This window comes from Lepisosteus platostomus, chromosome 9, assembly GCF_059453375.1.
Source record: "Lepisosteus platostomus isolate fLepPlt1 chromosome 9, fLepPlt1.hap1, whole genome shotgun sequence".
Classification (NCBI taxonomy): domain Eukaryota; kingdom Metazoa; phylum Chordata; class Actinopteri; order Semionotiformes; family Lepisosteidae; genus Lepisosteus; species Lepisosteus platostomus.
The window spans coordinates 48,881,967-49,170,324 of record NC_142619.1 but is presented as its reverse complement, the minus strand read 5'-3'; the positions used below and the strand labels follow the sequence as shown (position 1 = coordinate 49,170,324).

At 36.3% G+C, this 288,358-nt stretch overlaps 4 protein-coding genes and 3 long non-coding RNA genes across 11 annotated transcripts; 5 read left to right on the top strand and 2 right to left on the bottom strand.

The window, feature by feature from the left end:
- The first annotated feature begins 55,697 nt into the window (after positions 1-55,697).
- On the top strand, positions 55,698-79,865 carry podxl (podocalyxin-like). The gene is made up of 8 exons (XM_088645400.1): positions 55,698-55,782; positions 69,781-70,116; positions 70,617-70,921; positions 71,631-71,660; positions 73,932-74,061; positions 74,876-74,907; positions 75,235-75,378; positions 77,396-79,865. The coding sequence occupies exons 1-8, from the start codon at positions 55,743-55,745 to the stop codon at positions 77,588-77,590; spliced, it is 1,212 nt and encodes a 403-aa protein (XP_088501526.1). The 5' UTR covers positions 55,698-55,742; the 3' UTR covers positions 77,591-79,865.
- A 1,357-nt stretch (positions 79,866-81,222) lies between these two features.
- On the bottom strand, positions 81,223-114,828 carry mkln1 (muskelin 1, intracellular mediator containing kelch motifs). The gene is made up of 18 exons (XM_088645399.1): positions 114,701-114,828; positions 112,039-112,108; positions 109,160-109,302; positions 108,869-108,957; positions 108,164-108,273; positions 106,734-106,926; positions 106,570-106,647; positions 104,890-104,955; positions 103,483-103,595; positions 99,173-99,385; positions 98,542-98,763; positions 98,258-98,387; positions 96,673-96,820; positions 96,140-96,254; positions 95,391-95,530; positions 92,744-92,846; positions 91,070-91,124; positions 81,223-90,795 (listed from the first exon to the last, which is right to left on the bottom strand). Exons 1-18 carry the CDS (start codon positions 114,778-114,780, stop codon positions 90,674-90,676), a joined length of 2,190 nt encoding a protein of 729 aa, XP_088501525.1. The 5' UTR covers positions 114,781-114,828; the 3' UTR covers positions 81,223-90,673.
- A 16,150-nt stretch (positions 114,829-130,978) lies between these two features.
- LOC148655154 (uncharacterized) lies at positions 130,979-234,238 on the top strand. Of its 3 annotated transcripts, XR_015941198.1 has the most exons (5): positions 130,979-131,306; positions 196,088-196,147; positions 231,977-232,031; positions 232,688-232,761; positions 233,795-234,238. It is a non-coding gene; the product is annotated as an uncharacterized LOC148655154 (long non-coding RNA). The 3 variants fall into 3 exon arrangements; XR_015941199.1 differs by lacking the exon at positions 196,088-196,147; XR_015941197.1 differs by lacking the exons at positions 130,979-131,306; positions 196,088-196,147 and adding an exon at positions 206,304-209,737.
- Positions 142,366-149,548, top strand: LOC148655155 (uncharacterized). The gene is made up of 2 exons (XR_015941202.1): positions 142,366-144,384; positions 144,982-149,548. It is a non-coding gene; the product is annotated as an uncharacterized LOC148655155 (long non-coding RNA).
- A 6,271-nt stretch (positions 234,239-240,509) lies between the features above and the next one.
- Positions 240,510-248,448, top strand: LOC148655153 (uncharacterized). The gene is made up of 7 exons (XM_088646617.1): positions 240,510-241,096; positions 241,445-241,667; positions 244,667-244,760; positions 244,909-245,121; positions 245,384-245,517; positions 246,446-246,582; positions 248,190-248,448. The coding sequence occupies exons 1-7, from the start codon at positions 241,072-241,074 to the stop codon at positions 248,429-248,431; spliced, it is 1,068 nt and encodes a 355-aa protein (XP_088502743.1). The 5' UTR covers positions 240,510-241,071; the 3' UTR covers positions 248,432-248,448.
- Positions 248,449-250,618: 2,170 nt separating this feature from the next.
- On the bottom strand, positions 250,619-252,518 carry LOC148655152 (uncharacterized). 2 transcript variants are annotated; one of them, XR_015941201.1, is made up of 3 exons: positions 252,021-252,518; positions 251,090-251,763; positions 250,619-250,724 (listed from the first exon to the last, which is right to left on the bottom strand). It is a non-coding gene; the product is annotated as an uncharacterized LOC148655152 (long non-coding RNA). The 2 variants fall into 2 exon arrangements; XR_015941200.1 differs by having other exon boundaries at positions 252,068-252,518.
- Positions 250,654-279,954, top strand: net1 (neuroepithelial cell transforming 1). 2 transcript variants are annotated; one of them, XM_088645396.1, is made up of 12 exons: positions 250,654-250,790; positions 255,365-255,431; positions 262,535-262,594; positions 274,496-274,603; positions 274,822-274,989; positions 275,819-275,881; positions 276,108-276,204; positions 276,396-276,472; positions 276,568-276,825; positions 277,077-277,247; positions 277,468-277,654; positions 278,332-279,954. In XM_088645396.1, the coding sequence occupies exons 1-12, from the start codon at positions 250,654-250,656 to the stop codon at positions 278,742-278,744; spliced, it is 1,806 nt and encodes a 601-aa protein (XP_088501522.1). In that variant the 3' UTR covers positions 278,745-279,954. The 2 variants fall into 2 exon arrangements, with proteins under 2 accessions (XP_088501522.1, XP_088501523.1); XM_088645397.1 differs by lacking the exons at positions 250,654-250,790; positions 255,365-255,431; positions 262,535-262,594 and adding an exon at positions 270,949-271,197.
- Positions 279,955-288,358: the final 8,404 nt, after the last annotated feature.

The following is a 288,358-nucleotide window of genomic DNA, read 5'->3' as shown; positions in this document are numbered from 1 at the left end:
AGAAGTGAAATGTATATCATACCACCCAGCAATTTGGAAGGGGTTGAATATTTGTTGAAGACACTGAATTCATACAAACACACATACAAAGTCAAACATTCTAGCTAATTAATAATCGAATGAAACAGGGGAACTACTGGGAGTAGATGGTCTATATGCATATCAACAAGTCATTGAGGCTTGAGTCTATGACTCTGTTATTGTAATGTATATACTCCAGCCTGGAGATCTACCACAATAAGACCCTATTATGGGATCATCTACTGTATAGTTACTGAGATATGTAAGCTGTGACTAGGAATACTAGTCATGCATTTTCTGTACTGTAATACAGATACATGAAGAGGAAATTTTAAGTATCAAGTGGGAGGCACTGTTCTCACACAGAAGACTGACCAGTGACAGAGATTACTGTTACAAGTGAAGATCCACTAAGCAAATATTACCTAGTAGTCCTAGTGGTTCTTGGCCAAACATGACCCATCAGTAAGGGAGCAGTGTAAAAATATTTATACTTTTTTTTGCCAAAGTTTCTACTAAATGAGTCACATAAACAGCTTACAAACATGAGAACTGAAAATAATGCTAAATCTGCTTTAGTAACCATGTATAGTCACATACTGTATTTTACCTCATCCAGGCAACTCTCAAGTTTCGGTGTGCATAAATACACATGACGGACACTAGACGTCCCAACTAGAAAGCTTTATTGGTTGGATTTGGGTTAAACAAAGCATGGAAAAACACAGCTCTTACAGTGGACATACCAAGAAAAATCATTATTACACCTACACATGAGAACATGTAGGAGCTCCCTTCACCACTTATCTAAACAAAGCAGCCATTTTCCAATGGCTGCCTAAAGGTTGTTGCTGTGCTCTTCAGTTTAAACCACTTTTGTGGCTTCTTTCAATCTTTTTTCTTCATTATGTACTGTATGTACAGTGGTTATGAATTAATGGTCTTCAGTCATGATAATGGTCAATAATTAGAAACAAAAGGGTTTCAGAGAAAAAAAGGTGGTTAGTCAAACACATTTGTCATAATATTTCATCTTTTATGAGTTTCAGTTTCCTTTCATGCATTTTATATGATAAAGAATTCTATGATTCATTTCTAATTTTCAAAAGCATGAGCCTCATTGAAACAAGCAAACTGAAAATGGATGGATAATAGAAACTATAGGAATTACTTTCAGTGTAGATTTCCCAGCCTTTTAACTGTCCAAATACATGTGTCTGCAGCTGTACAGTATATACAGTGTGAATTGAAATTAAAGAATTGATCATTACTGTACTAATGATTATTTCTGTTATGTCATTAATCTAAGTGAATACACTGAGCAGAAATTGAGTTTAGGACCTACAAATCATGATAGTTTAGATCCAGGCAAGACGAGTAAATCCATTTACAATCTGGAGGTCATTTAACCTGGACTTGAGTACATTAAGGATTAAATGAAGCAGGACTAATATGGGATTAGTCAATATAAAGTATTTAGATGATAACTCAAGATTTAAAAAAAGCTATAAAGGCTGATATTTTGAAGCTCAATGAGGATTTGTGGAATTACCACAGTATGAGGCTAGAAGGATCAGACAAGTAGAAAATTAATTTTATCTTGAGTACATTTTTTCTTTGCAAGGCAGAGTACTGTGATGGGCAGAACTAACAGTATGGTGCCATTGAGAAACAAAATGAATGACACAAATATCATTTAGGTTGAGCAGATGTTAGAGAATCTGAAGAGTAGGCTACTACTGTACATTAATTGGGAAAGTAATACACCCTTGCAAAGCCAATCACAACATAGCAGTAATTGACACAAGAAGAAATGTACTGTACTTGTGACTTTACATGCAGAAAAGCGATGTCTTGAAAAGCACAAATTTTTAAACACTCACGTGGGATGCCACATTTGATTGAAAGAGGGGAACACAATTAGGGACAGAAAAAATTACAAACTGAAGTTGTTATGATATTAAGTGTCCACATTCAAAATCCAGCTGCAATACCAGCTGACAGAAGCAGCAAGTGACTGACCCAGTCAGCCATTTCCAAGCACCCAGAAAGGAGCACCTGAGGTAATTGCTTACACAATTGGGCATCATGCTCGATTACAATCATCAAATGACTCAGAGAAGCTGGGATTCAAGGCAGGTGTTACTACAATGGAAATATGATGATTTAACAAATGGAGCTGCACAGCTGAAGATTGCAGGTTAACCTGGACAACAACCTGCTGGATCTTGGCAAAAGATGGTATTTTCTGATGAGTAAAGATCTCCGTATCTCAGTTCTGTGTTTCAATCTGGGATGTGAAAGATTATGTACGTAGGACAAAAAAGCAAGTTTTCTGATGAGGACTGGTTAAGCTAACTATATTGCTTTATAGTTGCCTTAACTCTAAAACCCTTTTTTCATGGTGACATGAGAAAGTGTGTGAGGGTCCTGTAATTCCAGGTTGCTCTCAATAGTAATCCCACAGCATGAAAAATGAATGAAAAATGAAAAAAAAATGTATTGACAGATCTATAATACAGAACAATTGGTGGATAGTTTTATCTGCACATATGTTGACATTTATCAAGGTCGTCTACACAAAATCTGTCACGCCCTCTGTAGCCAGAGGGCGCTCCTGGTCTGTCCTGTGCCTGGTTTCCTGCCTGTTGTCCTTCCGGTTCCTCTCTTTCCCTTGGGCTATATATTTCCAGGTCTTGCACTCTGTCCTCGCTCAGCATTGACGTTCGGATGTCCTGAGACCCGCCTAGCACCAGGGCGCCCCACGTCCGCTCCCTGAGGGCATAGGTTTCTATACGGCATTCCAGTACTCTTTGCACTAATGAGCCCGGGTCTTTTTCCCGTCTCGCCGCTACACATATGGGTCTTTTCCCACTCTCCTGCTCCCCACGGTTAGTCCCTTTGGACGGCCGTGACAAAATCTTTATATTCTTTATATATTCTCTTAATGAGTTGGATGTGTTGGTTCCTTTCTGTGTTTTTCATTCACAATTTTCATCAGGCTTGGCATATAACAGGATAAATCACCTCATCAGCTGTGTCCAAACAAACCTTAGTCTAATGAGGTGATTAAGGGCTTGTGCAACAATCAAGGTCACTTGACTTTTTTCATTTTAAATAAGCAAAAGACAGAGTAAGACATGATGGACACAGTTTAGTGTAAAACTAACAGTGGATTCCTTTTCAGAAGTTTTTTACTAGTCATTGTTTAGGTCTTTAATTCTTTGATTTTCTTGATTCCGGATTAGAATAAATTTCCTATGTTTCTGGAACTTGTTTATGGTCACCTACAGGGGGTTGAGGAGAAAGTTCTTCCTGTTTTGTTTTCCTGCCATTTTTTTGTGTTACCTCCTCAGTAGCAACAGTTTTTACAAACAGGTAGGTAATACATCAGTAATCACATTTTTAATTACTGTAGCAGATGTATATATAATTTTTCTCTTTCATTTTGGATGTAAAACCTGATCAAATAGCACTGGTTGTTTTTATAATCTTTCACATTATCGCTGCTCTCTATCTTGTGCATCATCTTTCACTATAATCTGGCAAATATAATAAAAATAAAATATTATATACTTAGGCTAATGAATCAGTGTAAAATTATGAATAAAAAATAATTAAATTTTCTTGCTCTCAAGTTTTCCACAGTCTCTGTTTTAAATACAAAATAGTTTAAACAATCAAATAATTCAAATTAAACTCTCAATCTCCTATTTTAGATTGGGTTGGATTAAAGGGATATACAGCATTGCAGAATGTTTGCACATTGATCAGCTTTCTGGACTGAGATGGTTGAGCACCTTAAATCCATGATCTGTGGTGTGGATTTGAAATTTAGTTTTTTACATCCACTGTAACACCAATTTAGCCGAGTTGTTGGAACTGGTTGAGAGATTGAATGCCTAACTCAAATAAGAATGTTCCTAAGGAGATATGTAGAATGTTTCAGACTAGGGATTTTATGAGATAGCAGATTCATATTAATAATATAATACGATAATCAATAATAATAAGACAATAAAGTAAAATATAGTAAATATTATAATATTTCACACAAGCTTATAAAATATATCATTAAAAGATGTCATTAACATGTCCCATCAGTTCCATTAGTAGTGGAGAATTTTAGCATATCTAACACTGATGTTATACAGGGGTTAGGTTGGGTAAAAACAAATAAACCTCAAGGATTTGATGGTACTTTCCTAGTCTTCCTACAGAAATGAGGAATGTTATTGACAGAGTCCTATCTAGGATATCTCAATGCTCACGGAGAATGGGAGCAGTACCCATAGATTGGCGAACTGAAGATACTCCATTTTTAAAAAGAGGGTCAGAACTGAACTTGGATTCTATAGATGAATTCTTCTGTTTTAGAACTGATAGAGCTAGATAGAGACAGAAGAAAACTTTTTAAAAGATTTGGATTTAATAAGGGAAGGTTAAAATTTCTATGCTTAAATTCTTTAAATAAGCAACAAGGATACTAGACAACACTAAAGCATATGCCATTATAAAATTACAGTTAACCTCTAGAAAGCTTTTGGTGAAGTCCCTACCATTACAAACTGGCATTGTGATCTGATACCTACAGTATAATATGTTATTACCTGTAAAATGTTTACATACTGTATATAGTCAAATATATCCAGTTCTGGAGCATTATTTATGTCCAGCTGAAAAAAAGTGGATTCTTTGACTGAGGGATTAAATATACACCATATATCTTCTACAGCCAGATCACACATACAATTTCTCAGTGCTGTAGATGTAAGGAATGGGCTTAATATCTGTGTTGACTTTGATTTATCAGTTATGTGATACTTGACAGCATTTCGTATCTGCACCCAGAATGATATCAAAGTCAGAAAGAAAGGCAGGGATTTGGACGGCAAGTTAAAAAAGCATGTTTTGAACACTGCAGGGGCGTAAACTGGAACAAGAATATGCTGCCTCAAATATTAGTTTTCAAATTTGAGACTCTCCCCAGTTCATCACCTCAACATAAAAACTCAAAATGTATTTCACAATACCATTAAAGCCGTTGTTTTCTGCAGAAGAGGGGGCCGCCAAACTGTAAATTCAACTGGCAAACCTACAAACATCGTGTTTCAAATAAGACTCTTATATGGTGGTAATAACTATTTTTCTCCTTTGTCGTGAATCGAAACATCTATCATTTTTATTGGTGGGATTTTGCTCACATATAGTCTTGGAGAAAATCGAAACATTAGTCAAGGATACCATACGGGCTATGGTCTCCATTTTGTGATGTTACAACTTAATATTTTATTCAAAATCTGAATGCTTAGAATGAAGACTTCTAAGGGCAAGATGCGTTACAGAAAATGATAGCAAGAACTAAAAAGAAAAAAAATTGCTTGAGTATTCAGACCTGTGAACTTAATATTTGATAGAGGCATCTTTGGCAGCAATTACAGCCACACGTCTTTTTGGGTCAGTCTCAACTAGCTTTGCACAATAGCTTGGTAGAATTTAACATTGATTACATTTAAATGATTAGAAAATGTAAAAAGCGTTACGATTTTTATATGCACACATTCATGCATTCAAGTCTCAATCCTAAAATTAAGACATATTAAGAAATATTAAGATGCATCCATGAGAAAGTGTGCTACTTTTTTTCTTGAAATAATTATTATTACCTATGTTTGCACAATTATACCTAGTTCAATGATGACTGAAATCATTTTTCCACATGTGTTGAAAATGTGTAGGGTTTAAATATGTAGTGGCTGTTCATTGTTGAAAAAATGATGCCGTAATACATTTATTTATTTAGAGAGCGTACACCATGAACAGTTGATGAAGAGAGCCCTGTCATACTTTTTTTTCTAGTAGTTTCAGGTGGGTATCTGCTTCAGCGTGCGTAATAGGAACAAGTAATAGGTTTATTCCATGTTGAAAAGAGAGGAAGGAAAATACAAAGTTTCGGCTGTGGGGCCTTCTTCGGGTTACACTGTATAAGTTTTTACTATTTTTCGCTCCCTGTAAAATCCAACAAGCATATTAAATAGTTGATAAAAGACATTATAAAATAATACAGATCAAGATCAAATGAAAGAAGAGGGAGAAAAGCAATGTTAATTCACTGACTATTTTTCTATGAATCAGTATTCGGGTAACTATTGTTTCTGAACGCAAGGTACCAATTTTTATTAAAACACTCATTTACACGTAACTTTAGCCACTACATATTAGCCATTGTACAGTATCTTATTTTTTATTTAAATTTTTAATATTTGTATACAGTACAAAACAGCCTAATGTATTACTCTGAAATGTCAATTAAATAGACAGTAACTGATATATTTTTATTTAATTTGATCTGAAACACCAATAAAGTGCAGACACACAACCTCATTATTTAAGTGTTAAAGTATTAAACGTTTTTCTTTCCATGAAAAGTAAATATAGTGAAATGCAATCTAAATTAATTTACAAATAGTGGTTCCAGGAGTTATAAATTGAATACAGACTTTTATTCGACAAAGTGTTTTTTTTTTAATTGTACTTGGTTTCTCCAAATCCTGTCTAGGCAAAATAACAGTGGAATATAGAAGAAAATTATGTTTATATCCTCTTGTAAAATCATTAGCTTGAAAAAAATACACCAAAAAGCTGGAGTCACCAAAACAGATTTTCAGAGGCCTTAATTCAACTCAATGGCTTTAGAGAAACAATATATCATGTGGAAACAGCATCAGTTCTAATTAGGTGGATCAAACACTGCACTGCATAGAAACCAACTTCAGGCAAACCCCTGATCACCCTTAATTAATATCCCTGTCACAGTATCTTACACACATCATCATTGTATTTTCATGCTCATTTCCAGTTTGCAATTATCAGTATTCATTGAAGACTTTGGTGGAATAAGATAATTCTTCTGTATTCTTGAACTATACAACTCTACTGTAACATCTTGAACATCACCATAGAAACACATGCAAAAAAGCAAAGTCTCTCCCTATCACTTTTCTATATCAAATGGGTAGAACCAAACTTCATTATTACTCTTTAAGTACCTTTTTCATCATATTTGAGGTTACCTGAACATAACGTGTATATAATCATTATTACATTTTATATTCCATTTTTTCCAATACCATTTTCCCTATTGTTTAAAAAATGATATCTTTCTGTTATACATTTGTTTTAAAAATCAGACCTGTTACAATTGATTCATTTGAATTAATTTGAATTTTCTTGTCTTTCTCATGATTGGATTTCACACCAAAATTTGAGAAAGAAGCCAACTCAGATCCGCTGCAATCATTGACTCTAGATCATAAAATGGTCACTCTAGACTATTTCCTGGCATTCAATAGGCCAACACCAATGTACCTGTCAGATTGACACTCTGCTCCTATTCTTTCACTTTCACTTTCAAGAATGATTGCTCAATTTGCCCTCTTGTTCCTTGACCATTTACTGCTCTGAAAGCTCTGTTTGTGGGTTGGCATTTACCACATTCCTATTTTGATGTCATCTGCAAACTACGCCAATTTACTACACCAGCATTTAGATAATAGAAAATAGGAAGAACAGTGGTCCTAATACAAAACATTCTGGAACTCTGCATTCACCCCTCATGTTTACTTTTCTTTAAACGGTTTAATTAAACACTTGTTTTCATTAAACAGTTCTTAATCCAAATATATGGGTTGATTTAAATTTATAGTGACATTTCAGAATTCATTTTGTATAAAAAACATAATTGAAGGACTTCTGAAAGCTTTACTATAAAACATTATAAGCTCTGTTTATATCCATTAATGGAGTTGACAATGAAAGCTCGGGGGGGAGGTCAGCAACCACGTTCACTTTCACCTTTGCTGACAGAACTAATAATCCTTCCTGACATTATTTCCTGAAAGCTGTAAATACCATAAGTAAGACTGTTCTTCATATTTGTCTTGTGAACAATCCGCTATCCTACACACCACCTTTGTAGGTGCCACTCACTCTGCATGGAGTCCAAGCCTCCTTGTTCTACGGCCAGGGAGTGCTCATCAGTCAAGTGGGTTAAACCAGATCTTCTCAGGTTAAGTTATCAAACATTCCAGGACTGCATTAACTTCTCCCTAATATAACTGCTTAAAATTATGGTTTTCCTTTTACAGGTTTCCTATTGTTTTAGCTTTTTCTCTGAACTCTCTGTCTCTTTTCTTTATAAAATTCCTGTCCTCCACGCACCACAAAGGCATGTAACCTAAAAGCGTCACCATCCACAAACATGTGATGACATCTCAACCTCCCGTTCACAGCCTGCACGCACCACTGTCTGTATGTCTGTTATCACTTCAGGTTTCTCTCAGATTCCCAAAGTGAAACACGTGTTTTTCTACAGTATCTTGCCTTCTCTGTTTTTACATTTCACTGTATTCCACTACAGGTTCGCTCTTCCCACCCACTACTCTTTAAACCCCGACAACGAATCCTATCTTCCTACTAACATTTTTTTTCATATAATCTGCAGTTGAGTATACTTGTATTTCACCAGTGATTTTCACATGAAAGTGGAGATTGTTCATATTTTCTAAGTACTTTTAATTCCTTACACTTATATAGCACTTTTCTGGACACTCCACTCGAAGCACTTTACAAGTCATGGGGACTCCCCTCCACCACCACCAATGTGCAGCATCCACCTGGAAGATGCAACAGCAGCCAAAGTGCAACAGTACACTCACCACACATCAGCTATCAGTGGGGAGAAGACAAGAGTAATGAAGCAAATTTATATATGGTGATTATTAGAAGGCCATGATTGGTAAAGGCCAATGGGAAATGTTTCCAGGACACTGGGGTAAACCCCTACTCTTTTCAAGAAAGACTGGGGGATTTTTAAAGACCACAAGAGAGTCAGGATCTCAGTTTTATGTCTCATTTGAAGGATGGTACCAGGGACATTAGGGCCCACAGACCCCAGGGTGAGCAACCCCTGCTGGCCCCACCAACACCTCTTCCAGCAGAACCTTAGTTTTTCCCAGGAGGTCACCCATCCAAGTACTGGCCAGACTCACCCCTGCTGAGCTTCAGTGGGTTGCCAGTTGTGAGTTGCAGGGTGAAATGGCTGCTGCCTTAATCACTACTTAACTGATTAAAGATACTAAAGCAGCGATTGATTTTATTCCTTGTCAGTCAGTGATTTTTTTCTATGTTTTCCATGAAACTTCCTAGATGAATCTTTAATCGGGATCGTATTCAATTTTATCAAAACGTATCCCCCAGTTGTCCTGCTGAACATTTCTTGTGATCGAGCAGTTATTAAATTTTACTTGGTTACTTATTATTGATTTTCCTTATTCTTTTACTTCCCATAGGGTTGCAGTATCCTGTGCCAGACAAGCATCTATCGACTTTTCTGTCTTGGGGTCAGAATCCTCTCCTTCAAATACAAGCACATCCATAGCTGGAACAACCAAGTGTTTTGAAGGTAACCCTGTCCATATTTAAATAATTCAACTGGAAATGAGTAGACATTAAAAATTTAATGATTCACAGAATTTCAACTCTGTAAAGCTAATTGAATTGAGAATGGGATCGATGTGATTGTGCATCTTAATATTTCATTATTATTTTCAGCCACATTTCTAATAAAAAAAAGTTACAAACATGGGTCGTTACACTGAGATTTATTGAACACATCAATAAAGAAAGTATTACTAGGAGTATATCTCAGCTGTCTTTTAAACATTTGTTTTCCAATGTGAAGGTCAAGTCTGTATAAATGCAAATGGCTTTCCAAAGCTGAATATAAATAACTTGTAACCATATCATTAATCATGGTATTGAAAAAAATATAAATATGAAATAAACAAGATATTTGATGTTACCTACTCACTCAGATACCAGCATGAATCATGCTTGCTATCATGTTGTTCTGAGATACACAATTCTGCACAATGGTGTGTGTGTCTGAAGTATTTTGTTATTGCCTTGGGTTTTCTGACAGAATTATAACACTCTTTTTAACATAATGTAAGCCACAGTGTACAGAATTACTTCCATTGATAATTCTGTGAGCTGTACAGTTCATTAAAAAGGAATTATGTCCACCTCTAAGCCTTGTGATGGATGAGGAAACGTTTCTGGTAGAAAATCTGTAGACATTTGTTGATGATACCACCGTGTCCTGTGACTGAATCTCTAACATATGTCTTTTGAGTGTTAGATTTTTGCACTTTTTTCAAAGTCCAAAATATGATTAGCTAGATTAGATAAAAAGCTCTGGTCAAAGGAGTTTAAATGTGAAATTAAAAATGCTACATGATTCTAAACAATTCTCTATCTCAAATGGCTGTTATCTGAAATATAAATCCCTTGTCTGTGAAGCAAAAACAACACAATACAATGCAATACAGTGGGCTGAATTGAAAGATGTCTCAAATGCCAATTCCTGGGGTGCTATCTGTGTGGAGTTTGTATATTCTCCCCATCTTTGCATGGATATAATCCGGGTGCTTCGGTTTCCTTCCACAGTCAGTCCAAAAACATACTGGTTGGTTAATTGGCTTCTGTAAAAAAATAAATTGCCCTGAGTTTGTGCATATTTGTGTCTGTGTATACCGTGCAATGAACTGGTGTCCTGTCCAGTGTGTATCCCACCTTGCGCCCAGTGCTCAGGTATGCGGTTATTGAAAGTGATGTGATGTGATATATACTAGTATGTGTGAAAGCATATACATTGAAATAAGAATATTAAATTCAATACATGCTGCACAATGCTGGTGAAAGCCATTTAAAGCTCTTTTTATTGAGGGATTTTGCATGGATTGCAAGTGTAAAATGCTTGATAACACTGAGGAAGCAGGCCACCAGCAGCTTGCAGTCAATATTAGACGGGTACCCATTCCAGCTACCCAAAGTTGTTAGTTTTCACAAAGGCCTTGTATTTTTATTTAAAAAGAACTCCTTTTATGATTATTATTAACGACAGAACATAATAATACATAAACTAGCAGAGGGTGTAATTCAGATTTTTTTTCCTTTACAATGTGGTATTATAAATGACTTCACAGCAACTTTCTTGATATAGAGAAAATTGATTTTAATAATTTCTCTTTTTGCACATATAATTGTTTTTGCAGATAACCTGCAAAATGAAGTCAGTCAGCAGGATATACTCAAATGTATGATCAATATGAAGGAACAGATATTGCAAAGTTTAGAAATAGTGAACATAGAAATGCTAATACATAGAAATACAACATAAATATTGAGCCATTAACATGCAAAAAATACAGTTAGTTTCATATTTATTTTGTAGTTCTAAACTATCCATGTATACTTTAAAAAAGTATTACTACATATTGAACTAAACTGCATTTTACATTAATGGGAAAAAAGACATACAGTACACATAGGAATTAATTACTTCTCCTGTTATATACATACAGTAACAACATTTTAGAAATGGTTCAGTCAGCTGCCTTAGAACTAATAGTAGGGGAAAATCTAGAGTACCCAGTCATACCTTATGTCCACACAGGCTGAAAGACAAGATGCAAATGCCATACAGAAGGTTTCCTGGTTATGAATTGAATTCTGGCCCATAGCTCTCTAAGGCAGCAGCACTGAAAACCATGACACTATGCCATCTACAGTAAGTGGCTGCAATGTGGTTAAATGCACAAAACCGCATCACACTGATGATCCTATTTTGAAATAAGTCTGTCATGATTGTATCATGATGAGAGCATCTATACACACTTTAGACTGACATTTTAATCCCCTTTCTATTGAAAAGGGATTAACATTTCCCTTGATCGGTTGGCATTGGAGACATGCTTGATAAATGTATTCTCAGTTCATATTGTGATAATACTGTTCTTGACGTAATTCATGGAGGTCCTGGTTGTCTCCATTTATTGCAGTCAATTCTTCATCATGAGGACTCACAATGAAACCGCAGATTTGATTTTTACCTGAAAGTAAGATACAGTATAGAGAACGTCGAATAGAGAAGTATAATAGCAAAGGGTGTCATTACTACTAAAAACTTTCAATCCCCTTTCCTAGACTCAGACTCCTGTCCTGTATTCCCATGTTTTCAGTATGCGTGATGTGGCATATGAATAATGTACTTATTTTCTCCACAAACAAAATACACATTTTTAAATAATATCACAGTGTAGATTTTTGACAAGTAGACATTTACTTGAGGAATTATTTTCTAGCCCACAGTATATCCTATAAATAAGGAGTTTTGTTGACAGAGAAAGATGTATTGTAATAATTACACAGCAGCAAAACATAAGCACCTGCAGGAAACTAAACACCACTTGTGAACTGTTTTATTATGAAAGATATCATTATGTATTGATAGTTCATGTTTCCACTGGTGTGGTGTTGAATGATTGCTTTGGTATGTTACTGACTTATGTACAGAACACAATAATACAGTTTCCTGACCACAGTAACAATTACATAAGGCTTCCTGCTCGTCACACATCTGCTTTTTAACAAATGTTTACCATTTTATAGCAATGATCTAAATGAGAGCTTCTGTTAATTTGTTTATATACATTCAAGTGTATGTTTATAATATCTATTCTAATATCATAATATCATTATAATATCTAATCTAGAATTCCAATATGTAAATAGAAAAAGATTTAGTGCATTATATTTAACTTCAAATCCATGCAAATTGACAGAACATGATGCCAAACTCAATCATATTTGCAGTGTACAGTACATACACTCAAATTAAACAGTCCTTTCATTTTGTTCAATTTGTAATATATTCAGAAGTTCATGCCAAAAACTTTCTGTACTGTGATGTAATTTGTTACTGGGGATCAATTGCTTTTTTAAAAGAAAATTAACACATATGCATACACCTTGTGGGAGAATATGAAAAGAGTCAAGGCTGGCCTTTAGAACTTGCTGTTATTTCTTATCAGCTCCTATAGTTAGTTATATATATTGATACCATGACTAATTTAAAACAGTTTGTCGGTATCACTATAAGTGTGTGTGCTGTAAATACATCTGTCCAAAAAAACCATGAGGATGAGCAGTGAGGCCATGTGGCCCATCTGCAGTGCCACCATGCTGTCCCTGTTATAAATGCAATGGGTATTTGACATTTTAGCAAAAAATATTTCTTGAAATCAAAAAAACTTCATTAACTAGGAGGTAACGTATATACAGTAACAATGCAGAAAGCTACTGCAGTCCCCCTCCAATGTCCCGTAAGTGGGTTTTTATTACATTAAGACCAAGAAATCTAAAATAATTTGTTGTGGGAAACAGAATAGAGTCTAATAAATGCACCTGGAAGGTCACTGCTTTATTATAAGTGCCAGCAGTTATAAAAATGAATCCCAAAAGAATTCTGACTCCTTCAGACATAATAAACTGTTGGACTTTCTCCTGCAAAGCAAAGTGAACATACAGTACAGTACAGTGAGTAGCAAAGGGTAGAGTAATCTTTCATTAATGTCCTGTGGGGAGCCTGTTAGGTGGTATGTGCCAGAAGAATGACAGTAATAAGCTATTAAAGTCTGCGATGCACCTCCACTGAGGTGCTTCTGTTTAGTGTCCAACCTACAGAAGTACAGCACTGAACTCTGCATTCTGTCGGTTGGGAGAGGAAGGCTGGATCAGCCTGAAGTTCACTGTGCCAGAGTTAGGCCAGATGGAGCAGGAGACAGACCCTGCGGATATAAGCTGTTGAATTTCTTTGTCCTAAAAAAGAGCCCTAACGGCATTGTTATCACCTTTGTGTAGACTGAAGCAGTAACACGACATTTGACTAAGTAGTCTTAGTGAAAGAAAGTATCATACTTTAATAGTTTGCTTGACAAAAATCCATTCTTTTACAAACACTATGTAAGGCTTATCAGTTGTCGATGTCACATACATGCTGTAAATCCATTTGCTAAAATTCAGGATGTGTCAGCCTTGAAATGATGTAGCATAATTTTCACTTCATAGTACCAATGTCAAAAAATAGAGATAGTGGAGTTGCTTCAGTATATCTTCTTTAAGACTTACTGATAACAACAATCCTATTAATAACTGAAAGAATGCAAAGTTTAGATCTTAATTTATTGTATTAATCTATGTATTCATTACAGGCCTATATTAATTTAACTGTTACATGCACATTGGAAAACTAATTAGTTTTGATGCTCATTTGTTGTGTTTTTAATGTCTTTGAGTACATATAACATAAAATATACAAACTGTGACTGTAATTAGTACAATAAGGAGAGAGGGTGGTACGTAATATTTTATTAAGTTTAATTATTTTGTCGTTAATTTCATGTTACAGGAAAGCATATATAATATATACATGTAGTCACAGTATATGTGCATGTTTAAAAAATCGCTTTAAAATGATGTTAAAATAATTCAATATATTTAACTCCAAGGGGGGTCTCTAGAATTTTGCATAAAAAACAATTTACCTGATCTTTTCTTTTATTTTGTTATTGACGTTTTGAAGTGTGACATTGCCAATAACTAGTTAATAGAAATTTTCAGCAGAGCATTGCTTGGCAAGCAGTGGTAATTGAAATTCAAGATTTAGTTCCAGTTTACTTTGAAAATCTGGCACTTTGTCATTGCAACAGCCTGAGCTTGGCAGAATAGCCTGCACGGTCAGGCGTTATCATAATTGAGAGAAAAAGCTGGCAAGTTAGGATACAAGAGCACTTTGTTATGTTACATTTCTCTAGAGCTGTGTCCTTTGTTGGATAACAAATGTCAAACCAAACCATCTAGACATATTCATTTTAGAACTTATGGAAGAATGTTTTTTTAAGAATAATCTACATGGCTATATTTTTCTGTTTTTTAAAGAGCCCTTGAAACACTCATAAATGTCCATCATTCTTTTTCCCATTTTCCATACCTGGACTGCTTCTGGGCACGAGGACACAGGAACATAGCAGACAAAACAGTGCCAAGTGGATAAAATACAAACTAAAAGACGTGCAATATAAATACAAATTAAAGGGACTTCCCAAGTGTCTCTCCCAGTATGAGCCTCTGAGTCTGGCCATTCCACAGGCGGAGTCCTACAGCTTGGAGTCACTGGTTAGAATCCGGTGTTTGCCATCCTCCACAGGACGTTTCTGAAGCACTTTTTTGAAGGGAGTTCCTCAGCTTCCCAAAGAGTAGCACACCCAGTCTATTCTGTGATTCCTGCCGTCACAATCACGTCACAACCACGTCACAATTGTCTCCAGTAACAAGAAAACTACAAATTTAAAAAAAACTGTAAAGCTGTGAATGTATATCTTGGGGGATACAAGCTAATTTCTTAAAAAACTCTGAATTTACTAACGTAAGAATACAAAGACAAGCTGAAAGACGTTTCTACACCAATGTGCTTTTATACAGTAAAAATGAGTGTACGAGGGGCACAGTAATTACTGATTGTATTTACTAGATTTTAGTAAATCTTTCTCCTTCATTATAACTTAATATGGAAAACTAAAATGTTACACACATAAACACAGAAAACCAGCACCTATTGGTCAAGCCATCCTCTTTATAAGGGCATTATTAAGAAAGAGACCAAGACAACCACAGAGAGATTCCTTTCCCATTAATATCAAAGTAACATTTCTGTTGACGTTTTTGATAAACAGGTTTTTATGCAAACACATTTCATTGGGAATTAAATTTTCAAACACAGAGGCTCTAAAGGTCAGGGATAACAGGATAACAGCATTTAATATTCATCCCAGGGTGCCAGAAATAATAGAATGGTAAGTGCAAGCTTAACAAAAAAGAATGTTTTCCACCACTGCAGATAAAAGCATTTCCTTTCAATAGGTGCAGGTCATACATTACCTCATTGCATGAAACAACAGTAACTTACTGAGAGTCTTTAAAAATGCATAGCCAAGAGCCTTTACTGAAACCCCTTAGAGACATGATGGTAGCTTGGTCACTATTAAAATCTCCCAAGAAAAAATAAACACTGTATCGATGAACTACAAGGTAAAACTTGGTCATGTTTGCACCTTGTTCCTCTCTCTCAGTACTGCATAGCTATAGCCTTCAAATATACATGATGCAACACACAAACACTGGTGATAACGTATACCAATTCCAATTTAAGGACATATGGCAATTAAGCTTTTCAACTAAAATATATTTTTAAATGCAACTCCTTCATCTCACAGAAGGTCAATGGAGAGTTACTGAAGATCTACAAATCCAAGATCTTCTCACAAACAAAAAAGTGGAGTTTTTTGGCAAAACTCAAAAGTGTATTAATGGAAAACTGTGAAAATGAGCACCTAATTCACTTAATGATTTGCAGCGAGATTGTTGCCAATCACTGATATCAGATTTCTCAAAATGTGCGTGATGTGTCAAACTGTTCATATTACTTAACTTAGATCAAAATGCAGAACTAGTAGCTTCCTGCCTGCAGTAAACGTCATGTGTGTCATCTGGGGATGAAAAACGAAAAACAGTTCTTTGTTTAGGATGTTTTCAGATACAGGTAGTTCTTTAGTATTGTTGCCCCAACAGAACTGTCAGACGCATGTCCTGTGGACCAGGACCTGCTTCATGGGTCTTCCCTGCATATACAGTGTTGTCTTAAAAAGGCTTTCAGCTAAGTGTACAGGTTTGAAATTTCCTGTGTCCTTGATCTGTGATTGTTAGTACACCATTGAAAAGTTCCCTTTAAAGGTTGCTGGACTAGAATCTAGAGTATACCAGTCTGGAAAATTCCCAGCACATTCCTGGCCAGGCTGTAGTGGGCATGCAGATAGATACAGGAATAACAGTCTCGTCAACACATTCCTATCTGATTCAGAGAATGTCTCTTCCTTGTCACTGATTTCCCTTTCCATTCTTTTCCATATGTCGTGCTGTTGTGTGGTATTCTGGCAAAGCGTGGCTGTCACGTTCACTAGGCTCAGCTGCAGTGTGACTTGGCATTGTGCACCATTTTAGGAATCCTCAATGAATAAAGATGCAAAATATAATTTGTTCTTGTTTTTTTTTTTTTGCTTTTCTGAGAGTACAATTTCTGGCATTACATAAATTCTTCTTTTTTTTTTCTTTTGCGCTTGATGCAACCCAAAAACTCTTACAGTTTCAGCACAATCTGCTGATATTTTTTAAATAACTGCGACAGACCTGTCTAGGTTTTGGCTCTTTTCTTTATTTTTAATAACTTTTGTCTATACTGAGCAATGTAAATCTAAATCGTAACTTTGGTTTAGTTCTAGTTGTATCCTAATTGAGATGCCTTTCTTAGTTGTTTCATTAACTAAACTTCTTCAGAAAACTTCAGGATCATACTTTTGTCCCATTAAGTACATTGGAGTGATAGATTTGGGTGATGCCATTTACTGTAGCTATGCTTAGCACCAAACACATTTGTGTGGTGTCCTTGCAGAAATGTCTCGAAATTTTGGTTGTCTGAGCAAATATGATCAGAAAAAACATTGAATTATTGTATAAAGCTCAATGATGCTCAGCGTTGTTCTTTTCTGATTGCCTGTTAGTTTTAGTAAATAAAGTGATGTTGCTTAATTTATTTTAGGTAGTGCTTGTGCATGAAGTGTAGTTTTAACATATACAGTAGTATATAGTTATTAACATATATTGTTTACAATTGCAAAGTCATTGATGCTGGATAATGTTTTGCCTAGTTTATTTCATGAATTCACTATGAATTTCATATCATAGGGGATTTTCAGTTTCCAAATATGACACATGCTTTTTATAACTAAACCTGAATGTGGTTACTTTTTTGTCCTCTGCATCTTGAATTATGCAAAATAATTTGAAGGGTAAAGGATGGAAACCTAAAAACTATTAACAACTATTTCCACTCATTCAGTATTCTTCCCAGAACTGCTCTGCAAACTCCTAGTATGCTAACAATAGCAAATGCATGGCTTATGGCCAGCAACAATGGTACATGATGTAACCATCAGCTCTAAAAAAAGGCTATTTCAGAAGCTATGGGGCTAAGGCTATTCAAATGACCTTTTAGAAGAAATGAGCAAGAGGTGATGGCACACAGTACCCATTCCCCAGAGCAAGCTTAGTATCATGAAACAGAAATTGTAACTGTGTTCCACAATGACCAGGAAAATAACTGCTGAGAAAAGGGAGATTCAGCTGAAATGTTTCCTTGATGCCTTGCAGTTACAATAATAGTGAGGAAGAAGATAATCCCTTAATATTAGCCTTGTCTAATTACCCTGTTCAATCCTAAAAGTGCCAATTACCAGATATTCCTAGATATAAATGCCTTTACAAATTTAATATTTATGGCATTTTGCTGAAATAACCTTTCTTTTCAATCACCAATGTCTTTGCAAAGCTGTGTCTTATAAGGACATCTGCTGGCAACAATAAGGACATGCTGCACATTGTTTGAACATGGCTCCACATTTCTGGGTAGCATGACTCCCTAGGCAGCATAGCAAGAATGTGACTAATTTTTTACCTTCATTGAAATAAAGCTAATTTAATTGGACAGACAAGAACTGCCCATCAAGCAATGTTTAGTCCATTTTTATTTACTGGATGTCCAATTAGCCCTTCTGTAAGTTGTCAGAAATGCAGCAAAGCTTTTTTTTTTTAAGATGGCTCTGTGACCCGCCTGCTGTCCGTGGACATCAAACACCCTGCTCAAATGTTGTGCTGAAAAGATGGCTGGCAGTGTGGGTCAATACCTGTGAAATTGCTCAGGGAGGACATGACAAGCAAAGGTGTCACAGGACACTAAAGCTGTGAGAGAACACCAAATTCTGGAGTGATCGGGTTTGTGTGATGTAACCATTAATCATAACTGCCCAGAAAAAAACTCATCAATACATATGAAAACTACACGCAATGCACAAAGTCTATATTCAGACATGGATTATTTCAAAACTAAATATACCCATTTTTTAGTGTTTATCAAATACCCAAGTTATGGTTCACTAAAAGAATCAAATTGCTTTATAACCTGTGCACTTCAAAGCACATAAAATGAATTGTAAAGAATTAATACAAACTCTTCAGAAAATTATAATATTTTGCTTATACTTATTATTTTACCTGCCAGTACAACTAGACCTATACTGAAAATGTTATTCATTCCCATGACTGATTTTATTTTCTGAACAAATTTCATTTTCTCCATTTATATAGCAGGGCGTTTTCCCAGAGTATTGTAAGGGAAGATTCTCTGTTGTTGTAAAACAGTGTCCTAGCTGGGATATGAATCCACAGCCATCCAGCGGTTAGAAATCCTGACCACTGCTCCACACTGCTGCCTGAAAATATATGTTATCTTTGAGCTGTGCATACAGGTGAGACAACAGTGCATTAATACATTTTTTACTTAAATATTGCTCCTGAAAGCAATGTAATATGTGATGCATACCTCATTGTTAATATATTAGTACTAAGAAGCAATTTTCTCCTTGGGGAGGTTTATTATCCAGGCTAGTTATAACAGACTTTATCATGATATTCCCTCGAGTCCTAACTATTGTAAAACTCTGAAGAGATGCACTTGTTATTAATTTATAATCTACCATAACTTCAGCTTCAGTAATTTGTTACTGCTGATTTAATTTTTCTTTAGTCATCTTCTCTGTCTTCTGAAAATGTAAACCAATGAGTTTGGTCTGAATCGGAATAGAATTGTCATCAATAATGGCCTAGGTATCTTATCTGTGATAAGATCGCTGCTGACTATATATTATATTAACTTTTAAAGGTCTATTTATTTTTTCCTGTCTGCTCATCATCTGCTCATTTATTCCTAGCAATTTCAATACCGTTCTTATTACAATTCCAAAGGCACTGCTCTGGTGACAGCCTTGCAACTTTTGCCCCCCCCCTGCATTCTCAGTTCTCCTTGTTCTTGCTTTCAGGCAGTGAAAGATCCAAAGCAAAAGGTCTGAAGATCAGATCGAATTATGAAATGTTAAATCCCTCAACTGTTTCAGCACCGTTTGAATCCGAACCTCTCTCCCAAACACATGAATAGACTATTGTCATCCTGTGCTAATAATAAAAACTAAAAAGTATCATCACCTTGAAAATTTGCCAAGCACAGCACCAAGCCTAAAGGACTTCTATCACCATCATGTGGTAAGGAAAGTTTAATTCCCTTGCATTTCAGAAGCTCATTCCTAAGGAAATGCTACCCTCTGCTGGTGACTTTCAAAAGAAATGACAAAGATGAAATTATTTACTGTTCCTGTATTTAAATCTTGTGTATTACCACATTGACATTTGTTACAATAGACCTTTAGATTTATATAACCTTCAGAAACGTAATTATCTCAACATATTATTTCACATTATATCTTCTAAATGCGTGAAAAAATTCCATCGGCAGTATGAATAAGCTTTTGCTCAGTTTTGAATCTGTTACCTAAAGTATATTTAGGATACGGATATGCATCACTAATTTTTAAGATGAAACAAGAACAAAATGTAAGAAACTTATAAAGGATGAAAATCAGTTACTGACATTTTATATTTTAACTGTACGATGAGTTTAATGATTTTTAAAAAGCACTCACTCCTTTTTAAGGGACAAGAGCCACTCCAAAACCACTAATTAATCTCTTATTCCATTCTCTTGAGGCATTAATTGCTCAATTAAAGCAGATTCTTCTTCTGCTTTTGTATGTAATAACAGCTTTGTTTCATGTTGTACTTTGGAAATTCAGTCTTTAAGCCTGATCTTGACAAACTCTAGAACCTGGGCCTGGTCAGTACTGCAGTGGAAGGCCTCTAAGACAAACCAGGTTGCTGCCATTTTTGTTAGACAAGAACCTGGTAAGTGGTGTTTTTAGACAGGTAGGCTGCTCTCTATCCTATGCATCTGTGGCAGGTCCCTCTTACCTGTTGGTCTGATGTTGGAGGATCTACTATAACCCCCCCGCCCCGACTTTAATACAGGGAAATACAGAACCTCTCTTCAGTCTAGACCATCCCTGATGTCCTAACCTTCCCAAACCCTAAATTACCCCACTATCTACTGGCCTTCTTGTGTCCCCTTCAGTCTGTAATCCACACTACTGGCTGATCCTGTTTGTCCAGAGAGGTTTCTTAAACTTTCAAAACAGGAATCAAATTGCAGTCCTCCTTGCAACATTTTGAAAATGGGGAAACATCTTTAGCGTTTTCTGTCTCTGGAGTCTCCCTCTAAGACAAGCCATATCCAGAGCTCCATCACAGATCATAATTTCCAGTGGAGGTGCTACTCTTCAAATGCATCTTTAACCTGAGGTCCTGAGTATCTATCCATTAAATATTCCATTGCACTGTTTCTTAAACTAGCTGGGTAGTGAGACTGCTAGCATATAATGGCTTCTGCGCTACACGTCAATAATGAATTAATTGGGTCCCCTCCTACATGTAATAATGCACTATGGGATCCTTATGCTTTGGAATGAAAAGTGTTATGTACTGTAAATGCAAGACTTATTAGTGCTGCTGATGATAGGGATTTCTTTTTAGATTTCACCATATGTTGTCCCCAGATTTCAGAAAAAAGAGATACAAAGAATGGGAGCTCTCACAAGGGGCATAAAAATGTCAGGAAAAGGAGGTTTAGTTAAACAAGTCCTGAAGATGACAAAAAAGCATCTAACTTTCAAGGTTTTTAGTAATACACAGACATAGGTAAAACATAACTGGTATTCAGTTCTTTCTTGCCATAGTAGCAATTATTGTTAGTGAGTGCAACCTAGAATCTGATGTAAAAGCATGGCAAATCAAAATGCAAATATGAAACATATGAAAGTAAAAATTAAATGTATGAGCATGCCTATCATATGAGAAATAATACAAGAGTAGAAAAAACATTTTGATAGAGAAATTAGAGCAGATTTTTGCATGAGAAAAATACTTATAAAGATGATCTGTGTGTCTTTTTATATCTGATTTTCATATTTTGTTCTCCTATCCATGTCAACTGTTCTGAAACATTTCATTTCATTTAATCTTTTTGGGGGCATTTTGTTGTCATTGCCCAGGAACAACATTCATTTTGAATAGTTCTTGAATATTAATTTAAAAAACAAATTGACATCATTACAGTATATGATAAATCTCCTTTAAATACTAGTACTCTTTCTTTGCCCATGTCTGAAAAAAAATGACTAAAATGTATTCATTAATTAAATAACTTCTCAAAATCTGAAGAGAAAATTCTAATTCTTTATGCAAATGTTGCACATCACAGTGCTAGACAAAGGTCATCCTAACTTGCAGTGTATAGTTCCTTTAACAAATGTTCATATTTTAATATTACTGCATATGTCTTTTTTAAAGAGTTTTTTAAGTAATCTTCAGCAACAAATTTTCCTACACATTTGAGAAAAATAAAAATAAATGATTCTTCTTCATTTAAATGATAAAGAAACTCCTCATAAACTACTTACCATAATGTTCACGTTATGCTTCATCAATCTTTTATATGATTCATTCATTTATATTTGGAAAGTGTCACCTTATCACATCTCCATAATGATTCAATCCTGCTAGTGCAAACAGCCTTGTTTCACTGATTTACTGGTAAGTAACCAGAAATATAGATCAAATAACCATGAAATGTTTCAGTATGAAGTGTGACAAGAATAGCATGGTGTACGACCTCCCTGTGCATTAACACAATTCTGGCAGCACAGGCCTGATAAGGGACTGGACAGACTGCTGTAGGACATTCTGAAACTCCTCCTGTGCAAAGGGTACACGTTCAGGTAGTTGCCTTCTTTTGATGAAACTGCTGAGTTTGTCTCACAGATTTTCAGTTGAACTGAGGTCAGGAGTAGACACTGAGCATGAAAAGACCTCGTCATGCTTTTCTTGACGTTGTGCCACTGTAATCCTACCACTGCATGGTCTTGCATGGCCATGCTGGAGAACCGACACTTTGAGATTGTATTGCAGGAAAGGCAATCATAGTTTGAGTGAATATATCACTGTACAGCTTGCCCTCAATCTACACCTGTTACGATCGCTAACCCCTTAAGGGCGCTCCAGCCCTTCCTTGTTCCCTCCCATTGTCTGCACCTGTTCCCTATTCCCGCTCCCCCTTAAAAGCCAGACTCGGACCTCACTCCTGGTTCTTCATTGATTTCCGCATCGTGAGAGTCCGGGGTCCTGCTGCATCTGGCTCCGTTATGGTTTTAACTTTCTGTTCCTGATCCCCTGCCCCACCGGTCCCGACCCGGCTCATGGTTTTAACCCCTGGATGGATCTCCTGGCTTTGGACTCTTCTCTCCCATTTGGATTCCCCGTTTGGACTTCGGCTTTGTTTGTTCGCCCGGACTCACTTTCCCAGTACACCAGTTCACCTTGGACACGCCCCCCTCTATCCTGACCCTTTCCTGCATGACTTTTTCCCTCGTGTATCTTCACTATTCTGGATCGCGTCGTCCGCATAGGGCCCGGAAGGAACTGCTACGTGACAACACCTAAGCCGTTCTTGTGTTAAATGAGATTCCTCCCCTCATTGTCTCACTTCCACCACTCTAGTGGTTGACACTGAAAATACAACAATCTCAACATAATATCTATAGATACACTGTTTTCCACTAAGTTTGTCAAGAGCAAAGCAGCATTCATCAGCGAATAAAACACTCTTCTACTGTCAACAATTCAGATCTTCTCAGTCTCACCCAGGATGGTGATTTTGTCTATCAGCTGTTATCATTACATAGCTACTAAGAATGCAAATTATTTTATGCAGATAATGAGCTGCAGTCATTCTGCTGATGCGTGGGTTATTTCCTCCTGACATTTCTTGTGCTGTAGACAATGTAGACAATTCTGAGAACAATTACATATACAGAACCTAAAAAAAGCTTGTGAACCCCTAATATAATTATGGTATTATAGTAATTGGCTGAAGAAGAAGAAAGTCTGCTTTTTGGATTAGCCTAGTCAAAATCTGAACCTAAATCCCATTCAAATGTTTTTGCAGAACCTGAAGTTAGCAAGGCACCACTCAAATGTCACCAGCTTGAATCAGTTCTATCAAGAAGAAAGGGAGAAAAAATTCTGAAAGCTGATGCGAGAGCTATGTGAATAGTTATAGGATAAAGCTTTGATAAAGTCATTGCTGCTCAAAAAGTTGCAATCATTTTCTGAATCACAGGTTCACATACGTATTCTCATAGAGAACATTTACTATTACATTATTTTTTTTAATGAAATCATACAAATATGTATTTTGTGTTGTATTATATACTGTATGTAGTCAGGTTTAATCTTCATCTTGTACAAAGGCTGAAAAGAAGATATAATTATGCTTTCGGTCTAAAATGTACATAAATACAGACCAACTTATTCACATACTTTTCTCAGAACTGTATAGATCAGATGAGTGTGATGGCCCAGGGACAGTATCTCTGCTTTCCAAAATGCCCCTCGAAAAGCCAATTACTTGGTTTATAGACTATTTCAAAAAACAGAATATCACATTCACTAGGCCAATTCCTCTGGCAGACAGGTTACCTTCAATCATGCCAATACCAACCAGACAATCTTCATTACAGATGCAGGGTTGTACCGTTCTACTGTGTTCGCATTGATTAAAAGTATGTCTTTTTGAATGGCTAATTATATTCACTGCATCTTAATCAACTCATATTGACAATTGTAACACAACTCAAATACTAAACATTGAGCATCAGTTTTTTTATGAAATCCCATGACTTGAGCTCACTCTTGGGTTATCCCAATGAACATCATTGCTATTTACTATTTAAAGTGTAAGTAACATGATGTATGTGGACAATAAGGAATTGATGTAAAACTTTGTTAGCCTTGTTTTATTTTCTATTTGAAACAGTATACAAGAAACACACCTTGGCAAAGTCTTGCAAATAACCCTTAAATTAAATTGCAAGGCTGGAAAAATGTAATTCTGTGTATAGTATATGTAACGCTGCTCTGTTGAGGTGAAAAGGATCCGATGCAGATACAGTAGTCGTAGGGAGGTAAGTAAGCGTACAGAGCAAAACCAGGAGCTGAGTCGTAGTCCGAAGGCGAAGGTAGGTCGAGATCCGGTAAAGGCACTGGTGGCGAACAATCTAAAATGTGAAACAGAATCGTGGTCGAAAAGAGAGCTGCAGGGTCAAATCCGAAATAGGCACAGATAGCAAACAATCCAAGGGGCGAGATGAGATCCGAAGTCCGAAAGCAAAAGGGTAGACAGAATTCCAGGAAGGCAAAAGAGTAAAAAACGCTAGGCAGAGCAACAAGAAATTAACTCAATACCGAGCAACGGAAAGTAGATTAGAATGGTATACTGTAAATAACCCGGCGTACCGCACGGTAGAGCAATTGCAGGTGTGTTAACTCGTGCGGCGGCGCTTGTCAATAGTAATCCGCTGCTGGTACTGATTAGCTTGCTTACGCGTTGATCTCTGTTGGCTGGTGGTCGTGACAGTATAGGGCAGACAAACCAGCTAGGCTGCACCCACTATTGGCAGCTATTTATTTTAATTATCTATAACAATTTGAAGAAGAATAGTAGAACATTTATTATAAAGAAGCCGTTATTCTTTTTTCAGTGGTTTAAGTTTTGGGATCCATGTCAATCGTTTACACTGAACGTGTCCAGTTCAATAGCTTGTATTCTCAGTAATTTGAAAGAGTTTTCTGTGGAACATGATTACAAGAAATATTCCTGATGCACAACAGGCAGTAAAACTGACAGAAACACTGTTTTGATTTATGATTGAATCTGACACTTCTTTGAATACTATGATCTTTCATAGTCTTAGCACACCTTCAGGTTGTATTCTGTGATGATGTCTTGGCAATATGAAGGTAAATAAATAAAATGATGAATAAAATGCATTATTTCAGATGCTTTTGAGAAGATATCGGATTTGACCTAGCTCCTGGAGAATGCTTTTAACATTAATCTCAAGAGTGGGGAGCTGCATTAGTTTGCCAGCTGCAAAGGGACAAGCAGAGGTAAACTCCAACCTGAAGAATAAAAAGAGAACAAAAATGTTTCAGCTGTGTATCTTTCTTCAGATGTACAGTATGGGGGAATGAAGGAGAGAGTATGTGGCATCACACACTACCATTTTTCTTTCCAGAGGAAAATGAAAAGAATCATTGTTTTGCTACAATAACATTTCCAGTGATTGTTCCTTCAGCATTGATATTTTGGCATTGAGTGTTTTCAATTTTCTTTGCACTGTTCATCAGCTCTAGTATTCAAAACATGTACTGTTGTGGAACATGTAAGACATGAAATATTGTGATATTTGAATCTAGAATTTAAATATATACGGTTATAAAATGTTTTTCAAATACCTCAGGTAATAGTATAACTGTAACTTTTCATGCACTTGAAATTTACAGAGTACACAGAGAATGGGATCATGGGTATCTGAATGGCACTGGGGATTGATTAACACTAGGTGGCACTACATTATTAGAGCTGTTTAGTATTAGTCCTGTCCTACCCAAGAATAGCAGAAAAGTGCATTAGGACATTGATACGTCAGAATATTTTTATCAGCAATTCTTCACATGATTGGAAAAGTACACCATCCTGAATGAGGCTGATTTCAACTGTCCAAAGTTGAAATCTTTAAGCAGGAATGCTCTAAAAAAGCATATATTCCATTCTGCCATCCACTTCACTACTTAAAATACAAGCCACAATTATAAGCTTCGTTATATAGTTGCATACTGTAGTGGATGTGCCTTCTGAGCTACGAATAATTTTATCTGAGTTCAAACTATTTTTTACTCATCATGTTCAAATAATACCACTGGGTTCTGCATTGATTTTTTTTGGGGGTCCATTCTACAGATAATTGTAATTATTTTGTTGTGTAGGAAAAATATCACTGTTGAAATTGCAATATTGTACTATAGTATTAATGCTCACATTGAATGAAAATAAGTAGGATTGTTTATTTTGTGAGTACACGTAATGTCACAGTGGTTATCACACAGTGGCTCTGAGGCCCTGGATTCGATACTCAGCAGCCATGGCAACCCAACTCACAACTGGCAGCCCACTGAAGCTCAGGAGGTGTGAGCCTGGTCAGTACCTGGATGGGAGACCTCCTGGGAAAAACTAAGGTTGCTGCTGGAAGTGGTGTTAGTGGAGCCAGCAGGGGGTGCTCACCCTGCAGTCCAGATGGGTCCTAATGCCCCAGTATAGTGACGGGGACACTAGACTGTAAACAGGAGCCGTCCTTTGGATGAGAAGTAAAACCGAGATCCTGACTCTCTGTGGTCATTAAAAATCCCAGGCCATTTCTCAAAAAGAGTAGGGGTGTAACCCTGGGGTCCTGGCCAAATTTCCCATTGGCCCTTACCAATCATGGCCTCCTATTAATCCCAATCTATGAATTGGCTTCATCACTCTGCTCTCCTCCCCACTACTAGCTGATGTGTGGCGAGTGTTCTGGCGCACTTTGGCTGCTGTCGCATCATGCAGGTGGATGCTGCACATTGGTGGTGGTGGAGAGGAGTCCCCATTACCTGTAAAGCACTTTGAGTGGAGTGTCCAAAAAAGCTCCATATAAGTAAGCAATTATTATTATTATTATTATTATTATTATTACTTGGGGTTCTACCTGCAAGGAGTTTGTGTTCCCCCCAAATTTGTGTGGGGTTCCTCTGGGTTCTCCAGATTCATCCCACAGTCCAAAGATATGCTGATAGGTTAACTGGCTACTAGGAAAGTTGGCCCTGGTGTGACTGTGTGTTTGTGTCTGCCCTGCGATACACTCGTATGTCATCCAGGGTGCATACTGCCTTGCATCTGTTGCTTGCTGGGATAGGCCCCTAGCTCCCTCATGTCCCTGATTTGGAAGAAGAAGATCAAAAATGGAAGGATGGACAGATACATGGATTTATTAGGCTTAATAACAAAAATAATTGCTTGTTTCTTCAAATTCGGTAGCAAAATAAAATAAAAAATATGCAATGCAAAATAGATCTAGTTTACTTATCTTAGCTCTGCTTCATATATGACAAAGTCATTTATCAAATATCTTTTGAAGATACTGAATGTCTTTTGAAGCTAACAGGGATTGTAATTAAAGTTTGGAAACCCCAGCTCCTGCCGATCACCTGCTCTTTGGAGAATTAAAGTACAGGACATCAGACATTCCTTCCCTGCTGAAGAGACCCCTATGAATCCTACGGCTACTAAACAACAATTATGAGTCATAAACTGCCTCAGTCATCAGGCCTTCAGTCCTCAATAGGACAAAACCTCAGAAATCTTTGAACATTTCATCACTCATTAGAGTTTGTATACTGGAAATAATCACATTCCCCTTGTGCGTAAAGGAGGTTAATAGACAATACATTAACAGGCTGTAAATCATAAAAACCAGAGGGTGGTCACTGGGCCAACTGTGCTTGGGGCTATTACTTTCTAACACCTTAGGCAGCACTGTACACACTTGGAACAATTTCCTTCAGTAGAGAATTCCTTTGAACCCCCCATCCTAGAAAGGAATAATTTAAAACAGCCAATCAGATCTAGGCTGCATATATTTGGGAGATGGGAGGAAACTGGCACATCCAGCACAAGCCCACACAAACACAGGGAGAACATACAGACCCCTCAGAGACAGTCTTCCCAGGCTGGAGCCAAGCCCAGGAACTGACAGATAGCAGCACTAAATCGTTCACTCGGTCACCTGGTATTTCTGACAGATTGACAGTTTCTTCCATTTTTACAACTTTGCTGGACAGCTTTCTCTTCTCATTAGTTTCTAATGTTTTTTTTTATATATATAATGTATTAAAGCTGTAGGTTTTTTTGTTTTTGAGTAATTCTTTAATATAAAGTGTATTCACATACATATTTATGAAAGGCACTAGATAAAATTAAGAGGTCTTGTTATTTTAATACTTTTCCATATGTCCTATTTTACTGCAATGCTTTATTTAAATAAAAATAATGAAAAAAAACATTGGCCTACTGCAGCCCTTTACACCTACTGAATGAAACACAATACTGTAAAACATATTTTCATAATGTTTTGTTTTCAAGCTCAGCATTTGTGCTAATTCGCAAAATGTAGTCTTATGACTGATTTTAACGTTTTAATCGATTGTACTGAATGTGGCAGCTTTGAAGTCAAATGTTTGTGAAAAGTTATCAAACAAAGCTATGATTCAGAGAGAAAACACATTTTCCCTCAGAGATACATCATACTTTATTAAAGCAAATACTGTAGGAAATAATTTATTCACCTTCCACCATCCTATTGCATTACATTTTGCCCTCAAGGTTTAGAGTTGAAATCTACCTTGCTTCCTGAATGCATTACTGTTCCTCCAAGCCACACAAAGATTGTAAAACTTGCTATTACTTAAAAGAATTGTTGAAAAACACATTAGAAATGCATACTTTCCTGATGTGGTGCTTTGTGTATTCTTTAGACACCTGCAGATGTAGTAGCTAGCCACTACCTCCTGCAAAGGAAATCCCTTCTGAATTTGAAGCAGATGGGTCAAACTGGGACTTGTCATCCATTCAAAATGTACAGTAACTGTTGCCAGACTGCACATGTCACCTACTATTGAAATACCCCACAGAGGAATTAGAATAATGGCAAACAATGTTTATAAAGTGTGTTTTTATTTTAAACATGCATGTTTATTAATTTGGCAACTGTTATTTTTCAGTTAGTAATTGTATAAAGAGACTGTTTAGCTTTTGTCATGAATTATGCAAGAAACTTAATTTGCTTCATTTTTACAAATTTACTGAGGTTGGTTCCAAAGCTCTAATACTCATCGTAATAAAGGTTTAGTTACTGGAAGTGGCTGCTGAGGTGTCATAAGAATTTAGAGACAATGGTCAACACCTGGCTATTGTCAGCATTGCTGTTCTCAATGCAAGAAGTAAGAACTAAGGAGTTTTCTGAGCTGTAAGGCATCTGAGACACATTGATCAAAAGGAATATTTGGTTAATTCAATTCTTAGTTAATTATTAAGAGTCATCAACACTCCAGCAAAACAAGGTAAAAAGACAGGTAGAGAAGAGAAGGCACACAGAACACAGAAAAGAGAGACAAATGGAGATCAGAGCAGCATTAAGGACCAGATTCTAGTTAAAGTATTTGAACCTTGTTAAGAGAGCGTGTCTGGCTGTTGTTAGTAGGAAAGTCTGAATTCCTATATAAGGAATCCTTAGGTTAATAATGGTCTCTCCTGGAAGGTTATTGGAAACATTTTTAGAACAGGGAGATAGGAACAGATCCTCCGAATGGGAGGCTGGGTTTTCTTCCAGTTGGTCAGGACCTACAGTAGGTCTCTGAGATGCCTTTTTTTGTAAATAGAGTGACTTGTATGTTTTATGTCGTGTTGTGTGTTGTTTAGTATTCTTCATATTTATGTTTAAGCATGTTTCAGTACTTTTAGTATTATACATATTTGTTTAAATCCAGTGTGTCTGAATTATTACTCTTTTCAACAAGGCTGTGCTAGAGAACAAAGATCTCGGGTGCTTCTAATTATACTGCCTCCTCAGGTATAATCTTGGCATCAACTTTTCAGTTTTGGGGGTTATGATTATTTATTTTATTTACCGATTGTCCTGCTCAGGTATTTCTGTAATTATCTATTTTAGTAACTATATTTGTAACAGTATAATGCTTAATTTAAACACTTTATCATGTTTACTTAATCCTGCCCGGCCTCAACATCTCCTGTAGCATATGTAGCCCTCTATTCCTAAGGCAAGTATAGGATATGTTGTTCAATACATTACCTGAATTAGAGCTTACTAAGGGAGAAATAGACATGAAGAATAAAGGTGTGTTCTTCCATTTGGATAGATCTTTTATGGTTATTGAAATCCTTTGAAGGAACTGCCATTGCACTCATGTTCCTCTTTGTTGACCTGTTCTAATCAGAAATAATTTAACTATAAAGATGAGAAAATAAGAAACGTTTCTGTAAATTATTTACAAGGAATATGTCCATCCTGCTTTTATTAAAGGATCACAAAGAGTCACAACAGCACAGGTAAGGAGTTCCATTCTCTTACCATAATTTTTTAATACAGTAGTCAATTTTTTTCTGTCCTGATTGACCATAAGCACAATTTCCACTTTTGCCACTGGATCTTCTGTTTGTTGATCCTGTAAAAGTTCCCTAAATTGACTTCGTTGTTTGTGTTTGTTGCTTTGAATATGTGGATTAGGTTGTGTATAGAACACAAAGTGCATGACTCTATTTTTACAACAAAATATAAAAACTGTGCAGGGGTAAGAATTTATTTGCAATGTACTAGACATACAGTATAAGTACATATACGTACAGTATGTCCTCTGTCAATACTGTCAAGCTAAGGTTACTACATGAATAAAAATGACCACCATGAGCATATTAAATCACAGCTTTTTCAAATGTGCATATATTTATCTTTTCATACCATTTTCTTTGACAGGGTATTAAAAAAAAATTTAAATGCTTTTAGTATATTATGTCAGTGCATGTAATAGTGACAGCTCTCATGATTTGGTGGTTCTGACCAAAGTCATATTTTATATCTACAGTATGTCTAATGTCTGTATTTTCATATATAAACTATTAAACATTGTCCTATAGAAACTTGCTGTAAAGTGATGCTTTCCAATTAATGTTAATCCTCTGTTGTTTTTTTGTGTCAGACCGCAAACTCATTGACTGTAAACTATACATCTTAAGCTTGTCTGAAATTATAGACCTTGATTTCAGAATATACCTGGAGACATTTAAAAATTAATCAAAGCATACTGTTACTGTTGTAGTCACAATTCCCAAGCGATCCTCTCATCTTTCTTTTCTCTTCCTTCCCCATTTATGTTCATGGTTTGAGAAGACTAGATCAATACAAATTCCATTGGGGGTGATGTGACAAACTAGGTTTAAAGAGTCATTAGCCACTTCTGTCTTGGCGAATTCTGCTTTAGGTCTTCTAGCTATAATATCTATTCTGAAGCTATAATATCTATTCTATCCTTTAGGTTTTCTAGCTATCATAGCTATCTGTTGGGGAAATTCATGTCCGCACTAATACAGTTTCTCTTTCTCCACAAACGTCTCCCATGTAATTTAATCCTCATTTAATCCTGCATTAAATTCCTCATATTATTAAACTAGACTTAATTTAAATTACTTTTTTTTTTTAACTGGTGTTGCCTAAACAAAATGTAATTTGCTTTTTGTGTGCAATACTGTAAACAACTTATCTTTCATCACTTTCAGGAACATTACACCCCATTAGTCTTGTAGTCTTATTCCACACCAGCTTCTTAGCTACGCATGGTAAACTTACAAGTTGTCATGACATCACAAGTGACATACTGTACATATCACCATAAATGCATTTATTTAAATTAATGTAATTTAAATCCATGAAAATGACTGCTTAAATTCTTGACGAACATTCATTATTTTTACTTTTGAGTTTTTCTTTTACATTTTCAAATATACACTAGCATTCTCCTCTCCCGAAACATTTCCATTGCTTGCACAGACAGACAATCCATACGTAGTTCAACTAGTTGGTCAATGTATATAAATCTAAAAAAGGAATAGGTTTACAAAGTCATCACTTACAAAGTACATGTAACAAATCTCGACACAAAAAGTAAAAAGTAAAAGTAGGCTTTCTAATATCATGTAATAAATGATTCTACAATGTATACAAACTTTAAAAGAGATAAGTAAGATAAGTTGATTAATTAAATTCATACACCTTCTTTTCAATCTTTTCAATCATAAAGATGCTGGTCACAATTGGCCTCCATATGTTTTTCAAATTTGGTAGTTTGTCCCTTTACATTATACATAATGTTTTGTGGTGTACAATATAACAGAAAGTAAATTATCTGTTTTCTAACATTTAAGTATATTTTAGCGTATTCAAGTTCCTTCAGTTCAAAGAACCGGTGGAGACCCAATAAATAAACGCGAAGCGACTGCTTTATTCTTTTATCGAAACCATACAAAGCTAAGCACCAGCTCTACACACACGAGGGAACTGAAGGAACACGTACATATGGTTAGGGTGGTAATTACTTAACAACAGGCTGTACACATAAGGCTACACAGTTTACTAAAACTACTATGACACTATTTACATATGCATGGTCAGCTGCTGGTCATCGTGCTGACCCTCAGACTCTCCCCGGCTACAACTCCCAGCCTGCTCCGCGGTACTATGAGCGCCTAGGTGCGCTTCCTCCTCAACACCGGGCGAGGGCGTTACAATATGGTATGTACATATCTTAGCTGCAGTCATTCCTGTAAGTATAATCTTTTTACCTTCATTTTCAAAATTATTGATAATAATTCAAATATGCATTTCCCAAAAGCTTTTTTTTAATTTTTAAAATTCCAAAACATATTCATTATATGGGTATTTTCTGATTCGCAACATTAGCTTAAATTGCAAAATTAGCTTTAAATTGACCCTTTCGAAATAGCATTACATATACAATAAAGTACTTTAAATTGCATCACTCTTTATCAATCTATGTGTAGTACTAGTTATTTTTTTTTAATTCCATAATAGTCTCTGCAATTCTTCCACTGAATACTCACATTGCAAATCTTTTTTTCCCATTTTACCTCTTTTTAAAAAAAAACACATCGCTTTTCTGAATTAAACATATTATACAATTTAGAGACAAAACCTTTAAGGGAGTAAATACTTTGGACTGCTTTCTTAATTATTTTTTGTGTAACAATGGAAAATCCCTTTTTTAATTTTAATGTAATCAAGTTTTGTATCTTCAAATATTTTAAAAAATGATTATCAGGTATATTAAATTTCCTTTTTTATAAACATAATAAAGTATCCTCACAACATAAATCACCTAATTCAGTGGTACCATTCTCCAGTCATTTAAGCGTTATACCATCTAAAAGAAATCAATGAATTATCTCATAAAGCAGTTAGTCAGCAGTTTACCTTTTACCAAGAACTTATTACATTCTTCACAAAATTAAAACAGATCTATCTGGGTTACTTATATATAACAAGAAGTCACCTGCATAAGGGACAACTTACATTCCATCATACCACTTTCAGATTGATTATATATAACTGGCTTCAACCTTAAAGCAAACAATTGTTAAAGGATTTTAACATTTAGAGGAGGCAAGGGTCTGTAAGATCAAACATAAACTTGTTATGTTTTCCTGGTTTTTAAAAGACATTGATTATAGCTGTATGTATGAGGTAATTGTGCCTTCTGCACGGAATCAATATACATATCAGTCAAAGCCTCAATTAATTTATTCCATAAGGTCTTAAAAATACTTCACAGGAAAACCATCTGGACCAGGTGAATTTCCTGTCTACAGTTTCTCATTGCCATCAGTTGCCTTTCTGTTTTTGTTACCATTTTATCAAGTTTCATTTAAAATCACTAGTTAATCTAGGTGATTGTAATTCTTTTAAATATATTTTGAAACCTTGTCATATTTTTGGTGTATACAGTTTTTGTATACATGAAAGCATGCTGTTGTTTTGATCTAGTTGGATGTTTACTTTTCAAAATATGCATTGATTTCAACTGGATCATATACAATTCCCTCTAGTATTCCAGTTTTTCCCCATATTCATAATAATGATATTTTGTTACATATCTGCACAATGCATAATTAAATTTCAGTATTCAATTCTTTCCTGCATTAAAATATTAAACAAAGCCCTGTTATTCGCACCAGCATGCTATTGCTCCAATTCATTCATTTCTTCTCCCAAATTATTAAATCCAAATGCAAATTCTTTATTCTTTTTGTCTATTAGCCCCAAATCCCTCTTAAGTAGGATTTTAAAGCTTCCCAAACTGCTTCAGGTGAAGCAGAGTCCTTATTCCTTTCTAAAACAAGATCAATATATTCTTCAATAAATCCAGGATTTTTTAAAAAGATACTGTCTAGAACACCATTTAATATTTTTGTTAGTGATTTTTGTTTCCAAAATAATTTAAGAGGGTAATGATCAGACAACGTAGAAGCAAGATACTGTTACATTCAGAGAAAGTGATTTTGATATAAGGAAATCAATTCGAGAATACATTCTATGAAAAAGAAAATAAAAAGAATTTTCCTTTTCTGTTAGAGTGCTTGCATTATTTCTGCAAAACCCAATTCCTGTGTGCCTACGTTTGACACAGTACTTGCCCTTTTTTTTACAAGTTTCCACTGATTTGTCCATAATCAGATGAAGCACCAAATTAAAATCTTTCCTTTTAATACATTGTCTATTTTGAGATGCATTTAGAAACAAATCTTTAAAACAATGAATCATCATTATTCAGAACAATTTTGTTTTTAGGAATTTAAGAAAGGTTGCAAATGGGAAAAGACCATTGGCCCATCTAACCTATTTGGAAGTAAGTAGCTAAGTAATCTGAAGACCTCATCGAGACATTTCTGGAAAGAAGCCAGGATTTTGGCATCCACAAAATGACTAGGGAGTCTGTTCTAAACTCCCCCAACTCTTAGAAATGCCTCCACATAGTTTCTATTTGTGACTTCTGGTCTGAGTTTCACTGTTCTCTACTGAAAATAATCCCTTAGTTAATTTTGGCAAAGCCTTTGAGGATTTTGATCAGGTCTCTTCATAATCTTTTCTGATGGAGACAAACAAAGTTTAGCTCTTTTAGTCTGTCAGTGTAGGGCATTTGCTCAAGCCTAGAAATGTAATTGGTTGCTCCTCACCGAACTGAATGCAGAGCAGGCATATATTTTTAACCTGGCCTCCAAAACTGTACATAGTGTTTTAAATGATGTCTGACTAGTGCATTGTACAATTTTAGCATAAAATCCCTTGATTTAATTTTTTTGCTTTTAACTACTGTGTATATTTCAACATTGTTTGCTTTTACTGTTGGTTCCACACATTTTGTAGAAGACGTACTGTATATGATGTGTCAACATAAACACTTAAATCATCATATCGCATTTAATATTTATAGATTGGGTTTTTACTTTCTTAATAATTCTTCCTAGAGTTAACTATGTTCCTACAAATTATGGTTTTCTCTTTTTAGCAGGTGACGTTGTCTTAATATGACACAATATGAAAATCTGATCCCTCTTTTAGTGTTTGCACTCACTCTGCCAATAACTCCCCTGTGCCTAACATGGAGAGAAAAAGCTTTTTTCTGAGTTTCTGAGTGATGGGTAACCTCTTTTTCCTAGCATGGGCTTGATTTGGCAGACTATTAGAGCAAAGAGTGTTATTCTTTTCATTTTCTTGATAGTGTGAAAATGTCAGATCATACTTTACGTGTTTTTTGTTGTTGGAAATTGAAGATTTTGGCTCCAGTTGTTTAGTCTTTAGTAATACAGCTCAGATAAAAGTCTCTCTTTTTAGGTAGAGTAATAAAATACATTTTGCTGTCAGAACTAGAGGAAGACCTTAGACCTCTAGATTACCACCGCATAACTAGAATATAAACGAGGTGCGGTGGAGTTATCATGATAGATGATGATGAAAACACATTCCACACATCCCATGGAAAATCCCAGTGGCTATCCTGAGTGAAGAAACATACCATACTAATTATGCCTGCTTAGCCTTATTAGAGTAAGGTGATCAGTTTATCTAACCAAAAGAAAGTATACTGCACCTGTACAGTTTTTGGTTCTTTACCTTCTGAGTGCATGTCAGTCTAATTATCCAATAATGTTAAATGTACTATAGAATTTGAACTGAATAGGATTTGGTAACATCAATTTTTAAGATGCTTTATCAAACAGAGTTACATTTATCACTTGTTTTCATTAGATGAGACTGAAAAAAGGCCCACATTTAAGGAGACAGATTTACATTTTGCATGCAGTGTAATAATCTCCTTCATATGGTAAAAAGGCATTCGACATAGAAAAATAATTTTAAAAATCTTTCAATTAGTGATTGCAAATACAGTAGCTGACTTACTACAGTGACAACCTCATGGTCTAGATGCTATCATAAGTCCTTCGTTTTTAGAATCTGTTTGCGCACCACATCAGTTGCTGATGTAATGCTTGTTCAGAAGCTGGCATTACATTCTGTTTCTCATATACCTCCTGGAACAGACTTGATGAATAGAATTTGCATGTGGTAATGAGGTAAATTGCATAATCAGCTATGCAGGGGCTCATGAAGTATGCATGTTAGGCATCTTATTATCAAATTTCATCTGAGGAGAGGATTTGTCAACCTTTGCTGCCAAAACTACAACAGAGGCAGATGTCCTTATCAGAGAGGTTAATGAATTGATTATCTACTTATGTTGTACAGGCCATATGAAATAAATATAACTGCACCAAGAGTTTATTGCTAAAGAGGAAGCATATTCTCTCGAGGCACCTAGGAAAACATCATCAGCAAAGGCAAAATATTGATAATTTCATTACAACTGTCTTTTCAGATATCTTTGTGTGTGAAAGAGAGGAGCTTTTGTGAATCCCTCCTGCAGGTCCTTACAATGAAGACATTGAAAAAAAGAAATTATAGCAATTATTCTAATTATTCAATTATTTTTTATTTTATTTTATTTTAGCTAAAATGATCATAATTTTGCTTCCACTTCACTATCAGACCTGTGTGTTTATAACATGACAAATTAATGAAATGACTCAAGGGTGATTATCAAAGAAATATTGTGTCTGGTGTGAGGTTACACATTCTTTCAAAAAGTGCATTTTACTGAGGAAACGTTAAGGAAAAGACAATAAATACTGTTCGGAAATCACACAAAAAAGTCTGTTCATTAAATGAACAACAGTACATTTCAAAGGATCTATAGTATTTTAATTATTGGTCATAAGCAGGACGTACTCTGTACTGATGCCATGTTGTCATGCAGATCCTATTCTCTAAAGGCTGTATAAAGGTACTGTAATCAGAGATGCCAAAGGTACTGTAGTTTTTCTTCAGGATTGGGGGTAGGATTGTACTAAAATAAAGGAGTGCATCAGGGAGTTTCTATCCATGCAAGTTTGGCCTCAGCTGCATTCTGAAGAATGTGGCAAAAGAATAACAATGTGAAGGAGTGTCCTGCCCAGACTCAAGAGGAATCAGTACTGTGAATGTCATGCATCATTTCAAAGACAAGAGAGGGTGGTGAATAGAGTCATGAGAGGCAGTTGCCTAACACAACTACATACAGTACCTACCATATATGACAGCATTACATCAGAAAGAATAATAAGCCGCATGTACTTTGCTCTCTAACACTTAGAAAAACAGGATTGCACCATTTTTTGCCCAGGTAAAAAGCCGCATTGCCCAGGGACAGGCTAAAGTTACCAGGACAGATGCTCAGGGCTAAAAGACATCCACTTACGGGATATTGATTTCACAGCCTCAGACTCCACTGTCAGCAACTTCCATGGTACATTAGTGTGCTGACAGACTGCTGGAGTGTCTAAAAGGGGGCTTCTCCTGCCTACATAAATATAAACATGAAACATACTGTACAGTAAAGCGGCCGTACAGAGTCTATGTAGTAGTTCAGCTAACAGTTGTCTTTTCTGCTTAAAGAGGGATACAGTTTTTCCTGTTTCTTCTACTGCACAAGAGTAAAGTCACTCCCTTATTGAAGGCTCTGATCAAATCAACTGATATGCAGTTCAAAGAACATGATTTTTTATGTATTATAAAGCAAATCATCACACCATTCTACTGATTCACTTCATCTTTTTACAAGGAAAACTAGCCAGCTTAATTCTTCTAAGGAAGAATGAAAAAAATGTTTTTTCATTAATTTATTTAGATTCTGGTTTTATTGATATGGCCAGCAGCCATATCACCCTGCAACTCTTGGCTGGCTACCCACTGAAGCTCAGCAGGTGTGAGCCTGGTCAGTACCTGGATGGGAGACCTCCTGGGAAAACCTAAGGTTGCTGCTGGAAGAGGTGTTAGTGGGGCCAACAAGGGGTGCTCACCCTGTGGTCTGTGCGGGTTCTAATGCCCCAGTATAGTGGTGGGGACACTATACTGCAAAAAACATTCCATTCTTGAGATGAGATTTAAAATCGAGGTCCTGACTCTGACTAATTAGCAATCCCAGGGTGTTTCTCGAAAAGAGTAGGGGTGTTACCCCAGTGTCCTGGCCATATTTCCCATTTGCCTTTACCAATTATAATCCTCATAATCCTCCTAATAATCCCCATCTATGAATTGGCTTCATTACTATGGCTGCCATCACATCATCAAGGAGGATGCTGCACATTGGTGGTGGTGGAGGGGAGTCCTCATTACCTGTAAAGCGCTTTGAGGAGTGTCCAGAAAAGAACTATATAAGTGGAAGTAATTGTTGTTGTTGTTTTTATTATTATTATTATTATTATTATTATTATGTTAAAGTGGTCTATTGTCTGTCCATGATTGTAGTTTTTAGGGCCACTACATTTGTATTTATTTTCTTCCTAATGCCCATGTTTGTCATTTTCAGGCCCTCCATAATAGTTGTGTGTGAGTGTGTGTGAGTTGTGTCTGAGTGCCAGAGATGTCGGGCATCAGGACTATTGAACTTAAGCCCATGTCAGTTCATATCCTATCTCTGGATAGAAATTTCCACCTGATTTTGGCAGAGATTTATAAAAAAAAAACAACAATTTAAAAAGATAAGGGCTAAGGAATCAGGGAGTAACAGGGGTGCAGAGAGTCTTGTTGGAACATAGCGTGTAAAGGGAGGATGAGGAAAGCCTTTGGTACTGGCACACACTCAGGCTGACACACACAGTTAAAAGGATAAAGTCGTAAATCAAAACAATTGATAGCTTTATTTACAATTTTTATGTCAAAAACCTACATATAACACAAATTAAAAGTCACATGGAAAATGTATGTGGAACACAACATAGTTATAAATTACTTTGCAATAGTTTTATGCAACTTTTGCAACACTGTGAGTAATCTTGGGATTTCCTACAGGCACGACAAAGCCTGCCTCATTTTCTGCATCTTCAGCCTGAGAGAAGCCTCTGTCAAATAAATGTTCAATTTCTTTTACTGTGTCAGCTTTACATTGTATGTAAAGATTAAATTGGCAAAAAAAGCTTTTAAACTGAACGGTTAAAATGTGTGGGTGCTGACAACACCACAGTGCCTCAGACCACTCGCCAGCCCTCTGCCTCACAACCCTGACAGCTCCCTCCACCAGTTGCCCCTATAAATACCTTTATTCCTTCAGAGTATATTTTAAAATGTTTTTTTGCACCAAAAATGATATTGAGTTAAGAAAGTAGAAAATATGTTCTATGACAGATGGAATTTGAGCCCACAAAGCCACACTATATCCTTACATCAGGCCCAAAGCCCTAAAACAGGACTCACGCCTGCAAACTCCTAAAAACCAAGGGTAACCATGAACACTAATATCATTTTTGGATAGGTTGGGCCATATAACACTACACAAATGGCAGTCAGGTAAGGATACAAATCTACAATCATGGCTGCTTGCAAGGAAATAAAAAATACAAAGGTGGAGTTTGTGAAAACTAAAACAAAATAGACCCAGAGGAAGGAACTTGCCTTCCTTAGTCTTAAAAGGGTTGGGCTGCATGTCTACTGAGATCTAAGAGAAGTGTATCCTCTTACAACTTAATCTTTTTAATACTGAGTACTAAATACATGATTTTGATTAAAAACACATGTACAACACATACAACACCCACAATCATTCATGTAAAATCACATGAATGATTGTGGGTATTGTATGAGTTGTTTTGTGTATTCATACGTATTTCTTTAACAAACTAATTTATTCAGATTATAATTGTTGTCAAGATATATTTTTTAAAAAATGTTATTAGCAGTTTCTTATGTTGTATTTTGCTTTCAATGTTATGATTTATACAGGAAATTTGAAAGAAATTTGAAAGAAATCTAGACAACAGATATATTTTACTTAAGTTCAGAAAAGGTGGATTGATTTGAGGTATATGGTTTATTTTTAAATAAAACGTGAAAGAAGACCAAGCACAGTACAACAAAAACATTTTTTTCCTTTTTTTCTTTCATTCTTTTTTTTACTTAATCTCCTAATTTTATTAGAAGGGAAATATTTATCTACACCTGAAAAGGAGGGGGAATTAAATAAGCTTTAATAATAAATACTGGATACTACTTAGCATGCGAACCAATAGAACTTCTTATGGAGGTACTTTCTGCTGTTATTGATAAGCCTTTTTCTTATTTGTATGTTTACAGATTCATTTGACAATACACTGTATATACTGTAAGAAGATGGACTGGATTTCTTATCATTCCCTGCTATTTGTATAAACACTTGTATGTTTATCTGACTCCCAAGCAAGAGAGCTCTTGAACCCATTCTCATACACTGGAATTATATTAGCATGTCATGGATTTAAGCAACAACAAAAAGATGTTTAACTTGGGGAAATTATTTTTTTTTCTTGAGTTCTCTGGAGAGGACGCAGTGAAATATAGGTAGATTCATAAGTTTCTATCAGAATAGAATGGGATGTACATGCACTGGTTGTCGGGTTTTCAGAAAAAGTATCATCTGCAGCTAATTGACTTGTGTGCATGAGAAAGGTGTTTACTTGTGGTAATATGTAATACATGATGTTGTTCTGATTCAGGTGTTGAAAGGAAATGTAATTAGCTGGTTAAGCAATATCACTGTAAATTAAATCTTCCTTACTGTTAGCATTTTTTATATGTAGAGTAAGAAGTTAGCAGTGGAAAGGGTAATAAAAATTGAAAACATAGTTTTGTTTAGTTTAATAAGATTAGCATTGAGTTAATCATATAAATTCTTGACAGATACTTGAATAACAATGCTTTTATTGTTATTTAAAAAAGCAAGGAACATGCTGTAATCACATCAATTAGTTTGTTGTTAAATTTCCAGCAAAACCACCACTGTTAGTTGAATAAATAGGTTCCGTTTAATAAATAACTGAAAAAAGTTGTGCACAAAATCCATTGTTTGATTTTAAGGAGAGGACATGGCAGCCAATATGCAGCACAGGTGTGTTCAACATAAACAATTACTTTAAAATATTTTATTTTGAAAATAAAAGCAAATAAATTACATCTTTTAAATTAAATTTTTCTATTAATTTCTTCATTTCAAACACGTTTTAGTAAATACGGAAAGCTGTATTATTAAGACCAAAATTAATGTAACAGGTTAACTTATTTATTGGAAGAATTTAATTTTATCTATCGTTGTTTCAAACCATTTGTCTCCATGTCTTCCGTAAGACCCCTGTTCTTTTCTCACAGATGCAAGAACAACAGCACATCAGTTTTCCTGTTTATATGGGTTGGCTGCCAGGCTCTTCCCTGTGTTCAGCATCTTGGAATGTTTGCTCACGGAAGGGAGTTTACTGTTTGTAATGTTCTTGCACATCAATAATTTTTGAAAATTTAACTTTTTAAAAATGCAATTTGCTTTGTCCTGTGAATGCAGAAAAATGCCAATAATTGCTGCTGCTGTTCCCCAAAAAAAATCACCTAGTAGCAAAAACAACTCATCTTGCACACAGAGATGACATATTGAATGAAATGCTTTTGGTTTGTATTGTGCCTTTGGTATTTTGTAGGGTGCATATTATTACCAAGTGGAAATTCACTTGGTATGTACACACCCAGAGTTTCCTCCTATAGAAACACAGTTGTGGAGCAGTGTACCGGGAAGCTCCCATAATGCCTTCCTGTACTGCTCCCAGATTGTGAATAAACAGGGGGTTTCTGTCTCCAACTGTTAATAGCATATCTCTCACCAGATAGGCTGAGGTCATTCTGAAACTTTTGCTTTTCCAAAAAATAGTGAATCATTATAAAATTACAGTTTTCTAATAAATTATATTCAGCAGTGTCCTTCAACAGTGGACTCCAACTCACTTATCTATATTCCACCAAATTAATTACTTCTTAGAATCAATCCAGATCAATCAGACTGTGACTTCAGCATCATTTTGAGTTGGGGAGTGTTTGTCTCCATCAGATGAAAGGAGCATGTGGTTTCGATTCACAAATTCGTTTAATGTTACACAATTGGCATTGCATTTGCTTATCATTCGATAATTTTCTTTCTTATTCTTTTTTTGCCAAAGTGTTTGTAGTAAATTCTCTACTTATCTTCCATCTCTGCGGAGCTTTTCAGTCCCAGAGTGTTGCAATAACTTCCTCTCGCCTCCTCCAGGAGACTCTCACTTTCTTTTTTCCTCGGCCATTCCTGAAATGTCATTTTAAATAATGAAAACCTTTAATTTCATACCCAGTGATTGTTAATTTGTACTGAAAATATCAATGCCAATGTCTATTGATATCTACAATGTACTCAGTCCCAGCAAAATTTTTGTCTTGTTTATTTCGATATCTTAGTTCCCTAAGCCAAGAAAAATTAAAAAAAAGAATCCATAGTAAGTCATTGTACAGATTTTCTTACGATTGCAGATAGCAATTTCATTATATAATTAATAGAAAATAGAACAGTGTTTTTACTTCCAGTTTTTGCCATAGTTTATGTTATCTCCTAACCAGAACATATCCAGGAGCGTAAGGTAAAAAAAAAACTATGTTTATTGAATAAAGAAATCTTTAGTAGAAATGGGTAAGACGGTTCGAGTCAAAAGTTAAGGCTTGAAAGCATTCCTGAATTTTGTAACAGCATAATTGTCATTATTTACATCTTTTTGCTCACGGGGCTCTCTTTGGTCTAACATTCCTCATAGTACCAGTCTGCTGATAACAAGGTGCAGAGTGTTCTGTGTTATGTCAAATGGCATGACGCTCCCCTCCTACACAGACAAGCCTTGCGATCGCTTTCCAATTTACTGTATGCTGCCCCACACACACACTTGCGCAGCTTGGGCACTTGTAACAGCGTAAAAAAAAAACTAATCTTTTTTTAATGTAGGTGGTTATAAAAAGGAAATGAAAAATCTGTCAAAAGTTTCTACAAGAAAAACCCTTTTGTGGTGATTCTATAAACAAATTGTTTCCTGAAAAGCCTAGTGGATTTGGAGAATGGATATTGATCTGTTGCAGGATCAATGTTAAGCATATTCCATTGCAATTATTCAGCACGAAGTGTATGACTTTTCATATACTGTATGTATATTTGGAATTCTTGTACATGCTTACACAATCCTGTATACAGTAGGTACACAAAAACAATCAATCCAAAAAACAGGTGTAAACTGTAACCTGAGCTACAAAATAAAAATGAGTAAAATTAGGATTCACGGTCCTAAAAATAAAGTGACAGTAATTGTCCAGGAACTGGACTTAGTAATAAATGTAGGAAACATTAGTAAATCTAGTTGAAACATTAAAAAATGACAAATGTGGCTAGAAAAAAAATAAGACAGTTTTGCTGTTTTTTAGCTTATTTAATATCTGGATGCTGAACACTTTGTATTCTGTAATTTTGTAGGAAAACATTTTATGGCAGATGCACTCAAGGAGTTATCCAGGCAGAAATGAAGAATTTTCTTCAGTTAATTGCACAGGTGTCAGCACATATGGAATAAGACATATGTTGATATTAAATAAATCAACAAATATGAAGTAAATGTGTTGATCGGTTCAATTCAACTATACTTCTGGTGCTTCTGCTTCCTTCTTGGGGATCTTCTCTGACACCGTGAATAATCCCACAATAAAGTTATGTTTTTTTAAGATCCCACAAGTGCAGTGGGGTCAACTCATTAGTTACTGAGTCAATCAAAGTCATTGTAAAATCTCACATTGCAATTTGGGTTTATTGCCAGAATTATATTACATCCATCCCATTGAGCAATCCACATTAATTGCTATCAAAATTATATGCAAATATATTTAATGCATTTATAGAAAATATTAAATGCATTAAAAACATATGCATAAAGAACAATAAAATGTAGTTAAAGTGAATCTCATAGAAATACAGATTATTCTAAAAGATAAACTTGAATTTGCCATATCATAATGCCAGCTTTCATTACTCATAGGCTTTCTCTTCTGACCTTTACTGCTGGGTATTGCCTCGCTACATTTCCTAGGGGAGAGAAAGTAAGAGAATGTGAGCTAAAATTCCTGGAATTTTCCTGTATTGTCAGAATCTAATGAAGCAAAGCAAGAGCAGCCGCTGCTTCGTTATCTAGGAACAAAACTCTCAAACGCAGAGAGACTGAGCTAACAGCACAGGAATTTCAGACCAGGGAATTACAGCACAGATTAAACCAAACACCCAAACTCAAGTCTAGGATTCTTGTTAAAAATAAAACATAACTCCATTTTCTCTGCCAGTTCACCTTACCCATTGATTTCAGTAAATCTGAGGAATGACATACTGTTTCCAAATGAAGCCATAGAGCACAAAACCTCAAAAGCTTTGATTTCTGAGGAGAAGGCTAGGTCAGATTTCTGATTTGGCTGAGGACTGTCAGTCACGCAAAGTTTAAAACAGTAGTAATTGTAACTTGCTGCTTATCTTTATATAAAGAGGACAAATGGATTCCTCTAAATTCACAAGTGTTGCCTACAGAATGGCTACTAAAGCTGTTTTTGGGAAACCTGATGTCAGACCCTTCTAATAAAAGATTTTTCACTGGCACCCCTTATCACAGTAATCATTGTGGTTATTCTTTAATTTGTTGTTCTTCTCTCCTTCCCTGACAAATGCGTCATGGGTTTAAGCTAGATTTTAATTATTAAAATGTAAAACCACATTCCTGTCTTCAAACCTTATGGCCATACTGCATGCCATGTAGTACATCTGTCAAATTGCTGCTTTCTAGAGTAACAAAAGTTATTATATTTTGTCTTGCCAATGACTGGAATATTCTGCAAAGCAAATTGAGACTAACCACCTCTGTAATTGAGGATACTGTCAATTGATGAATGATTACACCTTTTTTCTGCCTGTTATGTTATGTCTTACATTGTTTACATGTTATACATTAATATACATTAATGGGACTTGGATTATCTGGTTAGATGAAAAACCTCCCTACTGTATATACAGTATGTTCTGCTTAGAAACAGTTATTGTATATGTAAGCAATACAAGGCTTAATTAAAAAACTAAATTTAAATTAAATTAAGAAATTAAATTTAACTTAATCTTAAATTAAATGAAAAAAATATAATAAATTAATAGAATCTAAAAACCATTAAAACTGTTACTGTTAAAGTTCAGCATAACAATTGTGTCTTTATGGTAATCTGAATGCAAGTTCAATAAACTACTGTTATAGAATTTGTTTCCCCCACTCATACAATTTAAATAAATGTCATAGAAAGTAAATATATATATATATATTTTACATTTAATATTTTGAATGTAACATTTAGTTAAAACAACAAAAAAAAACATATTTGAGAAGTAAAATAACATTAAAGGTCTGGGTTACCCCCTTTTCTCTTTTCGTTCGTTTCCGGAAACAGTTAACAGTAGAAAATACCACATACAGTAATAACACTTTACAGTGTAACTTTTTCCTTCTAATAATTTTGAACAAATGCTATAGCCTTAGATTAAGCCAATGAGAAGTGATTAGAATTAAAACTGATAAACACAGGCAAATGAAGCAGATGTACAGTAAAAGATCCCAATTTTATGTCCTGTTCATTTTTGAGTGGTTAGAATCAGCTCTCCAACTGAGAGGAGAGCACACCTACAGTATATATGAACTGGAGTGTCTCCCTTTGTTCAAATTCTGTGAAGGCACATTTCACTGTATAAAAATTGGGGACAACAATATGTTCAAGACCCTGCAGTCCCTGGACCTGCAATGACTTGAGATCCTCCCCCACACCATACCAAAACCAACCAACATCACAGCACACCAGCTCCACTGATCTGATAATCATCCTTTGCAGACTGTTTAATAACTAATATTTCTTTACTTTGCTCAAAAGTGTTACCCACCAAACACCATTTAATTGAATTCTGCTATAGGATTGAGGTAAATGCAAAAATCCCAGATTTCTAAAACAGTTTCTAAACCATTGAACTGTGTGGGGAAAAAATCAGTACATAAGTACGGAGCAACAGATGATATCTTGTTATTATAGTTTTACTTTTCAGTCACGTGTATGAATGCTGGGGTCATTCTACTGTAAGGACAGTGTTATTTAAGAAAAAAACACAATCTAAAATTACTAAATATACATTATTTATGCTTACTTTTTTTGGAAAGAAAAAACTAAACAGCACTGTGGCATAATACGATAAACAGGACTCTTAAAGAGTTAAAGTAATATATATTTTTAAAACAAATTGTTTTTTCTTCATCTTAATCTTAAAAATTGCAAACTTAAAATAGGAAACAAAAGAAAAAAAAGTTTCTGCTGTGATTGTGCAGCAGAAGATGAACAGTCCTCCTTCAGTCTACTGCTGTGTTATGACAGAGTGATGGGGTTAATGGAGAGCGAAATTGATGAAGAATGTGAAAGTCTTCAGTCTTTATCTCTTAAATAAATACAGCATTCCTTCGGCCAGCTGCTGGAATTAGAGAATGATTGCTTCTTGCTATTGTGACAGGTCTTCACACATGCAGAGGTCAGTGTCCTACATTTGTTTTCTATTTCTGTGTGTAACCTCCACCCTTTACAGTGATAGCTGTTTAACATCATCACAGCTCCACGCTTCACAAACAATGTAGTGTACCTGTAAGATATAAAAGGCATTGTGCTCCTCTAATTGTAAATAGTTGCATCTCAGTAGCACAGAAGGTTGCATTATTTTGTGGTGGTGTCGAATGACTTTTCAAAAATAAGAACAGTACTGTATGTGACACTTGATCTCATACAGTACATACTGTACCTACTGTAATATAAGTTTCAACTTTATTTCTAACTCTTCATTGTTGTGCATGGGGCAGTACATAAACATATCATTTATGAATTGTAACATTATTGCTAACATATATTTCTTCATGCTAAATATTAAAGTTAAAACATTTTCCTCTGTATAATGCTGTTTCTGCTGCTTTGATGGATGACCGACACAACAGTAAAACGATATGATTTCTTCAAGCACATTCTGGAGTAGTGCAAGGAAACATCTACAGTATATGTTTAGTGCAGGCTGGAATGGGATTTTTCAAGCACATATTTCCATTTAACATTATAATCAAAGCAAATGTTTTTCTTTATTATTAATAATGAGGAAAAATATCTGATAAAAATATCTAATAACAATGCTAAAAATAAAATCATATTAGTGCATAAGAAATATCATCTGTAGTTTCAGTTTTGTAGCTACAGTATATATCAAGATTAAAACAGAATGCAGACTGGATAGGAATAGTAAATAAAAATAGTTTTTTATTTAGAAAGTCCCTTTCTAAACCCAAGGACAGTATACATAGTGATAAAGAAAGAAAAATACAAAAAATACGATAAAAAGTAAAAGGAATAAAATTAAACATGAACATACAGGATAAACTGTAAGGCAATGCTTTATCAGTAACAGACACAATTTATAAACATTGAAAAAACTAAACTAGAGCCCTGTCAAAGTGATAGTAAAAATATATGTAACAGTTTGCTAAATAACATCATATTGGCTTCAGAACCTGTATATGACTCATGAACATGATGTTGTTTATAGGGCTATAAATAATATTAAGCATCAAACAAATGTGATTAAAAGAAATTCACAAAGTTGTTATCAGGAAAATGCAAAATATTTTTGAGTGTTACAGGCAAGTGAGTGATTACAGTTACATGCAGCAGATTAAATGATCTCATCTCCAATGCCTAATCAACTTTTACTAATAAGGTTATTCAGTTCTTATGCAACAAAGTTGATCAGTTGATCAAAGTTGATCAGATGTATCACAATTAGTCACAAATTACTTATCAAAACAGTAATTGATTAAACCTACATACTTATTCTCTGTAAAAACATACACACATAGTGTGGTAAATATAGTGGTAAATTTATTTTCTGCAACAAGTACATCATAGTTTTCTTCTGACAATAGAGATCATTAGAGATATGTTAATTTCCGGCCATACTGCAAAATGTCTGAGACTTTCTCATCCATTGTGAAATAGAGAAACATGTTTAGTTGACGATTTAGTTGATAAAATCTGATTATTTTATGTTTTTGGCAGCTTTTGATGTGTATTGCAGAAAATGAATGAATACTGGCCAGTCTAGACAGTTATGCTTTGTGTTTCAGTGTGAATAGTTGCTGTCTGGTGAGAGTGTGATGGTGAGAGTGAATTGGGGAGTGATGCAGGTACTGTAGCTTTTTTTGTTGGGGGGTTGAGGTGGTACTTTGTTTTTAAAGTGATTTACTGAATTTTATAGCATGAAAAAATGAGTTGTTGAATTGTATAAGTAATAGCTGCCATTATTTTAAATATACCCTATTTTCATTTATGTTAATTTAAATGCTTCAGGTTGCATCACTATTCTATAGAACCATCATGCATTTAGCTGTTTTACAGTTTCACAAACACACATTTCGGGAAGGAATTATAAGTGTCAATTACCACTCAATCAAAATGTCTACAATGTGGAAGGGGGAAATTCTGTTATGAATTATAAGTATCTAGACAGGTAGCTAAGAAAAATACATCCATTACTCTCTAATGCAGCGTAAGTGAGGAACACATTCCTCCTTTTGCGGGGCCTGGGCAAAGCTTGATCCAATGAAAGTGGTAATGTGTCTAAATGCTCCTACAAACATGGAAAACAATCTTAATTTCATTCAGTGAAGTCATACTTTCAATGTTTCATAGCTGTCATTTGTTTCTCTCGGGGCACTGTATGCTATTTGTCTGGCTTGACGTTTGCAGGGACAAGAACGGGCTCAACCTACAGTATACTTGGGCAGATGCAAGCAGTGGCTTTTTCACAGGGATCAGAACATTGGTGTTGCTCTTCCTGATCTACTGTATAACAACTAATGAGATTTCTTCTGTATAAAGTTAGAAAAATTGTGAAATTTACAGATGACACATAAATGGGGTGAGCAGTAAACCCAAAAACTGCAGAAAGGGAAGCACATGACAGTTAACATCTATACGTACAAGGTGATACACGCTTATAGTAGAAACTTGCACTATGCTTATTGCATGGGTGATTCTGACCTGCATAAGCTACGCACAAAAGGGTTTTGGGCTATTTTAGAGAATATACTGTAAGGACATAGGAAAGTTTAAATAGTTAAACAGGCCATGGTGCCCATATAGCCCATGTGGAAGTAAATTGTTCCAAGAATCTTACTCAGCTATTTCTTTAAGAAGCAAGGATATTGTGGCTTCAACAACATTATTGGGTACCATACTCCCATATCCCTTCTTGGAAAAATAATTAAAACAGTTATTAAGTTATGAGTGAGCTTTATAATATAGTAGTAAGTTACTTACTTATAATATTTTGCTCTGTTTTGGTTACCAAACCATAAATAATTAAACTATAATCCTATACAGAGTTCAATAGAAAGCAATAGGTTAGATTTTGTGTCTTAATACATTAGGCTAGAATGGAGAAGATTGATAAGAAATTCACTCTAAGTGTATAAAACTCTGTATAAACCCTAATTAGTATAGACTGGGGTCAATTTCACATTCAACAGAGGAACGAGTACAAGAGATCACGATTGGAAATGAAAGTAGGTTTTATGTAGAATGGGTTATATATAACATTTCCTCCCTCGTTTTCTTCACCTTCCTGGTAAACAGAAAAGCAAACTTGAAATTCAGTAAATTTTGTAAAACTGTACCTCAAGTACCTTTTCTTGTATGTTTTCCCACACATACAGTACACCTGTCAATAAAGAATTCTATTTAACAGTAGCTTTGGAAAAACTAAACTTCTGTCAGTAGAAAACGTCTGGCTCTGCTATCAGCAGAGAAACAGCAGTGCCTAAACTGTTGATTAAAACTTAATGGCAGGTTAAGAATGGAGTGTGCCACACTGCCACTATCCCAGTTCTCGTTCAAAAACAGAAGGTTCTGTGTTTGGTAAAAGCAGAAAATGAAAATTGATCATTTGTCTTTGGCTGTGCATCCCCACCATCCTAAAAGAGTGCTATTTAGCAGCCAGAGAGAAATCAGACTGGAGCAAGGTTTCTATGACTTTTTACAAAGCTTATAAATGAAACCACATTGTCCCAGATCTGTTTAAACTACAAACCTGTTGTAACTACAGTACTGTACATGTAAATAAGAATGATCACAAATGTGGCAGGACGGCATTCAACACATTTAGTGTTTTGGTAGTTAGTAGTTAATTGTCCTCATTCAGATATTTTTTGAAAGAAGCCAGGGTTTCAGCTACAACAACATGACTGGGTATCTTATTCTATAATCCCACAATGTTTAAAAGAACGAAAGAAGTATGTCCCTTCCACAGTTTCAATTTTCAACCTTTGAATTATATTTCAGTGTTGATACTGAATTTCACTGGGCGGAAGTTTGATGTTGAATACTTTGATAGAGCCCTCTCATGGTCTTCTCTCTTCAAGAATATAAAGGTGGTTGGATGTTTGTTTTATGGACTGATTCCATATCAGCATATATGCTTTTGTAATATGATGACCAAAATTTACAGAGTATTCTAAATTTAAAGGGAACTGCAAAGCTTTTTTTATATTTCGAGGTTTTAGAAAGAATCAGCTTGATGAGGGCATTTCAAACTACAACGAAAGTAAGTTGTAAAACATCCACTTTACATCACAAAATAAACAAAACGTCCAAGTATGCACAGGGCCATGTTCTGTGATTCAGAAAGAGGCAACAGAATGTCCGGGGAGTGAAGCAGTCCTTACATTGTAAAGAAGCAGGATTGTGAATCCAATTGAATCCAATTAATCCAACAGAAATATTGCTCTCAAATTTGAGACTGTGCTGCCGACAAATACTACTTACTTGTTAACTCTGCATGCAGATCACATTGGAACTTCTCTGCGGTGAAATGTCTGCTGCACGACCTGTACTTATTCACTCGTACGTCTCATTACATTAGTCATTACTGTTACTAGCGAGCAGAAAGGGCCACATCACATCACAGTCCAAGAGAACTCTCGCTCTTGCCCGAGACGAGACCAGTAGTTTGCAATAATACAGCAACTTACAGTACTTTCACAAGGTTCGTGATTTTGTGCGTAATTCAAAATTTGTAAATTTCTTTTCTATACCATCAATGAATTTATTTTGTTGCTGAGATTTAATAACCGGTCTGAGAAATTGGGGCTGCAGTTCCCCTTTAAGTCGTACTAGTGTATAATGTTGGTAACCATGGTAACATGTCTCAAGGACCTTTCCACATAAAAACACTTCACTTCAACATGAATGTAAAAAGAATTGGACTCTGTTCACACAACAGAACAAATACTTAGCTCTTCTTCTGTGCTCCAACTAGATTTCCTCAGTCCCTGTCAATAAATACGACCTGACAGCTGAGCTTCACCTCAGCTTCCTTGTTTTAAATATGACCGAACCCATTGTCTTCCACCAATTGATCAGGTGAGGGAAGATGGCGAATCATTCCCCACTGCCTTATGGGGAATGTAGTTCAGACAACAGTCTCTATCTTTGAGTCTATATCAACAATAACTTTTTGTTTTCTCTCGAGTCAAAAAAAATTAAAGGATCATGCTATGCCCCTTCATCATAAAATAAAGCAAAAACATTAGGGGAAAGTCAGAGCTGAGAGTCAGAACTGAATCAGTGAATTATGTGGATTATTTTGCAAATCCCACGATCTTTGGAACCCTTTTAGCAAAAATAGGGTTAATGGTTAACTGCGACCCATTTTTATACTGATCACAAAATTTGAGTAAATGCAGCCATCTCTCCATGATCTAACTGCTTGTTACAATTTAGGGTCACAGGGGAGTCAGAGCAACAGGCTCAAGACAGGGTACACTCTGGACAAGACATTAGTCCATCACGGGACAGACACACAAACACAGATATGCACACTCACACATAGGTAGTCAATTTTCCCAGTAGCTAAAGAACCAACCAGTATGCTTTTGGACTGTGGGAACTGGAGCACCCAGAGGAAACCCACACAAACACAAGGAGAACATACAACCTCTACACATAGAGCATATACAATAGGGCCGGGAGTAGAGGCCAGGGCCCCAGTGCTAAGAGGTAGCAATGCGAACCAATGCATCACCGTGCCATCTGAGCCCAGATATTTTTTTTAAAAAAAGCATTATACTTTTTTAATTTTGTTTTACTTATTTTGTACCTTCATGTAGGAGCCTTAATGAAGCCACACTGACACAATGCATCCCAATAGAGTGAGTAAGATTTCAAACTAGAACTTTAAAATGATTCATAATAATAAAACTAAATACAAGTGAGATATTAAAATAGATATGTGCAAAGGGTTGCATTTCGGTCATACTATTTAATGATGCACTGTTCAGGAAAAATCTTATTTGTTACATCCACAGCTTCATCGACGATCTGGAATGAGCACTGAAACTTGTTGTACTGTAATGTTTCCTAGTCTTACAAACAGTCATAGGCAGGTTACAATTCTACTGGTCATCTGGCATATACTTTGATAAAATTTTGATGAAAATTACTTTTGATTAAATTATAGCACTTTTGGTTTGGTAGTAGATATGTTGTCATCCCATTAATATCACACTGGAATAACAGTTGCTTTTAATATTGAAAGTCAAACTGGTGTCACTGGAGGAAACACGATAAGAACAGGCCAGGACAGAAAATAGTGTTAGAATCCTGGGGGACCTGCAAGCTCAGAGTACTCATACTTTCTTTGAAGAATAACTAGTTTATGCTATAAGTCAAAGTTAGTAAGTGCACAACCAGTACAGTTCCTTGATAACAGATACAAATGTAAACTTGAAAATGCAACAAATTGTAACCAATATTTACTGTATGTTTGGAAACAAGTAGAGTTCTCCATAAACCAGTAACAACCTGTTGACTGCTACAGATCAGCAGGTTGGTAAATATATACATAGGAACAGGTAATAGGTTTATTCCATGCTGAAAAAAAGTTGAAAGAGAACACAACGTTTCAGCCGTGGAGCCTTCTTCAGCAGCTACCCACCTGAAATATATACATAGGCTATCAGACCAACAAATTCAGGCATATTCCAGTCACTCAAAAAAGTATCACATAAAATACACCAATACAGATGCCAGTAAATCCAAAGTTTGCAGACACTCCAGGGGTTATTGTGGCTATAGTGTTTTTCTATAGTTAAAGCTGACCACCTTAATGCTGTCTTACATCCTTTGTACTATTAATTGCGAAAACATTTGACCATTGTATTATAATAAGGTCAGAATATTATTGCCAAGTAGTGAACATTGACCTTTCAGAACCCATTGTTTGGCATTAAAGAACCTTACAGCAGATTGAGAAATGCAATACAACTGCAATGGCAATTTTAAAAATCCACCTCTCAGCACAACCAAGAGGTAAGTAATAGGTTTATTCCATGCTGAAAAGAGAAGAAAGAAAACACAAACGTTTCGGCCGTGGAGCCTTCTTCAGGTGTGAGCAGGACAACCAAGAGATGTCCTCTGCACCTCTCAGCACTAATCACAGTACATTCTATTTGCATTAAATGTGACAGTCTGTTGACCACAAACTGGGTTATTGATCCTCTGGCAATTATAGTTATATTGATGTAGCAGATATCAATGATGGATCATGGTCCAGGAGTCGCTTATAATATTCTCAGAAAAAAGCCCATGATACTTTCTTTAAAAAAAAAAAGTAAGATATGCAACAGTATATGTCAAAGTTACTAAGTGCAGAACCAATACAGTTGCTTGCAAACAGATACATATGTGAAAATGCAACAGACTGCTCTCAGGTGAGATGGGAATCATGACAGATCTGTTAGATGGAAGAATATTGTCTCTTACAGGGATAAAAAAAACAACATCGTATTGTACTTATGTTGAAAAAGCAGGGGCAACTCACATATTTTTGAGGCACGGTGGTTGTACACCTAGTTGATTTAAAAAAAATTAAATGTATTTTTTATATAACATTATAATGTTAGTTGAGGAATCCTCAACGTAGCAAGGTTGTGGCTAATTTAAATACAATGTGGACTGTATGTCAATGCCTTCCTATTGTCGTCTAAAGCCACGTTTATTTTAGTCACGTACAACGTTCGTAATAATTGACAAAGAAATCAGTAAGTTCTGTCAAGTTTATGTACATCTGTAGTGATTTTTGCGGTTCAATTTAAGTCCTCGCAGGCAGAAAAAAAAAGTTCGATGAGGAGTTATTTCCTTTTTTATTGTTCGGATTGGAGTCCACCCCGTTTTTCAATTGGATCCTGTTGGGTTTCGCCTAGTGAACCCCTGTGATACTTAAACATGTGGGCAGTGCCAGCGCTATCGACAGCTGAGCTCCGTCTCTGTAAAGTACACATTTCGCCTGGCCACTTACTTGCCCTGCGAGTACAATACGTCTATAGCCATCAACAGCCCTCACGACTGCAGACTCCCCCATGAAAAGCGGGAGAAAGGAAAGCAGAGATTGGAGTTTACATTCACGGCGGCCAAGGAAACCTGCGAAAGCTTTTCATTACATCCCCGACTCGGGAAGAAAAAAAATGAACAAAAGCATTCCTGGCTTTCAGCAAAAACAATCACAGCGAAGCAAAATCACTTACTGAAAATATAATCCAAGGAGATAACCGTAACAAAACATCCCTCCCAGCATCAGCAACAACAAAAAAGAACTAAACTAAACTACGCACCTCTGTTCCAGCATCAGCGAGAAGAAGTCGAACTACAAAAACAATGACAATGTGTGCTCTAATTTATGTGATTTCTCTCATGGGTGAGTAATTATCAAAGTTAACTGAATTTAATTTTGTCTTAAATTGTTGTTTGTTTTGGGCTGCAAGTTAATTAGATCTGTATAGCCTTCCATTTTCTTGTGGAAAGCATGTATCTGAAGTGCCATTAGCTTTGATCTCCCCCAGAATATAAACGGCTATTAAATTTATGTCTTTCTTCGGTCCACCGAATTCTCAGTGAAAACGATTTTGTTGCACTAGCTGCACTAGTTACAGCGTGTAGCTAGAAAAGTTAAGTTTTCTTGTGCAGGAGTTGAGTTTAGTCAGTTTTAGCATTCAGGAGTCTGTTCAGTTCAAAGTTTTATGGGCGCATCTCGTGTATTTAAACTTTAGGTGCAGGCAAAATTGTAGTCTGGCGATAAACATAAAATCGTTTAAGACATTTTTACTGCGCAGGTTATGTCACGGGGAGTTTCCTCATAACAGGTGCTTGCGCTGCAAAAGTTGTTGCAACGTAACTGTCCAGTGCGCGTAGATGCAGTTTTTGTCTATCTGGTTAAGATAGATGTATATGTCTCAATTTTTAAACTTATGGTAAATTTTAAAATTGTCCACGCATAGACACTGCCAGGAAGCGTTTTTCGAGTTTTTAAGTTGTAATTCACTTTTTCTCTTGTTTACATCGTCGTACTCATCACTATTATTAGTTTTGCTGCTAAATTTCACATTTGTGAATCAATAATGACACACATTATTAAGAGATGTACCACATTTCTGTAATCTGTATCGTTTAGAAACACTTATTCAATCGTATAAGGGAAAGTGTAGCCTGTATGTACTGTAAATTAAATTATATAGAAAATTACAGTGTTCTTTAAAATTATTTCCTAGCATATGAAGTAGGTATCACTTTGGAAAATAAATCATCTGCCACTTTCAGTGCTGAAAAAAAAAATGTCAGTACCCGTGGAAAAATGAAATTCCTTGCCGTGGAAGTTTTTGATGCTGACTTGGCATGGGATACTATACGAGCTCATTCTGGTGGTTCTATTTCTTGAGACATTGTTTTAATAACACTGTATCCCCCAAAGCACAGGGTGGTACATTTGGAGAGTTGCTGAATCCCTACAGCTGAAGAGATGAAACATCTGCCCACTTGCATTTGTTGTGGTCTGGTATGTTATATGCTGCAGAGCATGAACTCTGTGTTGGCAGAGAAGATGACCCCGGTACAGCTGATTATGAGGATTCAAGAACTATTTAATTAGAACTGGGAGGCAAGGGGGTATTTACTTAATTTAATAAGATGTGTCACATCTGTCTCAAGGGAACAGCAAGTTCTGTAAGACACGTGAAAGAGGCGTTTTAATCATTAGAAGAAAATACTTCAGCTCAAAATAATGATTTACGGTGCTGGGTGAAATTCCTAAGTCCCTTTATGAAGCAATTAAGTTTTGATCTCCCAAAACAATAAAGCCGTGCGAAGAACACATTTATTTTAGAGGTGGTAGTGCTCCAAATATTTTTGTAAAAAGGAAAAAAATGATAATGTGGTAGTTAAAATAAAAATGGGCATAAAAGAATGAACGTGAATCACCAAAGGAATTTGATTGATTTATTCAGTATTTTATTTTCAGAGTAATGTTTTGTCAGACAGCTTTTGCTTTTTTAAGCCTGTGTGGGATTGTTTTATTTCTAGTATATTGATTCCTGACAATATCTCCCAGCCTTCCATAGTCACACTTTTAAATTCATACCCGACATTTGCATTTAAATTAAATGACAGACATCAAAAACTGATTTCATATCAGGAGGCCAAAAGCAAATTTTTTCCTTAATATTTTCCATTAGTTTAAAACACTATACCAATAAATCACACACACTGCAGTCAGAAAAAAAACACTTCATTGTATTTATTTTTATCAAGCCAACTTTAGTTGACTCAAAGCTTGTATGAACTCAGACATGTTTTTTTTAAATACATATTGCATAACATTGTGCAACTAAAATGTATAATCGGTGCAGATTTCGTGGATCAATAAATATTTATTTTAGCCACTTTAGAAAGAAAATTAAATAAGAAAATAATCACAAGAATCTGACCTTTCTTCAGTCTGTGTTGGTTTTAGAGGTATGCTAAGTCCTGATATGATGTTAGCTATAGGACACTTTAAATTCCCAGTTATCTTTTTCACTATAAACTTTTAAGAGTGCACAATGTTTTATTAATGTATGTGGCACACACTGAGTAAATTATCTTTATGAAGTGTTCCTGTTTTCTATAACTTGATTAGCTGAACCTCCTTTTCTGTATTGAAAGTTTAGGAATATACTGTGTTTGGTTCCAACACCAAAAACAGAATGGAGCAGACCAAAACAGAGAAAAATAAACTTTTTTTAATTATCATGCAGGGTTTACTGGGCACACACACTCATGCAGAAAGCTGAAAACTCCACAGTTTCATTATTTCTTCTCTTCTTGTGTCTGGACTCTATGCGACATGAGTTTGTCTTCTGAATTTGAAGTTCAGATCAAAGAAAAGGGCACTTCGTGTCTTTAAACAATAGCCTTTATTCAAATAGCTTGAAAAAGCAAAACATATAAAATGTTTTAAGGAAAGTGCCAACTTGTCAGTGCAAACAGTGAAAATAAGATGAGAGAGATGGAATTCAATAGCGGTAGTTCTGGAAAACAAAGCACTTTGACAGCCGGGTCAACAGCAAGAAGATAACAGAAGTACCTCTAACAGCCATTGAACATTTTTAAGCCAGTCTGTGCTGAGATGGATCCAAAAACATTGGATTGGCTCAGATGTGACAAATGTGGAGGGGACAAAGCTATCAGTACAATTTTGAGAGGAGGCCGTGTAAACAAAAATAAGGAGGTGGCAGCGTTAGAATCTCCAAGTCCACAACAGCTTCAGGTGTTGGAGAGTGTAGGAACTGAAGACAAAGTAAGTGGACAGATGGACAGGGCAATTTTTTTTCAGAGAAAAAAATGGATCCCAACCTTGTCTATATATTTCTTTCTTTCTGAATACTTGATCAGGCATATTCAGCATAAAGTCTTTTATCTTATTATGATACAAGGGTGGCAGGGTGATGCAGAGGTTAGCATTGCCGCAGGCTCCGGATATGGGGTGCTATCTGGGTGGAGTTTGTATGTTCTCCTTGTGTTTGCATGGGTTTCCTCCAGGTGCTCCAGTTTCCTCCCGCAGTCCAGAGATATACTGGTAGGTGAATTGGCTTTAGAGAAAACTGACCCTGGTGTGAGTGTGTCTGTGTCTACAGCAAGTGTGCCCTGCGATTGTCTGGTGTCCTGTCCAGGGTGTGTTCTTCCTTGTGCCTGTTGCTTGCAAGATGACAAAAATAAGAAATATTCACATCGGAATAGATGTTATATACCCTATATTTATGGTATTGTGATTTATGTTATGTTAAAGTCTTATATATATATACATTACACCATGTAGAGCATGTGACATTCTTTCCAATAAAAAGACTTAGAACAATGGAAAGCAAGGCTCTGTGTCACTAAAGCTGATATAAGGAGAGGTGTGGTGTGATCTTACTAGTACTTCCTTCAGCTACTTAGAGACTTCCCCCCGTGTATCTAGTCAGTCAGTAAATGCCAGTAAGTCACTTCCTGTGTGTATCCTAATAATCGCATATTTCCACGTATTATTTTCTTCTGTAAAGTGTACACGTTTTCCCATGACCTGCACTGAGATGGGGAAAGTGTTCCACTCAGGGTGCCATCTCATTCAATATCTGCTGGGGTAGGCTCTGGCAGCACTCAAATAACACAGCGGTTACTGAAAGTGGATGGATGGCTTTCGAAAACAGTGTACGATTTAAGCCCCAAAATCTTGCTTCGAGAAAAAGTGAAGCAGGTATTAGGAATATTGAGAACTTAAAAGGAGAGTCTGCTAGCCGGCAAAGACATACTTCCTGTTTTAATATTTTTGATTATTACAGCCAGGATGCTGCTAGAAAGAGACTTGGGGGCTGAAGGGTTGTGCAAATGACACCGGTTGCACCTTCTGACCCCAGAGAGGAATCTGGCAGTGCCATATCCTGACTGTAAATAGCCTTTAAAGGCACTACCTGTTGTGACTAATGATTAAAGTGAATTAATGCTTCTCAGTGTGACACACTCTGCACACACCCCTAACTTCATTGTCTTTTAAAAACAGCGTTTTACACTTTGTGCCCTTACATTCCTGAATACTGGCCTTATCTTTAACTGTAGGGTCTCAGCTGTACAAAGACGACCCCTTCCTTGGTGGGACGGCTGAATTAATCTCTGTTTGAACCTCTGAATGGAGCACCATCATGCTGATGCTCACCAGGAGGTTCTATAGATACTATGTGTAATTTGACTAAAAAGATTTGTCACACCATGACGCTTCATTCAAAGAATATCCTCTCTAGTGCAGTCACTTTGCAAAGAGAGGCATTGTTATGTGCTAGCTGATGAATTGGAATGTTTAGTCATTGTAGGGTACTGTAGAAGTGATACCTACATTTATTCATTCATTCAGAAAATGGAAATGGGAATGTAATTAAATGCTTTAGGGCTATAGTCACAAACCTTTTAACTAAAAAACAATTTCTCAATTTTTCCTGCAATGTGAAAAACAAAGTTTTTCTAACTGATTGTCAAGATGAAAGCAGTTACAAATTGTTTAATGGTCCTGTAAATCAGCTGCTGATTCTTAAAACATAATAGTATCAACCTTCTTGAGTACAAATGCTTTCTTTAGACTGTTGGATAATCATGGTTATTTGAATTTAATGGTAATAAAGAACTAGAACTTTTTGTGTTAGGGTTAAATATACAAAAATAATGAGATTTTGTTTAGATTCAATTTACAGTATTATGTAAAAATATGTCTTGTTTCAAATAACAGAGAGATATATTAGCATTTAGTTTTTTAGGTGTTTAAACTAAATTACTGTAAGAGACAACATTTTTGGAATAAGTTTTTGCTGAAGCAAAGAGGAGCCGCTGTCTTTCATTGTTTTACGTCTGTGCCGAAACACTATTTTTACAGCAGAACCAGGAAAAGGGACAATTGAATTCCCTCCCTTTAGTGGTGTCATTCTTTAATTGTGTATAACCAAGCCCAACACAAAACAGGAATGAGTTAACGCCTGCTGTGAATAAACAGGACCTCACCATGGGGTACCACCTGAGCTAAATCTTTCTTGAACACAGAAGATTAATTACAGTTTGACCTTAATTGTTTCCAGTAGTAAAAAGAGAAATGTTCCGGGTTAAAAAAAACAGTTATGTTCCTGTTATTTGCATACCACAGATGTTTATTGGCGTCATTCGTGTACTTTGTTTCTTTAAATGAAGGCAACTTAATTTAAAGGACACAACTTGACTGTTTATTTTATCGTCATTTATTATCCGTTTATTTTTCACATGCTTTCACTTTCTTTGTCATACTTTAAGTTACCTCATTTAATAGAAAATAGAAGTACATGTGCTAATTGTAGATATTTCTAAAATAAAGTGAAACTGGGAAGATACTTTAAAATAATGGCGTATTAGCATATACATGTCATTGCAATAGAATCAAATTACAATATTTATTATACAACAGAAAGTGACTGTTAAAGCTGTAAAGATTTCTTAAATAGGCAGCCTATAAAATTACAGATTTTATATGTCTCACGTTCATATACAAAGCCATTTACAAAACCAAACATTAGCAAACCTAAGAAAAATTACAAAATTAAATTCTAAATGTGTCTTAATGATCACTGAAATTCATTGTTTCATCCTGCAGCATAAAGTGGATGAGGGCATTTCATGAATCAAACTGAATTCATGGATATCATAGACATCAAGTAATTTATTTTAAATCGTAGACTGATAAAACAAGCACGTACGACAGAAGAAAAAGGTAGTTTTTAGAGTGAAAAGAAGGTGTTATAATTAGTAGAAAGAGAAAAATTATCTATCCTGATTTCATCATTGACTCATCACAGTCATATCAGATCATAACCGAAGTAGCCTATTCCACTGAGTAATAGAATCCTCTCAGCAAAGGAAGGACAAGAAAATACTTTTCAGAATGGCTCTCTCACTATGGTGTTATAATCTATTCTGTAGTCTATTAAAATAACAGGGTCTCTAAAGGATTTCCTTTTAAACTGAGCAGTAACACTAAACTTACCAGAAATTTCTATAAAGAAAACAGGGCTATGTACTGTACTGTATTAAAGGTGTTGGTAGTGGCAAGATTAATTGGTATTTGTTAGAAACAGGTGAAATCAAAACTACAATCCGTGAGAAGAACCAAGGAAACAAGTAAAAGTCACTTTTTTAATCTTTTACACTTCTGTAAGAAGCAGGTGTTTTTGATGCAAGGCAGAAGACCAAGATAAGGAGTTTGGAATGCAGATAAAGGAGTTTAAGTACTGATAGTATCAGGGTGAACATTTTCCTTACTAGTTAAAAACAGATGGCCTGGTATTTGAAAAAGTAAATAGGGATTATCTAAAAGGTATGGAAATGGAGGTAGGTTTGGGGAGTGGAAGTAAAATTGAATGACTGTCAGTTATGTTTTTGAATGCCTGTGTGTCATCAAATATTATATATTACCCATACTATTTCAGTCCCCTTGTCCTTGTCATGGTGACATTGCTATGAGGCCTTCTATACTTTAATTATATTTTTTTAATATAAAATTAACCTCAATGAGAGGTTGAAGTGAAATAACGGTTCATAGACTTTCCTGTTCTGAACTACGAACAGCAAGAAGTTCTCCACAGGCAAAAAAAGCCTGAACACTAAGGTGCTCTGGCTGAATTTCAGCCCAAACACATCGGCAACGCTGTCCAGGACTTACACAAGAAGTGATAACAGTGCGGTTTTCATGGGCCGTCTGTTTATGTGGGGAGAGTGATGCTGTTCAATGGCCCTGATCCTCAGACCAGAGAGGCTGTGTGAGGGCAAGCCCTGTGATCGTGCAAGCTGGGACCACACATTTGAGGGCTTCCTTTTTTCGGGAGCTGTGAACAGAGGGAGAAAGGAAAGAAAAACTGGGAACACTGGATCACGTATGGGAAAAGGGAAAGAGGAGGAATCTGGTATGTTACATTCCTAATCTAATCTTGAGTCTGGGTCAGTGAATGATTACCGGTGTCCAAAAAGGAAACAGAGAGAGATACAGATAAGTAAGGGAGGATGAAAAAAACCCCATGTATTTCAATACCAAGGTAGAATCTAAATTCTTATCATTTTAATAGAAATGTTCAAAATTTGACATTGAAAAGAACACTAAACACCACAAATCAGTAGGGAACTACTCATGCTGAAATTCCGAGCTTGGTTTCTTGTGAAAGACTCCCGGAGAAACTACTGCGGGGCTGTTCACAAACTGTCTGATACACTACGGTGGTAAAGGTTGTCACTGTCATGAGCTGCCTTTTTGATACAATAATTGCATTACTGCTTACGTTTGCCTGACACTCATTTTTATCATTATTAATTTAATGTAAAGACGTATGGTAGTGAAATCTGGAATCTGCGTTCATGGCTGATGGTAATGTTGGCACAAATCAGCTTGAACTTTTAATTAAAAGGTTGTCAGGAGAAGGGCGTTTATCATATCTTTCAACTTGACTTTGTCAGCCCGACTTTAAACTTCAAAGTGATCATTTTCCCTTTTTATAACAATGTATAGACTGTCGTTGCGACTGCAACAGCGTGGATCATGCAAAATGTGTTTTCTCCCTTTTCCACAAGTTTCTCATTTAGAGAGTTTCTTTGCTTTTATGTCAAAACAAATCAATTAGAATTCCTCAAGTCCTTACTATAGCTAACTTCACCATCAGCTCCATAGTCAGGCTTGGGGACTCATTTACATACTGTCTGTTATTGATGGCATTGACATTTGCAAGTGACTTTCTGTCACTTTTATTGTGCCAGTATGACATGATCGTCCTGTTATTTATCATAACAATAGTTTTATAAATGAAAAAAGAAGCTGTCATAGTGTTTTAACTGGAGCAATATGGATATATTATATTAAAACTATTCTATATTTTAATTATATATAAAAACAATGCTAAGTTAGGAAAAAATATTTTGGACTTCTCCTGGAGGGTCATCTTGGTTCTTGCTCAATTTTCCAGTGAAAACTAGTGAACATGGATTCAACAAAAGAGCCTGATGCCACGTTAGACAGTTTGCAACCATCATAGCACAGACGTAACATGTGAGCTCAGATGATAAGGTTATAACAATGCGCTAATTACAAGCATCAAAGCTATTTTATGTCTTTTTTTCCCCAAGAGCCAGGGCTTATCAATGAAAGCCTCTTCTCTGAAACAATGACTGTGTCAAATGGCCTTGTTTAATTGCTGAGTAGGCAGCTGGGTCGGTCTTGATATTATGTTAGAAAAGCCTGAGGCTCCAGATCTTATCCGTATTTATTGTTTAAATAGTCCTTAAAAACCTCCGCCTTTATAACCATTTCTGTTAGACATCAGAGTATTGGAATGGAAGCATATTTCAGTATAATGTGAGTTTTTCCATATGAACAAAGGGGAGAGAATGAAGGAGATGTGTCAACATTACTGCTTTGCAGCCTGATCGAATCAAATCTGAAAGTCTGGGTTTGGATTGAAGACCTCTAAGGAAAGCCAGAGTGCTTTTGTAAGTGGCATTGGTGGACCAGTCTTCCCTCTGAACTAGAATTTCCAAATTTGAGCACCAGTAAGGTGGGATCATTATGCTGTAGGATGTGCCATCATTTGAATGATACTCTAAACAGAAGTCATAGTTACGTGACAATCAAACATCCTATGGAACTGGTCATAAGAATAGGGGTGTCCTGGCTAAATTCTCATTTGGCCTTGGGTAATCTGGCTTCTCCAAAGTCCTCCCTTAATTTGACTGATGTAATGGCTTCTCGCATCTCCATCACATTGGCTTTATAGTGAGACTGCTAGTGTATAGTGTATAGTGTATAGTGTATAGTATACAATGGCTGCCATAGTAAAAGGTGCTGCACTTAAATGGGGAACAATTGGGCCCCACTTTTAACGAGGAGCACTTTCAGAACCATTGGAGTGAAAAGCTCCATACAGATACAGTTATTATTTAGATCTACTGCAGATACATCCAGGTACAAACAGAATATGCAGTTTGTCACTGTGATACAATAGAGTCCATCTTATCATCCATTTTCTACACTCTAGATGCAACATCTGTCCATTGCAGGGTACACAATTTGACAATTTCCTTGTAGCCAACCAATCTACCAGTATGTACCACTTGATTAGAGTCCATATTTATTATTGTGCTATTATTATTGATTAAATTGCAGCTATGGCAATATGTATAATGTTGCTTACTTCACAAGGAGATCAACCTTAAGTCTAACAGAATTAGAGTTAAATATAAAGTTCTTGGTGGCTCGTGCTTGACCATTACATCATGTGGGCACCCCAAAAGGTCTTGAATATCCATTTTTAATTTAGTTGTCATTCAACTGCTGTCCTGTTTCATCTATTATAATTAAATATTTAGGAAATTACATTTATCGATGTACAAATTCTTCAGAAGTCACCACATTATAGAAAAGTTTGGACTGAAATCTCTCCAGAGAAGAGCATCTAGAAAGATTCTGGGGAGTGTTTCTAGAGAATGTCCTACACTGACATGCTAAAGGAATTTGAATTATTTTGTTCTCGAACAGAGAAAACTACACTGGGACCCAATACAATTATTCTAAATTCTCAAAGGCACTGACAAAGTCAGCTCAGATTTCTTTAAAATGAACCGTGAAACACAAATCTACCAACTCACCAACATGGGCTGATTGGCCTCCCCTCGTTTGTAACTTGTTTTATGTTCTTATGTTCTTTTAAAGACTTCAGGTAAGCGGTCCTCCACAGGTTGGGGGTTGCTACGTAAGAACCCACAAAAAATCTGAATCTACCATTTTTAACTGTACTGTCCATTGCTAAGAAATTTGAGACTACTGGTATAGTGACAAGCTTGTCATGAAGAGGAAGCAACTACAGTATGTCTTGCCACCACAAGCTGTTATACAAATGGTTCATGAGGCAGCCATAAGGCAGCAGTCAGAGATCTCCAACGCAAGCTGCCATCTTCAGGATACAAAATGATGACAGCTCACTTCAATATTGGCTGCATAAGTGTAGGATTGGCTGAGTTCAAGGAATAAGCTTCTTTTAATGGCCAACCACAAAAAGAGGCAATTCGGGGTTATCAAACCACATCTGAATGACAATTGTAACCATATTTTATAGTTGCAAATATGTTATGTCTTTCTGGACATTATGGCTTGGTGTAAAAGAAGGTGAAGCAGGGAACACTCCTGCCTTCTGTGAAATATGGGAGTGTCTGTTTTGATATAGGGTTGCTTTGGTCCTGGGGCCCTTGCTGATATACAGTAAGAGGAATCGTGTACAGGAACACAGGACATTTAAGCCTTACAGCTGGAGAACCTCTGTCACGAAAAAAAAAACTTATGGAAGCTTGGAGTAAAATGTTGATGCTCTTACTGTATTGTAATTCCTGATTGTGTCTTGTGCAAAATGCTTGTGGAGTAGCATATATATAAAAGACCGCCTTTGCTGAGGTAAGAGGAGATCACATGGATTTCTGTAAAAAATGGCAGTTTGTGAATATTGCCATTCCTGGTCCAATAAGTTTGATACACACAATAATGAACATTCTGTTCTTCCTCTTCTGTGGATTTCACCCAAAAATGTTACCTGAAGAAAACAATTAGGACAGCCATGCTTTCTCATTCTATTTAATCCAATTACAAGATGTCAATGTGCATGTTTGACCAAGTTATACAAAATTATATGCAGAAGAAAGGCACAATGATACATTAGAATCTGGTTTTTACATAATTAGAAAGGTCTTGAGGGCTGCATTGGGCATCATTCATAGCACAATCAAAGGAAATCTCTCAGCACTGTTACAGACCCATTTCTAAGGATTTGAGGCTCCACCAATCCATTGGCCAATTGGTTAATATAAATGGAGAAAGTTTAGGACCATAGGCACTCGTCCTTCCAAAATCTTTTCAAGAAACTATCAGAAACTGCTAGAACGAGAATTGTGTTCATGGACAGATGACAGGGAGAAAACTTCTGGTCTCCATAAAGAACATTGCTGCTTGTCGAAACTTTCCCAAAGTGCTCATCGATGATCCACCAGACTGCTAGAACAATGTTCTCAGAGCAGACGAGATAAAGGTAAAACTCTTTGGCCTCGGTGAGAAACATTCTGTTTGGCAAAAAAACAGGTACTGCTTTTGAGCAAAAGAATCTCGTCCCAGCCTTCAGGCATGGAGTGTGGGATGTTATTGAGCTGCTTTGCTGCCTCAGGACCTGTGTGGCTTGGCATTATTGACACAAGCATGAATTGTGCATTGTATCACAAGACTCTAGAGGAGAATGTCAGGCTGTCTGACTATGACCTGAAGCTGAACCTAAAGTGGATCTTGCAGCAAGACAATGGTCCTAAACACACAAGCAGATCTACAAAAGCATGGCTACAGAAGAAGTGTCATAGTTAAAGGCCTAAACCTCATCCAACATTTTTGGCAGGACATCAAGAGAAGTGTCCATGCAAGCCTTCAAATGTCACAGAATTGAAATGAGGAAGGATGGGCCAAAACCAATGTAAGAAACTGATCAACAATTAACAGGAAATGTTTAGTTGCAGTCAAGGGGGTTCCACCCGTTACTGAATTTAAAGGTTCACATACAAGGGTGGTGGCACTGTGGCTAAGGATCTGCGCCTGTGGCTGGAAGGTTGCCAGTTCAAATTCTGCAGCTGGCAGAGCAATCCTACCCCATTGGGCCCCTGAGTAAGGCCCTTAACCCAAACTGCTCCAGGGGCGCCATATAAATGGCTGACCCTGTGCTCTGACCCCAAGCTTCTCTCTCCCCACCTGTGTGTCTCATGGAGAGCAAGCTGGGGTGTGTGAAAAAGACAAATTCCTAATGCAAGAAATTGCATATGGCTAATAAAGTGATCTTGTCTTATCTTTGTCACGGATAATAAATGCTGCAACATTTGAGCATAAATAAATATTGAAGGAGTTTTGTGTCATTTGTTTCATCAGGTTAACTTTATTTAGTATTAGCACTTCGCTTAAAATCATTACAGATTTCAAATATGTGAAAATCCTAGGAGGTTCACAAACTTTTTCTCAGCACTATAACTATTTAAAGGCAACATGCTTTAAATAGACAAGGCAGGCAAAATGTTTTGCAGTAACTATTTTTGATACTTTCAGTTTTTTCAAAGAGATTTAAGTTTCTTTTGTGATTACATAGTAGGATTTACGCAAGACATTGTTCTAAACCTCAGGAGACGTTTTAAGAGCTTCTAAGCAGGCTTGCCAGCATTGTTAATATTTGGTTTGTTAATGTGGACGGAATGGGTGTGTTTGACATCATTTCCTAGGTTATTATTCCAAACATCCTGTCCCCAAAAATAGATGTATAAGTTCAGTTCGTATAGAAAGAGCATTAGAAAAGGAAATGACACATTAAGTGAAAGTTCTATTAAAATGGTCTGTCTGAAGGTTAATGAACATTTTTTTGTAAAACTAAAATAGGTGCTGTAAAGCAAAGTCAATATCTATTACTCAATTAAATATTATTAAAAAAGAAAACACCTAGAAACTTGTTTAGAGACTACTATTTCCTGTGGATAGTTAATTTAGAGAATTTTTGCTACTTACAGATTTGTAATTCATGGATTGACATGCCAAACCCACTCTCTCAGTGCTATATGATGAGGTTTTGTTACTGCACTTTCCTGATGCCTTCATATTCAGTACATTGCCACATCACGGTGTTAACCCATTCCCCTAATAATAGCGCTTAAGAGAAAGGTGAATGATACTGCAGTCAGTAAGAACTAAAGGGGAGAAATGATGGCTTGAAGCAAAGTTGAATTATTAGGTCAGCTTGCAGTGGACTTAATGCTTAGTGGTCAGTAGGTCTGGTACATGCAATGTATAGCATTTAGAGTAAGTTGAAAGTGGTAGGCTAATGTGGGTTGCTTAAGTTGCTTGAGCAGACACTCATCAGCTTCCTTTCCTCTCCTGAACAGTCCCCTGATCTTATACTCACATCATTACCTTTCTCGTAACTTCATCTGAATGCAATCTATTCGTAAAATGGGAAAGAATTGAGTATTCTGTTTACAAGTGACCCAGCACTTTATTTTGTGGAGGTATGGCCTAATATATCTCAGCCAACAGCCATGTCACCCTGCACTGAAGCTCAGCAGGTGTGAGCCTGGTCAGTAGCTGGACGAGAGACCTCCTGGGAAAAACTAGGTTACTGCTGGAAGAGCTGTTAGTGGGGCCAGCAGGGTGTGACAATCCTGAAGTCTGTATGAGTCCTAAAGCCCCTTTATAGTGATATACTGTAAAAAAAGGCACCATCCTTTGGATGAGCCATAAAACCGAGGTCTTGACTCTCTGTGGTCATTAAAAATCCCCGGGTGTTTCTGGAAAAGAGAGGGTGACTCTGGTGTCCTGGTCAAATTTCCCAGCTTTTACCAGTTATGGACTCCTAATAATCCCCATTTATTAATTGGTTTAATCAATCTGTTCTCTCCACTGATAGCTAGTCTGTGTTAAGTGTACTAGTGCAGTATGGCTGCTGTCGCATCATCCAGGTGGATGGTGCACATTGGTGGTGGAGGGGCCCAATTACCTGTAAAGCGCTTTGAGTGGAGTGCCCAGAAAAGTACTATATAAGAGTAAGGAATTGTTATTATTACAAGAAATGTTGGTTTAATTTAATATAAAGTGTGTTAAATTAAAAGGTTTTGTCCTTTTATCATTTAAATATATGTGATTTATATATATTATATATGTACAGTATGTGTAATTAATGTGGAATTTTGTCACTTTTGTCCATTTGAAATAACTCAAACCACAGTCTCTGTAGTTGATGATAGAAATTGAATTCTTATTTCAACAGACTGAGCTGTAACTCTTGTTTTTTAGGGATGTGGAATTTATGTGAGACTACACAAAATACTACTACTACAGGAACCCCAACAGCCCCAACCCCAAGCATTTCAACTAATATTAAAACTACAGCTACTCTAATACCAGTAAGAACTGGTGATCAAACCACTAGTTCCCTTGACAGTTCAACCAGGATGACCAGTAAAACAACTGCTCCTTTTATTTCAACGCCGATTTCAGTGAGTGTCATGTCTGCAACATCAAAACAAATAAACAGCACTCCACCTTCAATTATCAACAATACTTCTAGTCCTGTTATTTCTACTACTGCTATTGCAAGAAGTAATACTACTACAACTGAAGGTCCTACGAGTAAGTATAGGCATTTATAAATTCTTTTACATTTAAAAATATTAACTTTAATTATGCATACATCATTTGTAATTTCTTAAAATGGACATCATTAGAAGGAGATTAGAATGCTTTTGCAAAACATTGTGTATATTAACAAATCAATGAATGTTAGATGAAGCTCCATTACTCATTACTCTGTGTTTTCTTCTATATAATAATAATAATATGAGAAATTTAGGGTAATAAGAATATAAACTTAAATATTTTCTGAATATTCTCAATTTTTTAAAAAATTGGTCACTTGTTTTTAATCCAAGTGTCCATGGCTTCATGTGAGACAACCTCTCACCCCCATATATAAATAAACACTATTCTGTTGTATCAAATATACCATCAAATTCTAGAGGAACAAAATGGGATATAAAATAATTGTGTCTACCTGTATTGGGATGTTTAAGATCTTTTGTTAGCTGAGTTGTTAAAAAAATCTAAAACATTTCTTTTTCCTTCTGTGACAGCAGGAAAAGCTACAGATCCACTGCCGTCTATAACTATAGAGACAGCTTCACCCTCTGCTAATTCATCAAGTCCAACTAATTTAACACCACTGTATAACGATACTGAAACAACAAAAGTAACCACAACTGCAGATGTGACTACAAAACCTTTATCAACACATTCAGATCAACCTACCACTGTAAATCAAACAAAAGCTAGTGTAGATCAGACTACAACCATCTTTACTACTGATTCAAAGCCAACCTTAAAAACTACCTGTACGATGACAACATCAAAAGTCTTCGTTCCTGGAGACAAATACGAGGTAAGATAATTGCTGCATACTAATATACTAAGAGATTATTTATCTTTGTAAGTTTGTACTCAATTACCAAGGCCCTGAGCAGTTAACCTGTAATAAATTAAGCAGAGTCTGTGAAGAATGTTGAACTCTCCAATGAAACCGATTTTTTTCTGTCACACATGGAGTGAAAGAATGCTTAATTTTATTATACAATATTGAATTATAAGTAATATCTGAATTTAGTGATCTGTAGGTCCTAACACTATGTGTTTTGAATGGACTTTCAATCCATGTATTCAGAAACCCCTCGTTTATTCATTTACACATGCATTTGATATAAAATGGAGAACAGGAGACACTTCTTTAGCCATTTTGCTGTGAAAGTATGGAACAAAATACCCAACCATGCTGTTGAAACCAGTACCCTGGCTTACTTCAAGAAATAGCTGGAAGACATCCTGCAGTTAGCTAGCTATTAACTGCCATAGGAGATTAATAGGTTTGAAATCATCCTGATTTTAAGCTTTCTTGTGCTCTTACGTCCTTATACAGTATGTACTGCAAATGTTTGAACAAGGTGTATGCTTCAAGTCCCAGGAGTTCCTCAGGTCTGCGTTTATTCATGTCACTGATGTCGACCAGTCCAGATAATATTGCTACGTATCCATTCAAGTTTTGTTTTGATAAGTGTTTTGTATTTCTAATGCTTTTTGTTCTCTTGTCCCAACAGATTCACTATGAACCAAAAAATGCCACTTTGGTAAGAAATTGAGAGGAAGTTTTCTTTTTGCAATTACTAGTGGAATCAACTAAGAGTTTCCATGTTTCATTTTGCCACTGAAGGCAAATGACTATCAAACATTGAATGGTGTTTTACATGCTGAGCTTCAAGGACTATGATTGGAAAGAGCATTTCGATGTTGCCAAGAATTGTTTCTTGTGGGTGGCACAGTGCCACAGTGGTTAGCATTACTGCTTCACCGTACTGGGGCCCTGGGTTTAATTTCCAGACCAGGGGTGCTCCCTGCATGGAGTTTGTTTCGCCTGTGTTCACGTGGGTTTCCTCCCAGGGTCCAAAGAGGTTAACTGGCTAGGAAAATTGGTCATACGTGTGTGTGTCGGTGTTTCCGCCTTGTGATGGACTGGTGTCCTGTCCAGTGTGTCCTGTGCCTTGCACCTGTTGCTTGCTGGGATAGGCTCCATCTCCCCTGCAACCCTGAATTGGAAGAAACTATTGGAAAATGAATGAATGGATGGAGGTTTCTTTCAGCACTCTGGTAACACAGTTGAGAGTTACTTGTGTGAGAGGGTATTTAGTTGATAATGAGATCCTTGACATCAGTCTGGGGTTTGAACTACAGTACATACACTCCACCTGTTATCTTATATTTATTTCATTTTGGCAAGCATGGTGCTGTACCATCACCATTGAAAGGCCATGATATCTCATAATTTATGGAAATTTGTTGCAGTACACATCCATTGTAAATGTGGCATCAAGCTTTGCAAGGAATGCAATCAGAGTATGGACTATTAGAGACAGAGATATTGTGTAGTTTTCTTGTCTTCCTAAAGTACAATTTAGTACAAGTCATATAAGTGATTACACAGGTGTAGAGCTGAGATTTAGGCTGGTGAGAGATAACCTGTGCTTTACAGAAAACATTTATCTGGACTGGGAGAGAACTGGATAAAAAAACTCCCACGCAATAAAACTTCATTGTGGTTAAATAGTTTATTGTGTATCTACCACCATAATACTGGGGTATAAATGCTTGTGAATATAATATTTAAAATGGGTAGTTTTGTGTGGAATATATTGAGGTAGTTAGGTTCTTGAGGCTCACGAAGCAGGATTAATTTTATCAGTGCTATTTGTTTTTGTCAATTTGAATGGCCACTTGCTCTTATCTTTTAACTCAGCTTTATTTTTACGTTTTGTTTTTATTCAGTTACAAAGACTGGAAAAACACCATCACATTTAAAATTGTCCCACACTCATTTGGTGGAAAATACGCCTTCATGGAAATATTTAGTTTTTTCCTTAAGTCACATCCCAAAGGGGACATTTCTGTTAGCAGCAATGAAAGCTGACATTCCCTCTTCAGTTTAGATATTCAGCGTACAATAGATAGAATAGGTTGCACTCCAGTGTATTGAAAGGAGCTATTTTTACCTTTCTGTCTTTTGAATTTGTGAAGCATCTGCAGTTTTTGATTAAAGGAATTACCTTTTTAAACTTGATGCCACAGAAAGCATAGAATATTACTTCGTAAAGCAGACGAAGACAAACAAACTTAAGCATTCTACAGATCAAAGAAGCCCCAAAGGAATTGGCAGAGAAAGTCTTTTGAAGATGGAGGAACTTGAGTGCGAATATGTAGTACTCATTTTGCAATGAATTTCCATCCATCCATCAATTCCATCCATCACTTTTCTAACTACTTAATCCAATACAGGGTTGTGGGGGACCTGGAGCTTATTCCTGCCAGCAATGGATGCAAGGCAGGAAAACACCCTGGACATAAGGCCAGTCCATCACAGGGCACACATGGACACAAATACACACTTATTCACACCAGGGCCAATTTTGTTCCAGGAGCCAGTTAACCAACCAGTATCTTTTTGGGCTCCAGAAACTGGAGCACCCTGAGGAATCCCACACAAACAGGGGGAGAACATAAAAACTCCATTCAGGTAGCACTCCAGAAATCAGACTCTTGACCCCAAGACCTCAGCAATGAGAGGCAGAGATGCTAACCACTATGCCACTGTGCCGCACACCCATTCTTCAATATTCTGTTAGAGGATGCCAAATTTGTGGAGGTTTTTCAAGGGCTGGGTTGCCTTGAAGACCAGTCAAGGGAAATGTTATTTAGCCCACACTGAGGTATAGGAGTCCAAGCTCATAGCTCATAAGGAATAATGGGAATGCAGTGATAAATGGAGATGGTTGTGTAGTGTTTGGTGACATGGACTCAGATATTGACATGTTTGTCCATGTGTTTCTCTTATTTTCCATTGTATCTAGAGCAATGAAACAAGAAAACGTGTGAAAGAAGAATGTGACAAGTGGAGGAAACACCCTTCCCAGATCTGTGATGCTCATATAACAGTTTGTGCAAATGGAACAGTACATTTTAACGACATATTGTTACGCGGTGGGATTTCCCTTTTTTCTATTTTAAAAAAGCTAAGGGCTTTATTTAAGATATTATCACTTTATTGGCCATATACATTTCTTGTATTAAAAAAATTGTCTTTTCACATACCCCAACTTGTTCTCCATGAGACACACAGACAGGGAGAGAAGCTTGGGGTCAGAGCGCAGGGTCAGCCATTTATACAGCGCCCCTGGAGCAGTTGGGGTTAAGAGCCTTGTTCAGGGGCCCAACGGAGTAGGATTTCTCTGCTGGCCGTGGGATAATAACCCACAATCTTCCAGCCACAGGCACAGATTCTTAGCCGCAGAGCCACCACAGAGCCCCTTTTTTCTTCAGATGAAAAAATATAGTTAATATCACAATCCCTATTTTCTTACATTTGGTTATTTTCTACTCTTTGAAGTTTAAGTAGACTATGTGTCTTTATTAGTATTTACATGTTACTCATGTTACTCGTTTTTTTGTAATACTAGATATTACATCAAGACAGGCCATTGTTTTTTTTTCTGATTTTGCACTTGATAAAATTACAGTGTGAAGCTACTTCCACAACAGTTTGCCTGAGTAAAAATAGTATTTTAGCCTCTAAACTAATTAGTATTTTAAACTACACAAACCAAAAACAGTAAAAAAAAGTTTCACTCTATTACTATTTCAATATTACTATTCTATTTTTACTACTTGCTACTCTTAACAGTTTTTACCATATTACTATTGACAGAAATAAAATATAGTGGCATTGTTCTCACCATGGAATATTATCATACGGTCTAAATGTTTTTTTATGTTTTTTATTTTTATTTTGCTGCAGTGAGTCCTGAAGAGCTGGAAAAAATCAATAAGGTGTGTATCCCTGTATACAATTACTGCTAATTATTTCCTTTATTTTTTTAATAGAGTAACAAGTGCCTTGAGCTTGCCAATGAACATATAAGGAGCAAAACTATTTGTTGTGTAAGCAGATTTTCTGTCCAACACTTGATTTTAAATATGATATTTTAATACTGACACAACTGTGATGTCTTTAAAATGTTTGGCTCCTTGACATCTGTTTTTAGGCTCTATGTTACCTACTTTTACTGTATCCAGTGTACAGGACATAATTATTCTGCTGTATTATTTGAAATTAATGTCTTTTTGTCCTTTTCCTTCTATGACACTTTTTCTTAGGACAATGGATCTTCTGACCAACGTTTATCTGGTTCTACTCTGACACTGACTGCTGTTCTTGCCTCCTGTGGTGGACTACTGCTCATAATTGTTGCGTTCCTTGTGTGCATTCTTTGTCAACGGAAATCCTATAGGAAAAATCAGGTGAGCAGCTCGTGGTTTTAAATGTAATACCTTTCTTGCATGTGCGTGATATAACCTACCGTACCTACTGTAGGTCAGTTTTACTCTTTACCAGAAAAAATATAGTGGAATAAAAATGTCAAACAGAAATGTGTAACTAACCATACACCTCTAACCCCTTGTTCTGTTTTTACTGACATACAGACCAAAAGGTTCTGTTTGTCTCCTCTTTTGGTTTTACACAAACATAGTGACTGGCCTGAACTTCAAAGATGCACTGTTCCCAGAAAAAGCTTTTATTAGACATCACATAGTGCTATATGCCTTCAGTGCTAACAACAGTCATTATTGCTATTTTGAACAATTTTATTAAATTAAGACCTTCCCTTTTTTTCAAATGATATAATTGAATAATTTCACCCCTTATATGATTCTTGTTTTACAAGTCTGTGACCCATTTTTACAGACTTATGAACATCATTAAATGTATATCTTGCTTACCAGCTATCTATGGGTTTAATGAAAGTTAGCAACTACACTGTAACCTAGGAGTTAGCATGCTTTCCTATATGAAAGCTTAACTTGCTATACCATGGTAAAAAGAGTGAAACATGCCAGTGTAATCATACTAAAAGCACAGGTAAGGTATAGTGATGAACTGAAAAGTATTATACATAAATTAGAAAATGAGATCAAAGCCTTAAAAACACTGGGAAACATTAAAAACACTGGGAAAATAGGAAAATATTCTGCTCATTTAATGCAGCCAGCTTTCATAATGGCCCTCTCCACAGACAGCAATAGTTGTTACCTTTAATTGCACTGCTTTTCTTACTTTGAACTTCCTTATACAAAGCACAAAGAAGTAGTTCTACATTTACATGATATTTTACCACATTAAAAGAAACTAAAACAAAAAATAGATTTGCTGCTCATGAAAATGAAAAAAAACTATTTATTGACAGGCAGAAATTAGAAAAAGAAAAAATTAACTCATAATAGTGTAGAAAACTGATAATATTATAAGTTCAGGAAAATTTCTATACAATTGTATGCTTTTTTTACCTTCATAATCTTGAATAAGTTTTGTAAATCATCTAATTTGCTATATGTAGTGTAGTCGTAAAAAGTTAGTAAAGAGCTCTGTGAGAGTTGGCTATACGAAAAATGGGTAAGAATTGTAGAGAGGTAAGACTGTATATGTGATCTGCTCTATAAATGACCTCTCTTGGAAGAAAACTTCTTGTTTCAGCAGTTTGAGATCATTAGACGCCCAATCGTTCATTCTCCATTTTTGACCAATGCGGAGCTGAACTGTGCTAATGTAGCGGAGCTAGTTTGGACGTGGTGACGTCATCGGCCTCTCTGCGCGTAGCAGGGACCTCAGCTGCCTGGGCTGAGGGAGGTCTCCTTTAGCTCATGTGGCTGGCTCCCTGTTGCGTTATGCCGGAGACCCAACTTCGTTCCCCAGGTGCTGCGGGACGAACCGGTGGGGTGAAGTGGCGAGGGCATGAGCCCGCGACAGTCACACTAAATTCAGGAGCTGGTCCAATCCCTCTGGTCACTTCTAAGAAGCAACAAGCTGGCTACAAAGATCTGAATCAACTATATTTAGCCTCAGCAATGGCCAGTGGGTACCACAGGGCTGGCTCAGCAGGGACTCTTGTCCCTGATCACTTTGCATTCAGAATGTCTGGAGAATCAGAAGCTATAAATGTGCTCGGTGCAAGACCACAGCCATATTGACAACTTGGACTTGATCTGCCAAACTTCTCAAGTCATTATATGCCAAATGAGAGTACCGCAGTGAACATAATATTTCCAGTTCTTTTGACCTAAAGATACTCATCATATACTGAATATATAGATGTGATAACCCATTGAAAGTTTGTTCGAAGCTGGCTTTATGCAGCTCTGTAAATCCTGCGCTACCGTATATTGGAACACTGGATTGTAATTCAAAACTCCAGAAAAAAACTGTTTCACTTAAGATGAGGAGTGTTGTACTACTTCTTCTTATCTTGCCTAATTTATACAGCAGCAACTGACTGAAGAACTGCAGACAGTGGAAAACGGTTACCATGACAACCCCACCCTGGAGGTGATGGAGGTTCATCCTGAGATGCAGGAGAAGAAGGCCAATTTGCATGGGGAATTTAATGACAGCTGGATAGTCCCCATTGACAATCTCATTAAAGATGACCACAACGATGAAGAAGACACACACTTGTGAAGTGCAGCATGTTTTGGTGCAGAGATAAAAGAAATCAGAATCAAGGAAGAGTGGAGAAGATAACACGTTTCAGCATAAAATTGTAAAACCATTTTACATACCTATATCTGGATATATACATATACAGTATACAGTACCTATTGCACTGCAGGTTTGAATCTTGCAAACAAAGTCTATTTCAAAACCTAGCTTTTGTAGTCTAGTAGGGGTTCTTGTTCTGAAACAAAATGCATGCACCTTCCATGTGACTGGAATGTGACATTTGAAGTATTACATCTGACCTCAGTCCCCGAGTTTGATACATGCAAGAGCAAAATCATATGTTCTTGTTCTAATTTGATATAACTCAGTGAACACCTACATTTTATTGTTACTCTTACCGCTATATGTGATATACCATGCTGCTTTAAGTATTTTGCAAGAGAATGCAATTTCTGAACACTAATATTAGTATGATTTTAGCTGGGTACATGTCTACATTGTGGACAGTACCCTCATTAACTCCATGACATCTGCTAGCAAGTAAAACTGAAACAAGGGAGAGCTGTGCTCTAATTTGGAGTTTAATGTCTTTGCACAGTTAAACCAAGGAAAAACGATGCAGCCAGAAGCCTGGTAAAGTTGAAGGGCACATTCTGATTTGTTCTGTAGAAAACTTTGAATAGAATCTTGACTGACTTTTGAAGACCTGTAGCAGCACTATTGGTAGGTAATGGTAGATATAACTTATACCACTATAATTTATATAACAGTAGTCACGGTTTAATGTATTCATGTACATTGTATTTTCTTTTTACCAAAAACCTTTGTCATATAGAAGCTAGACTTCTTGTGCTAAAAATAATTAGAATATTAATGTAACATGGTTTATTTCAACACTATTTCAATATGAATGTGTCATGCAGTATTTCCAGATATATCTGTTGTTCCCAAGGTGGAGCTGTTTGTGTTGACAATGTATGCAGTTTTGAACTGTGCATCACTACAAACTTTTGCAACTTAGCAAAAATTAGTTCAAGATGTAAATTATCTTTTAAGTGCATGTTGGAATCGAAACCATTATCTCAGTTTTAAAGCTTGAGATGTAAGAAAGATTTTATGGCACCTTTTTTTTTTTCTTTATACAAAGCAGAAATTTAAATTTCTCTGCAATGTTAAATACGTAACCTCTTGGGTATGAATACTTATTTTGGAAACAGTGCACCCAGGGATTTGTTTTAGATGAGCACAGTTGTATAACTCGCAGTTTGGGGAGGTTTACTGAACCGAAGATGCTTTGAGTTTATGTTTGGAGTTCTTTGTCCACGCCAACATTCAGAGCATTGTTTCAGGAATTTCTGCCTTTAATCGTTTATGAGATTGATTATAATCTTAGCCCTCTTCTTTAAAATTTGTGTGAATCATTATATTGAAAATAATAGAAATTCTTATATTTAAATATAAACAATTGGTACCTTAACCTTCACAAACACCTTTTAAGAACTGAAAGCAGGACATTTTCACGGCACCCTTATTTCAGTGGACATGCCTTAAGAGGGAAAAGGTAGTGGTACAAATTAGGTACTTTAAGGATGATTAACACAACAGTCACTCTGTCAACAGTCAAAAACAGAATGTCCAGGGTCTTAGAAGATTTCCTGCTGGCTTCTACTAATGTTCCGTTTAAGCCTCTCCTTTTCATTACATGGCTGACTACTGACTTCCTCTGGCCTGTAACTCTTACTACACCTGGCAGTCTTCTACTTATTCTGTACATTAAATGGCCTTTATGAATCTCAGGGTGTATTTTTACATTACTTCACGTTTGTGTATATACAGTTTATATATATATATGCACCCACACATTTCTATGTATGCTACAATGTTCAAAAGCGAGTAACACCACACAGTGCAAAAAAGATTGACATTGCTTTGTCATTGTTTTGTTTCACAATAAGATGTAGATCTTAATCTGCTGTACACTTAAAACAAACCCTTGTGCTGTTCCTAGCACTTATGCTTACCTACACACAGACAACAGCAACTGTTGTATTTGAACAAACACTTTAAAGGATCATATTCAAAATGTTTTTAATACAGAATCTATTTAGCAGAATAGTTTTAAGTATGTAGAGTGAATATATATATACTTATACTGTACATATACTTTTTGCGCGTGCTATACTAGCATAAGAACAGATGTCTGACACACTGGAATCCCCACTGACAACTGAAACTCACGTTTGATGAGGACAAGGCCTTCTTCCGTTTTTTACTCAAACCAATAAACCTTTGTGAACTGCGTTTGGTCGAGTGTTCTTGGCATGGCACCTTGTTCTTGACAATGAACCCGTCTATTAAGATTGTAACAAAAACCTTTTGCATTTAATTTTCTTAATCACTTAAAGATGAGAACTCTCTTTAGACCAATTAGGCTTAAGGATCAACACTATACCAAGGCTAACCTTCATACCTTACCTATTACAGTTTACAAACACCATTTTAGAAGATGAGATGACCACTTTGAAATATGTTACTACTAGTGTAGTTACCAAATATCAAGTGCAACTACCAATTCTTAATTGAACACAGTATTGTATATTTTTCATTAACAGTTTTGAAGGATGAATCACTGGTCTTACTAGAAATTACTAAGTGACTGTAAGAGTAATCGTTTGACACTATGGCACTGTAAAATGAACACGACTGAAATTGTTCTCCTAAGCCAGGGCAACCAGGTTCCTGTTGGTTTAACAGAGGAGGAGGGAACACAACTCAGTCCTGAAGGGTGTGATAGCATCTGGATACTTTTCCAGCCAAATTCTTAATTACCTAAAGGAACTAATTATTTGATTTGTCTTTCCCTTGTTCTTTAGAAGCTGGAAATCCAGAGACCGATAGTTGGTCTCTTTTTTAGTCTAGTTGGACCCATTTTTGAAGCATCTTTAAATTAGCATTTAATTCAGACCTGGATACAACTGGATCAACTTCTTAACCACTTATTTAGTTTATGTCCAAGGTAGAATGAAAACCAGAAACAAACAAAACACTCATAGACCAGAGCTGCATATCACTATCCTAATGCGTAAACGATTTATTTATTTGAACTGACCACATCCTTGCCTCTGCTCTTGAATAAGACTGTTATAAATACAGCTTTTATGTCCAAATCAGAAACAATTGCATAAAATAAAACAATATACACATTCACAAATCCTAGAGGGGAGGTTACTTAGGCTGGTATTTAAAAGGCACAAAAATGTTTTGGGGACACTGGAAAGCTTACCATCTGTCAGAGCAGGTTCCAAAGCTCTGGAAAGGAATAAATGGGATGCTTAAAGAACATTTTCTAACTCATGGGAGTTTTTTTAATAAGAAATGCTGCTCTTACAAAACATTTAAGAGATTTAATGTACATCACTCCTGGGTATTTTCTGCCTACTCCAGCTGTCTAAGTTAGAAGAATATTTTAAAACATTAGAATTGTGGTTTCAAAACAGTAGGGATAGTAGTCACAAGGATCTATACTTTTATTTTAAATTTTTCATTAGAAAAGATCTAAGATCTTGATTCTTCAAGTGTTTTGCAACACTATTTTCTACAAATATCAGAACATTCTGAGGTCATCCTTTTGAAATAAAAGAAAAAAAACACCTGAGTACATATTTTATTAAGAAACCTGAACAAAATACAATCTTTATTTATATTTACATTACATACAATAGAATTCTACAATTTCTCTACACATTCACTTATTCACAGAGTAGTGTCTACAAACCAAAGGTACCAGCTGTCCCAGGACTTTTAAATACATTTTGCTGGAAAATAAAGACTTGATTATAAACAATAGAAATTAAAGTCTTAACTAAAATTCATAAAAACAAAGAACAAAAATTGATTTGGCATTGCATTTTGAAAGGTGCTCACCATTCTTTTCACTGCCATACACAAAAACATTCTTAAACATGTATTATCCAATGGGTATTCCAAATGCTCATTCAAAAAGCTCACTCTTCATGCAAGAACTTAAAAAATATTCTACCACCATGTACAATTTATCATCATTGCAAGCAACAAAGCCCCAGACCTGGCTTTTAGAGTTGGTGCTGAACCAGTAAGAAACAAGAGATAGTAATACGTAGGTGAAGCCGGATTTGTTTCACTTGCCAAAGCTTGAAGATCATGTACTACTATTCCAAACTTTCTTAGCAAACATATTTCAATTTGATTTGTAATTTCTCTAATCACTGCCCCTTTGAAATTATAAGGTGCCTCTTTGATGCAAATGTATAATTAGTCATATCTTTGTATGAATAAAGAAAGTTTTCAACAAAGATTTAATATTGCTGAAGTCCTTTAGTTATAAGATTAAAATATTAAGGAAAGAAAGTGTTTATGATCGCAGGTTATCAATTTTTGCCAGTAAAATACATTTCATGTTAATTTTAGAACATATTTATCATTTTAGAGTACTAGCTCCTACACCAACAGGGCTTTATGTATTTTTACGAAACCTTATTAAACATGAAATATTAAAATGAATGTAAGAAAACACTGTAAAAAATGCACAGAAATTTCTACTGCAACTTGACAGCATACCAAAACCCAAGCCAGTTTAAACTGCAGTTTTATAAATCACATTACTAATTAAACATATTGCTGAAAAGGGGGCACTTTTAATGAACATGCAAGCTATTCTTTGTGCAATTAGTATTCACTAATTTTTCAGCATGAAACTTTGTCCCAAATTATTAATACGGAATTATCCTGAGCCACAAATAAGAGGAAAAATGCAATTATAAACTAGGACAATCAATAATGCTAAAAATTTCTTTATAAAAAAGGGAAAGGAATCACAAATGAAGATTAAAAATCACCCCTGTGCCAGCAACACTCCTCCCTCTGAGCCCCATCAAAAAATAAAAGGCAGTCTTTCAAAATCAGTTTCGCAAAGCTTTAGGAAAGAACATCAGGGAAATTAAAAACATTACAGCTACAGATTTGCGTAGAGTGAAAGGTGGAAACAATGCTGTCTGAAGAATACCTAAAATAAAGCATTAGAAATGGAAACTTGTCACGCTTAGCAGTTTTGTATTGTTACTATAAGCAACTTACTAGTTATTTAGTAGTACACTGACCTTAAATTCTCTATTGATTGGGGCACAATGTGAACAGCTAATGCATGATTTTATATTTCAAACTTCTTTCTCAAAAACAATTTGAATGTTTTTATACGAAATCAACTCAATATTTTATAAGTACGTTGTTAAACACAGATCCTTTGAGGGTGATTAATAAAACAAATCCCAAAAGCAGAAAGCTACAATTTTCATTTTGTGGTTGACAGTGAAAGTACACCTCTGAAATTGTAAACTATATACAAATTTAATGTGCGCTAAAAAATGTTCATTCCTTTGGGTTACTCTTATCACAAACATTACCCATTTACTCTACTCTAGTGCAGAGGATATGGACTGATCTACTATACGCAGGACAGTAACATTACAAAAGACAGTAACAATATGTGCAGTTATAAAGGACTTCTAGATAGTAGGTAACTCGCAGGTGACCATTAAACAAGCATGGAGCTGCATAAGGATTTCATAACAGTTACTATACATATTAGTTGAATGCAAGTGACAATGATTGGCTATATTAATCTGAACCACATCCTGCCATACAGGCAGTGCACCCAGCAAAGGAATTTGTGAAATCTGCATGCAGTCTACCTGTTCCTTTGTTTCTCAGCTTTCATCTCAGAAAGTCATCCACCATTTTGTATTTAAAATATTAGACAAGGGGTCATTTCATTTTCATACAACCATAAGACTCTTTAATGGATACACATTTTGAATAAGTAAACACATACAGAAACACAAATATAATGTATATCTAAATACAGAGGTTAGTTCCTCAATGATGCATTTAAATCTCAAATCTCCTCTTTTAAAGTGATGCAAGAATGCATAGGATTGTTTTTATTTGGTCAAAACAAGACTAAATTCTAAAATACCCTTCCTATACAACAACACTGTAAAACAGGTTCAATGTGTTATTCTAAATTCTTACTGTTTTGCTTTTGGAATGTAACAATTTCATTTGGTATAAATTTGAATAAAATTTCAATAAAAGATTAGAATTAAATAGAATGTATTAGTTTTTTGCCAAAACCAAGCACCGTTTAAGAAAAGGTATGATACACTCATCTAACATTCTTTAAGTTAGTATTTTTTAAATCCATTACATCTTTTTAATCTTGGGTTCATTTAAATCTGCTTACTAATGAAACTCATTACACTCTCCACCCTAAACAGCATAGAATATAACCTGCACAGATGAAAACCTAAAAGGCATCCATTTTCAAAAAATGATAAACAGTAGAAATAGGCCACATTTTTTCCACAAATGATTTTTAAAGCACTGGAAACAAAATACTTCTTAAATGATAAATTCATGGTATTAAGAAATGAACCATATGGGAAAATAATAATTCCTATTATAGCACTTTAATCACTCATCTGTAAACAACAAACTGGCTTACAGTATTTTTCAATTACAAATAATTAAGTCATTATGAAAGCATCAATTAATTAAATTAGTTGGCCCTTCAGCTACCATCCAAAAATCTGAAGTGTAACTTGACTACAGATGTACAGTATAGTCACTCTGCAGTCATAATGCAATTCCACATGTGTAAACTGAGACCCTATGAAGCATTCAGAAAAATCTGATCAAACTCCTGCTTTCCTTCACCATTGTGTCCTTATTACCCATCTGTAAAGTACCTATTCTTCAGTGGTATAATGATTAAGATACAGAGGAACACAAAGCAAAAAGTCCATCTAAGCTCATACAGCTCTAAAGAACCATGAAATGTGTTATGTACTACAATTTACTTTTAAAATCTTAATTGAATTTCCATATACAAGGTACTTAATTTCACAAAATCAGTTTTGATCTTTTAACATATAGCAGTGTCTTGGCATACAAACCTTCAGGATGCCTTCTAGATAGCTAGGCAGCCAAGTCTGACAGAAAGCCAAAATTAGGCTTGTGTTCAAAAAGGGTTTTTTTATCTTTTAACTTGAGGCAGTTAAATGACCCGAGGCTTCTTCACACAAATTTCTATCGTTTGTCTCCAAATTATCTTTGCAATATTCTGTGAAGAACAAGCAGAAATATAGACAAATAAAAGATTTGGTATAACATTAAATAATACCTTTTAAAGTAATTTTTTCACTATGTATTTATGCTTAAATAATCTCACAAAGCATCTGCCCACATTAGAGGTTTATGTTTAATTGTAAGAGCAAGACCGTAGGAGATCTTTTTGTTACTTACATGCAAAACTATTTGAACTGCAAAAATAAAATTCATCTTGGTTCAGTGGTTAAAAGCAATTTCCAAACATTGAAAGTTTTAAAAAAAATGACAATCTAAGTTTCTATTGAAGGAAATATCAGATAACTAATGTGAGCTAGGTGAATGCTAGAATCAAAGTTTTGGAAACTTTGCTATTCTTTCTCAGGAGGATTAACTATTCCTATAATTTTTGACAGTTGAACAACTATTAAAACCAAAATGTGTTTGATGTCTCTCTTTAGATTTGTTTAAATACAGAATGTTGCTTTCATGTTGTTTGGATGCTGTTTCCTTAGTGTTATACTAACTGGGTATTTTACAACATGTCTGGTTTTAGACAATTATTAGCCACTGTGTTTTCACTACGTCTCAGTTTAGCAAAAACGTTTATAGGCCTGTGGTTGTAGAATGTCTACTAGTATTAACTATCAGTATTAGCCAAAGGTGAGTTTAAACAGATATAGCACTGAAAAAAACACTACAGAAGCACAAGACTAGACTTTCTTCATAATGCTCACTTTCTTGTTATACTTTTCATGGGCTAAGAGTTCTGCAGATAGTCCACATCCTAGCACACATTTGAAAAATTGCTACAGGAGTGACCCTAGAATGTTTTTCCTTGCCTAGAATGTTTTGGGTTTTATAACAGATGCTATGTAACAACTACATGGACTTCAACTGCCATCTGCAAAAAAGAAAAAATTCAACACTGCTTACACATTGCTCTCATTTGCATGTCTACAACATGATAAGGTTTGGAAGAATTTATGAGTGTGATATGATGGCCATCAGCAGGTTCTGCTTTCCTACTGATACACTGCTATAAGAATGTGACCATTACCTGGTTCACATCTCTATGTTCCTACTAGCATTTCTTCTTTCTCCAAGAACTAGTATCTTCATGAACAAATCTGGAACAAGCGATGCAGAAATGTAAAACTTAAAGAAGTCTTAGGCCCTCTCTACACTGTGCATATACACAATTCTATTTGCATTAAATGGGCCTAAAAGTCATATTTTTCACATTCATTATACAGCCTGATACCATATACCAAAATCACATTCTAAACTACCTCAGGTTGGAGACAACAGAGCAGATTTCATTTGTTCACATCAGTTGCAAAAGTGTATATAGGACAATGTATCTAAACTTTTTGCATTTACCCACCTATATCACATAATCCTAGGGTACATGCCAGTCTTTAATGTTCTTGCGCTCTCCATCACTGATACTTTGCATGTTTCTAAGATAGAAACCAAATCAAAGACATGCAAAATTTAGTTTTGCACCCAGGAGCATTCATTTCTAACATCAACATTAATAAATTGATTATAAATCACATCTATGCGCTAAGAGACAGGAAGGAGTATGTGCACATGACTAATTTAACAATCCATCACTGCAAAAGCACTAAATGCTTACATAATATTTGCATATATAAAAGTACCCAATATTAATGCATTACAGGAAACAATACTACAGTGTGGACACACTAAGATGTGCCACTGCTGTCTTTCTGAATATGGTCAGAAAATATCTGAATTATTTCTGTAAACAGGGGGCTAAATGAAAGTTACTTTCATCTTTTTATTAAAAAGTGAGAAATGACTTTACACATAAAGCTCACCAGAGGGCAGCATATCATTAAAACAAAATGCATTATCAGTCACATCTTAGCAGGGTGATTACATACAGTAGGTTATTAATCATCCAGATAGGAAGAAGTCAATGAGAACCTCCAATTTCATTATATTAAGATTACACTTCCCACGTAATGAACAAATATATCAGTATTGCAGAATCATAAAATCCTGGATCAAATCCATGTCCCAAACACTATTTCAGTATTGACAACTGCCACTTAATAACCTTACACACCAAGTTACTACTTTCTGTAGTTTTTATTTGACTGGTTATTCTACCCCTAAATCATGAAAACCTTTTTGAAAACTATCATTTCTACAGACTAAGAATTCTCATTTAGTGGTAGGCAGGGTTGAGGGAGTATATACCGTCAACAATTTTCTGTCCTCAAAGTCAATCTACGTGTTATTCTTTATCTACTCAGATTTTAAAAGTCCAAGTGTCTTCCATAATACTACATGAAAAAATAACTAATAGTTTAACGTGCTTAGTTTGTGAAAACTGAAGACTGAAGTGCTGGTGCACAAACAATGCTTACATTTTAAAGCAGTTTACATTCCTGTTCCAATATGAAGAGATAGTCAAAAGACTGATTCGCCTCATTACCCTCAAGAAGTTATATCTCAGAGCACAAAACAACTTATGCAAGTTCTTTAATTTCAAGCAGCAAACTCAGACATCTCAAGCATAAACTGATCAGTTTGACACACAGACCTTTACATGAATACACTGTACACATATTAACATTAAGAATCATCTTTTTAATTTCCTATTAAATAGAAAACTTCTTTTTAATTGCTTTTCACAGCCTATTTTTTTCATTAAAATACTGACAATGCGACACGGTCATATCTGCTATATGCAACAATATTTCAAAATACAAGTAAACAGGAAACCAAGTTAAGTTTATATTAATCATATCATTTTGAAGCATACAATTCATATAGAATACAATAGCGTCCGCAAATGTTGCTGAATACACCAGGTTAATTTCATAGTACGAAGTTTAGCTATAGAAAGTATATCACTTTAAAATGGATTGTTGACAGAACTTAAGTCATTATTAAATTTCACACAGCCAATAGAATTGTCTGGCAAGGCTGTTATGGATGTGCTAGTATGGGGTCTGTGGACCTTTTAGGGCCAGAATGAGTACACTACTGCAACAAAGGAAATAAGGAAATAAGGCCAACCTGGACAATTTAAGATTTGAAATCAACTCCTGCTTAAAAATACAAATGTTGAGGTATAATGAGTGTTAAAAATGTAACTGTGGATAATGTAACTTACCAACGACAACCTACGCATGACTTCTCACATTTGCAAACACATCAAGTGCCTCTATTGTTTATACTGCAAACGAAACTCAAAGCAAACCAGCCAAAAAGACCACCTTAGTATAGTTTATTCCTTAAGCAAACTTTGTTCTTCACACAGCTTTTAAATTAGAAAACAAACTAAAGCTATCATAACCTTAACAGTGTATTTTATTACTGCATTTCAAATTGTTACAAAAAGTATATGCAATACCAAATTATTTCCTGTGAAGGAAATCATTGATTTTGGATAAGGGGTTGATATAAGGGAGTATGAACAAAATATCTAAATGAAAATAATCATAAACCACGTATATGGATGCATATCTTATTAAAGACTGCAGATGTATTGTCCGCATGAACACAGAACAGCTGAACTAAACAGTGAACAGGCACATGCACGTATATCACTAACTGAAGTACAAAACCCCCAAAACTTACATCAAAGTTTCCGAATAGGGTATAAGCAATTAAACATTTTATATACAGTTTTCTTCATTTTAAAATGAGCGTACCAAAAAAAAGAAGAACCCTTAGTCCTTTCTCCACTGAAATTAATAAATATACTCCTTGTTCAATATTTCTATTATGTGGTAGATCTTTCATAACTAGAAAGGAACAAGCAAAGATTACATGCTGAAAAGTAGAAAGATAAAAAATTAAAACGGTCAAACACACCTGAAAGTTTTATTTTTTTCTTCTATTTTTCAGCACAGAATTAAAACTTTACTCGCCTGCGTTGCAGCTTGCACACTGACAGCTCCCCACTTGAATACACTACTCCGTAAACCATTTCTTATAACCCTCACTAACTAGAACCTTTACACACCTAAAAGATTCAAAGGCAGACTTATCTTGGTCATGAACAAAGTATAGTAAATATATTGTAAGGCATAATGTTTCCATAAAGAACAGAGAATGCTTGTAACAGAAGAAGTTTTTGAAGTTAGTCAACATCTTCATTACTAAAGTATTTAAGATTTTTTTTTAAAAGCAAGAAACTCCAAGTTTGGAAATTCAGTGACTGGTCAAAACATCATGTGGTTGTGAACATCTCCAGCACCACAGATTTTACAAGTACTCTTCACCTACATAGTTTAAGAGGAAACTCCAGATATCAAAACACTGATGTAATCAATTGTTCATGTGCTCTACAGGATCAGTCTTTGGCTTTGCTCAGACATTAAATTCTGCTTTGTCTGGAACTCATTTGATTCAATTGGTTACAATATTATAAGTTTAATGGATTAAATGTATGTTATTTTTATCTAAAGTAGACTATTAGTTCTATGTTTTCAATCATTTTACGGTAGGACCCCTGGGTATGTCTTTAACCATAACCCTGATAAACATGCTGGTTACTCTTTACTTTTTATTCGGCAAATATGTATGCATCTCCTACCAGATGCTGATGGTTGCCCCTTATATATGGTTCCTTCCTCTTCTAAGAAACGGGTATTCATCAAGCAGACACCAAGGGATGTGTACGTTTTATCCCCCAATGTTGAGAACTCTTGAGAAGGTTACAGTTCAAAGTTTCTTATTGCTTAGAAATTGAAACAATTACTGCTTATATTTTCATTTTGCTATTTGTGGATAATGCTGAAGTTCATAATATCAAAAGTAAAAATTAAACTTAGTCTAATAATGGTTTTAATTTACTACCTTGAAGAATCAAGCTATTTCCAACAAAATGATACCAAACCATGCCTCTATGTCAAATAGATACTACAAGAAAATCAAGAGATTTGCAAAAGACTATAGTCTGAATAATAAGAGCTAAATCTGAATTTTCACATTTGGAGTTTTTCCAACAACAAAATTTGACAATAGGTTTTATCTGGATGTAATGATCTGTCATACAATCATCCATCTGAACTCTGAATTTCAGAAACAGATCTATGCTTAGGTTTTTGGTAAGAAGCTTGAATGGTTTGTTAAGAAGTAACGATAATCACTGAACATTTGGCTTAAATTAATGTATATATGATGAAATTACTTTTTAAAATGTTCTAGCTAATTTCTAATTTAATTCCAAATTTAGTCTTGGATTGCACAACAAAATTGGATAAGATAGTGCTTTGTATATAATGGACTTAAAAAATCTTATAGAAAGGCAAGAGTTGTATGAATCCCTGCAGGCATTTTAAATATTTAAAATTAATATATAAAAATGATATGTTTTTTTTTAAAAGCCCTTAAAAACAATACTGGACTGGCTAAAAGAGCAAAAAAATTACAAACCTAGACATTCATTCCATGTGAAATTACAGTACATTTGTGTTTTCATCAATTTTTAAAGGTACCTGCAGAAAACCACAAACTGAAATACAGCTATGTTAGCAAAGCAACTTTACAAAGAAGGAACAAAAAAAATTGAAGGCCAAATTCCAGCTAAAAAAAACACAGATGGTGACCCGCTCAGAGGTACCCAAGACCTTAAACATGATCATTGGGGGAAAAAAATGGATTTATGACAGTTTGGCTTCTGTTATGATGTACGATTTCATCCCACAGCTTAACAGAAACACTTGTATATAGAATTAACACAATTCAGGTGCATTCCAGCTTAAAATGAAGTATACAAGGACTTTCTTTTAAATAAACCCACTGAAGTTGGATTCTTCTAAAGTGAAACCCTTACATTTTACTTTTTAATACTGGTAAGCACAGAAGAAAAAAGTCAGCATTTCAGAACTAGAACAATTTATAAAAATATTTCTAGTTACTATTAAATAATCTAAAAATCTGTTTGTTTTTTTTAGCAGGGTCTTGCCTCTGCTACAGTGTGATGAGGTCGACTAGGTTGCCTTTTGGAGGAGTCATGCTGTCAGGGAAGAAATTCACCAGAGTGTCAAAAAGTTGAGTGCGCTGAGCATAAGTCTGATCCACATCTGAAAATCCTGGGCAATAAGCAGAGAAACACATTAGTTTTGCTTGTAAATGAGGTTAAGTTTGACTCACAATCATTTGTTTCTACCAAAATTAGATACTTTACTGACCTATAAATGGATAAAGCACTCAATCACTACCGCAAATCATAAGCAAAGCTGAACATGTAAATTCTAGAAACAAAACTGAAATAAAGTGCTTTTTATATACCTTACTAGCCTTTAGGTTTTCCCTACCTAAAGAAAATTCATAGACCATTTTAAAACATTGAAAGTGGTCACTTACCTAATGGGATGAAGTCTGAACTGGATTTAAACAATGCAGATGCCAGGAGCTGAAACTGAATGGAACACATGCAAATGAAAACTCAGAGCAAGCCAAATCAGAAAGGTCATTTATAGGACAGTAAAAAAGAAAAAAGGTTGTAATTAAGATTAAATCTAAAAATCCTTATTTCATATAGCACTGTTCCAAAAGTCTGGAAATGGAAACTAATTTTGCAAAAAAGTAAAAAAAAAAAAATTTCTGCTTCTGTTCATTGATAACATAGATAATCCAATATTTTAAACACATCAGGATCATCAGAAATGAACCCTGCATAGATGTTTAAGAAAAAACAAACAAATATTGTTTTGGAATACTGGTTAAACATTTTTGACATTTTGATTCATAACTGTTGCATAAACACTAAATCACCTCATTAGTGACAGCTGATTGGTTATAATTAACGTTATACCTTACCCTGTTGACTCTGAAGTCAGGAGAAATCACAAAGAAAATGTCACACACGGAATGATGTATTCACAGACAATCCTAATCAGAAATACAAACTGTATGTGTGCGATATAAGCTTTGTACCTACACCATTCCTCTCGGATTCTGGACAAACATACCTGTTCACTGGATACTGAGCAGTAAATGCCACATCACAGCTCATTACACTAATGTTCAATGGGCTTCAAACCCACAGCATAACCATTACATTCTCATCTCATATGAAAACAATTCTTTAACAAGCAAAATGAGGATGTGCACCATCCAGATGGGTCTATGGGCATGACTGAGGCATTTTTATCACTGTTCACTACCTACCACTAACAGTCTTCCCTTCATAGTTACATGACATTGCGGAATATTAAATCACTTTTAAAACAACTAAGCACAATGACATAATGATCTTGCATGAATAAATGTGTAACTGTTTTCATTTGGTACTTCACTCCTATAGCTGGGAGTGTACTTGGAACCTATTTACAATCTCATGGAAAATTAGTTGAATTTACACAGCAGTCTTCAGGAATACATTAGTTTCAAACAGAGGTGAAGTACCTAAAACAATCTCATGCTGCAATAAGGACCAACAAAAATGGACAAAGGAAGTTTCTGCAATAATTAACAAAATTAACAAATTTCCATACTTATGAACAGTACTGTATGTCATTCCACCAAATGAAAGACTAAACAATAGAAGCTATATTGAAAAGAACACAAAGACCCCCCAAGTGGGCTCCCAAGTGACAACCAGTAAAGGCATTTTTTTGAAATGCTGATTGAGCTCCAGACGGTGAGCAGAAACACGCAAATAGCAGAATGCAGTTGGGGTCGGATGGTATTAGTTGGCCAGGGCCAACTGTCAGCACAACAGCAATTACTGCAACTAGCCAGGCACATGCAGGCTTGCAGCAATATAAATGAGAGATGCAATGGTCAATAAATGTGTGCCAACTCTTCTGTTGGGCTATACGGAATTAACAATGTATAAAATAAAGAATTTTATGAGCACGTCAGAAGAGCATGACTGAACGTCTTGTTCTCTGCAAATCAGGTACTGATATTGTCAACTAAGGAAACAGCCTTCAGATTGGTAACACATTCCCACTTGAGTATTTTTTAAAAAACACATTGACATGCACGCACTTTAACAGGAATTGCTTTTATGAAAGATTTTATTCTCTGTACCTCTTTCGTTTCTTCAGGGTCTGAGTGATCCACAGTTAAAGAGAGGTCATTCTGTAAGTATTTTAGTGCACTTAGAGGTTCAGTTTGAGCTTTTTCTTCAAACCTGCAAGTAAAAGAAACAAATAAGATCTAGTACTCCAAGTCCTCTTAAAATGTTCTAACACAATATAAAGCTAACTGCAATTTTTTTTGTAAGAGATCATTTAATCTATTTGCTGAAGCATTACAAGCTGGAACCTGTTGAAAACATAAAAGGGTAAAGACAACAGTCTAACCTTCCAATTAGACAATCTAGACTACACATTTTCACTAAGATTTAGCTGTGCTAGTATTCCTGAGGTAAAATTTGAGTGTTCAAATCCAATGGCTGAGCACAAAACCTAATATTGTCTTTATGAATTACTCTTAGAATTCTGTGCCACTGTAAATTAGTATTTATGACTTTTTTCAAGCAGAATTTATTTCCATGACACAGCTTCTTTTTTTTTATTATTTTGCTTGTTCCAAATGTATTTCTTCCTCTAACACTTTTGTGCATGGTTGAGCACTTCATATGTAAAGTGGGGATACTTAATGAAGTATTGAAGTAAGTTGTCTGATTTTGTAATGGCAGCCATCAAAAATGTCAGGGCAATCAATAAAAGAGCACTTTACAAAGTAGCTACTCAGTTCTGGACAACGTTACTAAAGGTCATTTTTCTACACGCAGCGAGAGTCCCAAACAAATCCAGAATTCCTACATTTATACAATGGAAAGCTTAAAGAATTTACAAGTCAAATTAATGTTCACATTTTGTATGACCTGCAATGTTTAATTCCTGCTAAAAATGTTAAGCAAGAGTATTGTAGTTACCTAGTGCTAGTTTTAAAACTATATTACTCTTTAAAATTGCAAAGTACAAGCTTCAATGTATGATCATTGTACAACACCAATAAAGTTAGGATTAATTTTGTAAATTAATTTTAAATTACAATGAAATTAAACAATTACATTTAAATCAAAATGACAAAATTAAGCTACTTGGAAACATGATAATCTATCTAAACATGTAGTGAACAGTGATTGGATCATGGCTTGACATTTTATGAATAAATGTGCATAACAATGATGCTCTACTTCATGCATTTTAAAAGAATTTTAGTACAGAAATATTAAGTAAAATGAGAAAATGCATGGAATGTAAAATGCTAAAATATCTTCTATACAGCAAACCTTTAAATAGGTCTAAGAAACACAAAAATAAAAGATGCCCTACAGAGGTAGGGCAATTGGTGCATAGGTAGGCAAACATCTTACAATTTTGTGTGCTTTAGAAAATGTTTAAACTTGAAACTTTTAATTTTTTAAAATACACTAAAATGCTAACAGTATTTAAAAAAAGCTCTGTAAAGTGCGCTAATAATACAAGGTAAAAATACTACAGAGGTTAAAAAATTCAGGAATATCAATAGTTCCCTCTAAGGGTAGATCAATTGCTTACGCTTTGTATGCTTTAGCAAAGTTTACACCGTATGAAGCATGAAATAAAGAGCTTGTATATTTATGATAAACAAGGCACAGTAACAAATTTCATTGACTGTGTTGATTGCACTTGTTAAAAATTAGCCAAAAAAATCAGAATTCATACAGACAGTATATTCTGTATACATCATTCTTATAACAGTATTTGTGGGCTGAAAAAACATAATTAATGATTTAATAGACATTTGGCAATAACAAACACCCATTCCCCCATTCGCCAGTGAAACCGAGGGTTTACTGCATTTCTACTTACAGTTTAAGAGACCAAAGATGCAAAAACGAATTGTTCAGTGAGATCATTTTCCCAAGACACATTGTAGAAGATACTAAAGTACTAGTACTTTCTAGTATGAGTAATTTCACAACAAAAATATGAACTAAGAAAACTAGTTGGGTTTGTTTTTAAAAATTGATATAGCTAAAAAATATATTACTAACCACTTTAAGACTGGACTAATTCACCAATGAAGCTTGCAATTGTAAGATATGGCCACTAGATGTCAATAAACAGCAGCCAAGACAAAAGTGAAAAGAAAGACAATTGGGCTTGCGTGAAATTTCTCAGAACCGGACTTTCTACTGCTTAATGCTAGACATTCACTAGGAATAACTTAATACACGCGCACATTATTAAAAGCACTTTTTTTTTAACCAAGACATGGGAGATAATTTCAGCTTGTAGCCAGCCCTTTGTAAGCTTTCACCACCAATTGTGTTAACGTAACTCCACAAGAATTCTAATAACACAATGTAGCAAACAAGCAGTCTTTATCAGCCCCCCCTTCTTTATAGCCTCCCCATTTAAGACACATGCAATGGGATAGGGCGAAGACCACTGTATTACTCATAAGTCCACCAGCAATGTCTGAATAACCACACGGGATTTTTAAGTTTAAGTATCAGCCAGTCTATCATTTAGGAAAAAAAAGGAACCAAGCAATAAATACAGCCTGGTCAAACACAAAAGTCTTATTTAAACTAGAAAAACAACTTTCATTACTTAAACGCTGAGGACAATTAAAATCACAAATAAGTATTTATACATGACAAACCTTACACATTTGATAATACTTTAAAACAAAAAAGAAATTGTATATGATATAGGAAATCTAAGAAGTCTCCAACCTGTATTTCCTAATGAGGTATTTGCAGTGTCTGAGGAGGTATTCCTTGGAAGGACGGCAGAGCTTCAACGACCAAAAGTCATCAAGCCTCATTTTTGGAGAGCAGGATTTGCCAGGGTTACCACCAAACAAATAGTGGACCTACATAGTGACCCAGAAAGAAATTGTCAAATGGTACCAAAAGCCATCTAGACTTTAAAATCTGAAAAGAACACAGTAAAGATAAACATTAAAAGCCTGAGACATTTTTAATTTTCTGTCGAGAAATCAAAACCACTAAAATCTAAAGCTGCTCAGAACAACCATTTATATGAAACAATCAGGAAAGAGGTCAGCTTCACATTACAAATAGAAGTGTATTGGCCAGCACTGTCACATTACTCATGAAAGTGTTGTCTCTCCTGCAAAGGAAAAGGCCTCTCCTGCCTAAGGGCTGTAAGGTCTTTTGCCTACTACCTGAGAACATAACTAAACCTTTTTCTCAAATCTAAAGATATTGATGGAATCAATTTTTAAGTGATCAATAAAGTATTCGCACGCAATGGCTCCAAGTCTGAAATTGTGCCCCACACCATTTAGCTTTCTATACTCCTTCATTTGAAACTCTGAACATTTTCATGTAACTGAAGAAACTATTTTAAAAATAGAAAGATCAACATCTTACATCAACCCACTGAGTAAAATTTATAACCAGATTATTCTGTAGCATCTTGGACAAAGTTTAACAGTGAGAATCATTCTTGCACTGACCTTATGCAGCTCGTCATACACCAGTTGGTGAGCAAAACGTGGGCAGGGCTCCTCCTCTTGCAGTGTCTTACTAGGATTCTCCTTCACAGACTGGTCATTCTTATACACACAAGACCTGATTCAAGTACAACAGACATGGACAAAATGAAGCCTGACTCAAGTCAGCTATGGCTCAAAAGGAATAAGATCCAACATACACCTAAAACAGTCTCCAGAATACTGAAAATGTAAAGCATTTATGAATTAAGTGATTCCCATAACCACTAGGATTTCTAAAATCGAAACTGCAATTATAACAAATGAAATAAGGGGCAACTGTACTTAGGCCAGGTAATAAAGCAGATGCCAAACAAAGCGGATTTTCCAGGACAGCGCTTTTCAGATTCCTATCCCTCCTATAGCTCAGTGCCCCCCACTTACAATAGCTCCACCTACTGGTACCCAAACACCATGTACAACAGTGACCAGGCTGTGCAAAAGGCACAGGACCCTACAGCAATGGCAGAAATCCCCCTTTTATATACATTTCTTACCAGCTATTCCGAGCAATATCATATATCCAGAATGAATTCCTCACATTTTCCTCCCGTTTGTCTTTATCCTTACTGAGCCCAGACAACACATGGATTTCATTCAATTCGGGGTCAATGGTGGCCCTTTGAGTAAAGCCTGTCATTGGGACTGGAGAGAGAGTGCAAAGATTTAAATTGACTCAGCAGATACTGCACATCCTATAGTTTCTATTTTTTCCCCCCCATGAATCCTTTTTATCAAGCCAACCAATTTTGAAATCCGCAACCCTTGAAAAATGCTTTAAGTACTTTTAAAATTAACTTTAATTTACAAAAAAAGCAGACTGGAATTTGTTAATACAAAACAAAAGGTGTGTAATGTTATCCCTCACAGTATGAATATATTGGAAAACTATATAAAACCTTCAAAATTGAAGGCAATATTTTTATTACATGCAATACTTGCACAAATCTAAATCATTTCAATAATATAGCTGTCAATAAGGTACATTAAAGGGAATAAGGGAGATTATGCGATCTAGAACAATGTAGTGATAAACTATTTGCAAATGATTATGAGAATCCTGGAACTTGTGTTTGACTCAGACTTTTCACTACTTTACTGCCAGAAACATTCTGTTCCTCAAAACTCATTAGAAAGCAGGATTACCAAGCTAAACAATTTTTACAATTACTTAATTTCGCCAAGTAATTCAGATGACTCAACTTATTTATGTGGACAATGCATTGGCAGTTTACCAGAAGAGAATACCATCGTCAGCTGTTTCACAAAAGTAAAAAAAAATCTAATACTTTGAAAAGCCTTGTTACAAAAGTTAAAAGCCTAAGTGTTTTTATTCAATTTTTCTGAAATTAAACACCAATTTCAGCACCTTATCTGAATGAATTGCATAGCGTCAATAAAGGATGTGTGGTTTACCATCAGAAAATGGTCAAGAGAAAAAATTATATAACCATAAATTTACAAATCAAAAGAATCTTACTCAAACTTGCTCCAAGCATTGCTTACGTTACACAATATGCAAATCAGGACTTAAAAGGTTAAAAGTCATGCTTCAAGATTACTAGTAATGTATTCCCTATCTTCTCTTGTTGGTTTTTGCTTTACTTAAAGTGTTAGAAGCTATAAAATCAGTCAGCCATAAACACTATAATTAAAAGAGGAAAATATTATCCCGTCATCATAAAACACTAAGGTACTCAAACTGTCAGCATAAAGCAGGATAATTACAGAATACTGAAATATAACTGCAATAAAAATTATCAAGGATTTAAAGTCAATTCAGGAAAAGGGATACAAAAAAACAGCTCTTATTTGAAGATCAGTCTACATCATGTTACTGAACATGTCTAAAAGTATAGTTAATCTTTGTAAAACCTGATCTTAAGGTACAACCATAATTTGTTATTCTTGGTTCACAACACAACCATAAGCCTCAAGACTATTAATATAAAAACAAAAAACCTGTATACAAAACACAATGTAACATGGAATGAATTTAATTTAAAACCAAAGAATGTGTTATAATTAAAAACAGTATAGTTTTATTAAAGTTCTTCTGTTATCGTGAACATTTTAACTTACCCATACCAGAGTCCTTCTTTGTGCCATCTGATATAATTTCAACATGGTCATTGTCCACATCGTAACTAAAGAAATCATTCAGATACGTTTTGGATCTTTGACCTCCGAAAACATAAAGGCATCGGTTTTTCTAAAAAGCAACAAAATAAAATCACAATATTAACTGAAACATCAGAAAATGCACAGTAGCATACCAGAAGTAGCGGATCTAGCTCTGTAACAAACATTTAAAGGAATTTCAACAGGCTTCCTTTATTTCTTCTAATAAAGAAAAGGAGACTCACAGTGTGAAAAAGCATACAGTGTCCTATCCTTGACTGGACATCTTCAGGCCCAGCATTACAAGAATCTTCACGGAGAAGTTTCCAAGTGTTAGAATGGCAATGATAGGCATAAAGACCACTGAACTGTGGATCTGAGGTCCGACTGTCATCCACATTCCCATTACAAGTTAAGATTCTTCCACCAAATGTGTAAATCATGTGTTTTTCAGAGTCCATACACATCTAAAGTTGGAACAAAAGAAAAAACAGTGAAAACATTTCTTAGCAATCAATCTGCTGAATTACAAAACAGACCATTTTCCTTAGTAATGGTATCTCAATATAAGCTATGAATTAATTGTCTGAAAGTTATGTTGTGAACAGAACCTCAGGCAACATAATACACATGCATTTCTTCCACTTTTGTTATGATGCAACTGCAAATAATTTCCATGAGTTCTGTATTATTCATATACTAATAAAAACAGCACAATATGCATTAATAATTCTGCCAAGAGGAAAAATTCAGTAGATGCATAGTTCTAAAAAAAACTGAACAATGTTACTACAACATTACTGTACATCTGTGTCAAATCATACAATTTGAACTTTGAATAGATTTTATTCCACAATATAAAGTCTAAAGGTTTACCTGATGATCAAAAACAAGCTTGGGTCCGCCATCAGCCGATGTGTCTTCACTGAGCAACATCCATGTGTTAGTGTCAATATCGTAGCGATAGAAATCACTTTTTAGAGACTTGCTATTCCTCACAGAGGAGTCTAAATAACGTCCTAATGTGTAAATCTGTCTCCTCTGGGAGTCAATACACATCTTATGACATGATCTAGCACTGGGACCATTCTGCAGACACAAAAAGTACATATTTCTTCATTAGATTCCCAGTAGTCACAGTACTTATAACAGGAAAAAACACTCAACATCATCTTACGAAAAAGTTCCTGTCTCCAAGACATTAAATTCCATATAAGTTGTCAAGTATCTAAAACTACACTTCTATGGGAAATTTTTAGTAGCAGATCTTTGTAGCTTAAGTAATCCCCACAAAAATCACACAAGGCAAAAGTGTTTTCAAAAAACTTGCAAACATTCAATTGCAATGACTTGTCAATAAAAACAGTATCAATAAACATTAAATAAAATAAAAATTCAAGTTTTAAATTAAATTCTCAAAAATAAATAAATGACTATACCACACAGTTTGGCAATCAAATAATAAATATGCATTTAGATGAAATCCAAACTATCCCAAATTCTATTCAATTAGTTTTCAGGAAATGGAGATTAAGTGAATATCAGAATTCTAAATTATTCAGTGCAAAAAGCTTTTTTGGACAGGTCTGATGACAGATTGGGATATTAGTTGAAAAGAAATGATAGTAACCAGAAGATAATGCAGAATTAATAAGCTTTTTGTCTCTAGAACTCAAAACTTTTTGCAAGACCAGCTAAACTGCTTGCAAAGAATAATCATTCCGCGTTCCATTTGTGTAGCAAGTTATTTTTTGCCATGAGCCGTACTGTGGAAATTTCAAAAGTGTTAAGGGGAAAAATACATTCAAAGAATACTTATTTTTTCCCCACTGTCCAAAAGAAAATAAATTACTTTTCTTTTATTTCATGCAATTGCAAAACACAGATATGCTTCATCTATACAGAAGGTGGCGATAACAGCCACTCTTTCTTTGATCAAAACAAACCAGAGTTTTTAATGAGTGGATTTAAGACTTGCAAATAGGTCTGATGCCATCTGTTTGCATCAATCATGAACTGAAGTTCTTCTGTTTTTGTCACATCAACAGAGATAAAATGGGAACTTGAACTGCTCAACAAGCTATGACATCCATACCGTTAATATGCTCCAATGGGTTTAAGGATTCCTAGCTTATGATCACATTAAAACCCTGCAGAACTTTGAAGATACTAATAAAACATTGGACAAAAGGAATAAAAAGATTTTGCAATAGAATAATTTAAATGACACACTCCAATACTACAAAATAATGGATGGACAATTTAAAAAATATATTTACAAAGCATTCAGTTGTAGGTTTAGGAAGGCTCTGATATGCAGATTGTGATATATCAAACCAAATAAACCATTAAAAAAGCAGTGCTATCTTTATACAACTAAAGCTACTTATTAAAATTTACCATGTATAATTATCCAATACATACTTAAAGAAGGCTCAGGTTGTAATTTAACACAAACCAGCTCTTATTAAAATTGTACTTTACTGGATCTGTACTTTATGATAGATGGAATAGATTTTTTTTTTCATTTTTATATTACCTTGGTGGACTGCTAGATAAGAAATAATTTATAATATGCAATCTTAGCTTTATAGTAAGCTGGCATACAAAACTGAAATATTAAATACAGAAATCAGACTACTAATATCATTTCAATAAATTGTAGTTTTTTCCCCATATTTTCTATATAGAACTGATCAAACTGAATATTCTTATATGTAATGGAAGCAAATTGTCAGAAAACACTGCAAAGACAGCGTACAAATTTACTGACTGCGTAGGTATGCATCTACCTAAATCATTACTTGGTGGCTACACATTTGGCAGTAATTACTGCTGCAAGTCTTTTTGAATATGTCATCACCAGCTTTGAAAAGTTGGACAGTATAATTGTTGCCCATTCTTCCGGACAAAATTACTCCAGTTCGGACAAGATTGTTGGGGATTATTGATAACTGCAAACCCATCGTTAGACCTTGCCATTAATTTTCCATGCCACAATTTTAACTGGGCAAATCAATGATGGTCTTGCTGAAGTACAAATTCTGCAAATCTTTCAGTCACTGTCAAACATACTGTTAGCTTCATAGTGACATCTTTAACTACCTTAAATACAAGCCACACATTATTCCAAATTCAGGGTGGTACAATTGGCCTGAGGCTTATATTTGACTACAAGTAAAAACAAATTCAAAAGTTGACCAGGTTGTTTACCACCAGAGTGCTGAACACAGTTAGTTTGGTTCTGTCATGTTGATGCAATTGAACTTTTATATTAATTTTGAAGTTATCCAAATAAAGATATCACAGCAAACTTTTGCCATCAAGAAGGAGGTGCTCCTATGTGTTGAACAGCATTGGAATCGTCAGGATAGAAGGCAGATTGGAGTGGACTCATGGTCACAACGGTTTGTGATAAGGTTTAAATCCTTTGAGGCAGCTACACGGCTTAACATTACGATTCAAGAATTCAGAGCGTCCCGTGCCGGGATAATGTGTTTCGGGAGGAGGAATGGGTTTGATCATTGTGGTGTTGTCCTAAGCATTTTGCTTTAGGCTAGGCGTATGAGTTTGCTTTACTCAAAACTATCCGAAAAATCCATGTATCAGGAACCCCTTCCACAATGTTTCTTCTGGATATGAGGAGGTTTACTGTTTTATCTGCATTTTGTCTTTTAAACTCTTCATCATTTTTCTTTATTTAAAACCAAGAAAACTTTTTTCATTTGTACCATTTCCATTCAGAAAAGTAACCTGTGCTTTGTAAAGTTCTTTTTTCAATTGCCACAGTCCAAATTTTTGGGTGATGCTTATGTTAAGTTATGAATACAGCAGGTTAAAACGGCACTTTGCTGCTTCTCTAGATGTTTGGTTTGGAAGAATGGCCTGACTGGGGAATTATCAAGGTGTAATGACACACATTACACTTAATGATGATTAGCAACTTAGAAATTTTCTTATAACCTCCTCCTATCACCTTGTTCCCATCTTCGAAACTTTGCCAGATATGGCTTGAAAATCATATCTAACTGGGGGAACCTAGAGACAGATACTCAGAAGTCATGTTAAACCACTTTAAGTGAACATTACACTAATTATGAAACCTATCAAAGTAATCTTTCACTGAACAAAAAAAAGGAATGAATACTTATTCATTCATGTACCAATACAACTGAGTATCTTCTAATGGTTTTCAAAAGCCTAATATTTACATACAACGTGATTTTAAGATTCATCCTTTGGGGGTAGCTTCTACATACAAAATATTATTTAACTGCATCATTACTGCAATCTCCTATGGCATTAAAATGGGGAAATTTCACTGGCAGGATGAATGCTTTAATAAGACACCATACAATATCTGGTCTATTCAATGAGGCAGGTTTAGTCTAAAATATAATTTGAACATTGCTTCATTCAAATGTATAAACAATCTTAAAAGGGCTATCATAACTTTGATCTGTAAATTCAGCTACAAATAGATCAAAAGAATTAAGTCATCTTGAAAAGTTAAAATAGATACTTTTTTTAAATTAATTTGAAATCACCAAAACGTCTCTCTCCATATGTGGATTTGGAATCACTAGGCACTACAACTATATGGAGAATAGTCAAATGGATTCATACACAATATGAAAGAACAAGTTTCACAGTGAGTGAGAACAGTGAGTCACAGTCATTCTGAAAAACAGTGACCGGAATAATGCACTGATAAAGATGAGGCTATTGTGTTTCTGGCCAATTAGCTTGGACGCCTCTGCACTTCCTCTTTCACAAAAAGCTCTTATAATTATAATGCTAGCTGTATCATGCTTAAAGAAGCATATTCATTCTTTTTGTTGAATAATAGAGCAAGAAAATCACCAAGTTGAGGAAAAGTGTTTTAGCAGTCCTTATGCAAAATATACTTCTGTAAGCAATGAAGTACCCATATACATTTTCACTATTACACCCTGCAATTAATTTATTCACTAGGACTAAACCAAAATACATTTTTCCTCCATAGCTCAGCTTCGATTTATGGGAAAAGAAGGTCTCCAAACTGAAACAGGCAGCCATCTCCTTCTTTACAACCTGACTTAATTTTCAGGAGCTCTGTTGAAAAACATCTCTTATAATACTACTCATGTTAACAGAAAAACAAACCTTCAAAAACAAATTTCTACACAGCAAACAGCTGAACAAACCTCTTTTTCTGTATCTCTTGATATGCAAATCCACTGATTTTCTTGAACGCTGTATGCCCAAAAATCTGCCAAATCCTGGGTGCCGTCCCAACCACCAAACAAGTATACGGTTTCTAAAATAAAAGATACTTACTTAGGGCGTGGACAAATGCTTGTATGAATTCCTTACTTTAAAAATCCAGATTAAAACAGTTTGTTGCCATGGATGTAAGAGGGTCTTAATTGGGAAAAAAAAAGATATTTGAAGCCTGACATTTTTTACACTGAGAAAAAATGTGGAACATGAAAAAAACATATTCAAATTTAATATTGTCAACACAATGTCAGGTTAATTTCAAGGGACTTTTGTAAAAGCAACTGAAGTCCTATAACCATGATCAAGGTCCCTTTGAACCCATGTAAACAACAGTAATGTAACATTTACTATACATACAGATTTGTGTCATTGACAATGCTATCATTTTAAACAAGTATAATTAAAATGTTTTGTAGCAGTGGGGGGTTAATACATAAAAACATAACCACCTTGTATCAGGCATTTCTTTATAGTGCTTAAGTCAACACAACATAACATTAGAAGGTTATAAAAGGAAGGTTTCAAAAAGGCTTTCATTAAATATGGCCTGAAAGGCTTACCATCATATTAGAAAACAGGACATAGGTTAACAGTCTGTTGTTTTGAAAGAGGTTATTTGAGTTCATTAACTCTAATTAACCTTCCTACTGGACAAAGAGCTTGTAGTGTTCCAGCTCAAGACTTGGGCTCTCTGATGTATAATTTCTCACTGCTCACAAAACCCACACAACAACAAGAGTCTTATTGATGGAGCTACACAATACCAGATTTGGATTCATCTGAACATCCTGATGGGGAAAAGCCAAAAGGACAATGCTAACATGTAGCAATTTATTTTCAGTCTCTGCTCAACACTAAGCCAGATGGAAAAATTTTGAAATGTTCAAATTAACCTTTCAGCACAAGTTGAAAATCTGCTTTTTACATGCATTTTCCAAAAAGACTAAATTAAGACAAGTAATAGGTTTATTCCATGCTGAAAAGAGAAATAAGAAAACACAACGTTTCGACCGTGGAGCCTTCTTCAGCTGACACACCTGAAGAAGTCGAAACGTTGTTTTCTTTCTTCTCTTTTCAGCATCGAATAAACCCATTATTGGTTCCTTTGCAGCCTACACATGTTGACGCAGCTACCCACCTGAACTACTTCCAAATTAAGATAGTCTGACAAAAGTACCAACATGTACCAAGGCATTCTTTTTCAATATTCTCAAAAGCATGCATCCAACAACATAGCAACAGTACTTCTGGCACCTCCCTCTCAGTACCAGCATCTTTTAGGAATGAAATTAGAAACTGCTCAAGCTTAAGCATTTCAGCCATATTCTTACCAGTCTGAACATCAATCACCATCTGGTGTCCTCCCCTCATTCCGGGCCGGTTATCATCACCATCACCTTGAAAAAGAGAATAAAGGACTTGAAATCCCCCTTTTCATTATTTCTTCAATTTTCCTATGGGATCAATAAAGTCTTATCTATTAAACGCAAACCCAGTTCAGAGTCATCAAATATTTCAATGAAATGTACTATGCTGGACTAGTATTACCCATTCACCACACCTGATAGATAACTTAGAGAAAAGCTGATATATGATTTTTCACCACTCAAGAGTGGCATTTTAAAAATTAAATATATTACAATAAGTGCAACGGTGGATAGTGGTCACATGTATTGTATACCTGTCAAATTTGAATGGATAGCAACCAAAAAACAAAAGCAATTCACAGCATGATTACTGTAATCCATTTTATATGCATGTGCATTAGTTGGTTAAAAAGTCCTTGTGAACTTTTTTGTTACGGTTATCCTCTTAAGTACAAAATTAATTCAAAGACTGTTTCACCTTTAATTAAAACAGGCTGTATTTCAGAAGAGAAAGTTAGGTATAAGGAATCCAGTTGCTTAACTATTCAAGCTGAAACACAATCTGGAAACACAGAACAGAATTATTTTATCGTTGGACTTTAACTGCACAGAAATCAAAACTTTTCAGCTCAGATGTAAATGAATGTCTGGTGCAGGTTGGAGTCTGTACAGTACAAAAATAAATTTTATCCAATTTTCACTAGCTGTAAGATCTCCATAATAAGAATGGCAGGGGTTTAACATTTTCAAGTACAGACTTGAAAAAAAATATTTTAGAAGCATGTTTTCAATGCCATTTTGAGAATACTGCTTTGTAATGAAGTACTTCTGCAAAGAGTAATCCTTAAAAGTATCAGAACACCATTATCAAGCACTCTCCAGATGTACACTCAGTGTTTATTTAAGAGAGACGTATTTGTATGCATTTTGAAACCAAAAAGTAAATTTAGTGTAACCATCATGTCCTCTGAAGCAAACTATTATTAGCAATAATGAAAGAACCTTACAGCACGTATGCACAGAGTTGAAATAGGATGTCAGAATTTAAATGAGCAGAATTAAGGAACAAGCAATAGGTTTATTCCTTGCTGAAAAGAGAAGAAAGAAATCAACATTTCAGCTGTGGAGCCTTTTTCAGGTGTGAGCATGGAATAAACCTATTACTTGTTCCTTTGCACCCTACGCATGCTGATGCAGCTACCCACCTGAACTACTATAAGCAGAATTAGTTTATCAAGTCAAAAAGTAGGTATGGTACAGAGTGATCAAAACGGTACATAAAGGATGATGTAATACTTGTAGGTACAGATCCTTAGTGTGAGACTGGATATTTTTTAAAAACACCGTACATGTCTGAAACCTGCATGGCTGAAACAAGGCTATTACAACTATCCAGAAGTGCAGAGTGGCTAAGGAGAATTTCTGGCTAGAAGAAGCCCAGATATCTTAACTAACACCTAATTTTTATGATTTATTAATTTATCTTCCATTGACATCTTTTCTAAGAAAATAACTGAATGACTATTAAAATAACCACAACGTTGAGAAAAATACTCAGAATAGCTTAGCATTTTTACAAATGTACAGATGTTGCTAAATACAGTATTATGTTTCACATGTTATATGCATTTTTATTTTTTGTACCTTTGTTGCTTTTTGGAATAATCTGACTCCATCTTGGCTTGTATTCCTGCTGGCTGATATACTGATTAAACAATCCATCTGCAAAAAAAAAGAAAGCAAATCAGCCTCAGCTACACAGAAAAATACAAGAATCAAACAAACAATACAAAGCAGAATTCAATTACCATGCACAGCTTTGTCTATTAGCTCTTCACAGGCATCAAAGTCTCCCTTCAGCACCAGTTTGTCGTGCAAATCTGTGAGCATGGGATGTTCCAGTGCAATCTTTGTCTTTTTCTGCAACGACTCGAATGCCTCTGTGTAATTGTGCTGCCGAAAGTGCTTCAGACACAGACGAATGGCTTCCTGTTCACGGTACTACTGGAACACAAGGGAAGCCCATTAATAAGCCTGAGGTATCTTGAGGTTTCATGTGTCAATAACGATATAGACAAATATAAAATTAAGCCTCAATAAGCAACAAACTAAGGCTGAACAGAAATGCCCCCCATATTCATTTTACACTGCTTCGCTCCTTTTACCTTTAAATTTTCTTTTTCCTAAACTGAATGTTCTCCCTAAAATACAGTATATAAAACTAAAAAGCAACAGTGAGACTCCCATGTGGCTCATCTAGGTGCTAATTTAGGTCAGGAGTGCCTGGGTCATGTTACTAGCCGCCTGTGACCAAGATTCTCCAAGCAGTGGTACACAATCGGCTGAGTGCTTCCATCAGTAGGGAGTCACCAGTGGGATTGTTGGCTCAAAGTGTTATAGGTGACGTACACGCCATTACTCCAGTCAATGCTAAGAAAGCAATGTGGAGCTTGCAAGGTGTATAAAAAAAACAAACAGCTATGTGCAAGAGTCTACAGTATGTGCTTCATACTCACTGAGCAGATACAATTGCCATTGCCAGACAGCTCAGTCAGGCTTAACAGGTGGTGGTTGAAACATTAATGGGTATATAAGACAAATTAGCCTAGTCCCATTTCTTGAAAAAAAGAGCAGATTGGAGATTGTGAGTGGTTCAACCTGATATGCTCTGAAAGACAGTTAGGCTCTATTAAGATATTGTGAGCTCAAGTATGGGTCATGTTGCTAGCTGCCCCTGGCTAGAATTAGGCCAGGATTAGGGTGGGGATTAGTCACACCACGGCTCTCTTGGCTTCCAGCGAAACAGTGACACCCGAGACCTCCTGGGATTGTCATGTCTCCAATTAGAGACGACTTCCCTAATGCCTTGGAAAACTTGCAGTGAGTCAAAAGATGAAAGCTCATAGGAGCTCAGGAGGAAGGGTAGATGGGCTCAGCCTAAGTAGACACTAGCAATCTAGGTATGAATCAGGACAAAGTAAACTAATCTCAAAATACAATACATACAAAATAATACATTGATTTTATATTTTACAAAATATATTTTGACATGTCTATTCACCTCGCTCCACATATTTAAGTATTTGACTATTCCCTCAATTTTGTGCATTAAAGACCACATGGTTTTGGAGTTCTTGAAGCATTCGGAAATTTCTTACACTGTACAAAAGTTAATAAAAATTCTGACTGGAGTTTTATTTTTCACCCTAAAGACAACTGCAAAGAAACGCAGGCCTACCTTACTGTACCAGTTAAGGCACGGTTGTACCACATCAGGTTCATCAATCCCATGGAGCTCTATGTACCAGATGCTAAAGTTGAAACTGGGGCCCCAAGACATCAGTGGTACTGTAGAAAAAATACCATTAACACAACTGAAATACACACTGCGTATACAGACCTTCAAATTATGCAACTAAAAAATAAACGGAAGTGGAGCACTACACAATTGCCACCATCCTCAGATTTTTCAACGTGTATACTAAATTAACTGTACAATTAAAACTACTCTCCATTAAAATTCAAATTAGAACCACATTACTTTCATAGCTAGATTATTTTCATGGCTAACAGTTATCCATTGTGTTCCTCATAGTACTGGACACTATACTGACTTTAAAAAATAAGTCTTTTACAATTACTGTTTTTTAAGTACAGAAATTACAGAAAAAAAACAGCCTGGAATAAGAGACCACAGAAAGTAATTGAAAACAAAAATAAGCAGCTTTAAAATACTTCACTTGTGTGATCCAAAACCATAAATCATCCACATCCTATGATATCTTACAATTCCACTATTATTGAGCTGATCTTAATTTAACAGATATGAGCAACCCCAAAAGTAGCTATTCTGCTATACACATTTATTTGTAATGAATTATGCTTATTAAATATATCAAGAAGGCAATCTTCATTCAACGATACCTTGCCATCATAGCCTTACCTATTTTGATGAATCGGCATGGGAACATCTGCTCATCAATTCTGTGTTTCAATGTAAAGGTTTCTTTGTTATAGTCATTCTTAAGGCCACTGTAAAAAATATAAACATTGTAGTTCAAGGGAAGAGCAGGTAATGTGTAAAAGCGATCTTTAATGTACAGCATTTTCAGTTTTATCTGGCTACAACTAAATTAATATTAAACCAAGAGTTAAAAAATCTTCATTAATAGTCAGCTTAGACATTAGCAAAATGTGAATAATTTATCAGTTAGAGATTTGCTTTTTTACTTGCCTGGAAAGAAGTTCAGTCATGTTTTCCTCACTCATTCCTCCAAAAACCTTAAATTTTTTCAGGTTGCAGACATGAGTTTTTTCATACTTCCCAAAGGTGATGCTTTGAACTATAGCCGGCCTTTCCAATTTTAAAATCAAGTACTAAAACAAAAAAAAAGCAAAACTTAGTCTTAAAAGCAGTATAACCAACCTCTCAGTGTTCCTACAAACTGTTTGTCTTCCAAACTTTCCTTGTACACAAACACTGGAAGGAGTTATAGCTGAAAAAATCCAGTGCTGGCTGTTACTGCAGTGGATCCCAGTGGACATAATGGACATTCAATTGCATTGATTAAATAATCGGGTGATTCAGAAAATTTCAGGGAAGGGGAATCTTATTTTGTATATAAGGTAACAAATAATTTAAACTAGATCAATTAAAAGTGCAATTTATTTAATTGATTTCAGACAAAGGCAGAATAACTTCAGCTGTCACAGCAAGATAAACCCTGCCAGTCAAGATAAGGCAGAGTAAAACAAATGAAAAGTGAAGAGAACTGAATAAACCTAGAACTAAGAATGGCCCATCCTCAAAACAATATTCTGTAACGATTTCTGGAATGTTATGATTTGTTTTTACAGAGCAGCATATGTAATTCCAAACAAAATGGGGTAATACTGGACTTTGAATCTTGCAAGATTTTTTATGTATAAAGATGTGAATGTAATCATTGAAATTAGGAAACCTATATGAATCCACAATGAAATATGAAACTTATAGCACTCATTCTAGGCAGATTTTAGGCTGTAACTCCTTTTACATGGAAAGATAAACTCAAATTAGAATCAAGTGGAGTACTGGTAAGCAAATCATTTACCTTGGATTATAATAATTAAGCTTTCTATTTAAGATGTTTATGAAGTCCAAATTATTGTCATAGTTAAGTTATGTGCCAGCTGAAAGATGTTTGCGATCCATTAGTAAACCACTGAACTTTCCTGAAATTCTTTCACAATAGAAAATGTTTTCAAATGATTAGATTTATGCAAAAATCATCTTTTCACCCTTTTAGATGCAGAAGCTCACTGGGCAGTCATGAGATAAAAATAGACATAACATTTAGGCTTATTCTGCCAATGCAAACAGGACACTGCAAAAAAGTATATTAGACAATGTAATTCTATTCCTGTATTTTATTACTTAACCAGTTTATGGGAAAATATATTTTTGATTTCAACATGACAATGACCTTAAATTTTACTGTACCATTCAGGGGTCTGAAACAATTTGTCAACCCTTAAAAACATTGAAATGTTTAGGGGGAGGATTTAAAAGGAGAAAGATAAGCATAATGAAAATCAATTTGCTCAAGGAAACAAGAACAAGTATATGCTTTTAAAGGAACAGAATGCACACAAAATGTGAGACATAACAGCAAGGGAATGGGGATTTAGGAGAAGTCTGCAGTAAAATGTAAAAAAAAAACATGTATTAGTCTGGTGCTTTGTCTTCTGAAAAGGATAATGGATTTTCACATGAATCAATATGACTATGATGACCCTTGCATAAATGTACTAGTCTAGTAATTTTGATCAGAAACAAATACAGCTTTTATTTGATTTTTTTAATTACATGTACAGTATTAGGGCAAACAAATTAAAAATCTGATTCAATTAAGAAATATGAGTCAACTCCAGGTCAGAGACACACAGAACCTTCCATATTAAAATGAGCTCTCCCATATGCAAAGCCACTTTCCCCCACAAGTCTTCTACTGTATGGCCATGGTAGAAAACCAAGTAATTTAAATGGGCTTATGGCTCAGGACCTGCATGACACATAATGCCAAGCAACCAGATGCTGCCGAGTTTATCAAAGCTCAGTTTTATGCGTAGTGCCATTATCTCAAACATGTCAAATTTGCTCATTTTAATTTTGAACATTGATCGAAGCTTTATATACACAAGCAAATAACAGTGCATGCAACCATAAAAAAAAACATGCACAAGGTATATGCATTAGATATAAGCATTCATACCAACTTCTGTTAGGTATTTGTGACATCCGTGTATGGTACAAAAAGGTCTTCATTCCTACTCATCACAGCCTTGATTGGCCAAAGGATTAAAATTTTAATAAATTACGCACTTTTGCCATATAAGAAACAACAATATTCAATAAAATCGTACTAACACTGGCAAAGATGGTAAAAAAAAAGAACAAAGTGAGTGTTAATTTAAACAGTAAGTGGCTCTATTTTCCACTTTCGATTTCCTATGCCCTTAACCACAAGACATGTCTTCAAAACACAACTTGCTGAAGTTTAATAGCCAAACTAGAAATCTCATAATTTAACCTTTTTAAAGCTTCCAATATTACTAAACAGAGGTTTACCAGACAGGGAAATGAGGAAGAAATGTGGTGAAGAGAAAAGAGCAGGCTTTAATTATCTCTTCAACTACAAGAGAAATGGCATGGGATGATGCCAGCACTATGACACTGTAAGATACTAAAGCACGAAAGAGCTCAGTAATTGCAGCTTCTCGGGATTTAAAGACATTTACTGAATTTATTGACTTCTTATTTAAGTAATAACCAATCAAATGTTTGCAACAAAAACCTCTCTCAATAGCTTGAACTAAGTCTAAAAAATGCAAAAGCATTCAAATAACTGAGTGCCTTACACAGTGCAACACTGATACAGCAGAGCATAAAGACAGCAGTAATCTATTTCCTACAACACCCTCAATGACATCATAGCAAAGCACTTCACAAGAAAACAAAGAAAGGAGATAGAGAGACAGGTACACTCTGATAAAAAAAAAATTAAACAGATTAAAAAGTTACATATAGAACAGTATGGGCTGAAAGACCATTCTATTATCGCCTTACAGTACCTGTGGGGGGTAGTTGCTCTCAGAGGACCACCTGGAAGACTGGTCGTTAGGTTTATCCACCAAAATATTCCTAAAAAAAAGTGAGATTTTAGCATCTGTACTTAACTTTATTGCAGCATTCACTACAAAACCAGGCAAATGTATTTGGTGGAAAATTCAGTTGTAGACAAATGTATATTCATCCTTCAAAATCATAGGCTTCTGACTAACAACACCTTCTATGACTATTTAGCATCATCACTACCTGGAATACCAATTAACTGTCATTATTTGCAAGAAAATATGAAAACTGTCATAAAAAACATATTTAAAACAGCAACAAAGCTTTCTTTGATTTGTGGGAGTGTGGGATACAATAAGTACACCCTCTTTTTAACATACTATAGGATTGTCAAAATGTCTTTTTTGTATAAATTATACACGTTTGCACTAGAACGTCTAATACTGAAGCACATGGTCAAATCATTAGCCATTAAATCATACCCTGTAAGACCCAGACATATACAAATAAAGTCTCATGTGGATAATTTATTAATAATGGGATTACTGGTAGTTTAGATCTACCTGGTGACACAAGGTATTTGGAAAGGAAAAAATACATAAACAAACCACACACAAGGCATACAAATAAGAGTGGTATTTTCCTGAAGCACTACAGGAATTTTGGCAAAAAATTGTGTGCTTTCCCTCCTCAGGTGAAATTGATTTTTGACCTATTAATGACTACGTTGTTTACAAGCGGCCCTAGATGCCTACGTTTTAAACAAGCATCAAACTCTTGACGAGTTCAAAGAACATGGTATTGAACTTCAAAACTGACTCTCAGACACATAGCTAACAAAGACATGAATAAAGGTTAATGACTTACAGTCCACTGACGTCAACAGTAAACACTGTGCCTAAGTTAAGGAAAACAACTCCCCTCAAATTCGACTAAACCTCTCCTGTGCTGCCTAAAGGGGATCTACAACACCTTTAAAGCTGAAACTAATAAAGATGCACCTTTCAAAATCACTTCAGTTAGGATAGACATGGATAGAACTAACACGTACATATATATAGATAAGCTTATGCTTTATATACAATTTTAATTTGATTAAATGCAGACAAACTGCAATCACTGTTCACATTTCAGGTACAAGTTGATAGGCACTAAAAAACATCTATGAAACCAACTAGTGATTAATAAAACAATATATTTACCTGACCATACAAGTCAGCTGACACTAGTTCAGCACACAAATTCTCTCAGTTCTTGGCAAAGACAAAATGGACGGCTTTATTGCAGTACTCACTTAAATCAGGCAAATGTATTTGTAAAATAAATTAAGAAGCCAGTTTCTAAGGTTTTCACACTGTAATACATAGCTACCATTTCCCCTCAAAATTGAAAGAAATAATCAGACAATATACTACAACAGGCAAGTTATTTTTGTTTCCATGTCACTAGCAGCAATTTTATACCTTAAGAACAGCTAGTTTTACTCTGCAGTTTCCTTCTTTAAAAATACAGTGTGAGATGCACAAGCCTAGTGCTTTAAGATGCATTTACAAGACATTCCAAGTTCACAATCTATTCAAAGCCCCAATATACAACTTACATCTAGACAAGCACTTTAAATGTAATAAAGAAGTGCAGTTTGTGTATCCTAAATCTTTGCCCAGCTCTCCAAGCTACTGTGCCCTTTTTAAAGTACTGTAATTATCTTATATTACCATATAAGCTTACTACCAACTACTGAGTTACTTTAAAAATATGAGAAAAAATAAAGCTGTGGTACCGTGCATTGATAACCACCTAAGGCAGGCTACAAATTTACTCCAGAGATCCACATAACAGTAAAATGTGAGCCTTTTAAAAAAAACTAACACAACACGGTTTTGAGGACTTCATATCACAGTCACTTAATGCTGTAAATGCAGACAAATATCACAAAGAAAAATACTTTATCACAAAATTAATATAGCCAAGTCTTGTTTGGATTTCAATTGAACTTTTCTATGGATTTTGAGCCTTTTAAGGCATATTAGTCACTGTATTGTGTGTTTGCACATATAGAAATACTAGGCACCGTACAAGAATGAGTATATTTTATCTTTTAAATTTTTGTATGTTGACCTGGTGTTGAGCATAAATAACAATGTTGATACTTGGTCGTATCAAATTACCAAGCGGGCAAGTTGACGAAAAACACTATCTGAACGCCTCCAAACTGCCTGTCATCTCCTGGCAGGTTCAACAATTTAAATACATCTTCGTAAGACAAGCACAAATTCCAAGTTTAATAATCCAATTCGAAACTCTGTTGTTTAAAACAAGGCCTCTGTGCATTATTTCCCCGGCAAACTAGATAATTATATTTTCGCCTTTCTTTTAAAACAAAATGCACCGAATCTCCCTTTGCATAAACAGTAAAGCAAACCGTTTGAAAACGTACTTAAATATATTTGACGAGCATTCACCTATCTAAGAATGTTTGTTTACGTTTTGCATTTTGTTTTTAAAAAACGCATTTGAGAGGCCAAGATATTCCGCAGGAGGGGTGTGTGTTAGGCCATGGATTCCAGTACTATGAAATACTAAACGAAAAATACGCGTAAATGCGCATACCTGCACATAAAACAGAAAAAAAAATAGGTAAGTGTGTGAAGCATTACTCACTCTGGTAGGTACGTAGAGGAGTAAGAGCTCCATTTAAAAACACTGTAGCAGAGGACTCTGTTCTCTGGATTAGCCGCCATCTTGTTGAACAACAGCAGAGATGGGAGAGGAAGGCCGACAGCTCTTAAAGTGACAGTGGACTTGGGTTTGATGACATAACATCTAACAGGAGACACTGCACCCAAGGTTAGGGGCAAACTAGGGTCACGGCAGGTGGTACAGTATGTAAATTGTACTCACTAATCTTTCAACTTTATTTGGTCAAAATGTGCTGGGGATTAGTAGTATTTTGAACATATTTATATGTTGAATCCTTAGAGAATAGAATCAAATTGCGATTTGGCACGTTTGTAGTTTACAAGTGTAAACCGAATTAGCACTTACCATGATCAAAACACCTGAAAGTCAGGAATTAAAGGTACCGACCTGGACGACAATACAGTATGTGTAAATATAGCTCTATAAATGTCACACAAGCTACACTAGAAAGAAAAAACCACTACCGTTCGTTTCACAGTTGGCAGCCGACCTGTTGGTATTTCTAAATTAAAATGCAGTTTTCCTCTAAATTATTTAAGTAGCGATCTAAACAAACACTATTGAGAAAAACTTCTAAACTAACGGGTAAATTTAATAAATCGATTACATTTTTGCGATATAGACCTACAATATACAAGATACCAGTGCTCTCTCACCTTTAAGTTATATTTCAGTAAGTGGTGGTTCACTGGCTTGGTGCTGGGTCGTCAGTGAAACGACAGTACGATCGCACTTAACTGACAAGTAAAGGAAAAAATTGAGCCTGTGCTTTCAGGCTAATCTGTAGCCAGTAATCTTGGACGCGGGAGATAAGAATATATATTTTTTTAAATTCATGATTTGTTTGTCATGCCAGCCTAAAGTCGTTTCCCATCTCCCCCGATTAAAGCAGATAACATTAAACCTTTAAAGTAGGAAAGATACGTTTTAAGGTAGCGGTGCCGTTTTTTAAGATTATTTACTAGGGTAGTACCAGGATCTTCTGTCAGTCGAGGATAAAAACAAACCCATATTTAAGTACAGCATCAATCGCACGTAAGATCAAAGTCGACTGGTTTTCTTTTTAAGCTTCCTGGACAATTTTCAGCACATTTGAGGAGTGTTAAGAATTTAAAACATAGTACAACGGGATGAATAGCAACGTGTATTTTAATCTGTTAGGCCCAAATGAAGCCCCAACAGTCGCTCGGGTAGCAGGTGACGGTTTTTCCCCCATAGGTCACATTGAATATATAGTATGAGGCATGCGGTCACGCAGTAACGCATCGAGGCTCACTAGGGCTGGGACACTTTCCTGAAGAGAAGGCCGCTTCAGAGGCGACTGTAGCTCAGATTTTTCTTTAGAATCAAGGTTTAAAAGTAAATGAAGGAATAGTTCATGTTTACAAAAAAGTCCAATGAAAAATCATTATGAGTTATATATGGTTTTTTTACTTTTAATTTCTATCAATATGAAGAAAATTATTATTTTTTTCTAAAGTATTTTTTTCCTTATCACAATCCCACTTTTAGGCAGAGACGTTTTCTATAGTGAGAGCTTAAAAATGGCTCCTAGTGTTGTTGGGACTGTTTTTACATATATAGATTACTTCACTACATTTAAGGCTTATTACAGCTTCCTATTGTTATTAAGAAAAAGTAAAATGTTATGGTTGTATTAAAAGGGAGATAAAAAATCAATAAGGTATGAAGCTTTTACAGTAAGTAAGCAATCATATTTTGCTACGTTTCTTCATTATTATCCCTAAGGCCTAAAATATAGACAAAAGGTTAAGATTCATGTAACATGGCAATATTTTAAATAGACATTAGCCCTATTTATAACTCAATATGTTCTTTTATATAGTGGTTAAACTTATAGTATTGTCCTGTTACAGTTAATAGAAATGATTTGTTTAATTGATTTGCTAAAAAGGCATTAAGGAATGTTTTCCACTGCACGCATATTTTTGATGCTTGTAAATACCCTGCAATGCTGTCATCTGCAATGACATAGGGTTACATCATTCGCAGTTCATGAACTAGGGTTGTAGTTTATCATGCAATCATTTTCTTTCCAGTGTAAGATCACGCTGACTGAAAATGCCAACATTCTCCAGAACATGAAACACTGTGATGTGACTAATTAGAGAACACAGTAAGTTCTAGTCAGTGTTTTAAAAACATACAACCAAATAATAATGTGCAAGCAATGACACAGTACATATTAGGGTATTGCATTTGTACTTCACACTTGACAGAGTTTCTCTTTAGTACTATTTTCTATCATATGTAACTAAGACAGAGAAATTGACTTAGATAAGATATTCTGTCCTGTTTTTATAACAGTATGACTAAGTACATTTTCTTTTTTTTAAGACAAGACAATTATAGATGTAAACATGTTTATGAGAATTGAAATTAATGCGGTTTGTTATTTTGGTTGGCTTGTTAACCTTACTATTTCCTTTACTTGGAAATCCCCGAATATAAGAACAGAACAGGCACCAAAAACTACCAGTAGAAAAATAGGACAAAGTCTTACTGTTCTGGATTTCGGTATTTGCCCAAATTTGCCATGTTTTCTCCATAGCTTAGCAGTATACAGTATTTATTCAGAGGTGCAATAATGAAACTAAAACATAAATAGTGAGATACCACCCATCAGTTGTAGGACAGTTTCATACTATCTGCAGAAGAAAGGCAGAAAGCCTTTTGTCTGCAAAGCCTGAATTTCCCTACATGGGGGTTTCTGTTAGGAAAGCAAGGAAATTCCAGGAACTTTTCACACATTTTTTTCTGATCCAAGACCTGAAGCTGATTGTGTGAGTCTTGTGAATCTTTGTATGAAAACATCTTTTTCCTCTGTTCCAAACAAAAGCTTGTTTGAAAAATTCAGGCAAGCCATACAGACTGGTCATTTTTTCCTCCAACAACAACAGAAATACAGATAGCAATGGGGGCATATTGTAGTCCTCTTAGTGTGCACTAGAAAAGTTTTGAAAAGTAATAATACAATATACAGGGGAAATAACCATATTTCCTGATGTGTTCTGAAAACCAAAAACTCTCATGTTCAACAATGTGGAAAACCAAATGTCATTCTTCAAATTCACTTTACTTGAGCAGCAGCTTCTAACAAAGTGTACAGTAACTACAACTAACATTTCAGACTCATATTGATCAGAAGCATTTATCTACTGTACCTCCCACGTTTTTACTTTGTCTAATAAGTGTTATGAATGAGTGTTTGTATGCTGAAAAGTGTAGGACCAGTGCCATTCATTCTTGTCCTTTTATCGCAGTTAACTAGTTGTAGGAAGGCCTGTTTCAGACATATACTGTACCACATAGTATCTGCATTGTATAAAGTGCCATTTATACATGAAGTTATTAACAGTTTCAGTTCAAACTGTTTTTTTTTTAGTTTTCAATATCACGTGCTTGTTGTAATACACATGCATTTGTAATTCAAAAACAAACTCCAAAATCAGTTTATGAGGCCCTTACATATCACTCCCTGTTTGTTTAAAGTGGCCTTTATGCTGATAGGTTGAGATTTCTTATTACAAAAAGTAGTTTTCACATTCATTGAGTTTTTTTTTGCTTAAGTTCATATTTACTGCTCATGTTATGAGTCATGTTATTTCATTAAATTCTTCCATAAACCATAGTTTGAAACCATCATTGTCTTCTCTGATTTTACCCCAAGGTGGGAATGACAGATCTTAAATTTCAATTTCAAGAAAGTTTTTAATATTTACAAATGTCTGTTGCATTTCTAGACCTAAAGATCCATTCAAAAGTTTTGTAAAGCATTTTGAGATATTTCACTTGACTTGATTTGAAAATCCCTATGTTTTATTTTGTGAGATCATTAAAAGGACCGGAATTCAATTTCCAATAAATAATGTGATCTGTGATCTTTCAAAATATACCTAAGATATCTTACAATTAATGGCAAGGTGTTTCCAAGGAAGATCTCTCATGGCATGTATTTTAAAATAAACAGGAAGCTATTTGCAGGTATCACAAAGTAAATCTGAAATCTTCTCAAAAGAACAGGAAGTTATTTCAAAATGTCTCAGCATGCGTACGAGATATCTTAAACTAAACAGGAAATAATTCCAAGAAACTTCCATTAAATCCTTTGTGCAGTATTTTTAAATAAATAGGAAACTGTTTTAGGATATACTGAAAAGTGAAATATCTTAAAATTAACAGCAAATCAAATACTGTATATCTCATATAACAGGACCTTAATATATACAGTAATGAGGGGACATTAAAAGATGCAAGTAATGCTTGTGTTTTTAATGACTTTCAGTCTACATCTCCATATAAAGTAATAATCAGTGACCTATTTTAGTCATCTAAAGTTGAGAAATATAGTGGATATGATGATATCTGCAGATGATGGATATGATATCTCCAGTATTTAAGATACTGTATTTAGAAAGTAAAAAAATACTTCAAAGTGTTCAAGTTGTCTTCAACTAATTTAGAGGGAGGATTGGCAACCCCTGTCCTTGAACCGTTCAGGAACTCCTGTATTGTCATTCTAACTCTGATCTTAATAATTTAATTTAACTAAGTATTTGGAGAAAAAAGTCCAATCAAATGTTTTATGGACTTCATTGACAGCTAAAAATCTTTAAAATCTACAGAACTCTAACTCTAATATTGAATTTGGCTATCCTTGATTTAGAGATACCTATAAAATGTCAAGATACCTGTAGTTTGCTCAGCTTTTAATAGTAATTTGGCACATAATAGTAAGGCTTAAGTATATTCTTGATGTCCTTATCTAGTTACTTGTTAGGTATCCCACATTAATATCTGGATTTTGATAACGAGGGCAGGTCATTTTACTATAGTTATATGAGCAGCATTATCCCGTGTCTGCTTGTGTTTCTATAAAATCAATGCATATGTTTGTACTTTTATGAGCATCCTCTACTCCAGAAACATTTCCAGTATTTGAAAATAAGATGAAAATCATGCTAGTTTTAAAAATAAAAAAAAACCAACAGATTGGGGTGGCTGTATGTCTGTACAATTTTTTATCTGTAGTATACAATTGTTTTGTTTGCTGTTAAAAGTCAACAATAGTAAAACACCCCCCTTCTTAATCACTGACCTTGCCAAAATGAAAAGCAATTAGTGAATCATTCCTTCGGTCTTCTCTTTCAGGAAGTGGCCTGAGGTAATGAGCAGGATAATGTCATTTCTCATAAGTGCAGACTCATGCTGGGTCATATGAAAGCTGATGTCAACTGACCAGAAATGACGGTACTGTAACTGTACAGGTATTGCTTTCTAACATTTACTCTAGCTATTTATTCAGGTATTGTTCAGCTTAGTCTTAAAAAACACACACATTTTGTTGACTATTACAAGTTTAATTGAAAAAATTAAAAAAGCATCACAGATGCTGTTAGGTGTAAGAAGCTAATTACAGTTAAGATTTTGGTCAGGGAAGTATTCAACTTTCCATTGCAAATATCTGTCTGTGGTTCTAGAGAAATATAGTCTCGGAAGTCTAGGTCTAGGAAATATAATGTTGACTATAATATGACTAAAGTACTTACTATTTAATTCACAATTTAAACTCCAGTGGAAAAAGTGAATGTTAAGCACTGTAGACATAGTTGCTATTTTAGAAAAATATCATACAGGGAGCATTAAAATAAAATTATATTTAAAATATTATTGTTATATGATTACATTTATTTTAAGAAGTGTATAACATTACATATTGTATTGTGAGTTCTGTATCTTTTGTTTGCATTTTTTAATGCTCTGCAAAAAGTGATATCTTATCCAAAATTGTTTTAATATATAGTATTCTCGGTGCTTTGTTTTGTAGTCTCAGGGCTGTAATTCACAACTTATTTTTCTTACATATTTTTGTAAGACAGCACTTGAAAAATAATGCATGGCAATATGAAAAAAAAACTAAACTATTTTAAAGGCACTATATATCCCAACCCTTGGTGCAGCTGTGTTTTCTGACTTGAATACATTTTCATCGATGTACAGGTGTCTCTCTTTATACTCTATTTGTACTAACATCTTTTATACTTGTCTGTCACTGTCCAAGGCTTAGTGGCAAAGGAAGGGAAATTGTATTTAGTAAATTAAAAGAATACTTTAATCAAGGTTTACAACACTTAATTCTAATAATGAAATGAACAGTGATAAACAGCTTCCTGTCCCTGGCAAATATGTGGCAATTATGTCAAATGTGTGTTTGGTTTTCCTACAGGGCTTATAGAATATTCTAATGGAGGATACATCAGATCCTTATAGGAATCAGGGCGCACTGTTACAGTATCGAAAGGTTATCTAAAACCGATAGTGTGCAGATGATTCAGTATGGGAATGAATCTGACAGCCCACAGTGCTGAGACTGCTGTATACAAGATGGTACAGCCCTGAATCAGCAGATTTTAATTTCTCTGGCAATCCAAGGCAGAGCTACCTCAGTGGTAAACAGAAAGGTCTTTGGTTTTACAAGTATTAGTCCACTTGTGTGGCCTTTCATTTTGCCGTGCAATGTACAGCTTTTATATGTATTATATTTACTAAGTATTAAAATAAAAAACATCACATTTGTTTTCAGCATATTCTATACATATCATACAGATAATATGAAATTATGTATTTGGTTTTGACCTCACGTTGATAATCCAATTTTGAATTTAAAGACTATGTTTCACATAAGTATCTCTAGTGTTTGTATATAAAGATATTGGAACTAATAGGAACTAATCTAATTTAAATGCCTCTCAGTATGTACATTTATGCCCTAGAAATGTACAATCCTGTCCTGGGGAATCAGGACCAAAAGAAAGGATAAATAAAATCACTTACAAAGATTACTCCAGTTGTTATTTTCCGATCACTTTAGGTTATGTGTGTTTTTTTTTCTATCTGCTGAATTTGTACTTACCAGATCAATTTCTGGTAAAATCTATAGATTTTGGGATGCCCCAAATAGCTAGCCGGTCTGCCATTTGCAGTTTTTAGAGAGGGGACACGTTTTAGCCCAAACCCCCTTCTCAAGCAGATAAAGTCCCAAAACACATAGATTTTATTTACTCTAAGAGTTTGAACATAGCTATTTGTAGATTAAAGACTCGGAGGAGACAACATCAATGGAAAAGGTGTCGTAGAGATAAAAAAAGGAAGATGAAAGGGAAATGGCTGATGTATTAAATTATCATTTAATTTAGGTGTCCACAAAGGATGAAATCAACAATATGATTCAGGCTGAGGAAAAGCAAAGTTTCATATTAATAATACTGGCATTGAAAAGGAAAAGGTGTCAACAGTACTCGATAAAGTTAAGTTTTAAAACAAATTTAAGCTTCTTTTCAGAACCTGACACTGTATTTAACGGAAAATAAAATGTTAATCATAGACCACTAGCAAAACTCTATTAATAGTCATTCAAGACAAGGAAAAAACCCACCTTCTACAGTACATATTTTTTGTTGCAGCACCCAAAGGGACAAAGGGATGACAAAACTAAACCTAGTAGTAACAGACCGATAAGTCTTTATATTATTACATATAAGGTTAGAGAAACAATCATTAGAAGCAAACAAGGGGATGGTATAATGATTCTAGGAGACAGCCACAAGTACCCCATCTTCGGATCTTCTTAGATCAGGCAATAAAACTAATGGATACATATAGGGTGTACAATATGGCATATCTACTGTATATTTCTAGACGTTTTTCATAAAAGTACCTCATTAAAAACGAATTCCAAAAAATAAGGGCAAAAGGGCATTCAATTAAAGGTATGTACTTGGGTTAAGAACTGTTTAATTGGATAGGAAACAGAGACTACAGATATGTGGTGATTGCTCATCTTAGTTGATGTCAGGGATCTTCATTAGGACTATTGCACTTCTTGATTTATATCAGTTTCCTAGCTTCTGGTTATGTGAGTACAATAGTTGAGTTTGCATATAACAATATATATGAAAATCATAAATAAAATATATATGAAAATAATGAGAATTAGCAAACATTGTAGAAGCAAATAAACATCATTTAAAACTGGGCGAACAACTGATAGATTACATTTGATGTAGACAAGAGCAGAATGTTACATACAAGAGGCAAAATATAAATTACAAGTACTGTTTGAAACAGGAAACATCAAGCTTGAAGTAAACAACTGGTCTTTATGTTGACACATCATTTATTGTACATCTTCTAGAGAATGTGTGGAGGCAACTGGAAAAGCAAAGAGAATCTTTGGATAGGATATGTAGTTAAAATGCAGAAGGCAAATCAAGGGATGTTAAGTTAAAATTGTATAGTGCACTAATTTAGAATATTCTTTTCTTCATTTAGAATATTTTGTACAATAATGAATACATACAACTTCGAGCACCATGCTAGAATGAACATATTTCTGTTCTGGAACTAGTCCATAGAAGAGCCACCTGGTACTTTCTTGGGCTCTGAAAGACTATGAAAGGACCTTATCAAGAAAGGAACACTATCGACCTCAGAATCAGCAATGAAATGTGTTGTTAGACCGCAGCAGCTACAGTATGTTATCAAAGACAATACCATTCCTTCTTTCAACCAGTTAGATGGGTAGAATGACCTCCTCTCATTTGTAAATTTCATGTTCTATTGCATAGAGTTGAAAGACCAATATAAAGGTTAAACATTAATAACCATTGTGTTTAATTCACGTTTTGGGACAAATAACCAGTCTGCCATCTGCAGTTACAGCCCAAGAATTAGGTCAATACACTAGTTATATTTCACAATTTCTGATTCACTGAAATTTGATCTCTAGTTTAAATATATATCGTATATTTTGCATTGGGTTTGGATCGGTCACATTTTAGAACATTTTCATGTATTTAACTCTTGTCCAAAGCAGGAATCTGAAAGGCAGAATCTTTAATTTTACGTATGTTCCGCATTAATTTTATGCATATCATAGCTGCAGTTTATTATTATATTTCTAGATCAATTACATTAATAATTTCAAAGGTCATACTGTATTACAGTACAAAAACTTTAAATGGTCACTTATGGTACTGTTTTAATTATTTAGTAGCTTTAACTAAACAAACCTGTTTTACTCTGTGTGGTTGTGCCCTATGTCTGGATTTTTCTCTCATGCAATAATATTCCTTGATAAATAATATAATCGGAAAGCAGTAGCAGACTGAAGATATCAGATTGTTACCATTACCTTTCCAGTAATGTTAATGCTGATAAGCTGTTTTTTGGTCCCAAGTCTGCCTTTATCAAGATGTGACTTGAAGTACAGTATCTTTCTGATATAGCTGGATAGGTTAAACACACAGAACAAAACTAACCAAGCTGTAAACTGCTGAAACGTTGCCTTTAATGTCAAAATTGATTTAAATGACATCTTGTTTTTTTCTCAGAGTGTATCTAGTGTCGATCTGTATATTTGCTATAAAAAGTTACATAAACAAGCAAATATTTCTTTGCAGAACGTAATTTTAATAAAATATGGAATGTGGAGAGTGACGTCAATATTAGCTAATCAAAGGCTGCACTTAGTCTTTATTTGCTGAGAACTCTTGAGAGGGAGAATGTATAGTTATTTAGTCTTCAAGACTTAAACACCTTGTTTGTGATATATTTTATTAATACAAGAATTAAAAAATGAATTGATTAAAAAAAAAACAAATACCTTACAGTACACATCTGTTCCTATAGAATGAAATACTGTAAAGCGGTGTTTCCCAAAGTGGGGTACGCAAAACGGCAGAACTTTTATTTGTACTTTATTATTTTACTTTATCATAGTTTATTTTTTTAGCTGCAGAAAACATTCAATTAAAATGTAATGTATGAGAATGGAGTACAGTAGAAATATGCTCACATTTTAAGTTATTATATTTTGTACGATAACGAATGCGTTCAGATTTGTTTGTTTACATTGGAAGTGCAGAAGGAGAGAAGTGGGTGTCACCCAAGGTTTATACAGCACAACACACGCAGGTTGGCTCAAAGGGCGGAGTTTCGACGTTGCACACTTGGTGTCGTCGCTAACAACACAGCTAACGGTTCTGTTTGGAAATTTATATATATAAAATGCGCGCGGAAAATACACGTGCCTTTATCGCAGATATGCAGAACTGTTAATAACTAGTGAATCTTGAACTGCAGTCTATTAACAAAGTTTCTCTCATGTGTGTTTCTTAAACCCTTTAATATGGATCGCTTGCTAAAAAGGGGGTGTTTGAAACGTACAACAGAAAATAACCTAGGAAATGCAAATGTTAGTGATAACTGTAGGAATGGACGTGGTGATATATCTGCATCAGACATCTGCAATGACTAATTAAAGAGTGTGAACCCTCTGTAAGTTTATTAAAAAAGGGCCAGCTGCAAAGAAAATGAAAAAAGTCCGCAAATACGATGAAGATTATCTTTAAATTTGGATTTTCATGGACTGCCAATGAAGAAGAACCTATTCCGCTGTGTGATTTGTTACAAAACACTCACAAATGAAACTATGAAACCATCCAACCTCGAACGCCATTTTGAGACAAAACATAAAGAATACCAGGGAACGCTTGAGAATATTTCGACAACAGACGCAAAGATTTCCAAAACTCCTAGAAAATAATGTGCAGTGTGACTGGGGGGGTGAAAATATGAAAGCTTTGGAAGCTTCATATCGTGTGGCGTACTTAGTAGCAAAATCCGGAGCTGCTAAATTGATTGGCGAGACATTAGTAAAACCTGCAGCCAAAGTAATGGCGCAAGTGAAGATTGGAAATAAGGCAAGCAAAGTTACAGATCGTTTTCCCCTCTCAAATAACACTGTTCACCGCAGAATCATAGAAATGGCCGAAAATGTAAAACAGATATTATAGTCACGAGTCCGACAGAGTCGGTACTACGAACTACAAGCTGATGAATCCACTGATATTGTGAATTTTGCTAATATTTTAGTATTTGTCAGATATAAGACAAAGAAGTACACGATGGTCTTTTATTCTGCCAACCTATGTCCGGACATTCAAGTGGGGAAGCTATTCTTAAAGTTACTGACGATTTTATTCAACAAAATAATTTGGATTGTAGTCAATGTGTTCGAATAAGCACGGAAGGAGCAAAAGCCGTGATTGGTTCTAAGAAAGGACTTGTTCCACGTATTCAAGCTGTTGCGCCAGAAGCAAAATCAACACGTTGTATACATAGAGAAGCACTCGCCACGCACAACGTGCATGCAGATCTAAAAAAGTACTTAATAAAGCCGTTAAAATTGTAAATTTTGTGAAAGGCCGCCCTCTGAATGCCCGGCTCAGCTTTTTGAAGAGATGGCCAGTGATCATACTCAACTCCTTTTTCACACTGAAGTGCGGTGACTTTCGCTTGGAAAAGTCCTCAATCGCCTTTGACCTTCAGGAAGAACTTAGAATATTTCTCGATGAAACCTTTAACCTACAGGACCGTTTACATGGCTGGAAATGGCTATGTAAATTAGTATACATTGCAGATATCTTTGCACATTTAAGCCATCTCAATCTGTCCTTGCAAAGGAAACACATTTCTATATTCCATGCTTAAGACAAACCTAACGCCATGATCGCAAAATTGGAACTGTGGCACAAACATGTTAGTAGTGGTGAATTAGATTCCTATCCATCTCTTCATGAATTAGTAATAACCTTGGCTAATTAAAATGATAGTGATGTGCTGCAAACTATGAAGCTACATTTGAAAAGTCTGCAGAAGGATCTTCGTATTTCCCTGAATCGGACCACACCTTTGAAAGGATAAGGAACCCTTTCATTTTCAGTGTTCAAACCCAAATAACCTCTCACATTCAGAAGAACAGTTCTTGGAACTGGCTTCAGACGGCTTCCTGAAAACATAATTTGAGCAAACTACACTGACAATTTTGGTTGGATGTTTTTTCTACTGTATGTATCCAGCTTTGTCGGATAAAGATGTTAAGTATCTTTTGCCCTTTCCTACTTCGTATTTGTGCGAAGTTGGATTTTATGCACTTGTTGGCATGAAGACAAAAAAAACTAAACGTCTGATTGATGTGGAGCCCCATCTGATGCCGGTGTCGTACTACATGACTTGACACGACTTCTAGTCAGAGAGCATGTCAAATTTAACAACTGCAGTTGCTGAATCTTGCTGCCTTTTCTGTCCTAGAGGGTGTCAAATTATTGGACTAAGAATCGCAGTGGGCGACTAATTACACGATTCCCTTACGACTTTTCATCACAGTTAAAAATCTCGTATTGCACTGAGAAAGTACTGCGAGATCGCCTCATTTTGTCAGCCAATCAACGTTGAGCACACCGGACTAAGAAGAGGAGCACCACATGAAAGTAACAAACAACATGGAGAAGAAGCATGTACACATCTTGAAAAATGTAATTTTGTCTTGAACTGTTATATCTACTCTTGTTTGTATTGTAATTTTTGTTATTCTGTTATGCATAAATAAAAATAAATCTTGAAAAATGTAACACAGGCATTGTTTTCCAAAAAATAAACATATTCAAAAATATAATTCTTCTTCATAAATATAGAACAAATTTACAAAAATAAAACACAGTTAAAAATATAAAACACCTTTAAAGCAAATATTATAAACAAATTAGTATTGCGCTATAATGTAATATAATAGGCACATTATCTCACAATTACACATCTGGCTCACTGCCCACCCCTACGACTTGCGACTCGCTATGAGAAAATCAAACCGGTTTGATTTTGTCATAAGAGTTGCAGAGAGCTTAGGGGCTGTTAAGAGCACTATGACTGAGTTGCTGGGGGTGTCACACTACACAACGGACAGTAACGGGCGCGCGCTGGGACTTTCTGCAACTGATTTTCTTAAGATTATGTAAATGAAAACTACAACTGAAAATCGTTGTGTAGTGTGACGGCAGCATAAGTCTAAAAATGACAAATATCGACCCGGATATCTCCACACTAATTTCATCAAGCAGTTCCAACCCTCACATTAAACAGTTTGTTTTACTGAAAATTTCAAAATCATTATTTTACTTGATCATTATTTTAGTTTAGTTTTTTTTATTTAACTATTATTTCTCATGTAGTATACATGTTTAACGTTTATAATATATTACGTATTAAGAAATAAATACCATATTTGCTCTGCTCTAGTCGATAAAATAGTATTATTATTACTACCCCCCAAATTACCTTTGCCCAAAAAGGGGCTTGCCGGTAAGATTAAAATCTCAAAAGGGGTACGCGATTATTGAAGGTTTGGAAAACACTGCTGTAAAGGAAAATCATAATTAACTGGGTCCAACTGGAATGTCATCAATATCAAGTTTCAACGAAGGGCAGCAATTCGATATGGTGGAATGAAGAAAACAATATGCTTGCTTTAATCTGGTATGTCTGTCTTTAGCAATCACCTTTGGTTTTTAGCTATTTCATTTGTAGTTTTGTTCAACTTATGTAAACAGTAATTCTAGAAGGCTGTCATGAATCAGTGCTCAGAATTAAGTTCCCCAAGGGTACTTCTGAATTCTGAGAGATCCTCTCCTTTGCTGTCTTCAGTTCCACACATGTTTCTTTGTTGTATTGTGCATGTTTGTTTTTCTTATCCTAGAAAAAAAAAATGTCTCCCTGAAATCTAAACAAGCCTTGCCCTGAATGTTTTCCAAAAATGGCCTTCAACAACATACTTTAAGACAATAAACCTTTACTTGTTCCTCTACACTTTAAGACAAGTTCTCTCATCCAAATCCAAATCCTACTATGATAGTCGATAGCCCATCTTAAAAGTTCAAGCCTTGGAAAAAACTATTGAGGACTGAGGCAGTTCTAGAGACCGAGAGTAGAGACAACCACAGTCTTGTGTCCTTGAGCCCTTGCGATTCAAAGGCAGGAGATTGGAGACGGGGTTAATGAGAAGGCAACAGTGACCACTTTCTACATGCCCGTGCCTCTGTGGCCAATGGACATTCTTTCTGCCCAAGTGTTTCAAACAGGTGTTTGGCAAAATAAGTGTGGTAACAGCCTAAATATACTCTGCTTTGTCAGTGGGATACAGTGTCAAATCCTAATCAATACTCACTCATCCAGAAGTCCTGCTCTAAATCTTAACTGGACAAGTTATGACCAAATTCAAAATAAAGCACCTAAACATTTAAGTGTCTCAGTAGATACCGTACGAGGTCTGGTTAACTGAAATTCATGACCTCAGTGTCTTGGGTCTGATCTGTCTGAAAGCTGTCGGGGCTACTCAAACTAACATACAGTAGCATTGCAAGTGTTCACAGTGGTGAAATCTCGGATTCTCCTTAGACCTAGTGGTGAAGTGGAGTATCAGGAGCCAGGTAGTCACCCCTTAGCAGACAGCAAGAAAGGTTGGGTTGACAACTGGCAAATATAAAGACGAGTCTTTCACCCAAGCTTTTGCCAGCATGGGTGGTTCCATATAAATTGCTGGAGAAGCTCTGCCATGTGTCCCTTCAGGTTCATCTACCCCAGAGGTACAGAATGGTTTCACTCTGCTGGCATGAATACTGGTTACTGGTTCTGGGAACATTTTGACTCTCTCTGCAGTCAGACAAGACAACCGAGGGGCAAGAGGCGCACAGGACTGCTGGCTTTACCCAGGAGTCACCTGAGAACCCTGTTGGCTCCCCTAAGTTTGTTTCTGAGCTGGTCTGTGAGGGGAAAACAAGGATACTTTGATTTCAGCTGGAGACGGTGTAGAAACATTTGTTGACACATGAAGGAGTATTGCTTACACAGTTGGAATACTAGACTTCAGTTTTTCAAGGATGAGGGGAAGAATGGCGAAACCATGTTGTGCAGGGCTACGCTTCATTTACAGTGTTGAACACCTTGTTTACAGGTTCTGTACCTTGTTTATTTGTGTGCTCCGGATGTGTCTCCACTGGTCATCCATTTTCTTGAAGACCTCTTTTCAAGCGGTCACTCTCAGTACGGACCCAGGCTTCTTAATTAAATTTGAGAATTAGTAAATTGTGAGCTACTTGAAGTGGAAATGTACATCTTTGAGTGTTGTTTTCATATGCTGCTGATTTTGGGGGGGGGGGGGTACGTTTATTTTTTGTTTTGCTCGTGGATTTCAGTTTCGGAAAATACCCAAGGATTTGTACACGTATGATTGAGAAGTACAGCTGCATTGTATTATATGGTGTATGCCTTTCTGTGGGCGTCTGTGGTGCGCTCTGTTTTTAATAGAAAACAGCGTTCTGAGCATGTCTCCCTAGCTTGCTTCCTGTTTTACAACTTTGTCGGTGTTCTTTTGCATTGCAATACAACGGCTACCTAATAAGCTTTTATTGGCTTGTACGGCACGTGTAGGTATTATTCTCCAACATTCATTTAAAGCATTTGAAAAATATTTAATTGGAGACAGGATTACGATATAAAACCATCTCACCTGCATTCGACCGCATAGAATGGTTTCAAAATGTAGTTAATGGTGTCAAATGGCAGTTCAAATGTAGGCTACTAACAAAGGATTTGCTAGGGTTAAACTGAAGACGCAAGATGCAAGCAGTAATGAAGCTAATGTAATGAAATTAAAACATGTACTGGTACATCTCACACGTTTAAATGTTGTTTTCAAACGGCACTTAATGCAAAAAAATCATTTCTCAATTACAGAATCAAGGACTACGGGAATAAATTGTTCTTCGTGACGAAAAATTCCCGTTTCAAATGCAATCACTGACTAAATCCCGACATTCGCCTGGCGTCATCGTATTAATAGTAGGAATTACGTAATCTAAAATTCGGCAGATATTCACATCATACACGCAAACACGTCCTCAGAAATACTAGCGAAAAAACGATTAATATCACTTGTTAAAAAGAGTTAGGAAGTGACATATTTCTTCAGCACCTACACGTTAGAGTCATTTGTTTTTTAAAAAAAGTTTAAAAATCACAGTTTTGGAATTTGGAACAATTCTAAAACTACTTTTTCTGGGGAAAAAGCGTGAGGGATAATCATTTGTAATTTGTTGTTGAATATAAAGATAAATTGAAATCTTAATAAACCTTATTTTATCGAAGATCTCACATAACCGGGATGGATACAGAATACGGGCGTGTTACTGTATGTGCCTCACACACTCTACCACTCCGGCTGCAATTGTTTCATAGTTGCACCGCCTGAGCTCAGCTGCCGGTCCTGTATTGAGGTTGTTTCTGCATAGTCACGTGGGTGGCCCTTTAACTTTCCATAGAGAGGCCTCTGTATGTCACATGATGGACATGATAAAATGAAACAGCACAAATAGAAAAGCGAAGTGTGCCTTGGGCTACAAAAACACTGCGAAACTACGCAGTCGTCTGCAAACATCCCACACACGCACACACGGCGGAGATGGGAGGCCGTGGCGAGGCGGGAGCGAAGGAAAAGCCCACGCGTTACGCCTCATCAAAAGGGATACCCGTCTTCGCATCACTGGAATTGCACCTGCCCGTTGTGATGTTTTGAACGAGGAAGATGAACTTTATGAGCATGGGTTTTATTCCATTTGAACCGGGAAGCGGAATGCCTGCGCAACAGGGAAACGTAAGTTTAGTCATTTATAGGATCCAAGCCGGTGGGCTAGAGTGTTTATGTTATGTTATGAATCTCGGCAGGTCGGTGCAGTGTACCTGTCTTTTTTTATTTAATAACAGGCTACAATATTCAAGCGGATTCGCCACTTAGTTTATTCGACTGATTTTATACTGATATATAAATGTCTCCATACAATTATTTGAGAGGTGGAATTCTGTTATTAGGAACACAAGTTGCGCCATGTTTTTGTTGCTAAGAGAAGATTTTTGATCTTTTGCCACATGGCTCTGACACTCTTGTGTGCTTTTTCAATGTCCGCATTCCAGCTAATGTTGCGCAGATAAAATTCAAAGTTGAAGTAAACAGAGAGGGGGGGGGGTGAGATGATCACTTTGCGTCTTAGAAATGTAGACGGAACTGTTGGTTTCTTGAGGACTGTTTAAACGTTGAGCTGTATCTAAAAGCAGCCGTGTGGGTTCTGAAATAGATTTTTGAACGCTGGTTTTTAACACGGAATCGGTTCAACTAGACCTCTCTGATTTTAAGTGAAGAGAAATTGAATAGTTCTGTTCGCATGATGGGCTGGCTATATGCTATTACGTTGTGTGTAGTTAATTCTACGAGTTTGCACATGCTTATTGATTGATTAAAGGTTCACCCAACATCTCTGTCAGATTACGAGGGTGTCATGAGGTCCCAACTGACGCGAATGCATTCTATACATATATATATTTTACTTGAAATAGTCATTCAAGATCGCAGCTGATAAAATACGAGCTGAAAGCACACACGCACCCCCCACCATTAATTTACCATAATTTGCTGTTAACATGCGAGTGTGTAAATTATACAGTAGGACAATGAAATCTGGAAAATATATGGACATTATATGAATTCCCACGCTTACGAGCTACGATTATTTGTGATTTCCTGTTTTTGTTCCGCGAATAACAATGTTTAAGTTACCCTGCGTCACAATATCACTTTAGGGAATCTCGGTTTACGGTGATCTTGATTTCTGCATTTGTTTTTTTGCCCATTTCTAAGTTTTATGGACTCAACCAAGCACGCCTAGTTTTCTGCAGGGCTATCCTGACAACCTGTTTATGCTGTCGGATATTTAGTTGAATTTCTTAATATTAAATAATATTTACAGTGATTTTGTTTCAATAGTGTATTATTACTGTCTTTATCATACTTTGCATTTTCCATCGGTTCTCAACACCTAATTAAATATATCTAAAGTATCATATTAATTATAGAGCTAAATCAACATATACGGCTTTAAAGACTTTATGTTTGAAAGCAGAAATCCTATATACCCGTAGCAGTATTTACTACCGTACCCTAGGTGGGGCTGCTCTTTATTTTTCGTGTCCTAGATCCATCCCCCAGAATTAACAGTAGTTGCGGGTGTGTGGCAATAACAGACGTCGTCATCATCAGCTCCTGGTTGGAAAGGTACAGTGCGCCGTGATAAAAACAACAGCACCTGACTTGCCTTATGGGAGCGCGCATTTGAGCTCATGCACGCTGTACCAGCGCGAGCATCAACGTTCACGTGAACGTGCAAAGAACTGCCTAGAATGGGACATTATCCGTACACGGTATGTAGTACAGTAACGCAGCAGATGTTCAGAATGCGAAGACTTTTAACATCGGACAGCATTATTGGTGGTGTTTAGAGATGTGATCGACGCGGTTCAGTTAAAAAAAAAACCGGCACGTTTGTTATTATAGCTTTTTTTGTCTAGTCAGATTTGGATGAAAATACAGATCTTCTAAAATTGTATTGCCTACTAAGGTCTCTTAATCGGGATTGGATTTAACGAATGTGCAAGACAGTGCCTAAAGAGGGAATGTGTACTTACTGTGTAGTACTTGAATGGGTTATATGAAGTAAAAATAACTCGACAGAGTTTATTATTCAATCTGAGCTTTTTACAATCTTGTTTGGATTTCAACTACAGGTACTTCATGTTTTATGCTCTGGTTTCTAAGATGTTGAAGGTTAATTTCAGTTTGTAAATCTGTATTCTGACATTTAGATGAGGCTCAAAGCGTTATTTTTACCTTGTATAGCAGCACTGTGTATAGAAAAACAAAACGTATTTTTAATTCTTCTCAAATTATTAACCCATTAATATCTAAACTTTTCTAAGAATCTTGTTTGGGTAGAAAAACATAAATGAAGCTGCAAATAAATGGCTTTGGAATCCTGTGTGGGCAGTGGGCCTTATTATTAATATATTGTTTAAATAAATATTGAGTTTTTAAGAGCTTAGCTGGAAGGCGAGGTCGGCTTGTCTTAGCAACTGTATGTTATGTAATGGTGTTAAATGCTGTATTTTGAGGAGTGCAGGGTTATAATAACATCTCTGCTTTATACTTCTGAAAATGTTCCCAGCATAACTGCTTGTATACTCAACATTTATGCATTTTATTCATTTGGGAGATTCTATGAATATTTGTATTTGTTCACATGAATGTGTTAGCGTTTCCATTTTTCTAATGCGGAGGTGTTTGTCATTACTTCAGAATAGCAATCAAAATGTCTTCAGCCGTCTAGGGAAAATTCTCTGTGGGAGAATGTTACGGCTTTTAGTTGGTTTTTTTCGTCAGTGTGCCCAGGAAGATAACTTTTCAGGCCTTCATATGTATGAATATGTCAGAGTCAGTAGCCTACAGTATAGTGCAGTTGATTTGATTATGCAGTGACTTGTGCATAAATTGGGCAGGGCAACAGCCATTAAACTGAACTGTTCGACGCTTCTGATCAGTCCATATTGCTGTCTTTGCTAGTAGGCTGTGCAGTGGTGCTGAGCTCTATGTGAAATGCAAGAGCTTCAATAATATGGCAATAAAGTTGCACTTTCATCAGCCCACCTTCTGATAATTCAGTAAAAGCACGGCGATGCAGAGATGGCGACGGCGAAGCACATACTGTAATTGCGTTCATGTGAAGGTGTGGGTGCATAACTGTGATGTGATACGTTTGAAAACATTAAACAAATGCTCCATCAATATGTAAGCAGAAATGAGAAAAGAATCGCCTGGGAGGAATGAACATGGGGAAATGTGTTAAATGGCTCTTTATATACATGATGTATAACAACAGTAGCTATCTGTCTCTGTCCATCTGTTACTGTTAGAGTAGGGACATGTTTTTGGACAGGTTGGTGTATGACAGTCTATAATGAAATGACGGTGAACTTCTAATGATTGTACGTAATTATTCCTCATAGCTTATTTATTTTCATTACCTTATTAACCTTAAGACGCGTGTGCTGGACTAACCAGCAAAGATGTGTGTCAAATGGAGTAACTTGTTTTCTCTTACGTTTGAGTCAAAGAAATTGAATTGTGAGGTACTGACTTGGCTTGTGTCAGACTCACAGAGGGAGGCAGTGGATGCGTTGGAACTGACAGCCAGATTTTACTGGGTGACTGCCATCTACAGCCGTTTAGAGTTTCTGGATTCATAAAACTACAGATACAGACTTCCACCCACACACATGCAACTCGTTTAACTTTAAAAATAAACAGTTTTTATAGGAATATGACTACTGTTAAGTTTTGGCACAGTGCTATTTTGATCTCCTTCATTCCTAGACAGGTGTGCATTTTTCTGCCTGCTCAGTCTCTGCCTCTTGCTCCCAGGCTGATATGTTGGTTTTGCTGTGTGTTCAGTACTTCTCGAGTAATACTGACAGGTTCAATTGAAATGTTGATGCTGTGCCCAACGCGCAGATGGAAGCAAATCTGTATGCAGAAATACATCATATTATTTAACTGTCTCAATTATTTATTCTGGATCATAACTGAGCACAAACACATACAGAATGTGAGGTCTGAACAGGCGTTCATTTATGTAACATTTATTTCAATGCTGTTCCTTGCCATGACAGTGCTGACAGTTTCTGTATTGTGGGGTAACTGTTGGAACTTTGGACTGGTGGGTTGTGGTTTCATATTCTGCATGGGATATTGGTATATTGAACCTTTCAGTATGATATTTCACACTGAATGTTCCAGGAAATGCCCATCTGTCAAATGAGAATGTTTTCAATTAACCTATCTTGTTAAATAAAGGATTATAAATACATCCTGCACCGGGAACTGTTTTTTTTTGACAGGATAAATCTTTCACTGGAATTTGTGCATAACCGTATCAAGAGCCTTAAGAAATCACTGCTGTACTTGTTTAGATTATTTTGTATTGTTATTAGTCTTTGTCTATATTTAGCAGACTTGCTATTTATTAGCCCAAATCTTGATAAAATATTAATTTTGCAAAATCTCAAAGACAGTGATTTTTAGGTACCCCATTAATATTAATAATTATGATAGTTCAGATACAGAAGCGCTCAGAGTGTAACAGAGTGTAGTTAGTAAGCACAGATGTGGTTCAGTAGAAATTCAGTGCTTTGATTTTTAGGATTAAAGGCTATTTTAAAACCTATGGAGTGTTAGTCATGAGTAGTGGAGGTCTTGTAATACATTACTAATTAGATTTATAATCCAGGTTGGAGTGCTGCTTGTTGTAGTAAAACAGAAAGCGGTTCATATTTGAAATAATTAGTTTTCCTCTCGCATGCAGTTACCTAAGAACTTTACAACACTTTATTCTAAAAATGTTATCTAATCAAGTCTGAGTTTTTATATCTCATAATGTCTTGTAGAATAAAAAGAGAAAAACAAACGAGAAAGCTAGTCTCTAAATCGGGGGTGTCCAAACACTGGGCCTGAAGAACCACAGTACAGCAGGTCTCTCCTGTTCCCACAAATTTGTGCAGACTTGGATCGTGTTGGTTTTGATTAACTTCGCAAACTTGATTCACTTTAAATCAAGAGAAACCAGTTGGGGTTCTTAGATCTCACAAATTTAACTCTCCATACAGTTTGCGACAACTTGGAAACTTGCAGTACTTTCACAAAATTCAAGACTTTGTGCTTAATGTAAACTTTTTCTATGACGTCAATGAATGTATTTTGTTATCGAGATTCAATAACTGGTCTGAGAAATTGGGACTACAGCTCCCCTTTAGACCGTGTCCTACTGGCCACTGCGGGTTGTGCGGAATTATTCATTGATGCTGTCTTCAGTCTAACTACAAAAGCCTGCAGTGATTGTAAGGATATTTTTCTTTTTCTTTCTTCCCAATTTTTTAAAAAATGGCTTTGGCCGAAGACTACAAGGTCAAGCATCTCCAAATTTTGGCAGATGCACAAGGACAGAGAGATGACTTAATATGTGACAAAAGTCAGCGTTCCGTGTCAACAAAGTCTGACTCTCGCATTTGAAAACTTCTTCAGAAACTTAGCAGGCTGTTACCACCTTGCCGTTTGATCTTGATGTCGGAACCGAGGCAAATTTGGGCCTGCCTCGGGTGAGAGACATCCAAGCCAGGTTTCTACTGTAAGTGGTGTTAGTGGACCAGTAGGAAGCGCTTTTCCTCCTGGAACAGAAGTTCCAAGGCAGTGCCCCATTATGGTGACTGGGGGAGACTGTGTGTTTTGAGTTGCCTTCTTTCAAGTGGAATATTAAACTGAGATCTTGACTGCTTGCTCATTAAAAGCCTATAGCAGTTTTAGAAATGTTAGGCATGTTAACCCTGGTGTCCTGGTTAAATTCAACTAGGGGCTTTTACAATCTGACTTGTAAAACGTGAGGTGATTATTGTATTATCATCTTTAAGAATTTAACTCCCCAAGTTTTTCAGGCATCATCCTTGTCATATTACTTTTGAATAGGTGTGATCGTGTGTGACTAAATGGCAGCATATTAACCGATCAAGTTTAAGTGTAAACGTCAAACTACGGAAACTGTACAGTCAGCTAAGTTCAAACTTAATTAGAACCATCCTGGAAAAACTAGAATTGGAATTCCAAAATATAATTACAGTATTATACAGTGGAATTTGTGTGTTAACCACATGACCTGACCACCACTGATCGTGATCAAACACCATATAACTGATCAACTTTAAAATTGGCAAGTACCATCTCAGGCACTTGGTTCTTAGCATGTGCATAATATAGTAATTGACCTTCTACATACTGTAGTTTTACTGCAGTATTTCTTTGTGGGGCTTTTTTTAGCACGTCATGGTTACACCTTCAGAGAACACACAAATAATTATTGCAACCACATTTCTGTATACTGTGCGTTCTTTCTCTTTCGTGAATGTTGTATACGTTTTTTAGTTTTGTTCTCTACTCTTTCATTCTGTGCTCGAGAGATTGTATTGTGCTACACAAAACGCTGTAGGTAGCTAATTTTTGAAGGTATCCTGTATCTTGCTTTCATGCTTGTATAGGTAAAACATCATGCTTATTATTTTTAACAAAGTTGCATCATATTTTTCCACCTTCATGATGGGTTCAAAAATTGACATTGTCGTTATATCAGTAAAATGTTCACGACTATTGTCAGAATGCACCTTGGAACACCACTGAATGGATTTTTAGAACTGCGGTAAAGCAATAATACTTTAGAAAATGCTGCAGTGTTTTATTTTTAATCTGTGGATCAAAGGCTGTGCAGCAAAAATGGCTATAATTGAGGTCAGTGGTTTCAAGCTTGTATAGAATTTCCTGAAGAAGAAAGAGAGGTTTTTTTTTTTTACAGGGTTGCTTGACATGCATAATATGGCAATTCTTAGAAAAACCCAGCTGTGAATATGTTTTCTCTTAGCTTTAGTGATGTACCTCAGGACATGTGACACTGTTTACATCTCACTGCAGAGAGGGGGAAACTGGAGTGACGCACACTGCAGTCAAAGTAGCTGGTGCAATGCAAGTGTTTCAGCAAATCTCCTGTCCGAAGCACATTATAAAAGGATGCATAAAAATATTGACCGTTAGGGAAAAATTCCTGGGCATGTTACGTATTTTTATACAATGTTAGCAGCTTATGAAATTGGCGTTTTAATAATGGAAATATTCATTACGAATTGTCCTTCTCACTAAAACCTTCCCCAGAGAGACTGTGAGTATGTGATACATTTAAAACCAGGCAATCTACAATGGAAACACTCAGGATAGTTAATGCAGCTACAAATTAAAACAGCCGCCCAGCTAAATTAAGATGTGTGATTTCATTTATCTTTACATCCTGTTGTTCGAACAGGAGAATTTCTATTTTTGTTCGGAGTATAATATCCTGAATTCATTTAAAAAAACATACATTGCAGTGAGGGGATTGCATTTTGCTCTAAAAGCATTAGGAAGACTTATTGTGCTTAATTAGCCAGTTATGTGTTCTGTTAGTCAAATTAATACATGCTGTTCAAGAGAATGTGCCTTGTAAGTCATGAGTTGATTTAGCATGTTATGACGCAGTTTCGATTTACAATAATGATTGTACTCTGTAATTTCAAGGGCTGTTTTTGGAGATGAGCTGCACAAATATTATTTAAATTTAATATAGCATTGGTAAAAGAGCACAATTTAGATATACAAAAGCTGATGTCTTTCTTAAAATAAATAACTGCAGGCCTCTCAGTTATGTTTTCCCCATGTGAACTGATCCCTCACATCTCTGCATCTCTTAAAATAAGTTTTGTGCCGGGAGAATGTCAAATTGTCAGATACCGTTGTCCTGGTAATAATCTTGCACAGTATCCTGTAAGAACTTGTTGGATCCTGTTGGATCTCCATCGTGTCCTGGTCGATATCCTGAAGGAGGAACAGGATCCTAGCAACAATCTTGTGACGAATATGATCCTATTGCATTACTATGTGAACACTGAATGCCTGGAATATTGATTATGGATTCTGAGGAAATAAGGACACGTTTCAAATTTGTCAGGATTCTGAACTAAATACCAGCATTAAAATCCTTAAATATCAAGACAAAATGATCTTACAAAAATATTTTTTTTTAAAAGCAGTCACGTTACATACTGTATTTTGTGTTTCCTTAGCAGATCCCCTTATTCATGGTGGCTTACAGTGCATCTATCATTTCAGCACATTTCATGTTATTCGCATAGGAAGCTCTGACATTTTGAATAAGTTAATTAAATGGTGCTTGTGAACAGGAACTGCTTCTCTGCAGTGAAATAAACCTTGTTGGTTTAAAAGATTGTGCTAGTTTTTGCCTATGCTGTCATATAGAACTTATTTTGAAAGTTTATATGCAGTCTTGCACAGCATTTACCTTATAGATTGTGAGAATAGTTTTTGCCCAACAACCTCATAGATTTTATTTGGAGTGGGCCACCTGAACCTGTACCAAAGGTAAACAATTAAAAACTTTAGTATTTTTAAACATGGGTATAATAGCATTTTAAAGATAAAATATTTCTGATAATAAAAGTGCTTGAAATTCTAGCATGCTAAAAATAAAATATTTGTTATTAGAAAAGTGGTTACTTGTAGCCATTTAAAATTACACAATAATAACATAGAATTTGTTTGGGGACTAGAAAGTTAATAAAAGTTAATAAAAATAGCATCTTTAATTCTGTCTTTTACAACATTTACTGATTTAATCAAACTTCACCAGATATCGGATCTTACAGGGTCTTATATAGACTCCTGTGCCAAATTCCTAAAAGGGATTTTACAGACTCCTGTGCAAGATCCTGTGGGGATTTACGTTTAGGACTGTAATTACAGATGAGGACATTAGCCAGATTGCTCCAACAAACCTAACTATATAAATGTTGTACCATTTTTTAAAGTGGTAGTAAGTTGCTTTGGATAAAAGTATCTGCTTAATTATTAAGGAAAATGACACCTACAAAGTATTTGATTATACCCCAGCTTGTTCTCCATGAGACAGACACAGACAGGGAGAGAAGCTTGGGGTCAGGGGTGCAGGGTCAGCCATTGTACAGCGCCCCTGGAGCAGTTGGGATTAAGGGCCTTGCTCAGGGGCCTAACAGAGTAGGATTCCTCTGCCAGCTGTGGGATTTGAACCAGCAACCTTCAGGCCACATCCTGAAATGATTCTTGGAGGATTCTGTAGGTTCCTACAGTATGTGGGATATATTCTATAGAAACTTAAGTTGAATCTTGTTTAACCCTATTGTATATGATCCAATGCAGAACCTTACAAGATCTTTCAGGATTCTGCATGAGCTATTACAAAATCTGTTGGTAAATGGTAAATGGTAAATGTATATTTTAAAATATCAGTATTTCACTATTTTGATTTACAGTTAAAATTGGAAACAAAATATCAGTATTGCCACTTGCTGTGCTTGCATTCTGCCCCCATTCAAATGAAGAAATGGCATACATTTTTGATAAGGTTAGCTTCCATTATTTGTAAGGTCTTCACGTTCGATCTGTACTCGTTTAGGGCTCACAATCATCAACTCCTATGCTGATTTTGCAGTTTTTTTTTTGTTTTATCTGGCGAAAGAAAGTTCGTGAATGATGACGGTAACTCTTCAGCTATCTCTTGTCCGACACTTTTTGAGCCATGCAGAAAACCATTTTTAAGGCTATGATGGTAACCGAAGACTGAAGTGCATGCAAAGTAACTATTGTTCTATAGGTAGTGAACATTGAACCACAACTTGTGTCCAATAAGGCACTCTAATGCACTATGGCAAGAAATCTGCCAGTGTCTGGAATTGTACAGGAGGGATGCAACACCATTCTTCCACGAGAAAGTCAATCAGCTATTACCTGGTTGTTGGAGATGAAAGATACTGTCTTGGGCATCATTTCAGAATTGGGTTTAGATCTGGAGACCAAGAAGGCCATGACATATGGATAACATCAGTGTCGTATTCATCCAACAATTGCACAACCACACATACCTCCATGGTTGATGAATTCATTCTGAAAGACATCCCTCCCAGTATGGGGAACAAAACCCGCTGCAACATGAGGTTATCACTCGGTACAGTTAAGAAGCATTTACCATTGACCTTGCCATCTATGGATGTGGGTTCACCCCAACCATGCTAGGACCATGCACCCTATGACATTGTTACAACCAGAACCCCACATTGCTGAAACCAAGCACTTGTGGCTGAGCTGGAGTTCTTTAGCCCCTGCCAAATGCACCCAAATAATCACCCTTCTTTTAAAGAGTGAGATCTTCTCTTGCAACTGTACTAACAAGAATTTGAGGCAACCAGGTCTGTTCATAATTTTTCTACCCAATGCATGTTGCGATGTTATTTGCTCAACTAACACATGAAAGCACTGCCACGCAGGTGTTGTTCTTTCAGTAGTATGTGTTTGTGTCCCTCATTTAGCCAGGTTTATCTATTTCCAAACCCACTACTTTTTTGCAAGAAATGGCATTAAGTTGCAAAAGATGAAATCCTACTGGAAAAGTCGTTCTCGCAGTGAGGATGCTAATTGAAGTATTTAGAAGACCCATAGTAGTGGTTTTCCGTCATTGTGGGGACAAGCTGCTGTTGTTGTGATTAAAAAACACCCATCATGGAGATTTCTGCTTGGCATACTTCAAGTACTAGGTTGCCTTCTTCAGAGCCACACGTTGCTGAGGGGGGGGGGGGACAAAATCTGTACTTCCTGGAGGGTTGGTTCCTCCTTGTAAAGCAGATCATGATTAATTGTCAAAGGTAAGAGTCCCGCTTCTGAATTCCCGGACTTGGACAAAATATGAAGAATTCCCAGTGGGAGAGTCAGTGTTGTTCAATAGTCTGTTCTGTTGCTTTTGCATTTAGAATTTCTGCTGTAAAATGTGAAATATTTTCATGTTAGGTTACCAGCATTGTAACTGAGTTTGATTACTTTACATTTTAAGCCTTCTGTAAACATGTTTTCCAATTAACATGAATAAAACAAACACCTCAATGAGTGATGATAATGACAATTACCATTCTAAATTCCCATTAGTATGTTGTTTAATTAAACTTTATAATGATGGTTTTGTATCATGTTGAATAGTTTTGAAATGCTGAGACATTGCTCAGTGAGATAAATAGGCATTTGTTGTTGATAAACTTTCAGTTCACATTTTCATTGCCTGAATTAAAAAAAGTAATTGGTTAAATTGGGCTGAAAGCTAGAATTCTCTTATGCCTCTTATGCAAGATACTACTGTAGGATCCTATAGAGTCGTTCAGGAGAATCAGACTGAAACCGTGCCCAGTGGAAATATATTTCTGATGCATGTTAGCATACATCTAAGGAATAAATATCCTCCAAATCCAATATTTCTTTCTTAAAGAAATGACTGTGACATGTGCTTTGAAAATAAAAATGGGTAAATGGCTCTATACTGGTTTTAAATCCATACATTTCTTGAATTAAACCATTTTAAAATCGACATGAGCTTATTTGCCGTAATGAAAAATGTTGGAATTTTTTTTAAATCCATCCTTTGTAAAGTGCCCAAAATTCTTCTGGAAATGGGTGTTGCAGTTGTCCAAATTCCTTAAAAATGCGCAGGAAGGAAACGTGTACTGCACCCTTTTGAAAAGAGGTGGTTGTTGAACACATAGGACATGCCAGTTCTTTATAGATTTAAGAAATCTAAGTGATATGTCCAATGTTCAGCTTTGTATGCAACTTTGCATAAAAACACATTATGCAATTTTTAATTCGAGGCAAACCTTGCAGGATTTCGAATGTAAAATTAAATCGGAAAGGTTATGGCTTGTAAATCAAACTAAAATATACATTTATTTTAAAATTCCAGCTAAGTTAATTTATTTATTTATTAATTTAAGACTACCACGCTACATAATGTGTCAGTCTTGTGAAATTAACTCTTGTAGAAAAAGTTCAATGTATATTCACATAGTGGGCTCCTGTGCTAGAATTAATAAGACAAAGGAGCTCATTTGTTTTTCTTAAGGGAGGATCAAGGAAAAAGACAAATTTCCACTTTCCTCCCTTTGGGAATGTCCTAAACTATAGGGATGCTTTTAATTCACTGGTAAGGTGAGAAGAGAAATTTAGAGGTCATATTAATCTTTCTTCAGTTTTGATCTGATGCTGTATGGTTATGTGTCAAAATTGTGCATTACACTTTTACCCTGTCCTGACTCATGTAATGGTAATAAAAAAGAATTGTGAAGGATATGTGTTACAATTTACAGTTGTCAGACGTATTCCTTCTATTTGTAAAATTGATAACCTGTGGTAAACAAGGAGGATGTAGAAAGTTTGTACCTGTTGCACTAATTACTGTGCTGGTGATACACAAGGTGTGGTCTGTGGTCTGTCCTTTCCATTACCATAAAGAACATTTCACATTCCCCAGAGGGTGTTTGTACAGACATGCTACAATTCTAGCTTTTGCTTCTGTACTGGTATACCAAATCAACAGGAAGTCTAACCAAATGAGCAACTCAAGCAGAACAGTATTGTATTCATGTAGTGCAGCCTGTTACATAAGGTCACGCGTGCTCTGAACTACAATTCCATCAGTCATCTGAATAGCTTTCTTCAAAATGGTTTAATTGTGCTCTTTAACTCCTAGTGGAAATCAAGATTTTTCCTATGGGAGAGAAATGAAACCAGTTTTATTTTTCCCCTCTAATGTATGGCAACAGTAAGCAAAAATATTTTCATAGTGATAACATTTTAAAAGAACAATTTATTCCTTAGGAGTTTTTTGAGGAGGAATATGGGAAGAAATCTTAATTTTTGTGCTAGTTTCTGAAAACAGAAATGTGTTCTCAAGTGATTTTTGAAGAAATGTTTTTCTCTTTTACATGTCATGTCCTTTGCCAAACCGCTTTATACCATACAGTGTCACGGGAAGTTGGAGCCTACCCAGCAAGCAACGAGCGCAAGGCAGGGTTCACCCTGGACAGGGCGCCAGTCCATCACAGGGCAAGTGCAAGCCAATCATACATGGGGACAATTTTGGAGGCCACAGTAAAGGCCGAGGGGGGAAATTTGGTCCGGACACCAGGATAACTCCCTACTCTTATCGAGAAATGCCCGGGGATCTTTAATGACCACTGAGAGTCAGGACCATGGTTTAACATCTCATCTGAAAGAAGGCGCCCACTACAGTATAGTGTCCCCGCCACTATACATTAGGACCCACACAGACTGCAGGGTGAGCACCCCCCACTGGTCCCACTAACACCTCTTCCAGCAGCAACCAGAGCTTCCCAGGAGGTCTCCCATCCAGGTACTGACCAGGCTCAACCCTGCTTAGCTTCAGTGGGTAGCCAGTTCAGAGCTGCAGGTTGATATAACTGCTATATTTATATTTAGTTTAAATGTAAAGGATACTGCAGCTAACTGCAGCAAATGTTCAGAAAATGTTATATTTTTTTTATGGAAGCTTTAAAGGTATTCAAAGGTGGTGAATATTAGTTTCTGTGTTTTTCTTTCTTGATTTTCACTGGGCTTGAGTTTCAGCAGGTTAAATTACCTCCACTTTTATCAAATCAAATCTCACTAATAAAGTGTTTTAGTGCACATGCAACAAATATGAATAATCAGTATCGAAAATGTGCATATTGTATATATTAAAAAAAATAAATAGAGTAATGTAATTCTTTGGTTGCCCGTTATGTATTTTCTAGGTAAGGTAAGTGTAATTCCAGTTACAAACGCTAGGAGGACACAAAGACCTCCAAGAAGAGCTCCAAGTATGTTATTAATGCTTTTTTCATGTTTAAAAACTTAAACATAATAAACCAAAACAAACAGCACAACGGCAGATTAAAAAATAATTTAGATCCATGTCTGTTTTGTTTCTGCCCTCTTTTTGAAATGTAAGGTCCTGCGTTCACCTAACTGGAGATAGACAGAGAGGACAGAGGGGGACTGCACTGGGATTCTTTTTCTACACTGGACAGAATCCACTCATGTTGCCAAACTGCTGCACAGTGCAAACAGCAGGCTGAAACGCAAATGGGTCAGCCTCTGTCTGGCCTTCAAGAGTACCTTTCCTTTAGGATTACCCATGGGAGAACAGGGGCACTCAGATGTGACATTCTTGCTTCACCCACCAAAACCCCATGGAAACCACACTGTTTGGGATCTCTGTTTTTATTCTATCTGTTGCATTTAATTGTTTCAAGCACCCTAAGTTTAAAGCTCTTTCAATAAAGCAGTCCTTTTGGTGAGGATGCAACACACCATTACATTTAATGCAACTTTCCAGAGATAGGAACATATAACAATATTTATTACATTTCATATTGTGCTCAATTAAGGATTCCTTTAACACATCGGTAGCAGGTATGGCTACAGGATGATTTGGGTCTACAAACCTCGGTATCTACTGATGATGTAGAGCTGAACTCATCTGTAACCTTGGCAGTTGTTTTTTCATGAGCAAAATACATGTATTTGCATCCTCTTGACAATGGGCTTCCCAGTGTTTTTCGATCGCAGTCAAGGCTGCTCAGACCAAAGATGTGTGTTGAAATCATTGACGTCTTTGGCCAGTACATTTCGTTCACTTCTAAATAAGACCAAGAAACGCAATACGCTTGCACAATCATGAGCTCTTAAGGTCAAACTGTAATCATGACAACTGCCACTCCACGGACCTGTGTGACATCAACAGCTTCATTTGAAAGGACTGTATGTCATCTCTATGTACTGTACAGTACACTCGGTAAGGATTCATTTTGGGGGGAAAAATACAAACCACATAAAATCAGGTGAAAACGTAGGCTTAAAAGGACATGAAGGAAGGTCATTTCCTGCAAAGGTTTAGTGTTGCTGAAGCCATAGATGCACCAAGACTGATTTTAATCACCTGTTTAATTAGACAGTGTTGCTAAATTTGTTGATTCTTCAGTTTGGACATGAATCAGGTACAAGTCTCGGCTTTTAAAAATGAGTATTTGTCTGGAATTTAGACACTAATTAACTTTTCTAATCAAGTAATATCTGCGCAAAACCTGGGTCATTGTCCTAGTATTTCATTGTCCAAAAACTCGTCTATGTTTGGAAGTTCTTTATCAGTAATAAGGTAGGTACTATATCTTATGTAGTTTTATTAAAGATATTAAAAAGTTAATCTGCGGTGATTTTACTTTTTTTTCCATCTTAGTGTTTTTTTTTTTGCTTTTGACCAGCACTTTTTGCCTAGACTTTCACTGGCAATATATTTTTTTAAATATCTCCATTATTTAGTATGGAATATCACATATCTAATTCACAAAAAGTGAGACATACAGTATCTGTGTGGATGCCACTTGATTTTATCAGTGAAAAACAGTGTTTTTTAATATAATGTTCACTAGAGTTCCAGAACCCTGTCTGTTAAAGGTTCATAAACACGCTGAAGGCTTTTCATATTTTTTGTCTGTAACTGAATGCATTCTTGAAAAGTAGACTGCAGTATATAGCTGAAGTCTCTCACCAGTCAACAAGTATTCAAAGTAGCAGTGTATGTTCTGATTTTATCCTCATATTATCTATTTAGAATAATCTTAATTAATGAATTACTCTGGAATCCTGCAAACACAATTCGTATTGATTTACATGGAAACGTACTCTATGAGGTTTTCTAACGAGATTTGTATGAATATCAACTTGGTCGTCTGTAATCTTTCCAAACTGTTAACATGATGTTTTAGAAGTGCAGTATTTCAAACTTTAATAGAAAATAATCCCTTGTTCCTGTCAATGCGAGCATATGTACAGGGAATCGGAGGTGTAGAAAATCACTGATGGCATGGTGGCGTGACAGTTGACTTAATTGCCTCTTTTGTGGTCTTGGGTTTGATTCTGGATTGGAATACATTATGAAATATGTATGGAATCTGCAGGTTCATCTAGTGGGTTTTCTCCAGATAACTCCAGTTTCCCCCTGCTTGCTGTAGATGTGCAAGTTGAGTGGTGTCTCAGTGTAGTGTGTGTGAGAATGTCTTGCAGTGGAAGAAGCACTTTCCGCTAAAGTGTCGGTGGTGTGTTAGTTATAATAGCCTGCGGAAAAAGATGTGTAACTGGGTAATGAGAAATCAACATATAGCATATAGTTTTTGGAGAGAAAAAAAGTCAAGAGTGGGGCAATAAACTTGAAATGGTAGGTATGCCGCGACCTGTGATACAACTAAAGTATGAAGTCTTTAAGTTACATGACTAAATATTAAAAATAACCAGATCTTTGTCAGTATGCTCCTTTTTTAACTTTGAAAAGACCTTTTAAGGCTTTGCTGACATCTTGATCTGTTTTAAGAAGATTAGTCTTTTTGGTATGTTTAACCTGAGGAAAAAAGTCCCTAGGTTTCCTTAAATATAGTGAATATTATAAAGCCATAAAGTACTGCATAAATACCTTGGGTAATCAAAGGGTGTTTGGAATACTAACTGAACTGATGGATGATATTTAACTTTCAAAAGCATCACAGTTCAGGCTTTTGTTGCAACCAGATCCTTTATTATAGATTATTGAAGGTGTAATATAAGATCTGTTCATACCAAAAACCTACAGTATAAACATTGAACCTTCTGGGAGTTTCCAGATGGGTGAATTAAATCTTCAGTACACATGATCACCCAGTAGATGTCCCTAGTGCTGTATTTGTGACATATTCACAAGAACATTAGGGCTTGAATTGTACGTTATGGTTGGTGCTCATAGAGAAAAGGCATTCAGAATTATTACTGTGTTTTCAACCATTTAAATATTTGTACAATCATTGGAGCTCTTCAATTTTACATTTAATGGACACTCTATCCTCTAGATCCTCAGTTAAAGTAAGCTTTTTTGTTTTTATTGAATGTGGAGCTGAATTAACCTTTAAATCTGTCCAAACTAGCACAATTTCTAATGGTACTCTCAGTAGTAATTCTAAACTCATTGTAAATCTGCAAAAAGCCCAAAAATAATTCAGAAAAAAAAACAGAGATTGTAATTCTTAAACAGATAAAACACAATTTAAATGTTTTTTTCATCTGTATATCTACTGTATGTGAATCTATATACTGTACAGCAAATAGGACTAGAGACAAAGGAAGCTTAATGTTTGCCTGCATAAAAGCGCTATTTATGAATAAAAAATAACATTTTAAGTGCTGAACATGTGCTTCTTCTAATTCTGAGAGATTTATTTATTTGCACTGAAATGTTTTTAAAATTGAACTACTTATCTTATGATGCTGTTATACAACACTTAAGTAGAAAATATGTTTGTATTTTAATACTGTGTACTTATTTTCGAGTCGTCTTCCCTGCAAATGTAATGTACAATCTGTATTGCCTCTTTAAAGTTAAGTGAGGGTAAAACATTTGTATTCTTATGTCAACTGACATACCATTTAAAGTGTTGGATTTAAATTTTGCTTAGGTCACAACTTTTTTTATTTTATATTTTTAAAGCTTTTATTCTGTTTATTGAAAATATGCAACCCTGTAGATACTGTATGTCAGGAAATTGTTTTAAATATGTTAACATGAGAATTTTAGCTTTCATAATTCATTTTTTCAGTTACATTACTGTGCTTTAAAGCCCTGGAAATCACTAGGTTTTTAGGTGCTTTATGTACATATGTGAAAGCAGATAACTATATTAAGATTATTTTAAAAATAACCGTGTCTTGTTTCTCTTGCATTTTTGTCCTTTTTATGATTGGACTTCTTTTCACTGGTGTACCATAGCAATTCTGCAGTAAAAAGGTGTAAACTTTAGAGTAGACTAAATGGAGAAATTGTTAGATGATCTTAGATAAATGTTTAAGAACCACATAATGGACTAAATGTAGAAACTGGAGGGAGAGAGTTCATTTAAAACACTGTAGCAGCACCTGGTAGGTTACCTTCTGCTTTCAGCATCAAAGTGTGTGGTGGAGCCCTGAAGTACAGTATGAGACAGGCTTATGATTTCTCGGGGTTCCTCAGCCATTGGAACCAGCTAATGGTGTGAGCTAAAAGCTAGTTAAATCCTCTTTATATCATTATGATTAGGATAGAAATCATGGTTATAGACCATACTTCAGTTTGAATTATCATCTTATGTTATAGTGGTTCTTTTCTTTGTGTTACAGTGCAACTAGGCATTTTAACTGTAGTGTTCAACGCCTGTCCATGTTTAGCTAAATACTTCTACACAAGGTTTGGATTGTGGCCTAAATCATTTTGTGTAAATCAGCTCCTGTGATTTTCTCACACATGATGTAATGCAAAGTGTAATCTAGATTTCCAGAATTTGTCTTGAAATCAGAATACTCCATTTCAGTCTTTTTCTTCATGCCTTCCTGTACCTCATGTTACAGTCTGTTTTGGCCCCAGTCAAGTATGTTGAATGCATATTTATGTTAAGACTTGCTTTGCAGTCCTGTGGGAAAATGTGCCCTTGCAGTCCTATTAAAATGCTACAAAACAGTCATTTAGTGGTTCTGCTGGTGATGTAATTAAAAACTTTGGATTTTCATAATGTGGGCTGCTTCCTTACACAATCTCTAGTTCTCGGATGAGATATGCATTTATACAATTTCATATTGTGAAACAGACATAAAGATTTAAACAATTCTTGCGCTGTGGATTTTTTTATAACCTTGTAAAAATTCTAAAGAAACGCTCTGAAGCCCCGATAAAGCAGAAATGTTGAATACAGCTGAAGAACGTGTCTCTCTTTATACTCGCAGCAACTGTGAGCACGTCAGAGCCCAGCACCTACTCTGTGAGTGGGCCGAGAGTTCCTATTGAACTGGAAGTTCAGTGATCACTGCTGTTGATGCTGGCGACTCCTCCTACAGAGTAAATTAATTGTGGAATACAAATCCATGTCTCTCCATCAGTCTCTGTGTGTCCATGCTTTTACAGTTGTTTCATTTATTTCTTGTATATGTGAGGAGGAGTCCTGAAGAGCAGTGGTCATGGCCCCTGTGAGCATGAATTTGCCTGTGGTCCTGAAAGCAGGCCCCACGCAGCAGCTTACGCTGCATGTAGTTGTTTTTATCCGAGAGCTTTAAAATGTCAGAGAGATGGGCTGTAGGATGGGTAGGGAAATTGCTGGGGGTCTGCCTGATGGGAGGCAACTGTGTGAAATACATTTAAATGGTCTGGCACCCCTTTTCATGGACTTTGAACTCTTCACATGGGAGAAAAAAAGATCAATTATCTATTCGTAAACCATGAAGAATATTATGTTTTTACATTTTTGCTCAGGGTTAGCAAACTTAAAACTGCACGTTTGTGTGTGTGTGCATATATATAATTTCTCAAGCTTCATTGAAGTTGTCCTAGCAACATGACAAAGCCACTTGCAGCACAATGTTAAAGTAAACAGATCTGTACAAGTTATACATTTCCATTTTTAGTTTGGTGTTGATTTGGTAAATAGTTCTTTTTGCCACAAATTGCCCCCAGACTGTTTTACAATTCATTATCGGCACACCGCAGGTGTACGGCAGAATGCATAGTACAACCGTTAGGCATAGAGGAGTGAAAAACGAAGGAGAGAATTAAATCTTGGGGATGCAACACCTAGAAGTTTGGCACCCCTCCAGGCAATAAGCTGTGAGAGTCAGTGACTTGTAGTGAGGTCAACTAGTTGGAATTCATGGTCCCTGATGCGCAGTAGCCTAGGCACTCATTTTGATAATTATAATCAGATCGTGAATGGGCAATGAAAAGTTATCAGTCCGTTCTAGTGAACTAGTAGGCTCTACTTGTATACAGGTTAAAAAATTTAAGACTTGTAACAGACAAATAAACATTAGTATAATGTGCCTGTCTCTAAAAGGGTGAGCAAAACAAATAAATACAGAACCAAGACTCTACTGCATGGAAGGTGCAAACAATAACAATAATAATGAAAACAATAATCAGAATTAAACTGGAGAATTATCTGTATGAGTTGGATTTTAGGTGTGTAGTCAACATAGGAAGATCAGTGGTCCTAGTAGAGATCCCTGTGGTACTCCACTAATAACATCACTAAAGACCCTAGTGTTCTTGCCAGAAGTGTTGAGTATACGTGTATAACTCTGTAGGTGCTCATTTTTATGCATTGTGTGGAGAAGGTAAAAATGAAAGTTGCTTCATGAAATTGAAGACTGATGTGATAGATAAAAATGCCAGATTACAAAAAAAAGCATGAGAAACTATTGGAAACATGATAGAGATTTAGCGTTAAGAACGTAGGAAAATATGTTAGGGGAGTTTTGATCTACTGTAAGTACATCTTCAGGGTTCTTAACATTGTGGTGTCTCCGGGGGATAGTTTATGTAAACGAAGGTCGTACTTACACCACACTTTACTGTCCTCCGATCCGTGGCGTTTCTTCCAACACCTGCCTTCCGAATACAGTCCGTAATCCGTTCCCTTAGTCCTGATTCGTTCCGAGTTCCAAAAGTTCGTAATAAAGACAATCAGCGATGTATCCTAAACCAGTGTCCGTAATCCAAAATCATAAACCTTTTCTCCTTGCAGTCGTTCGTTAGCCCGATCCTTAACATCCACCTCTTTCCACTCTTTTCCTCCGAAACGCATTCACCTTACCGGCTTCCGCCCCGTTCACTGCCTCTGGGCCACTTATATTCCGGTTCCTGATGCGTCTCAGCTGTGTCTCGTTGTTCGCCATCTTGCTAAGGTCAATCTCTAGCATTTTCAGTGTTTCATTTCGGAAATACCTGTTAGAGATGACCATTCCCCGGGTCCTCTTACATTCCCTCCCCCTGAGATCAGCCCCGACCTCGGGCGATCTAGAAAAAAACAAACAGTGCATTCGGGAGAGGGCGTCTACATTTCCTTGTTTCCTTCCGGGTCTATAGACCGTCTGAAATTGAAATCTTTTGCAGACTAAGACCCCATCGCGTAATTCGATCGTTTTTATCCATATTTTGCAACATCCATGTTAACGGCGCATGATCTGTGTATAATATAAATCGTCTTCCCAATAAATAATATTTCAAATAGTCTAGGGCCCATTTGATTGCTAGACATTCTTTCTCTATCGTGGAATAGTATTTTTCGGCCGGATTCAACTTACGGCTGATATAGAGAATAGGATGCTCTAGTCCTTCAATCTCCTGTGACAGTATGGCTCCAATCCCAGTGTCTGAAGCATCAGTTTGTACCATGAAAGGCTTACTGAAGTCTGGTACCTGTAAGACGGGTTGAGAAGTGAGAGCTGCTTTTAAGTCTTGGAAAGCCCTCTCTTCCACGTCGGTCCATTTTATTTTCTCCGGACAGCTCATCTTCGTCAGATCGTGTAGAGGGGCGGCCATGGCTGCAAACCCTGGGATGAAACGCCGATAGTAACTTGCTAGTCCCACAAACGTTCGAATTTGCTTCTTGGTAGCTGGTTTGGGCCAGTTCTTGATTAATTGTACCTTCTGATCTTGGGGCATGATCAATCCTCTCCCGATCGTATAACCCAGGTAATTGGCTTCCCTAGCCCCCAGACAACATTTATTTGGGTTGGCCGTTAATCCTGCTGCTCGCAACGCTCCAGTCACTGCTTCCAGGTGATATAGATGTTGTTCCCAGGTCATGCTATGGATTACAACGTCATCCAAGTAGGCGGCTGCAAAATCCCGATACGGTCTCAGAATTCGGTCCATCAATCTTTGGAATGTTGCGGGCGCGCCATGCAAACCGAAGGGTAGGAGCCTATATTGATATAGTCCTTCAGGTGTGGCAAAAGCGGTTTTGGCTTTATCTTCTTTGGCCAGCGGCACTTGCCAATATCCCTTTGTAAGATCAAGGGTGCTGATGTATCGAGCGTTACCTAATCGCTCGATTAGTTCATCTATACGGGGCATGGGGTATGCATCAAACCGCGAGATCTCATTTAACCTTTTGAAGTTGTTGCAAAATCGGATAGTTCCATCTGGCTTGGGGATCAGAACTATCGGGCTAGCCCACTCACTATGGGATTCCTCGATTATTCCCATCTTCAGCATTTTACCCACCTCTTCTTTAATCAGTTTCTTTTTAGCTTCTGGTACTCGATACGGGGGTAGCCTTACCTTTTTCCCCGGTTCCGTGACGATCTTATGTTGTATAAGGTGGGTTCGACCAGGTGTCCGGGAAAAAACATCTTTGTTTTGGGACAGGAATTCTTGTAGTTCCTGTTTTTGTGCCGGAGCCAGGTCTCCCACGGCTACCGCACCCGTTTCTTCTTCCAGTGGGTCTGGGGAAAAGTGGGTGAGCAGAACTTCGGTGCCATGCCATTTTTTCAGCAAATTGACGTGGTAGATTTGATGCTGCCGTCTTCTGTCATGTTGCTTGACCTTATAGTTGACTGGCCCCACCTTTTCCACCACTTCATAAGGTCCCTGCCAGGATGCCAAGAATTTACACTCTGGGGTTGGAACTAGCACCAGTACTCTGTCCCCAATCTGAAATTCCCTCGCAACTGCTCCCCTATTATAAATTTGTTGTTGTTGAGCCTGGGCTTTCTCCAGGTTTTCTTTTACTAAGGGAACAATAACCTTTATTCTTTCTCTCATCTGTTCCACATGCTCAATGATAGTTTGTAAAGGGGAAGGTTGATGTTCCCACGATTCTTTGACCACGTCCAATAGGCCCCGTGGTTTCCGAGAGTATAATAATTCAAAGGGGGAGAATCCAGTCGAAGCCTGCGGTACTTCTCGAACCGCAAACATGAGATACGGAAGCAGCTGATCCCAATTTTTTCCATCCTTTTGCATCGTCTTCCTAAGCATGCTTTTCAGGGTCTTATTAAAACGTTCTACTAGACCATCAGTTTGAGGGTGATAAACAGAGGTTCGGATCTGCTGTATACCCAGCAGCTTACATAAGTCTCGCATGACTTTCGACATAAAAGGTGTTCCTTGATCAGTTAGGATCTCTTTAGGAATTCCGACTCGAGCAAACAGTTGTACTAGCTCTCTAGCTATGTTTTTGGCGGTGGCAGCTCTCAACGGAATGGCTTCGGGGTACCTGGTAGCATAATCTACTATTACTAGAATGTATTGGTGACCCTTGGTGGTTCTGATCAGGGGCCCCACCAAATCCATCCCAATCCGTTCGAAGGGGGTTTCAATAATTGGGAGGGGAATCAAAGGGTTCCTATAATAAGGTTGTGGCGCACTTTTCTGACACTCGGGGCATTCCCGACAGTACTTCTCGATGGCCTTATAGATTCCTGGCCAAAAGAACCTAGAGAGGAGTCTCTCGGATGTCTTCTTTACCCCCAGGTGCCCAACCAGGAGGTGGCTATGGGCCAAGTTGAGGAGTTTCATCTGGTAAGGTCGGGGAATAAGGAGTTGTTCCACTTCTTCCTGTCCCTTCTGCTGCACTTGATAAAGGAGATTATTCTTTGTCATAAAATATGGGTAACTCACGGTGTTAGGATCAGTACACCACTCCCCATCAATTTTCCTGACATGTCCCCACGCATGTCTCAAGTTCCCATCTTCTAGTTGGGCTGTCCCAAACTTACCCCGACGTTCTGGGGGTTCCCAGTTCGGTAGTTCCATATTTCCAAACTCAGCTCCAAGTTCAGTTCCGCTTTCTTGTGGGTCCGTCTCATCAGGGTCGTCGGCAGGGCCATCACCACTGTCTTCCGGCCAGGGGATGGGTCTTGGCCTAGCTCCTCTATAATTCGTTCGTTGGTTTCTTTTTGGATTTGGTTCGCCTCCAGTTGCGCTTCGTTAGCTTCTCGTTGTCCTTGTAATGCCTGGAATTGGGCAAGGGTGGCCTGGGACAACTGCTGTAGTAATTCTTCCATAGCGTTTCTTCACACGCGCAAAGCGAAACCCGCACACACACACCAAAAAAAAACTTGCTCTCTTTGATTCTCAAACCCGAGCGGGAGTTGCCCGCATCCTCCACCAATTGTGGTGTCTCCGGGGGATAGTTTATGTAAACGAAGGTCGTACTTACACCACACTTTACTGTCCTCCGATCCGTGGCGTTTCTTCCAACACCTGCCTTCCGAATACAGTCCGTAATCCGTTCCCTTAGTCCTGATTCGTTCCGAGTTCCAAAAGTTCGTAATAAAGACAATCCGCGATGTATCCTAAACCAGTGTCCGTAATCCAAAATCATAAACCTTTTCTCCTTGCAGTCGTTCGTTAGCCCGATCCTTAACATCCACCTCTTTCCACTCTTTTCCTCCGAAACGCATTCACCTTACCGGCTTCCGCCCCGTTCACTGCCTCTGGGCCACTTATATTCCGGTTCCTGATGCGTCTCAGCTGTGTCTTGTTGTTCGCCATCTTGCTAAGGTCAATCTCTAGCATTTTCAGTGTTTCATTTCGGAAATACCTGTTAGAGATGACCCTTCCCCGGGTCCTCTTACAACATGTATTGATATTCATTAATAATGTCCTTACTGCTCTTACGTAGATGCCTTGATGAGCCACCTTTGTAATTTAAGTATAAGCCTGTGTCTGGGGCGATAATGACCTGTTATGATATTATTGATCTTTGTGGTCCATTGGAATGTTATTGACAGTTGGTGACCGTGTCCATTAGATTGATGATAATCAGTTAATTGCAAATGAAACAGTGATATGTAAATAAGCACCTGAGCAGTTCGTTAGCTACTAGCTACCAAACAAGTTACATGGGCTGAATGGCTTTCCCTCTTGGTAACCTTCATTTTCTCCTTCTTATTAACAAGTGAGATTCAGTCACTGAGTTGCTTGATTGATCTCAACTGGAAGCTGTAAATCACGTTTATTTCTTCCATTTACAGTCAGCATTTTGATGGTTGCACGGCACTGAAAGAAGGCACCCACGTCATCTATCAGGAAAATCCTTACATTTTCAAAATGTTTTGAATTTTATTTGTTCGAATTAGCAGTTCAAACGTTTTCTGGGCAACATGAGTAAAACAACGTTTACTGAGGCAATGTTGTAAAGCCAGTTTAATTTAATCAAACTATCTCCTGCTCAACTTTCAATTACAACTTGAAGGGCAGACAGATCAGTTAGACAATCGCTAAAACTGTGAGCTTCCCAAATTAAGCAAAATGGTTTCATGTTATCTTTGAGCCATTTGACTATTAATGTTTGCGGTAATAGTTTCGTGTAAGTATTTCAGAACTCATGTTTTAGACATCTCTGCCTTTTAAAAAAATCTTTCCATTCTAATAGCATGTAAAAAGTGGTGTGGTTATTTTCAGTTTCAGGGGTCTTCAGGTCTTTTGTTTTAGTTTAGGAAGACCAAGCACAAAGCGAGATCAGTGGCGTTTGTATTTTGTTTTACAAAAAACGTGAAATACATTTTGTACCTGATACAACGATGGATTTTTTTTTCCTCCGTTTTCATTAACATGACTATGATGTACTGATAGGATCTGTTACAGGTATTGTATATCGGTGAACTTTTAAAATAAAAGAAAGGGCTGCGGATGTGAACACTATCACATTTGTACCCATAGACCTGGACTGCTTGAATGCCTGCTTGCCAGTGGCTGTGATGAGTCACCAAGTGGGAGAGGACATTAGTTGTAACTCATTCCCTGAGATGTAGCGTAAGAGCTCTATTTCTACCTCTTCAGGTTTCCAAGGCAACCACCTGTGGAACAGAGAACTAAATGCAGCATTGTACAAAAGAAAATCCCACCATTTTCATTATATTGTTTTTTTAAAACCTAATACACTCCTCCACAAAGTATACTAGGCTCTTGTGTTTTTATATACAGTACTTGTAAAACATTTTTTCAAGGATTTTCAATCATGTGAGCTGTTGTCTTTGGTATGTGTAATATCCAAGTATGATCTGCTCTCGTTAAAATCAGGTTTTCTCAAATTAAGATCTCAAGATATTTTGGTTGTGGTACCTGTTCTTAGGCAAACATGCTAACTCTGTAAGCCTGTACCTACTGTATAAATACTGTATGTTTAAATTAAGAATACGTAATAATGAATCGAATGTAGCCCCATCAAACACCAAAGATTGGCAGTTTAACTTAAAGATGTTAGTGTTGAGAAGAGACCAAAGCTTATTTTTACAGCTGTAACCTTAATATAAGATTTATTGTGCTACATGTAGCAATGAAGAAACCAAAACGGACAATAGTGCGGTCATTCAGTTAAGCAAAACGTTTGCTATGAAAACCATTATATGTATTTGTGGCTACTAGTTATGTTTATTCAAAGAAAACTGGTGAAAGCAATTCAACCCCACCCAGTCAGGAAATATAAAGAGGCCACAAACAAGAAGAGGCCATTCATCTGACACATTTGGCAGTTGGTAATGTGTTGATCCAGGGCCTGTTCCATACTCTCACATTTAATTCAGTTTATTTGTCATGCACACAAGTGCAATGACATGCTTATTTGCATGTATGCTCCAATAAAAAGACATTAAAGGAGTCAACAATAACGCAGAACAGCAGCAACAACAAAACCAAGTTAAGATACAAGTTAAAAAAAAAAGGTCCGAGAAGCAGTGTGAGGGGAAAAAAACATCAGTTTGAGCTAGGGGTAGAGTTCGGAGTTCACCCATCCCTGTGAGTGAAGAAATGCCTCCCATTCTTGATTTTAAAGGCACTGCTGCATGAGTTTCTCTTGACTCCACTGGTTCTTGTGTTCATTCTGAAGAAATGCACTGGGTAGTTAAGTCTTTTTCAATGTACTGTAAGTGTGTGGGCCACTGCATTTCTCTACAATGCATCCAACTCATTCCCATAGTGTTGTCTAGAGCTTATTTATACATCGGCAAGAAATCGTGAAATGACCAACGACTGCCATTATGGGAAATCCTGACTGTAACTAGACCATTTCTGAAAAAGGTTATGCGAAGAAAGGAGTAGGAGGACAGAGATACAGAAATGTAGCTTAAATATTTAAAATGATTTTTTTTACATTTGGCAAAGTTGCTGGACATGGAGATTAATTTGGTACGCACACATGATGAGGTTTCAAAATGTTTAGTAAGTGAACCTTTGAATGCTGCCTGACATTCTTGTATTCATTTTTAAATCTTGCACTAAAGAACATCAAACAGTATTCAGTTTTTTCAAACAAAATTAAATTGCTCTATAATTGCAACTAAAATCCTACATGCATAGTAGTTTCACATCTTGGTTAGGATGTATGTTGTCTGTCATTGGCTTTTCTATATCTTCGGAAGAATTGTTAGCCTCAGTCCAGTGAAATGTTAAGTGAGCAACTCAAGACATTTGGGTTTCCACAGATATTACTTTAGATATGAGCATTGCATTCCAAAATAATTTAGTGCATGTGATTATGATGAGTAGTACAGCCTACTGATTCTTATCCGTTATATACATTTTACTGATTAATTGGATGTGTGCTTTACATAGTTGACATACTGGAATGTGAAACTACATTCATATTTCATTCAAAAACTTACCATTTCAGTTACTAAGTGCTTTGTTTTGTTTTTTTTAAAGTTGTGTTTGCTGTGACACTCATGAAATTTGATGCCAGCCTGTGAAGAGCTGTTAAATCTGGACTGCACAACATTAAAACTCTTTGCATCCAACAGAGGGGATGCAATAGGCTTCTTTTTCTATATGCTTTTTATCTCCATAAGATCATTAGTACCTGCTTTGGAATTTATTCAATTCTTGACTCATCCTTAGATCATAATGTTTTTTTTTTCTAGGACCGTGTCTGACTGTGAGTGGCTTTTGAGATGCTGTGAGCACTTAGATTTGAGAAGAGGTACTGTATGCTCATTTTAGTCTGCGTAGGGTCACTTTTCATTGATGTGAGTGCACGTTAAGTAACTTGAACTGTGTCAAGAGGTCCAACATTTTGTGGCTCTGCTGTTAGTCTTACTCCATTGTTTGTCATGGGGTGAGTCAATTAGGACTCTCATTTTAAAGTGTGCCGAAAGTCTTTGACAAAAAATAAGCCTGTGTTCCTTTCAACCCTTAGTCATTCAATAACTTTGCGTTTAATATTAATTCGTCTGTAAAACGTTTTGAATCAGATTATTTGTTTTATTGATTTAAAGCAGCTATTTGATATTCATCGAATAGCTAAGAGTATTATGCAGTACTTGATTGATGTCAGTGTTTAAACATGTTCTTTGATGTGTTGGCCAAGTTCCCCCAAAGAAAGATCATTCAGTACAGTTCTCTCTTAGATCTGATTCTGATGATAGTCTGGTTTGACATTATAGGACTTCTATTATGGAACTGTGAGACATCCATGAACACCTACCTAATACAAATTAAGCAAAGGTGAGCTTTAAATTCATTTTCATTCTAGGAAAGGCAGTGTCAGTAACAGTCAATAAATAATCAGGGGGTCACTCTTCACACTCTGCTTTTCCCAATCAGAATTACTGACCTGAAAATGGAACTTGGAATTATAATTATTTTACACTTTTTCCATGATGGTTAGCATTATGTGTACACGAAGAAATGAGCAGCAAAGTTTTTGCAAATATAGGACACTCTTTAGATAGTTATACCTATATCTTATTTAGCCCCATTATGCAAGATCTTATTTCCTGGGACAGCTCTAATGTAAGGTGCTGTAATGCTCAATACTATTTCACTTTTGAAACCCCATTTAAGTTTGTTGTTTTTTTATAAGGAAAAAAGAAAGTGCTCAAGGATTTTTTAACTAAAATATTTGTTGCATGGGAAACCAGAATGTCTGATAAATAAATTCATCAAAGAAGTTAAAGTAGCAATTTCTGTTTATTCACAGTCTTTTAGTAAATTATGAATTTGTGTTGTAATATGCAACACAATCACAACTTAAAAAAAGAAGGAACCTTTGAACAACCTTTGAACGCCAGCAGCCATATCACCCTGCAACTCACAACTAGCAACCCACTGAAGCTAAGCAGGTGTGAGCCTGGTCAGTACCTGGATGGGAGACCTCCTGGGAAAAACTAAGGTTGCTGCTGGAAGAGGTGTTAGTGGGGCCAGCAGGAGGCGCTCACCCTGTGGTCCACGTGGGTCCTAATGCCCCAGTATAGTGATGGGGACACTATACTGTAAACAGGTGCCGTCCTTCGGATGAGACGTAAAACCGAGGTCCTGACTCTCTGTGGTCGTTAAAAATCCCAGGGCGTTTCTCGAAAAGAGTAGGGGTGTAACCCCGGCGTCCTGGCCAAATTTCCCATTGGCCTTAACCAATCATGGCCTCCTAAGAATCCCCATCTATGAATTGGCTTCATTACTCTCTGCTCTCCTCCCCACTAATAGCTGATGTGTGGTGAGCGTTCTGGCGCACTATGGCTGCCGTCGCATCATCCAGGTGGATGCTGCACATTGGTGATGGTGGAGGGGAGACCCCATTACCTGTAAAGCGCTTTGAGTGGCCAGAAAAAGCGCTATATAAGTGTAAGCAATTATTATTATTATTATTAACAAGACAACAAATGCAGGGAAGAAGAAGGGTCTGTATGAAGCAATGTAAAAAATGGCTGCATGCTGAGTTGGTTCTTGGAGCTATATTGTAGGTTTCTCCAAGGGATCAAAATCTACAAATTAATGCAAGTATAACACATTGACCGTATTCTAGCTATAATCATTGAGTAGGGACTTGCTGGGTCTCATTGTGGTCACAGTGGTTAAACCCCTATACTAGCTGTATATTACCATATTATACAAATGTTCTATATCGGGGAAGTTTATGAAATATGAAAATATTCATACTCGGAGATAGTGGACACCTGAGAAAATGAGGGGCACCAAATATGTAACTGGCATTAATTAAGCAAATAACATCCCAGCATGCTTCGGGACATGTTGCAAAATGCAGGACAGGCCTGTTTGCCTATTATTAAGAGACCACAGTGACTTTGAAAGAGGGGCAGTTGTTGAGGGGAGTTTTATAGGAGCTTAAATGACCAATAATAATAAACTTTTTTATATAGTGCCTTTAAAGGTGACTTCTCAAAGCGCTTTACAGAATGCCAACAACAATAATAAAAAAAAGAATGCACAAGATAAAACACAATTACAATATACAGAGGAGACTGTGGATGGTGCTACTTAGAAAAGTAGAAGCAGAGGGTTAAAGAATGGAACCAGTTAAGTAAACTAAAGAAGAAGGTTTTGAGTCTGGACTTGAAGGAGTTTAGAGAAGGTGACTCTCTGATATCCTTGGGCAAAGAGTTCCAGAGCTTGGGGGCATAAGGAGAAGGTCCCGTTACCCATACAATGTAGACGGGCTTGGGGGACAGTTAGGAGACCAGAATTAGAAGAGCAAAGGTTGCGAGGTGGGGAGTAGGGCGATAATAGTTCAGACAGGTACTGAGGTGCCAAGCCATGCAGAGCCTTATAGGTGAGCATGAGGATTTTAAAGTCCACACTGAGTTTTATCAGGTAATCACGTGACTATCTATAAGGAAGTTTACAGGTACCAACACACTTGGTACTTAAATTACGGTATGTGATTAAAACAATGGGTGCAATTCGTAGCACAAACGCTATTTTCAATGGGACAAACCAGCACAAACGCAGCACCAATGAATGAGGGGGGTTTCATCGTTTGTGCTGTTTGTAGGGGGGCAAACTTCACGGAACTCCCCTGCGACCCTGTATTTGATTTGTGATTAAATGGATGAATAATACGTTTGCATACGGTATATAAGAATGAGACTAGATCTCCATAGAAGAGTTAGAAGATAATAGGCCACTGATAAACATAGTAGGACAGTGTTTCATGGTGCTCCAAGGGAGGAGCAGAGTCTGAGATGCAGAAAATGTTGACCCAGGGATCAAGCAGTTTTCTTTTAGATTCTGAAAGCAGCAGAGTCCGTTGTCTTGTAAGATGTTGAGAGAATCAACGTTTTTTGGACTTTTATAGGCTGGACTACGAATGACTATTCCTTTCTGGACGAATCTTTGTCACCCAGATGACATCATTTCGTTTCCAGCCACAACATTTACATTTCTTGCAGAAAGTGCCTAGCCATTTACATTGTTGAGACAGGAAGAAAACTGGCAGAATGTTTCAGGGAACACGTCAGAGCTGTCAGTATCCAAGATGTCCACAAACTGATAGTTCCCCATTTCACAATCTTTTCTTCCTGTTCTGGGTATTGTAGAAAGACATCCAAAAGAAAACATATCCTTCAACTTGGATCACACCTTCCCCCTTCTCTCAATGACAGACTCTTCTCAGTCCTCTCTGTTCATTTGCATGTTTTGGCTTTCCGCTCCTGTCTTTCTGTTCTCTCTGTTTGGACAGACATTCCCACCTGCTTTATGTACATTTCACCCCTGGTTCCCAGCCCTTCTCACCTGCTATCAATTTCTCTCTCTCCTTCACATCCAAAGAAGGGTCTACAGCCAAAACGTAGTGTGTCTTTTCTTTACCTTTCAGCAAGGAATGAATCTTTATCTGTTGTTCGGCATGACGTCTTTGAATGACTGTGTCAAGTTGGAGGTTCAAAGGCACACTGGCATAGCACCACTTTTTTTTTTCCTCGCATTTTCCAATACTGAAAAAAAAATAAAAATAAATAAATTCTTCCAAAAAGAAAAATAAATATAAGGGAGAAAATCAGTACTTTGGTCTTCTTTTAGCCTTCAGCTCCTCAAGTTGCTTTCCATAATGCTGCTCTGCTCTGCACTGCTCGCGGAGCCAGTGGTGAGCAGCTTGCTCATCCTTCAGCTTCTCCTTCCGCGCGCCTACTGAAGGAGTTTGTGGAGAGAACTACAGCTCCTGTCTTTCACAGCAGAAACGCCCAGCAGCTGCAGCCTCTTGGACAAATGTGCTGACGGCCTGTCACATGGACCATGGAGAATAATTAAGAATGTAGTGAACGAGTAAGTTAAAGCAGAATATTTCAGATTTGTAAGAGCTTGCAAGAGTTGAGGTGCAGTACCAGGAAAGCAGTTTGCTATAGAAGCCATCAGTCAAAGAGACCATCCTGTATTTGGGGACAAAAAAAGAAGATCCTTAAGTCTCAATTGGTTTAGTTCTTCTTCATATGTCACTCAATCCTAAAGACCTAAAACTGAAAATCACTAGTATTTTAAATTATGTACCTGATAGAAATATAGCTATTTTAATAATGGAGATCCACACCTGCAGTTTGACCTGTAAAGAAGACTACCTAATTAGATATCAGGTAATGTTTTTTAAAGAATCTGCTGGAACTGAAAGAGTCTGCATTTTATCAATTTAAGGGTAATTTGTAATTTTATCCTTATGTCTTTTATTTAGTTTCTTTCTGTTATTTTTTAGAGCTGTTTGAGGTGTTTTGAGTTATAAGGGTTCTTTGTAAAATGTTTATTCATCCTTTTAATATTTGACCAGAGTCATGCATTATCCTGAAATAAACAGGTTTTAAATCCAGGATATATGCTTTTATGGATGCTCTTGTAACACTTTTAAAGAGCGATGTTTTCTGTGTTCTATAAAACCAGAATTTTTAGTTCAGTATGTCAAGAACCTCGTAGTCCGGAATAACATTTAAAATTGCTTTTGAACTGTAATACTTAAAGATTTGATATCTCCCCTTTTCATAATACGGTAGATTCATACATATCAACTTTAATCAATATTAATCACAAGCATGGTGAATTTGCTGAAGACTGAGCAAAGTATGTTGGTATTAAATTAGATCACTAACTTGCAAATCACTAATCACTAAAAATAGTGAACAGAAGTCTTGAAACATAAGATATTACTTACATGCATTGTATGAAAATTAATTTTAAATTGTAGCAATACTATTTTTTAAATTATCATTTGGCATAAATAATGACTTAAGTAATCTGTAGCAAAGTATGTATTGTGGTGATCATTACATGAAAAAGTGTAATAAAGATGTTAATCTGTCTTTGGAAGTGTTGCTGCATAGCCACCAGTAGAATCCAGCGTTTTATTTTATTTTTTACGCAGGAAAGGTTGGCTTTATGTAACATTAGTTTGTTTCATATATGGGGGTGGAGCAGTGAACAGTGGGAAATTTAGGAAGAAAGACGATGGAAACTTAAGCGGGTACATGTGGCAAACATTTACATGTATTCCATTACAAGCCACTGTAAAATTTTAAATAAAAAAAAAATAAAGTCAAAAACGGTAAGTGGCATGACTGTTGAGGAACAGTGTTAAAAGAAGGTGAGGGGAAACTTTTTAATGCGTTTTAGTATAAATTGAAATGAAACAGAAGTTAAAAATGTAACAGCTACAGATTGATTTCAGCCTACCTGAGGCTCGTCAGTGTTATGTCTTCATTGCAATCTGAGTATGATTTTTCAATAACTGAATACATTTGTTCTGATTTCAGTCTTAATTTGAGTGGCATGCCTGTGTCTGCCTAAAAAGATTAAATAAGATAACAGATTATTTAAAACCGTGCATAAAATAAAACACAACATGTAAAAAAGCACATTAATTATTGATAAATAACAGTTGCTATACAATAATTATAAAAAATACTTGCCAATTATTGTTGGAAAATGAAAATGCAAAGCATTCTCAACATGGCAGTGGTACAACTAAACAGGAAAGGAAAAACTAGAAACATTATTTAAGGTATTATTCACAAAACCAATATTAATGAATTACAAATACAGGTTTATTCAGGCAAAAGGTGATCTACCAAAATAAACAATGCTCATTCTTTTGTCAGTAGACACTTTAAAAGTAATACTACTAAAAACATTATAATTATTTTGTTTTGCTATACTGTATTAACTTTTGACATTGTGTTTTGTGTTGATTCTGAGAATATTTTGTTAAAAACTTTTTTTTTTAATACTGTATTAGGGAGGATTCCTCAAAACAAGATGTTCCAGACTAGGGACAGAAATATAAATTTGTCTTTGACTGGATTTGTAGGTTAAAATAAATGCTATTGTTTTAATAAATAAGTATACTTGTTAACGAGTATACTTGTTAGTAACAAGACACACCTGAAGAAGGCTCCACGGCCGAAACGTTGTGTTTTCTTTCTTCTTTTTTTCAGCATGGAATAAACCTATTACTTGTACTTGTTAACAAGGTTTTATTCTTTGTTTCAATTCCAGAAAATATTATTCAAATTTAAAACATTTTAAAATGTGTGGGTGAAAAACACATTTAACAAATTTTAATCCAATTTATTTCAAGTAGTTGGTGCTGAAATTAAGTAAATTTCTAAGGGTTTACATGTTCTGAGAAGGATAGTAGACATGATTTAGAAAATTAAAAAATATATTAATTTCTGATTATTTTCCCACACGAGTTATTACATGGCAGTATTCATTAAAAAAAGAATACATCATTTACTGCATCATTTTCTTTTGCATTTCCAAAATAAATTGTAATGTAATAAAAACTATATTCTACCATTTAAAGACAAAAAAAAATATGTTTTTTACTTCTTTTAAGTGAGTACATTGTACTAACTCTATAAATATCTGTGGAAGCAGTTGATGGATGACAGTTGTTTAAATGGTTGAGCTTGTAACATAGATAATTGAAATTTCTGTGAGCCCTTATGGTGTAGTATGTTAGTAATAATTTGTCAATACTTACTGTAACCCACTGTCAATTTAATTTTTTTTATTTTTTTTAATGTGTGTGCTAGCAATGTAATCCTTTGTTTTCAAAATAGTTCTCTTGAGTTTTTTGTTAGTTTTTTTCTTTTGAGTGCCAATTTCTCTTTACTGCATTGCTTATGATTAGGATATTATCATTCTTGCTTTTTGAAATCTATTTTATGTGAGATACTAATGTATTTTTTAGAGCCTAATGATTTTTCTTTTTTACATAGTAAAAATAAAGAAGGGCATATATTATCACACAACATAACATGTTATTTTACAACAAAAAAATGTAGGTACTCTCCAATGTCTCTTTTTTGATTTCCTGAAAGAACAGAGCCATAATGTAACAACAGATAACAGTAATTGTCTTCTAAGCCCTTATGAAAGCTCACCCATGATTTTAACCAGAATTAACCATCTCTTTCCTTGCTTTGTCCTAGTTCTGATTTTGATTTAGCAGATATTTTCTTTTTCCATAGCTTTACCTTGATTCCACTAGATTTGTTGCAGATGAATCTGCTTTTATTGGTTAAATTCTTTGTGTTTAAAATAAATTTGTAACATATTTTACTAGGGAAAATGTGTAAATGGGATATTTCATTCTCAAATGGCCCTCTGCTTTTTGTCCTGAGAAAGAAAAAAGGTATCTTGCAAATATAAGTACTTTTTGACATTAGCTTTTTTATTTTTTAGTTCAGTTTGAGGTTTACTGGTCATGCATACATGCGTGTTTTAGTTTTGGCATTGTAAGAGTTGAAGTCCTCCTTTCACTGGACTTCATCCTGCAGAAGAGATGTGATATCTGATTTAATATGTTGTTTATATTCAGTTGTTGGAGACGTAAATGTTTGGAGGCAGGTGTTTTGGCTTCAGGAATACATGGGAGGGGTCATTTTCAACTGAAAGCTATTGGCACATTAAATGACATTTAGTTTCATGCCTGCAGACTAACAGATTTCACTTCCTACAATGCAGTGACGTTAATCTCAATTCAATTATTCTTGAGATAAGGTTAAGTGGTATTTTGAAGGAATTCAGCAATTTGATTTAATCAGTTTGACATCATAGAAGCATTTCTTGACCCTTTGCCAAGATAATAGAAATAATACAAAAGTAAGAGTATTTACATAGATATCTATATGACCTTTCCTAAATCTGTCCCTTCACAGCAGTGTTTTAGATTATTATTATTTATTCTGTAAAGCATGTTTTTCTGTTAAGAACACATGAAAGAATTTGGGAGACAGGAGATGGCTTTAAAATACTTAGGCATGTACAGCAGCCTCACAGATTACTAATTTCATCTTAATGTTGCTTGCTAAAGTGAATGCAATAAAAATGAAAGTTAAATGCAATAAATTGCAGTATGCATTTTATTTTTAATATATTATTTGTTTTTTTTTTCAGTTTACGGGTCAGACTTAAAAATGATGATTTGCATTTGATCAGAAGTTCAGATTTGCAGAATATGTAATGTAAGGTTCAAGTCCTAAAAAGACATTTTGGATTCTTGATGTAGTTTTACCTGAAAGATGTGTTGCACATGATAAATTACAGTAAATGCATTTGTAAATGTATATCAGTTATTTTAAATATATGATATATATATATTTTAATCAAATTTTGAATCTTATTTTTTTAGAGACTTTGTAATTTATAAGATATTTCCTATTATTATATATCCTTTATTTCCTGTATCTGTTGTCTTCTTTTACCATAACAAAGGAATAAAAAAGATTTAGGTAAGGTATTTAAACTTAATTATATATATTTTTGTAATGGTTTGTTAGTAACAGTAAAGTAATTTATGAAATAGTGGTATTACCAGATTTCTGAGCAGGATTTAGTTTTGCTGTGGGTGTTATCAATAGCAATACTATTCTAAACCATATATATATATAACTCCAGTCCTGGATGACTATAGCATGACCTTTTAATATTCATTTTCATTCAACAATTGATCTAAGTTAATTAACCGAATTACTTAAAGTGAAAACTCCTGCATTTTGATTCTTAATTTTCATCAATCTGAGAGTAGCTCATTGCTGATCTAAAGGAACAGATTTATAAAGATCTATAATTAATTAAATTAATATTTTTTTTAATTCAGTCAAAAGCTATGTATAATGGGTTGGTATAATATGAGGGTAGTTGCAATAGTTTGGGTTTATTTTAAAAGCCATTATTATTTTTTGCATTGAATTGTATTGGTACAACATAATTGGTTGCGTTTATTAATGGGTAAGAATTCATAAACCTTTTGGGTCATTCCTTTCACATAAGAAATCTGTTATAAAGCAGTTAGTGTCCCTAAACAATTTCTTGAGCAATCATCAGTGTCTTTGTGTTGTTCAGTTTGATTTAGTTCTATTACAAGTGGTAGAGAAATTGTATTTAGGAAGTTCATGTTGCTTTACATATTCTGATGTAATGATATGTTGACAAGGAAAATTGTTTTCTCACCCAGAAATGGGGAACCACCTTCTGTCTTTACAAACATGTCACTAATGTCCCTGAATAACTGGGGGGAAATCTCAGAAAGTCTGTCTTCATCACTGTCTCTGAAAGCCATGTGTTTTCTCGGGGCTGTGGCTTTTGAAGTGTTACAGCTGGTGTAGGTATCTATGATACGAACTTCCATGCCTTACCACAGTCCTGTTCCTCACATACCAGTAAATGCAGGTGGGGACTGTCTCCTAATAGGAAACCCATGGTGCCTGCAGTGAGTCATTTTATCAGAGCGTTAAACACTTTCTTCTCTTACACATTATTCTGCTAGTCAGTCATGTTCAATTTAGTGGTTTGTGAAATATCACAAAATTTCTGATATTGCTAAAGAACTGTGAAGGCTAGTACCAGAGTGTATGCGGAGATATTGGGTTATATGGTGTGGCAGCCATATTGAATTTTTGTGTAATGTTTTAAGTGTTTTCAGATATCTTTTCATAAATAGAAACAGCTGAAGAACTTATAGTTCATAGTCCTCTTTCTTTGCTTTTGATTCTAATTAAGGAAAAATGTATATGTCACATTGCGGGGTGGAAAACTTGAATTTGCAGAAAGCATGTCAATGACCTCTTCTCAGACACCCTGAGGAAACCTAATACAGACAAACTCCTGTAGATTGATTAAACCTCAGAGCAGTAGTGGAAGCCTATTTTTGATGTGTACCTGTGATGTACTTACTGAATACCTTTAGAATAGTATACACCAGGTCATAAAGAAGCCGGCATTGGGTGGGAAAAACTCATTTGTTGGAAAAAAAATGTTTTCTTCACATTTTACTTTACTGATCATGATTTTGCCGGTGTTGTGGGTTGATTATAATCATAACTGATGCTGTAGATCTAATCAGTCTGGACACTGTCCTGAATGTTTGAGCTCTCAGAGCATTTACACTTGATTAAATGAAATGCTTGGTAATATACAGTATATATTTTCATGTAAAGAAATCTATAGCACAAATAAATCTGTTCCCTCATTAACCTGCGGCAGGTTAAAGTCGACTATAAATTCTTCCTCACGCTAATACTACAGCTTATTAATGAGTAACATCATTCTATGAGCCAGTGCTGACTTCCTTCATCAGGTTACTCATTTTTTTTACCCTTCCAAAGCGGCTTAATCAGCACAGACTTTCGTGTGATTGTGAGCCCCACACGCTCGTGTTTTGAATATTTCGAGATAAAACTAGGCCCGATGTGGCAGATGACTACAGTAACTCAGCGCAATGGCGGCAAAGGGTGGTGCAAGCTTGGTAGAACTAGAAATTTGTCCGGATAGCAAGATCATTTTGTAATGGCTTATGGAGAAAATGCCAGTCAGAAGAGCATTCCAGTTAGCAAAAGCCCAGATATTAAACTCTGTGGAGTTTGTACAGTATGTTCTGCTGTGTTGACAAGGTTTTCTCAAGGTGCTCCGGTTTCCTCCCACTGTCCAGAGACATACTGGTAGGTTTATTGGCTTCTGGGAAAACTGGTGTTTGTGTGTGTGTGTTTGTGCCTGCCTCTGCCCTGTCATGGACTGGCATCTTGTCCAGCGTGGATCCTGCCTTGCACCTGTTGCTTGTGGGGATGGGCTCCAGCTCCGCGTGACCCTGAACTGAATCAAGTGGTTAGACAATGGGTGGATGGAGTGATCAACACCATGTGAACAATTCAATGGCAGGAAAATGAACATGCTGCTGTAACAATGTGGGAGTGGGATGAGCCGTGGCGGGTAAAAGTCGACTTCCTGTCTGAGAGGGTGGAGGCACCAGTGTGTGGCTCGCGAACCCCAGGGAAAAAAAATCAAAAGGAGGGGGAAAAAAACAGAAAAAGAAAAATGCACTGCTTTGCCCAGTGGCGTCCAGACTGGACAATCCCTACCTAACAGGGTCCAGCCTGAGGGAGAAGAAACCGCTTGGCACAGCGGCAGGCAAACTGGACTGTCCCTATTTATCAGGGTCCAGTCTGGGGGAGGGGGGGGAAATGGACCTCTTGGAACAGCAATTATCCCTATGTAGCAGGTTCCAGACTGAAAGAAATCAAGTGAGGCCAAAACAAAAGAAAACTGAACCTGCCCGGCGAATTCTCACAGCGGGATCGTAAAAAAAAAAAAATTAAAAGAAGCAAAAACGCAGCCTCAACGCTCTTGTCACAATTACCTCTGGGCAGTCGGTAGGAGGTTCTCCCCTTGCGGGGGTCTGCTCGGCCCTCTGGGAGGTGCTCAGTGTGTCACAGCTGCGGCTCGTCCTGGATTGGTCACCCTTAATCCAGGGCTCCGCCTCCACACTGAACACGCCCCCGCGTCATGCCACGCTGTTTAAAATTCTTTAAAATTAGAAAATACAATATTTTATAGGAGGAAAAGAAAGCGTGTTAACCTAACCTGCTCAAACATAACAGACCTCCCTGGTGTTTATAATATCTGTTAGGTTGTTTCAAAGATTCGGTTTATTGAAAAGTGTTTTCTACTTTCTGACTTTAATACCAGTAAATGCAACGAATTGTTTTGCAACATTAAGTGAATCACTTTATTTCTTACCAGCTGTAGCTTCTTAATAATAAATTGAAGTCACACCAGCAGGCGCCATGAAACATTTATAGGTGGTTTTGTACATAAAATGGTTGATATGGTTTTCATAATAATCTGAATTTTGCTGTTTCTTAAAAGAAAGCCATCCAATATGTTTTTCATGTTTTCTTTTCACGTCCATCTTATTATTTTTCGGTCTAGAATCGGTTACCACCTGTTTATCCCTCATTGTACATGAAAGTCGAAATGAGTAAAAACCCGAATAAAGAGTAGTTGGATAGTTTCTGTTGTGTATTCCCTTTTAAGATAAAAATAGCCATACATTGTTTCAACTGAAGTTTAAGGTTTATTGTAAACATAATTGAAAAAGTAGTTCTGTATAATCTACTGAATAGGTTCACAGCAATCGAGTGGGTGGGGGAAATAGCCCTCTCAATAAGTAAGAAAGATCATGGGCTTTTTTGAGCTCGCTCTTTGGTATGTCCTATTTCATTTGCATCTTACTAAAATGACAATGTGCTATGTACAAAAGACTAAATCCAAATGTAATATTATAAGATACTTTATTTGCAAGACATAGATGTATAATAGTTTCAAACAGCCCATTTAGGGGAATTCCACTTTAGGGAACTTAGAAATAGAAAATATTTTTGAGTACTGTGTGTTTATAGATTTCTTGTGAAATGTTTAGTCTTTCAATTTACAGCAGTTATATGAATAGGCGATTCATTATCCAGAAAAAAAGGTATTTTCTTGTTTTGTTGTTGTTTTTTTTATCTGAGTATAAGAACATGTAACCAGAAGTACAGCGGAGTTGCATCATCATTTATAAGTACTAAGAAACTAAATTACTCTATTGAAAAACGTTTGTTACCCAGCATTAGAGGGGCTGTAAACGGTGTGGGTTAATAAAAAGAAAATGCAGATGAATCATGCAGGTATTTTCTGTCGTTTTGTAATCCTTCAGGCACTTCCTTATGGTAGGTTCAAAGTCACTGCAGCTCAAGGCTAGGTATGTGTCATGTCACCTTTATAAATAAAATAATACAAGGATCTATGTTATTATCCCCACACATCAGTCCCACAGTTCGTGATAGTTCTTTCACACCCCTCCTATGTGGAAGGCTGTGTTTGGATTCAGCAACCTTTAGAACTTACCTCATCAAAGCCCAGTGTAAGCAATCTGTAATACTTCAATACTTTGCCGGAAGTTACAACTTTGACCAAATCTGATTTGTTTTAAGTTGTGAATGACATTTTCATGTTCCATTTATGACCGAGAGTGCCTACCCTGACCTAGTTCCAAGATGAGCAGGTAACCCCTGAATCAAAATGTGTTATATACCATTCATTTCTGAAAACTCAGATGTGAAATGGTATTATTCAAAGCTGATAAAACTAGCAGAGCCCTCCTGCTTGCAGTTGTGTATTATGGCACAGTTTAAATGAAATTCAAATGACTTCATTTCATAATGTGGTACTTATAGTAGGTGAATATTGCCTGAATCCCTAGGTAATTAAGAACAGAGACAACTCCATTTTTATTTTTAACATTAATCTCTTCCCTTAACATTAATACCTCGATTTGAGCTGGTCACTAACCCCTGGTGGGTGACTATAATGGGTTCGGTTGATTTGTTTGTCAAAAGGTTCAGCGATCCATAACATAATTCTACTTAATACTAAAATACTTTCTTGACTACTTAACCTCCAGACGTGTGCCATCCTCAGAATATAGAATTGGATCCCCCTGAGGGTTCTCTGGAGATACAGTTGATATCACAAGACTGTGTGATACCTACAAAAATTAGATTCAATATTGATAAGAAACTTGACTCCCTAGGTAGTTTTATTCATGAAAACAAAAAAGCTATTCTTTCTGGACAACAGTAGTAGTATTATTTGGAAATATTATTGGAGTTCATGAAGGCCAAACCAATTTCATGTTCCTCATAATTTTTTTATGTTTGAACACTTATTTTTCACAAGTTCATTTCCCTCTACTGTTGAAATTAATGCATCTTTGTCCTCCTTCAGTTCTCAGAGCTCTTTGCGTGAACATTTTAGCCTGTGCGACCAGTCTTACATAAGAGTATAATATTTCTGTGAAGTGTAAAATATTAATTGTATTTTAATACACACTTAAAATAAGACAAATAGAAATCAAACCCCAAAATGTGTAAATCATACCTTGCAACTGCTTAGTGGTTTCCCGACACATTTGTTGGGTTTTGTCCACAGATGTACTGTATATGTAACGATTTCCCAGCCTGAATGTGTAAAGGCAAGTTTAGTCATGTTTTTTTCTTGTGCAATTTGTTACCGGTACTGAATTTTAAGTCTCAATTTGACTTGTCAGTTTCTATTTATCAGCATTGGTTTTCAAATAATCCACTTCATACTGACCAAAACAAAACTAGTCTGGGTTAAATTTCTCTCTCCCCTTGACTTTTGAAACATGCATTCGAATTGAAACTGTCTGAATTACATGGACTAAAAATACATTTGTATCACTTGAAGCTGAAATAATGAATCTATTCATTATTCTTAGTGGTACACTAAGACTAACCTGGTCTACTTTCAAATGACATGTTTCAGTGGTAAGAGTTTTTTTTTTTATTCGTATCCTGTAATGTTGATGATGGTGGGAAGTACTGGCCAGACTTAAATTTCTTAGAAGTGCTACATGATTGACATGATTGAGGTTTTTCTAAGAATTAAACACTTTAAACACTTCCAAGTTTGAATTGTATTTATTGTGTCACACCAAATACGCATTACTGAATCTATTACTGAAGAAAAATAATCATTTTGGAGGAGCGGATTAAAAAAAAAAAATCTGCACTGAATCATTAATACATTTCTTCATAAATCTGCAGATCAACAGTAGTAAAGCATGAACATGATTAAGAGCAACTCAGAGCCAACTCTTCCTTATTTACCAAAAGTTCTTCACCATTCTTCCAGACAATTCCTGGGGCAAACTTTTTTGGTTGGGAACAATGGATGTCATAATGTCCTTTACTACTGTGGTTTCCCCAAAGTGACTGGCTATGTTTGTACTGACAGAGCAGTTCAGGGACAGAGCATGCTTCACAAGCATCGCATGCTCTTTCTGCATGGTGGGCATGAAATTCACCTCCAAGACCATGAGAGTACAGGCAAAAAAGTCCCATACAGTATCTGTATGGATTCATTATTGCTACATTACTAAAATTGAAGCCATAGTTATTACTGTATGTGTCAGTGGTATTTATTTCAATGCCTATTAAATAATAAGATAATAATATTATTGTTAAATTAATACAAAAATTGTAGATGGTGCCTAATTTTAGATGTCTCATTCATACATTTTTGTCCTGCATATGTGCAGTGCAAATAAAGCTTAAAAAGTTAACAAAATTTAAATACTGTTTTCTTAGCCGCTTGACATGGCTTACAATAATAAAATATTAATAACCGGTTACCTCTGGGAATAATTGATTGTTGTTATGTTAACTAAACGCAGAGCAAGATGGGCCAAATGGTCTTGTCCCATTTCGATGCTTATGTTATTATGTTTACTACAGTACGCCATCCTTTTGAGTTAGAAGATGTTTTGTCGTACTATCTTTGAAACTGCTAAATAAGTTAAATGGATTTCTAACTTGTTTTTGTTGTCCGTATAATCTGTTCTCTTATGAATTTCAGATAAAAAACACTTCAGTCTTTTCTCTTGGCACTGCTTAGTCCCACCCTTATTAAGATAACTTAATATTGACTGGTGAGAATGTGTCATACCTGCTGTTTGTTTATAAATGTGTTTACGATTGCACCAGGTTTTTTTTTTTATTTTGCTGGTCTACAGAGACCTGCATGTAGTACTGACATAGAAGACATGATGGATGGATGGATTAATATCCTCTTTCATTTATTTCCTTTTTTTAAAATTATATAATGTTAGCATGCCCAAGAGGGTTGGGCAGCCAGTTGACCTTTTTTCTCCTTACTAAGGAGTTTTTGGTTCCTCTCCTCCATTGTCTTCTGTTCCGTATTCACAAAATGTATGGTTACTTGCATTGTTATGCGCCTTGGGGCAACCTTGATGTGAAAGGCACTATATAAAAATAAATTGAATTTAATTTCGGTTTTATTCCTGAATCACGCTCATTCTTCTTTAGGCATAATTGAACTCTTACCCACTGTGTTTACTATGTCCTGATCTGAAGGAATTTAAGAATATCTGCAGGGGATGTTGGTTTGCAAAAACTGTAAATTCGAAAAATGATTTCCAGCAGGACGTACTCGGCACCGGGAAGACACCTGGCGAATAAAATCTAAACCATGCAGCTTATTAATGCACTCAGCAAAAATATACAGTACATTGTAATTAACAGATGGGTGGCATGTCAGTGTTTGAATCTACAACAGATCTCACTTTCTTTTCTTGTTTTCAATCCTGTGCTCACCCAGTTAGGAATTGCCAATAGTTTTATGATTTCAGCTTTCAACGATTCCTGCACCCACTCATGAAAAAAAAAACAAGACAACATTCTGCTCTTCCAAAACAGCCACCTGTCTGTTATGACATACTGAGTCTGGCAGGAGAAGTAACTTCAGCAGAGACAATCTTTCATCGACATCACTGGAATCTCGCAGCCACCCATCAATTTGTAGGAGTAGCAGCTCAACCTCAGGTTTGCTTCCATTTTGGACATCTTAGTCTCATTTATCTAGTGAAAGGACCCAACCTTTAGCTATATTAAGTGGACTTCGGAATTATTAACACCCCTTGATAAATGAACAAAAAAAGAAATGTAACACAAATAATGAGTTCATTAAGAACTGAAATATATTTCCAACATAAGGAATTAATTACCCTGAATGAATGATTCAATGGAATCAACCAAGACAAAAAAAATTACATTATAAATTATTTCCCCCAAAGTAAAAGAAACACAATTATTGACACCCCTGTTTTTAGCACTTGGTGGAACTTCCCTTGGTAGGGATAATAGCAGGAAGTCTTTTCCTGTAATGCTTTATCAGGATGTAACAGGATGGGGAACACATTGGGTGGGATCCTAGACCATTCCTCCATGCAGAACCTTGAGGTTTGTACTGTGGGGGTGCGCTTATGGACATCCCTCTTCAGCTCAGACCACAGGTTTTCAATAGGTTTCATGTCAGGGGACTGAGATGGCGATGGCAAAATGGTGATTTTTTTCTGCCAACTATTTTGTTGATTCTGAAATGTGTTTTGGATCATTGTCATGTTGAAAGATCCATCTTCGTCCAAGACGCAGCCTCCTGCAGAGGCAACCAGGTTTTTGGCAAAAATATCCTGATATTTTTGAGAATTCATGATGCCATCAATGTTGACAAGGGCCCCAGGACCACTGGCAGCAAAGCAGCCCCAGAGCATCAAAGATCACCCACCATATTTTACAGTAGGTACAGTATGATGGTAGTAGGTAGTCATGGCACCGTGCGTGCGACAGCCTGTTGCAGCTGCTCCAGTTACTTTGTGATAAGTATATCTTTTTTTTTTGTTCACTACCTGTCGTTTATATTAGTTTATATAGTTTAGTTTTGATTATTGTTTACTTTCATTGGGTTACTTTTTTACTCAGAGTTATAATGGTCGCTAAGCAACTTTTTAAACCGGCATGTACTGCAGGCAAGTCGGGCTCTTTTGTTTACACCAGAGACCACCTCTTCATGTTATGGAAGTTGGCAGTGTTCTTGTGTGGGTGATTGGAGATCCCCAGAGAACTAATACAACAGAGTAGAGGCTGTAGATTCGGAGCAAAGTGTCTGGCTAAAAAAAGAAGGTATAAACCTTTTTTCCCCTCCATCATAATGGTGGTATGGTGGGAATGTACGATCTCTTGCCAACAAAATGGAGGAGCTAGCGACGCTGACGAGGAGCCAGTGGGAATATTATGAGTCCTGTATTATGTGCTTCACGGAGACTTGGTTGAACTAACTAGTTCCCGATGCTACAATAGGGGGTTTCCCGATGGTGCGTGTGGATCGGAAAATCAAGGAGAACAGTAAAAAGAGAGGAGGAGGGCTGGCAGTGCCATATTACCTACTGTACCTAGGGAGTTCTCGCATTTGTTATTGTTGTGTTGGTGTATGTCCCGCCCTCTGCCGACGCAGCCTCAGCGTGTGACGTCATACACACTGTTACAGCTGGACTACAGACTCGTCACCCACAAGCTCTGTTCCTGATAACTGGTGATTTTAATCATGTTTCGCTCTCCTCTACTCTGCGTACTTTTAGTCAGTTTGTTAAATGCCCTACTGGAGATAATAAGACTTTGGATTTGCTGTATGCTAATGTCAAGGATGCGTACAGCTCCTCATCACTCCCCCCACACTTGGCAGATCTGACTACAACCTTGTTCATCTCCTATTCCTGTACAAGCCTCTTGTCCTACGGCAACCAGTGACCACCAGGACAGTGAGGAGATGGCCAGTCTACACAAGAGGGGTCTCACTGATGACCCAATTTGCGACGGCAAGGAGCAGACGGCCGACCGCATTCTATACTCCTGCCCCCCCGCTTCAGGTGCCCCGGCAACTTCACTGATTTGGATGATGCCAGCCGCGACTGGCTGAGGCACCTGACTGTGACAATATAACTATGTGACTTCTGCATGTTAAGCTCATACAGATGCTCATACGGAAGGATGGATATATACCATCCTTCTCACTGTGCGTGGGGACAAGATGGGCTTGCGTTCTCTTCCTGGCAAGTTAAGCACTGTTCCAGTGGTGTTGAATTTTTCAGTTATTGCTCTGACAGTCAATATTGGTATTTTTAAGGTTTTACTTATTTTATGTACCCATTATTTGCTTTGTGAAGATCAACAATGGTTTGCCTCATTTCTGTTGTTAGTTCTTTGACCTTCCCCATGCTGATGGATGACGAAAGGTTTTCTGTGCGTCATTTTTATATCCTAGAGAAACAGGAAGTCACTAAAGTACACACATTTGTTCTTAAGACACAATTGAACTCGAACAAGTATAAATATATTATTTTCTCAGATGTATTTGAAGGGATCTTGAAGAGTGCCAATAATTTTGGCACTCATGTTTTTCAGGTAAAACACTTGAACCTTGAAAAGACAGAAATGTTTTAGAAAAAAAGTATTCCCCTAACATATGAGTATGAAATATTTGTCATTATTTAAATGGATTATTTTCTTATGACTTTTTTCTTCATACTTATCAAGGAGTGCCAATAATTCCAGAGTCCACTGTAGTATGTTGATTGGTTGAAGCATTGGGGATCTCTTCTAAGTGGAAATGTCCTGTGATTGAGTAAAATAAACAACCCTGTGCATCAGTTAAAGCAGATGTGCAAACATGGCTTCTTGCATTTTACCCCCTGTACCTCATAAGATCATGATTTTCTGTATATACAGCTACAGGAGTGACACAGCATCCAACTGGGTGGGCTGGGTGTGACAGCATAATAAGGGGATTCCCAAAGGCACTCACAATCTCCGTGATTCTTGCTACTGGATTCTTTTTATGGTTTTGTATTGGGCTGGGGTGTGGGGTGGGGTTCCCCTTCCATCTTTTTCACTTTTCTTATGTCGTTTTAATTTTATAGGGGTCACTAGGGGAAATTTTAGGCAGCCAGTCCTGTTCTCTAGAAGAGAAGCATTTAGCTGATAACATCTGTGTGTGATTTGAAGTCTGAAAGTGTATCCTTAATTATTAGTAGGATATTGGTAAAGCTGTAGGAAGCTGTAAATTATCAGTATTGAGAGGAAAGAGAGAGATTACTGTGAGTATTTTGCACGGTCTTCGAAAGCTTCAATGCTTTTAAGGTTTCATTAGCCAAGGATAGAAAAGTAGTTCACACAGAAGCAGAAACTACCGACATTCCTTTACATTTTGTTTTACTTTACAGAAATTCTCCTATAAATTACAATTCATTTAAATAAGAAGTATATTTAAATGATATGCAGATTGTTCCTGTATTCCATAAAGAATATATTTTCCTTATGGAGACATCAACCATGGTTTCACAAATACCCTCACCCAGTTAGATATGATTGTTTGGTAAATTCAAGATCTCTTTGCCCCTACTATAAAACCTATTTTAAGGTCTAACTGTTTTAAAAGTAATGACCAAACACAGTAGCGTCACAAGGGATTCCATAAATCACTAACAAATAAAAGTCTAAAGGGTTGTATTCATCATATAATGTTTGACTTGTAATTCTTTCATATTTTCCGAATCTAGATGTAGTAAGCAAAATTACCAGCAAATTACCCATGAAGGAAATATGTTCCAGAACGTCAATCCTGGTTGTTTATTTGAGAAATAAGATCTAAGAAGTGGGAATAGAAGAATGGAGTGAATAGAAGGAGGGAAGGGAATAGAAGAGTGAAGATGAATGGCAACTGAGTTTGAAGCAAGTCAATGAGAAATCAGATGCTGGAAGCCTTTGAGATGACATGGAGATGACAGTGGCACCTCCTCTGAGACTGGTCATGCATGTCTAATTGCTTGATTTTTGTTCTCTACAGAAAGCAGTTCCTCCTCCTTGTTATGCACATGAACGAATGTGTTACGTATACCTTGTTTGATTTTTACTAAATTATATGAGTATCTCAGAAAACTATTTCATTAAAGAATCAATGGCATCAGTAACTTGTTTCAGAATCCAGCGACCTTTTGTGTATAGCTGTGCCCTCTGGTTTATATTTTACTACTGATTCTAAACAAGTTCATAGGGCTGCTTGCGTTCATTTCTCTGAGAATTTTGAATATTTTCCATAAGGTCCTTTTCATAGTATTCTCTGTTCAAGACTAAAAAATAGTTCTTTGATTCAGGGACTTATGCTGGAGGAGAAATCTCTTTATCACATGGTGACCAAAGTTTTACACGGTATTCTAAATGAGACCTTACCAGGACAATGTGCTACGCCAATGTGATACCTTAATTTAATTTCTACAATTTAAACTACATATCCTAGCATTCATTTTTTTGCTTCCCCACATCGTTTACAAAATGTGTCAATGTCTGAGTTTCATTATTAATTATTGCTTCCCATAGCATATTCAAACCTCTCTAAGAAATTTAATCAACATCAACATATATATTCCACAATAGAGAAAGAAACATTGGCTCTTCTTCTTGCTCTTCAACATTTTGAGGTTGATGCTGGGTCTGCGTCCACACCAGTGATTGTTCACAAGGAAAGCAACCCGCATGTGGTCCCATTTTAAATCGTAATGGGTGAGCCTTCTCCCTGAACTCTGTGTGTGGCTAAAAACCATTTTAGAGTGAAAAGGCAGGCAGGCATTTGCACTGGTTTGCAAGAATCCAATCTGCTGCAACTGATTTCGATTTGATCTCTGTATAAAGAGCTGAAGAACACAGGCGAAGCTGTTTAGTCATGGAGTGGGACTAGTCTAAGGGTTATTGGTTAGACAGTAGACCAGGGTGGAGCTAGGGTAGTCGTCAGTGAAGGGAGGAAAGGTTGTGCAATGTTTACCCACGGACTGACTTTCTTACCACATGTCAAGTTAAGAGCAGAGAAGCACAGTTTATTCTCGCATAGGGAGAACCGTGGTTTGGTCTTCCATAGGGTTATTGGTTAAGTGGGGGGAATCATGGGTTAGGAGGGGAGAGCGAACCAAGCTTGTAGGTTTAGTAGTTAAACAGGGAGAAGCAGGGATCACTTTTCCATTGAGTTAAGGGTTATGTACAGTATAGAGGGGTGATCCAGGGATTGGTTTCTCATTTCACGTTTAGACTTAGGAGGCGGGAAGTGTGGTTTGCTGTCCAGTCATAAGGTTTAGGCAAAAGGGGAATCCAGTCAGGAAGTGCAAATCCAAGACCAGGTTGTCATTTCACTGGTCAGGTTGGTACAGTCTTAGCTCAGCTACAAAGTTTTATTATTACTGGGTTATATTAAATAGGTAAGTAAGTCTCAAATAGGGATCTGTAACTTAGGGTTGAAGTGCATAGATCCCCCAGAGATATACTACCAGGTTAAGGGGGTTCTGCCACAATATTATAGCTTGTTTTTGCTACTTTTGCATTTCGTCTACATCAAAAGTCATCTTCTAGGAATTTTTCCATTCCTGAATTTATTTTTGCAGCTTTAACGGCATTTTTTAACCATCTTCTCTGTAAAGTTGAGTAGTGCACTACACTGTATCAGAATGTACTGTAGGTCTTTAATATCCTTTAGGAAGAGCACTGGTTCTAAAACGGATTCCTTTCCCCCCCCACTGATAACTAAGTTCCAACCTGAGCATTTGCCAGTTAGAGAGCAAAGTTGTCCGGGATTAGCTCTTTAAGAAAAACTTTGATAGCCAATAACTGCAATTATTGGAAATGCTTAAGAAAACCTTCATGAAGTAACCAGTTACATGAGAGTTCTTTTCAAATACTTAACTCTACTGTAGAGGCAAATGTAAAAATATTTTTTGTAAATGCAAACATTCTGAAGCTGTATTTAAACTTAGTTAAAGCCCTGCTTTGCCTTATATTTTGATGCAGTTACTGAATGTTTTATATCCTCTAAAACCAATACTAAACTAGGATATTATGTAATAAATACAACATAATATCCTGAAGATTTATACAGTAAAAATATAAAAAGAAGTAAAATTTGTTTATGTTGTCAGCATGTGCTTCATTTATGTTTTACTGGGTTTATGCCATTGAATTCTTGCTTGTGGTGCTGTGATCAGGTTTCCAAGGTTAATTAATGCAGCTAGTACTTCTGAAACAATTGGGAGAACAATATGGCTTTACATATGTTGGCTAACAGTCCTTAACTGTGATTGGTTGCTTTTTATTATAGATGCATTAATGTTTCATATTTCATGGTTAAAGACTCAAGCTAAATTTCAAGCATCATTGCAATGTGTAGAATTTGATTCATGCTAATGTTAAAACTCAGTGAATGTGTTTGAGGCTGCAAGAATATATACTGTACATAAAGTACTGTATTCTGAAAAGTAATTAGAGGTTATTAGAAAAAGAGAGTTTTACATGCACAGTTCTATTCTATTTTTAATCACTTGTTGTATCGGTTTCAAAGAAATGTGTTAACTGTCTTTATATAATACAAATGAAAATTAATGAAACCCCTGAAAAAGTCAGTGTAATTTGCATTAAGGTTTCAGTAATTTTCCACTGGAAAATACTTTTTGAAGACTTTCATTTCACATTTATGATAATACATATTTTATCACTTTAATGTATTATTATAAATAAGCTGTCTCTGTCAGGTATACATTTGCAATCAATTAGAATGTGGGTCTGAGTGCAGCAGGAAATAGAAATAACTTTGTTTAAAGCTTTTAAAATAGCTTTTCTTTCCAGAAAATAGTGGGATGTTGAAGAAGTTAATGTTAAAAGATGTTAATGGAAAAAGTAGTCGTATTAATTGTGTAGATGATTTTTTTAAAAGGATATGATACACTTCTTTTTCCAAAATCGGCAATGTTAAGCTAAATTCCCTAAAGCACTGGTCATTTTTATCAATTAAACTACAATAATTAATAATTATATAAATCTAATTTAAGTAAATTCAAGTTGTACAAGTAAGTGTTTATGTAATAGTTACTTGTTTTTCAAACAGTTTAATAAAAATGGATATTTAAATTGTCACATTTACTAAAATAAGAATAAATAGGTTATCAATGTGTCTGTGAATTCATCTTTTTACATTATCTGTCTGGTCACTGTGTTTGTGCCAGCACCTTTTGAAACATGTATGCTCTCTTGCTTTTCAGTATGATCATAGGCAAAGTGCTACAGTATCTTAAAGTATTTTATAATACATGAACTGAAGCTACCCACCTGAACTTCTATTTTATAAGTAACCATTCACAATTATGATTTCAAAAGAAAAAACAATCTGCCTCTTGTAATCACAGTAAATGTATATTTTAATAATAATTCTAGGTCTTTTATCTTCAAATTAAAGGCAGATTTAAGTTGCAAAAAAGAGATATTGTAACTGTCTTGATATTCATTGCACAGAAACTGGGTTTGACCTTATCCTTTTCTTTTGGATCAAAGAATGCTTATCATTCTTATATAGGAAGAAGATAAAACAATCATCTGGATTTTGCTTAATTGTGAAGGATGTGCATGCAAATTTAAAAATCCCAGTTTTTTCTTTTTAATGCAATACCTGGTATTAGAAAGGTATAGAATAAAACAAACGTACAAGTGAACATTAAACAGTAAAAGAAAAACAGCCCTGGTTCTTTTATTGACAAAAGAGAATTAAAAGCTTTAATGAAAAAATACAAATACCAGAGTTTGTATGTTACAGTAATTTGTTTTTTTATCATCAGCTAAAGGTCGATGTGTGCTCTTCTGCTAGTAGGTGGGTAAGGGCAATTCAAATGCAAATCCACTCTACACCCACCCAGTAGATGCTTGAGCCTATTAAGTAGACCAGACAGTTCCTGGTTCACCTGATGCCACAGCAACTACAACTGAGCAGGATAAATGGTGAGCAGTATTTTACAGTTTGCAAGGCATTACAGTTAAAGTATGAAGGTGCTACGGTATGTGCTAGAAAAGGAACAGGGTTGAAACGTGAATTCAGATAATGGCTCAGATAAATTGACACAGTCCCTGACTGTTTAAATATGGTTAAAAAAGGAATGATTTATAATGACTTTGAGAGACAGAGTCTTGATGCTGGGGCTGGACACATTAAGTTAAAAAGTAATAGCCTCCTGACTGTAGGAGTGATCATTTTCATGATCAGTTCAAAGTTAAGTGTTCTGACTCTGAGAATAGTTCTGTCTGTTGTCAGGTTTATAGAGCTGTGTTGTGCTCCATGAAGTATTGCATATTAAGATGCTGTATCAGTGCCAGTGGGTTCGATCAGTCATTTTTATTCTTATATAGTGCCTTTCAATCAAAGGATTCTCAAGGCAATTTACATACGTTACACATCGGGGGAAAAAAATGAAACTGTACAGAGGCAGAAAAAGGAGATTCAACAGTGTATCAATAATGAAATTAAAAGAAAGAATTATGTTAGGAACTGCAGGCTATCAAGAACAAGTAAGATTAAAAAACAAAAGCAGAGGGTTTTTAATATGATCAGGAAATATCAGGGCAGCAGTAACAGAAATTTGGCTGCCATGAAAGGTATCAGAAAACTGAAATCTTGTTTCCAAGAAAGTGCTCAGATTTTTTCCAGAAATGCTGGATTTTTATGTATCGCATAGTATATTGTATTTTCTGTAGCGACTGTTTTGCACCTTAACAGAAGGCTCTCAGAACATTTCTGGTCATGCAACGGCTTATGACTGTCTCTAGTATGCGTATTTTATCACGGAAGCGAGTCTCCCAGCAGTGATGTTTGTAGAGTAGCTTTGCAAGCATGCCGAGACATGGCCTTCCACTGAGTTTAAGTTCTTCGCACTGTATGTATTGTAAACACTCACATACCGGTTGCCATGACAGCACAGTGTCATAGGCAAGGCTGTGTTTGATTTGATCTGCTTTCCTGTTTTATGCCCTCTTTAGCGGGAAGAGGCAGTCACTCAGCTGCCCCTGATAACGTCAGAATGGTTTTTCCTGGAAACTTGTGCCTTTGATATTCAGCGTCACATGTGTAGGAGGGTCTTCCAGGCCTCTCTTTCTGAGATAAGGCGCCTCTTTTGTAAAGTACAGTTTGGTTTCTTTCATTATTTTAATTAATGAGGATGCCAGTTTTGGTTCCTTAAATCTCACTTAATACTTTGTGTAGCAGATCTACATTTTTTTGTTCCTTTTATATTTTTAAGCTAAACATGATGCATATTATGCTGTTCATGTTAACCCTTTAGCTGCAGCTCAGTAACAGAATACACTATCCTTGTGGTACCTCATAATATTCCATTAAGGTTCTTAGTATTTTAAGGATTTTGAATATGCCCCTTTACAAATTTCAGCATATTCTAGTTTCATACATAAGCTACTTATTTTGGGACGTTTATAGATATATGTAATTGTTACAGTTGCCCTTTTTGATAACTAACAATGAATGCTTTGGCGTCATTGCCACATTGTTTGGAACTGCAAACACAAATCTGTCCATTTTTTTTTTCCGTAGGACCTCTAATAAAATGTGTAGTGAAAAATTAACACTGTACCTGACACATGTTATTTGTCACGTTCTGTGTTAATTTGTGAAACCAGCATACTAAATGTAGAACTTCTTTTAAATTAATTTTTAATGGAACAAAGCTAAAGCAGTTGCAGACGTGAACTGCAAACTTATTGGATATTTTCTATAGTCATTTTATTTTATTGTATTGGCTTTAATTTAATTTGCTTTATGTTCTCGTAATGTTTATATGGTGATTTTGTTCAGATTTCTCATTTTTAAACTATTAAAATTCTAGAAAAGTGCTTAAGCAACTGCACTTAAAGAGTCACCCAATGTTAAATGCTACTCTATAATGAAGCTGTGGTTGTGATTTTATCTTCTTAAAATCTGTTTTTCTTGTTACCGAATGCTCTAATTTCCTTTTTTATAGAAAATTTGTGGTTTCCGCAAAGTGTATGAACTTGTTGGTTTAATGTGTGAGGTGCATTTTTTCTCAAAATATTTTGTTTTTAGCTTTAAGTTAAAGAAGCTTCAGTGTGAACAAAATACGAATCAGCAAGAAGACCCAGTTAGTCACCTGTGAGACTGCTCTTTGAGTGTAAACTTCATTTGCATTCAATTGATGCAGTTCACCTTCTTTACAGAGGTACAGGGAAGGCATCTGGTGACAAAATAAGATTTACTGGACCTTCTTGATAAAATCATAACACTTTTTTCCATTTTTGAAAACATTAATACAATTTTCTAAAGGAGTTTTATTCTCTTTAACTACTCTCTATTTTGTAATGGCAATAGAATTCGATTGTTTCCTTTTTACTTTTTGTAGAGTTTCTCCTCCCTTCAATCCCAATCATCATTATTTAATCAACAATCAATCAACAAGTCCCCAGGAAACTCTTCATCAGGGAAGTGTGTGTAGTTTAAAAATAATAGTTAAAAAAGGTTTGCTTTGTGAAGTTGTCAAGCTGTTGTGTTCAGCATTTTGGTTTCAGCAATTGAAGAATCCATTCAGATTTTAGTTCAGGAAGGAATTCTATGGGAAGCCTTGTAATGATATTTATGACAAAGGTTGTTAGGGCATTTTTGTTATACTAAATATATGAACAACAATGTTGTGTATATCACAGCTCCTGCATTATCTTTGCCTTAATTCTTAGAGATTTTTATACATTGATGGCAGGACTGGCATCACCTTATGATACTGCTAAAAAAAGTTACTACCGTTTTTCAGAAATGTAAATGTTTAAATGAAATTTACATGTAACAATTAGTGTATTCTGGTAGTTCTGAACCCTGTGGAATGGAAAACTAGTGAAATTGTAATATCTTTTTTTTTTAAGGTTCTATATGTGTGGTTTAATTGCATTAAAATTTGTGTAATTATAACTTTACTCCAATCTGTATATTATATAATTAAATATTTATAAAACACAATTAATACTGTATTATTGCACCATTGGCCAATCTGGACAAATCACTGTTTTGAGAAGCAGAAAACAGCACAAACATGCAGAAAAGAGTGCTTGGGGTTATTTGTGTTCTTAAATTGCCTGTCGCATTCCCTTCTTAATAAAGTATAATGCATTTATTTTGCAAAGTATAATTAAAGTACATGATGTTCAGCTTTGTTTTTTTAAGATGCCTAACATCCAAATATTACTGGAAAAATATAGTGCTCTGTAATGAAGCTGCAATGTGAAGTCATTAGCCGAACACATTTGCTAAAAGAGAACTCTGGGGGGGAAAAAGCACAAGACGAAGGAATTGGATTTAGCATTTAGAGAAAGGTACTTACCGAAGATTACTACAGCATAAAACAACTAAGGATCAGCATCAAATAGTATAAAATCCACAATTAGACCAATAACCAAGAGTGAGGTCATCTGAAACGTGAAAAATGTGGATGTCCAGAGTAAAGTACATGTAGGTGCTGGTAGGAGCATTGTCTGTGCAGCTTCAAGCTTAAGAACATTACTAAGGTTACAAAAGAGATGAGGTCATTTGACTATATTTTCCCCATTTGTTAGTTAGTAACTAATTCATCTGAGGGTCTTATCCTGTTGTTTCTTAAGGATACCAAGGCATCAGCTTCAGCTACATGACTGGGTAGGTTGTTCCTTACTTCCACAGTCCTTTAGGTAAAGAAGTGCTTCCTGTTCTGAGTCTTAAATGCAAGTCAATGTAGTTTCCACCTACTCTATACAGTACCTCTGGTTTATGTTTCATTGTCGATTCTGAAGAATACCACTGGGTTGACTTTGATATCCAAGCCTTTTCTTTTCTTTACATTGTGTAGAAGATGTAAGTGATGTGTAAAGATAAACACATAAGGTGTTTAAATTATATTTTTAAAGGACTTTCTTAAATGTAATGTTCTGCATGTCTACATTAAATGTCACCTGCCAGGTGTTTGCCAAGTCTTAAAATTCAAAAAGATTTAGATAAAATTCTCTTTGTTGCTTCTACCGTTTTGGTAATTTCTGCACACTTGACTACTTTAGTAACTATGTTGGAGTCTGGATCATTGACATAAATTAGGAATAGCAATAGTACAGATCCCTGTGGTAATTACATGATAATCATTACATTAGCCATTTTCAATCCAGACACGTGTATTTCCCCAAATGTTTACCATATATAAGTTGATCATTGTTCTTTATTGAGAAACTTTTATCACAGGCTTTCTGGAAATATATAACGCACCACACATCAAAATCTCTATGTAGGCATTATGGTTGGGTTTTTGTTTTGGTCAAAGAACTGTTAATAATTTAATTAAGACCTACCATTTCTAAATTTCTGCTTATTATCCTATTCAAACTTATTTCCATATAGGTAATGCTCTAGATCAGTTGTACTAACCTTACATGTAATAGCAGTCAGACCCATTGGTCTGTAATTACTTGGATCAGTTTTGTCACAATTTCTATGGATGGGCACTACATTGGTAGCTCTCCATTCCATGGATACTAACCCTGTCTTGAGAAACTGATGGAAAACTTGCATCATTTGCTTATGAATAACATCTGTTTCCTTATGTATAAATGGTCTGTTATTGTCCCCGATACATTTACGGTTATTTTGATGTTGTAGTACTAAAAAAAAAACATTTATTAATTATTTGAGCCCTTTATTCATGCAATGTTTCTTTTCATCTCTCTTTTGGCCTTAGAGTAATATCTTTTTTCTCCTTGTGCTTGCAATGCATTGTATGCATTTTCTTTAACTGGATTCTACTATTGTTCATTCAATTTTAAACATTTAAGTTAACATCCAAAGACTTAATTAAAGATTTGAAACAGTGAAAAATTGAATAGAGAAAAGATCCTTATACTTTGCTGTAGATCGTTTAAAGAACATTAATTAACCAATCAACTTGAAATTTGTCACAGTCTGTGGCAAATCTATTATGAAGGAAGGCATTCCATTGTAATATTCTCTATGATGAGATTGAGGGAGATGTTCCCACCCAGAAAATAAGTTAATTCATTCAATCGAATGGAATTTGTCTTTGGAGATCACAATGCAGAGATTGTGATTGAAGAGTGAATTAATGCTGATTCAAAACTTTCTACTGGGAGCACTGACAAAGGTCCAAAACATACAGTCAAACCAATTCTGGATTTGCTTCATGGATTAAATAATACATTTTCTGGAATTGCTTTTGCAATCACAAGGAAACAACCCAAGAAACATGCTGATGACCAATGTTAAAGTTGCATTCAAGCTGTGTATGTCCAGTTTATTTGAGCTGAAAGAAACAGAAGAGGGCTTTCCCTTTAACATTGTGCAAGGGATTTGCTCAACATTATATGTATTCAAAGTAAAAGGGGGATACACAAAATCTTAATGAAGGGGTGGCAGTATTTGTCTTGAGCAAAACTGTAAAATGTTTCTTCGAATGATTGTTTGGCAGTTTGATTTTTTTTTCATTTGTATGTCAAAAGTAAGGGAATGTCCACACAATGTTGATCCTTAATCTGGTGCTATGATTTATGGTAAAAAGAATGTTGCATAGCATAAACATCAGTTCAGTTAACTTTGGTTTTGTTAGGAAGAAACATGGTTTAGAACGCAAAAAATGCCAATCATGAAACTCTGAAATTGGAATAGCAAAGCTTTTCATTTTCTTGCAGACACAACTGTTATCACTCCATATCATAAATAGTAGATCACATTTCTTGATTTAAATACTACAACTTTTCTTGTTAACCATGGAAAGTACTATTAAAATAGTGTGATATTCAAAACGTTGAGTGCTTTAATACAGTGATATGTGCAAGTATATATACATTTCTCCTGCACAAGAATGGCTTGACTGGCATATAGGCAATCACCTGATACAAATGGGCAGACCCACAAATCTGAAAAAATGGTTTTCTAGAGCCTTGTTTAGGGCCAACAATATGTGTGGTATTAATACTTTGTGTCCTTCCTTCTGCTTACAAATTGTGTGGATTAGATCAGCAATCCAGGTGTAAGAAAGTACAACACATTCCTAGCATGTAACCTTTATTAGGGACCCTGACTAATGAGTTTCCTGGATCGCATCACATCTTCCATCAGTGAAGAAGAGCCCACATGTGCCTCCTGAACTCCTTTTTGAGAGACTGGCTATTTTAAGTAATGCAGATGACAGGGGAATGTAATATTTTTAAATTAAACTCTTGGACACATCCAGTTTTTCTTTTTCCAACGTAGTGTTTTTTTGTGAAGATAATAATTATTATTATAATTGCTTACACTTATATAGCGCTTTTCTGGACACTCCACTCAAAGCGCTTTACAGGTAATGGGGATCCCCTCCACCACCACCAAGGTGCTGTCTTTCAGCCTGAGCTTGTGTAGCATCTGTGCTATAAAGGGTGTGTGTGTGTTTTGCCAAAAGTGGAACAGGTGTTGCTCTCGTCCCACCTCTGTTCTGCATCCGAGGAACATCAGAAACTACATACTGTATATAATAATAATTAATAATAATACTGTATATGGTTATAATATGTGGCTGCTGTGAAATCTGTTGTGTGTTGAGCGATTTTTGTGGGAATGTCGTGATACACCATATTGATGTTCTTAAAAACAATTGACACCTGTGATTGATAAAATAGTGGTACTATATTAAATTACAAGCAGAAAATCAAGTTTTAAGTCTGAAATGCAGAAGCACTAGTTGTATTTGCTTCTTCAGTATTTTTACTGTAAAGTAACGTTTGAATGAGAAAGCAGTTCACGTAAGAATAAAACAGGTAACATTGTGTTTATAGCATTTTATATTTATCTTGTGTTGATAAAGTACGTTTTCAAAAGTTTATTTCAGTTAAATACAGTAATGATTCTATTTGTTATAAAGTTGGGTGGGGATTTATATTAAATTTAATTGTCCAGTTTATACGGTCAAATGACATTGAACTCCTTTTAAGGGTGTTAATTTGAATGAGTTACATAGTTATAATTCAGAGTACTAATTTTTAAATAAAGCAATATGGAATAAAATAGCAGTAATCAGACTTTTTTTTAATCTGGCATGTCCTGAAAATGAAAGTTTGAGCCGTTGTCCTATCTTGTTGAACAGGATAGAGCACTGATGTACATGACAGTTTTTGATTGTTCAATTAGAAACTTGTACCTTAGGTGTTCTAACTGTTTCTCAGACTTTTGCTGTGTAGATAACCACAGTTTTCTGTTATATTACAGAGCACAGTGTTTTTCTGTTGTAAAGGAAAAGTACCTTCTAACCCTTTGGTCTGTTAAAGTGAAAGTTAAAATTTAAATTGTTGACCAGTAAATTTCCATTAGCTGAAAGCCTTTTCCTCCAAGGTAAAAGTCCTCTGCTAACAGTTGTAAGTGTAGGTATCTGGATTTGTGGTGTATGTCTGCATATAGTCATGCTTATTGATTAATTATTTTCAGAATACTGTTTATATATACTGTTTATTTCTGATGGTCATTTATTACGAAAAAGATCCCTTTTCTTTTCAAGTGACCTGTTCATTGCAGTTTTACGTGGGAATTATCAGTTAAATATGAAGAAATGAATGTAACTGAAAGTAGTATGACATATCACACATGGCAGATATCTATTGGGTAGAAGCAATCTTCATCAGACAAAAAAAAGCATGAAAAGCTCAGTCCATAATTTGCAGCAGGTGGGAGGGTTGAAATTTTAAACCGGTAGCAGCAATGAAAGGCGTGGTTATGAAGGGTGTATAGAATGCTCTGTTGCTGGTCATTACCTTTTAAGGGCTTCCACAAAAGCGTGTGTTGTGGAATGTCTTTCTCTTAAAGCTTTTAAGCTTCCTTAAAATTTGAAGCTGCAATTAAATAAAGAAAGCCATTTAAATATTGTAAATCTTTTAGCATTGTTTCATTCTATTTAACAGTTGCCTAACTGGATTATTTTTTACAAAACTGCAATGTTCATCCTTTTTCAGGTTTATTTTATGTATCTTTCTATTAAGAAAAATGTATACATTTATTTAAGAGCAAAGACAAAACTTAATGTTTATTTTCAGAAGGGTATTATCAAGTTATTTTGGTAATATATGCCACATGTTTGAACACACAGAAAAAGTCACAAAAAAGACTTTCAGCTCTTGTTGCTCATTTGGTTACTAGCAGCTGATCCAAAGAGATTGTCCAGTAGCAGACTGGGTAGTGTGTTCTAAAATTTCCAGACTTCAACGTGTAAAGAATTGCCTACATCTAATTCTTAAATGCACTTTTCCTTACTTTTCCAGTATGTTCTCTGGTTAATGTTTCACTGATCGGTTGACCTTTTCAATACCTTAAGACTTTAATTACATCTTCTGTAGTTTTCTATGTTCAAGATGAAGGTGTCTCAGTACTGTCAATACTTAGGATCTACCTTTCATTCAGCTTTTTTCTGAATTTTTTCAGTTGAGCTACTCGTAACATGGTGACCAAACCTGTACAAACTGCTCTTCAATTTAAGATTAAGAGAGAGAGAGATCACTTTATTAGCCATATACAATTTCTTGCATTAGGAATTCGTCTTTTCGCATACCCCAGCTTGCTCTCCATGAGACACAGACGCACAGACAGGGAGAGAAGCTTGGGGTCAGGGCGCAGGGTCAGCAATTGTACGGCGCCCCTGGAGCAGTTGGGGTTAAGGGCCTTGCTCAGGTACCCAATGGAGTAGGATTCCTCTGCCAGCCGCAGGATTTGAACCGGAAACTTTCCAGCCACAGGCGCAGATCCTTAGCCACAGAGCCACCACACCGCCCAACTTCACTGCCCTCTTATATTTGGTGTGAACATATTAATAACTGGTCGGTACGGTGGCACAGTGGTTAGCATTGCTGTCTGGCATAGCTGGGGTCCCGGGTTAATTAAATTCCTGAAGTGCTATCTGCGTTGTGTTTGTATGTTCTCCCCATGTTTGTGTGGGTTTCCACCAGGAGCTCCATCCCACAGTCCAAAGACACTGGGAAAATGGGCCCTAGTAGATTGAGGGATGGAGATTAGCAACCTTTATGAAATATTATTTGTTAGATGTTTGTGCAGTTCTGAACATTTTCAAAAAGTTTTCTTTATTTTTTTTCTGCAGCTTCAACAGTGTTTTCATTTCCTATTTCAGTATTGTGCAAAGCTAACAAGTTTACTAATTAATATACAGAAATCAGAAAAAGCAGAGATCCCACTACAGATTTCGGTGTTACTCTGTCATTTGTACACTACATAGAATTAATAATGACTAAATTCTCACTAATCACCCCACTCTCAAAGCAAGATTGTTGGGTCAAAAACGCTTGTTGGGTCAGCTCAACAAATGAATTTTGTACTTCCATTTTCATTATGTTCCATTTGGTGGTGTTATTAGTGCAGGTATCTGTTTCAGTTAAAGAAAAATGAAAAACTCCTTATTAACCTTGGAGTGTTGTGGTTTTCCTTCTTCTTTGTCCACAAAGTGTAAAATACAACAGTTCTCTTCATTTTACAGAAGTGAGGTAAACTACAAACAAGCCATAAAAGCCACACCTGTCTGTGTTAATATGGTGGATGGTGCTGGATGTTGCACATTGGTGGTGGTGGAGGAGAGTCCCCATTACCTGTAAAGCGCTTTGAGTGGAGTGTCCAGAAAAGCGCTATATAAGTGTAAGCAATTATTAATTATTAATATTATTATGATAATGATGATTGCAAACCAATCAATCAAAATACAAACCTAAAAACATAAAACAGACATGAAAAGCAAACTTAAAAAATACAAACAATCCCTTTCATACAATGCTGGTAGTTACCAGTTCTGGTCTTCTGTTGCCATTTTCTTGAGAAGTCAATGACTGGATTCAATGCACAGCACAGGATAATGGTTAGGTCTTTTTTGACCCATTGTCGCACATAAAATATCTATAACATGTTGTAACTGCAGCAATGAAATGTGTTTTTCACAGTTATAAAGAATAATAAGTGCATAACTTTAAACAAATCTGAAAAAACAGTGTTTTTGATTCAGGTATGATATTGTTAATATTATTCTTACCTAAATAAAATACTGTTTGCTTGTTACATTACAAAACATTAACTTTTTACATAATTGTTAGACTACAGATGCTTGATATTAATAGATTATTTTTCGTTTTGTTCCTAATAAGATGCTATACTGCTTATACAGGAAAATGCATTCCATTTTCTGAGGGTAGGCTATAATATACAACAGCTGTTTGTAGCAATATACAGTAGAGCTGTTTTTACAGTAATGATCCTAGTTACTGGGTTATGGAAAGGGGAGAGTGTCTTTAGCCACAGGTTCAGAAAACTGACAGCAGCAGAACAAAATTCTGAAGGGTTAAGGCAAAAGTTTGTGTTCTTACCAAGGTTATTCTCCAATAAAAATATTCATTTTTCATCTTAGGAGTGCCTTAATTTTACATATACTACACCATGAAGTGACCTATTGTGTGACCTAAAGATGTTTTGTTTCCACATTTTACGGTCTTATCTATTGTACGGAACGTACAATAGATAACACTATCATCAATTACAGAACGTTTGTGAAACTTTAGTTCAGATGTTAGATTGTAGATTAAATGTGAATGCATAATATGTTCTTTACACATACAATAGTGCAAGCATATGTAAATCGTAATGTATACTTGTACACAAAAGATTGCTGTGTATACGTATTTCATTTAGTATTGCAAATGGCCCTGTCGGAGAGTGGGCCAAAAGAGATTGTTAATCTAACACTGTTCACTCTTTATCTGAGCTCTCTCGTTTCTGCCTATCACCCATTTCTTAGTCCATATACATGCATTGCTATGGATGATAACAGTTTTCATTTACATAGACATTTAGCAAAAACGTTTTCGAATCTAAATATACTCTGCAATGAACTCATTTTGCATTCAATTTTACTGTTGCTTATTCAAATAAAATGTTAAGATCTGCTATATTCTAAATGATGTTGTATAACCCCAATGAATCATATTAATATACACAGCTATTGCTTTAGTTCAGCTCTAATTACTGTCTCCATAACTTTACATATAACAGAAGTAAGGCTTGCTGGTCTATAATTACCTAGATGATTTTGTTTTATAAATGGGTGCTGCATTTGCTGTTTCCAGTCAGTGGCCAGTAACCCTGTCCAGAGTGGCTGTTAAAAGAGCCCTGTTAATGGTCTATAAAAGCCTCATTTCTTTTAGTACATTTTGCAGAATTTCATCTGGCCCTTGAGAATATTTTAAGTGCTCCTTATACCTGTAATGCTTGCCTCTTCTGTGCTGATATCATTCAGAACTTTTGTGTTCCTTAACCTGAAATGTACTGCACATACTTATTTAAACATACACACTTACTGACTCCTTTCTTAGTAAACAACAGTATGACATGTTAATATGATTTGTTTGCCATTTTTCTTTCCTTTTGAAAATATAATCCAGTATTATCTCTGAGAGACTACTTCTGTTACCTAATAATGTATAATTCATTTGTTACATTGGATCTTGTACTCTTTACTTGCCCTGTCAAGTGCTTTCTTTCTCCTTCCAATTTTCTTAATTAATTTGTTAAAAAGAATAGTCAATTTCTTTCTAGAACCTCAGTTACTTTATGAATTACTTCTAGGACTTCGGCAGAATTTATTTAAAATGCTGACATTAATTCACTGCTGATTGAGTTGGAGGATTTTGAATTCTTGTATCAGGTCCCCTTATAGTCTTGTCTGTTTAAGACTAAGAATGGTCAGATCTTGCAGCTTAACAGTGTAGGGCTATGTACCTTAGCTTTCAGCTCTACCTGAATTGCTTTAAAGTACATGTAGCACAGATTTAACAACACAAGTTTTAAAGGCACAATCACTTTCACCACAACATGAAATAGCCTACAATATATCCTGTTTCCATAAATCCTATTTCCACATTTTACGTTCACGGTCACAGTTCACTTGCATTGTTTTAAAAGATCAAATGGGCAAACTGTACTTTCCAGGTTTGATTCCCTTACTTAAGAACTGCCCCTCAGCTGTGCATCTTTGTTCTAGTAATAGGGTCAGTGAAACATACTACAAAGGGATTTCACACCTTCAAACTTGGACAGTGTTGACTTCTCCCATGGTAACAGAGTCGGTATCTTCTGTTCAGAGGAGTTTTTCTGTGATTATTGATGTGACAAATAGCAAAACTGACACTGTTTTTAACTCATATGGGTTAACTGAGCCCATTCAATTCTGTTGTTGAAAGCTGAGCAAATCATGCCCTGAGGCACTATTTTAAATTTCTTGTGTTTTTTTTGCTAAAGGAAAATAAGGTGTAGTGCAAAGTACAAAACATTGAATTGTCATTGTTTGTTTCTTGGGCCTACTTTTAAATAATCATCTATTATCTGATCATCATAGCTATCATCTTACAGTCATGACTCTGAAATCAAGCTGTTTGCTATCTTTCACCTGTTACACCATAGCCCAAAACGCGACATGTAGCAAGAACGATATGTTCTCCTCTCTATTTTATTTGGAAATCCTGTGTTGAATCATTGAGGAATGTAAAGCTAAATCTGCTGTAATCGCAAGGCAAAGGTTTATTGTGTAATAAGGATGGCTCTGCAGCTGGCTTATAATAAAATCTGGTATTTTGAAAGTGCGCCTTGGATGGAAAGTTTGTAGGTAGAAATCTTTGGGGAAAAAATGTACCTTGCAGATGGACCACACCTGCCTTTTGAAAATTCTTTTTGCTTTACTGTATCATTCATTGGTATGGGAGAAAAAAGAACAATAATTGGAATGGAATTAAAAAGACATTAGCAATCTGCTTTGTGAAAAACATCATGAGTCATGTTCCTATTTCATTCATGAAGTACAGAGTGAGAGTGAGAGAGAGGGAGAGGGAGGGAGTATACCAGAGAAAAAGAACATTGTATTGCACTAGCAGTCACTTACTCACTGCTTCTCTACTCACAGCTACTCTGGTGCTGGGGCGGACACATCTGATCAAGAGAATATGAAATAGTGGCAGAAACTGTAAGTTCGCTTGACGAGAATCTCTTATTGTCAGTTTAGGACGAAAATAAATATATATAAAATCTTGGTGTTCACCATATTTTCAAATTACGCAATAGATAATATTTACTGTAAAACCTGTTTCCCATTCATCAGTTAAGATCTTATTTCTAAGATGAGTTCTTACCATTGTTAATTAACATATTTTATAGTGGGTATTTGGTTAAATAAGCTCATCTGTTTCTGTTGTTTCATTTGGAGAATGTGGTATTTCCTGAACATTAAACATAGTTTTACTAGCACATGTAATGTAGTGGAATGGAAGGCATTAATGCATTTTTTAAAATCTTTTGCGTAGTGTGTGCAATGGCTCATGAGGGAGCTTAGATTTCTAGTCTCCGTGTGCTGGTACAGACAAGTCAAAACTTTCTTCATTAGGAGACATTTGGAGGACATATTATTGCATTTAGTGCTAATCGCATGCATTTTCACAGTTTATTACATCTTTACCGTCTTATTATTCAGTTTATTATATATTTATGAGGACATTGTAAATCTATTGGTGACTTAGAAAAATGCTTTTGACTGAACTGCTTCACTTAGTATTCAGAGCATTCCTTTCTGCATTTATTTTTTTCTACACTTTGGTTGTGAATATTTTATGTATTGCAGTTTACAGGCAATGAAATGCTGTTACAGAAAATAAAAAAGGCCTTTTGCATTTAGTCCAAAAATCTGGAGGCAAAGGTTATTAGTACATGGAGGCTCAGAGCCTTTGGTTGGATAAGAGTTGCCCTTTACATTTTATATATGTTCAGGTGGGTAGCTGCGTTAGCATGCGTAGTCTGCAAAGGAACAAGTAATAGGTTTATTCCATGCTGAAAAGAGAAGAAAGAAAACACAACGTTTTGGCTGTGAAGCCTTCTGCAGGTGTGAGGGAAACGTGTTTTTCTCTCTTCTCTTTTCAGCATGGAATAAGCCCATTTTTATATATGTACATGAATACATACATCTTTCTATTGACCTAAGCAGTATATTATTAATAAATATTTTTCTTACTGAAATATAAATGCACAAACTGGAGCATTTTTATTACTTATTGAATCTAATAAAAAGTGACATTGTAGAAAATGAAGCAAATTGTTTTATATCCAGCTTTTACAGAACAAAGGCATGTATAAAAGTCTCAGTTGTATTTTATCATCTTCAAATTTCTGACTGGTCAAATAATAATTCAGAAGGCAAGTTCTGGAATTAAAATTTCTTAAAAGCACCAATAATAATCGGTACAGTGCTGTGCTACTTTGCTTAAAATCTAGGTAATGCACTCAAAAGGCATTTGTAGGAAACCGTTGCTACTGTTTCTGATGTAATTACTCATGTAAGCTATGTAGGAGGATAAGCACCACACTTGTTTAACCTCCTGAAAAAGAAGCTTTCTCGTGTTAGTTCATTGTTGAAATGATGTTAAATTGATGATCACAAAGGCTTATGTTGCACTGTAGTTTAAAATGATTTTAAGGAGTATGGTGGAAAATGTAATGGATTAATGTCAACCTTATTTACTCCTAGTAGAGGGATTTTGTCGTCCATACAGCTTGAAAACTTGCATGTGAATTAGTACAGATTTTCTGGGTTGTGACATTTGCAAAAGTATAGTTTCTGGCAAAAATATTCACCCCCTCCAATGAAATCCCATACATCCATTTTCTAACTACTATATCTAGTACAAAGTCTTGGGGGAGCCAGAGCTTATCCCAGAAAGCAATGGGTGCAAAACAGGATACACCCAGGAGGGGATGCCAGTCCATTGTGGTGTACACACAGACACCAGAGCCAATTTTCCCAGAAGCCAATTACCACTCTATCTTAGGACTGTGGGGATCCTTTGAGTCAATACTTGATAGAAGCACCGTTGGCAACAAAATTACTTTGACAAGTTCCACAGATAGTTGAATGGCCTCCATCTATGTGCAGAAATAGTGGTTCAAATGATTTTAGAACAAATACATCTGTTTCTGTAAGGTCACTCAGTCAGGTAGTGAATTACAGACAATGTTTCAGCCATGAAGAGCAAGGAGCTTTCAAAACAACTGAGTGATAAAGTTCTGCAAAGTCTCAGATCATGATGTATGCATACATATTTCTGTGATATTTAATATCCCTTTGAGCACAATGAGGTTAAGTATAAAGAGATGGTGGTACGATGAAACTGCCCCAGATACTGCTTTATATAAGTTTGTTCCTCATTGGACCAACCGGGCAAGGAAGAGACAGGTTTGTGATGCGACTATGAAAGAGCTACAGTTTAATGGCTGAGATGAGGAAAGAAGTTAAGAAAACCTATGAAAAATAGTTGGCATCTGTTTACTGGAATAAACCTTCTAAATTCCCTGAATGCTTTGTTACTTGGAGTTTTCAAAAAATCTCTTAAGTGATACTGCAAACGTAGCAAAAGCTTTTGTGGTCAGGTGAAACAAAGTTGGGACTTTCTAGTCTAAATGCAAAGCTGTATTGGCAGAAACTTAACACAGTACATCACGTAGTCAACACCGTCCTTGCTGTTAATCAAGTGATGGGGCTGCTTCTCATCTGCAAGGACTGGGAAGCTTGTCAAGATTGAGGGTAAAATGAATAGAGCAAATCTTGCTTTCAGATTTCTGTGGACCTAGAACCTAAATGAAAATCTATATTTTAGCACTACCATGAGAACAGAACACAAGGCCATAGCTATACTGGAGTGTATAACAAGAAGAACGTTTTCCGTTGTGCTTGAAAATGAGACTTGAAAACTGCTGTCCATCAGTGGTCGCCAAGTAAATTGACAGAGCTTGGGCAAGCTTACAAGGAAGAAGACTGGACCATCCCAGTGTCTAAAGTTGGCAGCACCTTATTCAGAAAGATTCGGGGCTATAACTGCCATCAAAGGAGCTTCTACCAAGTATCGATGTCGATTTTTTTAATCGACCTATTTAAGATTTTCATGTTTTCTGTAGTGTTTGCTGACATCTGAATTCTTTCACCAAGAAACATTCAGTTTGATTGTCCAAGATTTGATTAAAAATATTTAAATGTGTATAACATCCATCCCATTGTCTAACTGCTTCTCCCAGTTCAGGGTCACAAGGAGCTGGAGCCTATCCCAACAAGTAACGGGCACAAGGCAGGGTTCACCCTGGACAGGATGCTAGTCCATCACAGGGCAGATGCACAGACACAAGCATGCACACACTCACACCTAGGGACAATTTTCCCAGAAGCCAATTTAGATATCGGTATGTTTTTGGACTCTGGGAGGAAACCGGAGCACCTGAAGGAAACCCGTACAAATAAGGGGAGAACATACAAAATCCACAAAGATAGCACCCCAAATCTAGAATTGAACACCGTAATCTAGCACTGTGAAACAGCAATAATAACCACTGTGCCACTGTGCTACCCTGAATGTGTATACATCACTAATAATTCAATTTAAAAGAAATGGGAAATGATTGGAAGGGCTGAATGCTACTTCAAGGCACTATATGTGGCCTCTGTTTGATGCTGAGCGTTTGAAATGGAAAGTACAGCACAGGCTTCAGGCTACTTTCATACTGTAACATCTTGATTTACATAATCATCGCTCTTTTTTTGTTTTGCCTTCAGAGGTCGGAGGGTAGATGTGAAATTTTTACTATATTTCAGTCCGCATATAATAAAAGTCCAATTATCGCCTTACTTGCACTTTGAGGACCGGACAATAGAAAGAAAGGGCTTCACAATACAGTGCAGCGAACAAGGTGAGTCATGTGATTTTAGGGTCACAGGGAGTCTTATACTGACCTTGGCTGGCCTGTGTAACAGGTGTCGAGTAAAGACAGGGTAAGTGTATGAACTGAACTGGCCATGCTGTTTAGAGCCATAGCAGCATCTGGTGGTGAAATCCATGTCAGCAGAAGTAAGTATCAGGAAAGAAAGGTGGGTAGGTGGGGTGATTCATCTGAAAGGTCTATTAATTTTCAGTTCTATTTTGTCACACAGCATTGGACCACTTACATAGAAAAACATAAAAATAATTTGAATTGCTTAAAAAATAGCATTGTTATTGTTTTCCAGCCTCACTGTGATTAATCATACTTGAAAGTCAAAGGTGTACTTATGATGTCTTGATAGGATTACTGTATCTGTGGGAATACAGAAGATTTTTCCATCTATTCTATGCTCTTAATGTTTCATAAATAGTAAAAAAAAATTGTTATGAATTTTAGTTTTTCACTTTATGTTGTGTTCACTTTTTAGAAAGTATACTTTGTTATGAAGTACACATATATGTTTTATGTATACAAGTATGTTATAAAATGTTGCTGCTCTATACCATGTTTTGCATGTAGACAGACTAAAAGAACTAAATCTCTGTAGTCCTAAACAGAACAAAAGTTTCAGATGGATTTGACTCGGCTGTTCATTACTGTAAAAGTTATAGGTAAAGTTGGCCTAAGGGATGGTTTAGACATAAGAATAAAATAATGGCCCAAGGGCACAAATTTACAAAGATAGGAAGCAATGCATTGAGCAGAGTTTGAAAACAACTGCACAGCCAGTTTGATGAAGTTGAAACAAATGGCTACAGTACAAGAGACCTTTGGCCTTTAAGCTATGGGTGACAAAGCAAGCAAGACAGGCTGAGGTTTAGTTGTTTCACGTTATGAACTGATACAGGTTACCCCAGATTTCAATGTGTGCAAGTGCATACAGTTGCTGACCGCTGAGACTTGCTGATGACCTAACTGACTAGCATCACATGATGCTATTTCCAGTTAAATGCTCTGAATAAATCAACTAAATTGAAACCAGGGAAGCAAGAACAATAAAACCTCTGTTTTTAATTCCAAAAACAGGACAGACGAAAATCTCTTCTTATTTCATTTAGTAAGAAGGAATCGTTCTAGTCTGCAGTTGTTACCTTTAATTTCATCTGGGATAGAATTGTGACAGAATTCACAAGATTCAGTTTCAGATTTGTGACTGTTTCTCCTTTGCTTCTCCATGGCTTGAAATGTAAATGAATGGAAAAGGTTAAACCTGCTGAAAAGCAAGCTGCCTCTACATGACATGTAGACAAAATAGGGTCCAGAGTCTAAAACGTCAAATTATTTATGTATATCAAAATGTTTAAAATCAGTTTCAGTTTCATCTTGGAATTCTTTTGCAAATACCTTGTAAAAGCAGTACCCTGTAAAATTTCAGCAGACGACATTGGAAAAAATTGTTTCTGAATTCCAGTAATTCAATTCTATCTTCTAAGAAGAAGCACGCCATGTTTCTTCTTTAAAAGGTAAACTTCTGCACTGTACTGTTGGTCATGATCTCAGCAGACAGAAAGGAAAACCAAAAAGAAGTGCAACCCTCTCACAAGTGTGTCATAATGAGTTGATTACTTTTATAACAGCTGTTGCTTATTATGAATGTTTTATGGCTTATTTGAGACTTCCCTGTAACATTGACCATGAAATAACAATCTGGAATTAGTGTATTTATAAGAGGGGAAAAAAATACATTAAACCACACACATTTTGGGATATGTTGGTCCCTATTTCCTGTTAAATTTAAGCTGCCAGGTTTGAATTTATGAATGAATCAGCCTTCTGGGAACAACAGTCATCATTACTAAAGTATCTTACTGTCTAGCCCGGTTTTCTTGGTGATTTCCTGGAAATACAAGGCTAGGCATCATGGTTCAAGGCTGGGGTCCTTATAAAGAATACTCAGAACTAGTAAGACTAAAGGTAAAATAAAAGATCTGGCAGCGATTAATAATCTTTACTTTAGAAAACTGGTTGGTGATTTGGCCTAATGCTTATAAACCTTTACTAGAGCCAAATGTCTTGGTCCATATCCCCCAATAGTGCACATCAATTAATTACTTGTGTAATAATTCTGTAAATTGAAAAGGAGAAAGCAGTCAAGCAAGCACTTAGCACATTTATTCCTTTTTACTGATAACTGTTGGTTTGAATTGCCTTTCACATTAGATTGGAAATCCCAGGAGAATTCATGTCCCCTCTACGACCACGTTATACCACCTGTAATAATCCTACTTGAAGTATCTTTCTGTCATTTTCAGATGTGCAATGAAGGTTTAAAGACTTGGTTTGAGATAAGGTCTCCAATATTTGAAGTCTCCGGTTTGCAGCAATGATAGACATGGTAGTTAATCATCTTACAATAAACCAATATAAAGGCTTCTTTTCCTTGAATGTTATTTAAGGTGCTGTGTGTTGTTGCTTTTGTGACCATGAGGCTTCATTTTTACTGCCTTCTAATTTATCTGTATCTTCACGTTCAAGAGTTTTACAGGAATATAAGGATTCCTTTAGATAGATAGTTTATTGATCTCGTGAGGGAAATTGCAGCTTTAAATGTGGTAAATATTTTTTGGAGTTGGAAAATTATTTTGCTTGTTACATTTCAGTTTGAAATGACCATTTTTAATCAGCTTGGGGGGGGGGGGATGGGATATTTTAAACTTTTTTGTACACTTGTACAAAATGACCAAAATGACACCAGTTGACAACACATCAAACTCACAGGCATGAGGCTAGTTCCAGGGATTATTACAAGGATCCGCCAGCCAGCTTTGAGTTTATTTAATCCCACAAATCCTGATGAAAACCATAATATATTATCTTAAAACATTGATATTTTGGAGCTACAGATTAAAGCCACTGCCCCCAATAAACACCAATAGCGATTGTCTGATCATGTGATGTTTTTTACTCACAAATTGTGAGCATCATTTAAAAAGTTCTATGGAGCTGCAGACAGAAATATTTGCACCCCGGTTTTAAAACTAGTTAGTCCTGAACTTCCATTTGGTGGGATGAATGGGTTTTCAGTAAAAATAAGCAGGACTGAAGCATGTCTCGGTCAGTGCTGAATATTCCATGAATGAGTCGTGTCATTCTCTTTGGTCCGTTTCCAACGTCAAACCTGCTTTCAATTTCAACTGCTTTTTAGTAGATTAAATGTTGGGTATTGGTGGGGTTTTATACTTCAGTGGCATATGTAATTCTTTTATTAACAGTAAATCACAATCCATTTGAAGTGCTTTACTTTTATTTGTGTTTTTATTTTTTGGATCTAAACTTACTCACGAGTTTAAAGTTGTCTTAAATATAACTATGCTAGTGCTGCGTCTCCTCAGACAGGCAGTGGACCTGAACTGAAGTGAATACCATACAGTTACTGAAAGGATCTAGTGGAGATGTTTACAGTTTCTGTAACTGTGAGTCAGTAATCGTGAAAGTGCGAAAAACTCAATTCTTTCAATAATAGCATTAAGATTGAGCACATCATGTCTCATGTGGCATGCTCAGTTTCCATAAACTGAGATCTGGCCACAGTGCTAGCAATAGTCAGTACTTAGACTGAACGGCCGTGAACTTCTAACTAGGAGTAGGTGTAGAGGTGATACATTAGAATGGGCATTGTATACTGAGTGATTTAATGGAATTAATTTTAAAGCAGACATTACCTCAATCTATTTAATTAACCAGACAGAAAAAGATATGGAGTGAATTGCCTTGTACAGCATGGTCTTTTTCCTATGAAAGTGTCAGATTAATCTTTGCTGTATCTCAATATTTTTCTTTCTGGCTAAAATACTTTAGTGAATGTCAGGATTCAGTGAGGAAGGCTAAGACAAAATTGCATTCCATAAAGGATTTTTATTAAGAAAGCAAAAGACATACAGGCACTAGTTTCATTTTTATAACTCAAGCTCTCACCACTCAAACCAGTTTTGGAAAATGGGCATGGAGCATATGGATACTGCATTTAAATAACAGAATGTTTTTGGGGGGGAGGAAGTAGTAGGAATAGAGTCTACTAAAACAACTTAAACAATTCAAGGACTGGTATTTTAAAAAATAGATGTAATGATAATGCTGAACATATTCAGAACTTCAGAATAATTCAGAACTTATCTAGGCCTTATTGTGTCTCCTTATTTCCTTTTACAAATCATTGTTTATTTTTGTTCTTGGATTTTACATTCCCAACTAAAGAGATAAACTAGATGCTTTTATTTGATATGCAACATTTGTATTGATATGAGATAATTGTAGTATATTATTCTCTTAAAAAAGAAAGAAATGTTTTTTTCCCTTAGGAAATCCCCAAAATTGTTAAAAAATTAGCCATCATAGCTATCAAGAATTAAGGACTCAAAAAGTTATAATTATAATGAAAGTTTTTTAGATAGATACTTTATTGATCCCCTGAGGGAAATTGCAGTGCAACAGCAGCTTAACACACACAACACAGCCACAGTGTAACCAATTATATAATAATAGTACAATACATACAATACATACAATACAATACAATACAAGAGTTACTCACAGTCCGGACACACAAAGAACAAACTAGAACAGAACAGTACACAGAATGAATATAAATATAGATGTAAATATAGATATAAATGTATTGCACAGGTCCCTGGCATATATTGCACAAAAAACGGTTGTAACAGGGGAAAAAGAAAAAGAAAGAGAACAGATGTAGCAGTAGATGTGTAGATGCGTTCAGTCCAGAAACAGGTCACTGTCGATGTTGCCTCTGCCCAGACACAAGGTGGATGCGTTGTACAGTCTTATGGCAGAAGGCAAGAATGACCTCCTGTAGCGCTCCCTGTCGCACCGTGGATGAATCAGTCTATTGCTGAACGTGCTCTTCATTTCTGCAAGCCTGTCATAGAGGGGATGGGAGATGTTGTCCATGATGGCCTCTAGTTTGGACATCATTCTCCTCTCAGCCACTACCTCCAAGGGGTCCAGGTCAGACCCAATGACAGAGCTTGCTCTCCTGATGAGCTTGTTCAGCCTTTTAGAATCCACTGCTCTAATCCCAGAGCCCCAGCACACCACTGCGTAGAAAATGGCACTTGCTACCACCGACTGATAGAACATATGTAGCATCTTACTACACACATTGAAGGATCTGAGCCTCCTCAAGAAGTAAAGTCGGCTCTGTCCCTTGTTATAGATGGCCTCGATGTTCTTAGACCATTCCAGTCTATCGTCGATGTACACTCCCAGGTACTTGTACGAGTCCACCATCTCCACGCCACTCCCATGGATGTAGACAGGAGTAGGTTTGACCTTTTTCCTCCTGAAATCTACCACCAGTTCCTTTGTCTTTGTTACATTCAGTTCCAAGTGGTTCACCCCACACCACTCCACAAAGCTGCTGACCAGTCCTCTGTACTCCTCCTCCTGCTCACCCTTGATACATCCCACAATTGCAGAGTCATCTGAGAACTTCTGCAGGTGGCATGACTTTGAGTTGTATTTAAAGTCCGAAGTATAGAGGGTGAAGAGGAATGGAGAAAGAACTGTCCCTTGAGGTGCCCCTGTGTTACTCACTGCCTGTTCAGACACACAGTTCTGAAGTCTCACAGACTGTGGTCTGCCTGTCAGGTAGTCAGTGATCCACGAGGTCGTGGAGGCATCGACTTGCATCTCCTCCAGCTTCCTCCTTAGAAATAAGGGCTGGATGGTATTGAAGGCACTGGAGAAGTCGAAAAACATGATCCTTACAGTGTTGCCAGCCCTGTCCAGGTGTGAGTAGGCTCTTTGCAGCATGTAGATGATCGCATCCTCCACACCAACACTGGGTTGGTAGGCAAACTGTAGGGTGTCCAGTGATGAGCTGACCAGGGGTCTCAGGTGGGATAAGACCAGCCTCTCCAGTGTCTTCATGACACTCACTCACTCACTCACTCACTCACTCACTCATTCACTTTTAGGTTTTAAACTTGGAGTGCTCATTGCAGCACACAACTTTGGTATTGTATGTACATGGTTTTTAGAGACCACTATCTACTGTAGCTTCTTGAAGTCATTTTCTGAAAGATGAGAACAACTGAAAATGTAATACTTGAAAGTAAAATACTGTATGTAAACAGCAATTTAATAAGGCAGTAAAGCTACATAGCCTGTCTTGTTAGTCATGTTGGTAAAACTTTTACAGAGTGAAATGAGCTGTAATTTAGTCATCCACTGCAGAAAGAAAAGAAATTGTGGTACATATGTAAATATTATACTGCATACCTAGTCTGTTTCATGATGTTTGTCACTCTTTAGAAAATTCTAGAACTGTATCCTTTCTCAACTCGTAAATATAGCCTACTGTTTATCTACTCACATTACTTTTTAATAAAAAAGGCAGGAAAGCAGAGGCTGAAAGTCTCTCATGATAAATGCTTTCAGCACTAATGAAGCCTTTTTTAATTCTAATTTATTTTCACTCTTTTGGCTCAATGAAGTGCTTGAAAAGTCAGGTGTCGTTCTACATGATGTTTAAGCAAACCACGGCATCATTATTATTTAGTTCTTGAAAAATGTAAGTCGTTTCTGAAGAAAAAAAGTAAAACTGATCTCTCTACTTAAAAATAAAACATCTTGGCAGAATATGTGTCTGCGCCACGTGGTACATGTCATTCCTGAGTTAATGTCAAGGAGATGAACACTGTAAGGAGATCAAAAGAAACCTAAACTGCTCTCGGAACAGAGGGGGCTGGAGGACATTTAAAAAGGAATCCCTCAGTTTCACTTAATTCCTTTATGTCTGTGCTAGTATTTTAGCGAATCTCTTTAGATTTGTTCCAGAAAGCACTGCAAAACTGTATAAATAATCACATGATGATGCAGGTCCAGTAGCTTTGCTCTCCACAACAGGCCATTCTACTGCGAATGATTTCAATGGCTTAGAAAGCAAGTGAGCTAGGAAGAGGGTGGCATCTCTTTACCATTGGAGCAGACAAGGACTGACCCCTATGAAGACGGTAATAAATCTGTGCAATGCGTAGTGCACGTTTTAGTTTTGTGTCAGGTAAAAAATTTTAAAATCCAAATAATTAAAAAATATAGATTGTGTTTTTGTCAAACGTGTTGATGTGCCTGGCCCTTAGAACAGAACGCAGTACAGTACCTCACAGTTTTTTCCATTTTTCATTGGTGTTCAAACTGTGTGATTCGACGTTCTACGCTAACCTATGATTTTGTTAAATTACACTTGCATGATGCGTTGTTTTTTTTCCTCAGGAATCATTGTAGACATCTTACTACCTGAGGAACTTGATTTCAAATTACATGGAAAACATCTAAACCATCCATCTTAAAAAAAACATTCAAAACTGATCCAGGATTCCCTATCCCCCAACTTTAACTCCAGCTGAGTGCTTTATCACGGGTTCATTTCAGTTTTCTGCTTTCAGGTCTTACAAAGTTGGATGAGATTTGTTTTTGGTATCAGTCCTGTTTTAATCAGCGAGTTTATTTGCCAAGGTCCCTTGCTTTAATGTGCAGATTATGTAGTGAAGACATTAGAGATGCTAAGATGAAATTCAGGTCTCACACACTTTTTAACTACAATTCTCAACATTTATAAGTATAAATAAAGCCTTTTATGTTTTAACACTAGTACGTATCTGTTATACATATTCCAATCACAATGCTGAGATTGTGCTTGGTTGTGTTACTGGTAGTAAAACTGTATCATTGAGCTGTAGAACCTGGAATATACTGTAAGGTTTGTAAGTAGGAATCGCCTCCTGTTTTTAGACGCAATTCCACTAGGATTCCACTTGTGCGCTCTAGTCCATGTTTCACTGTTCATCCTTTGGTGTAGGAACACCACTTGTACTGACTGCTTGACTTACTCTATCACCAGCAACATGAAGTTATTTTCTTTAGAAACCAGCTCGGCCTGTAGAAATTCTTATTTTAATTGGAATTTAAATCACGTGCAATGGAATGCTGACATGGTGGTACCTGTTGTGAAAAGGAAGACTTCATGAGATGAAGGATGGTTTTATATTTCGGTTGGCGTGCAAAGCTTTATCTCTGTAGTAAACTGTACCACTAATGTAACGTACTGTATCAAGGCTGGACGCCAGTGCTTTCTATGGACGTTTAACATAAAACAAATACTATGTCAGTTAAAAAAGGTTTCATCACTGACCTTCAGCGCAACTATGAAATGTAATGAAGAAGTTGCATTAGCCTCTGTCATGATAAATGTTGATGTATTGGATCATTACAATTCAGCAAATTAGCTTTGGAATGTCTTTAAAAAAAGCCTGATTGAAGTTTAGTGCATCATACACCATTGATTCTTCTGGAGTTCTTTTGAAAATCAGGTTATTTCGTTGCATAGCATTTTGAAACTGATGTAAGAGATTTAAATTGAAAGACTTCTTTTACGTTTTCTCCCAATAAGATGCAGTATGGGCAGCACAGTGGTGCTGTGGTTAGCGATGGCAAGTGGCCCTTGCAATGCTGGGCCCTGGGGTGCTGTCTGTATGGGGTTTGTGTGTGTGTCTGGTTTCCTCCCACAGTCCAAAGACCTACAGGTTCTGTCTGCGCTTCTGTGAAAATTGGCCCTGGTGTGAGTGTGTGTGAGTATGTGTCTGTATGTAGCCTGTGATGGATTGGCATCCCATCCTGGGTGTACTCTTCCTTGCTCCCATTTCCTGTAAAGACCCTGAATTTGATGGTAGTGGAATAGTTGATGACTCTGAGCTGCCGAATACTGCCACTCCATATTAACTAAAGCTTCTTTAAAAAAAACTCAACATTCGCCTTGTTTCACATCATGATTCTAAGCTCAACAGATTATCGGTTATAGACACTACTATTTATTTTAAGAGTTCTACCTTTTTCTCTGGTGGTAGTGTTAAGCATAGTGTTTTACAGTGTTTAAGGCAGGACATAATCTGGTCCGAGCCACTGGAAATAGTCAACTTCTGAAAACCTGTTGAGGATTCTTGAGCTCTTCGTATTAACATTTAATCAGCCAATTCAGAGGTCTTAAGATGAAGACGATAGAGAAAAAAAATTGAGCCCCAAGACTGGGGATCTCTGGTTTAATTTTTTTTTTCTGAAAACTGTGTAGGCTGCATATAACACACATGTAAATACCTTTTATTTGATTTTTTTTTTCATGTGAAGCACTAAGATGTAATGAAATGGCTCACGTGGAACCTGCACGTTTTGCAGTAAAATACAAGGAGACAGTTCTCGTATATTTCCTGACTTTAGAGAGGCAATCACTACCATGAAGCTGTATATTGTTGTCTGCAGGTTATTCAAAAGTCATTTTCTTCACCATGTTAACTCATGCAGCACACATGCTCAGAACGCTGTTGTTTTTTGTTTTCATCTGTTTTTACACGTAAAAGTGCATGAGTGCATGGGTCTTGCCCAGCTTTCAGTTCATGCGGGTTTAGGAATTTGACTGCCTCTCATCATGTGTAAAGAAGAGAAATCATGAAGTGTCAACTATTATTCAGAAACAAACAAGTAGAAATTAATTCCACACTGAAAAGTATAAAGGAAAAGTAAGCGTAGAATTTAATCTACCGGTTACTTTGCAGCTTCTAGCTCTGAATTATTCTATATTGCAAATTTCCTCATGTATATTGCAATGTTGTCATCAATGTCCTTAGTGTTTAAGCCTGAATAAAAATTCTGAAAAGTTAGTAGCTGTTTTGTTTTGTTTTTTTAGGGGCATACATATTTTACTGGAGTTTGGCAACTACTTGGGTATATGAAGAAAGAACACTGAAAAGTAGGTTTTTGTTTCATTTTTCCTTATGTGCTTTGAACATGCTGGGAAGACATCTGACAAATGCAGTACATCAATGTTATCTGAATTGCTGCTTTAACTTCACAGCAGAATCTCCAGAGATGCCATGGGACTGTCACTACTGGTTGTGATTAATTTGTCGTAGTGCTAACATAAACCTGTAAACCTGCAGCCCTGACTTCCTTCCACTACCCCCCTCCTCAGTGGACTCAGTGGACTTGTAAAAAATTAATGGAGTTTCAAGAACCCAAATGAAATCATGGTGATTTAATGTGTTCATCATTATCCAAGTATTAAGTAGTGTGAGCCTCCAAGTGATGTAGAGATAGTGCAGAAACGTTGGCTTGATGCTATTGTTAATGTTTTCTCTGAAGTGTTTAATTTAGATGGGCAAACGTTGAGGCCAAATAGATCGATGAAGGAAATGTCCATTTCATAGATCTTACATGCAGCTATTTTATGTTTTATTTATGTTTAATGAAAGGCAGTGGCATGCAGTGAGGTGTAAAAGTAGGTGAAGGTTCAGGGTCATGTTCTGCAGGAAGTAATGGGATATACTGTAGATGACAGGTGATTCAGTGCAGTAGCTGGCACAGTATCCACATGAGCTTGAGGGCAGGAACTTGACTCACTTCATGCTTGAGATGAGAAGCCCTCCCGGAGGAGTTAGCAGTAGTTCTGGCGCCACAGGGAGGTCCAGATGAAAAGCATTGAAGAAGAGCGAGTCATTGTGTGGTCAGGTGATTCAGAGGACAGAAATTGATGGTTAGTGGGGCACGTGTGACGAGGGGTCTTTGTTTTTATTGCCAGCTTCAGAAGGTTCATTATCCAGCTGCAGAGTCACTTCAGCGAATCGGATTCCTGTCCCGTGAATCATTTCCACAAAGAAGCGGGAACAGTTGTCATCTCGATGAGATCCAGTTACGCCGTCTTGTGATAGGATGAGTGAATAACCAAACGGCAGGTTTTAGAAAATCCCCCTTGAGTGAGCATTAAGGGTGGTATTTGATAAAGCCTTCAAGAACTCGATGAGGCGTACGATGCAAGTGTTCACTTGTTTGTGTTTTTGTCTGTTTCAGGCTTTATTGCTAAAATCATAAGTTTGATGTGAAGTGTATGGACGTCACATTCGTAAAGCAGTGATTTTGATTCTGTGCAAATGTAACAATTTTAAACCACCTGTAATTGGTTCTGAAAATTTAAAGAAAACCATGAAAGGATTATCCCACTAGTTCTGTCTGCAAACCAAATTTGCCAGACAGTTTTGATGGATATCAGGAGCTGTAAGTTTCTGAATTGTCACTAATGTGAGAACTGAACTAAATTCAGTAAACACTCTTCTACAGTATATGTGATGGAGGTAAGTGCTGTTAAATTGCATTTATGAAGTACTTCTGTAGTTCATTATTCTATGTTGATCCATAATTCTGGCTCATGCTTCAGGTCTTGATCCACAATCTGCTTTATTACTATAGTCTGGGATTCTATTTTGTGATATGAAAAGCAAGTGTATGTAATAACATTATTGAGATATGATCTGCATGTTCAGATTTAAGCAGAATAGTCTAGACTATTACTTCAGTCACCCAAAAGATTTTCTTTGAGAGAGAAATGTGTATTTCCAAATTATGTCCACATTAGCAGCTTTACAGATATATTAAAATAAACTTTTTAATAATAACCTCAATACATATACAGTAATAAATCTGTGAAGCAATGCATAGTTCACATTTTAGTTTTGTGTCAGGTTAATCTAAATAATAAAAAATGTGAAACGTCTACTATTTTGTATACTAAAACGTAACTATAAGTTTTGTTTTTTTTACAACATGCATTTAGCTCATTTTCACACTTCTGCTAGAGAGAGAAGAAATAAAATATTGCAGGCTTTACCAGAGCAACTTAAAAGTGTCTGTTTTAGTGAGTTCAGGCCTTGTCTGTTTGAAGGGCGCCCCCCAGCTGACAGAACACAAGCAGCACGTTCAGACTGGTAGTAGGCCGGCCTTGGGGTTGTATGAGAGACTGAACTGGCCCTCTCTATTGACTCACTAGAAATGAATTACTTCATACCAGTGTCTTTCTCATTCAACCCAGTGTGGTTGCCTGCTAGCATATGAAGTGGATTAGAGCTCCACAGCTCTTGTTCCTCTTTCACTTGATACCAGTGATACATTTCAACAGACAGAGGCGAGTGAGAGATCCTCAGACGGTGCTGTTGCCTTAAATAGACTGGATGGACCATCAAGTGTATACCGTGAGTTCAGATGGCTGTTACATGGCCAATTCGTTCATTTCTCTGCCGTACGGTCTTGGTTTGTCTTGAGCTATGCACCTGTAGGGAGGTATTTTATATAGAACGCTAGTGATATCTGAAATCAGGAAGAAACAACAGGTCTGATATTTATATGTGTACATAGACATGGTTTTGTGGGGAAGGCACAAGGAAGCAGCTTTCAAGTTAATGCTTATTTTTAAGCCTTTGTTCCGGTGACATATGGCAATACAAATCTGGTAAAGATCATAAGAACATCTTTCAAGCTTCTGTTATTTCATGTGTGCCACAAGTTTTTGTTTGCCTTAACTGGGTTGATTATTTTATCATGCATTCCAAATTAAAACTGTTTAAGACGATAAACAAAAATAAGTGTGGTGGATATGCAACATATAAATTGACAACAGTATGTAAAGATTCTGGTATGTGTTACATTTACGGATGAAAGATTCAAGGAATAGGAGTTGGCAGGGGGATGACAACCATTCCTCTTTTCTTTTCCTGCAGCTCAGCTATAGATTATTTATGTAACAGTAACTAAACAGTTAGTAAAAAATAATTTTGATTTTAAATTATAACTGAAATAAAAATGGTCAGTTGAACCAGAGAAGATTTTTTTACATTTTGCATATCTGTAAAGCCTTCAGTATTATAGACACATGAGTGTGACTAGTTTTTAATACCACGGTGACTAAAAAGTTAAACAGTTCAATCGATACCCTAAAAAACAAAATACTTTTCAGTGCAGTCTGGGTAGCTCAAAACTTTCACTGTGTTTCTAATAGCTGGGTGTGAGGATATTTTCTCTAAAAGTGTTGTGGACATCCCACTGAGCATGGAGTCTTTAAGGAAAAACGTTTAGAAAAAAAGCAATCATCCTTCTTGATTTTCTTTAATTTCAATAATAATAATAAAACACCTGATTTTGTTGATGTAAAATGTGTGCACCATGTGTTTGGTTATATTTTAACATCTTAAATATGTTTAATTATGTGCCAGGAGTATGAATGTCTGCCCTTATTTTGATAAAAAGAAAACAATGACTTCTTACTCTCCACTTGTGCCTAGGGACTGTGGTTATCATCACTCTTGTTCATTTTTTCTTTCTAATCTGCTTTAGGACTGGGTGGCTAACTGATTAGTAGTAATGTTGTCTAAATGTAAAATGTTACGTCAGTGAGATTAGTTTGTCCAAAGTCAGTGGTTACAGTTTTCTTTTTCTAATACAGTAAGCTTCCACCAGTCTCTTGAACCTGTCCTGAGGCATCACTTGCACAGATGACAAGCGTATAGCACAGGGTGATTTTGAAGTGGTTTAAACGTTGTTTAAATTGCACTAGTTCTGGAGTTAATTAATTCCCAAACATGACTCAGAGCTTTCTGAGAATGATATCATTATCAGAAATGGTAACTGGAATTCCAGGCACCATTGTTAATAAAAAGGAGGGAGGATGTGTTTTGAGCATTATCCAAAAGCCACCAAGCTTTTCTTAGCAACCTCATATATACGCAGTGACTGGTTGCATCTGCTGTTTATATTGATTAAACAATAAATGTTTAGCCTAATTATTTTTTATATTGTTGTGTTTTCAGTCCAGTCTTTTAGATAATGTAGCTCTTATGAATTTTCCATTATAACAAAGGAAAACCTCCTTTTATTTGTAACCTTTTTGGCCCCTCCACTGTGGCGGTTTCAAAAGTGTGGCTGGGTAGCATGTTCCATACCCCTACACCCTGTTGTGTAAAGAAATGTCTCCTGTTCTTAGTTAAGAAAGCATGTCCCCTTAGTTGCAAATCTTCATCGGGTCCCTCTTTCACTTACATTCACACAGTGGTCTTTTACAGTTTTATTTGTATTCTATACTATATTATATCTTAATTATTGGGTTATTGGGTATTTTGACATTTTGTACTTCAATACTTGTAATTTCTAGGAGACTTGCCAGTATAGTGACATTGTGCTTGAGTGTGTCAATGTGTTGTGTGCCGATATGGGTGCATTTTAAGGTCATCACAGGAACAGCTGAATACAAACAAAGCATGTATTGCTTGAGGTTTTGTTAGCTTTATCTGCATGCTGTACCTATGAGTTAATTGCATTGCTTGTAAGGATATGAAAGGCAATGATGAGGATAACAAAATTTAGGTTTTTGCTTCCTCTTCCTGTTCTTTTGCCGTTAGATAATTTTCTTCATTATCATTATTGTTGCTTTATGTAAGTGTTTTCTACATAGTAAATGCAGATACCAAAGGTCTGTGATTACAATGATTTTGTAGTTTTCTATTGGAACGCTTAATCAGGATTTGAACGAAGTGTCTCTTTGCAGCAGCATCACTGTCAGTCAGAAATCCCAGATATTGTTAGAATTTTAACATCCCTTGTCCATTCTATAAGCAGACTTCTAATTGTCACTGCAACAGTAGTGGAGTGACAAGGAGCTCACGCACCACAATTCTGTGTTGAATTCCAAAACTAGTGTGTTGGCAGCATGATATTGAGCATGTCATTTCTTTTAATTTAGTTTAAATAGTCTCAATTGAGACTAGAACCAGATTTTAACAAATAATTTGAGATCACTGTTTTCCCCCATGATGTCCAGGTGCTTCATGACTGAATTGTCCCATTCTCCTTTTCCTCTAAGTTTCCTCCTGTACTGAAAGACACAGTTATGATGGAGCTTTACCTTTAAGAAGCTGAAGATCTCATGCGACATGCTTTGTAAGCAACAGAAAAATGTGCATTGGGTGTCATGAACAATAGCTACCCTAAATGATGTGTTCTGGAGCTGTTCAGGGGTGACACAGTTGTGATACACCAACATTACAATGACATCTCTAATCTCTGATTGATTTGAATTACCTGAAGTTTTATCTTGTTTCCATACCATACCAAGTTTATCTGAACTGATTTTGTACTTCTCTCATTTTTATAAGATGCCATTCATATGATTCAGATTCAGATGATATTGCTCTGTTATGTGCTTTTAGCAAACCTTTTGGCAGTGTCACATTCATTTCTTTTCTACATAAAAACTCAGCCCTCAGCCATGATTTTTTCTAAAGTGTGTGAGTTTCCTTTTTATATACAGTACGTAAAGTATGACACCTCTGTGTTAAGAAAGGGATGCAGATCAAGAATCTCCTTTTGTTCTCTTTTCAAAAATGCAAGTTAGACAAGGACTGTGATGACATCCTTAAGAAAGTGTTGGTAGACATTGCCTGAAGACTCTTTTCTGCATTGCTTTCAAAGTCCCTCCCTGTACAGAGAAAGAATAATCTGTCACAGAAGCAGAATGTGTGTTACAGAGAAAATAGCACGTATCTAGCAAGCTGCTCCTGTACACCAACACCTTGCCACATTTATCAGATTTACCATTGTAATTGTTTGGCTCTATTGTATTTAACTTGGGGGAAGCATTTTGTGTGGTAATCAAGCTTCAATTTGGATAGAATTGGATGATGCTGGCTTTGCCTCCTTAAGGTTAATTTTGGTCTTTTTTTTTCTTGAAATGAGTTGGTCAGAAGGTAGACTGACATTTATGTCAATGGAGCGAATGAGTGACTGCACTGTGAGATATGATGAATGCTGGGAGCAAGCCTCTAAATCACACCTCTCCCACTGTCACAGCAAGGTGTGGAAAAAGGAAAGCCATTCTTGCCCTGTCTCTAGGAAGTGGAGGATTGCAGTGCAAGCTGATTTATCTCTGAAGGCAGCAGGAAGCTGCTGTTTCATGCATGAATATTATCTAGAAGGAGTAACACATAAGTTCGTTTTCCTAAAGCTTCCCTTCAGATATACTTGGCTGTGTTTTAAATTAAAAAAAAATACAATGTGAATTTATCAAAGAGAATGTTTGTTATGCTCATCTTATGAGTATCTGTGCTAGAGTAATACAGAAATTGTCAGACACCGCATACGTCTTGCTTAAAGGTCTCCTTATTATTCATTGTGCATTCAGTGTGACCCCCATCTGTCAGCAGCGCATCCGTGCGCTCCAGCTGCTATTAGCGGATTGCAACATTACTGCTGGAACTGCATGAAGTTCTCATGGGGTGCAGTTACACAGATCTGAAAGCATAAGACATCTTAAAGAAACACCTCAGCTTCAGATAAGCTATAAACGAGGCCTGCACCGCTTGTGTAGCTTTACAGCTGATGCCTGTGGTGCTGCCTTCACATCTTTAGAAGAATAAATTGATGCTGAACCTCATTGCCCTGTCTGGTTAACTGTGATGTAGTTTATGTGCCAGTATCCCCACAAATATTTTAGGTCGCTTCTCAGAAATTGTTTTGAGAATCCCAAGTATGGTTTAAATTTCGTATGTCCCATTTGTCTAGATGAATACTTTGACTGTTGGTATTTAAAAGAATGTTCTTTGGGAGCCATGCATAGCACTGGTAAAACATGAGTGTCATTCATGCTTGAATGTGCCACCATATACGTTCATTTCAACACTCATGTTGCAGATGATGTCAATGTTTCTGTCTACAGGGTGGATGTCAGGGACAGGGTCTGTAGAGGAATTCCTATATTGTTTATTTGCATGGTATCATGGTCAGTGAAAGGTAGATTACAGCAGAAATGTGATGCCCATTCCTGGCATATCCTAACATTACTGAAAAAGTATTGTATTAAGGATGTCATGTTAAGCAAAATACATTATAAAGCTGTGGGTGGCCGTGATGACATAACTCAGTAAACATATTTTGGTGGAGTAAAATAATTACAATCTTCTAGTCAAATAACTGAAAACAAACATTACCTTTTACTAAGCTCAGATCTCTAAAATCTTATTTTGACTAAGGATGTAAAACAATTTAAAGGCATATCTTTTTCATATAGCTTTTGTGGCATGTGAACTTTTATCCTCTGGTGTTCATTTAAAGTTATTCATTCCCGAAAGTAGGCTGAAATCCTGTTTTGGCACACTTTATACAGCCATGGCATAAACATAGTAGATTTGAGTCATCACGCAGTACTTTGTATTTTCTATTAAATCCTTTCATTCCAAAAAACACTGTAATTCAGACAAAATCAAATTGTCTTCAGTACCTGGAATTTACCATCATTTAATATAAAATCCTGGCTTGGTTCCTAACAAATTTTCAGGTTAATTCTCAAATTTAATAAGGCTTCATTATTGTGAGTTTTATTTGAAATGGATTTAAATTCTGCAAAAGTATTGTTAGCTTTAGGAACACTTTTATTTTAAAAAATGACTAATATTACTACTAGTGTTAGATGATCACTTCTAAAGTATCCTGTCACCAAGAGTTTGTGCTCCAGCAGGTGGGTAAGATTGTGCTTTGACAAATCCATTATGAAACATTTAACATTATGACAGTTGCAAGTATTATACAGTATACACCTTCTTGACAGTTAACAACAAACTGGCACATAGAATGCTTGCTTTTAGACTTCTTCACTCAATTCAAATTCTAGTCCCTTTTCAATTAAGGACTAGAAGTACATTTTAGTTTTATAAATGTCGAATGTTTTGGAGTGCTGCGTGTATGAAGAATAAAATTAGGGTACACTGTGTATGTGATCAAAGTAACAGATGATGAGTTAAATGATAGCAATTCAGGAAAACTGCTTGACTTTGTTGTAAAATGTGAAATGCAAATGCAGCAGAAATCTGAAATTATACACAAACTAAAATATTTTTGGATCTAAATGAAATTATATCAGTTTTATCACAGACAATTGGTCGTTTACACTGAAGAAAATGACTATTTGGTCCCACTTCAATGCAATTCTAACAGGGTAGCTTGTGAAATAGCACTGAGTGTCAGACACATGGGCAAAATAGAAATTATTTTGTCTTAGCAGCTGACCATACTGTAGTTCTCTGAACACGTGCAACAATTATTGAAAGACAGGTAAATAATACTGCTTTTTTAATAAATTCTTTCCTGTTCAGTTTCTGTGGAAAATATAATGAGGTATTCTTTCTTTGTGATTCAGAAAGCATAAGCAATCACTGCACCATTCTTTTGATGAAGATGAGTGCTGAACTGTTATTTAAGGGACATCTTTCCATCACCTCTATTAAATTACCACTCACTGAAACTGATAAGAGCCTCACAAAATTGTTGTTTCTATAAATGCATGTTTCATTGAGATTGTGAAATGCAATTTCTCTGCAATATAGATAATTTGTGAGATAGGAAAGGGAATTTTTAAACCTGTCACATTAGTCTCACCACTTCATACTTCTGACCCTGCAAGGAAGGAAGATGAATTCAAGTTCCAAAAGTACCAAACAGAAGGCATAAGGCATAAGAAATCCAAGACATTGTTTCTGGTAAAAATTGAAATGAGGGAGATAAGTTCTTTGTCAGAACCCACTTGAGTTTTGATCCAATGCTCTATAAATCTTCTGAAGTTTATAAGACACATGAGGCATCATCATACTGTGAGGACAGACTCCATTGGAACCTAAGAAAGTTTGCAAATGAGAGCAGGCCTTTCAACTCATTTAGCTTGTTTGGCTTTGTAGTTGCCAGAGGATCAGAGGATCTAATCCACCTATTTCTTAGAAAAAGTGGTGGTATTCGCTTCAACAACATCCGAGTTTCTTGTTCCAGATGCCCACAACCCTTTGTGTACTCCTATGTATCTTTGTATTTGTGTATCTCCTATTCTCCGTTTTCAGTTCACTTTCTCTTTCTGTTTCCTAGCTTTTAACTAGTTATTTAATCTGTTTTAATTAACACTACTACTACTACTACTACTACTACTACTACTACTACTACTACTACTACTACTACTACTACTACTACTACTACTACTACTACTACTACTACTACTGTTTCTTTATTAGCCCTATACAATTTCTTGCATTAGGAATTTGGCTTTTTCGCATACCCCAGCTTTTCTCCATGGAGACACAGACACACAGACAGGGAGAGAAGCTTGGGGTCAGAGCGCAGGGTCTTAGGGTTAAGGGCCTTGCTCAGGGGCCCAACGGAGTACGATTCCTCTGCCAGCCGCGGGATTCCTCTGCCGGCCGCGGCAACCTTCCAGTCACAGGCGCAGATCCTTTCTGTGCTGGTCTTGCCTGTATCATTTTGAGATTGGTGACCTCTAAAGAAGGGCCAGGTTGCTTTTGTGAGGGGTATTGGACCAGGTGTCACTCTTCCCTCTGGTCCAGAATTTCCACACCAATGTCCCTTTCTTGTAACTGGGGAAAATATACTGTAGGAGACAATAAAATGAGGTCCTGACTTTTTGGTCATTAAAAATCCAATAGCACTTTTCGGGTCACTTTGTGGTATCCTAGCTAGGCTTCTCTGTAGGCTTTCACAGTCTGGCCTACTTTAAGTTTCCTCTCGCTTCATTCCCTGTTTCTCGCTTCTGTACCTGATTAGCACATAATGCCTGCCATGCATCTCCCAGAGTGGGTACTGTACTTTAGTTATGGATGAAGTGGACTCTTTCTAAAATGCACAGTGATTTTGGGGTCATTTGGGCTGATAAGCACCATATAAATGCAATTTTGTGTTATTATTAGTATCAAATAACGAGCTGCTTCAAACCTTATTGTCTTATTCCCTTCATTCCCCTCCAGTGATCAAAGAATGTGTTTTGTAATGATAGCAGTGGAATTAGGTAGGCTGATCATTTTGCTCGCAAGATATTGTCAGTTTAACAATGTGCTTTTCTTACAGCAGAACCAAATTGCTAAGACTGGGGAAGTCCTTCTTTTGCCTGTTTTTAGCATTCTTTCCTCAAATTTTAACAATCAGACAAATTTGTTTCAAGCTATGAAGCAATGAGTAAAAACCTTACGTGTAAACCAATGTACCATGGAATCCCCTTTCTGCACACATGTATGTATGCAGGTAATTTTGGTTTAATAATACTTGTACTTAAAGCATTCAGTTACACATCACATTGTACTAAGGGGATTTCTCTGATGGCAGAAGCCTATTCTGAACTACATTCTTCATTTTAATCAACCAATTATGGTTATATCACATATTCAGGAACTGAGTGATTCCAGGAAAACAGATTTACTGTAAAATCATTTGGGGGGGCAGGGGAACTGTTCTTACAACACAGGAAAAGAAAAATTGTAAATATTTTACTGATCTGGCTGTTTATTAATTGGCATACAAAAAATATTACAGACTGAAGAGGCACTGTAGTAAGAACATCTGTATTCATTTCATCAGCATGCTGTTTTGTGAATTAAAGTGCAGCATAGCTATATTCTGTGTAAGCCCTGGTATGTTGATTTCATTTTTATGAGTAATTACAAAGTTCAAGTTAATACAGAATCTGAAAATATATTTTGTGTAAACACCATCTGTTGAGGAGAGAACTTAATGGTTATTTATGGTTTCTGAGATTTTTTTTATAGTTTCCATTCATTTTCTTTGCTTTTTTTTCATTCTTCACAAAGAGCAGAGACCGAGAAACACATCTGCTCAATCTTATTTACAGCAATTGCAGGTAATATAAACTAATGACAAACTATGAAATAAGAGTTGAGTTTTAAAATTTCTTGTGTATCGTGTACAAAAAAGCACATGGTCAGGTTTAGGTCATCTATAGTATTTCACGCTTTAGCCTCTGTACATAGACAAATACTAAAATACATTGGTGAATTAATGTCGCGCTCTTAAGGAAACTGAAAGTTTATTTCTGACGACCAAAGTAGCTGCTAAAAAATGTGTGATGTTTACTCTTAGAATATGATAGACTGATTGAAAGAAAGATTTCTCCTTAAAGGAGAAAGGCTGTCTCTTTTATTAGCTTTGTTACAGATATACATGTTCCTCTAAAGGTTTTGTTTTAAAAATGTATAGTCTGGGTGAATAATAGAGGGCTGCTTAAAGATATAAAATATATTTTTTTCTTAAACTCAAAAGCTGTTGTGAAATCTGTAGCCCTGGAATCGTAAGATTGAATAAATGTATTAAGACATTTGCCAGTCTTCTTGAAGCATCTGTTACTGCATGCTGGTGATTTTGAAAACAATATTTATTCATGTGTCATGAAGATTAAGGTGGCTTTGAATTCTAGACTATTTCAAATCATTTCATTCACCGTAGCTTGACTTTGAAATATCTTATTGCATTAATTTTTTGCCCTTGGATATACTCTGTGTTTGAAGAAACATGTAAGCAGTAGTACAGATGAAATTATGGAAATATTTATGAAATGTGAATACTTCAAGATAAGTAACTTCCTTCAGACATGCAAGTTCCTCGCAGGATGATGATTCAGGGCTGTATCATCTTAAAAGTAATTACATATGCATTGGAGCAACTTAAAATGAAATTGAAAGGGAAGTAAAAGGATGAATCTATGGTTCTGAAATGTATCCCTAAGTGTTTAATGTGCATTGCAGGAGTAGTAGTCATAACTCCTATTTCCTGCTACTACTAAAGCACATAAATAAATCATCTGCAGTAACAGCTTGAACTGATTATGCTAACCTCATGCTACACTTCCTTAATTAAATTTGAATTTTTTCTTACTTGTTGAGCTAATGTGTGCTAACATGACACTACATAGTACAGTTTAAAGCATGGTATGTTTAACTATATGTAGTGCATTATATGTAATGCAGCTACCCACCTGAACTACTACAACCTTTGGGTGATATTTGATTCAAGCTTAACATTCGACCCACATGTGCATCATATTGTCAAAACATCTTTTTTTCACCTCAGAAATAGCGCTAGACTACGCCCTATGTTATCACTAACTGTGGCTGAAAAGCTGATCAACACATTTGTTTTCTCCTGAATTGACTACTGTGATGCTCTACTTGCTGGGGTATCTAAATCCACTTTGAACAAACTCTGTCCAAAATTCGGCAGCCAGAATCCTGACCAGGTCTAGTGCAAGTGATCACATTACTATCCTGGAGTCCTTGCACTGACTTCCTGTCAGGTTTCGAGTCGACTTCAAAATCCTCATGCTCACCTATAAGGCTCTGCATGGCTTGATACCTCAGTACCTATCTGATCTATTATCACCCTACTCCCCATCTCACAACCTTCGCTCCACTAATTCTGGTCTCCTAACTGTCCACCCAAGCCTGTCTACACTATGGGTGACAGGGCCTTCTCCTGTTATGCCCCTAAGCTCTGGAACTCTCTCCCCAAGGATATCAGAGAGTCACCTTCTCTAAACTCCTTCAAATCCAGACTCAAAACCTTCTTTAAAAATAAAATAAAGTTAATTGTTTGTTTATTGTTGTTGTTGTTGTTGTTGTTAGTTATGTAAACGGCCACATGAATTACAGGTAGCTAAGTGGTACTTAGTTAACCACATATCACACTTGAAGAAGGCTCCACAGCTGAAACGTTGTTTTCTTTCTTCTCTTTTCAGCATGGAATAAACCTATTACTTGTTCCTTTGCACCCCAAGGTTTTTCAATTTAGACTGAAGCTGAAGTACAGTACCATCTTCAGTCTTGTCACAGTTAAGATGAAATAAATTTTGAGTCACCCCCATTTTTATGTCAGAGATGCAATTTGATAGAATAGAGACAGCGACATCAGTGTCAGGTTTGGTATGGATATATATTTGAGTATCATCGGCATAGAAATGGTAGTTGAGGCCATTTGATCTTAAAAGCTGACCAAGTGAAAACATGTAAATGCTGAAAAGTAGGGGATCCAGTATCAAGCCCTGAGGAACACCAGACTTAACGAGTCCAATTCCAGACCTAAATCCACAAGAAAGACAAAGTGACAGCGATCAGTGAGGTAAGACTTGAACCATTTGAGAGCAGTGTCAGAAACTCCAAACACAGTCTCAAGACGAGAACGTTGTCATGGTCAACAGTGTAGAAAGCAGCACTGAGATCAAGAAGAATGAGGATAGAGAGAGAACCAGAATCAGAAGCTATTAGAACATCATTAGTAACTTTGAACAGGGCAGTTTCTGTGCTGTGAAGTTGACAGAAGCCAGATTGGAGGGGTTCAAAAAGGTTATTTACAATGAGGTGATTATGTAATTGAAATGAGACAGAGCATTCTAGAATTTTTGCAAGAAAGGGTAAGTTGGAGATTTGGTGAAAATTGTTTAGATTGTCCAGAGCCATGTTAGGCTTTTTTGATATGGGGGTAGTGGCAGCAGTTTTGAGGACCATTGGCAAGCAGGGAGGAGGTGTGAAAGTGACATGCGTTGTGGAAAGAATGTGATGATGGATGTTGTTGGTCTTGAAGCTAAATACATTTTAAAATATGTTGCAAAGTTGCGATGAGGTACTGTAGGTAATGTAGTGGAGGCAGTTTGGCTTGAGCAGTCTGTTGATGGTGGAGAAAAGATGTCTGGGGTTGTTATGGCTATTTTCAATGATGTGAGAGAAGTAGATGGATCTAGCAGACTCTAGTGTATCCTTATATTCAGACAAATAATCTTTCCAAGCCTGATAATGTACGTTTAGGCCAGAAAGACTCCACCCATGTTCAAGTTTCCGAGAGACTGCCTTCATAGATCGCAGATGGTCAGTGTACCAGGGAGCAGAGCGAGAAAGAGATGGTGTGAGTTTTTAGAGGGGCAAAGGTGTCAAGGGTAGATAAGAGCACTATTAAGCAAATGTGTTTTGTCCTCTAGAGGATCAGAGGTAGAGAAACAAGATAAGGAGGATAAAACAGAATTAGCCAGAACCTAGGCTGATCAATTAACCACCAGTGGCAGAAATTTACAGAGCGTGAGGGGGATGTGTTGGAACAAATGAACCTGTGTTTTTGTTTCTTCTGGTTGGAGCCATCGAAGTTGCTACTTTGGTGTATGACCATCAGTATGATTCATATGCTATAGACACACATGATGAATGTTTAAAAAGATCTCAACTCACTTATTTTCAATACTACCTTTGTCTCTGTGTGATATATGGTATTTCTCTGTGCATCTATATAGAGTGAAGTTCATGTACAGTAGTGTCTATACCATGTTTACCTCCCTCCTTCGGTGTACTGCAAATTACAGGATTATTGTAGAAAAGAGAAAATAGGTTTTAGTTTGAGTAAAACAATGTATCTGCATAACGCTGGTGATCCAAAATATTTTCTCACTCTCCGCTGGGCTCTTAATATATAGGCCTAATATGAAATGGCTGTTATGATCTAAATCTGTTAAATTGTCATCCAGGGCTACAGCTATTGTCATCAAACATTGTTATCTTGCCCCTTGTTTGAATTTAAATCAACATTTTGCACTGTGTCCTTCTGATTCATTATTTTAGTGTTATAAACTCAGAATTAATTAAATCTGACAGAATTTATTCATATTGCCCCCATCTTCCAATAACTTCAAGACTGAGGTCCCAAAGCTTAAGATGGTTGTGTGTTAAAGATGATTAAGAATAAGAGTTCTGAGATGTTTGCATTTTATGAGTCACTTAAACAGTTTCCATGATGAATATCTCACAGCATTTTTAAATTGACGTACACAGTGCTTTTCATCCTGGAGTTGACACTGTTGAGTACAGTTTGTAAAATTTAAGTTACACATTATAGTATTGTGAATTAGAATGCTCAGATTTGGTATCTCTTGGTCTGTCTATTAGAGTTTTGTCTCCCTTTTCATTGTTTGATCAGTGTTATTCCTTAAGCATAATTTGGAGAAGTGAACTCCTTATTGAAAGAATATTGACAGTCATTGATCCTCTTGAAAAACAGTGTATTTATCAACTTAATTTTATCATTTCAAATAATTATTTATGCTTAAATACTGAATTTGAAGTACATTGAAATTAAATAAGTTTTTATGATTTTCATTTTTCCGATTTATGTTGCTCACTCAGTAATAGCATTGTACAGGCTGGGAGCAGTAATACAGTACTTTGTAATGGTTCACAGAGCCAGCTCTTTAGGGTATTAATATATTGCCCTTCAGAAGAGTAATACATTCAGTCACCTTGAGGTCATTGCCAGGGACAATGAATTGAAATTCAATTTAGTTTAATGTTGTCTGCAGTGAACTAAACCTTGGAATAAACCTCAAAGTTATTTGAGCCATTTCTTTAGGAGTCAGGAGAAAGCAGTTTGGTTTAGCATTATTTTAAAATATATTAATATAAACGCAGAAATAAAATATGAATGTCTGGAAATTGAATCGCTACAGAATCTTTTTCTAAATGAAATTGGAACTTCTGATCCAGGGGAAACCTGTACCCAACACCAAATCTGGTCAGGGGTCCCAAATAATCTGTTTCCTAAAAACATTTAAATTGGGTCTGTACAAGTCACTTATGATGACATGTTAGAGTATAGAAGTTAGTGTGTTACATGAAATGTTTGTGCCACGCTCTTTGTGTTCCATTGCACCTTTATTAATAATCTGCTTGTACAGTATTTGACTCTGAGCAGCACATTCATATTCTTCCCCTTTTGCCATTACTTCTCTTTAATGTTTAGGGAACAGAAGTGTATCTGAATGAATGTAGTTAGGTATGACAAGTATTTTTTATACATGATTAATGTTTATAGGATGCAGTACCTCTTTTTGTGGCAGTGTTAACCTAAACATGTCTACAAAGGGACAAGTAAAGGTTTATTCCATGCTGAAAACAGAAGAAAAGAAACGCAATGTTTCGGCTTCTTTGGATCAAGGGTGAAGGCTCCACAGCCAAAACCTTGTGTTTCTTTTCTTCTCTTTTCAGCATGGAATAAACCTTTACTTGTTCCTTTGCAGCCTACGCATGTAGATGCAGCTACCTACTTAAACTAAAAATGTCTAAACCTATAGAAACAAGTAATAGGTTTATTCCATGCTGGAAAAAAAGAAGAAAGAAAACACAACGTTTCTGCCATGGAGCCTTCTTCAGGTGTGAGAGAAACAAGCAGTAGGCAAAGGTAATGGAGCAGGAGAACCAAGGCTGAGAGAGAGGAGGAGCGAGAGGCGGGAGCAGGGGACAGAAAGAGAGGCCAATCAAGAGGTGCGAAGTCAGAATAGGTGTAGAGAGGTGTGAAATAAAACCTCCAATGAATGGAGAAAATTTAGTAGAAAAGTAGTCTGTCGTTAAGAGAAGGGGGAAGGTGTGATCCTAGCTGGAGGATAATTTTGGTTCCGGTGGTCCTTCTGATGTATGAGTTCGGAAAACCGTTTTTGAGAACACAGACGGAGAGATTAGAGTGGTCATGGCCGTCAGAGGTGAAATGAGACACAATGGGCTTGGAAAGATCTTTAATTTTCACAGCCCTAACATGTTCTCTGTATCGATCTCCGAGTCTCCTTCCTGTTTCTCCAATGTACATGGCTGGGCATTTACTGCAAGACATACAGTAAATAAGGTTGCTGGAGGTATATTATATATACATTATACATTATATATGTCTAAACATATAATAGGCAGGACATTGTTTGTACTCTTTACACCTTTTTCAGTCTACATTAAAACTTATTGCAGCTTGCTTAAAATAAATACCAAGATATTCGCCCAAAGATCTCTCCAGGGCTGTGCTTTACATAGTTTCCCTTAGCTGGCTGTTGAAATTTATCATCAAAACGAATTGTTCTCCGCAAGAATGAATCAGTATTCCTTAAGTGACATTACACTGACGTTTATGTTTTTAGGAACAGACAAATAAGCTGTAAAAAACATTGTAATGCACAAACAATGTTTAAACAACTTGGATACAAACATATTACAAGTTTAAAATTATTTACATAGATTATCCCCATGAGCTTTAAGGTATTTCATACACTAAAAATATCCACCATAAATATCTTTAAATATATGCAACATGTATTTGAAACATCTTGCAGCATGTTACCTTAACAAAATGTTTTTTCTGGGTTGCATGAGAAAGCTCTTAACACAGAGAATCCGAGCGATTTTGTATTTCCCCTGGTAAACAGAGATCAGATTAGTGAGCTGAGATCTTTAAATTGGGGATTGTAGTGCCAAAAAATCACTTAAAACTATCCATGTAGCGTGAACTGTCTTCTTAGAGAATAGGTACAAATTAAACCAGTATAATGAACACAATTCTATGCACTGTGTGTATGGGCAGTCGTCATCAGGAGGTATTTAAGATTTTTTGCAATAATTCTCCATATCCCTGTTAGACAAACACTTGGGTTTCTTGTGATTGTTATTGACCACAAAAAGGAAGACATACGTGTCCTATGTAATCAGCTTCATCGGAGCTTCCTGCAGCTTAGTGCTGATATTGATTTCATCCCTTTTCTGTATTTCATGTCGTAGCTGACGGACTGATTTCAAAAGCACAAAGCCTTCTTCAATATCATCTTGCCCTGTTTCAATATCCATTCACATTCTCTGAACGAAAACAATTATTGATAGTGTTAACCTGTAAAAAACAATCAGTGCAACCATTACTCTTTCATGCTTGAAGAATTCCCAGAGATACAAAGGGTTAAAACAACAATTAGTGTTCCAGATTTATAGAAAGCTTCAAAGGTTGAACTATGTTAATAATGCTTAGTATTCTTATTCTGAAAAGATAGTGTTTGGAATCCATTTACATTTCAGTGGTCAAACCACCAATGCCATGATGACATGGCAGTTCACTTTGTGCATCAATGTTTTTGTGGTTCTGGGTTTAATACCAGACTGGGTGGAAATTGCATGTTCTCCCCATCTTCTTTTCTTCATCTTTTCTGGTTTCTTGCAGCTTCCCAAGATATGCTGGCTAGGTTAATTGGTGTCTGTAAATTGTTCCCTCCTGTGCGTGGCCTGCAATACTCTGGTTGCCCATAAAAGTAGTGCCACCTTCTGGCCTGTTCTTCTGGTATAGGGTCCAGTTTGTCATGAGCCTTACAAGGAACAAGTGGCTTGCTGACGATGGATGGGCGGTCATTATTTGCATTGCTGCACCTTACAAATTTAAAACTAGACTGTAATTGATGGTTTGCATTTATTGCGAAGCCCTTTTACCTGCCCCTGTTTGGGCTTAAAACTAATTTTGATGCTGTCAGAGATGTGTAATAACAGCACTGAAGATCTAAAAAGTGTATGAGGCTTGAGATCATCAAATGCTGAGGTGCCTTGTTTGAAGGTCCTGTGCGATAAGAATCCGTGATAATGGCAAAGTCTGTTGCACATCCTACTTTAGATCTCCATGTAATGGAATGTCTCAAAGATTACTTCAAACGAATTAACCTGAAAGGTGTTGTCTGGTTTGGGTGGTGCAGGGGTTAGCGTTGCTGCCTCGCAGCACTGTGTCTCCGGGTTGAGTTGCTAGGGTGCTATCTACGTGGAGTTTCCATATTTTCCCTGTGTTTACTTGGGTTTCCTCCAACAGTCCAAAAACGTACGTGTGAGGTTCGTTGGCTTCTGGGAAAATTGGCCCTGGTGTGGGTGCGTTTGTGTCTGTGTTTGTGTCCGTATCCACTCCAGGGCGTACTGCCTTGTGCCTAATCTTTGCCAGGATTGGCTCTGGCCTCCCCAGGGCCCTGCATTGGAAGAAGCGATTAGAAAATGGATGGATGCAAAGTATTGTCCAGTTAGTACTCTTAGAGTAATGTGAGAATGTAGCTTTTCCATTATGTGATCTTAAACAAAGATTTTGATCTACGTCTCATTCCTGGTGTGCACTAACTGTACAGAGCTGTAAGGCAAATGTTAAGGAACAGGGTGGTGCGATTCAAACAGGTCTGTTTTTTCATAAGCAATGAAATCTGACAAATTGGTTAGCAAGTTATCAGGTTACTGAAGTTTATCTTGGCACAAAATTCTTTGGTTAGTTTTGCAATGTGTGTTTTGCTGATTTAAAGAAATTCCTGTAACACAAAACAGGGAGCCCACCACAGACCCCCACCCCCCCCGCAAAAAAAAATAATAATCTTAAACTATACTGTGCTGCTATTGTTAAAAAAGAAACTGTTGTAGTTACAGTCCTACTAAATTGACTATAAATGTGATTTAATTAAGAATGAAGAAATTTATGGTTTCATTTTGAGGAAGAAAAAGTCCCATGTAGTTGCCAAACTAAGAACAAGGAGACAGGGGGTGTAAGTGATCTCTGTTTCAGACAACTAATGGTTTGTTCCTGTTCATCTAGAGATCAGTCATGTTAACAAACACCATCATTAAAAGGGATTTTCCTCTCATGCAACTAGCAATTGATGTTGAACTCTTAAATTGAGAATACTCTTCTCAGAATCAAGGGGGCAGGCACTTTTTGGATGATCTTTTGAAACTTTTTCGTATTTCATTGTTGTTTTCAGTATTTTCTGGAGAGACCATTCACTTTATGATAGTAGAGCTACCTTTCAGTTTTTGTTTTCTTGAGTGCTGGATCAGGGAGACCGATTCTGGATTTTTTAGCGGATGGTCAAGTTTATCAGAAGATTGCCTAGTTACAGAAAGTATTTAGTAGTTGTTCTGTGAAGATTAGTGTGAACAATAGATCTACAGCATGTGGTAAGTTCAGATGTGCTTTTTTATTAAAAATAATTATCAATAATTATCATTTTTTGTTCTTAGACCAGTAACTAACAAAAAACACAACACATTTTTCATAAAACATGGTGGTCTGTATTCGATCGCTTGCTTAACACAGATGGGCAACAAACAGACATGAATCTTGCTGTGTATGTGACCTCCAACTTGCCCTGTCATTTTTAGGAGGAGAAAAAGAAAGTCTTACTGACTTGGGGTTGTGCTCTGCACTATATGTATTAAACATGATGGCTTGTACAAATATATAATTAAAAAAAATTTTTTTTTTTTTTTGCATGCATAGTATTTACTCCCCCAGGTTAAGGTGTGTTATTTTAAGTCATGAAAGCCTCTGAATCTTGAAACCAAAGCAGCTGTTTACCAAAACCACTAACGCCCTCTGTTGTTCAGTTTTAGATTCACAGCTATGGTCTAAAACAATGCAAAAAGACCTATAGGTTAATAAATCAAGTCACTACTTTCATTTATTTGTTTACAGAGAAATTTGAGAAATACTATTATTGGTATGACAATTGTCTGTTTTTTACAAGATAAGAATAGGACATTTTTTTTTTGTTAAGTACATTCAGTCAAACTATGCCTGCCTGAAGAACAGGGCCCTTCTGAGAGAGATGTAGGAAGTGAAATATGATCTGCTGTTTCCATTCTTTTCAAAAAAGGATAAATTATCAAAGCTTTTACACCTGCTCTTCTAAACTTATCTTCTCTCACTATGTGTTGCTTCTTGCAGTTATTTTATCTATTTGTAAAAATAAGACCCATCAAAAACAACAATATTGAATGTAGCCATTAAAGCTAAGTATAATATTAAACTTTTGAGAACACCACTCAACCACACAGAAAACCACCCACAGAGAATTATGGTAAAGTATAATTATGCCTTACGCTGGTGTATCACATTGGATAGTCAAAAATGATTTATCAAGTACTTTATATTTTATAGCTTAGTTGTATGCAGGCTTAAAGTACAGGATGTAAAATATGAAGACACTTTATCGGTCTGCATTCTCCGAGAGCCCTAAAAGCATTCTTCCTTTGCTATACAGAGCAATTATTTATGATTTGAAAGCACTCCTAATGTCTTCTTAATATTTTGCATTATAAAGTATACTCAGGTGGTGCTGGTTTGTCAGGAATTAACTGTGATTCAGTGTTTTTTCTTACAGTATTAAAAGAAAATATTAAATTATCAAGTGGTAGTTTGCTCTTGATTTTTGTTTTACTTATTTTACTTGTGTGTATTTTGTTTTAAAGAAAAAGCTATTAAAGGGACCACATTGTCTTAAGATTGTTGTTTTTGATTGTGGGCCAAGTCCTGTAAGAAGTGAAGACAGAATATCTTTGTATTTTGAATTTTCATTTGATCTGTTCCATTCTTCACCTGGAAACGTACTGTATCACTAGGATGTGGCACTTAAGACACTTCAAGACTTATGTTTGCCAGGCAATTGTTTTCTCCACATAACCAATTAATGGAATGCAGAAACATACAAATAGCTTTCCAATTGCACTTATCCATTTGATAAGTAACTTGATAGTAATAAAAATATGATCATTATTTAAGCAGTTTCTCTTTTTGTAGGCGATGAACAAGACATCCAAATCAAAGTATGAACTTGTTGCCTGAACTGTCATTCACATTTTCTTTTTGAAAATGTGAGAGAAGCTGAAGACTAGTTTGGTCTTCAGCCTGGAAAGTCCAGGTTTTTTTCAGCTTATGACTTTACCTCTAAATGAATGGTGGAATGAACCGCTGAACAAGGCCCTCAGTGTGGAAACACTGCCTTTTATCCAAGCTATTGGAATAGTTTCCCATCTTAGGATTTCCAGGACCCTATACAATACTCCCGGTGTTTGACGTGTATTAACTACAGGTTTTAGGGATGTAATGGATAAACTCCTTTTAGGAACCTGAGCAGAATTGGATTTTCCCGTTTTCTGAGAGCTGTGAAGTAGCACAGTGTGGCATTAGCAAGGACTGTGATTAGATCCTGGTGAGATGCAGAGCAGCACGCATTGCAGTACCTCGAGTAAATTGAGAGGGTTTAGACATTCTGCTTTTTGAATCTGGAATGTAAAAAATAATAATGAATTCAACACATCTGCGAAATGGTTTCTTTGCTAAGGTTACTTTTTTTTGTTTGAAAAATCAAAAATGTGTTTGGATCAGTAGTATTAAAAATGGGTTACTGCCACCTGTGATTGTCTTTTTAAAATGTGTGGTTTTATACACTCTATTTCTTGATTGCATTTATTACTACATTAACCTGTTATTATTAAGTGTCAAAGGAAAAAAAAATATGGACAGTGTTTACAGTGCAATTGTATAATTGTTTCCTCCCATTGTAATAAGAACACACCTTGCTTAACAGCTCTGTTAGCTAACTCTCAAAAGAAGGAATGTCAGTCATGTGGCAAATATAGTGTACTTTGTGTCCATAGAGATCTATCTTGTAGGTAGTGTTTACATGGATTGTAGTTGCCAGAGGACACACTGTACGTTCATGTACAGCTTAAGTACACTGTCACTTTTTTCTCTTTTTTAGGTTCCTGAAAATAAAGGCAGTAATTAATCTTAAAAAGCCCAGTATTGGAAATCTGGTAAGTACTTTTTGAATAAAATCTGCATGTATTCAGTGAGTGTTACAGACTTGGATATTTCCCACACAGCTTTGTGCTCCTAGGAATTGAAAGATATATGTATAAACCAAGGATCCACATTTTGTGGCCTTGTGAAGTGACAGGATGATTTTGTTTTATTTATGTTTCAATGTGCATTAGAGTTGTAATACTTTCACATTGAATAAAAAAGCCATAATGCTCAGTGACATCATGTGAAAATAAATTCTCTACCATATGGATGTCAAATGAAAATGTTTTCTCGGGTGTTTATTTGCATTACGGTGTTCTTGAAGAGCACTTTTACCGGAACGGTTTTGTTTTTCAAAAAAAGTTTTTGTTTCCAATTACAGCATGCTGTTTTACACAGACAAACTGCCCTTGTGTAGTGCAGCAGTGAGGAAATATCAATCAGCACTGGAAATAGCTCTAATAACCTGTCAAATCATGTCAGGATATTAAAAAAAAAGTTAAAAACAAGAGGAGATATCTGCAGCCAGTAGCACACTTAGCTCATAAGTACAAAAGGGGATGGGAAGAGAAGAACCTGGAACTGTCCCTACATTTCAGCCTACCTGCTTAGGAAGAGCTCTGAGTGCCACACTGTGGTCAAGATTTTAACCCTTTCCTTTCTGCAGTTTGACCTAAAGAAGCAGGAAAGTTCCTCTCACTCAGTGGAGGCCAGTTCTGGTCCCGGAGTGCTGCTGGCTGTGTAAGTATGAATTTAATCAACAGTTTAATCAGGTTTCAGACCTGGAACCAGTGCTTTGTTTGTTCACTCACGCAAAGTATCGGTTCCATAAAGTAATTTGACACTCTGGAAGGAAAGCCAGCAGCCCCTGTATCTCTCTCTACAAGGTCTTGTTCAAGGTTCCCCCACAACTGCTTTCAAACACAGGAAAGAAAAATTTAATATTTTATTTTTAATCACAAGACTGGGGCTTTTCCTGCTGAAGGTAGCGAGATGGTCTTCACAGGGATAAGGTTAACTACAATCACAACAAAACAAAAACTAGAATCTTATATGTAACAATCATATATTAAACCATGGCCATCCATGATAGACTTTCAGTGGAATACAATTAAAATGTCATTGTATTCCACTGGTTAGATTAGGTAAAACCATCATAAAGAGTTAAATAATACTTTATCTCTAATAGCTGTTTGGCTCATAGTATATGCATTTTTATTTTAGTTATTACTGTTTTTAAAAGATACACTGATCTTTTCAACTTAATCACTCCCTATACACAGCTCTGTGTGGTAACCCACCATTTCATGACCAAATAAGGCTATTGAATGTGATTATTAGTACTTTAGGATCAGTTGTTTTGTGCACTCCCAGACAGATGGAGACTGTGCATTTAAGATATTATTAATTTGTACAACATGTTTGTGGCATTTTTGTGAAGCGGGTCCTCAGAGCACCAGAGTTAAATGCACCTGTTTCTTACAACAGTGTGGTTACTGAAAATGGCTATATAGATCAGTGCATCCCTATAGTAATATTACATAACATTATAAGTGGAAAGGGGCTTATTAAAATAGACTATTGTTACCTTAAAGGAATTTTGTTCTGTATCAGGCACAGGCTTAGTTCATTTGAAAATGCACACTTTGTTGAAATATAAAAAAGTGTCTTTCATTTTAAGACAATTTAATACGATTTCATAATCATTATTTTATCTGTTTTATTTTTCTTCTGTTTTTGTAAACATTTACAAAATCTGTTCTTGTCCCTTTAGATCCAGAAAGCTGTAATGATCTGACAGACATCTTAAATGCCAGCATTCTTCTCATGCTCCTCTTCGTCATTTGGTGATCTTCCCCAGGAAGCTGGTTTCATATGGTGGTTTAGATTTATGTTCCCAGTGTCTAGCACCATTTGAAATCAGTGTTCTTGGAGAAAGAATAGCAGCTGTGTGATTAAAGTGTGTACATATGTTTTTCAATCTTCTTAGCGTGCTCCATTTGTCATTGCAGATGCACTTTGTTAAATCCCAAATATTTGTGCTGAACAGTCTTGCCTTTCTAAATCCTATGATTTTAATTTTAGCAAAAATAATCTGGATTTGGCAAATGCTGTACAGTGTGTGGAATGTTGCTGGCATTACCCAAATGGATAGATCTTTATATGTTATATTCTTTGGAGTTTTGTATCGTCATGTCATTAAAAAGTATCCACTATTTTTCAGTTGTTTTATTCTTGAAAAGAAGGAAATGTTTATCAGCTGACACCCACAAGGGCTTCACACTAGGAGGGATTGTTTATAGCTCTGTGATGACCCTGAGCAGATCATTAACCAGAACACACTGTTCCTCCAAGGCAGTGCTAGAACTGATACAATAAATGGCTCTCTTTGCCAAGGTATGCCGTTGAAAGTTACTGCTGTTTTTACCACCAGAACGGTTGAAAAGCCCCTGAATCTGGCGCATTCGTCACAAAAGTCAGAGGGTTTTGTTTCAAATAACACCCAAGGCTGCAACGTGTTAAAATGTTTGTCATATAGAGCAGAATATAAACCACTTGGACAGATAGTGGTGAGAATTTAAATGTAGTATTTGCTTAATTTTATGTATCAACTAAGGTGAGGACAATACTCTTCTTCTCAGTATTCTTTATCAAAAGTAATCTGTTTAAAAGGCACTTCTTCTTGTAGGCACTTCCTCCTTCTTCTTTTTTCCCCAGTTTCACCCCTTTTGAAGGATGACTGATTTCCTCTGGTGTTCAGAGTCCACAATGTTTTCTAGCACCATTTGAAATCGGTTATAATGACAGGGGATAAATTCATCTGCTTGAAATCTGGGTTTACAATGAAGACTCTGAAATGTACCAGTATACAGTATTTCAACCTAAGGGTTTCGTTTTAATAGCAACTGCTAAATGGATTATTGATGTTTACATTGAGTTGATATATTTGATCATCAATCAATTACTATGCTATGCATTGATTTACAAACATAACAGGTTTAAGTCTGGCTTTGAAGTTGAATGTAAATTGAAAAATTCTTTCCTGCTTTATAATTCATCTCATACCTGCAAACACATCTCACTTCAACTTCACACATGCTTCCCTTCAGAATTCTGTAAGGCCTAAATTTCTGCCACCTCTGTAAATTTTCCTCCTAGATGAGAACATTTCGAACCTGATAAAAGGCTACTTGTAATGTTTGATTAGATAAGCTTCCTGTTTTCTTTGTGCAAATGAATCTAGCCATGCTAAGCTTCTGAAATGCCCGCTCATACCCTCTGAAAACATAAAAAAGTAAACATATCATAATTCATGAAAACACAATTGCATATGATCTGTGTGTAAAATAAGCTTCTTCAAGCATTTGTTTGTGAATATACAGTGCACGTAAATCTATAGTTTTTACATATATGGAATTTCCTATTTAAATACTTTTTTCTTATACCTCAACTTTTGAATGATAGTAACTCCAAACCTTTTTAAGAATAAGCCCAGAATGAAACCTACAGATCAATGTATTCACTTCCAGCTGTGTTTAATTTGTGTAATATTATAAATAGTTAAGAAGAAAAAATGTTCATGTGCAATTCTTTAAGAATGGCTTTATGTTTTGCGTTACTGCTGAAAGGATCAAGCAGTATTCTCAATTTGAGCTTTCTTAACAGTGAATCTGTTCAAAAGGTACATATTCCAAGTACGAACTGTTTTCATAGCAGTTAGAAAGGCTGTGCAGCAGTGTGCAGGTTGAAATGCATCATTTTGGATGTTAATTCCAGTCTGCAAAATAATAAGAAAAAATCTGTGTTTTTGGTTATGGACACACCTGAAAAAGCCTGAAATGTCCTCTTCTTACTTTTCATTACTTAATTGTGAATTAGCCCCATGCATACATGATAAAAGCATGTCAAACACAGTAAGGCTTAGCTGACTGACTGGGTCTTGCATGCTTATATCGTACAGTGGTTTAAACAAAATATGTAAAAAGTTAAAAACATGCTACTTCATTTTATGTGTTCTCTCCATTTATTGTTAAATGAAAGCGATGAACTCAAAGAAGTATAACTCTCTTACATTTTCTCACGAAGACTATAGGAGATGTTTTTGTAGGTTCTTTTGAAAAGTGGCTTTTCATCAGACTTTATTCATGCAGTAGTGGAGCTGCCGCCAGCTGTAGCTACATGTGGGTTTATAATGGCATAATGAGCCGAGATTGTGTTTAGTGCAGAAAAATAGTAGCCATCCTTTGTTACTCTGTAGGCATAAGAAACAAGCAATGTTGATCCAATTGCTTAGAGCTGTTTTAATTAACTATAATCCTAATAAAGCTATATAGTGTCAAATTGAGGAGAGGACTTAATGACTCTTCAATGATTTTTCAGATGAAGATCTTTATCTTTCATTGGCAGAATGAATCCAAACTCACTATTATTTATCCAGATGTAAAGTAGATGGCATATAACAAGCAGTAGCTAAAGTGTTAAAATGACATACAGTATGGGGTAAGTGTAATTTTTACTTTGATGGTGTTTTGAAATTTCTGCCTATTATTTATTCTGTATTCAAGTTTCATTTACATTTCATTTATATTTGAAGATCACAGACACTTTATGAAAGAATGCATTGACTTTTGCAGAGCTACTGGCACAATGGGGGAAATAATAATAGCCATCTTTTATCATTACAAGCTTTCATGTTAGATTGTTAAAACGCTCTTTGCAAAAACATTTTGTAAAAAAACATTTTTGTAGCTTCATCTGTTTTATTATTTTATGAATTTATTATTTGTAAATTTGAAGGACTAAACATGAGGTCTATATCATTTATTTAAGTAAGCAAGAGCAGTGGTCCTAACACTGGTCCCTGTGGTACCTCACTAATAACTTGACTGAGTTAATAATCTGTTTTCTGCAACTTGAGCAGCTCTTAGCCAAATGCAAACACTTCCTTGAATTTTAGCAACTTTCTGCCTCAGAATTAATGTTTCAAGTAGCGCTTTATCAAAAGATTTCAGAAAGTGCAGTTATATCATATTGCACAGGATGTCCTGAAGCTATGCTATGCTGTAGATGTTTTGCCAAGGAAATTTAATAGGTGTTTGGCCAAAATATTTAGGTGTGGTTGTTGATTCCTCCTATCATAACAAGGTCTCCAGAACTTGGATCCAATCCCAAAACATAATGGACTCCCTGCCATATTTCTCGGAGGGCAGTAGTATTTTCTCACAAGTTTCACCTCTTTTACACCAAACATAACCCTAACCATGTGCAAAAACTCAATTTTTGTATTCATTTGACCATAATACATTGTGGTCATTCAGATGTAGTTTGGAAACTTCTCCTCTTTTTCTACTTCATCCTCTGATGCTGATTCCTTGCAACCTGATTACAGACACATTCAAACAGGTGAAAGTCATCAGTACTTTTTGAGACTTTATCCTGAAAACGGCCTTTTGTTTCGGAGATCTTAAGTCTTTGCCTTTGGTAGGCTTGCCTCCTGAACCCCTTATGTCAAACAGAAGGGATCAAGATACCCTTGAGTCCTTCTCCTGGCAGGGTTGGCATTATACCGGTAGCTTTAATTTTCTTAACAGTGGACACTATAATCATGATAATCATATCATAACTATGATATGTTTACAGTGGAAAGGGGGAGATTCTACTTGTTGTGCATTCTGCTTGTCTTTTATAGTCATGCCTCAACTTGATGAGGTGAATGGCCTGCAGTCTTCCACTACTTTTCTGACCTTAACCATCATGATGCCTGCAACAACTGAATGTCTTCTCTGTGTTACCTCCTTTTATATCCCAAAGAACCAGGAAATCTCCAGAGACTATATTGTTCTGCAGGGTTCCGTTGTTTTTGTTAGGTGAGAATGAAGGGAACCCTCTTGTTTTTTTTTTGCAAACTTTTCTGTTTTCAATGTTATTGTGAATACAGTATAATCATTTTAGGATTATGTAGGCAAGCGTGAAGATGGCAGAATCAGGAAAGATGGCAGCTCTGGCCTGAACTACATTCCCCAGGAATCTATATGGAACGTTTTGTCACCCTCAGTCACCTGACCAGTTTCTTAAAGACAATTCGTCAGGTAATCGTTTAAAACTAGTAAGCTGGGGCTTCCTGAAGCAGAGAGGGCTCTGTGTGGGGAAAGAGGACACATCCTTTATGGAGCTGGGACTGAGGGAGATGAGTGTTTTTTGGGAAGGGGAGACTGAATTTTCAAAAGTTTTTTTTTGTGAAGGTTGTAAGCAGCTTAGCTGCCCAGTGCGTACACTGAGGGATCCTGAATAAATATAGTTGGCAGCTTAAAGTAGAGCTAGGCTTTTGTTTTGCATTAGTTCCCACACTGTATATGAAGTGCACTTGTTTTGTACCTTATGGCTGCGTTTGTGATTTTCCCGAGACCCAGATCAACAGATAGATCACTTGCTGCACCACTCCAACCCTCAGATGTCACACAAGATAAATTATATATAAATTAATTCTATTGTCCATCCATTTCTAAGTGCTTCATCCAACTTAGGGTCTCAAGGGAGTCAAAGCCTGTCCCAGCAAGCAGTGGGACCAAGACAGGACAACACCCTGGCTGGGACACCAGTCCATCAAAGGGCTCAGACTTGGATCACTGCCAGTTTTCCCAGAAGCCAATTAACCTGCAAGTCTGTCTTTGGTCTGTGGAAGGAAACCCAGGCAAACATGGGGAAATATACAAACCATGCAGATAGCACCTCGCATCCAGAACAGAACCCATTTATATTTAGACACTGTGTATGCTGAACTAATTTTTGCCACACTTGCGGACTGTTTCTGCTTTCACAGTTTTGACAACTGAAGGAAAGGTGTTTAGTTACGGCAAAATGAGCATCTCTTCTGGGGTTTTGATTTGTTATTTTAATTGTAGAAATAAAAATACTATCCACAGGTCAAACCAGAGACAAGACAACAATAAATATTTTTATTGTTTGGAAAAAATAAGTCTTTTAGGAGCCAAAAAGAGCTGAACAAAAACTGAAGACCTGGAACAAAGGTAGAATATAAACCATTTTGATTTTCCATATAGTTTTTTAATCAACATGTATAACTCATGGATAGTACGATGTTATTTTAAGGATTCAGAAATATCCTACCTTCACATATTGTCAATATTGTATGAAGATTTAATCTTTAGGAGTGATGTTGATTTAATTTTAGAGTGGCTATGAATGGTATAGAACACTTTTGTTTAATGTGACAAAGCATAAAAGTGTCTTGGATGAAAAACTGAGTTAACAATGAATACTTTCACAGTGAGTCATGCTGCTTGTTGCCACGGTGCTTCTAGAATTGCAGGTGATGTGGGAGATGTTCTTTTTTTATGACCGTAATACACAAACCTGGTGTTAAGTACACGGAAAGCACTGGAAGTCTGTTTGAAGAGGGCATTAAAACCTCCTCTATGAACTCGGAAAGGCATTCTTTAAAGAAAGAATATCAAAATAATGAACAAGACAGATTAATGAGAAAGTACTAAACAGCCCATTCCTGTACCTCACGGGCTGTTTAGTACAGGCAATTAACCTACCATCACGTTTTTGAGGTGTAGTGGGAATCCATATTATACCCCCATAAACTCTAAGGCAACATGCAAACTCTACCTGCATCTGTAACTTGGCAGCCCTAACCACCACACCAACACCACATAAAGCTGCAAGAGAATATAAGATAGTAGAAGATTAGATACATGCTGATACCGAAGTAGCTTAACTTTTTAAGTTTGAATTCCAGTCTCTTCACTTCTTCTGCACATTGTATGTGTACATTCTGGCCACAAGTAAAATCTTTCTGTTGGAAATAAGTGACCTTTTCAAATCCAGGCTTCACACACCTTTGTTAGCACTACCAGGAGTCCAAATAATAACCTTGATAATGATCCTGCAAGATTATAAACTGGTGCCACATAAGGCAACTGAGGGATCTTTGATAAATGCTTTGATTTTGGTTGCCAGGAAGTCATTAGTTCTGGCATGTTTGTAGGTGTGGTAAGAGGAATCCATTTACAGTTTTATGGTCACTGGTCTGACCTGTAATCTAATCTGCTTTGCACTTCTTTGGTTCAACTTGTCTTGAAGAAGAAATAATAGGCTACACAATGCCACGATTGCCCTGTTTTGCCCTAAGCAACACCACTCTTAGCTGTACTCTCAGCGTTCTAAATTTATCACTGATTTTTGCATTCATTAACCAGTCCAACGTTTTGAACTTTGACATTTACAGTCAACAGACTCTTCTTTCTCTCGCAGTCTTTGAAGTCTGTGTATTTCTTGCTTTTTCTTAGATACTGCACTGCAATGTTGAAGTAGAGTGCATCTTCCAGTATTTGTACTTTCCCTAAACACCATCTGCAGTATGTGCCTATATAATATGTAACTAATAATAATAATAATAATAATGTTCAGTATATTTTGTACATTTACTTTGCTCCCTGTGAAATAAAAGTATCCCACTCACGTATAAAGCACTGAATATTCTAGCTCCAGGTTACCCAAAGGGATTGATTGCTTGAGTACAGCCCAACATGTAATCTGAGATCTTCTGATTCAGGGCTTCTTACACTAAAATCTACAATTTGGCTCCACGCAATGATTGATAAAACTCCATATCTATGGACCTCTTCCCAAAGTCAACTGAAGACTGTCATTGTGCTTCTCTGTTTCGTGTTGCTGTGTTGTCTAGGGTGAGTCTTTCATCCACACTGTGTTGCCATGCTGAGATGTTTACAGTACCTTAATAACACACGCCTGCTATACACACGTCTTTTAAAAATATCCTTTGTCTTTCCATGATGGAGATATTTGCAAATTGCTTCAGTTCCTTGCTTTCACACCAAATTATGAATTGATGACTACATTTTAGGGCTCAGTTGTAAAGATTTTTAAGAAAGTTATAAAAAGCATCTGAGAGAAAGAAGGTCATCTTAACAATAAAAGCACTTTAGGCACTTTTTTAATTCACCACAGTTTTCATTTCATGTTGGATGTGTTCAATTGTGTTAAAAAGCTGACGAAGGACAGATGGCCATTGAGGGAGCAGTAACTGGTGAGATGTTTTTGGAGCTATTGCTGTTCATAATCATATACTTTAGATCAGGTGCGCATATTCTATATAATCTGAACCTTATCTTTATGATTCTGTATGCGCTATTTACCTGTGAATGGTTCTATTGTATTACAGTATATATATTATCAATCTACCTTTTATCAATTTTTATCAGTCACAATACAGATTCTATCAGAACCCTGGAAGATAAAATCTTACAAGGTACTTTTTCTGGCGTTTTCATTATCTCCTAAATTAGGTTTTCTCGAATTGAGAAAATATGATGCTGCAGGCGCTGTAGTTTAACTCATTGTTGTTGATAGTTTCCGAAAATTAATACTTTTGTAGGCCAAATCCCCGGTTCTCGGGACTTCACCGAAAATGGAGATCAAAGTGAAAGCAGTGGGGCAAGATGGAAAAGCACTCCTCATCCACGTTTGTCTCCTCAAATTAAGACCGCTCGGCTCCAACCTATCCATGAGGCTAATGCGGATCTACTCTGGGAAGAAACAGGTCCGTCTGTCCCAGAACCTGGGGCGGACGTGCCGCTGTATATACGCGCACTTCACAGGTAATGCTGAGTAAATGGGCCAGCAGGTAAACGTGTGATTCATTCCTGATATAAGCAACATTTTCAGTCATATACCGGTGCAGTGTATGATTCTAACAAATATACGGATATTTAAAATTTTAGAAATGGTATTTTACAATAAAAGATTTTAATAGACAAGGTCCTATGAGCTGTTACACTTGTATTTCTCAGATTTTGTAAAAGCGACCAAACAGTACCAGGAAAACCGATCTAGTCAGTTTCTAGAGGCACAGCACACTGGCGTTGAAGTAGCAAAGAGGTGCTATTTATGGGGGGGACAAATTAATTACATCCCTGTTTGAAGACGTTGGAAGAGTTATTCAACGGCAGAATTTATTCACTCTAATATCTCTGTAAGCAGTGAAAGAAGGAGGCTGGAATCCAACTGCAACAATGCAGGCTGATTCGAAATACCTGTAAATCAAATTTTAAAATGCGATTTTATACAGCCTTGACTATGATATAATACTGTGCGCAGCAACGCTAGTCAAAAATAAATCAGTACACAAATGTATAATCTGTAGTCCGGGTCTTCCAAAAACAGGGACTGCAGGCAGTCACGTCATTTAACCAGTAGGTGGCGCTCTTTCCTGTCAATTGGGATCACTTGAAACTTCTCTTTAAATGTCTTTCCTTCCCCTCTTACAGTTTCAGGCTGTTTTGTTTCCCGTTGCTCTTACTCGCAAAAAAAGGTTCATCCTCTAAATCGTTATTGGAATTAGGTCGCAAGAGTTTCTTAGAGTTTTGTTTTAAATGATGAAACGTTGTCCCACTGTAATGAAACGGGCAAAGACTGTCCCTGTAAAAGTCTCCAAATTGTCATTCGCTACGCCACCAGCACAGAACCGAGACCTGTGTTACAGTATCGATATTGACGTATTTTGGGGTTGAAGACATATATAATGAGGTAGTTTGATTCGTAAGGTCTGTTGTATCTGCCGACACTTGATGTGTAAACTTCTTGTTGAACTGTAATGTAACTTAATGTAACTTCTAACTGTATCTTAACACATAAAGGGAATTTCCGGAGTTTTCCAAACTTATTTTCTTCCTTTATAAATCCATAGAATGTGCTAGGAATGGAATTTTTAAACTGAATTTCAAATGTAAATTTGTTTTACATTAATCTAATGTAAAACTAAGAGCAGGAGGCACTTCATTTCACAAAAGTATTTGGATTATATGATAGATACTTTATTGATCCCGGGAGGGAAATTGCAGATGAAGCTATATATGAAGCTAACAAGCCATGTTATTAAACTGAAACCCTGGCTTCTTTAAAGAAACAGCAGAGAACCTCGGGTTTATTAGATATCAACGGAGCTGGAAGAGCCGAATGTCCTACTCTCATTTCTCATGTTTATGTTCTTATGTTTTAGAAAATATTCGTGAAAGTAAGACATTTTTTAATGACTGCCAAGTAAAAAAAGATCACAATAAGCTATATTGTTATTAGGGTGATATAAAAAAGCCGTCAGAATCTTATCATGTAGCATTCTATAATTTGCTAATATAGTTAGCTAAGATATATGGTATAAATCATTACAAACGAAGTTTATATTAAGCTTTTATATATGTATCCAACGTCTTAAAGGTAAGTCGTCATAACATTAAATACATAATATCTACTTAATTGTATTCTGTCAAGATTTCTTCTTCATGATCCGGTATGGATCATACAAACTACGTTCTTGGATTTTGTCAAATTTAGGAGGCGAGTCTTTATAACTTTTTTCATATATTTAATTCAATGGGAACATGTACTGTATAAATACTGTATATATTATCCTGAAAATGACACGCACAATATGGGGCTGTTATAAAACAATGTACATAATTAGAAAACGTTTCCGGTGCTGATTTCCGATATTTACATTTGATAAATCTATCACAGTTATTACAATTAAAGTGCAAACAATCCATACAGTTTGTTGTAGAGGGATTTTATGTTAACTTCAAGAACGGTGGTTGTTTGCCAATTCCAACAGACTACGGAAAAGCTTCTACCTCCAGGCAATAAGACTGCTAAATAGCCAACCTGGAGCTCCTTAGCAAATCATCTGTAATGGCTACATGGACACACAATTCTCACTATATTCAGGATAACTGCACTGCATGTATATTTTGCATACACCATAGACACAGCTCTACTCACATTGAGTTTTATTCCATTTAAAAGATGTAACCTCAATTTTGTGATTTTTGTGTTTTTGTGATTTTTGTGATTCTTGTAATTTTTGTGAGCTCGCAAAAAAAAGACATTTCATTGCCAGCAACTGCTGCTGCACGCCGTATTGTTGTGCATTTGATAAATAAACTTTGATTTGATTTGAATTGTGGATGACAATTTCGTTCTTAGCAGAGCTCGACCTTTTCGTATTTTCATCTATTGGCAATATACATGAGATCCGAAATTTGACATCTAGTTTTTGTTTAACCAACGTTAAATTTAAATTCGTTTAAATTTGTCGATTGTGAAAAATTGTCTTTATTAGTCCCAGTTAATGTGCATTAGCCTTTTCCCAGTCCTTAGTCGTGGAGAGGTTTGTATCTGTAAGCGAAGTCATTGCCACCGTGGCGTCTTCAGAGTATCGTGATGTCGTCACCGGCTTGGAGGGAGAAGGGTGGCGGTGTGTCCTCTCGTCCTGGAAGAGAGGCTCCTCGTACTTTTTAAGAGCAGCGGTAGTTTCTAAGAGGGGAACGTATCGACATGTAAACCACTGTTGTGAAGGACTCCTCAGTTTGAAGTCCTTCACAACAGTGGTTATCGTGTTATCAATGATAGGACACTGTCTCATTTCTGCTTGTTTAAGTGATAGGAGTAGCTTGTTATAGGATTCATATTATAGTCTTTTTGCCTTTCGTCTTAACAACAGCAGCAACGTAATTACGTAAAGGGGCGAATGCATGGAGAGCTAGATGTGTTATTTTCCCCTTTTCTTCTTTTTATTAGCAAAGGTTTCTAATCTTTCCTAAACAGCTTTAAATTCTGAGGAGACCTGGAAAATTTTGAGGGAACAGTCGAAACTGAAACTGATGCAATTGGAATCTAAACTTCCATCAGATGCAAAAGTAGGCACCACTCCTTCCGTATTTGAAATCCAAGAAAGTACTTTTCGTTACTGTTGGAGGCAGTGGCCATTGGCAAAAATGATTTGAACACCTACAAGAAGTGTACCTACATGTAAATTGTTTTTCCTTTATGCCTCCTTTTCGGCAGTTATTAGAGAAACGGAGGTTCAACGAAATGCTGCAGAATCTTGATGGAAGAATTGGTCACTACAGGAACAATCTCGCACAGATGCACAGGATCTCAGAAACAAACCAGGACAAGATGTCTCTGATAATAGTCAATAATCCTCTCCCTGACCTCACTGACATGAAGGGGAACTGTGGCCCAATGCAATATCTCATCAAAAGCGACTCGAAGCAGGTGTAACAGTGATGTACCTTCAGCGAGCAGTTCGAATTTGGAATGGAAAGGAAGAAATTATTTTGAAGCTTGTGCATGTGTTCTATCTAAACTAGCGTAGGGAAATAAAAATGAGATTTTTCAAAAATGTCATTGATTTCAAATGCAGTTTTGTATCGCATGAAAGGTTTTGCTTCTTTATTCTTATATATATATAAATGATTTGGCTCTTTCTAGAGTAGTAGCAGGATGCTAAGAAATAATAATAGTATTCCTTTCACAGACGAAAGATCCTTTGAAGAACTGGCATGAAATGCCACCCCTGAATCACAGCAGAAAACACCCGTCACTAGTATGGAGAAACTCCTACAGTCTGAAGAAAGAGCAGTGTCATAGACCAGGCAAACAGGCAAAAAGGTATTTATTAAGAACAAGGAATGTGTATAGCATGGAGTGTTGAGTGTTAATTGGGACTTTCTGCAACTTTGCACTTTGTAATTTAAAATCATTCATAATTTTCTGCTTTTTCCCCAAAGGATGTACCTTTACCAATCAGTGTGGTCAATTCAGATTCAAATGGGACCTCTGTGTTTACCTCCTATTTATATTGGACTGTGATTGAAGTAAATTAATTATTGTGTCACATAAGTAAGACTTAAAAGATTAAGCAGGTGGAATGATGTCTGCATTGCTAGAGCATATTTTTAATTGTGATCTTTATTGTGGTTTTAATATACTCCCACAAAGACTTGCGAAAACAAGATTTTCATCAAAACTGGACCTTCAATAATCAAAAGTAATTCAATAATTAGCAATGTACTACTTTCTAAGGCACACTGGGCCATAGATTTAACACAATACCTGTGTCTCTTTTCGCTCAGACTCTTGAAAAAAATATCTGGATTTATTATTAGATCAATAGCTACAATAAACCAAATGTGCAAGATAGTTTGAACAGCCTTGTCAAGTATATCATTTTTCACATTCTCTTTACATTTGTGAAGTTTTAAAGAGATCATCTAAGCAAGTAAACATTTCCTTTTTTCATTTTGCAAATTAAAACTTTTTCTTTCTTCAGAAAAAGTAAAGCAATATCTCTAGGAAACGATGCTCAGATTTTTTTTTTACAAAATATCCATCAGTTTTCAAATCCCTTCATCCAGTTCAAGGTCTTGGGGGAACCAGAGCCTATCCCGACAAGCAGTGGGCACAAGGCAGGATCTATTAAATGTATTTATAAAAAGAGTTCTAATCTAGCAGATATTTTTGTGCTATTGTGTAAAATCACATTAAGCATACTTGAGCAAATATAACACAAATATACTATCAATGTATTTTATTTCAGGTCTCAAAGAAATGCAAACTCATATACTGGCTGTCAAGAGTACTCTGATGAAAACACTCCAAGGCTGTCAGTGTTACCAAAGTTGCTAGATAACAGGACGTCCAACAGCAGGTCTTGTGTGACTAATATACATGAAGGTAATGGCTCTAAAGCTTTAGTGTTGAGGTAAAAAAATCATAATGATAGCAGTTGTCTCACCAGTCATGGGAATACGTAATTTATATTTTAGATAGGAACAAGTAATAGGTTTAATCCATGCTGAAAAAAAAGAAGAAAGAAAACACAACGTTTCGGCCGTGGAGCCTTCTTCAGGTGTGAGAAAGACAATCTGTAAGACAGTAAGTCTTTCTCACACCTGAAGAAGGCTCCACGGCCGAAACGTTGTGTTTTCTTTCTTCTTTTTTTCAGCATGGAATAAACCTATTACTTGTTCCTTTGCAGCCTACGCATGCTGACTCAGCTACCCACCTGAACTATATTTTAAATATATATTTATATTTTAAAAATACAGAGCACACAAATGTTAATATTTTAATATAAAGTACTGTTAGGTGGTGGATAAAATATCCAGTAGGCATCACACACTTCAATTTTATGTACAAACAAATGTAACATCTGCTGCCTAGATTCTGTGACAAGTAAGGGGCTCTAGTAGTATATTTCAGCAGTTAATGGCAGTGTCATCTACAGTATGTAGTACATTTCTAAACAACAGGTGGGCACTGTCACTGTTAAGTTACCACAGTCATCTGCAAATGATTGATAGCAAGTCAAGCCAACTGCCTGTGTGTGTTTTGTGGGGCGAATGCTTGCTGTTAATGTTAGTGCTGCTGGCTATATAACTATTTAAACTTTTAAGAGTCCAGACCTCCCAGTCTGCTCGTTCCAAAACCCTCAGAGCAGCAGTCAGTCCAAATGTGTAAGCAAGTCACCCACAGATTGTCTGAGCCTATAAGGTATTGATTGCCAGCAACTGCAACGAATAATGGGGTCTTGAGTATTCAGTTTAATCTTGTTCTGAAAATTTAGCTTCATGGTCAACATTCTGCTTTATACTACCAAGTGTTTATTGAAATGAGCCATTAATGGAGGTATCACAATATTTCAACATAAAAGATTTATTTTCAGCCATATCTTTATTACATCATGTCAAGATAAAATTTAATCAGAATTAATCTGGTACTGTATGTAAATGTCTTTCATACAATAGCATATACAGCACAGTCACTGGTGAACACCACACATTGCATAACCGTATAAGAAATAATGTAACTAAAATAGGGATATTTTACCTAATACATACACAATCCTAAAACCATAATAAAAAAAACACCACTGTCAATTACTTGATTGATTTTAAACAATTCAATTAATGGATTTCCCTTCCAGCATTAAATACTGAACTCCACGAGAAATAACAATAATGACAATGTACGATTTGTACTTTAAGTGAACAGAAAGTGCTTTGAAACAGGAACTATTCATCACCTAAGGCAAAGGGCCATGTGGAGGGGTTTGTGCTAAAAAAATTACATATCATGTAATGTTGAATCATCAAGATTTGTACAAGATGGATTGTCCATAGTTTAAGCTCCTGTGCCAGAAAGGATAGAAACAAGTTCTGCGCTGATTGATGTTAATTGAGGTCAATGTCATTCCGTGCTGCACTGACAGATTTTACCAGATGTTGCCGTGCTTCACACACCTCATTATTAAGTTGATGGTGTGTGTGTTTGTTCTCCAGGTCCACTCCATGAGCTCTGCCCTATTTCCAGGGAAATGAAGAACTCGAGCTGCGGGACCTGGGAGCCTCTCTCTCTCTCTGCTCTGCAAGAGACAAGCCCCACTGTAACGGCACCAGGAGCTGGACACTTCAGATATGGACAGAAGTCCCTCTGGACAGTCAACAGCAGTATTTCAGAACCCACCCAGTACCTCTGGTCTAACCTGAGGCATGGACACAGGGGTATAAAAAAACTGCAATAAATAAAAAGCTAGCAATCCTTATGGCTTACACTGTATGTTTCTAACCATATGTAGGCATACAGGTGTCACCACCTGTGCAATGGGTTTCCATTCGCGTTTGACTCCCCAGTTCGTGAATTTATGCTTATGAGAAAGAATGAGAGATTGAGTTATTTGAAGACGTTTTCATGTGTTTAAGCAATGACATGTTGAATACTAAATAAATATTATTTGATTTTAAGAGCCCATGTGAGCCAGAGAAACGCTTAGATTGGAATGCTGAGCAATAGGGTCATATTCCTCACAAGATCATAAAAAATCATAGAAGTCTGTGATTTTTAAACATTTTTCTTCTTACTAATGTCGCCTTACGGTGTGACAGCTAAAAATGTAATGGACTAACCATATTTTCTGAGATTCCATTTTGTTTATCGTGGAAAACACAATAGCTAACCTGAATCCATGTTTTTCTTGGACTGGCTCCTGGGATGCATCATTAAAATCATATCAGGGCACATGGTGACATTTTTTGCAAGGAGGTCTGGACAGAACAGAGGCATTTCTAAATAAGTTCACTATAAATCAATTCAATTGAAAATATTTTATTCATCCCATTTAAGCAGCAAGCAGTGCAACATGCAACACATGACAAAAAAACATTGCTGAGAAAAAAAAAGTATAAACAGTACATAGATAAAAACAGCCAATGGGCCATAGAAGTGATTGAAAGGAACAGTGTGCAATATATAAGAAGATATTAAAGTACATGCACATTTAGATAGAGGGTCCCTATCCAATAGAGATCATAGTGATAAAACGTCTTTACATTCATTGTTTGCAAGCCTGATGGCCTCTGGAGCAAAGCTACATTTTCTTTTATTTGTCTTGCACTGTGGAGAGCGAACACATCTTCCTGAAGGCAACTGTTCAAAAGACTGATGCAGGATATGGGATCGGTCTGCAATGATGGCTAGGCCTTCCTCGGGATCTGCCAGACATAAAACTGTGCCAGGAATCTCAAAAGCTCACCAATAATTCTAGAGCTAGAGATACAGTAAGTACCCTCAAAATCGTAACAGGAATAAAGAAATTAGATGACATTTTGTTGAAGGATTTGAATTCATTTGCAAATACCGTTAAAAACATTACATTTTTAGTATTCAGAATTTTATTATATTTGTAAATATAAAAAATATTTAATTTCATTTCATAATGCATAAATTAAGACACCACTGGAGGCTTTTACTAACAGTTTACATCGTATCAGATTTCTGTATACAATTGATATGCAGAGTACAAACCATATTCTTCAACAGCTAAGATGTTCACATATAACAATAAATGTCAAATTAGTTTGCTCTTTATTGGTTATATATCTCAGTTAAGCAGCTAGGTGATTGTTATACTTAATACAAAACCTCTAATTTTCTGGCCAAAGAACAATATTGAATTTAATTATTCAAATTGTGTCACAGGTTTTTAATAGGACTGTCAGATACAGCGGTCTCTATAAACTACTTGGAGCCAAAGATGAGATCGGCATAATCATGTTTTTGTTCATTGTAAGAGCTTATTAGAAACACTGTTAAAACCCCCTAACATTATTTGATATCTTTCGGTATTTTAATGTAATCTGAAATCAGGTGTACGTAAGGATATTTCTCTCACAAAAAAAATACACCTATTGTAAACCCAGCAATTACAATTAGTGCGAAAGAAGATGGAGATATTTAAATTTGCCACAAGATGGCATTCACTTTCCAAATAACATTTTTATTCAAAATGTTCGTCTAAAAGGAGCTAAATGACACAGGCTGCCTTTACACATGCTTTATCCGTAACTGTTAACTTAAACTTTAGGAGCCATCACAAAAATCATTAGTGATGAGCTGCATACAAAGCTAAAAACCTCGCAGATACATGTGGCTGTAATAACTTAAGGCCACGTTCGCCCGTATTGAAATATGAAACATCCCCTTTCTCTGTTGCTTTGTTACTAAACCACTCCCCTGCACGCTAAATCTTTGCGCTCTGTCTCCTAGCAACCAGCCTCTGAGCTCCATCCTTATTGGTGGATGTTCAAGTTTCCGCCATATTCAAAACCTCTCTTGCCATCGATTTGAATTTCCCTTCCCCGCTTCAGATAAAAAAAAACAAACACTTAGTTTTAGTATTCGCCATTATTTGCATCCCACCTTCTAGTTTTTAGGTTGCTTTTCTTTCTCATACCGCCGATCTTGTAAATGGAGGAAACCGAAGAACCTCAGATCCCGACTGTAGAGACGGAGAATGACAGGCCGAGAAGAAGGGCCGGCTGTAAGAAAGAGAAGTCGTCTGTCAACTCCGAATCAGCCTCCCCGGAAAACAGTAATTCTAAGCGGTAAAAAAAATAACAATACTGTATTTCTGCTGCACAATGTAGTTTGAAGACAGCAAATCGGCAGACTTCCAGTAATTGGGATGGGCTATGTATGTTAAGGGAGTCGTGTGTTTTGTTGTGATCTCTAATTTTACTCCCAAACCACAGCAGGCCTGTACCACTAGATTACAACAAATTTAAAACGATCAACAACGCACCCGTTTCCAGTCGATCGTCTTGCTAAGATACACTACTTTTGTTTTGCAAATTTGCATTTAAAAAGCACATATGCATTGTACTTTCTGTTTATACAGAAATACCTGAAATTATTCTGAACTTGCTGTTGATCTGAAAAGGACAGAACTCATATCCACGATGACTTGGGAAAATACAAAATATTCTGACCGGTTAAATGGTATTTTGTTACTTTAGAATTTTTGTGATTCGCCAAATCACTTTATTGTTCTCTGCAACTTTGAAAGTTTTAACAGCCGCTTACTAACTCGTAATTTCGTGAAAAGGTGATAATTCTTACACGGTTTAAATGTAAAAACGTGATTTATTCCTCTCCCTGTATGTACTTGAATTGTATCTGTAAAGTTGTAGTTATTAATAATAGCCAATCGCATAAATGTTTCACTTCGTTAAAAAATGTTTTTTGCTGTGTTAAGTATACATATGTATTTCCATCTACTGAAGTAACACACGACTCGCTACGACCGCCACTCCGATGCCCTCCATTTCAGGAAGTAAAATATTTTCCAAATCTTATTACGGATTCCCCACTTGGTGGCGCCAAGCCATAGGTAGTGCAATAAAACAAGTCTGCGGCCGTCGTCATGTAATCAATTCCAACTCTTTAAAAACCAGTCGACAGTAGTTGTACTGCTTTGCTTGGTGGTTTGTGTGACGTTCTCAGATCGAAGGAACTGGTGTCTTAAGGTCTTGCGTGGTCACGGTGTATCCTGTAATTTGTTTCCAGCCCTCCGCGAGTCTGTTGGAAAACATTGAAGAATTGTAAAGAACAATCCAAATATAGCTTCAATATGTACAGTTAAAATAGGTTGTAATATCCAGTGCGAATAGAACAGCGTCTTAGCTGTCCAATAGCGACAGCATTGATAATATTTCGTGAAAACGTGATGTAAAAATCTTGGATTTGACAGCGCTGTATTTTTTTTTATTTGACTTGCACATCATGGAGTGTTACTTATAATTACAAAATCATTTTTAGATTAATGAGCACATTACATTAGTCTGCAACTGTAGGAAAAGCGAATCCAGTCCCAGAGCCGCACCTCAAAAAATGGGGCCTGTTTTCTTTCAACGTGGACATAAACGCTGCAGTTTATAACGCTGTTCCTCCCAACAGTTCTGCTGTGTTTTGAAGTTTAAAATAACTTCACCAAGCGATTTTTCCAGCAACAAATATATATCGGCTCCAAACTTTAAAAAAACCCAGATATTTCTAATAAGTCAGATTGCACATGACAACAGCCACCATGTTTTTAAAATGTTACTGAGAAAGTTTACTTTGGCATGTGTAGGAACTAATGCCAGTCTCTCCCCAATCATCCTCCCCCTGCTGAGCTTTCCATTGAATCTGCCAGGTCTTTGGTCCACAGCCCTTGAGAAAAATTAAGTTATATATAAAAGACAAAACAAAATCCATTTTACCATATTTGTACTGTTAAACAAAGTACGCTATACTGTGTAGCAAACAAAACTGCATATTTTGAATTTGTTCGATTTTTGTAGTTGAATAAAATTCTTTATAGTTTGCATTAATATAGTTTCGAGGAACTGAAATGAAGCATAAGACTTTTACCCTACTATATTTTTCATGAACAATTTCACGTAGTGCACTGTAATCTTGTGAATGATTAACCAGTGAACTCTTAAGAGTAGCACTCTGACATACAGTGTGACTATGATGATTGGAATCTGTGCCTTACCTTTGTTTACTCAGTCCTACGTTGACTTTGGTCAAAGATTCCATTTATGAGAGTGTTTTCTATTATGCAGAGAGTTTTCATTGTGATTTCAACAAAGTAAGGAAGAATGTTGAGGAAAAAGCTCCCATGACATTTCACACTATGGAGCAATCGTAGGGAATTTGTGGCCTCTACAAATCCACAGTCCCATCATGAGTGTTTATATTTTCTGTTATAGAATTGATGGACTGATGTAATCTTCCACAAAGAATCAGAATTGTGCTCTTTACTGATTTCAGTTATAAGAAATACTGTGAGTAATTAGTTGTTGGTAACCTTGTAGTGAAGACAAAGTTAAGGAAGAGTTTCACACTGCAAGAGCCTGATACATTTAAGGATAACAATTCAGAAAGCTGGGGTTCCTTTTAAATCTTCGTACCTCAAGTACTTTTGGTAGGCTCTGGTAATTTGTCCCTTTAAAGGGATAAATAGTGATGCTTTTCTGACCACACAAGTTCAAAACTGCTGTCTGAAAATAATAGTCTGTCGTAAAGATAGCAAAAAATACATCATGTTAATGATGTAGAATTTTATTTAAATTTTAAAAGATATTGTATCTTTGATTTTCTCAACAAAGGGGTTTTATTCTAAAACAGATTGCAGCTTGTGATTTTGTGTTATCTTTGCAGTGTTCATTATTAAACAGATCGCAACTCTCATCTGCAACAGTGTAGATGATCAGGAGTTTTACATGCACCGACTAAATTCTGTCAGCACTGTACAGCTGGTCCTGGTGTCAGAAGGTGTTAAATTAAAGATGCTGGTGGACTAAGAAAATGCAGTTCACATTAGATCAAACATTACAAGTGCAATTGTGATTTGGAGAACAAACATTTGGCCCAGATGGAATGTCAGTTCACATTTTTCAACTAAGTAGTGTCTGCTTACTTGGGCAGTGATTTGGCTTATAACATGTTATTGTAACCCTGAAGTCTTTATTACTCCCAAATTCAATTTTATTAATATCACAGTTTTGTTGAAATATGCCCTGTATGTTTAGATGTTAGTGTGTTGATTAGTGTTTCTATTGAGACAACCTCTACTAAACTCATTTGAAGCATATCATTAAAAAGAAGTTCAAAGTCCTGAACTTCCCAGTGTTTCCAAAGGATATTGCGCAACACCGTTGAGTAGAGATCCATCTTCATCCTTTTTTTAAACAAAGATGAATTCAATTAAGTTGGAATTACAGAGCTTATACAATAAACAAGCTGAAAAGGGAAAGCTGATCGCACTGTGTTTAATATGGAGTCCCTTGAGTGTTTTTCTTTATAATTCTGTTGCTGTTGATGTTATTGTTGGGGCTAAATTGGTGTGATAGAATTTTTCAGATGTTTAGATCATATAATCAAGCCCATATCATAAAACATTTCCTCATCCCTACAGTGCTTGATTATCTAGACTGTTCTCTCACAGCACACCCCCATCCAAATCCCTCATACAATTTACCAAACAGTGTGTGGGGTCTTCTAAGATATCTTGAAAGGAAATAATGCAATCACTCAGAAAAGGAACTTTCAAACCTTACCTTTACATTATAACTTATAAAAAGCCTTTTACTACCCACTTTTTTTCCAGCAGTTTACAGGTAGCAGTAAACTGCTTTTACTTTTATTAGTAGTAAAAAGCCTTTTACTGCCCACTTTTTTGCCAGTTGTGAGTTGCACCCATATCCCCCTGCCAGCAGGGGGTGCTCACCCTGTGGTTTATGTGGGTCCTAATGTCCCAGTATAGTGACGGGGACACCGTACTGTAAAAAGGTGCCATCCTTCGAAAGACGTAAAACCGAGGTCTCTGTGGTCATTAAAAATCCCAGGGAGTTTCTTGAAAAGAGTAGGGGTGTAACACATGTATCAGCCATGGCCTCCTAATAATCCCCATCTATTAATTGGCTTCATTACTCTGTTCTCCTCCCCACTAATAGCTGATGTGTGGTGAACGTTCTGGTGCTCAATGTCTGCCATCGCATCATCCAGGTGGGGTTGCACATTTCTGGTGGTGGACTGGAGTCCCCGTTACCTTCTTTTCTGTGTTTAAGTGGCTACTTTATCTTATGGTCCATGTCCATTTGCCTTATGCCTAAATCCTTTCAGCTCCTGATTCTTAGTCTACTACCTTAAACTAGCAGGGAGGAAGCAGCTATAGCCAGTGCTTAGTCTGTGGTGTGGTGTGTTTCATGTACTTATTTATCATCATTTTCTGAACACTGAAGTTACTTGAAGTTTTATTCTTTTTGCAGAAAGTGCTGATACCTTTGCTTTCAGGATGCTATTAATGAATTGTACTGGAAGACAGCTTTCACCGCATTTCTTGGCAGGTGAAATGATTGATGTTTGTGGCTATACAATGTTGGTGCTTCCTTCTGTTCACTTTGTAATACTATTAAAATCCCATCAAAGGTTTGCTGGAGCAGAAGAAATGCTAGTGTATTCAACAGAGTGAACCACAGAAATGGACAAATATAACACATCAATATGCCTGCTTTTACAGTATATATATTGTTATATTTTAATTTTCTGAAAATTTTGTGGAACATTTTTTGGAGAACCAATACTTTTAGCCATATCTGGCAAACTCTTTAACAAAAATTCTCAATTTCAGGCCTCCACTTCGAAGAGGAAGCTCTTTTACTTTCCTCACACCAGGGCCCCACTGGGATTTTACTTTGGTAAGTGAAGAGTAGACTCTGCTACATTACTAAGTAAGATTTATTTACTTCCTATGTTTTTTGGTATTTTTACACGTGATCTTTTATATTGTATTTGTATTTTATTTTAGTGTTTGTATTTGATATTTTTATTTATTTCTAATTTAAGCCCTAATAGAAAGGCTGAGTCTTAAGTTCAGTGAGACACTTATCTTTAATGATTCTAGAAAAGTAATATCTTTTTAATAACATGGTGATTAACACTGTACACAAAATTATAAATAAGATCTTACTGGTACAAGGCACAATTTAAGCACAGCATCCCTTGATTTAAGTTCTACACTTCTGACTGTACCTCTCAAAATTTGCTTTTTATTGCTTCCCCCATTGCTTAGAAGATGAAAATGTCAGACTCCTAAACATTGTTCATGTTTTCTTGATGCTCAGTGTGTCTCATTCAATAGCTGTAGTTTGGTATGGCTCCCGCATGTAATACTTGTTTTATAATGTCATTGTCTATATAAAATTCATCTCTCAGGTGTTTGCCTGGTCTCGAATTATGTCGGTTTCGATTTCTGGAATTAACAAGAACAAATACATATTGCCTAGTACCTCTTCATGACTTGTGCAAATACTGGCTAGATTTTCTGGTAGGAAAGAGGTTTTGAATTATCTTGCATCTGCTGTGAAAAGTACAGTATCAGTGTGGTTTGGTTTGGGTTTTGTGAATATTTGTGTTATTGATAGAACCAGATTACTTCTAACCACCATTTAGGCTCTGTTACACCCTGAGTGTCTCATGTTTGTTAAACAGATGTATTTCTGTCTGATTAGGAACAGCCTCTTCAATAGTACATCTCCAGTCAGGACAATTGCCTCTAGACCAATTTGCCAGCACATGGTAGAATGAATGGCTTAGTTGGACACTTTTTCATGTAGCGTTTCAGGTGCTAAGGCATAAATTAGACAGCTGTTAAGTATTCAGTTCTTTTGTTTTACTTTTTTTCTGAGATCTTGTTAAAATGAGATGAACATTTTTAATTTTTTTGCATTAGTCTACATCTAAGAGTATTAAGTTACTTATTTTATAGTCTGAATTTCGACTTTTGTTTAGTGAACCTTCAAGTAGAGTCATACTAAAATGGTCATTATTATGTGGACAGTACTATTGCATTTCTATGATGCTTTCTGATATGATCCAAAGCGATTACCAAAACTAAAGTGCGTCAACCTAGTTTTAGTCAATCCACAAAATTTCTCTATATTCTTTATGAATTTTTGCTTTATGAAGGCTAGCCATCAAGAGTAAAATTGAGCTAGGAAATTGGGAATCCCTTGTGAACAGTGCCATGCGATCTTTAATGTCCTAGTAGTCACTACCTCAGTTGAATCCTTGGTCTTATCCAAAGGATGGCTTCACCTACAGCTGAATGTCCCTGTCAACATGCTGAGTCATTGGTTTGGAAAGCCCTGTTTAGAGGGAAGACTGATACCTTCTGGTCTGCGTGCATCACCTGCAGAGGCAGCCTGCTTTTACTTAGGGTCACCCAGCTTAATACTGACCAGACTCTGGCTTGCTTAGCTGCTGAGATCTGACAAGATGTGTAGCTTGCCAAATATTTGAGATGCTTTTGAAGTTACTAGTCTTGTAATTTAATTAAGCAGTGGAGAAACATTAACATTATTAACTAGTGTAAAGACGATGATTTACTGTAATATTCAAGATTTCCCATCATATGAACAATATTATAAAACTTGTAATGCTTCTACCAAGAATTTTACTGGAATAAAGAATGGCTCATGTAGTTCATAATGACTGTCATTAAGTGTTTGACTTGGTAACATTTCAATTTTAGGGAAAACATCATTATTTGTTTTGCTCTTAACATTTGGCTTCTACTTTGACATTCAGTTAATGGTATATTTTCATTTTATAGCAGTTTAGATACAGTATAGTTTCTTTGTACCATGCTCAGTTTTTTTTCCAATTATTTAAATATTTGTACTGTAATTTCTAAAGCATAAAATGCTTTCTTCGTTTTTTCTTCGGAAGCAGCTTTCAATTGTAACTTGCCATAGAATTGACAGTTCTAATTGTTTCCTAACCTCCTAATAACCTAATTATTTTCTAGATTTAATTTTGATATAAAGCACATTCCAGATGTTATCTGGTGTAAAAAGAAAGCAATTTCAAGCATAAGTAGCTGCACAGTAACTTTTTTATAGCGGAGAAATTTCAACGAGCTATTTTTCCTGCTACTGTTCCACAGATATTTAGTCTGTCTGCTTGGTAGTCTGTCCGTTTAAAGAGTAGGCTAAACATAATTGCCTCCTAACTGTCTCAGCCAGTAAAACCTTTCCCCCCAAGTCATCTCTCCCTTGCATTAGTGGTTTGAATCCAGGCAGTGGCCAGCTTGGAAGTGCCAGTGGTGATGTATGAGTAGCTGGGACTGGAGGGAGCCCACGAGCGGACTCTTGTTTAAATAAACAGAAGTCTGTCTTTGTGATTGTGTAGTTTTCAACAAAGGCAAAGTGCATGTTCCAGTTAGAAATCTGAAATGGATGCTCATCATACATTCTTGTTAAGTCTATAGCATTTTCTAGGGGCCTTCCTCCTTAAAAATCCATTCCAGACACCGCATTTAAAACTAAGGTTCATAACAGTATCCAATTGTGCAAGTGTTAACATTCATGTTATCATGATTCTGTTTACTGTGCACACCTAATTTGCACAGTACAGAGGGTACTATTGATTTTATAACTTGCAAATACTGTATTCAGGTGAGTAAATATCCTAACTAAATATTTGAAAATGAGTTGTGTTGTCATGCGAACTAGTGGCCACATCAAACTGTCTGTGCTCTACATTGTCTAGCATTAACACCAAAAATTAATGCCACGCTGAGGAAACTGTATTGCATTACAAAATTCAGCGGCTTTTAGAAACATAATGAAACGTGTTAATAATTCCATCATCAGCATAGTTAATTGCAGTGATGCACACATCATTGCTGGGAGGAGAGGTTTTGTGTTTACATTACAATATGGACTGTCTGTGAATGTGGACCCTGCCTTTTAGCTTAAAAAAATATCATAAAAATTGTTGATGGAAAATTGTCATTACCAACACTGTCAAGTGCTTTGACGTTACTCAGAATTATGGAATGGAAACAGATAACTTTCAATTGTTTTTTTTTTAAAGCCACACCTTAAGTGGTATGAGTGCTACTTTTTGAATAGTGTGTATCAGTTTCATGATTAATTTCAAATTAACCCTTACTCTATATCAATAGTTAGTGTTTTATCCTGTTATGCATTCAGTTTTTTTGTAATTATAATGAGTCAGAATTATATAGGATAATTAAAACAAATTTCTCATTCAATCCAAATAACTCAATAAAAGGCCATTAAGCTGAAGGTATCAAAATACCTTTACACGTTTCAACAAAGTATATTCATTTTATATAGAAATTCACATTTTTATGGATCTAGTCATTTGTTTCAGGACAAGAAGATAAGGTAATTGTGGGCTTAACTAACTTGTTAGATTTATTTGAACAAACAGCCACAGTAAAAGACACACACAGCGTACAATATGGTGTGTTTAGATTTTCAGGTGGCTTTTGACAAAGTTCTTGAGGGGTATCTTTCAAATTATAGGTGTTGGGTGTTTGGGGAAATGTGTGTGTTTGGACTCAGAATTAGTTAATGCAAAGAAAGAAGAGGTTGAAATAGTTTAATACCACAAGTTATTGATGTACGCACGATTTACATATATATGTAAATACCACTGATGTATGTCAGTATTCTGGATTCTGGTATAGTTCAAGAATTAGTCAAGTTTGCAGATTATATTAAAATAGATATGGTAGCAAATACTTTAGAAGCAGCAAATGAAATTGTTTAGATTTAAATTCAAGAATGGACAAATGCCTGGTAGATGGTAAAAACCTAATCCAGTGATTTAAAGCGGGAAGCCCTTGAAGAGGCTACTTATGAAAAAGATATTCACATGAAAACATCGTTTCCATCTTCTAGACAATGTGAGGAAGCAAGGAAAGCACAAACAGAATCCTAGGTTAAATAGTTAAAAGTGCAGACGTTAAATGGAAGGTGTTTGTGTTAAACTGTGAAATGTACTTGAACACCTCGTTTAGAATACCGTGTACAATTTTGGTCATGATGTAACAAAAAATAATACATTTCTGCCAGAAACTAGAATTAATTATGGAATTAGTCCAGAGAGGAGCAAGATTTGTCCCACATTTTGAGATGCAAAGGAATGTCCTACACTGACAGGCTACAAGAACTTCTTTAGTCTTAGGCAGAGCAGACTAAGAGGGGACCAAGTATTTAAAATTCTAAAAAAGGCTTAGTATCAACAGTGCGAAGTGAACTAGATATCTAAAACTAAGTGCATTCAAATCTTAGAACACGAAGCATTTTTTACACAAAGGCCGTAGGAGTATCGAACAAGTTAACCAGCTATGTTGTTAATGCTGGGATTGTTTCTTTCAAGCAATGGATGGATGAGATCCTAGGATCACTCAGCTATTAAGTATGATATTATCATATATAAAGGTCTCTTATAGCCTCGTCTGATGCAATGCACTAAATGCATTTTTTTACTCTGCAAATTTTCCTAAAACAGGTTTAGCATTTAGATGAAAGATGCACACTTTTATAGCTATAGCGTTCACCAGTCTAGCCTGATGTCCTCTAATGTAATATTGAGCATGGCCTGTGATGAAAATCAGTTCATTACTATATGTATACATTGTACAGTATACATATATACTGTATATAAAGGCCTTTTATAGTATTGTTTGATGATTATACAGTGATGCGGGGGGGGAAAAGTCACTAGTTTCTGAAAGTAGCATAGCATTTTTGTACCACATTAGTTTTTAGAGTCCTTGTGCTGTACACTAGATGGTATTGAAATTCAAAACATTTGTTTGATGTTAGAAGGCCAGCAAAGGTTTAAAAACACTTAATCTTTTGCCAAAAATCTGTCTTTGATTGTAGTTCACTATTTCCAGTTTATGTAGGAAACATTTGGCTTTAATCAGGTTTCCAAATTAGGTTACATTATCTCAGATGTGTAATCTCTTGGAAACACTTAGGCCTAAATGTTTTTGTTTTTGTTCATCACTTCTCACTTACTAAAATCTGAAGTAAATATACAGTTTTTAAATTCAATTGCCAAGTAAGTGGATGTTTTAATCTTGCAGGCATATAAAGTAAAAACCTAGGCTAAATGTTTTCAAAAATGGAAGGGTTTGCAGGGATTGCTATCCTCTATTTCCATGTCTGCCCTGGGGTTAAATTACAAGAGCCTGCTTATAACCACAAAGTTCAAATATAATTTTAGATTGTCTGATGCAGTTTTCCCCTTTTATATTGCTAATTTTAACAGCCGAGTTTCAGTGTCACGACTGCTTTAATGTCTGTGGGGAAGGTGTCTATTGTCTCATTAAGTGACGTTCTGAGTGTTGAGAGTTCAACTGAAAAACAGTATCGATGGGTCTGGATCCAGTGGGTGACCAAGCTCCACCTGAACTATTCCAAAGCAATTCACACCTAGACACTCCTAGGACCTTCTCAATAGAGAATATTTTGGTACAAAGCTGTGATATATTGTGTGCCAGTTCTCACTCCCCAACCTCTGGGAATGGGGCAGTTCTTATCCTCCATATGGGTCTCAAACAAAGCTGGCAAACAGTACTGGGAGCTCAAATTTATAACCTCTTATAAATGTTACACATCTACAATATAAATTGTGAATTCAAATAGTGTTTGTTGAAAGAATTGGGGGTTCTGTAGCAACTGTGTAGTCAAAAAAATACTGAGATGAAGGTTCAATCTCATTCCAGGATCTTGTCATTTCAAAAGGTTTTGGAATCCTACTTTTAATTAAAGGGCATTCTTAATCAATGTTAATTACGTTTTTTTTATTTTAGTGTTACTGAGAACAGGCTCTTTCTTCATAGAGCTATTACTTTGAATTTGTATTGTAATGATTATAGTGCGGCATGCTTTTAGTGCTTTGTTTTCCTCCTAAAGCCTAAAGACTTGCTATCTAGGTTACGTTTTGTCTGTTTATTGTTCCCTCTGTGTCTTGCACATTGTCTGCTAGGTTCGGTTTTGAATTGCAGTGACCTTGTATTGGAAGGTCATTGAATCTGGAGGAATGGAGCATGAAAAAACCAGTTTTAAATGCCATCGAAATAAAGTGTAGTCATTGCATGTAAAGATGTGAAAGTGGTCTCTTTTGCTTTTTTGTATGAACTACTGTACAGAGCTCTCATGAGAATAACAGCCTACTGTGCCTTTTTTCTGAACACAGGTGTGGCCAGATGTTTTTACTGGTTTGGTTCAAACGAGAGCCCCTCCTGCAGACATTATGTAATGGCAATCTATTTGTTGAAATTTTTTTTTATGAGTTGTTCCAGACTGATGGAAAGAACAGGGGCACCCAGTTATGCTTTTCCCATTTAAACACACCATTTCCTGCTGAATGTGAAATTAAACCATACACACAAACTCCTGTCTAATATATTGTATATTGTCCCTGAGAAAAGTTAACACATAGCTTGTGCATAAGATACACGTTAACAATAATGATGATAATAACATCTTTATTCATAAAGCACTTTTAAAAGTGGCCTCTCAAACTACTTTACAGTAAGAAAAAAAGCACACAATGAGAGGAGGTGGCAGAATTACACAGTTACAATAAGGGTTTGGAATAGTGTTTAAAATCCTCTGTGTAGTAAATGTAAAAGAAAATCTGATTTTTTAAATGATTCTGAATGTAACCTGATTACTGGCTACTATTTGAAGACACATTTTTTCAGAAGTTCCTGAAATATAATAGAGTATTAAAGAATGGCTGAGAAATCCAGAATTGAGAGCCTTACATATCCGGTTATTTGGTCTCTCTTAATTTCTAGATAAAGGCTGACCCCGAGCATCATGCTGTATTGTATGTGTCTATGCCGTTTTTACATACTACGTGGAAAAACATAATGTATTGTTTTATTAAGCTAATAGCAGACGGAAAAAAATCTTTGTTTGCTAGCTCGAATAAAATGCCGTATTGCTTTGTTGTTGCTCTGTAGAAACGAAAGAGACGAGAGAAAGATGATGATGTCGTCAGTCTTTGCAGTTTTGATTTTAAGGTAAGAATGCGTTATATCTTTATTTCTATTTAAGTTTTGTTGGTTTTACATACACTGCCATTGTTCAGAATCACTTTTAAAGCATGAGGCGTAGATGTGAAGAACAGTTAAATGCACTATAAATTTACAACAACATGTAAGACGCAAATGCTTCTGTGATTCAAATGCATTTAATTACATGTTAATTCAATGTATTGCCATGTCTAGAGGAGTGCGCCCATGCTCTATTATTCCCGGTGGAAAGCAAATTAAAGAAGGTGCAGGTGTGGAAGAACTGTCCAAGCACAATACACATTGCATCAATAACCTGAGGCAAGCAGACTACAGATAACAGAGACAGAGATCAGAATTGTGGAGTGTTTAGTTTAGTTATATACAGAACAATTCGGTAATTTGTCTGTACTAGAAAGATGCACTGTGTAAAAGTGCTTCTCCTTTATACTGTAACTCAGGCTGTTTCCAAGTATTAGCAATTTCAGCAAAAAAAAAAGAATAGTGTACTGCCAGAATTGAAGGATAATAGAAATGAAAGATATCTAATGCACAGTGGGCATATGGGCGGAGCAGTGGCTCTGTGGCTAAGGATCTGTGCCTGTGGCTGGAAGGTTGCCGGTTCAAATACGCAGCCGGCAGAGGAATCCTACTCCGTTGGGCCCCTGAGTTCATAAACCCCTTATCCCCAGCTGAGCAAGGCCCTTATCCCCAGCTGCTCCAGGGGTGCTGTGCAATGGCTGACCCTGCGCTCTGACCCCAAGCTTCTCTCCCTGTCTGTGTGTCTCATGGAGAGCAAGCTGGGGTATGCGAAAAGACAAATTCCTATTGCAAGAAATTGTAAAGGGTTAATAAAGTGATGTTATTATTATTATATGTAAATTACACATACTGCTGTTCTACTGACCATAGGAGCACTGACCTTTAGAAAGCAATAAAAATGGAAACAAAACTTATTTGGATTGCTGAAACGTTCCTGACTCATCAATTTGAAAAGGACAATCATATGCTCTGATTTAGGAAAACCTTAGCAACAGTTTGTTATATTGTTATATTTCATCACAGGTAAATTAATCATCAAAGTACAGTACATTTCCCAATTATTGCATATTTGATATGCCTTTATTTAACTTCCTCTAAATCCTACGTGAAGATCGTGTGTCTCTTTTGTTTATGAACTCTTCACTCCATATATTGTTGTGTTGTACACGTCATACATTTTTTTTACAGAAACTGGCATTAGGCCTAAAACATGTTGTTCTTGTAACGCATCCAACCCTGTTTTTTATTTCTTAAGTCTGAGATACCCTGCAATAAGTGATACACCCATGTTTATAGACTGTGACAGACACTCTTACTCTCATTTGTTTTGCTGTGCATTGTCATAAACACAATATGAACGGTATATAGGCCACAAATTGAAACATGGGGGTATTTTGCGTCTCCTGCCAGACCCATAAAGGTTTTTTTACATTTGAATTACAATGTAGTAGTCTGCTTGCATCAAAGACAAAGTTGTGCATAAATAAAAATAAGTATTATGTTTATTTGGACAACGTACAAATTGTAAACTTAAAAACATTGCAGCAAAAAGGAACGTTTATCATGTCTACTCCATCTTGAAGATTTACCCTACACCCTAACTCAGAACAAAATTAGAAGGCATTGCCATGCCTTTCTATAACAGTGAAGCAAAACAGATCTCTGATTTCACAGAGAAACTTTACATTTTTATACATTGCATCATTCCCATACCATATGCTTTTAATATTAAAGCCTTTGATTCTGTTATTGTGGTTCTAAAATACTGAAACAAAGCAACATTTACATCATTCTGTCAGATACCTCTTGCCCAGACCGTACCACATCAAAAGTGTCTTCATACTTTCTCTTTTAGTCAGAAAGGTTCTGTGTTGAAACTGAAGTAAATATGTGCATTTAGATAGACATGTTACATTTGGAATTTAGTGGATGAAACATGCAGATTTTTAATTCACTGTGTGCATTGTATTCTAAGGAAAAAGAGCTTTCACAGAGATAAAACTACACTGTCACTTCATCTACACATTGGAGAGCATTGTCAGAAAATGTATACTAATTCATCAAGAATGGAGATATCCATTTTCTGTATATCAGATTCAAGAAAGATTATCTAGTATTCTTAAACCAAACATCTCTTCAAAATGTTTTTTTTTAGATCAGAGACATGAGTCGTCAATTGTTGTGGCCTTATGAATGCTTTCTTTGCGATCTACTTACTGATGGATAATGCTTTTGAATATCTATTGCACAATGGTATTAAGTAACTCTATCAGTCTTGTAGTTTGCAAAAGGCTTATTTGCGATCAGTTTTTATTACTTTTAACTCGTAGCATGAATTTCAAGATTGTTATCTTTGAAATCAGGTCTTTGCATACATTTGGTATAACTTGGTTGCCGCTTAAATAGGATAGAACTATGCATTCATTTATGTCTGAAACATAAGATGTCATCAGTCATACTGTGTCCATATGTGGATGATACTATCTAATCATTCCTGCAATCAGTAGTAGGACTGTTGTAAACCAGTTCCTCAAGCTCTTGCTGCTTCCAAAATACAGTGCTACAGACACTGATGGCATTGTTTTTATTCATCAAGATAAGAAAAGGATACTGGCCACTCTTTATTATGCAACCCATGCAGAATGTTTCAGCTGTAAATACAGGACAAGCTGTTTTTATGCATGCTGTCGGAGGAAATTGTTCTAGAAAGGTTTTTTCTTTAAATTTCCCTAGAAAGTCTGTAGCTGAACTTCTATTCTTTTGTTCTAACTGAGTTGCAGTACCAAGAGTGGAAGTAGTTTGCCTTCTAATTTTCTGATTATCCATCTTATTTTTAGAAAAAATTAAAGGTTTATTCCATGCTGAAAAGAGAAGAAAAGAAACGCAACGTTTCGTCTGTGGAGCCTTTTTTGGGTGTGCTTCCACTATACAACCAAAGAAGACTCCACAGCTGAAACGTTGTGTTTCTTTGCTTGTTCCTTTGCAGCCTATGCATGCTGACACAGCTACTTACTTAAAGTACTTAATATTATTTTTAGGTTCTTTGTACTCCAAACATAATTTTAAGATGATTGAAATTTAATGGCAACTTTCTGAAATAATATTCCTTACTATAGCGTAAGAGGACAGCTACAATTTGCTCTGCACACTAGTGTACAGATTTATTGGAATACTAAAGATAATGTCAATTATTGAATTCAGCTCACACACTTTCTCATTCAATACATAAATTACCTTCGGCAAACACATCTTGAATTTGCTGAATTAGTAAAACCTAGAAATGTCTTCTAGATAACCTTTTTAGTTTAGATGGATGAAACAGAGTTTACAGGAAAGAGACTTTATTTAAATTCCGATCAGATCCTTTCATACAGTATATCAAGTACAGAACTTCTGCTCCCACTGTATCATTGGAAAGAGGGTTTTATCACAGATATCTACCAAAAATCACTGCCTACGTTCTGTTTCTGTTAATGGGCATATCATTTTATCAGGTGATTCATGTCTTTTAACTGGAGTTGTAGTTACTTTTTGTGTTTTGTAGCAACCAGGTAAACTGAGGGTGCAATCATTCATTTACAATCCAGTTGAATAAACTCTTGAGAAATGAGACATTGTCATCAAGTTGAGCAGGCTATTTGAGCCTGGTTGCCCTTTTTACCTGTTGCATAGCCTTTTTATTTCTTTGGTTTGTACTCCTGATCTCTGAATAATTTAATTGAACCAATTTTTAAAATATATTTAGTTTGGCAGGCCATTTTTTCTCCTACTTACATTGAACATCAACATATAAATGTAAGAATAAGTGATTGCATTTGCAGCAAGTACACTTATCACATAATGCTACTTCATGTTTGTCATCAACAGACTTGATCAATAGGGTGTTTATGTGAAAGTCACAGACTATTAACATGTACATGCTTTGCGCCTTGTTGTAGATGTTCTCTTGTGGAATTCTGTCTCATTGCTCTTCTAAAGCCAGGAAATGTTTGTGTCTGTCTACTGCACTGAGCCCTAGATGCCACAACTCATCCCTGTTTATCAGCAAATGTTCAATAGGGATTTAAACTGGTGACTAAGGCATTCACTGTCACATTCTCATCTCAAGAGAAAGCTGTTATTGCATGTACAGCATACAGACGTGTTTACTTGTAATTTGTTGTCACAATCAGGATTAGCCTGCAGGAACACTCTTCCTTAAAAGTGGGAACGAGGAACAAGGTTTTCCTTAAATCACTGCAAGTGGAGGTCTGGAGTCTAGCCACTCCTGCCCAGGCTATCACACTTAGACCTTTCCATTGATTGATCAGGTGCACAACAATTCCCCTGTTGTTCAGCACATCTGTACCACACCCGCTGACGTCCATCATGGTGCTCTGCACAAAACCTTAATTCATTGTTAAAGAGGACTTGGCACCGCTGCCTGAAGAGCCCACTTGAGGTGACTTAGTCTTAGCATGATGAGACAAAGGCGTTGTTCTTTTCAAAATTAGGCCATATTAGTTTCTTTCTCTACTTTTCTTTTCTTCCACCAGACTCGACAATCAAAATGTTATCACCTGTGCCCAGTTAGCCACCTCACTAATGAGTTGATCTCAGTCAGTCATAAGTGAATGAATATTTATTTTGATTGAATAGTTTCCATACTCAGGATATGCTATTTCTCTGAAAGAATACAGGTACAGCATAAGTAGAGAAATGTTTTTTAATGGTCACTAAAGCTGCAAATATCCTTCTAGCTCTGAGATTTATACATCGTAGAAGTCAGAAATACACAAATACTCAAGGTTTAATCAACAGAGATCTAAAAAATAATAATGTAAGCCTTAATTCTGCAAAATCCACATCTCAGTTTTCTCTAAAGTTAAAGATTTCTCAAGTTTTCTAGTTTCTTTTTTAAACTATTATTTTCAGGTTCTCTTTAATTTTGGGGGGAATGTAAGTAGTAGCAGTTGACATTTCTGTTATTATTTCTTATATGATCCCTAGTAACAAGGTTTTTACATGCCCACTGGGTGTGCAGTTAGAGTGACTTCAGCTGAGATTGTAATCCTCTTCTCCCACTCACCCAGATGCTTTAGGAGTGGCTCTACATAGGAGCAGACTTGTTTTTTCAAATCACTGCCTTTGTGGTCAACACCTACCATCTGTGAGCACAGATAAGTGGCTCAACCCCAGTCCTGAGCTGAAGGAACTGTACTGTAGAATCTTGGGCCTATATTAGTAATTGTGTGTGATTAATCCCTTAATTTGTTTCTGCATGCCAAATTCAGTATTGTCACATATATGATTAAATCCTATGTTAACTTGCATCTTGCCTCAGAATAATTTTGAAGAAGGAAAGTAACAGAGGACTGAACCATCCCTGCGTCTGCAGAATGAATGTTGTCTGTATCAATATTCTTATAAATAAAATCAGTGCATAGTGTTTAATACAGTTAAAATATGTATCTTTCTGGTATTTTTAACTTTTAACTAGCTAAATAAAGAACTAGTAATTGAGAGACAGAAACATAATTTTTGACAGTTAACATTCCAAAAAGGAATATACGAATACACAATATATGGACGCTGAAGTTTAGTACGTTAGTGAGTCATTTTTTTTAAACCACAGAGGGAGAAGGGAATGGAGTATGACTGGTGTTCTGTTTTGCAGTACAGTATGCAAGTTAAAAATATGTTTTGGGTGTGATGCTCAAGAGCTCATTGCGATTGTCATAAACTGGTACCTTCTCAAATTACAATAATAAAGCAGCTTTATGGAAGAAAACATACTGTGGTCAGTTTACACAGCTCGTGCATTGTGCTATATTAATGAAGTGTGGGCTGCAATTTTATTTTGTTTGCAATTCAGTCTAGCATCTAAACAGCACATAATCCTTCACTTTGTAATTTATCCAAAGGAAAATTGTTGTAGCCTGATTAATTACGTCACTATGGATGAGAGGTCTGCTAAGATCATAAAAAGAAGAAAGAAACAATTTTAAATGTTATCAATAACAAAGAAAATACCCTTTTTTTAATCATTTGAGTTTAGCCTATTCTAGTTTCCAGGCTAGTCTGATTTAGCCGTAATTCCCCTATGAAATGAAAAGTTCCTATTTTGTTTCTCAAAAATGTAAATTAAGCTTACTCTTGACTCTTTGACAAATTTCTTATCCTGCACAGTTGATGTTTTATATTAATATATGAACAGTTATACAAATGAACATGTAAAAAAAAAACAAGGATACAATTTGACATCTAGCTTGTTTAGTAGTATGAGACTCGTATCACCTTTTCTTGAAGGAAGCCATGTTTCACCAACATACCTTGGTAGTTTTTTATAGTCTTCCAAGACTCTTTTTGTAAAAAAAAAAAAGTGCTTGTTCTCAGTTTTAAAGGCACTTCTAGCATTCATAGCTTTCTCTTGGCCTTTAACAGGGTGTTCACCATTGATTCTGAAGACCATATAAGGATTTTAAATACTTCAGCATTAAATGTCAAATAGGTAGTGTTCACATTTTGTGAGATTTTATAGTGTAAATAGCTGCATTTATAAGTAATAATTTATGGTTCAGGTGGTAATATTTGACATTTTTGAGGGTTTAAAATTATTCCTATGAATGCCGTTATACATAATAAATTATTACAGTGGATATTCTTTCCCACATCTGTTACTTTTCCTCATGAGTAATTTCATTCTTTAAGACTTTGACCTTCTCATTCAATTGCTGTCTATTCTTAAGTGGTAAAGTACTTTAAAGTCAATTTTGTGTAACTAATGCTTTGATTGTTATTTTGTAACGTCTTCCATAAAATATTTGGCTTTAAACAGCATTTGTGTTTTTACCAATTGTTTTAACCGAACTATACATCCAACAGTGTTTTAAATGACGTTCTCTAGTATAAGCAATACTATAGCTCATACCAGTGTGTAAACTCTTTGTGCAAACCTGTGAAAATGTAGGTCACTTTCTTGTAAAATACCCCTCCCCCTCAACAGAAACTTTACCAAAAACAGGGCGATCAGGATTATCCAGGTATCATTGCACACCTTTCTCAACAATTAATTTGTTGAAATAAAAGACAAATTCTGCATAATTTCCTTGGCAGCAATACTGCAATAAAGCAATACTGTACCTTTTTTAAACATTCCAATATCTAAAGAGACATACAGAGATTGAGTGCCTTTTTGAGTAAAATGTGTCGTACCCATTTGTACAGCTTGGTTTACTGCAAACGGAGTAAAACTCTTTACCTTGTACTGCGTTTCTCAACTCCCCTGGGATTTGAACTCTCAACCCTCAGGCTAGGAGTCCAGAGTCCTAAACTCCACTCCAAATTGTCATCAGATTACAGAAAATGTTTCATTTTAATTCTAATGCGAATTTTACAGTACTGTCTCCTTTGTTACACTTGTGTAAATGACTCTTTAGTACAAATCCCTAGGTGTTCACACTTACCTTTTGACTATGCATTCGTATTTTTGGACTGTATAGTACTTGTTTAAAGATGGTGGATGAGAAAATACTAGTATAATTGAGTGCAGATAGTTTGTCCTTTCTCGGCAGTCACTGTAGAGCAACTGTTGGTTTTTATCTTTTAATACTTATTTTCTTATAATATCAAAGTAGTAATGAGAGCGAGCTGCTTGTTTAATTGGTCATTTTAGTCAATTGGTGAGACAGTTGAATCAGCACTTGGGACCTGGGTTTGAATCTGGGCTGGGGCATGTCCTTCCTGTATTTTTGTTGGTTTTCTCTCACCCCCAAAGACACGCTGTCTAAATTGTAAAGGAACATGCTGAAAAAAGAAGAAAAGAAACACAATGTTTCGGCTGTGGAGTCTTCTTATTTGTTCCTTTTCAGCCTATGCATGCTGACACAGCTACCTACTGAACTGTCTAAATCGTACCTGTCTCCATGTGCCAGCAGAGGCTGATGCCACATCCAGGGCAAGTGTACCTTTGTGCTCTCAGTCCTGTCTTGTGTTGATCGAACAAGCAACTTTGTATTAATTGATGAATCTTTTTAACCAATCTTGTATTTGCATTTCTTACGTGGGTAAACTTATTGAAAGGCATAGACATTGATTTGTGTATATTTGTTTACAGGTTTTGTAACAAACTATTGCTTAACATTAAAAACAATCAAATTTAGCATTAAGCAGAATTAAGAGTATGAAACAAGACTAGCGCTACAGTACAGGGTTGTATTTATAGTTCAAGTCAAAGTTGTTTCTCCACCCCTTTAACATGACACAGCCCCTGTTGGCTGACAAAGGATCCCAGGAGAAGGTTGTACCTCTTGCTTTGCCCCTCCTACCTTGACTAAAGTTCACTCTCCCTCTAACAGGGAAATAGACTAGACAGGGAAACTTAGTGAGCAGGGAGGTCACACAGTAGACTGAAGAAAGAAGGAGGATTTTTTTTTTTACTTGGATTATATTTTAAAGTGAATTTTTCATGTGGAATTACCTGTAGGAGTTAACAAAGCATGGTGGCTTACGATGAAATTGGGAGTATAGTGCCTATCAAAAGGACTCTTCAAGTTCTAGATATCCAGAATCAGTTCAACAAAGAATCCGAGGTAAGAAAAGATGTTGGTAAATAAAGAACAGGTGCTGCTGTTCCTAAGATCATGTTAAATCAGTCCTTTTTTTGCATATTAGTTCTCAAGTCATATTTATATTTATTCATTCTTGGCTGTTTCAAACATTTGAATGCCTTCTGTTCTTAAATGAGAAAATGGATTCTGACTCCATTTCAAGATCTGCTTATGGTAAATTAGACCGTGACCTCAAGATCAAACCTTGATTAGTTTTATGGTTTAGCATTTCTGCTATCTTATTTTGTAAGTGCTGTTTTGGAATTTTTGGTAACATACAGTTTTTAAATATAAAGTACTGCTAAAGTTTGTTACAAACGTCAAATGTTCGGAATGACCATTATATTGAAGTTATACACTCTAGTCAAGTCATAGACATTTACTGTAGTAGACTTGTTTTAAAACCGGACAGATGACTTCACATTAAGACCTATGAAACCTTTAAAGCACAAACACAATCACCCTGACATCAAAGCGCAGTTTAAGCCAAGAGGGGCTGAATAAGTTAGTGTTATTTTGCACAAAGGTGAAGAATTTTTTTTCTCTGAAGCATTAAAAAAAGGCTTCAAATTTGAACATTTGCATTTGGGTTATTACTATCAGAATCTGTTCTGCTTTAGTTCCAATTTCCTTCCTTATCGAGACCTTCTGTGGTTTTCTTTGGTGTGTGTGAGATGGGAAATGACTTTTTCTGTGATGAGCGATAGTTCAAGCAGGAATAGCTAAATGAGCTTGGAGATCAAATATGAATTACCTAATAAATTTTTTGTGCATGGTTTTGTAAAGCTTGTTGGTTTAACGCATGCACTGACGGACATCAAGAACATTTGGTAAATCCTCTTGTTCTAGTCTGGTACCTTAGCTGACCTAAGGATTCTTGGATACTTTTTCTTCTGAATAAAATGTTGACCACTGAATTCTTTTCAAGTATTTGTGTTGGCAATACGAGGTTTTGAAGGTTTTCCTGTTCTCTGCTATGGGTTGATTAAGATTTAGTGTGGTTAAAAAGCTAAACAAAACACAACATTACAGAGGTAGGGTTCTAATCAATTTGAACTTTAAGTTTAAATTGAATTTTTTGTGGTTATAATACATTTTTTGTTGTTTTTAGTTTGATATAGGTTATTGGAGTACATACCATGCCAAATGCTCATAAAATTAAATATAATTTAAATATAAGGTTGTCCTGTGTATGTTAGGGTCACAGACTGTAGCTGGCAGCCACGCTACATTGTGAAGTAGAGGAATAAAAAAGGGGGTGGTTATGCCTCGGGGAATAGAACTCTAGACAGGCCACACTAAACATTTATCAAAGAATCTTGTCATTTGCCGGATCTGGGTGGTTTCCTGTATTAAGCAAAATCTTTTATCCTCAAGAGTGCACAATCTAGAACTGCAATCAAACCACTACCTGAAATAGAAACATATTATCGTTTCTCTTTATAATGTTTTTTCAGGGTCTTCCACACATAGGAAACGTATTTGAAGTGTCAAATGTTTCCATGGTTTTCTTTGGGCTACCTCCAAAGTTTTTTATTGTAAATATCATCTGCCACTTTTTTGTACTGTTCTGGTGTTAATGTTAATATAAGAATAAGTAAGGAATACGTATCAAGTTACTAACGCTTATTAAAATCATGGAATGAACTTTATGAAGCACATTGTTTGAAAATGAGTGGTTGTCTTTAGCCGACATATGGAAAATATTAATGCCAACTACATCACAGAAATGTTTCATTGCCAGTAGCATTTTTCTGCAGCTCTCTGTCCTAGAATGGGTCTGTATAGACTTTCTATACTGCTTAGCTTGTCAAACAGAAAAGCACTACAAAAAAGGTCTTCTGTGTACCATACTAATTTCTACTTCAAACAATTAGTAATCTAATGGGGTTTTTTTTCAGAAGGCGCAAATGAATATCAATGCTTAAGAGAATTATAGAAATTCATAGGCTAAATTCTCGTAGAAAATCACAAATTACTTTTTACAGGAAAAAAGTTACAAAATTAGTGGCTTTACTCTTGAAGTGAAAAAGGTGCAAAGTTTTCAGCAAAATTGCTGTGTATCATTTAAAGTTTTTAATTTTTATTATGCGTATGTTTAAGTCTTATTTAGGTCCAGTTCAGACTGAGACAAAATTTATCTCCATTACATTTATTTTGCTGTGGTTCCTGTCATTGGCCAGTACATTCTCTTTTCTCACAGTATATGACTCTCAGAGGGAAGGGAATGCATAGCAAATGAAAAAAAGCTTTGCTTTGTCTTAACCTGTTGGGTAGTCTTGGCTGCAAAGGGGGGTTCTGCAGCTGCTGTTGTATTCATTCAGGTTCTCTTCCCCCTCACACGCAAGTCTGTCTGCCTGTTCCGACATGAAAGAATCTCTCCCACTGTACTGCTTCTCTATAAATGTGGATTAGTACCAACCTACTTGTAACCACTCACAATTAACTCTGATTAGTAGTGTAAAAAACATGATGATTGTATATTAAACCACAATTTAGTCTATGATCCCATTTAACCCAATACTTTGAATTTTTAATCAACTAGTGATTAAGTGATTAAGGATGAGGATGTTACATGTTTTAACTTATACAGGCTTTGATCTCCTTTTAAGTGTAATGGTACTACAATCATTTAACCAACTTTTCTGCCTGTTTATTGAAGAATGGAAGAATAAAAACGGGTCCCTGAGTACAGTGTTATTAAACAAATGTAAAAGTATTGCACCGATTGGCCTACTTTTTGTGAAGTGAATAGTACACATTATACAAGGCAGAATTTCTTTTCAATGGTCATTTTGTATGCAAGTTGCCGAAAAGCAAAAACAATTCTCCATTCATAGTAATCAAAGACCATTTGCTAAGGGTTTTTTTACCACCCTGGGTATGGCAGCTGAGACTAGAACCAGATACATACCACAAATGCCTCCAAGCCTTTTTACCCTCCTAGAAGTAAGTGTAGGCCATTGTAAACAGATAAGAACCATGGGATCATCACATGTTAAAAAAACAGCTGTTGACTAGGGCAATTTCCTGACCTTTTTGGGAGGAGCATTAGTATAGTATTACCAGCCAGAAAATGCCATAGCAAAGCTTCTGAAATTTACCCAGTATCTTGTACCTTTTTCTTTAGATTACTGTCCCAGAAATTGTACTGACTGTCAGATTAAAAAAAAATTATTCTTCTCTGGTTTGAGAGAAGGATTGGTGAGGTGTTGGTGATTTATCTCACTGAGGATTTCTACAAACCTGGATTAATTCTGATTTTTTGCTTGTTTTTCAGGAACCAAGTAACAAGCGGGTTAGACCTCTTGGCAGGGTGACTTCGCTAGCTAATTTAATCTCTCCGGTGAGAAATGGTGCAGTCAGGCGCTTCGGACAAACTATCCAGGTAAAAAATGACCCGCTTTTATAGACTTTAACAGTGTGTACTAGTTATCAATGATGTTGATAGCAATGATGACAAAGCTGTGTTTTTGATTTATTATGCAGAGCCACTGGATAAAGATTGTGAAATGTCACTTCCAGTTTGAAAGGGACGTGACAGGAAAGAGTACACCCTTGCTGTGATGGCAGGTGAATCTGAACTGGCTTTTATTTCCTCCACAGTCCATCTCTTTCCGAGGTGATGGCAAATCCCCCAGTGCCTCCCAGAAGTCCTGCAGTAAAGCTGCCGCGCCTACACCCCCGAAGAGGCGGAACAGTACGCTTTGGTCAGAGACGTTGGATGTGAACAAGAAAGGAACGTTTTCTGCCAAGGAAATCAAGAGACAAGAGGTCTGTGTGTTTGGATTTGCGAAGAGCATGAGAAAAGCTCGCTTATTGAGTGATTTCATTTGGACTTAAACAAGCTTATTTATGTAAAGTGGCATAAGCTGCCATTTCCCTGGCCAGACCCGCGGCGTGCTTGTCGTGTGATGTATGTGAAAATGTTTGACTCAATTTTGCTGATAGTCTTCCAATGTTTGAGCTGATCCAGACATTCTCAGCTATTACAGACTTGGCACACTCTGTACTTTTTCCCCTTACTTACCCCTCAGGGAGTGCGTTGGCAGGGGTCGGCAACTTCTCCGTACACGGACATGCTTGCCCATGGCTGGAGTTAGCTTCGTCTGGGGTGGAGAATAAGCGTGCAGATTAGGATGAGTTTTTCGCGCACCTGAAGGCTGCGTTTTGTGCCGAACAACAGCTAAAATGCAAGGAGTGGGAATCGCCCCTGAAAGTGAAAAATTAAGAGGGAGCATGCTTTGTCTGTGGCAGTACTATTGCTCATGATAAAACTGTCCACTATTCCTCGGAGTCCACCTTGTGCATTTGTCATCTGAGCCAGCCAGTACACTGTACTGTTACAACCAACTATCAAACAGTTCTGTCTGAAAAGTCTGTTTCGAAAGCGTGCAGTCAGAACTCCAAGTTCAAATTTCAAAGTTCATGTAAGGAATTCTGTTAGAGTATTAAGTCTATGAGATCACTTATGCAATTGAGATAATTGCTAACAAATGTATTTTGAGCACAGTGCATCACATGATGTATGTTATATCTGATACAGTATGTAATTTGATTGAATTTTGTTGGACTTAAATCGTTTTTTCCTTTTTCTTCTCAGGCTATATTTGAACTGTCTCGAGGGGAACAAGATTTGATTGAAGACCTCAACCTAGCCCGGAAGGTCAGTTATTTGTCTGACTCAAAAATAATTTACTGTCATCACAATACATGTTACACAAACAGACTAAATCAGATCTTGGCTGTCTTCACTGCACATATTTTCAGCTGTATCTTTTCAAAAGGAAAACAAATCATAGGCATGAATGGCAAATGCCGTACAGTCCTTTTCAGATCAGTGTTCTTCCATATAAAAAAAGAAGAGATTGATTTTTAAATTTATTTTTTAGGCATACCATGATCCTATGCTGAAGCTGTCCATAATGTCAGAAGAGGAGTTGACGCAGATCTTTGGAGATCTGGATTCATACATACCACTGCATGAAGGTGAGGCCTTTAAAACTCCTTTATTTATTTTTTCTTTTGATATTCAGTGTATAAAATGTTGGACTACGTGTAATCTCCAGGGGGAAAAAAGCAAAAATAAGTAACAATAAAGTAAGATAAAAGTTTACCTTATATGTGGTACATACACTTAAATTTAAATGTATATATTAAATCATTCTTCTTTCTTTCAGATCTACATGCACAGCTTGCAAGAGCAAAAGGTCCAGATGGAACAGTGGGACAAATTGGTCACATTGTTGTGAACTGGGTGGGTATTATGTTTCTCTGACTCGAGAGTTTCTGTGTTTTATTCTGTTTCTTGCAGTTGGTTGACTGAGCTCTGCATTCTTATTGAATCTGCAGTTGCCAGGGCTCAATGCCTACAAAGACTACTGCAGCAACCAGCTGGCAGCAAAGGCCCTTTTGGACCAGAAGAAGCAGGACCGTCGAGTACAGGACTTCCTGCAGCGCTGCCTGGAATCTCCTTTCAGCCGCAAGCTGGATCTCTGGAGTTTCCTGGACATCCCCCGCAGCCGGCTTGTCAAGTACCCTCTTCTCCTGAAAGAGATCCTAAAGCACACTCCCCAGGATCACCCTGATGTACAGAGCCTAGAGGAGGCGGTATGTGGGCTACTGTACTTATGTCTATGGCTGTTTACAGAGTCGCTAAACATAACCAATTTCAACTACCATATCTGTCAACAGTGTTCAAACAGGAATCTGTGTAGAATCTGGTGGGTGAAACCAAGCTGAATTTCAGATCAGTTACTCACGCATAACCTGACCTGAATTCATTTTTTAAATGTTTAGTGCTTTGAGTTATGCTACAGAGTATCATGCTATAATAAGTACGTTTCTGTTGACGATTGCAGATTTCCATAATCCAAGGAGTTCTTTCAGACATCAACATCAAGAAGGGAGAATCTGAATGCCAGTATTACATTGACAAGCTGGAGTACCTGGATGACAAGCAGAGGGATCCTCACATTGAGAAATGCAGGACTTTGCTGTGCCACGGAGAGCTGAGGAACAAGAGTGCAACAGTGAGTTGCCAGGCTTTCCTTGTTCTTCAGAAACTAAAGTCACATTGTGAAAAAACACAAGCCAGAAGTTTTGAAAATGGCATTTGTTTTATGAAGGGTATACTGTTCTTGAATTGTGAATTCAGATTTGTTTGAGAAAATTGTAATATTGGTATGTTATTGTGTTAAATTTGTTTAAATAGTAAATAATGCCTATATAACGTGGCGTCTTTTTTTCTAGAAACTGTACGTCTTCTTGTTCCAAGAGCTGCTGATTTTGACGCGGCCTGTGACCAGGAACGAACGCCTCTGTTACCAAGTGTACCGGCAGCCCATCCCAGTGCGGGACCTGGTCCTGGAGGACCTTCAGGACGGGGACGTCAGGATGGGCGGCTCTTTCAGAGGAGCTTTCAGCAACTCGGACAAAGGTGGGAAGCGCCATGCTTTGTGTTGCACTGAGCCCCACCCCTTTCTGAAACAGCTCTCCTTGTTTACTTCAGTCTCTGAACTTGGGCTGTAGTTCAACGTTAATATGCTTTCTACAGTCCAAAGAATGATTTTCCTTTCAAGAATGCATTCAAAGCAAGAATCCAGACCCTGCCACAAAGCTCGTTTACAATTAGGATGCATTATAGAGCAATTACATGGTACCCTGAGGAATCAGATTATGATACATCTGCCCTTATTTCTCAAGTGAGGTTCTGCCACCCCAGAAAGTGCAAAATAAGTATTTGTTTGCAATTTTTTGCAGTGGTAAAATATAGATAAATGGATTGTTAGTGTACTTTTGTGTTACTCCAAGATTGACTTTGCTTACACGTTTAAAAATTAAGATGCAAATTAATTATACACGTTCTTAAATTAGGCTATTTCACCTCCCTACCATATCTGTTTAAGGTGTTCAAACAGGAATTAGGTCTGTGTAGAATTTGGTGGGTGAAATCAAGCTGAATTTCAGGTCAGGGTATAGACAAGTTCCTCTGACACATAACCTGTCTATCAATCTCTGAATGCAGGGTATAATTCAATAAGGACAATGTTAATATTCTACAGTGCAACGATTAGTTTACTGCACTGACTAAAACTTGCTGCTTTTGTTTTACAGCTAAAAATATCTTCAGGGTGCGATTTGCGGACCCGTCCCATGGCCAGTCCCACACGCTGCAAGTCAATGACGTCTTTCACAAGCAGCAGTGGCTCAACTGCATCCGCACCGCCATCGCGGCGCAGCAGCCTGCCCAGTCCCCTCAGAGGGACAGAGAGCTGCCGCTGCTCAGCGAGGAGCCGGAGGGGGTCTCGCCTCTGCCGGGGCCCGTGGCCATGAAGAGGCGGTCCTCCACCCTCTCCGGCGTCGTCCACATGGAGGCGGACGAAGACGCCACGGGCACTGCTCCTGCTCAGGACTCCCTGGAGGACGTCGAGAACGTCCAGGCCTCGGCTCACAAGACGCCGCCCGCGCGGAAAACGAGAAAGGAGAGGTTCCATTCGTCAGGGAAAAGGAAGGAAACGCTGGTGTAAATAAGCCAAAACGTGGCTTGAAAAGGACCTGTATTTATGAATATTTGTTTTCTATGTATAATACAGCGTTAACTTTCATCTGTTTTATACTTTTTATTTCATTTTCTTAATGGCAGCTACGTTCAATATATTCAGCTGTACTGCAGAAGAAAGAAGTCTAACAGCTGAATGCGAGAGGGTTGAGCGTCCTTTTTCGTAGATGGTTTGAGAGAATTTGTTGATACTCCCTTTTGCCTCTACACTCCCATTCTGAATTGGCATTATGGTAATTTTGATTTTAGCGACTTTGTTCCTTTTTAAACGTTTTTATATATGCCCAAACAATTATTGTTTTTTTACTAAAATAAGCACTGTTTTAGTATCATGTCAGCCATTATAACAATACCAATTATCTAATATTTGTAGAGAAATATGTGTTGTAGATTTGTAAAGAAATGCCATTGTAAATAGTCAATAGTTAATCTGATCCTAAGGTAAGCAGTTTGTAAAGAAACAATCCTATTTTCTCATTTTTGCATTCCTTATTGTACAGATGTTATCTTGCCCAATATTATATGTTTTCCATAGTTTATATTCATTGAATCAAATACAGTGCTTTTTTAAACAATCACCAGTTTGTACCAAACTGGTAATTGAGTTTTAAGAATAGTATTTTTATGACAAATATAAACTGAGCCAAGTTGGTTTTGAGCTGACATTTGTTTTGCTAAAAAATGGAATAAACCCTCCAGTATAGCATCTTGCATGAGGATTTTTGGTTGTTACTGCAAGCATGTAAATGCTGTTTATAGCATTGGACTACTGAAGAACATGAAGGTGTAATGTAAATATTTTATGTTGAAGGGGGAACGTGTATGTTGTAGAAGGTATGAGAAGTGGAAACGCAAAGAGTTATAAGGATATATTGTTGCAGGTAATGTTTGAACAAGTTATTTGAGGTTAACTTAGGTTCGTACTGTAACTGTTAGAGCTACAAGATAGTTTAACACCTGCTTCTGTGTGTGGTGAATTTTTCTCTTAATAAGAAAAAAGTCATCATGAGTTGGCAAAAAAAAATATGATGGTAAGCTTGTATGTAGGGAAGGTGAGAATTTTGAAGAAGGACTTGGTATGTTCGATGGTTAGAAGAAAATATGAGTTTAATGTAGAAGAGGTTTTGAGTGGTGTACAGTGTTGGATGTGAAACAATAAAAACCTGTAATAGAACTGATTTCTGAGTTCTGTTTTGTTTCTCAATAATTGTTCATAATTTAGAAGTTTTCTTGAAATTATAAGTGAAGGCATACAAATGACATTTTAATATTTATCAGAACACTTTCCAGGCTTTTATCTTAAACAATTTTTCTGCTAATGTACTATTAATATTTCTTTTCAAAAAGCAGCTTATTTTGAATGTCTCAAAAACTTCCTTACACAATAGCATTCTCGACACAGTTCTCAACACAGTGTGCATCCATTCATTTTCTAACCACTTCTTCCAATACAGGGTCACAGGAGGTGCCAGGGCTATCCTGGCCAGCATCAGCTGCAAGGCAGGGTACACCCTGGACAGGACACCAATGTTTCTAGACGCCAGTTAACATACTGCTATGTTTTTGAACTGTGGGAGAAAATTGGAACACCCAGAGGAAACCCACACAAATGTAGGGAGAGCATACAAACCTTTTAATGTTTTCACTTGTAAAACGTAGGAAAACCCATCCTGATCCTAGGTTTTACAATATATTTGTTACTTATTCTTCATTCTCTCCTGTGTACAAATTCAGTATTTCTGTCATTGCCAATTTGTCAGTAGTTCCTTAAAATGCATGGATGACCCTTTCCTGATGGGAACCATAGGTAGGAACCTAGAAATCCAGGGACATCTTTGTAGTTGCTGTGAAGGGAAAAAGTCTGCTGAGAAATCCCAACAGATGGTATGTCAGAATACCATACAGCAAAATACTTTCTCAAGGATGCTACTGGACAGTAAGGTGAACAGGTGGATGAGTGACAATGTATATAGTGACAATGTATATAGTATATATGATCCCTGCCATATCCTTCTTATACCTTCTAAGCCTAACTGGGATAATGTTTCTATATTTAAGAACCCATATACATATATGCGTTTTCATGGATTGCTATAACCGTTACTATGTGAAATCACACAAGTTAGCTTTAGTTTAACATTTGTAAATACTAAAACATGGCATTATTTTTACCCTATAGAATATGAAGCCTGTACACCACTGCTATAAGGCGTTGATCAGTTCAAAGCATTTTTGCCCTAAAAATGGTGTCTGGAGCAAAATTCCTATTGGATTGTGAATGACATGGTATGGAAACCCCCTGCTACAAAGAGTTGTTGGGTTGAACAGGCAGAAGAGGAACATTAATGCTGTCTTTGGGTAAAGAACAGGTTTTGTCATTTAGCGAAAAAGTGACTAGAAACCACATCTTGCATATGAGCATGTAGTGGCAGGCTTTGAATTTCAGCCACATCTTGTGCTGTTACAGTATCTCAGCAGATCTTCAAGATGAAGATGAATTCCAGACAATTTTAAACATTTTTTAAATACAATTCTGGCATTATTCAGGACCTGTTCACAATTACAGTATACAATCAACTGCTTGTTTCCTTATTTTTGGCTCCTCATAGGTGATGAGAAAATGATGAACAGACATATGGAATGAGTGTGTAAGAAACATTCCTTCAAAGGCCATTTTTTTCTTCTAACTGAGATGCAGATGGACAAATATTTCAGGAAAGCACACCTGAATGAGGGGTGTTCTGAAATTTCAAAAACTGGTTCAAGGGTGGTACTGATTACAAATCCAACTCTGTGTTTTAAGAACTGACAGGTTCACATATATTTCAGATGGAAAAAAAATTAATTCATTATTAAAATAATAAAAGTGATGAAAACTCAGTTGAAACAAAAAAAAGAAGATGTAGGGTCTCCCCGATGAAGACTCACTGTTATGGTGTTATCAGCTTATTAATAATAATAATAATAATAATAATTGCTTACACTTATATAGCGCTTTTTCTGGACACTCCACTCAAAGCGCTTTACAGGTAATGGGGACTCCCCTCCACCACCACCAATGTGCAGCATCCACCTGGATGATGCGATGGCAGCCATAGTGCGCCAGAACGCTCACCACACATCAGCTATCAGTGGGGAGGAGAGCAGAGTAATGAAGCCAATTCACAGAGGGGGATTGTTAGGAGGCCATGATTGATAACAGCCGATGGGGAAATTTGGCCAGGATGCCGGGGTTACACCCCTACTCTTTTCGAGAAACACCCTGGGATTTTTAATGACCACAGAGAGTCAGGACCTCGGTTTTACATCTCATCCAAAGGACGGCGCCTGTTTTTTACAGTATAGTGTCCCCGTCACTATACTGGGGCATTAGGACCCACATGAGCCACAGGGTGAGCGCCCCCTGCTGGCCCCACTAATGCCTCTTCCAGCAGCAGCCTTAGTTTTTCCCAGGAGGTCTCCCATCCAGGTACTGACCAGGCTCACACCTGCTTAGCTTCAGTGGGTTGCCAGTTGTGAGTTGCAGGGTGATATGGCTGCTGGCCTTATTGCTGGCCTTATTGCTTATTTGAAAACTTCTAGCAAGTTAAACAAGGTGTTCCTATTCTCAATACCGGTTGACCAGCAAAGGAAGACAGTTCGTGTGTTGTTTCCTTGATCTGCTATGTTCCACATTTTGTTTTTGTTTTTATGTCGACAATCTGTTGGTACTGCTCCTATCCTAAGAATTGAAATATCCTAGACTATAGTCTTTTCTGTCTCTCTTCCTTTCTAACATCTTTCTTCAGCTGGGCCTGTGTACTCTTTCTCCATCTTCTAATCTTGGCACTTTTATATCTGTTTTAGTGTGTTCTATTCCTTCTAATTATTTTCCCAGTGTCTTCATCAATTCATCCTTCCATCTATCCATTTTCTAACTGCTTCACCAAATTCAGGGACTGTGGGAGCAATGGGTACAAGCCAGGATACCATCTGGATGGGACACCAGGTCATTACTGGGCAGACACACACACACACACACACACGTCAATTTTCATAGAAGCTATTTATCCCACCAATATGTCTTTGGACTGTATAGGAAACCAGAGCACCCGGAAGAAACCCACACAAACACTAAGAGAACTTGCAAACACCACACAGATAGCACCCCAAGTCCAGAATTGAACCCAGGACCCTAGTGCTACAAGGCTGCAATGCTAAACACTGTGCCACCATGCTGCCCTCCATTAATCCTCCAGTTTTAAAAACCTTGGCAACTAGTTTGTTTTAGGGGTGAACTGTAATCTAAACATTAATACATGTCTTGTTCACTTTTGTGGGTTTTCGTTGACCTTAAAAAGCTTAAGTACTGGCACCTAAATCCCCATTAAGGATGCAATTTATTTTAATAAGTAAATTACTACATCTCTGTACTCTCATCAACTCACATTTTTATTGCATTATCTCCCTTACTTTGCGTGTGTACACTTAGTAAACATAGCAAATCCCCATCAAACAACATTACAGCTTTCATTTTAAAAATGGGAAGTAATTGTACAATCATGAAAACCAATCAAGAACATTTTGTGTTCTGTGGTTTTGCCAAATATTTGATTAAAGTACCAAGAAAGGCAAAATATACATAACATTACCTCATGTTTGGCCACCATCCCATCCATCTGTCATGACTGATTTTTAATTTTGTCTTCACAAATGCCTTTTTGTTTTATTTGTTCCTGATTATATAAGATGAGATCACATTATTGGCCATATACAATTTCTTGCATTAGGAATTGGTCTTTTCACATAACCCAACTTGCTCTCCATGAGACACAGACAGGGAGAGAAGCTTGGGGTCAGCGCACAGTGTCAGCCATTTATACAGTACCCCTGTAGTAGCTGGGGTTAAGGGCCTTGCTCAAGGGCCCAATAGAGTGGGTTTTTTCTGCCAGCCACAGGATTTGAACCGGCAACCTCCCAGCCACAGGTGCAGATCCTTAGCCACAGTGCCACCACTCTGTCCCCAATACTGTAATTAATTCAGGTTCTTGGGCTTGTGCTCTTGCTGTTCCTGTCCCAGTTCATCCTTCACCACATGGGCTTGAACCTGGGTCTCCTGCGTCGCTCAACAAAGGTTTTGCCGGCTGAGCTACAGAAGATAAATATAAATATATACAGACATTTACAGATTACAAAAAAGCATTGCAGCTCAGGCAGAAAAATTGCTTTAACAGATTTTTCATATAACGACGAGGAACATTAATATAAGTAGATTTCCAGTGCTGCTTTCTTACCATTACAGCACTACGATGTTAATTACAAGACTATTATATTATTGCGTTTGGCTCCCCATTATGTGTATTTATCAAAACAATTTACCACACAATTTCATTTGTCAGCAAGCGTTCTATTAAAAGCATCCTCTTTGCAATCACTCAAAAACAAAACAGCCTATCCACCATATTTTTTCACCAAATTAAAAAACATACATAAATATGATCTTCCAGCTAGTAAATCTGTCTTCAATTGAACATGTAAATGGAAGCATGATTCCTTGCATGAATTACTTTAATTCCCTTTTTGATTATGTCTACAGATGTACTAGTGAACATTTTACCAGTTTCAGATGTCTCGTGTGCTTGCTTTGTTACTGCCCATAGCATACCAGCCCTGACACAATGTTGTGGTTTCTATAAAACACTGTCATCAGCTCTCAGCTATATTGACATTCTTTGCCTAGGCTTTTGAACACAGCCCTCGCCTTACCCTACAGACTCATAGTGTGACTGGTTGTAATCTAAATAAGCTTCTTGGTAGTTATCTTTGGATTGTTTTAACAGATAGAGAGGATTGTTTATTAATAATAGGAGAACGTTCTCAGTTAAATAGTATTGGAACTATACCATTGTGTCCTCACAAAAAAGAATATGACATGAAAAAGAAAATGAAATTTAAGTAATATTTGAACTTTTCAAAGAAAACCATCGTACCTTTGTGGTTTAACTATTCCAAAAAACAGTTAGTGATCATGCTGCCTTGTACCCTCTTTCTAAGATTTGGATTAGTTCTTTAAGTTGCTTACTGTTCAGTATTACATTGGCTTGATAATATTGGCAAATTTTAATCTTACCCTCTTAATTACTAACAGAGCCTCTGATAAACCACTTACACAACAGTGCTCACTCGCAATAAGTAACTTATTTCATGACTCCAATGTAGAAGCCATAAGTGTCATCGATCAACCAGCAGAGCCAACTGGCCAACAACATAAGTGAACAGCTGCTTAATATGTATTTGGACAGTTGATCAGGCAAGATCATGCAAGACCAAATGAGGAGGTGAAAGCGGAGAGGATTGCTGTGTGAGAGACTGCTGGCCAGTGGCTGCCACTAGCGCAGAGTGGCAGAGTGGCCTGTCATGTAGTCAATCTGTACTGACCCCCTCACTTTAAGATAAAGTGACCACAGACAAGGACCTTTCATTTACAGTATGTCAGCAAGAACATTTCAGAAAAAACGAAGTGGATGTACAACTAGACCGTCTTTTCACATATCCAATGAGGGAAGTATTGACTTCTCCTTCACAAGTATGACTCATACATATTACCGTAAAACCTTCTTTTACTGCCTTCCTTCCTAATAAAGCTCATAACCTCAAACTGATCTGTAATCTCAGGGTCAGAGAAATCAGGCAGTTCATAATCCAGCACAAACAGATTCTATCAATTCCACATGTCCAACACATCCGCAGTTCCTCTTGCACTGCCTCACTGACACAACAGACTTTGAGCCCACTGCACAGAGCACACATCAGGAAAAAAAGAAGTCTTTTTCTTACTGAGTGAGTTTCTTTAACCGTACATGATGCAAACACGTGTGTCTATTTTGGCATCTCAAAATGTGATTTGTTCTGGAAATAATATTTCTTACATATAATAGGATATAGGTTACCGTCAGAAAAGGGATGTTTTCTGAATTAGAAAAATGAAAAAGCAAAAAAAAAAACATTTAAGTGAAGCTGATTTTAAATTAATCTGATTGAAATTACGATGAATATTCTAACCACTTAAAACATAAATATTAACACCACTATCAGATTTAGGACCTCATTATCAGGGGCGTACCAATTTTCTTTAAATTTCCATTTCACTAACCACTGTTCGCTCCCAGAGGCGGACTTAAATGTTTTCCGTGGAATCTCTACAGGCAAAGCAGAACAGACTGCTTCAGAAAACAATACCTGCATATATTTGCTAGTAGGATCATCATGACACATGATGGTTATTCTACGAAAAAGAAGACCAAGGTGATCTTAAAGTCATAAAGCCAACCACCCAGGAACACGACTGGCTTTGAAAAATCTCCTGTTCGTTTCATTCATTCAAAGCACTGTAGCAAGCACATTTTCTTGACCAAATATGACAAGATTTACTTCTCTGCTGCTCCAACATATGGAAACTTTTAAAATAATTTGCGAGATATAAACAGGCCTCGAGGTTAATAATTTATCAGCCTCGTCTCATCGCATACAGCGCGGTGCAGCTTATTTCTGTTTCTGCTGCGACAGTGGTTTATTGTCAGATCATGACAATTCTTCTCGTTTGTTTAGAAGTGTGGCATGCGTATAAACATCGTTTTAAAAATATTTCATTTTTAAATTGATAAATGGTCTGTTTAGGATTCGGAAAAGATGTACAGGTTTTTTATGATAATTTTTCTGCTCCATGGATATTCAGTGTAATGATTACCAACTTGTACATAATTTGTTTTATGAAACCTTCTCCATGGCATATTTAAAATGTTTGCGCACTTACTATTTCCATTCGTGCCTTTTCTATTATGTAACGAGAGCGTTTGAACTTAGTATGTCCATTTTTTGTATGCTTTTATATCCAGACTACAGATCACTTCATAGTTAATGTTAATGGCAATTTCATTCTGGATCTGTGTCCAAGCAACACCCTAGTTTTTCTTTTACAGTTTCACTCTAGTAACGATTTATTTGCAGATTGAAAAAAAAATGCTTGTTACTGCAATTTCGTTCACACATGCAGTCGTGGTCTTCTTTTTCCTATTTCCTTAAAATGCTATTACTGGTACTTGCAAGTACACCCTTGTTGAATTTCTTTGTAACGTGCCTTCGTGACTGTAAAATTAACAGCCACGATTTTAAAGCAAAATTAAAAAACAATGCAAAAATTCAGTCCATCCTCGTATATCAAAAATATACTTTCCCCTCCTTCTTCGGCAGTGAAATGTTTATAGGAAACTGCACGGTAGCTGTTGAGCTTCAGCTTTCTGAGTACAATGTGGAGAAACAATTTTTAGAAATGATTTCTCCGCACAAAAGTCCACTAAAAAGGTCTGTAAATACAGTGGGTTAAGTGTTGATTTCTTAACGGCTTTCTAAAAGTGAAGAAAAATGCACGTAAGCCATTGTTAATTTATTTAATCGCAGTGAATGATATGAAGAATATCCCCTGGTTCCTTTGAAAAGATTAAATACTAAACACAAAAGAGCTTTACTAAGCTTAGTTTGGGAAGACGTCAAATTCTAAACCAACATTTCACTTCCCCTCTTCTAAATGCTCGCTGGCTGCTACAAGTAGTGTATCTTTTTGAGCTAACGCCCCTCTCTCCACCTCCAAATGCATCTCTACAGAAGCTCCCGGGCTCATTCCTTAGTGAGTGAAGGTTAAGGGTAGGTACAGTACGTGAAGGGGGGGTGAAATTCATCAGCTTCGGTGTTTTTGTTTTATAATTTTGAAGATGTTGAAATATAGAGACCTTTAATCTCATATAAAACAACATCGTCTTATAGAGGAGCCAAATAGGTTAATGCTTCAGATCAGTCTGTTAACAAAATGGTAACGTCCTACGTGAGCGATTTTAAGGGGAACCTCAGTGCTATGTATATACAGTATTTGGGTTAGAAAGAATCGTCATTCGTGAGTGCTTTTCAAACCACAATAAAAGTAAAATGAACACAGTTCAGGGGTTTGCGATGACATGGCAACTTATAGAACTTTCACGAAGTTAATGATTTTTTTGCTTAATTCAAAATTTGTAATTCTTTTCTATAACGTTGGTGAACTAATTTGACCAAGATTTAATAACTGGTCTAGGAAACTGGGACTACAATTTCCCTTTAAAACAATACAAAGGGTTGTTTTCACTTAACCTAACAAGAAGATTTCAGTCTTATGAAAACAAGTCTAAATTTAAATCTAATTCATTCACTTCCATTTGAAGAAACCAGCATTTTATCAGGACTGCACTGTGATTGTAAATAAAGTCAGAACACTCATTTGAGAATACATTTTACTAATCACAACTATTATTTACAGAAGTAATGACAACTAAGAACCCTTCTTCAGTGATCTGTATATGAGCTCGACATTATAATGTTTGATTTATGGCACTGTCAAGCAGCCTTGCCAATTTAAATATTAACTAACTCATAAAAATTAAACCTGTCAGCAAAAGCGTGTTTCAGCTAGAACTCTATCGACAAAGTCAATCAAAAAGTCACAAAAGAACAATGATTTCTGTTTGAATTGTACCCAGGCACTATCTTGTGGAAGATACAGTAAAACAGTGTGCT

What these genes read in the sequence shown, in the direction of transcription:
- podxl (XM_088645400.1), top strand. Translation starts at nt 55,743, where the DNA reads ATGACAATGTGTGCTCTAATTTATGTGATTTCTCTCATGG. An exon ending in TACAACTGAAGGTCCTACGA is followed by an intron (nt 70,117 to 70,616) that starts GTAAGTATAGGC and finishes CTTCTGTGACAG; the next exon opens with CAGGAAAAGCTACAGATCCA. An exon ending in AATCCTATAGGAAAAATCAG is followed by an intron (nt 75,379 to 77,395) that starts GTGAGCAGCTCG and finishes TAATTTATACAG; the next exon opens with CAGCAACTGACTGAAGAACT.
- mkln1 (XM_088645399.1), bottom strand. Translation starts at nt 114,780, where the DNA reads ATGGCGGCTAATCCAGAGAACAGAGTCCTCTGCTACAGTGTTTTTAAA. An exon ending in ACTGTATGCTTTTTCACACT is followed by an intron (nt 98,388 to 98,541) that starts GTGAGTCTCCTT and finishes GTTGCTTTTTAG; the next exon opens with AAAAACCGATGCCTTTATGT. An exon ending in AAAGAAGGACTCTGGTATGG is followed by an intron (nt 96,821 to 98,257) that starts GTAAGTTAAAAT and finishes CTCTCTCTCCAG; the next exon opens with TCCCAATGACAGGCTTTACT.
- LOC148655153 (XM_088646617.1), top strand. Translation starts at nt 241,072, where the DNA reads ATGGCCATTGAGGGAGCAGTAACTG. An exon ending in TATATACGCGCACTTCACAG is followed by an intron (nt 241,668 to 244,666) that starts GTAATGCTGAGT and finishes TCTTTCCTAAAC; the next exon opens with AGCTTTAAATTCTGAGGAGA. An exon ending in CCAGGCAAACAGGCAAAAAG is followed by an intron (nt 245,518 to 246,445) that starts GTATTTATTAAG and finishes ATTTTATTTCAG; the next exon opens with GTCTCAAAGAAATGCAAACT.
- net1 (XM_088645396.1), top strand. Translation starts at nt 250,654, where the DNA reads ATGGAGGAAACCGAAGAACCTCAGATCCCGACTGTAGAGACGGAGAAT. An exon ending in CCCACTGGGATTTTACTTTG is followed by an intron (nt 255,432 to 262,534) that starts GTAAGTGAAGAG and finishes GTTGCTCTGTAG; the next exon opens with AAACGAAAGAGACGAGAGAA. An exon ending in TTTCAGCAACTCGGACAAAG is followed by an intron (nt 277,655 to 278,331) that starts GTGGGAAGCGCC and finishes TTTGTTTTACAG; the next exon opens with CTAAAAATATCTTCAGGGTG.